Below are 238,854 nucleotides of genomic sequence, written 5' to 3'. Positions count from 1 at the left end.
GTAATGAGCTTTGGTATCTGAGGTTCAACGCTAACCGTGAAAATCAATTCCTCCGCAAAGCAGCCCGCTGCACACCCCAAAAGGCATGCTTTTCTCTGCAGGCAGTAAAGCTCTCTGAGGGGAGGGCCTAGTGTAACAAAGATATGCATGTATATTCAGATCTTGCTAGGACAATGGCGGCTGGAAGCTATTCTCCAAAGGTTAGGAGATTTCAGAGCCTTCACAATCAGATTTCAGGTGTTGAACGTAGTGAATGGAAGGAAGTTTGCTTAGAAACTTGTGCAAACAGCCCTTCTTTTGTACAGGCTTGAAGTGGAGCTTTTGAAATAAAATGGCTGGCCTTGAGCTTTTAAACTTAGGCACAGAGTGGGAGCTGACGCCATCATCTTACAGCTGCTTACACAAGGGGGAGGGGGGGGAATTTTCAATATAAAACTCCCCACCCTCACCCCAATTAGCTCCACCGCCAATGTGTGCTGTGGGAATATGATTATTTGCATTTCTAATAGGTTTTACTGTGTATCAGCTGTTACTCTTAGTGTTTCTCCACTGGAAACTATTGCTTGACCTTTAAGCAGTGCATGGTTTGTGTTGATTCGACCCTCAAGGATATGTTTGCAAGCCAGTGCAAGGCAGGGTGTACACACTGCCCGGGCTGTTCTGACAGTGAGGAGAACTATCCGATCCTAGACTCTACAGCACACCACAACACTGGCAGGAACCAAAACAGCTTCATTTTATTTTAAAATGAGATTGAAGTTAATAAAAAAAAAGAATCGGATACTTTAAATCTCAGCATTATTCAAAGACAACATTAAAAATTTTGCCTTAAAATACAGGTGTTCTGTGGGAGTGGGGGAGACAATGTGGGGAGGCTAAAGATTTCCCTTTCACACAGACTGACTAAATAACGAGCGGAAATCTGCCCTGGCTTTTCACAGGAAGGAAAATACCCGATTATGAGTGAAAAGCTACTGTCAGAGAAAGTAGAAATCCACATGGAGAGGTGATATGAAACAAAATGCTGATCGGAGAGGGCGTTTTGCCCAACAGTCAGACACAGTGGGACTGATTCATCCCTGATGTACTGGAGATCCCCAAGGATGAGTTCAGCCCACTGTGCCTGCAAACAGCGGGAGATGCTACAGAACTCGCCAAGCAGTATATTCCAAGCAGTAACCCCTTTGCCACGTCGGTTTTGATCAGACCACACTACCTCAAGGCTTAAGAAGCAGCAGAGTAGAAATAGCTGTCTAACCCTAAAGACCATAAATTATACACAAGTGGCCAACAATTAATATCTTGAAACAGTTACCAACTGTCTAGCCCACCACCTGCTGCTAATGAACAGAGTAATGACCAATTACCCCTTCCCTCTCTGGCTAGAAGAAAAATGCTTTTGGTTTTGCTTCCAAGGTCACTCACAACCAAACAGTCAGGATGTTTAATGCAAAGGGAAGGGTTTGTGTACGCGCCCCTCAAAAGGCTGCTGAAAGCTACTTTATGTGCATGAAGGTGGTTTCCTTTCTGCTACAGTACAAGTGCTTGTGCATCAAGTATAAAATGCAAGCCTCCAAATCACACAGACTAGCTTTTTTATTTATTGGTTTAAAAACGATAAATAAGGCACTGTACTTTTAACTAAAACTGCCTGGTTCCAAGCTTAAAACCCAAGGAACATTCGAATTGCAGGAACTTCCCTCCTCAACAGTGGAGACAGACAGCTCTCCTCTCTGTCTGAGACACACCTTCTGACGCCTAAAATCACGGGTGTAATCCTTTAGCTGTGGATTTTTAAAGGCTTGCTACAGCTTATAAAAGCAGCTTTAGTTAATGCATGATCAAGGGTTACTACTGTACAACAGGTTTACATGGCTGCCATTCTCTTGGTTATTCTGCATCCAGTCGTGTTCGCTTGCTGTGTGCACAGTCAACTTTTGCCCTTAACTTTCTCTTGCCCTGGGACGTGCTGCTCTCTTGAATTTTCTTCATAGACCTTGTCAGAGTTTTCCCACCGCTGGGCTTCTGCTCAGCTGCTTTCTGTGACCTGGTAGAGGGCTCTCCCCTCAGTTTCGGCTTTGCAGATTTTGTGAGCCCTTCCTGGCTGGGCGGGGCTGCAGCTCTTTTGATGGGGTTCTCTTTGACTTTGGGGATGGGGAGCCTGCCTTTGCCAAGCTGCCTTTTTGGGACTCTCTTCTCTTTCGAAGATACCTTTTTCTCGAGCTTATTGCTTCTTTCCATGGCAGCCTGCTTTCTGGTAGCAGGAGTTTTCGGGGGAACCTCGGAATGTTTTACTTTGCTGCCCTTTTTAGCTGGAAGGCGGTCTTTACTGGAGGAGCGAGACAGCTCTGGTACAGTGTTCTTCTCCCGCAGTGTTCTCTTCTTCCTGCCTGACTGAGGGTCAGCTTTGGGCAAGGAGTCCTCCTGGGACCTGCTTTTCCCTTTTCTTCCCTTCACTGCTGCTTCCGCTCGCATGGACTTAGCAGGAAACACATCTGCTTTGACTTGCAAGGCCAGCTTTGGAGACATCAGTGGGTTGATGCAGACACTCTTCCGGCTTTGCTTACTTTCCACTGAAGGATGATCAGCTGCACTGTCTCCCTTTCTCTCATTCTTTGCCAGGCGGTGCTGGGCTCGCAGTTTGCCCCTCAGATTGGAGTATTTCCGCAGGATCCTAGTGCTGGCCTGCGTTGGCAGACTTGGAGGGGGCTGCATGTTTCTGTCTTCACCAGCTTCTTCTGAGCTAGCCTCACAAGGAGGCATCTGGTTGGGACTGGCAGCTTCCCCGGGCTCCGTACTATCAGTGTTCTCCCGAAGCCTGGCCCATAACTTTTGATTCTTCAAGTTATTTTTAGCAGGGGTAGTTGCAGCAAATTTCTTGAGGTGTTTTTTTAAGCGTTCAGCTTGCAGCGAGCTGGGATATAGGCTGGAAGAGCAATACTTCTGCAGGGGGATCTTAATGGGGGGAACGTCTCCTGGGAGACGGGTATTGAGTTTCTTCACAATGACTAGTGACCTGGTTTCAGTTGTCTCCAAGAACCACCGGCAAATGTTGGACAACTTGAAGGCTTTCATAAACAGCATCTGGACAGGGGAAAGCTTTTGAACTTCAAGAGCCGCTCTACATTTCCGGGTTCTTTTCTTGCTTTTCCAAATCTCTTTCAGCTTGTCAGCTTTGTTCTTTGCTTTGGGGGCTGGCTGTGCTTCTTTTTCCAGCTGAATCCATCCTTTCTGAACTTTCACATACTGGGCATTAAAGTCAGCAATAAGTTCCTGATTCTCTTCCTCAGCACACCACTCCACAAACTTTGGTTTGTCCTCAGCCACTGTGTCCACCTCCTTCAAATCTATGGGGTCTTTGTTCCCTGAACTGTGTTCTTCCTTCTGGTTTTGATTTGCTTGCAAAACTTCCATTCCTGGAATATTCTTTTTTGCAGTGTCCACAGGGGTAGGGGTGTGTCTCAAGTTGTAAACTGGGTGGGCCAACTTTTTATGCTTCCAAGTCTTTGATGGGAGGTGTTTGCTTCCACTTTTACTACTGGGACCTGTAGGCGAATCAGTCGGATCTTTATACTGTACCCTTCCAGCATCTACAGCATTGTCTGGGTTCTCCACATCACCTGGTTTCTCATCCGATTGCTCTGCATCCTGTACACCTGTTCCACTTTCCCTAGGAAGGAGAACACTTCTCTTATCAGAATTAGCCTCTACACAGATCTCAAGCATCTCCCCTGACTTACTATGGCTGGCGTTAGCAGGGGGGGCATCTTTCGATGACCCTTCTCTCTCTGCTGCACCATCTTTTGCCAACATGCTTTTGTAAGTTTGCCTAGTAGTAATGCCATTTTCGTCTTCTCCCTGCTGCATGGGCTCTCTCTCCAGGACACTCCCAGTGCCTGGGCCCTGGATGTTCTTCAGCAGTGTTTTGTGGAAGCAATCCTTTGGGAAGCACACGGATGCTGCTCCATCAAGGTGCACCTCCCTCTTAAAACGCTTTGCACCGGGACTTTTAGAAAGCTTAATCTGAAGACAAGGAAGCTGCAGAGAGGTGGAAGAACCAGACTTTTCAGCTCTGCCTTCTGTGGGTGGCTGGAATTGCTGGCTGCGGAGACGCCGGTCTGATGCTACGTGCACTCTCCTGCCTTTCTTTTGCTTCTTCTCTGGGTTTTCTTTGGACAAGACGGCCCCCTTGCCATCCGTTTCTGAAGTGTCAGGTCCTGGTGGCATTTCGCCATTGCCGTTCTCTCTCTCACACAGCCTGTTGCTATCTGGTGCAGTCTCACCTGCCAAGATTCCACTGAGCTCTGCAATAGTTGGCATGGTTTCCCCTGGCTCAGGTGGGCCTTCCTGCATCTCCCTGACGTCAGCTTCTGGGTCAGCAGGAATGCTTTTGGTCACATCAGCAGGCTGCAAGCTAGCAGGGGGCTCGGCCTCCAAACTAGCAGGGGGCTCAGCCTCCAAACTAGCAGGGGGCTCAGCCTCCAAACTAGCAGGGGGCTGCATGGGAGGATCCAGGTCCATGCTGGCAGGGGGCGTGGCAGGAAGCTCCAGGTCTGTACTAGTTGGGGGCTCTCCAGGAAGTGCCCCAGCCAGCTCCAGGTCTAGTCCAGCAGGAGGCTCAGGGTCCATGCTGGAAGGAGGCTCTGCATGGTGCACCAAGTCTGCACCGGTAGGAAGCACTAGGTCCACGGTGGTAGGAAGCTGCAAAGGAGGAGTGGGGTCCAGGCTGGCAGGAGGCGCCGGAATAGCTTGTATTTCTGAGCATGGAGAAGCTTCCTCCCTACTAGCAGCTTCTGGCGGAGAAAGAGATGTCAAATCTGCAGCCTCCCTGCTGCTGTCTTCTGTGGGCCCACAGCCCCTGGAGAGGTCAGCACCGCTGTTAGCTTGCTGGAGAACATTAGCCTCCACGTCTTCCAGCGTCTGGCACATCCTCTCCTCACTTCCTTCAGCAGCAGAGGGGCCCACGGCTAGAGCAGTGTCAGGGCAGGAGGGAGCAGACAGAGCCAGCAGTGGCTCAGTGTAAGCAGCTTCTCTTGACTTCAGTGAGCCGCCCTCGCTGGGCTCCTTTTCTGCTCTCTCGTTAGCTTCTCTGCTGGGGGGAGCCCCTTTGGACAGGAGCCCGAGGGAAGCTCTTTTGTCAGCCTCTTGGGCTGCCGCTGAAGGCTCACCTCCAGAGAGTGCCGGGCTCTGCTTAGAGCCCACTAATGCTTCCGTCCTCAGGGCCGGACCATTTCCTCTCTCTTCCACTCGGGAGCTTCTCACCAGCGTGCGGACAGTTGGCAGCTCGCAGCACTCACCATTGAAATAATACCCGCGGGTGCTCTTCCGAGCTGTCCTCCGGGACGACACTGACCGCTGGCTCTCCAGGTGGCATTCAGTTATTGGCTGGCTGATGTAGACAACGTCACATTGGTTGTCATAGTCATTTATTCTCAGTCCCGACGCCCTTTTGTTCTTCCTAGCTGTTTTGACGGACGAGGACCCTGTTTTAGCTCTTGAGCGCCCACTGGAGGCTTTGTGTATCACTGGTACAGGGGCCATCCACCCGTCTTTGGAACGCTCACATGGATTCTTGTCGCCAGGATGTGTGTGGAAGCCCCCCTTAGTCTTTCCCAGGGTATGGAGATGGTTTTCTTGCTTTGGTCTTGCATCTTCTTCGTTTGTTTCTAAATCCTGGTGCAAAGATGCTTTGGAGCTGCACTGTAAAGCGTTCTCTTTGTCAGCTCTTCTAGGAGAGTTCACTGGAAACCCTGAATCCCAACCCTCTTCTGGTAAAGCTTTGAAAGAGTTCTTCTGAGATCCCAGGCAGCTCTCTGAGCTGTCCTCACTGCCATTCACATGTGCCACTTTTACAGCAATGTAGCTGTCTGCTAAGCTCTTGCCTTGGATCTGGTCTTTGTCATCCTCACACTTTCTGACACCAGCCTCTTGCTCCTGTCCAGTGGTTTGTCCTTCCGGGCTCCTGGTGCCAGGATGGAAGTGCAGTGAGGAAGAGTTCGAAGTGGTGAGGTATCCTTGGGTGGAACTATCCTTTGGACTAACAGAACTAGTTCTAGTAGCGGAGAGTTCAGAGAAGTCTCTTTTGAAAGCAGTACTGAAATTCTCCGTTCTGTCCATGGATTTCACCTCTGTGTGCTGCTCCAAGGGTTGCCCTGCGGCACGCAGAGGGCTATGAAGACCCACTGGGTCTCTGTCCGAGTCTGAGGAAGTAAGAGGCTTCAGTTCAGAACAGGGAGCAGACTTCTTCCAATTTTCAGTGCTTTGCTGGCTACAACCAGAGCTGCATGTAGCTGCATCCATGTTTTCGGATTCATGTAACGGCCGGCCCTCGCAGTCTGGCTGTACTTCCGTGTATATGTCGTTTAGCACACGAATGAATTGCTTCTGGTGATGTGTACACAGTCGGACCATAAACTTTTCCAGGGGAGACTTCGGCTGATTGTTAGGGTCTATTGCTATTGTCTCCGCTGTATCCTCACTAGAGAGACAAAGAGAGAAACAGTCAGCAAAGCAGAGGACAGAGAATTTGTGTTGTAAAACCTACAGAAACCCTTCTCCTCCCCCTTAGCAGTATATTTTCTCACATGGCAACTGGCCTTAGCGCCCTTGATACTTAGCCAGGGATGCACATAAAGCAATCCACCCAGGAAGGCAAAGCTTTATCTGTTTGCCAGAGAAAGGGGCCTATTACTATATGTTTGGCAGCTCACTCTGACCACTCATGGAGATTGACACTTATCTTCCATGCACGTTCAGATCCAGACTTGCATTTCACTTTGGTCTGTCAGCTGGGACATACCCCCAACCCCACTCCCACAATTGGAAAGGGAAGATTTCAAGTTCTGGCCATTCTGCAGGATGACGCCTGAACGAGGCCATGAACAAACCGACAAACACCAGCCTCCGAGACACCCTGCCCCACGGGCGAGTTCTCCACTGCAGCTCATTGCCATTGACAACCACCTTTGGTTTACTCCCATTGCATACACTTGCTGTGCCATTTACAGGGCTGCTGTCCAAGCCCAGCCCAAGAACCATGGACTTCTGGGGTCCTACGGCTAGATGATCATCGTCTTACACACTCCTCTTGTCTCTAGCCATCTCTAAGATGGGGGTGACCATACTTACCTGCTGCATAGAGGCAACTCGTTAGGATTAACTAGGGGTGAGGTTAAGGGCTTATTAATGTTTGTCCTAGTCTTTGACAGTGTAGTATTAAAGCCATGCTAGTTCCCAATTACAGCTCTTTGAATTTCCACCCATTCCTTCGAACGAGCCTGGTCTCCAGCACATCTCCGGGGTCAGATGCGAGGGGAAGTGGCCTATAGTTTCTTTGTTAACATCTTTCTCCCTTTTAAAAGCTAGAAGTAACAAGTCGCCCCCCAGCCTTCTGGTAGCTGGCCCGACACCAAGGTGCCCACGCGCTAATGGAGGCATCACATCCTCTGCAATCCCTTTACATTTGGGTATTAACTGTCTGGACTGGATGATAGTTTGGTGGACGCAATCCAAGGGGTGGCTACAGACCTCTTAGCCCCTTTGGTCCTCCCTGCACTAATGCCCCTCTGACATCTCTGCACCTGCTCTCTGGACCCAGCGAGAACGTCCCTGGAATGCTTGCTCTTACATCCGCCCTGGGGGCCCCTGGCTCAGACCCCTCTCACACGCTGTAGAGCTAGTAGGTTCTGTGCTGTCTGCAGCCACCCCCGGCTCCCTTCTCCTGGGAGTGCGGGGAGCATGGAGGAGGATGCTGAGGCAGAGCGAGGGCAGGTGACTTATAGAAGGAAGCACAGCAAGTCTCGGCAGAGCTGGGAGGAGAACCAGGACTCATGGCTTCAACCACTAGACAGTGCTGCATGTATGTAGATCCAGCTGTTCTCCAGCACTGACATAGGTTACCCCTACGCTAACCTGAGCAAGGTCACTTCTACTGCTAGCTGGCCTGCCCCAGACTAAGCAGAGGGTTGACTATTGTTCCACGCACATGGCCCCCTGTATATACAGTTAGACCCTTTTGTTCCTTAGCCCACCATGTTTCAGTATCTCATTTTAGAACTCAGCATCACACCTAATGTGAGGAGCAGATTACCGCCCTCCCCCTGCCCGCTACTCAGGAGATCTTACACCATCCCCTGCAGCAGCTGTGCTGGCCACTGTCAGAGACATGACACTGGGCTAGAGGGACCTGGGGTCTGCTTCCATCTGCCTATGTTCCCGTACTCCCCCACCCCCTCCAGGATGGGGTCCTCCCTGCAAGCTCTGGGAAGAAGAAACTGCTGGATTCCACTCAGCACACCTGCTGCGCCCTGGAGAATGCAGGTGCCTTTCCTGGGGAAGATCACACAGCTCTTTTCACTCCCCTGAAGGCTCCTCACATGGCTCCAAGGTGGAGCTGAGCACCACAGTGTGTAATGGGTAACACCCCTGCGAGGCTATCCCTGTGTTACAGACAGGCCCAGCGACAGGCCCAGCTGGGGTCACACCGGGAGCCTCTGGCAGAGCCAGGAAGTGAATCAGGACCACTGGTGCCAGGCTAGTCCCGGACTCTCTCTATCAGCCCCTGCCTGTTTGGAGGGCAAGGTGTGTTGTTATCCTGGACTCCCCACATTTAACCCCCTTCCCTCCCCATGGTCCAAGCTACAACCAAACCACATAGGCCTGTGACATAACGCCTGGGTTAAACTGGCTGGATTAGTACTTGCATGGGAGACCTCTAAGGAAATGCTGAAGCGAGGCTGGTGACGGGAGGCAGTCACTACAGACTAACCATCCCTGCATGGTGCTCAGGCGCTTGACTGCCTGGGATTGTTAACAACCCATGGAAAATGGATGGCCAAGCCCTCCCAGCCTGGCCAAGTCACTCCCCAAGTTCCACCAACAATTTCAACTGGATCTGGGCTCTTCGCCGCCTCCTGTGTGAAACAATCAGTGTGGCTGCCAGACCGTGGCTGGGTTTCAGATCAGAGAAGGCTGCATAAGTCAGTCCTGTAAAATGCACCACACAGTGCCATTAGATGGGGGCAGGGGCTGGTTTTGACTAGCCCTCCTAGGTTCCACGGTATTAAAAATAAATAATAATAATAATGCAATTAGCTTCTCTCTTCTTCCTCATTCCCTTTTCATGCTAAATAAATAGCTCTGGTCTTTTTAATCCTCTCGCTTTAGGAAACTCCCCCCCCACACACACCATTCATTATTTTGTTACTGTTCCCAGCTCTTCTCTCTTTCTGCTGGATCCTGTTTTGGGCTGAGTGGTCACCACTCACTGCGGGATTCGAGGGAAGGGCAGAGAACAGTAATAATGGCTTCTCTGGAGAAAGTCCAGAGAAGAGCATCACAAATGATGGAAGGTCTAGAAAACATGACCTATGAGGGAAGATTGAAAAAACGGGTTTGTTTAGTCTGGAGAAGAGAAGACTGAGAGGGGACATGAGAACAGGTTTCAAGTATATAAAAGGCTGTTACAAGGAGAAGGGAGAAAAATTGTTCTCGTTAACCTCTGAGGACAGGACGAGAAGCAATGGGCTTAAATTGCAGCGGTTTAGGTTGGACCTTAGGAAAAACTTCCTAACTGTCAGGGTGGTTAAGCCCTGGAATAAATTGCCCAGGGGGGTTGTGGAATCTCCCTCATTGGAGATTTTTTAAGAGCAGGTTGGACAAACAACTGTCAGGGATCGTCTAGATAATACTTAGTCCTGCCATGAGTGCAGGGGACTGGACTAGACGACCTCTCAAAGTCCCTTCCAGACTTAGGATTCATACATGTTTCCTGTAATACATCCTAGAATTCTATTGCCGTTATTATATTTTCAATAATGCCCACAATGCACTTGGCCCCTTCTTGACATACATGAAGGCAATGCTCCTGAACCAGAGAGCTTACAGACAGACAAAGGGTAGGAGATGGGGAAAGAAGAGATCAAGCTAGTAACTGGACATGTTAGAAAATACAGTATGTTGCTAACACAATGAGTGTCTGGTCTATGTGAGAGCGCTCTGGAGAGCACTCCCCAGTGAGTATCACACAGTTACTTGTGGGTTCCTAGTCCCTTTTCTACAGCTACTAAACACTGGATTGGTGTCTTCAGTGATCTCTCCCCAGGGACCCTTTGGGTCTGATCCGAAACCCACTGGAGTCTGTGCAAACACTCTCAATGGACTGCACGTGCTAGATTCAAAGCCCTTTTGCACTCCCACCCTCAAGATGTTATACTGAGGCCAATCCATGTGGAAGCAGCTCACACTACTCTTCCCAGAATGCATGACTCTGCACTGGTCTAGGCTGGATTTCATCTGCTATCATGTTTCCTAGTTATCTCACTTTGTTAGATCCTTCTGAAGCTCCTCGCTCTCCTCCCTAGTCTCAGCCACCCCACAGAATCATTTCATTTACAAGTTCAGCATCTTACAACCCACCCCTTAAGAACATAAGAACAGCCAGACTGGGCTAGGCCAATGGTTCATCTAGCCCAGGATCCTGTCTTCCAATAGTGGCCAGTGCCAGGTGCCCCACAGGGAATGAACAGAACACGGAATCATCCAGTGACCCATCCCCTGTCACCCATCCCCAGCTTCTGGTAGTCAGAAGCTAGAGACACTCAGAGCATGGGGCTGCATCCCTGCTCACCCTGGCTAATAGCCATTGATGGACCTGTCCTCCAGGAACCGATCTGGTTCTTTTTTGAATCCACTTATGCTTTTGGCCTTCACAACATCCCCTGACAAACAGTTCCACAGGTCGGCTGTGTGCTGTGTGGAGAAGCACTTCCTTGTGTTTGTTTTAAACCTGCTGCCTGTTAATGTCATTGGGTGACCCCTGGTTCATGTGTTATGAGGAGGAGTAAATCATCCTTCCTTATCTACTCTCTCCACACCAGTCATGATTGTATAGACCTCTATTAAATCCCTCCTTAGTCGTCTCTTTGCCTAGCTGAACAGTCTTAGTCTTTTCAATATCTCCTCACCCCTTCTTCCAGCTCTTTAATATATTTCAAAGAATTGATCCCTGGGCACCCCAGGATTAACCACTGGCTACTTTTTACTTCCCATTTCTCAGCCAGCTTTGAATTCATAATAAGCCTCTCTCACACCCTGGTTACCAAGGGTCCTTACCAGCATTTCGTGTAGGGCTTTAGCAAAGACTTTTGAAAGAGTGACTACATGACACTTAGTAGGTCTCCTTCAGCCACCGCTTTAGCTCCTTCCGAAAACATCTAACAGGGTAGAGAGGCGTCACTTCCCTTTACAAGCGCCAGGGGTATCATTTTACTACACACAGTTTTACTCTCCTTTACCATTGTGCCTTCAGCGACTGCCTGAAAGGGGGTTGCTGACCCTGGTGAGAGACAGATTCCTGGGATCAACGTTCTAAAAGGCACAGGTACAACGTTGGCCTCTCTCCAGGTCTCTGGATAGGAACTGGTTTCCCTGCATGTCAGAGCAAATCCCTTACGCAGGCTTGTCCCTCCCCCAGTCTGCAGAGTAACAATGGAGAAATCGAGCCTTAAACCCCAACTAGAGAGAGGAGAGGGCTGGTTTCAGCCTGACTGTTCAGCGAGAAGGGGCTCTGCAGTGCTTACTCCAACTGAAGCCTACTGCCATTTCACAAGGGAGAGGCGTGGGTTCTTTTACCTGTTTGAAAGCCCAGTTTCTGAGAATGGCAGCCATTTTCAAGCAGTTGGCCAGCAATCTGGCCTGAATTTATAGCACACTCAGGGGTGTGGCTACCGACTAGCCCCACCTGTGTGACACACTCCTTTGCCTACTGTGGAATTAGTGAAGTATGCTCAAAGGAATGCTGGGATGATGGCGGATCAGGAAGTGGTTACAGTGGCAGAACAATGAACTTCTTCCTTGTTAGGATTGGTCTGGGGGGGTTAAAACAATGGTGTTTGTGAAGGAAGACCCTAGGCAGATACAGGATTTATCTGGATCTGCTTGGTATAAGGAAAAGCATGTTGTGGTCTGAAGTTTCTTGCCAGGGACGAGGTTATGAGTCCTCAACGGCCATCTGGGAGCCCTAATCCTGGGAAAGGAAAGGTGGTGATTCTCCCCTGCTTTACGGTAACCTGGACTTGTGCAGTGAGTGTGCAAGGCAGGGGGTGGCATTTTACATCCCCTTTGCACAGTTTGAATAACTCTCTGGGCTGTAGGGTGGGGAAGCAGCAAGTCCACAGAGTCCCCATTCTGCTTGCATCACTAAGATGGTATCAAGCTCCCATTCTTAACAGCTCACAGGGCATTTCTCTCTTCTTCTTTTGCGTAGTTTATTTTATTCCTGGTGTGCAGGCTAAGGGCCTGATTCTGATCTCATTTACACCCCCGTAACTCAGCTGGCACCACTGGGGTTCACTCATAGTTCCATTAACTTGAAGATTTACAAGGGAGAAAAAACGTTTGCATTTTGTAAAGGAAATAAATAAAGGGGGGTGGTTTATCATCAATAAACTGACAGCCCCCCTCCCAAGCCACCCAGGGCCATTCAGCTGTTTCGGGGCATCCTTTGTCCAGAACTCTCTGGTTCAACACTTTCAGTCCTGGGGATTCCCTTCAATATCTCATCTCCAGCTGACCCATCCCCTCTTCAGCTGGAAACAGTAGTTCTGCCTCTGACTGTGGCTCATCTCCCTGGGCTGCAAAGGGTTAACTCGGGTGGAGATCTCTCCATTACCTGCAGCAACATTCTCCTCTTCCTCAGAGCAGATCTATCAGGATAACTTGGTCTTTTGGGTTCCCCTATAGTTTTCAGTGCTGAGTGTAGGGTTATAGGCGTTATGGTGCAGATGAGCTGCAGGCTGCTACTTGCTTCCATTCTCGGGTCTACTGAGGACAGCGGCTCTCAGTAGTTTCCATATTACCTCGCTGCATTCATCACTGATTTATATCTGTTTTGGCAGCACTGTGAACCATGGATGGTGCATGAAACAGACTGGGCATGTGACCCGCTTGGGATAAATGGTGTTTGGGGGGCTCTTTAAGGCACCCAGGGTCCTTTAGGCAGGTTATGTAGATTACTGCACAGAAATCATTCACCTGCTTCGTGTATGAAAAAGAAGGTGGATGGATGACTTGCTTACAGTGTACAGGTTTCAGAGTAACAGCCGTGTTAGTCTGTATTCGCAAAAAGAAAAGGAGTACTTGTGGCACCTTAGAGACTAACCAATTTATTTATGCTCAAATAAATTGGTTAGTCTCTAAAGTGCCACAAGTCCTCCTTTTCTTTTTACAGTGTATAAATACCTTCCTGGGGGTATTAGAGGGCTCTTTCATCTAGCAGAGAAAGGCAGAACAAGAGGCAGGGGCTGGAAGCTGAAGCCAGGAACAATTAAGAATCCAGCACACATTTTTAACAGTGGAATGAACTCCCGAGGGAAGTGGCAGAGTCTCCACCTCTTGGTGGCTTCAGACCCAGACTGATGACTCTCTGGAAGACATGCATTAGCCAAACAAGTTAATGAGCTTAACACATGGGTAACGAGGTGGATTATAATGGCCTGTGTTACACAGGAGGTCAGATTAGATGATCTAATGGTCCCTGCTGGCCTTAACCTCTATGACCTTCTCTCCAGGATCTTTCCCCACTTGTCCTCTTTCCCTGGGGATGGAGCTCAGGGGTTTCCTACTTGGATGCACACAAAGAACGTATCACCCTTTCAGGGCGGTCTCTGGAGAAGCTACCGATGAAGTGAGCTGCAGCTCACGAAAGCTCATGCTCAAATAAATTAGTTAGTCTCTAAGGTGCCACGAGTCCTCCTGTTCTTTTTATGGCCAGGGAGAGTCCCTGCTAATGCAGCTCTGCTACCAGAGTACACAGTGACTGAGTATCTGCCGGGAACACGGGAGCTTCATGTGGGTCTGTGAGGATCACCCTGTTTGGGGACAGGCCCCAGCCAGCGGGTCAGGAACGCAACAAGGAGATCATCAGAGAGACTGACTCTGTGGGGGAAAGGGCTGCTCCAGCTCTAAGATTACTAGTCTCACCCCAGAAAGTTACAGCAGTACCAGTGGTTGCTGCCAGTCACTCCAGCTCTGAAGCCACTCCTGCCGAGCTGTCACTAGATGTTTTAGTGACCCCTTCTTGCACACACTCCATTAGTTTACTGGTCTGCACCACCTCAATCCCTGCCTCGCTCTGCTGTCCCAGTCACACATCCGGCTCCACGGGCACGGCTGTGTACACAATTTCATGTGTACACGGGGTAGCCCTAGTAGATTCCCTGGCCTGACCCAGATGCTGTCAGCACCTACTAGCTTTCCCTGGGACAGCCCCCTTCTTTTCAGTTTGGCACTGAGGGTGGCAGAGAAATCCAGGGGCAGTAGCTGTTAGCTGTACAAATGCAGTTGTTGCTATGCAACAGTCATGGTGTAGCAATTAATGCTCAGCAAAATGGGCTGTGCTCTGAAGCAATTTGCATAGCTGCATGCTGTAATCCATTTGTTTGCATTGAGCCTCCACTGTTCTGTAGAGTTCACAATCATTCCTTCCCCAGCTCTCACAAAATCCAGGGGCTCTTACACAGGGTGAGCAGACATAAATGATCTAGCCCATAAAAGGCACTTATTTATTTCTCAGTAATAACTAGGGACTGCCCGGGTACGGAGCACGGCAGTGGAGGGCAGGGAGGAAACAACTGATTATCCGCAGTGCGCTCTGTAGCTCTGAGGGGCTCTTCCTTTAACTCGTTTTGCCCTTGCCATTACTGCTCATGGAGTCACCCTGCTCCTCCGGATTTGTACACAGGATGACCATCGCTATGGGCAGCCTCTTGCTGAAGGAGCCCAGGATCCTGTGTGTGTCTTCTGGGGACAGGGAGGAAGAGAAAGCGGGGAGGGGGGCAGTGAGAGGAGTGCGACTGTTTCACGCCAACCTACCTGGAACGCTGGTCTCCAAAAACCTGTCCATTGGCACCGCAATATTCCGATTTCCCACCCCACGAGTCTCTCTATTGAACGGGAAGCCTGGGTCTTTTTTTTTTAAGCCCCGAGCATCAGTTGGATAGATTATAAGTTTACAGGTATGTTTTGTACCTCAGAGGCACAAGAAGCAGCAGCAGAACAAAAGTTCAAGGCTAAGTGTTTCTGTTCCTTTCAGACCACTCTAAGCACCACGAGTATATAGTTCCTGAAAAGAAACAAAACATAGCTATAAACTTATAAAATCCAGCTGAGTATTTTAATGGGCAGACTTTCCCCCTCCCTCTTCTGCGATCATGCAGATGACTGTGATGGGCAGGAGCACACAATGTACTACACCCTGCCAAAGCAGGGAGGGGAGCGCATCCAACCACTCAAACCAACGGGGCAACAGGAATCTGCTTAACATTGGAGCCCTGCTTTGTATTTGAGTTGTGCAGGCAGGTTTGCCTTTAGAACACAATTAACAGAACAGATGACATTGTTCAGGACTCATGAGTACTGCTGTACCTGACCTGGCTATTTCTACAGCAATGTATCAATCCAAGACACATTAGTGTACTTTAAAGGTATTTACAAGCATTGTCATTGTAACCTGTGTTGAGATTCTGGTTTGGTCTACATTTAAATGTTTTGCCTCCATAGCTACGGCAGTTAGGAGTGTGAAAAAACAAAACAAAGAACCCTGCTAACCAACAGAGCTGTGCTGGCAAAAACCCTAGTGTACATGCAGCTACACCACCAAAAGAAGCCCTTTTGCCGGTATAGCTTATTTCATTCGGGAAAGTGACATACGTTCTACCAACAAAAGAATTCTTTTGCACCCAGTATAAGCTGCATCTCCACTAGGCAGGTTTTTTTGCTATAGCTTTTCTAGTGTATACAAGGCCTCAGTAATTAAGTTGGTTTTGGATCAAGCAGTTTAGTTGTAACACATTTCAGAGCTCAGCATATGCTTTGAACTTAACGCTTCCCAGTAGAAGAACGGGGTAGTTTACAGCTCTGTTGGTGCTGAGGTGATTCTGTCTGACTGCAGAGGACATAGATGAGCAGTGCAGACCGAGGAAAGTGAGAGAATGTTTTCTTAACTTAAATTGAAAGCTTAAGTGCTGCAGAGCACAAGCAAAAGAGCTACAGAAAAAGACCACAGGCCCACTGAATTTTCAAGGCCCCTGGATTTCTGCTGTCCTTGGCGACGTGCTTTGGGGATTTATAAAGCGTGCGTTTAAACTAAAAGCAGAAAGAAAAAAAGTTGTAGGGATTTTTTGCAAACTGCACTTGCTCATCAATTTACTCAGGATGTACAATGAATCAACTGGCTCAGATAAACAGCAGGCACCGACTTTTAACCCTTCAGAGTATTCGTTTTGTAGAGGGATTACACATTTAAAGCAACCTTCTTCCCCACCTGTATCCAAACAAAGCCAGGAAAGGCCAATGTAGCTTTTACACAATTAAAAACCAAACACAATCCATAATATGCTCTGTTTCTGCAATGTTCCTGTCTCTGCTCCCTTCCACCCCACTCCTGTACAGGGGTTTATCACCAGTTGTGACACACCTAACATTAGCCTCGCTGGGGCTAATTAAAAACCTTGCCATAGAGCCTGTGTGTTTAAAACCAGGGGAAATTTATCAAGATGCAAACATTGCCCCACGTACTGGCTTTCAAGGGCTTTTCAGAATTGTCCTGACTGATTTCTCTAATTACCAAGGACATTTGGGATTTTTCTTTTAAGGGTGGAAAAAGAAATCAGCACGAGTGCTCCTGTGTGAGATGGTTCGAATAGCATCAGCACTGAGCATGGCATTATGGAAGATGGTGATACCTTGCTATTACAGTGAGGTGCATATTATAAAGCCAGAAGACAGCTGGCAAACCACATCTGCCGTGCAGAGCTCTTCAAAGGCTTCTCATAGCGTTGCACATTTTTTAAATGTAAAAGCACCTGAACAGGACACTAGAGAAGGACATGCAGGGAATAATCCCGTTGCTAAGCAGGAGGAAGCACTGTCCGATTGAATGATTCCATGAGCACAGAAGAGGCAAGTGGCATCTGACTCTCCCCATAGGAGGGTAGTGTGTAGACAGCTCTACTCCACATCTCCAAACACATCATTGCTGCTACCTGGTCTGGGCTCTGGTAAATCAGGAACTGAAGCACTAAGGCCCAGATCCTATAGTCAGATCTCTATGCCCAGACACTGAAGTTAGTAGGGGCCCAGTGGCAGGATGGGGACCTTATAGCTTGTGTTCATTAGGGATTTTTGCACCACGGTAGCTACCCCAGCACAAACCCTCACCGGAGATGCCCTGCGCTAGGGTCACACAGGGCTTACACCAGGGTACGCCTCACAGACGAGAGCCTCGCTTTATGCTGGTGCGTGTAAACATCTCCAGTGCAGATGACCCCAGAGCCATTCCTGAGCCCAGCCCTGTAGCCCTAGCACTAAGCACTGCCACCATCCAACACAGGGAAACTTCAAGGGTTTCAGTCTCATGACTCTTGCAGAAACAGGCAAACGTGAGGCAGGGGTTTTTGCTCTGAAGATGTAAAAGATCAGATGCAGCAATTAGTTATAGCACCTGATACTGTGAAATATACAAGCAGGACAACTGCAATTATTTCAACGTCAGGAGGGAGATGCTGAATAAGATCGGAGAATAGTGGGAATCTTCGGCATAATTAACTGACGTTTGGGAATGTGACCCCATTTCAGATAACAGGGAGTTTTAGATAACTGAGCTTTGGACAGACACGGCTGTACTGTAACAGAAACACTTCTGTAACCTCAACTTTAGCATTCTCTACCCACAAATGCTGAAATGTACTGCCTAAGGATATATTTTGAAATATGAATGACCAGTTTCAGAAATATGTCAGTATCTCCAGCCAACTGTTGTCCTTCAAGTGGCAATTGACTTTTTGCTGATACTCCATCAGAAGGACTCCTGGTTGGGAAGTAGGTTAAGACAAGGAAAATGCATTTCACCATTGGAATGCTTAGGGAATAAGACTAACTCAAAGTTGATGGCTAAAGTAAGTTCTATTTTAAATGTGGGTTAACTTAGCTGTTGTTCAACTGCTATTAAATGATACAGGTTAATTCTGCAGTAGTTAGACATCTGTTAAAACAAAAACATTGATAGGAAATCTTTGAATTTCTCATGCATTCCAATGAAGAGGAGCATTTCCTGTGTCCTAACATACCTCGTTGCCTATTAAGTTCAAGCTTCTTATCCTCACCTTCAAAGCTCTGCACATCTTCATTCTACCTACATCTTTGTTCTCATTTCTTATTACCCCCGATAGCTCTTCTTTAGCTTCCTAGCTCATCCTTACGTCTTACAGATTTTGCTTCCCTGTCCCGAAGTTTCCTTCTCAGCTCACTGGCCCAAGAGTGCCTGCCCTCTCCAGCCATATCTCTGGACAAAATTCAATGCTAGTGCAAGGCTCACAAACCCCAATCCTTGTCCAGAACATGCCATCTCCCATCCCTCTAAGTAAGCACTTCAGCCCAAGTCTCCCAGGGTGTTTCAGTGTCCAGTTTTTGCCTGGGTAGATTGTAAATTAAATGATGACTGCACATGCTGTCATCATTTAAACAACTATTTTTCTTTGTGATGGTTTATTATATTTAAAGCATGCAAACTCCACCCAGGGCCTATGATGCTGACCAATATCATCTCATTGCTTTCTTGTGCTCCATGGCGCTATGGTAATACAAATAAATAAATAGATTTTAGCAACTTACTCTTTGTAATTAGCTGTTGCGGTTAGAATATATTTTATATTTCTGTGCAGTTTTCATTTAAGCAAGAAAACGGTTCCGTTTAAAATTTACAAAAAAACCTGAGCTATAAAAAAATAAGTCAGAATTCATCCCCGCTAATTTGTCCCCTGAGGGGAATCGAGCTCTCAGAGAAGCGAATATGACCAGCCACTCCCCACCCAAGGGTAAAGATGAACGAAGAAGCCACAATAGCACGAAGTCTGCATTTACTAGACACACTTTCAAAGATTCTCTCACCAGGCAGTTCCACTGGTGCTACCAACCAGGAGAACACCCCCCCCCCCCCTTCTCACTTTACACAAAGCCTACGACAGCCAGTTAGCACAGGCTGGTCATCAAATGCTCATGGAGCTCTTCTGCCAAACACATTTGTAACTCCTTTTTGGGAATTACATGTGTCGGAACCCTGAAGGCCCTGTCTCTGCCAGAGCAATTAGGACCCATATTTCCCTAACTGCCGACAGCATTGTGCCAGCTCTAACCTTTACAGGACACCTGCATTTTTACTACTGTTGTCTAACTTCAGATCAGGTGAATCCAGAGTCTGACCATGTTTAGGAAACACTGCAAAGCCTTGCCCTTGCAAAAAGCCCTGCCATCATTAGTGGCTCTCAAATTCAAACAGCCCTTTCATTCCCCAATTCCTACAACTCTCCTCCCTCTGCCGCCAGAAAAAGCTGAGTTTTGATGCTGTCGCTCAGAGTCAGAGCTGTCCCTGTGGGCTAGTCTACAGGCACCGTGACATCAATTTCTAACTGAAGTTGTGATTTTTAAGCAGATTATGTTAAACTGTTGTAAGAGGTTGCATGGACACGTTTGTTTGGATTAAACCAGATGTGATACTATATAGCCCCATATTCTTCATAGATAGATTGTTATAATATGATTATAGCATAACGATGGTATATTTTGTGCAAGCTAATGCATGTGAGAGATCATTGGAAAGGTTATGATTTATTGAATATGATTATCCCATTTATATCATTTTTGTATCTAAAGTTAGGAATATCGACTATACATCTGTACTACAAAAGTGTTTGCACCTGGGGAATGCCCACCAGACAGAATGCAATCAGTCTGGCGGTCTGGCAACAAGTCAACGAACCACTAGGGAGAACAATAGGTCTTTGAAGATGCCAATCTCCCACCTTCCCGAGAAGCTTTCCTGAGATGCTACAAACAACCTCTGACTCATGGCTGCTTTGACACTGCAGGGTCATGTGATTAAGTCACCTGGTACTGGACTCCATGATAGAATACCAGTATTTTTCCACTGGGGGTGTGTATGTGTGTGTGTTCCACACTGGAAAACAAAGGATTCCCACTATATGTAAAACCTATTTAAAGCCGGGGAGGGACATAATCAGGGTTCTTCACTGAATCCCCGCCCAGAATGACTGTGGTGAACATCTAAGAAACAAAGACAAACAGGGGGAGAAGGACTGAGCCCAGGCTAGGAAGGTGTCTGGCCTGTGAAAGAAATACCTTGAATTTTAAGCTGCAAGTAAGAGCAGCTTGCCTTCAAGAACCTCTGCAATCTGCCTAAAACAACAGTTAGGGTGAGAAATTACTCCTTGTAACCAGTTTCTTTAGTATTAAGCTTAGTTTGCATGTTTGTTTCATTTGCTAGGTAGTCTGCTTTGATCTGTTTGCTAACCCTTACAATCACTTAAAATCTACCTTTTGTAGTTAATAAACTTGTTTTTGTTTTCTCTAAAACCAGTCTGTGGAATTCATAACTAGGGGGGCAGAAAGCTGTGCATATCTTCCTCCACATTGAGGGAGGGAGCGAACCTCATGAGCTTACGCTATACAGTTCTCTGTGCAAGACAATACAATTTTGGGCTTACATCCCAGAGGGGGTGTGCACTTGAGTGCTTGGCAATTCCTTAGCTGAAGCCTTCCCATGCAGTGCTGATTTCAGTGTCTGTGTCTTTCTGCAGTGGGCATGTCTCTACCTGTGTCTATGCTGGAGGAGGCTTGAGGCTTGGCTCAGCAGGACAGTGTAAGGGAGCCCAGGCTGGTGGAACAGGCCCGCTCAGTGGTACCTTGGTTCCAAGTGGCACCCCGGGGGGAACCCATCACACCAGGCTTAATTCAGTTGGGCTCAAGTCAATTAGGAATCAAGTTTAAGATACAAGAAAATAAGCCACTCTTAAACCAAACTAAGAGTGTCCCCAGAGGCATGAGTACCAGTTTAATTAAAATGGTATAGTTCAACTAGGGCAAGTTTGTATGTAGGTAAAGCTTATGTTTTGACTGCTTTTTAATCCTGTGTGCTCTGTAAAGCCGACACAGCTGCAGAAATGGAAGCTGGAGTCATAGAAATGTAGGGCTGGAAGGGACCTGGAGAGGCCATCTAGTCCAGCCCTCTGCACTGAGGCAGAGCCAAGTAAACCTAGAGCATCCCTGAGAGGTGTCTGTCCAACCTGGTCTTAGAAACCTCCAGTGATAGGGATTCCACAGCCTGCCTTGGAAGCCTGTTCCAGAGCTTACCCACCCTTAGAGTTATAAAGTTTTTCCTAACATCTACCCTAAATCTCCCTTACTGCAGATTAAGGCCATTACTACTTGTCCTATCCTCCTCCTATCGGTGGACGTGGAGAACTATTGATCACCGTCCTCTCTAGAACAGCCCTTAACTGATTTGAAGACTGTTAGCAGGTTCCCCTCAGACTTCTTGTCTCAAGACTAAACATGCCCAGTTTTTTAACCTTTCCTCATAGGTCAGGTTTTCTAAACCTTATATCATTTCTGTTGCTCTCCTCTGGATTCTCTCCAATCTGTCCACATCTTTCCTAAAGTCTGGTGCCCAGGACTAGACACAGAACTTCAGCAGAGGCCTCATAAGTGCCAAGTACAGTAGGACAATTACCTCTTGCATCTTACATACAACACTCCCCAGACCTGAAAAAGAGTTCAGTGTAAGCTTGAAAGCTTGTCTCTCTCAGCAACAGAAGCTGGTCCAATAAAAGATCTGATCTCACCCACCTTGAGTCTCCAATATGACACTCCTTTTAATACACCCCAGAATGATAGAAACCTTTTTCACAGGCGCATCACATTGTCGGCTCATATTCAATTGATGATCCGCTATCACCCTCCAGACCCTTAGTAGCAGTACGGTTGCCCAGCCAGTTATTCCTCATTTCATAATGCATCTGATCTTTTCTTTCTTAGTGTAGCACTTTTCACTCGTCTTTACTGAATTTCATCTTGCTGGTTTCAGACCAATTCTCCTATTTGCTGAGGGCCTTTTGATTTCTGACTCTGGTTTCCAAAGTGCCAGCAACCCCTCCCCGCTTGGCGTCACATGGACATTTTATAAGCATGCTCATTGACTTGAAGGCCAGAAGGGACCATTGCGATCATCTAACCTGACCTGCTGCACATTGCAGGCCACAGAACCTCACGGAGCTGCTCTTGAGATAGACCCCTAACCTCTGGCTAAGCTACTGAAGTCCTCAAATCATTGTTTAAAGATTTCAAGTTACAGAGAATTCACCATTGACACTAACCAGCAAGTGACCCGTGCTCATGCTGAATAGGAAGGCGAAAACCCCCCAGCATCTCTGCCAATCTATCTGGGAGGAAATTCCTTCCTGTCCCCAAATATGGCAATCAGTTAGACCCTGAGCATGTGAGCAAGACCCAGAAGCCAGACACCTGGGAAAGAATTCGCTGTAGTAACTCAGAGCCCTCCCCACCTAGTGTCCCATCACTGGTCACTGGGGGATATTGACTACCAGCAGTCGCAGATCAGCTGCATGCCATTGTGGGCAGTCCCATCACACCACCCCCTCCAGACACTTACCAAGCAAGCTCAGTCTTAAAGCCACTTAGTTTTTTTGCCCCACACTGCTCCCCTTCAGAGGCTGTTCCAGAACTTCTCCCCTTGGGTGATTAGAAACCTTCATCTAATTTTACACCTAAGCTTGTTGACGGCCAATTTATGTACTCTACTCAATTATCCAAGTCAGTACGGTTTGTCAACCAGTTGCGCAACCATCTTATAGTAACTTCATCTGGGATCAGCTGCTGTGCTTTATATATTTTTTTCAAGAGCTACCACGTCCTTTTGCTATTTTTAATGTGATTGCCCGAGCTGAAGAAATGTTTTAGTGCCAATTCCTTGAGCTGGGTAAAACTATCGGTAGCTTGAATGACAAGTCCCGTCACCTTCCATAAACCTGTTCAATAGTTTGCTTATGAGTAAGGCTGCGAGTTTGTCACGGATTCTGTGACTTTCCATGACTTCTGCAGTGGCCAGTGAGCCTGGCTCAGGGGCAGCACAGGCAGCCCCTGCACCAGTCACACCGGCCGCTGGTAGGGCAGTCTTGGGCCACTACGCCCTCCCACCCTGCAGCAGAGTTTGGGTGTGGGAGGGGGCAGGGGGTTGGGACACAGGAGGGGATGAGGCAGGCTTTGGGCAGTGCATACCTGGGGGGCTCCCTGGAAGCAGCGATATCCCCCTTGCTCAGCTGCTAAGCAGAGGCATGGCCAGGCAGCTCTGCGCACTGCCTCCACCCAGAGTGCTGGCTTCGCAGCTCCCATTGGCTGGGAATGGCAGCCAATGGAAGCTGTGGGGGAGGTGCCTGCAGGCAGAGCTGCCTGGCCACGCCTCCACATAGCAGCTAAGTGAGGGGGATGTCGCTGCGTCCGGGGAGCCCCCAGGTATTGAAGTTAGGCTGACTAGTCTAATTCCCTGGGTCCTCTTTGTTCTGCTTTTTAAAGATAGGCAGGACGGGTGAGGTTCCAGAGGACTGAAGAAGGCCAAACACAGAACCCGAGTTCTCAAAGACAATCACTAACAGTTCTGAGATTGCTTCAGCTAGTTCCTTAAGTACCCTAGGGTGAATTTCACCACGCCCTGCCAACTAGCATACAAGTAACTTATCTAAATATTCTGTAAACTGTTCTATTACTTTTTGTGCATTAACAGAATTGTTTACTGAGTTACACCAATGCAAACCTACTGTCAGCAATGGGGTTATACCTGTGTATCCAAGAATCTAATTTGCCTTATGGAAACTTTATCACTGATGAATAAGGTTGAGATAGAAAAACCTAGTTTGATTTTCAAATCCCCGGCTGAGACTGAAGGGCTAGAAATCTAAAAAACAGAGTGCATTTGCTGTGGAAATTACTTACACAAAAACGGAAACCCCAATGCCATTTTACAAAGACAGTTTTCAAAGACATTTTAAAACACTGTCAATATCTCAAAAGTGGTTACACTCTTCAAAGATTTGGAAGTAATCACGCTCGGGTACCATGGTGATGGGTACAGTATAAAAAGCTGAACAGAACAAATGAGATGTCCAACCACAACAGTGTACTACTGAAGTAGGAGGGGCAGAAACTCCTGTCTGAACTTGTCACATGGTTGTAGGAACTGGAAATGCCTTTCCGGTATGTGTAGCTTGACAACATGCAGAAAACAATGTTTCTACATAGAGCATTGCAGAGATTTATAAACAGGTCAAAAAAGGAAATGAAATCACCTCCTCACTACCTTAGCCATAACGGTCCCACCTTCCACTATCACCATTCGATCAAGCACCACAGTGGGGTTTTGTTAGTGGATATAACAACTGTAAAGTCACTGTTGGGTTGTACAGGACAATATTTTCAATCAGTCTGATAGAAAAACCTCAACATGCACTCCCTTTGGAAGAACAGTATAAGTAACAAATACAAATTCAATGTATTGCTAAATTACAGCAGGCAGAGATATGCTCTAAACACAAGAACATGGTCACCTTTTTTGTTTTATTGTGCAGCCAAAGAAAAACCCATCAGGATTCTAAACTATGGTTGCATTATTTGATCCAATATGTAAGCATTTTAGATTCAGGTTACAACAAGGTTCCCAGCAGGAGAATTCATCAGATACACGAGCACCACATCTTAAAACTACATTGCATGTGCATTAGTCACAGGAGAAAATGGCTGGCTGACCTGCATCGGATAGACTCAATCCTCTCCTCACACAACCCACTATTAAAATTTAACAATGAATGTCAAAACCTGCTTCATGAACTGCTCAGCAGTGCTGAAGCAAAGCATTAAAGCCTTGGGTTTAGAGAGAAAGCAATTCTTTCAAAAAAGGCAGCCTCAGAATCCAGAGATTTCATTTTGAAACAAATTAAGACAGTTGAGTCACTGAGGCTCTGGCCAGTCCTTTGGGAAGATGTAGAGCTGCATTTCAATGCTCACAAGCTCTGAACTTTGAGGAAATGGCATTTATGTAACTCAGCTTTGAAAAAAATGTGTTAGACATTTTCTTCAATTTGTCTGTGTTGTTGATTCCACGAGGCTAGGAAAAGCAACCCAATTGAAATCCTCTATGCAGCTAAATATTCTCTGCACTTAAGACACCAACTCTCACCTTTAATTTTTGGGATCAACTGCTGTGCTTTATATATTTTTTCAACAGCTACCATGTCCTTTTTCTATTTTTAATGTGATTGCCTGAGCTGAAGAAATGTTTTAGTGCCAATTCCTTGAGCTGGATAAAACTATCAGCAGCTTGAATGCCAACTCCTGTCACCTTCCATAAACCTGTTTAATAATTCTTTGTCTTTAAAAAGTTACTTTCAAAACAATTCCCCAAGAAAGAAGAAGAGTCCACCAAGGGGAGGACAGACACTTATAAAGTAAGCACCCTAGAGACTTTTTGAACAGCAGATGGGGAAACAGGGAAGAAAAGGGAATTCCGAGAGACTAAAGAAATCATTTTATGGAATGATGGAATTTTATGGAATAATGTGGAACACTAGTGATTTTTATTTCATCAAATGCTCCTATGTATTGAGTATCCCTATAAAATTTCTATGAAGTTGAAGTTGGCATGCAAAGAGGGAAAACAGAGTTTGCACTCTTCTGATGCTTTATTATGGACAAAGGACATGCGGGGGTCCCAGGCCATGCGCCACAGCCTGGTTCCCCCCCACCAGCACCAGCGGGAGTCCCACTCCCGAGCTGCACGCCATGCCCCCCCGAGCACCTGCAGGGGTCCCTCTCAGCATCAGCGAGGGTCCTGGGATGCACCCCTCTCCCCAGCATTGGTCCTGGGCCACATGCCATGGCCTGCCCCATTCCAGCACCTGCGGGGTCCCACTCCCCAGCTCCCACCCACCCACCAGCACCAGCAGGGGGCCTGGGCCTCCCCCCCAGCACCCGGGGTGCCCCCAGACAGCCCCTCCAGAGCACCCGCGGCTCCCCACCCAAGTTTTAGTCACAGGTATTTTTAGTAAAAGTCATGGACAGGTCACGGGGCGTGAATTTTTGTTTACTGCCCGTGATCTGTCCATGACTTTTACTAAAAATACCCATGACTAAAACGTAGCCTTAGTTATGACGTTTGGAAAGCCATGCCGGGAAACCAGCTTGAGAGCTGTGATTTTAAGTCAAATACCGAGCTTTGTTCGGGTTCCTCTGTCATCCCAACACCCCTTTACTTCGAATGTGGGAGGAAACTTAACTGAAAAGACATCATGCCTCAGTTTTAATCCCTCCTCCTTTTCCACTGCATCCATTTCAACTTTCTTGGACTTGCCTTGGAGGAGCCACACACTTCGCCCCGCCTCACTTACCCACCCTCACCGGCTGCAGCAGCAGCATCCCTCGCCACCCCGCAATGGCAGCAGCTGGAATATTCCATTACATAAGAACGGCCAGACTGGGTCAGACCAAAGGTCCATCTAGCCCAGGCTCCTGTCTTCCAACCATGGCCAGTGTTAGTGCCCCAGAGGGAATGAACAGAACAGGGAACCATCAAGTGATCCATCCCCTGTCGCCCATTCAAAGCTTTGGGCAAACAGAGGCTAGGGACACCATCCCTGCCCATCCTGGCTAATAGCGAGGGCCCTGTCAAATTTATGGTCCATTTTGGTCAATTTCATGGTCATAGGATTTTAAAAATCGTATATTTCATGATTTCAGCTATTTACATCTGAAATTTCACAGTGTTGTAATTGTCGGGGTCCTGACCCAAAAAGGAGTTGTGGGGGGAGTCGCAAGGTTATTGCAGGGAGGGTTGGGTATTGCCACCCTTACTTCTGGTGGTGGCGCTGCCTTCAGAGCTGGGTGGCTGGAGAGTGGTGGCTGCTGGGTGGCATGGCCACCCTTGCTTCTCTGCTTGTGCCTGCAGACCTGGGCCCTCCATCAGCAGCTGCCACTCTCCAGCCACCCAGCTCTGAAGGCAGCAGCGCAGAAGTAAGGATGGCATGGTATGGCATTACCACCCTTACGTCTGGGCTGCTGCTGGCGGGGTGCTGCCTTCAGAGCTCTCCTGGCCAACAGCCACTGCTCTCTAGCCACCCAGCTCTAAAGGCAGCACAGAAGTAAGGGTGGCAATACCATGACCCGCCCCTAAAATAACCTTATGACCCTCCCATAACTCCTTTTTGGGTCAGGACCCCCAGAATGAGAAATGCTGGTCTCCTCTGTGAAATCTGAATAGTATAGGGTAAAAGCACACAAAAGACCAGATTTCGTGTGGGAAGACCAGAATTAATGGTCCATGACGTGTTTTTCATGGTCATGAATTTGGTAGGGCCCTAATAGCCATTGATGGATCTATCCTCCAGGAATTTATCTAGTTCTTTTACGAACCCTGTTATAGTTTTGGCCTTCACAACCTCCTGTGGCAAGGAGTTCCACAGGTTGACTGGGCGTTGTGTGAAGAAATACTTTCTTTTTGTTTGTTTTAAAACTCTGGCCACTTCTCCAAATCATCGCTGCACTTTCTTACGTGCTGCCCCATGGTGCATAAAATGCCATTCCTCAGCTTGTCCATGGGCTGCTCCTCTCTGCTCATTAGTGTCACAGTTTAGCAAGGTTTCAGAGTAACAGCCGTGTTAGTCTGTATTCGCAAAAAGAAAAGGAGTACTTGTGGCACCTTAGAGACTAACCAATTTATTTGAGCATAAGCTTTCGTGAGCTACAGCTCACTTCATCGGATGCATGCTGTGGAAAGCGTAGAAGATCTTATTATATACACAGAAAAAGCATGAAAAAATACCTCCTCCCACCCCACTCTCCTGCTGGTAATAGCTTATCTACTGATCACTTGGCACCTACATTTTACAGTGATGGGTACATTAGTCATGCATAAAGATATGGAAAATATTAGTTTTCAAGAGAAACTGATGTTTCTAAATTATATAAATATAAAGAGGCTTATTGCTGGCTTGAGATGAAGCGTCACCTCCAATCAAAGCACTTTGATTTTACTGTGAAAGAATTATTTGGAAAGTAACTGCTAGTTTAACGTGGTCAAGTAACCGTTGCATTTTCTTTTACTTCATAGTACCAGGGTTAGTAAAACCCTGAAAGCAGGCTAGTCTGCACACTGTAGCAGTTACTCTTCCAGGATTTTTCACTGTGAATTGAAGGCAATGTTAGCAAACGTAGGCCCTTATGTACCCAAGCTTAATAAATAAGAAACTTCTGATTGATAAGGGGCAGAACATAATTGCAGGACATCAGATTTTCCATAGCACTAACAGAATGTCCACACAACAGGGAGATTTCTACTATTTGTTGCCTTCACCCAATCTAGGTCCAAATAAGGAATTTTAGCAGAAACAGCTTGAAATTATGTGGGTTCCATTTCTTTGTACAACTGGTGTAGTAACCTACTTTTCACAAGTCAGCATTTCCAATATCAATAATGTTTAACATTAAAAGTGGTACACACGAAGTATGGGTTAAAAGAAGCTAAATTTGGGTCTAAAGTCAGGAACAGCTGAAGCAGGGTGCCACTATATTGAATGTTACTCAGGACCAAATACAGAAAGATGCCAGCGAGCACACAGTTACTGTTATTGGAAGCTTTCCGTGTATTAATTAGAGTTGTTGACATTCCTCTTCTGTGGAGCAATATCTGCTCAGAAGATGAGAGCAACACTAATGCTGACTTCTGCACAGCAAACCGTCAAGCAAACCACAGTTTTCTTGGTCCAATTCCATCTGACAAGCAATCCAGCAACAAAGACACATCAGCACCGCTACTAACTGTACACATTCCAGGGAAAACATATCAGCAAGCCAGGTCAAACCACACAAGCAGAAACCAGGTATTTTTATCTAGGCATTTATGACCATGGTGTCTACTTCTAATTCATTAGTAAATCCTCAATAAGCCCAGCCACATCATTTTGCCAAGAGACCATTCTCTCTATTCACTAGATAAATTATTTACCATGAAAGAAAATTAAGGTGACCAGTGACGGAGAGCTAGTTAGAGGAAGGGAGATCATGGGAACCCACACTCCTGCAAGATTGCATTTCAGCTTTCACATGCATCCGCTACTCAACTGCTAAAAAGGTTTAATCAGGAATCCTATTTACTATGGAAAACAGATGGAGACTCCAAACCTTGATCCTTCTACCAGTAATTATTAACTTTACATTTTTATTTCCCCTCTGCATCTCTTTATTCTTGTTAATTTACATTTTACAACCATAGGTATGTAATTTGTGACACTTTAAGATACACACTAGAAACAACAGAATTACAACCCTTTTAAAGTTTTTCACAACAAAATTTATTAGAAGAATAGTGGTTTTGAAAAGTCTAGCATCCAGTGAAAACTACCATACACAACATTACAGCTGGGAATGTGTTTCCAAAATGACATGGTCAAATAATACAATGGAGCCATTAAATCTTACACATGCACAACAAGAGAATTAGCGCTTCTGACATACAATGCAAAAAAAAAATAAATGGACCACATGAATTAAAAATTTAAAAGTACTTATCACATACATTAAGACACAGCTTATTTAGTCCAGTCAAAAAATCAGAACTGCATTAAAAAAATTAATGTAGTGCAATCAAACCAAAAACCTTAATTTGTGATCATAAGTGCTCTACTACATAAAACGTTGATCATAGCAAGGAACAAAAGTTCAAATCACACAGTACAAAAAAAATCTGTAAATAAATATAAACTACAGTACAAGAGAAATATTAAATTATACAATTCCGTCAAACTGTAAACAGTATATTGAAATGAGGTCCATAAGAGTAAAGGGGGGGGTTCCTGTTTTTTTTCCCATGACACTTGAACTTCTAGAGGTCAGAGAGAAATGCCATTTTCCATACTCATCAAAGACTATGGGTCACATAAATAGAAAGAGAACTCTTTTGGGATGTAAAGTATCAAATAATAAAGCAGAGGTGTTGCTGACTTGCGACTGCAGACAGATTACTAGAGGTTCAAAGAAGCAGATTTTTCCTTAAAATTTCACACACACACACACACACACACCCCTTGTGCAGATACAGCAGACAGGCCCATCACTACAGCTGTTAAGTGCCAACACATTCTCAATTAGTGCTCAGCATTAGAAAAGAGACACCTGTCAGGGGCTTAGTCTTTCCAATTATGTGATAGTGATTATACAGACTATTATAGACTTGGACCTCTGCTGATTATCTGACAGGTTTACATGCTTGTCATACAACACTGACTTTGGCAGAACAATTACTAATAAACTCAAAGCACTTCTGGCCCATTGGTTTCCATCACAGTGGCCAGTGCACAGAATTCTCTAAAGACATTGCATAACTAGAATGTAGAGGTCAGACACCCAAGGACCGGTGCTTGAATTTAGAAGTAGTTATCGTGAAAGAGAAGCAAGAGCCACATGAAGGAAATGCTTCTGTAGTGTTTACGGAAGCAGCTGGGAATGTATTTTACTTTAGCTGCACTGGCTAGTAGTGGCATTTTAAAATATATAAGTTTAAGATTACATATATAATATATATGTATATAATATATAGAGAGACATTTCTTACAATACATAGTTAACAGGAACCCCCATGCGATCTGTTCAGTAGTAACTGAATATACAGAATGCCACTATAAGTGTCTGAGGCACTGTGTGCTGGAGAGTAATATGCAGCTTTAAAATCCGTTTGGCTGAGTTATACCTGGATACCTGAACTGAGTTTTAAGTTGACATTCATCAAAGATGTGCTATCAGCACGTCAAAAGAAAAGCAAAACAAAATACAAGTCACTGCTAGGTTTAAGAATAGAGTACAAGTACCTGAATTGAGTGAGGATAGTGTGTAAACTGTCCCTGAGGGTTTTTAAACAGTGTGTACAAGCTGGATTCCTAAGAACATTAGTTTAACTTACAGTGCGGACTGATAAAATACCAATGTCTGACAATTTAACAAGTGGAGGTTAGAAAGAGTTATGAGCAAACACTCCAAACATATTTTATACATTTTTTAAAGCAGCAGTAAGCTGCTGTAAGCATACATCCCATCAGTACAAGCAACACATGGGAATCAGATAAAGGTTTCTATTTGCAAAAAGCCCATCACATATTAATAAGTAAAGAATAGTCACCTGCTAAATTAGAATGCACCTAATTACAGACTAGCAATTCAAGATTAGGTTTTTAATCAAATACTTTGCTATTACATACTAAAATTCCTTAAGCACACGAATGCTGGTATTCTAATCTAGTTAGTTTTTTTAAAATGTTCCCCCTTCATTTAAGAAATAGACCATTCCACAACTTAAACATTTAGATCCATTTTCAGTCCTCAGACGTAAAAAGCATGTCAGTGAGTTTATATTAAAAATTTACATGGTAAAAAGGCTTGAATTTCAGCCAAAAGATTCTAAACACTGCTCATTCCCTGAAGGTGTAAGGGAGAGAGAATCCCTACCCATTTTCCTAGTGATATATTTTTCAAACTGAACACTACACAATGATTTAAAATGATTTTTCGTTTTGGGAAATTTCCCTCCTCCCTCCCTGTTACCCCAGATTCCAAATCTCAAGCCCTGAAATGGTCTGTGGAAATGATTTGTTAAAATATCAAGCATATACATTTAGAAGTTGCCTGAACATTATAAAATATTGTAGTATTATTCTTTGAAGCCAGATTAATATCTCAAGAGAACTTGTGATCTGACATGAAAAGTGGTTAATAATAATCCTAGATTGTAACATTTACAGTATCTAAGACTCTGAAGACCAGATAAATTAAGACTTTAGTATTAGAACGCAAAAAAGTGCTGAAGTATCCCTTTTCCGGTATTGTACTACAGGTCAGACAAGTGCTTTTATAATGACAATAAAGTTTACTGTACTTGCTTCCACCAAGCATAAAAATATCACCTGCAAAACATTTGAGATGTAGCACCAAGTATTTGATAAACTGTATTAGTAATTCTAGTGCTGTCTTCATTATTTTAGGGTGGAGAAAATATCTAGATCTGATTTCATTTGGCTAGTGACCACAGAAAATTCTCTTCTGATGGATCTGTCTGTATCCTAACCCCAGCCACTATCATATTCACCCAGACAGACATATCTGCAAATATATTGTCTTAAGAATCTTGCTAAATTCTACTTACCCATTCAATAGGGACAAGTAAAATATATTTTTAGAAAGAGAATGAAATTTTCTGGGCAGAATTTAAAAAAATCCTTAATTGTAAAAAGGGTGGGGAAATAGATTTTGCAACTGGGCTAGGAAATTTTCATGAGGATACTATAAGGCTATTTTAAAATGAAGGTTTTCAGGTCATTACCTGAGTAAGGGGATAATTTTGTAGGACATGAAATCCAAGACGGCTGTAATGCTGGTACACAGATTTTGCTGAAGTCAAACCCCGAATCTGTGAAAGACAGATGTTGGAATGTCTGCATGTAACTTCTTGGGGGTTTTTTTTGCTATATGTGTAGTGTACCTGTGGGTCATTTTTTGTGTCTACAATATTTCTGTTTAGCGATCATCAAGATATGATGAAAAATTCAATTATATATTACATACTTAAAGAGTAAATATAGTGATTACAATATATGCTAGTTCCAAATGAACTTGCAACTAACTAACAGTGCATATGTTTAAGCTTCTGCAGGATCTAATTTCGAGTTTTCAATACAATTCAAAAGCAGTGGAAACCTTAACAGTACCAAAACTAGTCACAGAAAGAGAAGTTGATAGATATAATTTGTATACTAGCATTAGTCAATATAATCTTATTTGGAAAAAAAAAAAAAAAAGGTGGGTTTTCTTAAACAAGCATAAATCTCACTGCTGAAATTTCTATTAAGGAAAACCTCAAGATATTCCTGACCCTCATAAAAATGTAGGCAACATACCAATGTTACCACTATGTTTTGGCAGAGAATTTAAAACAAAAATCATTTTGTGACAAATAAAGCTTTCTATACAGTGTAATAAATTCTCCTTCATACAGTTTGGACTTGCAGCTAGTGTACATCATCAAAATAAAAAAAGACCTCTCTATGTTATAGTTCTGGTAACACTGCATTTTGGATAAGACAAGGGAATTGCACAGCATTCCCTTCACTCACAGGCCACATTCATCTACCACTCCTAAAACTCGAGGACAGCCAAGAAGAGAGACTTAATCCTAAAGAAACTGAACAGAAAGACTTGGAAATTTGCGTTCCACCTGACACCAGTATAACTATCCTTTTCAGTACAGTTTGAAGAACAATTTGATATGAACAAATAAGTTATTACGGCTTGTACAGAGTTTAGTAAACCCCAGGACTAGGGGGATCATTTTGCCAGTTATCTTCACAAAACCCTAATCAATTTGTTTAGGAAGCCAGCCTACTCTTTTGCACTTCCCTGAAGGAAATATTTACAGACTCTTTTAAATGCAGGTCTGCCATGAAACACAGCACAAACCATAAGCGCTAGAACTAGGGGTTTTGGGGTGCTACCACACCCCCCTGGCTTGAAGTAGTAAAATCAGCCCAAATACATGGTTTCCATGTTCAGCACCCCTACCATAAAAACTGTTCCAGGACCACTGGCACAAATCATTCTTTGTCTGCTCCTGAACAATCTCAATGTATATGTGCAGCTGCCTCTTGTGTGACAGGAGTGTTCTCAGGCATGCGACTCAGGAAAGAACCACAAACAAAAAGGTACGTAATAGTTACATCTAGACTGTGCAGCTGAATTAGTTCCCACGTAAGAGGCATCAATCATATACATTTATTAAGAATCATTTGTGTTCTGAGATGGGAAATATTAGGGCTGGACTTCAGGTCTAGTGGCAAGCAACATACGCCAGTCAAAGTTTGGGTCCTGGGGCCAGTGAGAAGAGCGAACACATTTTTTGTGTTGCTATTTAGGAAGTTCATCTGACTAATGCAGAAGTAGCAATGAGAGATTCTAAAGGAAGCTGTGACTTGAGCTTTTAATGGACTGCATGGGGCTCTGAGGACTTTCCCTCTACACCAGAAAAAAAAAAAAAAGCCCAAATACTACATGCCCCTACAATATATAATTGGAATGTTCCATTCTTTATAGCTGGAGTCAAGTGTAACAGCCACAATAAGAATGCCTACTACATTGTGGAATGAGGATCCAACTGGCTGAAAGTGAGGTAATAATTTGTAATAGGTCACTAGAGTTCTAAGAAAGCACTTTTACATTTTACAGGTCCAAATAAAAAACGGATACATTTCATACATGTCAGGCTTGCTCACCAGAACTGTACGATAATTAACTCCACACCAGGACCCCTACCACATCTTCATTATATGCTGCAGCAAAGATTTACCAAGCAACATCTAAACTTCAGTACAATATGAAAATTGATTCTTAAAACTTTATACACACAAAATATAACATTACTTTTCTAGGATGGGAATAGGGAGAGGGATTCTCCTTCATGATAGTTGGACTGAAAAACTAGTTTTCAGAGACTGCCACAAATATGATTCACAGTTTCTTGCTGTCATCAGCTTCTTTCAGCTAAGTGAAAACTACATCATCAGTGTGCTATACAACAATACTCTGAATCCAATGACTATATCTGATGGATACCCTTGGGAACAAGAGAAAACTAGTGACTGAAAATACCTGAAAGGCCACCTCCTACAGACTCCTTGATTTTCACAGGGTAGCAATTTGTCTGTGTTCTGTTATCATTGTGCTCCCACAAAAGCACCAGGAGGAACAAGGTCTAAGCCCTATCTCCTGTCCAACTGATCCAAACAACATAAGCATCCACTTATCAGAAATAACATGAGAAACAAAGCCTTTGTTATAAAGACAGCAGTGAACCACATCTTCCCATACCAAAATATGGTCAACTGGGAATTCTGGCCATGCAAACTGCTAGTCAGCAGAAAATTAAGCATGCTAATGGACAAACATTAATTCCAATTATATATTTTAAATTATCCCAAATACTACCAAGATAGCTACACTGAAAGCGCCTGTAAAGAATATGTAGTGAAAGAAAGAAATCAAACATCAGTGGGTCACTGCAGCTCTAGAGCGATACCAGTCATGTGATCAATCACCTCAGAGAAAATATGTTAGATGGGACTTTGAAACAAAATTTAACATTAAAAGGTGCACCTGAATATTACAGACTAAATTTACAAAACCTACAATAAGGTAAAATATATATCTTTTGAATATTCAGCAGCTTTTTTTTTTTAATTGTTTTTATTTTTTGAGAGGCTCATGAAATTTTAAAAGGGACCACTAACTAATCTCAACCATGCTTCACAAAACAATAATGGCTATTTTATATTGCAGTTACCAACGTAATGCAATTAGTGCTTAAAAATAATCTACACTTTTTTTTTCCTTTTTTCTTTTTAAACAGAGAGACCTTTGGAGGAAATATGGTTGTTCAAAAGCTTCTCAGAAAAGAAAGATTACCTGAATTTTAAATGATCACAGATCTCAAGTGTAATGTTTAAAAGCTTCGCAGACATTGAATATTACAATCTTCAGGTCTCAGGACATTTAATCTGAGAAAGATAAGCGTTTGGTTTGTTTTTTAAAATTCACTTTCTAACCAAAGCAAATAATAAGAGTACTTCACTTTTCACTATCTATTTACAATTCTTAGCCTACAGTCTGAATTGATGCAAGACAAGTTCTCTTTTTAAACTGCAGCATTCAAGGGTAGGCACACCATTCTTCTGCTGCACGATTGTCATCCACTTAAACAGACACACACAAAATATTGAGGTGAGTAAATGAGCACTCCACTTGCACTGCAATAAAACTCAACTCATACACCACTTAAATAAAGACAACCGCAAAAGGTTAAACCTCTCTGAACAGTAAAACTCTATGCAAGTGTAACATTTTTAGCTTGCAGCAAACCTTCCACTATACCTCCAACAGCAGATGAAATCACACATTTAACAGTGCACTTTTATTGCAAACCACAGATAAACTGGACTATATTGCAGAGTTTATATACTGCTACTGAGCTTAAAACTGCTTAAAATGGTGCGATGGCAGCTAGATCTCTAAGAGGAACCAGACTTTTGAGTGTTGACATTAAGTAAAAAACAAAAACAAAGCATAGCTGGGACAAAAGCCCAGTCCATCTCAAGAATGAACAGTGCATATTTAAAATGACAGCAATGGTGTGCCTAACCTTTGAACATAATAGGTTTCTGGAAAAAAAAAAAATATATATATATATATATATATATATATATATATATAAACAAAAGAAGGCTAATTGAATTAACTGCTCCAGAATTCATTCAGTAGCCCTGGGGCTACGGAGGCCATCTTCCATTGAACTTTCAGTATCCACTTTGAATCACTAACAGTGCTTAATGCTCTCTCACACACAAATTCCAACACTTCTTTTGGTTGTGCAACTGGGGAAATGGTGGTCCTACAAACCTTTTGCACAAGTTTAAATTAAGACTAAAGTGTTTCCACCTGAAGAACCAGCAATTCTGATTTGGTCAAATTGTAATTAAGTCCAGTGAGCTTTATCTGGTGACTGATCACTCCAGCAGAAACGATCAAAGACAAGAGTATTGTACAAAACGTATCTTGAAAGTATATAATGATAAAAATATCATAATAAAAACGATTGGACTTGTGGTTTATGGAGTGTTTATATGAGGTTTAACTGCTAACACTAGTGTGTGCTAAACCACTATCAAATCAACACCAGGTAAAAGTAAAACAAAGAAATGCAGGATATATGAGAACATTTCCTGCTACTGGCAACTGTAGTATTTAAAAAGGAAACACCCATTGGGTGTTCAACCCTGACAGCATTACAGCTAGATATGATGTGGAGCCTAAATCAGATCAGGCTACCTGTGTGTTTTTATTTCTTCCCTGAACATTAACACAGATCCTTCATTAATGTGGATATTTGGGCAGACTAGAGAGGTTGTAAAGTTTATGAGATCACTGTTTTGTTTTACGCAAGATCACAGTAATTTGCTACGCGTACCCCCACTCCCCAGTTCAGAGTCATTTAACCAAGTTGTTGGAACCGCAGTTTAGTAAACTCAGAATCAAGTCTGTAAAAAGTGACAGGTTACAAAGAACCATAGTTTTGTTAAAATGAGGCATACCCCAATACATCATTTAGTGTACCCTGACTGCTCCTGACTAAAAGGAGCTTGTCTTCCGTGAGATAAGGCTACATCCTCAAACAGGTGAGTCTAAATCTCACCTTTATAAAATATCAAACAAAATGACAGCGAAGGTAGTGTTACAAAGTAGTTAACCAAAGTATTCCGAAGGTAGTGTATGTAAGTTTCTCCACCCCTCCCCTCTGGGTGAGCACTAAGCAGACTGCTAATGATAAATTAATTTAGAAAGAAAACGGCAGAAGCCTAATTAGACCCAATTGATTACCCATCTCCAAGTTCAAAAGATTTGCCATTCCTAAAGAGCTTGTGTTAGCGTAATCCTTCAATCAACTGGATCCAAGAAGGGGAAAAAAAGAGTTCTGAAGAATTTGTGAAGCTTTTCAAATTATTATAAAAAATAGTTTGATTCTCATTCAAGAATGTCTGGCATTAGAGAGAATCAGTTTCACAAAGTGGACTTGGTTTTGAAAGGCAAATATGAAAAGAAAAAAGAGAAAGTACAGGCTCCACAAGCAAGGAGTCTACTTCCACGTGTCTGCATTCTTTGTGAGGTAACTCAAGTCTCCATAGAACAACAGAGAAACATGCAAAAGGCCCAAAAAAAAAAAAAAAAAAAAAAAAAAGGATCTGAGCCATACCGGGCCCGAAAATTTACAAATATGCAACATTCAGAGCACACCTTTCACCTGTGCCCACACGAGTCTATGCTAAACTGCAAAGAAGCAAGTGTCACAGTAAACAGAGGGGAGTCAGGTGCACTCAGTAGGAGCTGAACAATGCAGTAGTGCTCACCCAGTCTGTAAAGTAATTGGCACTCTACAACATCCCTACTCATCTTTTGATTCATTCGCACTTTGTGCTGTCTCTCCCTGGGGATCTAATTCCATCTTTATTGAAACATCCTGCCCCTCCGACCTCATTAATTTCATTTTTTTCTTTGGAGGGTTTTTCAAAGTGCCCAGCCTCTCTTTAACTTTGTACTCCAGTGTACTGTGGGGAATCCCATAAATACTCTGAGCTTTGGAAACACTCATTTTCCCACTCATAACCACAGAGATTGCTTCCTCCAGTATCTCGCTGTTGTACTGTCTGTATCTCCCTCTTTTCTTCCTAGGTTGCTTGGAGCCAGGATCTCCCTCTTGATCAGAGGTGGGATATGGCTGTCCAGAGGTAGACTGCTCAGCATCTGAGCCCCAGGAATCTGGTCCAGCATCCAGCAAACTTCTCCTGTTTTGTTTTGGAAGGATAGCCCTTAACTTTTTACTAAGCGCGCTCTCCGTTTGTGAACCCATTACCAAAGAGCTATAGCTGTACTGGTCACCAGTGCGGGACTCCCATGAAAGGTCCATGCCTCGAACTTGTGGTATCTTTAAATCCACAGGAGATGAATGGCTCACATCCTTTTTCCCATCCTGTTTAGTATGAAGTGCCATTTTTTGAAAGGCAGAGTTTTCTGTAAGAAAAGGAAGGTCACTGATGTTGCTGAGTGCACCATTTCCCCTGAATTTCATGCGGCTGAAATTGAATTCATAGTGTGGTTTTGCCCAAGAAGCCTCCCTGGATAATATTAAGTGCTGTCCATGATTCTGCAGTCCAGATGGCCCATGGCTGGCAGCTGTAGAAAACTGGTTTCTGCTCAGCAGTTCTTCGCTAATCTGTAGTGATCGAGCCAGTGGAACTTTAAGAGATGTGGAGTGGCCATAAGCTTCCCTGGTTCCATCTTGAAAGCTTCTTGGAGGTACCCCATCACCACTCCGAAGTCCCTCTGGATGGTGCTGGCTGGGTCTCCCAGGTCGCCTAATTGGATGGAAGGAAACTGATGTGAGCAGGACTTGCACAGGTAGGGAGGGATGGGTGAGGGGGCCACTCCTTTATTAGAAGGCCTTGCTTGGGTAACATCACTTTTTGTGTTATTTATTTTTTTCTCTATTTTTTTTTTTCTCTATTTTTTTTTTAAAGTCTCAGCATCAGTCAGTTTTAAAACTTGTTCGCAAAAAAAGAGAAGCTTTTTGGGCAAAGAAAAATGAAAGCTGCTGCCTGGTCTCTGGTTGGGTTCACAAATTCTCGGAGTAGAAAAGGCTTCGCGCGCAAGCGTCTGAAAATAGCACCTTAATTATAAATTACAAAGTAATAGTCAGTCTTCATAGTTCTATACACGACTGTGTTACTATTGTGACGTTACCACTAAACAAGTACAGTAATAAAAGAGTGATACAGAAGTGATACCAAATACAACATATTCAACCCACAAAAACTACAGCCACCTGCAATATCTACACATTGGAGGAAACCTTGGAAGCTGTTTGCTTACACCATATGCAAGCAAGAGTAGCTGCTCAATGTAAAAATGCTTAGCAGAACTCCAAGGAATTTGCTTAACTTGCATTCAACACTAAATGTAAGAACTGTGATGTTGCAGATCACAAAGAAAAACACTACATTACACCAGACTTACCACACTGCTTCCTTTTAAATACAACTAGCTGCATAAATACATGTTCCTGATTCTCTGTTTGAAATACATCAAAGCTAGAAGAAATGGTCTTTTCTTACCTCCAGAACAGTTATTCAGGTTCAAGTTCTACAAATTTTAGTTCAGATCAGGGGTTAGTAACAGGAAAATCAGTGTTTTTTAAATATAAAAGTGTTAATTTAGAATATCAACTCAAAACATTCGTTTTCGTTTTTAAATGCTTTTTTTTTCCAAAGAGCATTCCTGTAGCAAGGAATGCTTATTTAAGGTCATTTTTAGAATACTGTATACCAAATTATACTGGTCCACAATAAAGTAGCTAAACACACACACAAACCCTAAAACCTTTCCATATTCAAGGCAGATATTAGTTGAAAGAAGAGACTGCAAAGCACGTCAGGAGGAAGCAATTACGTTTTGAAGCTCTGGGATATTAACGTGCTGTGAAGCCATCCAGGTTCAGAGCAAGAATGGCTTATTCAAGGATAGGAAATTCTATAGAAAAGCTGCACTAATTAATATTTTTGGAACCTTGCATTTTAGATTGTTCTTACTCTAAGTATCTCTTATGTTATTCCCTTTTAGCAGACATTTGCAATCCACATGGTGCTTAAAAGGTATACTGCTAATCTTCCTCCAGAATCTGACATGCCTTAAAAATTGTGATCTGGTAACAAGAGTCCACGTGGATTCTGAATAAAATCCATCACTCCCAACGAACTGAAGAAGATACAGCTACTATTTCTGATGGCCCTTCAGATAAACAATGTGTGTTCCCTGCTGGCTCTGTAGCAATGAACTAGTAAACCACCCTAAGGGTGCCCCAAATGTTTCCCGAAGTTAAGATAGCATTGGCAGCTTTCTAAGGAGACAGAGCTAATTTGCATTAAACAGAGCAGACTGCAGTCACCCTCATTTGCAACACAAACGTGCAGGAAACTATAGGTGTCAGTATGCAATGCTTCTTGATTTCAACAGCTCTGATCAGGACATAGCATGGGATGCTGGGGCCTGTAGACTCCACATGCTGTATTCTGGCTACCCTTTGACACGCAAACAAGGAAGCAGGCGGTCAGAGCCATGATGGCTTCTGATGCCTTCAGAGTAGGAGAACAGAGATTGAAAGAATCTTTTCTGAACTGAAACAGACGAGTTGCTGGGAAAAATTTATTTTAGAGTTAGAAAAAAGTTTAAAACTACTGATGTGGTAAATGGGAAACTATCCAAGCAAGAACTTGAGATTATTCCTTTTAATACCTAGTAATAAATCTTGAAGAGGAAACACTGTAAATGCAACCTTCATTGAAAGGTACAGGATTAGGAGGTTAGTCACGTAAATGGCTGCCAGTACTAGTTTTTTTAGTATTTAAAAATCCAGCAACTTTCATAAAGCTAAATCCAACAATTAAGTATTCTTTAGGCAAACTGGCTAAAATACTTATTTCTATATTCCACTATGTAAGTGTTCTTTGCTCATGGCAAGTTCACAAGGCAAAATCCCATTGTCAACATCCTGAATCCCTTTGACTCCCAGCCTACCACCTAGTGCGAGTGCCTGGTTCCTGTCTGAGCATACAGGGTCACTAGACATACACAGCCATAATCATGAGAAATTTGGAGTTTAAAACTAGATTTGCTGATAGAATATTCTCTAGTACCTGGAACTAATTTATGCAAGAGTGCTGTTTAAACCGACTTTCCTCATTTAAGCTGCGTTAATGCTAGCAGTGCTGTAGCCCTGTTTCGTCTCAGGATATTAGAGAGATCAGGTGGGTGAGGTAATAGCTTTTATTGACAAACTTCTGTTGGGGAAAGAGACACGCTCAGCGTTTGAGCTACGCACAGCTCTTCTTCAGGTCTGAGAAAGGTACTCAGAGTGTCAAAGCTAAATAAAAGGCAGAAGAGATTGTTTAGCATTTAGTAGTTAACACATTCTAAGAGACCATTTAAGGTGAAGTGGCCCATTAAACAATTACAACCCATACTTCATGGGGACCACTCCCTAGGAGAAATCTTTCCCAGATCCCCTCTTCTGGCCTTCAAGCAATGCCCCCAACCTCGCCAAGGAACGATCATCATCAGAAGCAAGCTCCTCACAGACCAGGAGACACCAACTTCAAAGCAGCACCAGACCCTGCCAGAACAGATGAAACACTTGCAGACATATCTCCACTGCTTTTATGATCAATACCCCCAACAACTGTGTGCATAAAACTAGACAATCACTATGCTGCTCTCCAATGAAATCACACTGAAAAATGATTAAAACAGAAACACCCTATCACCTGTGGGCGAACACTTTTCACAAAACTATCACTCCATAACTGACCTTTCAGTCCTCATCCTCAGAGGAAACCTACACTTCACCTTCAAAAGATGAGCTTGGGAGCTTAAATTTATAACTTTGTTAGACACGAAAAACCATGGTTTTAATAAAGACACTGTAACCCACTAACCCCACTTTAACCCCACTGCAGAGGAGTTAACGCTTCACCTTGAATGGTCTCATAGAATGTGTTAACTACTTATGCTACACAATCTGTTCCATCTTGTATTTAGCTGCCACTCTCTGAGTATTTTTCCCTAGACCTGAAGAAAAGCTGAGTGTAACTCAAAAGCAAGTCTCTTTCACCAACAGAAGCTTGTCTAATAAAAGTTATTACCTCACCCACCTTGTCTCTCTCTTACTATAAGGCAGTTACAAATTACCTCTCCATAACATGTATCGACCATAACTAACGACCCACAATTTATGTCTTCTGAACTGCTATATATTTTTAGTGCTGTGACAGCAATTTGTGCTAGAAGAAAGTACCCCCCTCCCAAAATGTAGTAAGTCCTGTCTAATAAAGTCTAGTTCAGTTTCATTCACTATCCAAAAAACGTTTACCCCAAAAATAAATTTTCCAGATTGTTGTGTTAAAAGCTCCAATCCCTAAATTATACTGCAAAAAAGCAGAGTCTTCATAGCTTAAGGGGAGAGTGAGTTTGCACCTACACTCACACTGCTAGCCACTGAACCCAACAAGAAGGTGAGGGGAAATCTTTGGTCAGATATTAAATTGGCCAAAAGAACCAGCAGTACTGAATTCTAAAATTTAATCTTTTTTTTTTAAAAAAACCTGTCCTGGTTTACAATCAGCTTTTTTTATTTGGCAGGTGGGAAGAAGGTATTTTTTTGCAAAAGGCCCATAATAAAACTCGTTACTCCAAAAGGTTAAAACCAAAATTAATCGCTAGCAGTTACCAGGAGGCAACTGGTATAAATTTATGCTAAATCAAATAAAATCAATTATTTTAAAAAATGGTAGTAAGTTGTTTTCCCTTACCCATTCCCTGCAGTACTGGAGCTGGCTGGAGAATGGCTCAGAGAGGTGCTGCCGGCACAAGGACTTTTCTTAGTGGACAGATCAAGCACTCCGTCTGCAGAGACATAAGAACCACTTGAGGAGAAAAAGAAACAGGAGCAAGCTGTGATTTCTCTTAGGTAAAATAAACATGCTAGGGGACTAGATGGTACAGTGGTTTAACACAGGCTTTTCATCACTGGAAAGTTGGAGTCACTTCGCATCCGATGAAGTGAGCTGTAGCTCACGAAAGCTTATGCTCTAATAAATGTTAGTCTCTAAGGTGCCACAAGTACTCCTTTTCCCCAATTCAGTTACACATGATGGCTTCCTTTTAGTCCTCATTGCAGTCACTATATAGACTGGCAAAGTTTGGCAGATTTGACTTCTCTTTGCTAGGAGAGGAAAAGGACTAGAGCACCAGGTAATGTTAAGAGTTAGCTGCATACTGCAGCATCGCTAAACACAAAAGGTTCCAAAATCAAAAATAAGACTCCCAAAAAATCATGAGATTGGCATTAAAATAAGGGTTAAAAATTATTTGCTTTTTGGTCTGACTCTGGATTTCTGGGCCCATGGGATAATTTCAGGTTGGAAATTCAATCTCAAATGAACACCCAGAAATGCAAGGTCCCTGTTCAACTGCTCCCTGTGCAACTTTCCCTTTCTCTCCTACTCCATGATGAAGTGTCCCAGTGGGGAAGCTGTCAACCTTTCCTCTCCATCCTGTCACTCTTCTGCCTCACTCCACATGCTCCATGGCCCAGAACAGTTTCCTGCTACAACCACATTCTTCTTCCTTTACACTCCCATGCCTCCATCCATATTCTCATCCCTCCCACTTCAATCTCCCTCTCTGTTCCCCCATTCACATACACATTTCCTAACATTAAAAAGTTTCCTGACCAGTTTCCAGACCACAGATAATGGGGAAGCCATCTTTGCTAAGGAAAGCCTGACCTCAATCCCATTGGAAACAATGGGAGACAATGGCCATTTGTAATAAAAACAACTTTTCTGTGAGACAAGCCCAGATGCCTGAGATTACTGGCAACTCTGAAACACCAGGCTTAAGGGTAAGGCAAAGAGGAGAGTTACCACAGCTACTTGCCCATGCTATGTCTAGCTTGAATAAGTACCATCAATTCTTATGTTCATGATGAAATATATTAAAATGCAGGGAAGGTTGTCTCAAACTCAGGGAAGGTTGTCTCAGGTTGTCTCAAACTGCCCATGTGACATTTATTTATTTATTTTATTTATTCATTTCCCACCCCCACCCCCCGCCCTTTCAGCACATTGTTCTATACACTGCTTGGAAATGTAGCATAATCCAAATTTAAGTAAACAGGCTTCTAGTTTTGAATGTAGCAATACCCAGACACAATGTGTTTACAGAAGTACAATAACATAGTGAAATAGCATTCTCTTCTCAAGCAAATATACTAAGGGCTGGTCTACACCAGGAATTTACATCGGCATAACTGCGTTTCTCAGGGGTGTGAAAAATCCCCCACCTCTCACGCCCCAAAAGATGTAGCTATACTGACCTATCCCCAAGTGTAGACAGTGCTAGGTCGATGGAAGAATTCTTAGAATACCACCTCTCAGGGAAGTGGCAAAAAGAAAAGACTAACCAATTTATTTGAGCATGAGCTTTCGTGAGCTACAGCTCACTTCATCGGATGTGGATTACCAGCAATAACAGAAGAACCCCTCCCATTGGTGTAGGCAGTGTCTACATTGAAGTGCTACAACACTGCAGCTGCACCATTGTAGTGTTTTAAGTGTAGTCATACCCTAAGGAGCATGACTGCTTCAAAGGAAGCCACATCCATCTCTCCTCTGCCAGGAGGGTCACCATGACATGAGGAGCCTTTGAGGGTGAGGGGGATCCTTCAGAGTGTTTTCCTTCCTTATCCACAGGGGGATAGCTATGAATAATCTAATTTTCCCCAACACTCCTTCAAAACAAAGATATACCAAAATGGCACCACTGGAACTGTTCCAAGAGAGTCTCTTAAATACATCAGTACCACAGGGGTTTTTGCCCCATTCATTATCTGTCATATATCAATGTAAACTATAATACATACTTATATGGATTAATCACGTAACTGCAAATAATTATGGAATTATGACATGCATGCACAGAGTAAAAGTGTTATGAACATTCATAAATTCACTTGAAGTTTTTCTATATCTTGACAGATAAAAACCACAAAAGCAGTTCATCCATTTTCTGAACAACCTATCAAGAAATACTTTGTTTTTCAGCACACGTTTCTGCAATTAAAGGAGCTAAGACAAAACCCCTCCGTAGTGGTCTTTTAGGAGAGGGACTAGGAGGAAAACGGACCTTGCATACTTGAACTCATTTCTCTGTAATTTTGCAAGAAGATCCATTCACGTGGCTGAGATTTTTATACCAAATGTAGCCCAGAGCAAGTTTCTCTTGGTCGAGTTATAACCTTGTAAGCTTTACAACGTGCCGCCATTACCACAATCTTCCTTACAGCAGCTCTCTGCCGCCATATTTCACTTAAGAAGTGACATGACCATTTACAGCAAGGGACATTAATGGTATTTGCTCATGACACTGTTTCCAGGATGTGTTTTGCTTTGTTTTTTGTAACCACATAGAATTAACCTTCTTACCAAAACCTCCATAAATGTGTCTCTCACAATGAAGATTAGAAAGATGTCTGCAGTACCCAAAATTATCTGTACATAAAAATAGTTAAAAGCTTTAAACAGGTCTACTTAAAGGCAGTGATTTTCAAAATAATCTTTCCCAATATGGGGTACACAGACCTACCCTATTTTTCATGCGATCATTTCAGACACCTTTTATTAACACATTCTCATGAAGTTCAAAGGGTTAACCTGAATCATATCAATCCTGTTAAAAGCTCCTCTGCATTCAACACAATGATCCCCTCTATTCAATACAGTTTCAGGGAAGAAGAGACAAAATGTTCACATATTACAATGCTGTTCGGAGAATTTGTTCTTTAAAAGCAGTTTGACAGAAAGCAAGGTTATCCATTTAACACAAGCTCTGCAGCACTGCAAGATATTCAGTCTGTACTCTGCAAAGTATTTTTTATGTACGAAAATAAACTTCTGCTAAATACATAAACAAGGAAACCATTGTATAATTTAGGGATTCCATTTTTTTATCCTGCATTCACCAAGCAACGTGCCAAAGAATAACTAACATTTCAAAAAAATACTGCTTCTAATCTAAGCCAAACACGATTCAGGACTACTGTTCTGACCAAATAACATAAGGTAACATTATACATAAAGCTTCCTAACTCTCTGATCTTGCCTTATCAGCAGGTACATAAACAAACACACTACACATGTTCATAGCATAGCTCTCCTTAGAACAGTACCCTTGTTGTTAGAGACAGTTTGGAGCCTTGTCAACCCCTCTCCTCCTCTTGCATTAAAGGCACATATATTTTTATAGCCTCCAATTTTTCAGCAACTTCCTTCTCCCACCCCATCACATCCAATCAGTCGTGACATTATACACTGCATTATGCAGTCTACAACTTTGCCATTTTGCGTTTCATTTAACAGTTTACACTTCTAATTCTTCCCTGCTTTGTGCCGACAATGCCTCTAGCATATTGGAACTGAATGCAAGATACTTTTGGTAATAGTCATACCTTGTTCACTAGGTTCTGACTGAGACTTTCTGACAGTAAGGTCCAGAGGCGAGTCTTGGTCAGCCATGAGAAGTTTGCTGAGCACAGGGTTCTGAGCAGTTGCAGCCGTGGGAGAGGAGGCGACCAGAGATGCTTTCAGCAGGCTTTGGTTCTTTGTGCTATTGGGCTGGCTGGAGTCCTGAGTAGAGCTATTTTTTGAGGTATATTCAGCAGCAAACTGTCGGATCATTCGCTGCATGATCTCCCGGGCCACTAGGGGAATATTGGGGTCAGAGACCCCAGGACTGTCTGTAAACAGAGATTTTTTTTTTTTAAAGGAAGAATTTTACAAGTGTAACTTTGAAATCAAAACATTACATTTCACTCTCTAGATTTTCTTAAAGATGCAATACTTCCTTCAAGGAGATGCAACTTATTCTTAAGATACCTAAATAACAAAGTGTTACTCTTTATAACATAGATCCTCAATATAACAATATTCCTACAAGATTTAAGTAATATTTCCTAAACTTTTTTTTCCAATAAGTATATCCCAAATGGATCTTTGAGAGGGGCTGGGGGTGGAAGGAGAACCAGAATCATGAAGGAAAATGTACAGTAATGATTTTAAACAGAAGTTTTTTACAAAAACCAGAACAGGTTTTCAGTGGAAGAGTGGAGTAACTTACCTGCAGTAAGTTACCTGGAGTATGTTAGAATATAGATATTCAGGCCTGCCTGTAAAGGCCTATAACTTTAAGAATTTAGGTGTATTTTTTTCACACCTAAGAACCTGTCATTTTATTTGTCTGTAAAATATAAAATACCGGTATCTGGGCTTGAACCAGGGTGGATACAAATCAATGATTTTTTTTTTAATTTAAAAACAGATTTTTTTTTATAAAATGCTTTTTGAGGAAAAAACCTATCTAAAGATAGTTTTAATTAAGATACATTACAGCGCAAAGATCTCTCATCATGGAATAGGGATCATAAATTCTAATTCTATCGAATGAGACAATATATTCATGTAACGTTTAAGAAAAGTTTTGTAAATGAGTTCCTATAGTTCATGGATTAGGAACCCAATCTTATGGGGTTCCAGGGGCTTCTGTATAGATTATTTAAATTAATTTTTCTATCCAAACAAAGAGAGTCAGTGCTCAGTCTAGAAGATACCATCAGAGATGCTTAGTTTTGCAGTTCTCAAACTATGGATTTGCGTCTCCAGAGATAACATGCTTGTTAACAGCAAAAATGTTTTAAAATAAATAAATAATATATAGAGGTGAGAAAAAACAGACCTCAACCCTATTGTCCCTCTGCAAATTTGTGTACACAGAGTCAATCCCTTACCTCTTTCTAAAAGTGGAAAGTTTCAAAAAGTTCAATGAATAGAAGATTGTTGGGGGCGGAATAGTTCTGGACAAGGAGAAGAAGTCTAGAGATAAATGTGAGAAGGGAGGGACAGGCAGTAGAAACAAAAGTGAAACTGTTTGAGCAGCATATTCCAGAAATCTTGAGGTCTTCCTGAGTGTAGCCTTCACTCATTTGAGATCTACCATACTGTTCTCTCACTAGAAGGAAAAACCTATAATGGCAGCAGGCCGTAAAAGAGACCCAGTTTGGGAATATTTTAATGAAGTTCCTTTACCTTGAGGTAAGGCAAAATGCAAACAGTGCAACAAAGAAATGCAAGGTCTGGTCGCCCAAATGAAACATCATCATGAGAAGTGTTCCTTCTCAGGAGGGAGCTGCGTTGAAAGATGATGAAAGGAACATATCTGAATATTCAGGATCTTCAGGTTGGTAAACTTTTATTTCATACTTCTTTCTTAAGGACTGCCTGTCTTCCTTCTGGACTATTCTTGAATTCTCATGTTGGAGCAAAAAGTATGGTTGTTACTCTATGGTACTGTCATTTTAGATGCAGTTGTGATAAAAAATAAATAGCTGAAATAGGCAGAGCTTCCTTTGCAATTTCACCTTTAAAGTAGTACTGAGCATCAGTGAATGAAATGAGTAATACTAAATGAGCAGTACGGTAATAATAATTAAATAACTGCATTGACTTATTTTGTTTAGGAGAATCCATCCTCAACATACAGGATTCTGAAGACTATCCACCTTCAAGATCACCATAATTTTCTATAGTTTCAGAGTTATCTGCCAATGATAGTTTTTCAGTCACATCATCTATGTCACATAGCCACAGTATATCACCTGTAGCCAAAAGGAAAAAAAAAAATCTCCATCATCCAGAAACAACCGTACATAAGTTTGTGATAAGAACGTGCAGTTTACAAAAAGAGGTAATTGATGAAAAAATACTTTGGTTTGTTTATGCAACAAACTCTCCTTTCTGTATGACTGAGGACCCACACTTCATTAACATGGTTCAGTCATTAAGATACAGTCCACCCAACAGAGCAGATGTCGCAGGCAAATTGCTGGATAAAGTGTATGAAAGAGAAATTGAGCAGTGTGCAAAAGGTCTGAGAGGCCTGACTGGGATGATTTACTTGGAGATTGGTCCTGCTTTGAGCAGGGGGTTGGACTAGATGACCTCCTGAGGTCCCTTCCAACCCTGATATTCTATGATTCTATGAGGGTGAAATTGTTAACCTGAGTCTTGAGGGGGAGCAATGTCCACAATGATCCTGTTGTATGTACTTGTGTGACAACAGAAGAAGGGAATGTCTTCCTTACAGCAGGATACTTACAAGAAGTAACAGTAAAAGCTATAACAAACTGTGAAAAAAATTTCAAATGTCTAATACGCAGCTTGGGAGGAACCAAGCTAACGCTCCCCCAAGACACACGATGGAACTCAGTTGTGGACTGTTTTGAGCACTGTATCAAGAACTGGCCTAATCTCCTTTCTGAACAAAATTGTGAAAAAATAGATGGAACCGTCACAGCCAAAGTTCTCACCATGGGGCTGAAGAGAAATGTTGAACACATGCTGAGTCCCCTGAAGCCTATTTCTGTAGCCTTGCACAAAATGCAGGGAAATCGCTGGTTTATTGCTGACACTATTGAAATTTGGAAGGAACTGAGGGAGGGATAGATCAATGATTTGAGCATTGGCCTGCTAAACCCAGGCTTGTGAGTTCAATCCTTGAGGGGGCCATTTAGGGATCTAGGGCAAAAATTGGGGATTGGTCCTGCTTTGAGCAGGGGATTGGACTAGATGATCGGCTGAGGTCCCTTCCAACCCTGATATTCTGTGATCTTAAAAAGAGAAACATGCAATGACAAGGTTAAATTACAAGCATTAAAAAAACAAATGGGACAAGCACTATCTGCAGCTCATTTTCTTGCAAATATTCTCAATACTCAGTACCAGGGACAAACTTTAACAATTGAAGAAGAGGAGTTGGCTGTGACATGGACATCCAGCAATTATCCCTCTGTAATGCCAACCATCAAACTTCAGAGCTTAGGGTGAACCATTCACGACATATATGTTTGCTGATGATGTTTTAAAGAAAGCCACACCAGTGAACTGGTGGAAGTCACTTAAGCACTGGGATTCAGAGACTGTTGAAGTGATCATCTCACAGCAGTAGCTTCTTCTGCCAGTGTAGAAAGAATATTTTCTTCCTTTGGACTAATTCATTCCAAATTGAGAAATCATTTGGGACCTGAAGAAGCAGGAAAGCATGTTTTTTTTTCCCCAGATTATGAACAAACAGGAAAATGAAGGTGAAGACGACTGAGTTAGCTGCAGAAGCCAATATTTTATGTTTCTCATGTTGACCTGGCTGAGGTAGTCGATTTAATTCTTGTTTAAAAAAATCTTTTTTTCATTTAAGTATTTTAATTAAAAACAATTTTAACAAAAACAAACCTGATTTTAAAAAACTTGAATGTTTAACTAAATTCAAAATGAATATGCTTGTTTTGTTAAAATATTATGTGTTTGCTGTTGAAGAAAAAAATCCACAATACATAGTGTTGCTGTTTTAGTTAAATAAAACAATTTAAATGTCTGTCTGGTGATGTTCTCTTCCTAATACAGCATGGGAAGAAAATCCTCCAAATATTAATGATTAACCTGTTCAACTGGAGATAGTTCACCTCCCAATGACTTCATAAATATCTGTTTCAATTACCTTTGGTAAATGAAATAACCAAACAATCATTCATTTTCTGATATAGCTGTAAAACTAATCTGAAAAGTTTTCAAACTAAATTACTTAAAAAATGTTTAGTGTGTACCTTCTAAAAATGAAACCTGTATCTATCTCTGAGTTGTGAAGAATGTGTATTAAGATTATAACAGCCAACAAGAATGCACTTTTATGTAGAAATCCACGTTTAAATAGAGTCTTCCTGACTAGTGATTTAAATTCTCCTCTACAAGGATGCATATAGCAAGCCACAATCTAACCCTAAATAAATAATACCAACAACATTTTACTCCCTGTGAAGTGTAGTTCACTATACAATCACATTTTATAATTTTATACTGGTATAATAGTCGTAAACTTCTGAAAGGTTTTGTAAATATTTAATGTATTTCTGTACATTATACTAGCCCTTCATGTAAGTTTTTCTGTTAAGGGCAGGGCATAACAAGAGTTTATCTTGGGCTGAGTTGTACCTAAGGAATATATACAGGAAAAAGACAAGATAGATTAATGAGGCTTACGTTGTAACACTGAGGACATATAAAGGCTCTTTTCACCTAAGGTGCAATCTTCCTTTTCCTCAAGGTTTTATTAAGGCCTGTTGAAGGATGTCCAAGATAGGGCCAAAGAGAGTAAAAAGAATCGAAGTTCTTGAAGCCTAGATCTCAGACCCAGATACTGCCGGCAAAAGTTTGACACATCCCCTCGAGGTATACATGGGAGGATGCAGAACTCTTCAAAAACATTAAAGCTGCCTGGGGAAATTTCACACGAGGTGGATTACATGCAGATATAGAGTGCCCACAACATGGGGTATAGCTTATAACTAGACCAATTAACATTTCCAAATAAGGAGAGAAGACACAGAACATACACCTGCAGTCACACATCACTGCAACCTGCGGCTTTAAAGGCACAGTGACTGTCATGTGCCTTCCAAGGTAGAGTGCCTCAAGATAATCTCATTAACTCATGATAAAGAATTAGGACAGAAGAGCACAAACTACTGAATATAAATGATAAATACAAATAAAATACACAGCACTTATATAGCATTTTATATATTCAAACCGTTTTACAAACAATTCTCAAATTTAAATGCTAAAGAAGAATAGTTGAGCATAACAGCAAGCAGCAGAAATCTTGCTGATGCAGCTGCACTGTCTCTTCAAGCCAGATGGACACTTCTCTTGGGTACTATTGGTTAATAATTAGAAAATTAAACAATTTTTTACAACAAAAGTACCCATCTAACAAAAGCTTAGAATTTTCTCAAACAGAAAGAAAAATGCTACAGACTCTGGTGGACTACATAAAAGGTCTAAAGCACAGTCCATGAGTAAGGCTAAGATTTTATCACGGTTATATTTAGTAAAAGTCATGAACAGGTCACGGGCAATAAACAAAAATTCACGGAGCCGGTGACCTGTTACTTTACTAAAAATAACCAGGGGGTAGAGCTAGGAAGGGGGAAGGAATGGAGTCCCATGGGGAGATTTGGGGGAACTGACAGCCCCGGCTCCAGTGGCCGCAGCAGAGAGCACAGCCACAAGAGGCACACAGCCTCCATTCCAGAACAGGGGTACATGGCCCCAACTACAACCCCCACTAAGCCTCAGCCACAGCAGGGGGGCATATGGCCCTGGGAAGCTGCAAGGCAGGCAGGGGGCACAGGGTCCCAGCTGCAGACCCCAGCGGAAGCTGTGGGGTTAAGGTGCGCGGCCCAGGGTACAGCCCCTGGTGGAAGCCATGGGGCTGAGGCGTGCGGTCCTGGCTACAGCCCCTCCCCCAAGCCTGGGACACCGTGCAGCTGGGGCACATGGCCCTGACTGCAGCCCCCAGTGGAAGCCATGGGGCTGAGGAGTGAAGCCCCAGCTGCAGCCCCTGCCAAGCCCAGGACGCTGCCAGGCAGGGAAGCATGCTGTTACTGTCATGTAGCTGAACAAACCAAACACAAACAAACACTAAACAAAGGCCAAGACAGACAATGAGCTGCATTCTTCAGTCTGCTTGAGCTACAAGTTGACAGTAGCAAATTCTCTTTGCAAAGGGGAACTCCCCATTGGTGTAAAGCCAGTGGAGCGAAGTCCTGCATCAGTTGCCTCTCTCTCTCCTCAGTAGAGGGGAGCGCAGAGCTCTGCCACACCTATCCTTCACTAGTGTGGAGGTCCAGTGGCAGCTTATGGCAGTGGTGTAAATTAGAGCAGCCCCTCTGTGACCTAACTGTTGCTAGGACTTGGCAGTTCAGCATCATGGAACTACAACTTCCATCAAACTCTCCACTTCCCTGTAATCCAATGCAAGGGTAAGATTCTGCTGGGCAAATATTGAACACTGCTCCCTCAAAATGCAAAAAACCCCAAACAACCCAGTGCTCCTGCCAGGGTGGTTTTAGGGCTTGTAATAGGTGTCTCTCCCAGACCCTCAGAGAGAAGACTGTTTCCTCTTTACCCCTTTCTAAAACTAAACACATTAAAGGGGTAAAGTAACTGAAAACACTGAAGCAATGTTGAAAACTCCAGCAGCCCATCTCTGAGACACTCGTACTGCAGGCAAAGGGCCTGCCCAGAGATGCCATTCTTTCACTAGGACCAACCTTTCCTGTAAAAGACTGCATTGAGGAACTCTTCTGCTTGCCGCTCAAACCGAATGATTTTTGCTTGCTCTTGTCTAAGTAGAGCTTTTTGCCCAGCTTCCGAAGCTGGCTCATCCAGACTGAGTAGGTGTTCCTGCAAAAAAAAAAAAAAAAAGTAATGAAATGAAATGTTTGTAAGCTCTCTCCCCCTGCCACATTAATAAATCACTCACAGCTATCAAGCATTCTTTAAACCAGCACAATTATAAAAAGAGGTTTTTCAACAAAAACTTGTAGTTATGCAATGACTGCCTATCCAATAGACCCATCTTGATAATTAAGGTTTAAACCTTAAGTCACATCAACAGCAACAAAATCATGAAATGCAGTATGTTGGAAAGGCCAAAATATTAAATATAAACCTAAAGAGGGTAATCAGTGCTTCTTCCAGTATGACAGCAGTAGAGGAAATGAGGGATATCTAGGACAGAGAAAAGGCTGAATATTTCACCGTGCATTTGGCCAAGAAACTGGCTTCGAACATTTAATCTTCATTGAGAACTTTTAGTTCTATATGAAATAGAAGATGACAGAACACACAGAAAATAATTCTTATCCCACCCCCACATTTTGCACAGCTTCCAGGCAAACTGAGCACTGTCTGTGGCAAGACACATATCACCAACTTTTAAATGGAGAATAACCTTCTAGATTCACAATATTGCCACTAAACTGGAATGAACAGAAGAATCACAAGCTCGTGAAATCCCTCTTACAACTCAACTGAGAGCAACTGGTTGGTTTCAAGAATATTCCAAAAGAAAAAGCTTCATTATGACAGAGAGAGAAGTGTGCATGTGTCACTACTATTTTTAAAAAAATTAGAAAACTGTAGTTAAGAAACCTAAAGTCAAAAGTCTAGAAGTGTACATGTTCATTTATTTTTAAAAGTGCAGTTGGTATGCATTATTTGGCAAACCTTAATTATATTTAGTTGTACTGTAGTATATTCACACACTGTCTATTAAATCTTTCCTATAAAATGGGTGGAGACACTGGATATTGCAAATGACCAGGTTTTCAGGTTATCAAAGTAAGAATTAGCTAGGTTCTACTATACATAATAATGTTCTCTATTTACTCTGTCTCTGAGTAGATTGGTTGAGTTGGAAAGGCATATTCCCTTTTGTGTACATCCACGTGTGTGTGGTGTGTATAAGAAAGTGGGGTAGTTATTTTTAAAAGTCATTTTTGCAGATTGTAAATTTGAGTTGATATTTGTCCATGTTATATTTTACATTGTTTGGTGCAAGGAAGGTGTTATGACAAATTCATTTTAAAAAGTGTGAAGTGCTATACAAATTAGGTGCAACTCTTTGGATTCTGGGAAGCTGCCACCGCCACAGAGTTTGGGAGATGTTTCCCAGTTATCTCCCACTATTTACAAAGGCACTTTAAACAAAAGAGGCAGTGCAGCTTAGTGGATAGAGCACTGGAGTGGAACTCTGGAGACCTGGGTTCCATTCCCAGGTCTACCACTGGCCTGCTGGGTAACTTTAGGCAAATCACTTCATCTCTGTGTGCTTCAGTTTCCCCCTCTGTACAAAGGGGATAAAGATACTGACTTCCTTTGTAAAGTACTTGGAGATGTACTGACGAAATGTGCTACATACAAGGTAGGTATTATGATGTTTGCGTATTTTATTATTCCTTCCAAATGACTCATTTGTACATTTCATTATTTCAGGCCATTTCTCCAATTTAAAAAGATTGTTTTATTTTTGAATATTCTCATCCAATGCATTTGCTATCCCCCGATGAACATCACGTAATCCACAAATTTCCGTAGCGTACTCCCCACTCCATCCTCTAAACAACTGCTACAAATACATTACTCTTTTCATTATACTTCAGTTAGAAAGATTGTTTTCTTTCCTTTTAAAAAAATGTGTGTGAATCTGACTGCTTGTGAAAGCAAGACACTCAGCACAGACTAGAGCCAAGAGCAAGGGCAGGCTTTTCTCCTAAATAGCTCTGCTAAGGCACCTCAATCTTGGCCTGCTCCACCGTCATCCCAACCCTGAGCTTTCCTTGAGCACAGTCTGCTCGTCATGCTGAGTTATGTGGTGACTGATGTGGACAAAAGAGGACTAGGAAAGGACTATGAAAATAATTTTTACTTCTGATCTCAGGATTTAAACATACATCTCTGGAAGTGCATCAACTCATTGTCCCATCTAGTCCCCCCCACAGAAACAGTAAGAATGGTGATGGGAGATAAGTGAGGGCTTGGAAAGGGGAAGAAGGTACTGACCAACACCATAAAGCTGGACAGTGTGCAACTGTTTTCTCCAGGCTGCAATTTCAATTACACAACTCTAATTCTGTAACTACACCAAAACAGCACCAATTCAATCCACTCTGTGCTGTCCAGCTCCCTTCCTAGCACCGTTAAAAGGAAGGATGTGAACTGAACACAGAACTAGCGTGTAAAGCAGTCAGACAGTACAGAGAGCATTCAAGCTGACTGAAATCTCACGTCTGTGCCAGAATTACAAAATAATTACAGCACTGTTCTAGAAATTGCAACCTAGAACTCCCTAAAAGAAGCCAGATAAAGATATGGTTGAAGTAGTTTATTGGAAGGAAGAGAGTTCAAACAAACCAGTACTATCCATAATTAAACTCTGCGCCAAGTGAAACGACATCCTTTATAATTTAATTCACAATTTAATCTCCAGGGCGTTTTTACTTGAAGTAATAAAATATATGGTTATATACCACCCTGTCTGCAGCCCCCTCAAAAATATCACACTTGGTGTACATACGGCGCTAAGGACATCAGCAAGGGTTGGAACGCTGCATAGGCAGATCCATCTTTCCATGGGAAAGGATAGGGAAGAAAGCACTTCACATTGCTCAAGTCATTTCTCTGGAGTGGCATTGCCCAACCACATCCATCTCTCCTCCAGAGGGATGATCTTCATGACAAAGAGCCACCGTGAAAGTAAGGGAGGGATAAACGGGAGGGTTCCAAAAGAGGTTCCAAGGGTTCCAAAAGAGGCTCTAATGTTTCAACCCACAGTGGGCCTGGGGAGGAGAACCTACTAACAGGATTATTTTTACTGCATTAACAGGGAAGTTAAAAGTATGATCATACAGATTCCTTTGACGCTGTAAGAAACACAGCAGGTACAGGGAGCCTTTCTAGCTGCCTCCAGTTATTGGTCTACCAGTTATGAATTCATACCAATGTGAAGGTCAGACTAGATCAGGGGTTCTCAGAACAAATTTTTTGGTGGCCTCAGAGTGCAGCCACCAACTCTTGCTGATGGCCGCTCTCACACTTTTCCCTAAAATACTTAATTAGCTTTAGGAAAAACAAATAAATATGCACATATACATATCCAAATTAGTGTAATTTATTTATTGCTAGCTAGTAAATCTGATGTGAAAAGTGATATTAACAAACAGATAAGTATCAATTTTCCTAGCAGACTTACTCAGCCCCGGCAAGCCTGGGGACAAATTAAGCTCCACCTTTCTAGGGGCAGTGGGGCTCAGGTTTTGGACTTCAGCCCTGGGGTGGCGGGGTGGCAGGCTCTGGCTGTGGGGCTTCAGGCTCCAGTTCCGAGCTCTGGCTGCGCAGCAGCAGGCCTCAGACTCCGGTGGCGGGGCTTCAGGCTCTAGCCCCCCACAGCCAGAGCCTGCCACCCTGCAACCCCAGGGCTGAAGCCCAAAGCCTGAGCCCCACTGCCCTTGGGAAGATGGAGAACCCACCGGGTGCCTGCTCCTCCTGTGTTGTGCCCTAGGTGTCTCCAGAGGGTGGCAGAGCCCAACACTTGCTGGCAGCCCCAGCATCCAACACCAAGGCAAGGCATCCAGGAGCAACAGGGAGGGGGAGTGGCTGCTACTTTGCCCCCGCCCCCAGCCCAGTAGGCTGTGGTCTCCAGAAAAGTCCCTGGTGGCCGCATTTGAGAAACGCTGGACTAGATGACCATAATGATCCCTTCTGGCCTTGGAATCTACACATTTCTGGTACTGCAGCCACTCTCACCTTCTTCCATCTGTTTAACTCTTTTGATAAATAAACTCGGTCTAATTCTATGATGACTGACACTCAGCTTAGCCTTGGAACATCTCTCCTCTCCAGCCTATTCAGAATCTTAAATCAAATCCTCCTCGGGCCTAACATGTTTGGATAATGAAGAGCCTCAAGTCCCTATGTTATTTTGAGTGTTCTTTTGATGCATTCCCCTCCTGCGCGTTTACTTCTAAAATTTCCTTTGACCAGTGAGAGCAGAACTCCACCCAACAGTCCAAATGTGGCCTGTCCTACATTTTTCCTACTCACTTGTTTAAAAATGCCACACAGTATAAGGGATATAGTAAGTGCAGAGCTTAATTTGTAATGGAAGAGGTGCCAGGGCTCAAACAGTTTTTTTACTTTCATAACTGACACGCAAGCCCAGAGATGCTGGGGCTATGAACTGCCAAGCCCAGAGGTGCCAGGATTCAGCCCTGGCACAAATTAAGCAGTGAGTAAAGTGACCCTAAAGAGTAAGCATTTGCTGCACATTAACGTCTATACTTTAAGGTTTATCCCACTCAATGTACACAACGGTCAAGTCCTGTGCACAACTGGAACCATGTGTTGATACTAGAAAGAAAAAGCTAGCATGCTACATTCACAATACAGCAGGGACATCCAAGCTTTCAGCTACGGGTTGTATTAGCAATGGGACAGGAACAAGAGGACCATACCTGATTTGCACAAAATGGACCAAATTGCAGATGCTCATCTTAGATTTTTGCCATGCACCGAGCAATACCTGACCCTTCAGTATCTTTATTTTCTGTGGGACTGTTTGTCTAAATAGGCAATTCAGATTCACCCAAATCCTTCTCAAATCTGCTTATCCACCATCTGATTCCACTTCCACAGATGGGGCCTCCCAGCCTTGTATCAGCTCCTGATAATAGAGCCAAGCTCATCCTTGATGTAAATCCATTGTCTTCGATTGAACTAAACCAAGGATTAACTTGATTCACAGAGTTTGCATTTCGTGCGGTTTTGGAACAAACTGATATATGAAACAGTAATAAGTCACCAGGAGCAGATGGGATTCAGCCAAGAGTTCTAAAGTAACTCAAACATAAAATTGCAGAACTACTAAATGGGATATGTAACCTATTGCTTAAATCAGCCTCTATACCAGATGACTGGAGGATAGCCAATGTGACACTGATTCTTTTTAAAGGCTCCAGCGGCAATCCTGGCAATTACAGGTGGTATAACTTCAATACCAGGAAAACTGGTTGAAACTACAGCAAAGAACAGAATGATCAGACACATAGATGAACATGATTTGTTGGGGAAGAGTCAATACAGCCTCTGTAAAGGGAAATCATGCCTCATAATCTATTAGAATTCTTGCGGAGGAGGGGGGAATCAACAAGGAAGGGGAATCCAGTGGCTATAGTTTACTTGGACTTTCAGAAAGCCTTTAACAAGGTCCCTCACCAAAGGCTCTTAAGCAAAGTAAGGAGTCATGGGATAAGAGGGACAGTCCTCTCATGGATCAGTGACTGGTTAAAAGATAGGAAACAAAGGGTAGGAATAAATGGTCTGTTTTCACTGTGGAGAGAAGTAAATAGTGTCCCCCAAAATCTATACTGAAGTCAGTTTCTGTTCCATGATCTGGAAAAAGGGATAAACAGTGAAAGGGCAAAATTTGCAGATGATACAAAATTACTCAAGATAGTTAAGTCCAAAGCAGACTGTGAAGAGTTACAAAGGAATCTCACAAAACCACGTGACTGGGCAAAAAAATGGCAGATGAAAGTCAATGTTGATAAATACAAAGTAATGCACATTGGAAAACATAATCCCAACTATACATACCAAAAGGATGAGGTCTAAATTAGCTGTAACCACTCAAGAAAGAGGTCTGGGAGCCATCGTGGATAGTTATCTAAAAACATTTACTAACATGCAGCAACAGTCGAAAAAGCTAACAGAATGTTAGTAACCAGTAGCAAAGGGATAGATAATAAAACAGATAATATCATAATGCCACTACAGAAATCTATAGTACAACCACACCTTGAATTCTTAGTACAGTTCTGGTCACCCCATCTCAAAAAATAACTGGATAAGTTCATGCAGAATAGGCCCATCAATGGCTATTAGCCAGAATGGACAGGGATGGTGTCCCTAGCTTCTGCTTGCCAGAAGCTGGGAATGGGCGACGAGGGAAGGATCACTTGATGATTTCCTGTTCTGTTCATTCCCTCTGGGGCCCTTGGCATTGGTCACAGTCAAAAGACAGGATACTGGGCTAGATGGACCTTTCGTCTGACCCAGTCTGTCTGTTCTTGTGTTCTTAAAAAAAAAGATATATTAGAATTGGAAAAAGTACAGAGAATGACAACAAAAATGAGGAGGAGTATGGAACAGCTTCCACCTGAGATCAGATTAAGAAGTCAGGGACTGTTCAGCTTGGAAAAGAGATGACTAAAAGGAGATAGAGGTCTATAAAATCTTGACTGGTGTGGAGAAAAAATAAATAAGGAAGTGTTATTTACCCCTTGACATAATAACAAAACCAGGGGTCACCCAATGAAATTAATAGGCAGCAGGTTTGAAACAAACATAAGGAAGTACTTCTTCACGCAACACATGATCAACCTGTGGAACTCATTGCCAGGGGATGTTGTGAAGGCCAAAAGAAATAACTGGGTTCAAAAAAGAATTAGATAGATTCATAGAAGATAGGTCCATCAATGACTATAAGCCAAGACAGACAGGGCCACAAGCCAATGCTCAGGGTATCCCTAAACCTTTAACTGCTAGAAGCCAGGACTGGATGACAGAGAATGGATCACTCAATAATTGCCCTGTTCAGTTCACTCCCTCTGAAGCTAGATGGACCACTGATCTGACCCAGTACGGCCACTCTTATGTTCTTATGACAGCAGCTACCACAATAGTACAGCATTACTCTAACAAAGCAGATCGTATTCAGAACTCACTGTGTTGGTCAGGGGTGTCTCTTAAAGGAAGACAAGGTACCCCTCTCAAAACAGTTCTGCATCTGTTTTCTTTCCCCCCTCTGAGAGCCTTAACAAAAAATCTTAATATACAAGTAAGTAGAAGGTGGCAATGTCATGAAAATTGTGGCTAACAGCAGCTAGGAGCCAGCAACATACAACAGTAAGGCACTTCCTATTTGCACAAACCACATTGCCTTGAGCTGTTGCAGAGAAGGCTTTGTCATTTTTTTTCAAGTGTGCTGGGAGAACCTGCTAACAGACCACATGCTATATTATACTATGTGATCACTTCCTGCAGAAAGAAGTCAGAGCAGAGGACCAGCTAGCCAGATTTCACTGAGACAGTTAAGCCTTTCTGCCTACATTACAGAACCACATTTCTGCACATGGACTGGGCAGTGACCATGTGCTAGCACTTGTTGCAAGCATGGGTACAGTCTGGCTATAAAACTTGTGTGTGGACACAGACTGTGCTCCTCCACATCCAGGCTGTGACTTGGTTACAAATGTGGCAAACAACTCTATTATGTAGATGAGCCCTTTTATTCAGGGAAAAACAGGTCCCAGGATATGGAACAAGACTGCATGCCAGGACTCTGCATCTCCATGCCACAGAGGAGGGCAGTCACTGACTACAGTGAGGATGTGCAAGCCGCAATGCTTACAATGGAGCATGTGATCCATACTTTCTTTCCAGGTAGTCCTTTAAAACAAAAATAAACAAAAAACCAAACAACATACACCACACACAGAGAGAAGTTACACAGAAGAGAGAAATCTTTGCCCATTAACTTGTATTAGGTTTACCAATGGAAAAAAATTTTAAGAGGGAAAGGGGAGTGTTAGGGGGAATGACAGATCTTCCTCCAGTTACATAATTATATTTCTATATAACTGGGACAAGTGGAAAAAAAGCACAACCTACTAGCTTTACACATCTGCATTGTTACCTTCACTTTTTCTCTTCGCAAGCAGCAGAAAAGACAATTTTCATCAAAAGACCAATCAGAAACACCTTCGGGCTCGCAGTCTGTAAATCAGAGGAATAGCAAATTACTTCATATTCATAAACCACAACTTACTGGTGCCAAAAGACAAACCAATAAATACCTGTTTCACAACATTCTTCCCTAGATTCTGCAGATGCAGATTTAGTTTCTGACATGGTTTAAATCCCAGAATATTACAAAACTATATACAATTGATCTACGCACAATGAACCTGTTTTTTTCTAAGCAACGCCAAATACACTGCCAGCTACATAAAGATGAACGCACATTCATTAGTAATTTTAGCCAATATGAAACTAACTGTGAGCACTGCCTGGGGGGAGGGAAAAAAGCACAAATCACCACGGTAACACACATTTTCTAGAGGCAGAGCTGAAATTGCTTCTGTGGTTAGAAATGCAGAACAAGACACAAAAATAAAGACTGAATACCTTTAAACAAACAGAGATCTTTTAATAATCCAGGTCCAAACAGCCCTTCTAGAATACTTTCAAACCCTAAAAGCAAAGAAAAGAATTGTTAGCTTTCCAGATTAAGGACGTCACTACCAGAATATTTACAATAGCAGTCCTGTATTCATCTATTCCAAGAACAAACGTGATCATGTTTTCTCCTAGTATTCCCAAGATCTATAGGTCAGTTGAAATGCCTGAACTACCAAAAAAATCATAACAAAACCTGGAGTCCAGGTTCATTACAGTACTTTTACAGATAACTGGATTACAATATAGAACCATGTTAGACAGAATGGAAATGATTTTGGAAAGATAATGTGAAGTTTTAGTTTCTACAATGTACCTCTCAATTCAAGGCACTTTCCCAAAATATTCATTCCTTAAGCATCAAAATTCAATTTCAAAGGATGTATAATTTTCCCAGTGAAAAGCCCTTTGGCCTCTTCATCACAAATGATTCTGTGCCTTGTTCTAAATTTCAATATTCTGAATTTCAACATAGGCTAGAGTCAATTTTCAAACTTCTCCCTCATAACTTCTTGGGGAGGAGGAATCCGAAAAGGAAGAGAATTTCAGCAATCCTATACCACATAAGAAACAAATTCAAATAATTATATATTCAGCGTCACCAGCCTACATCTTATATATAGTCCAAATTACCCTCATGCAATGTTCTATGCCTCTCTTAAGTGCTAATCAATTTTAGTTCCCTCAGAAAAAGATTAACCCTCTCTCCTAAATTAGTGCCACTATATAAAGTCAATATTAATCTAAATCCTACCTAGCAGCAAAGTCTTCAGAGGCATTAACTACCCAATATTGACCAGAAGACAAGTTAAAAGTGAGTGAATACTGAAAGGGCAAAGACAGTCTTAAAAAGGGAGACACAGTCAACTCAATCCTATTTCTGTATGAAAATGTTTTACCTACTGCTGCCAGAAGTGACACCTAAGATTGTAACTGAAAAAAAATCAAAGAAGAAATATTTCTCTAAGTATGGTTACTCTGTGCATTTGATAGCACTTTGTGTACAGTCAGTTCATCAGTTTCTCCTGTTTGTGTGGGTCTTTCAAACACAGCAATAGAAGAGAGAAAATCATTTTTGAAACTGAGGAGAAAATGTGGTTGTAAAACCACAGAAACTGGCAGGGGGTTTCAGGCCTGAAACTACTTTCAAGTTTTGTTTTTAAACTGGTTAGAATTCAAGTTGATTTACAGCAACTAAGCTTAATATTGGAAAAGAGCAGTTATTTCAGAAGGCAGCACTGCTCCCTGTGCGTACAGAATCCTGACCTGATGTCATGTCTTATCCTTTGGACAGCACGGTCGGGGTCTCAGTGGAGACCACGAACAGCACTACTCCTCCATTTGATGCTAGCTACAGTTCTTGTGCAACACTAGAAGCATTAACAACTTTCAACATCAGATCTAAGACGTTGGAAGCACTTCTAGCATTTGATGCCATTTAGATGCTAAAAGTACTGCCAAGGCATGATCTCAATGGCGGTAGCACCTCTAGTATGAACACGGAGACCGATGCGAATATTCAATGCTAGAAGAGCTGGGGAGGAGAGCCAAGGTGAAAAAATGGCAACCGTGAAGAGGAAGAGGGAAGAGAGGAGAGAACATCAGAGGAAGGATTATTTAAGGAGATAAAGAAAAAAGATCCCATCAAGCAGCACTCTGTCAAGCAGACAAGCAGCACTGCCTCCAAAAGAGCCAATTCAGGCTTCAAGAAGTGGCAGAAACAATGGGGAAGGGCCGACCCACCTTACCTAAGAGAAGAAAAATAGAAGAATCAGGGTATTGACCCTTACGTTCCAAATTTTGACCCCTTTACTATGATTGATGGGACAATGACCATACAACTCACTTATGAAATAAACCCTAAAGTAATATGGCCAATCAACCTCACATCTTTTCATGTTTTTGTTGTTCAAAAAAAAAAAAAATCAATGGAGCACAGAGATTTAACTCAAACTCACCATTCTTAAAATAGTGCCTGACGATGACTCATGCCCCACAGTTTGTCATGTATGCAACAGCATATTGCAATCACGGCCGAGTTTTACAGTCTGGATATTGTACAATCATAGTTCGCTAGCCCACTGTTCTTACTGATGTTAATGCCACTCAGTTTTTATTAATATTAAATATTGGATTTAGCAGTTGCATAGCAACGGCAGAACATCTTATGTGCAATGCTTGACATTAAAAATGGCAAATAAGGGAAGAATGAATGTATTCAAAAATTATACTAAGGACCTGGCAGAACAACCATGCAGCCGAACCAAAAAAAATGCAGAGTGCAACATAGCAAAGGTGGAGTAAGACTTGCCATGTTATGTTCAATCACTTAGGATTTCAAAAAAGCATTTGTGCAGAATGAATCATGCATAATATACTAAAAACAAAATTTTGAAAAAGGAACTGCCTACTTTTTATAGTATTTTTTCTCTCCATTGTCACTGCTCTTAGAAGCTTGAAAAGAACATTTCTTTTCCCACCGATTTTGTCCTTTTCCATTTGGAAGATGATTTTTTCCCTGCATTTCAAATGGAATAAAAATTAACATGGCTGCCTTTGTTAAATTCTTTGTGTGTATATTTTCATCTTCTACCTCAGTATTTGATAGTTCACCGCAGCTAAAGAGCAGGGCCAGTGGAAAAATCACAGAAAATCACAGACAATGAGAGGAGAAGGAGGGGAATGAAGATCCCATGATTTCTGAGGGTTTCTGCAGTTTTTAACATTTCCCAGACTGTTCCACAGAATCTATGCTTCTATACTGTCTAAAGCTTTGTCTAATGTTAAAAGTGACCTGCAGAGGGAAGACAGGGAAAAACAAACAGAATTTGTCTTTTTATTCTTTATAATACATTAATAATGCTCAAAAGTGCTGGGGGGTTTTTAGGGGTTTGGGGGGATTTTTTTTTGCTTGCACATTAGTAGTTAGATCTTGTTCACTCTAGAAGGCTCTATGGTGTCTGGAGAATTAGTAAAGCAGTCAAAAACCTCCAAACCGGAACAACTGACAAGGGAATGCATTTCTATATTCAGACTATTAAAAAGTTTTAAATATTGTTAACACCCATTTCCTTCAATACCTAAAAAAATGTTACTTTAGGTGCAAGAGTTAACAACACATCCTCCAAGAACTTTCTAGCAAAACCTGAGGAGAGTAGACTTCATATTGACCTTCCTGATGTTTGCTTGTAAGGTTAAAAAAACCCACATGCGTGTCAGGCCTTCTTTGTCAATCATAAAGAAACTATAGGTAAAAATCCCAATTAAAACAAAAATTTTTGCAAGTCATCTCTGAGACCCTGCCCAATGTACACCAACAAGCTGCCCACCCATTAACCCAGCCTTGGAAAAAGAGTGTGAATTCTCTTCTCCACAACTATGTTCACCTTCATGAAGTGTTGGCTTCAAAATCTGGATGTGCCATTTACCCACTAACAGTAGTGAGCTCAATAAAGCAGGTTGATTATCCAGGTTTTCATGCTCACATAGTACCAGAGTGCCTTTGCCTCTATATCTAGGTAACTGTAAAAAGAGAATGGACACTTCCCCCCCCCAAACACATGACCTGGCAAAGAGGTATTATGGAGCCATGATGCTACAAACAGTTTTCCTAACCCATATGCAGAAAAATGGTGGCTCAATACTTCAAGCTTTGAAAAAGATCTAATTAGGGTGTAAGCACCTCAGGTCTTCTTTTAGACCCAATAGCCAACAACATTTGCAGTGCTTAACCAATAATAAGGCTGCTTAAAATATTAATGATGAAAAAAATATTAGTGAGGCCCGTAAACTCCCCCCCCTCAAAGGGGAAAAGCATCACCAAACTCAGAAACTGCATACTGTTTGCTGTGGCCCTTTGTCCTCTCCTACTCCTACTTCCCCAAGGTTTGTCACTAATCCAGGTTCAAACAAGATCACTAAGACTTCAGCCCTATGATCTCATTCTCACACCGGTACAAACCACAAGGACTTCCACTGAAGTCAATAAATGCGGCTCTACATGGGCACAGGGATTCACTCATTCAGGCTGCAGGATTGAAGCCTGTGATTATTTTAAGGCAAACACTGGGCAATGGATCAAGGACATCACATTTAATTAATGTGTAGAGCATTATGCATACAGTTATGACAGAAGTAACAATGCAAGTCAAACAACCAAGATAACCTGCCTTCTTAAAACTGTTACTTTCCTTAATTTTGTACCATGGATAAGACTATGATAATTGCAAGGTTTGGGTCTCACTTCACTGCTTAACATAGGTAAACGAGACACATCTTGCTGCTTAGCTGAGCAAGTTTTTGCCTGTAACAGCTTAGGCATTTTAAATGAAACAGTACATATCAAACTGATCTAAGAAAGTAACTTTGTTCCAATCTGAATTATAATTCCTTAGTTAAAAACGAAACATTACAAAAGACCCAATGATAGGAATGCACCCACAATTTATTTACAGGTACCCTAAACCTCTGTCTCAGGCATTTGGGAAGAGTCCATCATTATTGTATTGGGTCAACCGCTGAAGCGCCACTAAAGGGAGCACAAAAACAAACACAAGCACTTTGGGTAGAACCCAAAAAGTGTGTTTTAGTTGATTTTTAAAACTTTCTGCAGGATTTTTGTAAAGTAGTATATTTTGTTTATATTGGGTTAATGTAGGGGCCTACTCAATGGTCTGGTTGTAATATAAAACAACGTAACATGTGGGAAGAGTTGGGGAAGGAGAGATCAGGTAATTCAATGACAAAAAAAAAAAATGTTAATGCAGAGTTAAGGTAGTGTGGTGGTATGCCATCCCCTTGGAGTTGGAGTTGAGCAAAATTCAAACTTCTGAAAATCATGAAAACCAGTTAATGTTGGTCATGTAACCTTAACTCTGCCCACCTTCAACAATGCCCCACTAGACCCCATTAACATACATACCTTTACTCTGCCAACCCCACAGTTGCTGAAAGTATAAGCACTTCACCTCCTTTTACAACCAGTTCACTCTCACCCTCAAGATTCCATTACAGATAACAATTTCCTAATTCAAAAAGTGTTACATCCAAGATGGGGGAATTTTATATTACACTTCATCTTGACAGATGAAGAATTGATCACAGAACTAAAAATTAATGGCAGGTTAGGTACAAATGATCGTGACTTGATCACATGTATGATGTGCAAACAGAATAAATCCAGACTAGTAAAATATATAACTGGTGCTTTAAAAAGGGCCAATTTCACAAAACTGAAAGCAATTATGAGCCAATTCAGCTGGGAGAAAGAATTTAAAGAGAAAGATCTGAATGGTAATTGGGAACTCTTTAAGAGCATTTTACTAGATGCTCAGAAAGCCACAATCAAGAAAGAAGGTTGTGCTGGTTAAAATACCAACCTGGCTTAGAGGGGAAGTGATAGCAGCTATAAAGTATTTTGTGTGTGTGTGTGGAGTTCATTAATATATGCAAATGGTAGAACTGTCAATAATAACAAAGAAAAAGACAGAAGTGTTCAATAATTATTTCTGTTCTATATAAAAGAAAAAGCAGGATGATGTATTCATATCAGATTATGCTGTATTTCCAGTCCAACAGTAACTAAGGAGGATGTTAAACAACAACTACTAAAGTAAGACAGCTTTAAATCAGTCCATATGGATAACTTGGATGTAAGAGTTTTTAAAGAGCTGTATGAGGAGCTCACTGGACTGTTAATGTTGATTATTTTAGTAAATTTTGGAATGCTGGGGACATTAGGAAAAACTTCCTAGCTGTCAGGGTAGTTAAGAACTGGAATAAATTGCCTAGGGAGGTTGTGTCATTGAAGGTTTTAAGAACAGGTTAGACAAACACTTGTTAGGGACAGTCTAATTATTATTTAGCCCAGCCTTGAGTGTAGAGGATGGACTAGATCAGCAGTTCTCAGGTAGGGGTGTGGGACCCCCTGGGGGACCATGAGCAGGTTACAAGGGGTCTGCCAAACAGGGCCGGTGTTAGACTCACTAGGGCTCAGGGCAGAAAGCCGAAGCCTTGCCATGCAAGGCTGAAGCCCAATGCCCCAAGCCCTACCACCTGGGCCTGAAGCCAAAGCCTGGGCAGCTTAACTTGTGGGGCCCTGGTGGCATGTGGTCTGAGCCAACTGCCCTGCTTGCTATCCCCCAACGCTGGTGCTGGCCTTTATATGCACAAAAACAGTTTTTGTGGAACAGGTGGGGCGTAGTTTTTATAGCACATTGAGGGGGCTTCAGAAAGAAAAAGAACCTCTGGACTAATGACCTATTGAGATCCCTTCCAGTTTCACACTTCTATGATTCTGTGACAGCCAGGTACTCTCATGTGCTAATAGCGCTGCAACCCCCGATGTCTCCAACAGCCTAATATACACAACAGAAAACCCCGGCAGAATCCTCTCCAAGACAGCTTTCAAAGTGGATAGGCAACTATCCAGTACACCTCTCTAAAATCTAGACATATTAGGAACGTATATTGCCCCCATTACAACAGTATCTGAATACCGCATAATCTAACGTATTTATCTTCCCAACAGTCCATGAGGAATGGAAGCACTACTAGCCACACCTGACAGATGGGGAACTAAGTAACTACAGGAGCCTGTGACAGAGCAAGGAATCAAACCCAAGTCTCCTAAGTCCCAGACGAGCACCCGAACCACTTAGCTAGCCTTCCTGTCCAGGTAGAAAACACATCCCATCCAGTGTGAACTCATCCATTCCACTAGAGTCCTCAGTAGGGTTGACCACAGAGGTGGAGCCAATGGTATCGAAGATTGTGGGTAGATTTTTAAGTCTGGACAGTTTTGTCTAGAGGAGACTCAACCACTAGTGGACACCATGTAGTCTCCATGCTATCTCCAGACCAAAAACCTGATAGAAATAAAAAATATCCGAGGATTGTGTCAAAGTGGCAGTTACCTCATCATCTTTTCCATGAAGTGGCAATTGCTCTGGCTGACTGAGCTTAAATATTCTAGGGGTTTGGAGAGGGTGGAGATGGGAAGGACAGTCTGCCTGTATATGCTGCCTCTCTTTTTAATCTGCCTTGCTGCTGATGCTTTATATCAGGATTTCTCAAACTTTTTAATATTATGGACACATTTTAATAGAGGTATTGTCTCACTGACCACCTTCCCTTCCTTTGTGACCCTTCTCTTCCATTCATGAGGACATAACATCTTTGCAACAATTGTTTACGTGGAAAAGCAGTATTAGGAAAGTGACATTTTATCTATTGTAACACACCTTAGCAACTGGAAACCAAGACAAGCTGGCCCCATGTGACCAACCAGCTTTCTTCTGAGCATCAGCCAATGCTCCACCGACCAGACTTTGGGACCTTCTTCTTAGTTGTTCCTTCAAACCAACCCCAAAGACCACAGGATGGTAAAGAATGAAAGATTTTCTGTAATTGTCTATATACTACATGTAAATAATCTCTTTTTACCTTTAAATAGGTCATTCCATCTTGGGGCAAGGTTGTTGGTTTATTTAAAAAAAACAAAAAATGTGTATTAAACTTTGAAAGGAAAGTGGGGTTTGATTTTTAGTATTGTATTATACAGGTGAAAGCTGAGGTTCTGCAAATAAAGCACCCACATTCTGAGATCCTAACAGGCTGTCAGGAAGCTCACTTTCACCTAACAAGAAACCAGGCAGACAGACACTATACGATCCATCGTCTACAGCCAAGCTCTGCGATACAACCGCATTTGCTCCAACCCCTCAGACAGAGACAAACACCTACAAGATCTCTGTCAAGCTTTCTTACAACTACAATACCCACCTGCAGAAGTAAAGAAACAGATTGATAGAGCCAGAAGAGTTCCCAGAAGTTACCTACTACAGGACAGGCCTAACAAAGAAAATAACAGAACGCCACTAGCCGTCACCTTCAGCCCCCAACTAAAACCCCTCCAACGCATTATTAAGGATCTACAACCTATCCTAAAGGATGACCCAACACTCTCACAAATCTTGGGAGACAGGCCAGTCCTTGCCTACAGACAGCCCCGCAACCTGAAGCAAATACTCACCAACAACCACATACCACACAACAGAACCACTAACCCAGGAACTTATCCTTGCAACAAAACCCGTTGCCAATTGTGCCCACATATCTATTCAGGGGACACCATCACAGGGCCTAATCACATCAGCCACACTATCAGAGGCTCGTATACCTGCACATCCACCAATGTGATATATGCCATCATGTGCCAGCAACGCCCCTCTGCCATGTACATTGGTCAAACTGGACAGTCTCTACGTAAAAGAATAAATGGACACAAATCAGATGTCAAGAATTATAACATTCATAAACCAGTCGGAGAACACTTCAATCTCTCTGGTCACGCGATCACAGACATGAAGGTCGCTATCTTAAAACAAAAAAACTTCAAATCCAGACTCCAGCGAGAAACTGCTGAATTGGAATTCATTTGCAAATTGGATACTATTAATTTAGGCTTAAATAGAGACTTGGAGTGGCTAAGTCATTATGCAAGGTAGCCTGTTTCCTCTTGTTTTTTCCTACCCCCCCCCCCCCAGATGTTCTGGTTTAACTTGGATTTTAACTTGAAGAGTGGTCAGTTTGGATGAGCTATTACCAGCAGGAGAGTGAGTTTGTGTGTGTATGGGGGTGGGGGGGATGTGAGAACCTGGATTTATGCAGGAAATAGCCCAGCTTGATTGTCATGCACATTGTGTAAAGAGTTGTCACTTTGGATGGGCTATCACCAGCAGGAGAGTGAATTTGTGTGGGGGGGTGGAGGGTGAGAAAACCTGGATTTGTGCTGGAAATCACTTTAGATAAGCTATTACCAGCAGGACAGTGAGGTGGGAATAGGTATTGTTTCATATTCTCTGTGTATATATAAAGCCTGCTGCAGTTTCCACGATATGCATCTGAGGAAGTGAGCTGTAGCTCACGAAAGCTTATGCTCTAATAAATTGGTTAGTCTCTAAGGTGCCACAAGTCCTCCTTTTCTTTTTGCAGACACTATACAGAAGATTTAAGGGGGGGAGGGGAAGCAGGGCTGGCCAGAACTCACAAAATACAACCTTAGATGCACTAGAAAACCTAGATCATCCTCGAAAGCCACCAACAAGAAACTATGTGTTGGCAAGAGGAATTGAAGCCTGGTTTACAATTTCCTACAATGCTTGCTTTTATAGAAACATGCTTCTTCAGCATGACTACTTTCCATCCGAGACAGAACCTAATCAAAAGATATTCTAGAGTGTTTGACACACACCTTGTGAAAGCAATATCTACATTGTTCCAAATGCCATTTTGCTAGTGAATTTTTGACAAGTAGCTAAATATCTTCGATAACTCTAGAAGACCACACCATTGCTAATGATTCCATTTCCAAACTAACGTGTGGCTAAGCTGAATTTGGGTGCATGACTAAACACAGACTGGAACTGCCCTTTGGCAAGAGCAGGAACACAAGGCTATGTACTGCATCTGTGTGAGATCCAAGAAACACAGCACATGTCTGAGGTGCTAGTATAAAATTCCCAAATAAAAACTATATTAAAGTGGAGTTAAGTTTGAAAGTACATATTGGTAATTTAAGGTAAACTATATTACAGAGATGTTATAATTATCTCAAAACAGCATTATAAATCCAGGAAATTCACAGTTGGGGTTAAGTTTAAGACATCCAAAACATGTTAAGGAATGTAAATACACAATCAGAACATTCAAACCACCTGTAGCGCTGTCATAGGGCTTGCCTATACAGTGGGGTAATGTGCACTACAGGGGTGTTCCAAATTAACAGGTTCATGTAGATCATGCTGGTGTGCTCTCAAGGTTCTCTAGTGTACTTTAATATACCTTTAGTGAGCACCAGTAAGGTCTGCATGGACTGATTAATGTGCAACACATCAGTGCATTTTAAAAATCACACCTCCACATGTGCACATTACTCCATCATGTAGACAAGCCAGTAATCTCTTCATACTTCCTATATAAAATAGCTGAAGCTCCCTCCAGGGGCATCTTCCATTGGTGTGCTGTTGGCCACTGTTATGCAAGGAGCATCTAGGAGCTAAGCTGAGTAGGCCTTTCTGCCTGGAAAATTCATGTGTTCTTTTGTTTTTGCATGCAAACAGATACAGAATTGGCTCTCTAAACTTTAAGGTTAATTTCATTGAACACAGACTGACTCAAGCTTATTCCACTCATCTTATTATCTTGACCTGATTCAACCAACTGGCCTTGAAATGAAAATGAAAGTTTTAATTAATACAAAATGCTCAGAACAAATATTTGAGAAATTCAATAGTTTCAATATGAACATAGGATGATTTTATTCTTCTTTTTTCATTGGCCTTGTATTGCCAATCATAACAAAAGTGTTTTTGCCTTGAATATTATCCTTCCTGATTGAAACCAAATTCCACACAGAAATTCAGAGAAATATGCCTAACTGAAGCTTCAGGAATTTGGCTTGTTTCACTTTGAATAAGAAAATCCTCAAACACAGGAACTTTTATCATCTCACTTTGGCTCCCATATGGGATATCACTCTGTGAGCCTGTTAGAATAATCTCTTGATCAGTGACGGGGCTTTTGTTTTGGATACCAAGAGATATATCTTTGGCCATCTGAATTTCTTTGCTAAGGGTGGAGGGGATCTGTTGCTGGCTTACTCAGTTTATTGTTCAGCTGTGTTTCCCCTTGCTATAGAGGATATGGAAGGTAGGTGTTTTTGAGATCTTGTTAGGAAGGTGTGTGGTTCCATGTAATGGAGAACCCTACCTAATTCTTCCACATCCCTTGGTCTACAGAATAGTTCTCATGGTGTCCATCGGATAAAATGTGATGGGCCTCTAGGAACTGATGTAGATCTTTGAAAAGTCCATTCACTCTCTTGCTTTTGGTGCAATATCTCAACACAATGCGGTGCTGGTGAAACAGAGAGGCTGGTGAAGCTCAGGGCTGAGTCTATTAAAATGATCTACATACTTATATGGCCCCCCTCACTTAGTATCAAAACACCCAAACAGTAGGTCTCTTTTAGGAACAAGTCCCCTTCTGACAGGGTAACTGTTTTTTTCCACCCCACCAATCATACTACAGTGGTCACTGTTTCCATTTTTTATGACTCAGAGCATTGGGCAACATTCTTCTGTTCTGCCTTCCTCTTTTTTCAGTTATTTTGCAAAGAAGAAAACAGAACTCTTTCTTTGAGAATGGGGCTTAATGGGAAACTTCTTGAGAATATGGAAAAAAGTTTGCAGATTACTGACATGGAGGGAGAATCTATATGGGCTAAGTCTAAATTCTGCAGGTGAAAGTGTGTCTAACTTATTTTCCTCTTTTATCTTTAAAATATTAAATTACCTATTTTTTTTTTAATAACTTGAGTCTTTATATTTATGCTTGAGTTCTGGTTTCCTAGTGACCCTAAGGCAGGTCACTACTTCTTACCACAAGATTAATCTGTTTCCTTACCACCTTCTTCCAAAAGTATTAGAGCTGTAAAACAGGGTGATGCAGCATGGGGTGGAAAGGAAGTATTGTAAATGACAGAGTTTCACTTGTAGGACTGAGTCAGTAAGAAAAATGGACAACTTCTATTAGGAAGAATTACCCCTTAATATTCACTAGAGTACTTTATTTTAGTCGTCTTTCCTTTGAGCAGATGGCCTTCCAGTCTCTTGTAGCACGGGAGGGTGGTCTGGGGGAGGAATGATCCTAAGGGCTCAGAAAGGATGCAGAATATTCAAAAGTGGAGTGGGTAATTGGGGGATGAATGGGAGTTGCTCATAGCAGATGATGAGGTTGTCTTCCTAATGAGAAACATCCACTTCTAAGTATACAGAGCACAGCATCTGCCTGGGCATGCAGATGTAAGCCTACAAAATGTGATAGTTCTTTCTGAAACTGTAGGTTTGAGCTGCAGGGTGAGGTACAACTGATTTTAGCTCTGAAGAAGGCATCTTCTAATGCCCCAGGCCCCAGTCACTTAGTTATAGGCTCTGCTATTTCTCTGGTTCTAGGGCAGCACCTTTGGTATAGCTGATAATCCTCTGTTACGCCCTAAGTCCTTACTAGCTCTAAAGCAACTTGAACTATTAGAAGAAGTATATTGCCTGGAGACTATAACTGGCATACCAGGTCAGTGGTCCGCATAGTCCAGTACTAGCTGCTTCAAAGGAAGGTGGTAGAAACCATGCAGTAGCCAGCTACGGACTAATCTGACCCTAGGGAAAGTTTCTTGCAATGCTCAAGTCATGAGTAACTGACTAAAGCATGGGGGTTTACAGCCCCTGTTTTTCAGACTAATGTTTATCATCATTGTGTGTCTAATTCTTTGACATTTACTAATCTTTTAGCCTTAATCTTGCATCATTCACTTGCGTAGGCTACACAGAAGGGTTCACATACTCAAGGCCAGAAAGGACCACTAGGATCATCTAGTCTGACCTGTATAACACAGAACATGGAACTAATTCCTAGAGAAGATCTGTTAGAAAAACATCCAATCTTGATTTTAAGATGGTCAGTGATGGAGAATCCACCCCAACCCTTGGCAAATGGTTCCAATTGCTAATCATCATAGAAACATAGGGCTGGAAGGGACTCCGAGAAGTCATCAAGTCCAGCCCCACCCTCTGCTATGGCAGGACCAAATAAACCTAGACCGCCCCTGAGGGGTGTTTGTCCAACCCCCTTTCAAAAACTTCCAATAATGGGGATTCCCCAACCTTCCTTGGAAGCCTATTCCAGAGCTCAACTATCCTTACACAGAGAAAGTTATTAATATCTAGCCTAATCTACAGTAAGGGAGATTTAAGACCATTACTTCTTAGCCTACCTTCAGTAGACAATGAGAACAATTAATCACCGTCTTCTTTAGAACAGCCCTTAGCATAGTTGAAGACTGTTTTCAAGTCCACCTCAGTCTTCTTTTCTCAAGAATAACATGCCCAGTTTTTCTGATGGTTCATCAGAGGATAGGTTTTTCTAAATCTTTTATCATTTTTGTTGCTTTTCTCTGTACTTTCCCCAATTTGTCCATACCTTTCCTAGCGCATGGCGCCCAGAACTGGACACAGTAGTCCAGAGCCAAGTAAAGTGGGACAATTACCTCCTGTGTCTTCCATAACACTCTTGTTAATACACCCTAGAATATTAGCCTTTTTCACAGCTGCATCATATTGATTCACATTCAGTTTGTGATCCACTACAATCTACAGCTCCTTTTTGGCAGCAATACCACCTAGCCAGTTATTCTCTGGGTAGTAGATGTGCATTTGACTTTCTGTTCCTAAGTGTACTACCTTGCACTTGTCTTTACTGAATTTCATCTTGTTGAATTCAGATCAATTCTCCAATTTGTCAAGGGCATTTTGAATTCTAATACTATCCCAACAAAGTGCTTGCAACCCTCTCAATTTATAAGCACACTCTCCATCCATTATCCAAATCATATATGAAAATACTGCATAGTATCAGACCCCAGGACTGACCCCTGCGGAATCCCATTAAATATGCCCTCCCAGTTTGACAGCAAACCATTCATAACTAATTGATGAGTATGGTCTTCCAATCAGTTATGCAACCACCTCATAGTAATTTAATCTAGACATTTCCCTAGTTTGAGAATGTATGTGGGACTGTGTCAAAAGCCTTATTTTAAAAATCAAGATATACCACATCTACTGCTTCCCTCCCTTGTAGGCCACTAACTCACTCACAGAAGGAATTTAGGCTGGTTTGGCATTTGTTCTTAACAAATCCATGCTGGCTATTCCCTACAACCCTATTATTAGGTGCTTACAAAATGATTGCTTAATAGTTTGTTCCAGTGTCTTTCCAGGTATCAAGGTTGGGCTGAGTGGTCTATAATTCCCCAGGTCCTCTTTCTTCCCCTTTTTAAAGATAGGGACTATGTTTGTCCTTCTCCAGTCTCCTAGGACTTCACCTGTCCTCCAGGAGTTCTCAAAGAAACCTGCTAACTGTTCTGAGATTCCTTTAGCTAGCTCCTTACGTACCCTAAAATGAATTTCATCCGGCACTGCCAACTTGAATACATATAAACTAGGGCTGTAGCATAATTGCAGTTAACTCATGCGATTGACTCAAAAAATAATAGATATTAATCGCAGTTTTAATCACATTGTTAAACAATAGAATACCAACTGAAATGTATTAAACATTTTCGGGTGTTTTTCTACCTTTTCACATATATTGATTTTAATTACAAACACAGAATACAAACTGTACAGTGCTTACTTTGTATTACATTTGATTACAATGACAAACAAAAGAAATAGTATTTTTCAATTCACCTCATACAAGTACTGTAGTGCGATCTCTATCGTGAAAGTGCAACTTACTAACGTAGATTTTTTTGTTACATAACGGCACTCCATAACAAAACAATGTAAAACTTTAGAGCCTACAAGTCCACTGAGTCCTACTTCTTGTTCAGCCAATCGCTAAGAGAAACAAGTTTGCTTACGTGTACGGGAGATAATTATGCCCGCTTCTTATCTACACTGTCACCTGAAAGTGAGAACACCCCGTCTGCATGGCACTTTTGTAGCCAGCCTTGCAAGGTATTTACATGCCAGATATGCTAAGGATTCATATGCCTCTTCACGTGTCAGCCACCATTCCAGCTGACATGCTTCCATGCTGATGATGCTTGTTAAAAAAAAAGTGTTAGTTAGATTTATGACTGAACTCCTTGGAGGAAAATTGTATGTCTCCTGCTCCATGGTTTTACCTGCATTCTGCCATACACATTTTGTGTTATGGTAGGCTGTGATGACGACCCAGCATATGTTGTTTGGTTTAAGAACATTTTCACTACAGATTTGACAAAACACAAAGAAGGTTCCAATATAAGATTTCTAAAGATAGCTACAGCACTCGACCCAAAGTTTAAAAATCTGAAGTGCCTTCCAAAAATCTCAGAGGGATGAGGTGTGGAGCATGCTTTCAGAAGTCTTAAAAGAGCAACACACTGATGCAGAAACTACAGAACCCAAACCACCACAAAAGAAAATCAACTTTCTGCTGGTGGCATCTGACTCAGATGATGAAAATGAGCATGTGTCAGACCGCACTGCTTTGGATCGTTATCAAGCAGAACCAGTCATTGTTGGCATGGACGTATGCCCTCTGCAATGGTGGTCGAAGCATGAAGGGACATATGACTCTTTAGCACATCTGGCACGTAAATATCTTGCGATGCTGGCTACAACAGTGCTATGCAAACACCTATTGTCACTTTCAGGTGATATTGTACATAAGAAGCAGGTAGCATTATCTCTGCAAATGTAAACAAAACTTGTTTGCCTGGGCGATTGGCTGAACAAGAAGTAGGACTGAGTAGACTTGTAGGCTTTAAAGTTTGATATTGTTTTATTTTTGAATGCAGGTTTTTTTGTAAATAATTCTACATTTGTAAGTTCAACTTTCATGATAAAGAGATTGCACTACAGTATTTGTATTAGGTAAACTGAAAAATACTATTTATTTTGTTTTTTACAGTGCAAATATTTGTAATCAAAAATATAAAGTGAGCACTGTACACTGTGTAGTGTGTTGTAATTAAAATCAGTATATTTGAAAATACAGAAAACATCCAAAATATTTAAATGGTATTCTATTATTGTTTTATCATGTGATTAAAAAAAGTAATCATGATTAATCGCTTGACAGCCCTAATGTAAACTTATCTAAATATACTTTAACCTATTCTTTCCCTATTTTGGCTTGTATTCCTTCCTCATTATTAATTATTATTATTAACTGTGTTAAGTATCCTGTCACCATCAACTTTTTTAGTTATCCTCACTATTAAAAATGTACACCTTGTTTCCAGTCTGAATTTGTTTAGCTTCAGCTTCCATTGGATGACATCATACCTTTGTCTGCTAGACTGAAGAGCACATCATCAAATATTTGTTATCCATGTTAGTACTTATAATAGATTGTAATTAAGTTGCCCGTTAGCCTTCTCTTTCCTAAGAGAAACAGATTGAGTTCCTTAAGTCTATCGTTATAAGGCAGGTTTTCTAATCCTTTAATCATTTGTGTGGCTCTTCTCTGAACCCTCTCCAATTTATCAACATCCTTCTTGAACTACGGACATCAGACCTGGATACAATATTCCAGTACCACCCACACAAGTAGAATAACTTCTCTATTCCTACTCAAGGATTTCCCTGTTTATCCATCCCAGGATCACATTAGCTCTTTTAGCACACTGGGAACTCTTATTTAGCTGGTTAGCCATGCATCCCCAATCTTTTTCAGAGTCACTGCTTCCCAGCATAGAGTCCCCCATCCTGTAAGCAGGGCCTACACTGAGTGTGTGCGGGCGTTGTTTGCTTGCACCAACTTACCAAGTGATCCAGATCAGTGAGCTATCCTCATTATTTACCATTTCCCCAATTTTTGGATCACCTGCAAACGTTATCAGTGATGACATTGTGTTTTCTTCCAGGTCACTGATAAAAATGCTAAATAGCAGAGGGCCAAGAATCGATCCCTGCAAGACCCCCCACTAGAAATACACCTGCTCAATGACAATTCTTTGTTTACAATTACAGCTTGAGAACTACCAGTTAGCTGGCTTTTATTCCATTTAATGTGTGCCATGTTGATTTTGTATCATTCTAGTTTTTTTAACCAAAATATCATGTGGAACTAAGTCAAATGCTGTACAGAAGTCTAAGCTTATTACATCAATACTATTACCTTTCTCACCCAAAAAATCCCTTCAAAAAATTGTATCACAATCTATTTTCCATAAACCCATGTTGATTGTCCTTCATTATATCACCCTCCTTTAATTCTTTATTAATCAGCTGCTGTATCAGCGATGCTATTATCCTAAGGATAAAAGAACCCTCATTAACAGCTGAAATCTGTTGTTTCAATTTCACTAGATGTAATTTTGTTAGGAGTATAAACAAAAATGCACCCAATTTACTTTCACCTTCCTGTTTGTTTTGTGTACCTCTCAGTTATTTGCCTCAACTAAAAGTCCCACTTTTATTCACACTATCCTCATACTTTAGTCTAAGCATAGCCAAAGCACTTGCCAGCAAATCACTATATTTAAGAGGAGGTGATCAGAACTGAAGACCATATTCAAAGTTATGTTGTACCCATTTGCAAACTCGATATTTTCTATCCCATTCTTTACACATAATTATACACGGTTTAATTTGACCATGGGTGTTTACTGTGCATATGTTTTTATTAATATGTCAAAATTATGCCCAGGTCTCTTTCATAAATTGATAGCTAATTTAGAATCACCCCATATCTGTGCAGTTCAAATTATACCTTCCAATGTACATTACTCAACTTGCATCTCCACTCTTTTTCCTGCTAGGTACCCTTTTGCAAGTTTAAGAAATTATCTTCAGGTTTATCATTTCATGAGATGAAGAAGCGGGTGAACAGTTCACACCAGATATACTATACATGCCCTGGGTACCTCACAATTATCCTTCTGAAGCCTTGAAAAGTGACCAGTCAGTCCTACTTTGCTTGGGTGGAACCCATACTTTCCCCTTGGAGTAGTCCTATTTTGAGTCTGGTAGGAGCTCTCTCCCTGGAAGCAATGGGAGCAGCTCTGGACAGGAATGGTATAGAACAGAAAGACCGCTATACAGCACTAGGTTTCTTCTAGGGTTAGCTCGCCACATTTGCCTTGCATTGGCAGAGCATGATTAGCTGCTGCAGGGTCTCAGAATGTTTAATCAAAACCGAGCAAGTAACTCTCTCCATCTGGGAATGTAAAACTATTAGGAAGACAAGTGCTCACAGCTCTTGAGCCTTCCGACACAGCTGTCGGAAGTGGAAAAAAAACTGGCTGGCACCTCAAAAAGAGGTCTTACTACTACTTAACAACAGAGCTGGTTTTGCCCCAGATGTTCCTTGGAGACTGAAGGAACACGGAGGATCAGTGGGCCCAAAATTGAACAGCAAGATTTTCCTCCTTCCTTGCAAGGTCTCAACAAAGTAACAAACACTGCCCAAGCCCTCTGTTAAAGTCTGCTTCACACAGACCCTTTGGCTTGAAGTCTGAATTTTAGATTTTCCCTGACCTCTCCCACATGGTTCTTGAAGAATGTATCCTACAAATGCGATGCAAGAGGAACCATTGAGCAAAGGAAGGCTCAGCTTCCACTGAAACTGCCTTTATATGTCTGAGCCAGTAGTGAGCACTATAGCCATTGAATTATACTATGCAAGAAAAGCTTGTTTGAAACCTGGCGCAACGCTACTTCCTGTCTCCTCAGCAACTGTGTACACTAGCCCTCAGTACAATTTACAGGAGCCTTACAAGATCTACTGCAAATTAGAATGTGCATAGCAGAATGGGAGGCAGTCAGCAGCACCACACGGGGGGAAGAAACAGACTCAAGCAGCTGGACCTAAAAGTGGTAGAGGATGAAGTACCACAGCTGCCCCTTGCATAGTCAGACACAAATGATAATAGGAACACTATGGATGTGCACACAAATGCCCCTGACCTTATGTAAGCCTTCTTTTCCTTACACACACACATATGTTGGTCATTTCTCCCTACACAATTCTTAACAGAGTAAGCTCTCCGGGACAGGACTGTGTCAAGCTCTCCATAAAGTGTCCTGCACACCTATTGAATCAATATTGGCACAGATAATTTTGGATTGTAAAAGAACCATATAGGTAATTTTGTATAGCAAGCCTACACAGCACCACCTGACTCACTGTGCTCAGTGCTAAAAGTTTTACTTTGTAAACTACAGGGGCATAATGCAGGGCAGTTTAGGCTACACTAACTTTTATTAAGTAATTTGTAACCATTGTTACTAGTAACAAAAGTTTCAAAAGCCCGATTTAATACCTCTGAACCAGTATCCAAGTATTCTAGTCTATCAGGGTTTGGTAACAAAAGAGCTAGACTGTCTATCCCCAATGAACTCAAAATCAGAAAGGCCCAAGGAGTCTTCCTGGCATAGTTCAGCAGGGAGGTCTGCAAAATCCTAGTTTTCCACAATGACAAAGGAAGCAACAGCAACAAGGACACTACAAAGGGTATTTCTATTCCCTGTGCCCCTACACCAAGTGCACCCTGTAAAGAATGTAGCAGGAGACACTCAGATCCAGGGTCATTATGATTTTAGCCCAAGTCCTTGGGGAATGCTGATGCATGAGGAGGTGCAATGGATGCTGCAGACCCTCTTCAACTTAACCACAATTTTACCCCAACTCATTACCCACGTATGGCTGTTCAGTGGAAAGTGTAAAGTAAGTTTTGGGATGGGGCTAAACCTAGTTACTAATGAATAAAAAAAATTACATCTTTGTTAGCAACCTCAGCAACAAGAGAAAAAAAAACAACCCAGAAGTTACATGTACCATTTACTAACATGACACTCCAAAAAGTGACTAGATGCTAGTGGCACCTTAGAGACTAACCAATTTATTTGAGCATGAGCTTTCGTGAGCTACAGCTCACTTCATCGGATGGCAATTAAAGGTGGCAATTTTGCAACAGAAAAGCTTCAAAAACAGACTCCAGTGAGAAACTGCTGAGCTTGAATTAATAGGCAAACTAGATCCCATTAACTTGGGTTTGAATAGAGCCTGGGAGTGGCTGGGTCATTACACATATTGAATCTATTTCCCCATATTAAGTATCCTCACACCTTCTTGTCAACTGTCTAAATGGGCCATCTTGAATATCACTGCAAAAAATTTTTTCTCCTACTGATAAAAGCTCATCTTAATTAATTAGCCTCTTACAGTTTGTATGGCAACTTCCACTTTCTGCGTGTGTACACATGAGTTCCATTCTATGCATCCGATGAAGTGGGCTGTAGCCCACAAAAGCTTATGCCCAAATAAATGTGTTAGTCTCTAAGGTGCCACAAGGACTCCTGTTGTTTTTGCGGATACAGACTAACACAGCTGCTACTCTGACACCTTAACATTGACCTTCTTTAGATTTGCACATCCAGTGACTCAGCTGTCAACCAACTGCTTTCATAGCAGATGTGTTATCTTCTTTGCAATAAGTACCAAGAATCACTACAACTCAGAACACAGTTTAGAAGAATTTACAAGCCACTGCTATAGTTTGATAAGGCAAAAGTTATAGCTTAGGCTGCAACAGTGATTAGCAAGCTATTTCTTTTAAAAAGATGGAACAATATACTGCCATGAACTGCAGGGGTGCAGAATAAACTAACATACATAACTAGTTTAGAACTAGCTGAAATCATGCAAAAAACTAAATGCCAGTATTTCCATAAAACATTTTGCAATTTGAAATATTTAAAGTCTCTACAGACCAGAATCTCATGCATATCCATGCATTTAGATGTTTAAAATGATTTGTAAAAGTATCCTGAACACAATCCAAAGATTTTGTATGATCTTGGATTACTCTATAGTTGACTACTCAAAACAAAGGGCTAAGATTCCCCCCCCCAAAAAAAAAAGTGCCTAAAGCACCTCCCATTGTAGCAGGTCAGGATCCATAGTATTTTTAAAGACTAGCCAAATTTATTTAGGAGCCTAGCTTTAGGCAACTGGTTTTGAAAATCTTGGCTATACTATTACAGCTCTACAAACTCATTGCTGCTTCATGGTTAGCATTCTAAACCTGCAAAATGCTAATGTAGCCAATTACAATTTAACAACCCATGTGCAAATAAACTGGCAACATTTTAAAGCAAATAAAATTGTATAGGTATACTAACATCCTAGTCTTGGGATATCCAGTCAAGCTACGCAAGGAGATGTGTTTGTCCCTTGCATACTCCCAAATGTGGAAGTAGGATCAGAAACTGGATCTGGAAGAAAGGGTAAACAGCATGTTAGTTAAATTCACAGATGACACTACATGGGGAGAGGCTGCAAACATTAGTGAGGACAAAAATACAAATGGATCTAGAGAGGTTATAGATACAGCTGGAAAACAGTATGGACAAGTGTAAATACATGAGAAAAATAATCTGAAACATTCAACGATAGGGATATAGAGTGGAAAGGAGTAAGTTAAAAGAAAGCTAGGAGTGACAGTACACAGCTAGTTGGATACAGGCATTGCAAGAGGATTTTGAAGTACAGAGGCATCATCAAAAAGAGAGCAGGGAAGTGAAAATTCTTCCTTATGTGACCTTTGAGCCACTAAAGCCATCAACTTGTACCAAACCAGGGATCAAAAAATTCACTCGCCCACAGCAAATAAAAAGCTTTCCTCAGCAAATGCCACCATGTTCTGCAGAACTGATTAAATTGCTAGCTAGTATGATTCTGAAGAGAGAGTCTGCATTTGTAAGGGTGAGCATTTTAGTCAATGAAGAGGGGTCCTGCAGTGCCTCCTAGCTTTAACTAGCAGCAGAGTGAAATTAACAAGATTGGTCGGTTTCATGGCCGCTATACAGCACTCTGAGGACACCTGTTAAAGGAGCAAGAACCAGCTTTAACAGCTCTGAGCAGCAACCAAGGTAGGTACTTCACCTATTCACAGGGGAGAATAGGAAAATTTCTCTGCACCTTGCCTGAAAGTTTCCTTTCTTGAAGTAATGTGATCCAAAGATCCATAACATAGGGTCTCTGCTCTGTGCAGCCCTGGAGACAGATCAGACAACTGTCAGTCTATGGCCAGGGAGGTGTGGCTCCTCCCCACCTCTGAGAAGCCCACGTCATTTGAGAGACTTTCACAGCAGAGGAAATCTATAACCATTGTGTGTCATGAGGAAAGTTAAGGATTAAGCATTAAGACTGAATACTAACAATCCTCCTGCAGAGCAAGGAATTTCAGTGAACATACTTGAGTGCAAGTTAATAATCCCATATCTTTCCCAAATTTACTGCCCATTCAAGGTGGGTTGGATTTGTGGGCCTCATTACTTCAAGCAAATATTTTTTCAGATAATGCAGAGATACAGATAAAAACAAGGAAACATAAGGAGGTTCACAGATCCAGAGACACTAGGAATTTCATAGCAGTGATCTTTCTGCTCATGAAGTTGCCACAGCTCAAAGAGTAAGCTGATTTTCGAAGATGGAGTTGCATTTTTTTACCTGAATCTCAGAAGCATAAAATGTCTTCACCACCTGGAAATGGACGATAAAGGAAAAGAAGCCCTCTGGCACCAGTTGATAGACTGATCCTTTTTTTCTGAACTGAGCTGTGTGATTAATTTATATTTTGAGAGCTCTGTTGAAGGAAAGTTTCCTTAGCTCTATAGAACCTCAAGACAATCTTTGGTATGAAGGCAAAGTCCGTTCCAAGCACCTCTATCTTTACGGAAGAGACAGTATTGGAGAGTCCACGTAGTGAGCGCTTCCAACTCAGATCTTTCAAGCTGAACAGACTGCTTTAAAAAAATGCCACTTCAGTTGGCTAGGAAGTATGGAGAGACACTTTCCTGACTGGTTCAAATGGAGAGCCAGTAAAGCACTGAGAACCAGCTGTATGTACCATGGGAAAACTCTGGTGTACTTCAGAAGGATGCAGAAGAGACTGCTTTCCAAATATAACATTGGAAATCTGGATAAGATTAAATCCACATTTTGCCTGCGGCACAAAGGACGCTAGACAAAAGCAGCTACTTGACCTCTGAGCGTCTGAATCACCAGGACTGGCCTGAGTCCAATTTGAAGTCAAGAATCTATGGTACTGATGCAGATATTGGGAGACGGGAAAGAACTGAGAAGAGAACCTTGTCCTGCCAGCTATGGGCAAACCTCAGCCAAGCTCATGAATATACTGAATTAATAGAATTATTTCTGGAAGCTAGAAGCAAGGATACTACCTCTTGACTTGATACTGTTCAAGAGCCAGGCACCCACAGTCTGTCCAGATTCTTATGCATTATTGGCTGCTTTAAAAGCAGATTCCTTCTGGATAGAAAGCTGATGGAAGGTCTTTGTGCTACACCAAGGAGGTTGGAGAACCTCCTCGACCAACCTCCTTGGTCAGAATGGGGCTACCAGAAATGCATATAGGAATCCTTTTAGCCACTTGGTCAACAGGACTCTGTTGCCTTGGATTTGTAATCCTGCTGGCAAGAAAAGAACCCTGGTGCTTTGTGTGTCAGGGGGAGGCACATAAATCTATTGCTGGGAGATGAAATTCCTTCACCAGGAGATGGAACCCTCTGGGTGTAATTCCCATTCTGAATGTTCTTTCTTGCCTGCTGAGCCAGTCAGCCATAACATTCATCCTCCCTGGAACTTTAAGGGAGCAGATTGACAGCATATTCTCCTCCACTCAAATTCTCAGGAGGGAAGTTTCTCTTTGAAGGATTGTGGACTTAGAACGGGGTGGGGTAACCATCAAAATATGGAATGACTGAGGGGCTGTCTGTCATGATCAGTACATGAGGGGAATCCAGATATGGTTCAGAGCCTTGGAGACCATATCAGATTGCCCTCTAGCCAACTTATGCTGTTTATTTTTGTTTGGACTAGATTCCATAGACCAGGAGTTCTCAAAATGGGGGTCGGGAGCTGTCAGCCTCCACCCCAAACCCCACTTTGCCTCCAGCATTTATAATGGTGTTAAACATATAAAAAAAGTGTTTTTAATTTAGAAGAGGGTGGGGTGCTGCACTCAGAGGCTTGCTGTGTGAAAGGGGTCACCAGTACAAAAGTTTGAGAACCACTGCCATAGACAGTCCTTCACTCTCTGTGAGCACCCAATCCCTCTAAAACAGTATCTATAGCAATAACTCCCCTGACTGGCTCACTTATTGGGAAGCCTGACTCATGTCTGATGGATCATTCAGATGGTGAATGAGTCAAAGTGCCCTCTCAGATGAAAAGAACAGTATTGGGAGAGGAATAGGAGGAAGCTTGGTAGTGGCCCCATGGAACCACAGGCCCACTGAAGAACATCCAACCCAGGAGGCCACTGATCCCACAAAAGATGGCTGTCATGAAGGGGAAGACCTGGATGACCTCCTGAGAGCTGCTATTAATACTAGCAGCATTTCAGAAACACTTGGTGCAGTTGTTAAACCAAAGGGCAGTAAGCTGTGCTGGTTGTGTTGTGCTATGAAAACAAAGCGTAGAAAGCATCTGTGAAACTACCAAGTTGGGCTACGTACTCTCAGCCAGTCCGTAAGAAGGGAGATGTAAGATAGATGGCTACATGCCCTGTCTTGTCAAAGGATCCACAGACACGAGAGATCAGATATTCAGGGGATGGACATATGCCAAGAGATCCAAAAGGTATCCCCTGTGAACTATTTCCAAGACCCAATTGAGCAAGGTCACAAGAGACCAAACCATTGCTAACTGAAAACTACCACTGGGGCTCCACCCTAGACCATGCTGCCTGCAAGTCATGTTTGCTTTGAGGAACCTGAGGTCTGACTGGAGAATTCACCTGCACTGCCACATGCTCCTCCCCACATCTCTTCCATTTTCTTCTGGTGTAGCTGGGTCCTTTCCTGTAGGATTTTCTGTACTGGCCAGTACAGAAGGACTCCCAGCTTTGGACTATGGCCTGTAGTCTCTCCTATATTGTTTGCTGGGGACAAAGGTCTCATTTTTCCTACTAGTGCTCTCCAACTTGATTCATGGTATTGCTGAACAGCTTGCAATCTGTGGAAGTGGCTAAAAGCAGTTTAGCCTATGAGCCTGCCTTCCAGTCCTGGAGCCGTATGTCGGCGTGGTACCACCTTGCAGCCCCTGGCCCTAGCTCAATATCTGAGGGCATCCAGGGAGGAGTCAGATACAGATGCAGCAAAGGACATCTTTTGAGAGAGATGTGCCCAGTTCAACAGGCTCTCTCTGCTTGAGAGGTACTGTCAGCCACATTGTAAACCCATGCCAGGATTGCTCTGGCAAAACAAGTGAACACAGCTCAAGCTCCAGAAATTTGTTGCCAATTCAATCCTCCTATTTGTGGGATCCTCTACAGGAATGGCTGTGTCCCTAACTAGAGAGGCAGGCCTTCAGCCACCTTTTGAATGGAGGCCAGATCTGATTTTGATCGGGTGGACATTTGTAGCACTATTTAGCCACCCTGCTCTGTCTTTTGACCTTGTTTGGAAGCTCCCACTCCTCCTTGATAATGTTCTGAAAAGGGAAGATTTACAGGAATGTACGGTTCTACCTTGAAACTAGAGAGGTACTATTACTCAGTAATTTCACTTGATCAGACAGGCTTTTTCCTTGTCTCCTTCATAGGGAGTTCCTCTAGACTAGAAGCATATCTAGTACAGATGTTGGCCTTTATAAGCATAGTGCTAAGACAGATCAGAAGGAAAATGCTTATCCTAAATCTCTTTTTTCTGATCTGGGTCAGAATCAGAGAGCTAGCCTTCTTCCCAAGAAGTGTATTGGATTCATACCACACATGGGAAGCAGATTTCACTTGGCACCTCTTATCTTACTCCCTTTTCCAGAAATCTCAGAGCAATGACAGTGGGGAAGATGGTAGGTACAGAGTACAAAGGCCCATGTGCTTTTTGTTGAAGCAACTAAAGAGCGCTGAACATCAGACTTTTTTCTTGTATTTCCCTTGATCCTCCTCGGATAGAGGAGGAGGAAATTTCAGTCCTAATGTCCCTGGAGACTACTTTGTGGTGGCTCTTTCAAGCAGCTTTCTTTCCCAGAGAAAAGGAAAATTCTTCAAGATGCACCCCCCTATGGGAGCTCAACCGTAGATGCATCCCTCTGTTGCTGATCTGAGAAATTTGGTAGCAGTGTCCATTCAGCCTGTGCATGCTCTGCTTCCCCTTTGTGCTTTACCATGAGGCTAACCAGCATTGCACAGGCCAACCCTCTTCAGTTCCTTCTCTACCACAGAGTTATTGACAAGATAACTCCAAAGTAGAGGGGGAGAAGATAGGGTCATGGGGCACCCCTAAGGACACATCTCAACGAACCATAATTACTGCACAAGGTAACTACTACTACTTCGAGTAGTGTCCCATTGGGTGCTCCGCTGTAGGTGACTCCGGAGCACTACCCCCGCACTGGAAGCTGGGGCTTCAGAGTCAAGTCTACTATGGATGATAGTACTGTGGTGCCAAATCTGGTGTCTGCAGCAGAGTTTTTGCAGAGCATTATGCTAGGATAGCATAGTGCTCTGCAAAGATGTGTACAGATGCCCAGGTAGCTGCTCTGCAGATTTCTGATATAGGGATACCCTTGGAGAAGGTGAAGGACGAGACGACCGACCTCAAAGTGTGAGAGTACTGAAGACAGGGGAGTTAAATTGCGAATCTGATAACAGAGTTTGATACAGTTCCAGACCCATTTGGAGAGTCTTAGCTGAAATCAATGCCTTTTGACCCATCTGCAATGGAGAGGAAGTGTCTCGGAGATTTTTTTAAAAACACTTGTCTTGTTCAAATAGAAGGCCAAGGCTCTCCTCACGTGGCGCGTATGGCTTCCCTATTATCCTGATGAAGTTTGTGATAAAACATTGGAAGGTGGATGAGCTAGTTCACATGAAATGTGGAAATTACATTGGGGATGAACTTCAGATATGGTCTAAGCATGACTTTGTCAGGGAAGAACAGTTTGAGCGGCGGGGATGCACTGCTATCACCTCTATCCTTCTAGCCGAGGTGATGATGATCAGGAACACCACCTTCATGGAGAGCTAAGTTAAAGGACACGTGGCCATAGGTTCAAATGGTGGTCTAGTCAATCCTTTTAGTACTAGGTTGAGATCCCATTGTTGGGAAAGAAGACTGCATTGGGGAAAGAGGTTCACTATACCTTTGAAAAACTTCTTCATAGTCAGGTGGAAGAAAATGAAGTACCCCTTCAACCTGCTGGTAGAAGGTCGCAATTGTTGCTAAGTGAACTTTTAGCAAGCTAACAGAGAGTCTCAATTTCTGGAGTGTCAACAGATCATCTAGGCTTACCGGTAGAATGTCTGTATCCGGGATGACACATTTGGGTTGGCACCAGATTTGAAATCTAGTCGACTTTTGTAAGTTGGTACAATGGGTAGCTACTTTTCTATTGTGTGATAACCCTTCCTGTACCTCCTCAGAGCAAGATGTCTCATGTGCTGGAACCACGAAGGAGTCAGGCTTTGCGCAGCAGTATCTGCAGGTTGGGATAAAGAGGATCTCTCTTGTTCTGCGAGAAGCGGTAGGGAGTGTTTGGAAGAGTCATCGGCAGACACAGCCTCAGCTGTGACAGGTAAGGATACTAAATCTTTCTGGGCCATGTGGGAGCAATCAGTATTATGTTTGTTGTTTCCAGCAGGACTTTCAGCAACAGACGGAATGGAGGGAATGGTGTAAAGACAACCCTGGTCCCATGAGAAGAGAGCGTCCCCCATAGAGTGTCGCCCAATCCCCGGTCTGGAGCGGTACTATGGACATTTCTAATTCTGGTAAGTGGCAAACAGGTCTAGGAGTATCACTGACTATCTCTTATTTGTGGTCATGCGGGAATTTACGGTGGAGACTGTTCACTATCGTGTTGTGCACTCTTGGTAGGTAGGCTGCTGATATTGTGGGAATGCATCAGTTCCAGACCTTTAGTGCTTCCATGCACAAGACAAGTGATCTGGCACCTCCTTATCAGTTTGTAATACATGCAGGACATATTGTCCATCGTGACTTGTGTGTGTGTGCCTCTGATCAGTGGGAAGAAGTCAGCACGGCATTTCTGACCACTCTGAGTTTGAGCAGGTTGATGTGAATGCATTTCTCGGATGGAGACCATTTACCCTGCACTCTGAAATCGTTGAGATGTGCACCCCATCCTACAAGATCAGGAGTAGTGATGGGGAAGGCTGAACAAACGGGATTCCCGTGTAGACGTTTATTGGGTCTTTCCACCAATTACAGGATTGTTTAATCTTGGTGGGCATCAATAGCAGTTTATGTCATCTCTGTTAAGTCTTTAAACGGAACCAAACTATGCTCAGAGGCATCCCATGTGCAGTCTGGCCATGAGCTATACTCCTGGGGGAATTCTGCGCCATTGCGCATGTGCAGAATTTATGTCCCCCGCAGAAAATGACTGACAGGGAAGCAAAGGGAAGCCACAAGAGTGGTCATGCGATCCTCTCCAGCAGTATGTTTCAGGTGCCCAGTGCAGCAAGCAGAGAGGTAAATCACTGTGGGGCAGGAAGCGGGACTGGGGAAGACCCAGCTAATGGCTCCTACCCTGCGCCAGCCTCAGCTACTAGTCCGAGCTGGAGAGAATGGGACTTCCTCTTCCCCTGCATGGCATCCAGACCTGGGTCAGACCCATCCCCAGATTTCTCCCCGGGCTGCAGGAAGTTGTGCAAACTCCACCTCCCCTGCCCCCCACTTCCTGCACCCATCACTCCTCAGCTCCAGGAGGAGGGATCCCTGTACAGGGAGCTACTCCCCCATCCACCCAACCCGCCTGCAGCCAGACCCTCTCACACCCAGACCCTCCAATCGAACCTCACCCGCCCCACACACACTCAGAACCCGCTGATAAGCCTTACTTCCCTGCCCTGCACCACCCCGATCAGCCACTCACACCTGGATCCCCACCCCACCCAGCTCCAACCAGTTGCACCTGGATCCCCACCCCACTGAGCCCTGCTCTCTCAGCATCTGGACCCACCACTGAGCCCCACACACTGAGACCCCCTGCTAAGCTCTATCCCCCCCATACCCAGACCCCTCCCCACTAAGCCTCAACCACCTTCACCAGGACCCCCCTTCAGTGCATCCAGAACTCCCCCAACAAGCCCCTGTGCATCCAGATCCCCCCTGCACCTGGATCCCCCACTGAGTCGTCCGCACCCAGACTGCCCCACACAGAACCCTCTCAACCCACCTCTGGATCCTCCACACTTGGATCCTACCTTGCTGAGCCTGCCTGCCCACACCTAGCACACCTGGCATGGAGGGGCAGGGCTCTGGGGTGTTTCTGGGGCAGGCCCAGTCCTTGCACTGTGTCAGGGTTGGGTGCAGCCTCAACAAACCTGTCAAAAACTATAACTTGGAGGAAGTAGGTTGAGATCGAGACTGTTTCCATCTGGGAAACCTGGACCTCTTTCTCTGAGGTTCATATGACTTATGATGAAATATTTGCGACGAGCAAAGTTTGAACAACGTCTGGGGGCTATACTTTCTCTTATACCGAGGTGTGTGGATCCTGGAGTCTTTTAAGGTGTGAAGGGAGGCGTCTGTCCTTTCAGCAAACAGTTTTGTCCCTTGAAAAGGAAGGGACTCTGCAGTTGTTTGAACCTCTTTTGGAAACCCAGATCGGTTCAGCCAAGAGGCTAGTCTCATTATGACGGCAATAAAGATGGAATGTGCCGCCGTGTCAGAGGTGGCGCGTGCAGACAGGAGAGATGTCATCGCCTGTTGGCCTTCAGTGACAATGGCCTTGAATTGTTCCTTGTGCAAATTTGGGAGCTGCTCAGTAAGGGAGCTGAATTTTGAGTAGTTCTCGTAATCATATTTATGCGAAACTGAAGAGTGGTTGAGGAGTATGTTTTCCTGACAAAAAGATCCAGTTGCTTTCAATCATGGTCACAGGAGGTTTGATTTGAAATGGTGCTGGCAGCCCTTTGAGTTGACCGCATCCTCTATGATCAAGTTGGGAGGTGGATGGGAGAAGAGGCACTCCATGTCTTTTGCCAACACATAATATTTTTTGTCACCCCACTTACATGTTGGTGGGATCAATGCGGGGGTCTGCCATACGGTTTTGGCAGCATCCAAGAGTGTCTCGTTAATAGGGAAGGCTACTCTGGACAACGTAGAAGAATGTAAAATGTCCACTAGCTTGTGGTCTGACTTGGTCACTTCCTGTAGTGGTATCTGTAGTGCCTCTGCCAACCACAACGCCAGTTCTTGAAATAGTTTAAAAGTTATCTGCTGTCGATGACAGAGGGGGCATCACCGTCTCATCTGGTGAGGATGAGAAGCGAGCCTGAGAGGTAACTTCCTCCTCAACTTCATCCTCTTGTTCCTCCTTCGTCTGTTGAGGTGGAGTTCAGATGCCCTCAAAGCAGCAGCTGAAGGAGGATGTCTCCTTGGCTGCTGGTAGGCCACACAAGAGCTTTGGAAGGCATGTTCTCTGAGCCTGACAGGGATCGTAGTATGGCCACTGTAAGGGTGGGAAGGGGCCCGGTGGTTGTTACCACGGCTGCCCAGACTACGTGGATGGTATGGTTGTGGTTCACAGCAGAATTGGGCACAATATGGAGGTAGAGAAGAGCGATGGGAGACCACATCCTCTTGCTCACTTTCTGACTTGGAGAATGAAAAAGGTGGTGCACGACAAGAGGTTGTCCGGGTGAACTCGGTCCTGGGGCCCTAGTACTAAGCAGAGGCAAATATGAAGTGTCAGACACAGAGAGGTCCATCGCATAACGGAAGTCCTACAGCGGCTGAGGTGTCCATACTGGCGGTTGTTTTCGGTGCCGAGATGCCTGTGCCAAAGGAGTCGGTGATGTGGACCTGACAGTATGGTCTGCAAGTGCCTGGCATGCCACAGGCTGTACCAATGTCAATATCCATAATATAGGAGTCTTCCCCAGGGCAGATTTTCTATGTTTCTCATTCCCAGACGGTACCACTGGTTCCTTAGGCAACCCAACATGCTCTGTTGGGATGGTACCACAAAAGCCAGGGGTACCAGATTTAAACAGCTTCAGTGCCATCGGTACTGATTATACATCGGGGCTTGCTGTGGGGACTCACGACCCTTTTCTTAGCAGCCTTACATGAGTGGCGTGTGGAGATCTCCTTGGGCTCACTTCCCTTAGTAGTAGAGGGTTGTGGTGAGGTTTCCCGCAGACCAGGGTCTTGATGCAGCTTGAATAATTTAAAGGCTGCCTCCATAAGTAGGAGTTTGAGCTTCAGTTCTCTATGCTTTCTGGATCTGGGCTTTAGTAGTTGACACAAAGCACACTTCTATGGAATGTGTTGCTCTCCCAAGCAACAGATGCACTGAGCATGTCCATCAGTCACTGGGATAAGATTCCTTGCAACGGAGATATTTCTTGAAGCCTAGGGTAGCTGGGCATACCCTGTCCAGACAGGGGGTTGAAGAAAGAACAAAGTCCTTTTCCGTCTTTATTTTATTTTTTAAGGCGGACATGATGAGAGAGAGAAAAGCAGCCTGAACAGGTAGCTAAAGATTAACAATTTTAAAGAGGTTAATGATCAGCTAAGGGACAGCTAAAGCTCTGTCTCTAGCCAGGGACCATTGAGAAGGAACCAAGGAGGGTTCGCCCACAAATGGGAGCATCGGAGGAAGAGGGGGCTGTTCACATCTAATCTGTGTATTTTTATTTCCTTAGCATAGCTAGATTGAACCAGAAGAACAGTATCACCTACTGTATGAGGAAGGTTGTGGTGTCCTTAGGAATGGAGGCCCAGTTAATTCACAGTATTACCACAGTTGACAAACATGTAACAGAGGTTTCATTGAAAGCTGCCTACGCCCAAAAACCCTCTTGGGCAAGGAGGTGGCAAGTAGGCAAGATACTTTCAGAGAAAAAAAAAAAAAAGGAGAGAGACCTACAGATGTGAAACTGAAAGGAGGTTCATTAAGATTTGTAGCCCAATCAATCAAGGTCATGACAGTAACCTGTGTATTTCCAGAGGACTAAGAGCAGCAGTCCTCAGGAATCCATTAAGTAACAGTTGTGTTGGTTTCCTAGAGAGCAATATGCCTGCAGTCACTGACTTGTTTCTGCAAAAAGTGTTGGCCTTGTGGCCCATGGTTCGCCCATCTTGTTAAAAAACTATTAGACTCTCCTTTGCTTCAGCTGACTTTGCCCTGATGTATGTCCTTTATAATTCTAATATCTAAACCTCAGGTGAAAGAGACATCTGTCAATTTCCTCTGAGACCTTGCCTACACTTGCAGGCATATAGGGTACATGTAGCTAGTTAGTGAAAGGCACACTGCATCCACACTCGCTATGAGGCTACATGCAGCAATAAAAGGGGCCAGCAGGGGAAACTCCCACTCCACCTTAATTACACCCTCAAACCAGGGGAGGAAGAATTATACAGCTCTTCAACTCTGCAAGTTTTATTTTTTGATGTTTCATTTTTTAAATATTTATTTATATTTTTGCACTTGCAAAGTTGGACACCCCCCTCCCTTCATTTGTGCTATTTCTGGGACGCTTAGTTGAGTCTCTATGGTATCGCTTCCATGCTCCCTGCTGCTGGATCCCGAATGAGTGAGGACTGGCCACACAGCATGAGAAGCTGGAGCCAATGGAGACAAAGTTTATAACAGAAAGGTTGCAGGTGCTGGCATCTTTCATGGCAGCTGAGGCCCCACAGGTAAACAGTGGGAGGCTTCTGTTGTCTCAACATGGATCTTGTCGAGTTTCTGGCTGGGAACAAGAATTTCTTCCTCCTGGTTGCGAAGGGGGTACCTTGCCTTTCCCTGAGATTCAGGAATGATTCAGTGAAACTTTCCTGCTTGCGCTGCAAGCTATGGGAAAAGGAGTCCCAATATCTATGGAAGAGGCAGGAGTGGGCTTTTTTTTTGGGGGGGTAACTTATGCCCACTTCCATATCACTCATTCTGGCATGGTCTCACCAAATGAAACTTCCATGCGACCTGCTCAACCAGCCTGCTCAACTGCATGCAGGCTGGGAGCCTTTTACAGCAGCCTGATGCCTCTGCCCTCTCTGAGTGGGAAAGCAGGGAGAGCTGCTGTTCTTCAAAGCTTTTTTATGGACTGGTTAACAGACAGACAATGCTGAACACAGGTTGTTCTGGTCTGCAATGACTTAGGTCATGGTCAGTATTGTATCAGCTAGCTCAATTATTCACAATCACATTCAAACATGAACATTTTATTGTACACCAGTGCTTAGTGCAAGTAGAAGGGAGAGTGAGGGAGGTGTGCATTGATGGGAAGAGAGAAAGAATGGCAGAAAAACATGGTATTGAGAGAAAGGTTTTTTTAGTTTTTTTAGGGAGGGGGACAGAAGAAGAAAGGAGGAGGTAGAGAACACAGTGTAGGAAATCGTGATAAAGGCGGAGAGAGATGCTGAAGACAACTCAGGAAGAGATACATCACGATCTTATATATAAAGAAGTGGAGTGAAACCAGGGAGGTAATAGTAGAAGAAGAGATGCAAGTTATACTTTTAAAGGTGTATTAAATAAAAAGTTCATTTAATTGTAACATGTTAGTCATATATGCAGTATCATGTGCCTTTACGCTGTAAAAGGTGTGGCTTTGCTGTAGTGTGGCTGGGGATGGAAAGATGCGGGAGCAGATGGTGCACTGAAGTGTAGCATAGGTATCTTTTACCCTAACTAGCAGCGTTGAATAATCTTCAAGCCCTCTGTACCCGCCTCTTATTCTGAATAGGGAATTCAATTCAGAGTACATTAATAGCAGAAAGATGAGCAAATTTGAGGCTGTAGTCCTTAATCTATTCATCATAGTCAATGACCCATATGTGCCATCACACGTTGGACTTCAATTCTGCAACAATCTAATTTAAATTTTTAAAAAAGCATCTTTTAATCAAATATGAAACTGATTAAGTCATTCAATGCAACCACCCCATACTCTTTTTAGATTCCACATTTTTATATTGACAAACAATGCATAAGTGTGCTGTAGAAGTTGTCAGAGTGAAGCTGGAAGTTTGGGTAATTGGACTTTTGACATATGGTAGCACAACAGTATCTATTCCACAATCCCAAACTAACTGGATATTTCTGCTAAAAGATCTGTGAAACAGCAACATTTAAGATCATCTTTAGTTTAGAAGGTCAATATCCCTTTGTCAAGTCATTGCACCTGCAGGTAGTTTGAAGCAAAGAGATGACACTTCATCGGCTTAGACTCAGCTCAGGTTTTCTTTGCAACCATAAGGGATAAGTTTTAATGAAAGCTTTCGATTCACAAGCATAATTCCATGGCAAAGGATGGATGCCATGGAAAATTTCACATGGAATACATGGGGTCCTCATGACAGAGAGTACAGCAGTGACCAAAGTAGTTATGGTTACATAAATACTTCCATTCTAACCTATCCATCACTTCAGTTTGAAAGGTGAAACTTTCAGAAATTAAGTTCTCCACAGTTGGTCTCTACCCAAAAAGGTGAATTTTACTGCAAAGTTTGCTCATAAGTAATTCAGCTGTTAGAATACAATAAACGCGGGGTGTGATTATCCTCCTTTAAAAATGTCAGTTAATTTAAAAAAGGAAAAACCGCTCCAAAACAACTGTGGCTAGAAAGTTTAAATTTGGCATGGAAATAGTCCTCACTGAGAAGTCTCTTAGAGTGTTCTGGTGAAAACTGGTTTCATTTTGACAGTTATGACCTGTTAAGGAAACATTCTATGCATGCTCAGTGCATTCTGTACAGAGTTCTTAGAGTTCAAAGTGCACAGCCAAGAAAGCCTGACAGAAAGACACAGTATAGCCTGAATTAGCTAAGAAAAGCGTTTAGTGTGCAATGAAAGAGAAAGGAACTCTTGCCTGACTCACTATATATCTTGTAAGATAAAAGCTACAATAGATTAACAGGAGAGGGACCTTCTCCACTGGACTTCCTAAGATGTTCAAGAGATGCTCCTGTGAGGTCTTTGGGACCCTGATTCTCATAACTTCTTACCATATTTCTTACCAATTTCTTACCATATTTCCAAACCAGGTAACTGGTTTGGTGGATAAGGGGAATGCAGTGGACATAATATACCTGGACTTCAGCAACGCTTTTGACACAGTCCCATGACATTCTGATAAGCGAGCTGGAGAAACGCTGTCTTGGCAGAACTACCATTAAGTGCATACAGAATTGGTGAAACAACCGCAAACAAAAAATAACTAGTAATGGAATGTCGTCAAATTGGAGGAAGGTCTCAAGTGGGGTTCCACAGGGATCTGTTCTGGGTCCAGTGTTGTTAAACGTCTTTATTAACGACCTAGATGTAGGAAGAGAGCATACTGATCACCTTTCCAGATGACACAAAGTTGGGGGAAGGGGGAGGTTTGCCAACATTTTGGAGGATAGAACTAAAATTCAGAGGGAGCTTGATAAATTGGAGAACTGGGCTATGGACAACAAAATAAAATTCAATAAAGACAAATGTAAGGTGCTACACTTAGGGGGGAAAAAAACCAACTGCACAAATACAGAATGGGGGATAACTGGCTTAGCAGCAGCACTGCTGAGAAGGATCTGGGAGTTGCGGTGGAACACAACCTCAACACGAATCAGCAATGTGATGCTGTTGCAATAAATAAATATTTTTTTTTAAAAATGCAATTTGAGGTTGCATTAACAGAGGCATCGCATGCAAGTCACAGGAGGTGACAGTACTACTCTACTCTGTGCTGGGTAGGCCTCAGCTGGAGAGCGGTGTCCAGTTTTGTTCACCAATGTCTAGAAAGGATGCAGAGAAACTAGAAAGGATCCAAAGGCGAGCAACAAAGATGATCAAAGGGATGGAATGCAAGCCATGTGAGCAAAGGCTGAAGGAACTGGGTATGTTTAGCTTGGAAGAGAAGAGATTGAGGGGGAACATGAGAGCCTTCAAATACTTGAAAGGCTGCCATCAAAAAGATGGAGAAAAGTTGTTCTCTTGCCTCTTGTCATGCCCTCTGTGGCAAGACTCGCTCGAACTCCAGCACAGCAGATTTAGATTCAATCTCAGGAAAAACTTCTTAACTGTAACAGGAGTAGGACAATGGAACAGATGTCTGGGGAGCGTGTGGAAGCTCCTTCCCTGAAGGTTTTCAAAAGGAGGCTGGAGAGCATCTGTCTTGGATGGATTAGACACCACAAATCCCGCATCTCAGCAGGGGTTAGACTAGATGACCCTTGCGGTCCCTTCTAACCCTATGATTCTATGATATAGTTCCATGTTATAGATTCCCCTCCCGCCCCCACCCCCAGAGAACACAGGAAATTCCATCACAACCTAATATCATACTAAGGTAGCAAGCACCGCTAAGCACTCAGTCAATAAAATGTTGTACGTACTACTTTAACTCTGCTCCCTCACATATACAACACAACAGTTTGAATACATTTGCATGCTACTCAAGTACACCACTGTATTTTTTCCCCAACAGTCTTAAGATACTTCATTGTCACAGCGATCCTATATACCCGGCTGATCTCATACAAATTCCCTAAGACTTGTCTTTAAAGTACTGCATAGCTCCGACACTGCCCACATCTCATTCATGATTTCTTACTACTCCTTTTCAGACGCTCAGCTCTTTCATGCTCAATATATTTTGTAAAGCATAATAAGTTAATCATTCAGTACGATTAGAACTTAGTTGAACAATTAAGTTGAAGGAGATACCAGATGTGGTCAAGGTGTAAGAACACAATCAATCATACCCATTCGATTTAAGTATTTGAAGACTGCAACCCCAAGGAAGAGGAATTAAAAGTAGTATACGGGTGGATAATTAGGAGTAATAGGAACAAATTGACCAAGAGAAATCTTAGAATAAATATCAGGAAAGATGCTAGTTGTCAGATCTTGTAAACCTGTGGTTCTCAAACTTTTGTACTGGTGACCCCTTTCACATAGCAAGCCTTTGAGTGCAACCCCCCTTATAAATTAAAGAACACTTTTTTATATATTCAACACGATTATAAATGGTGGAGGCAAAGCGGGGTTTGGGGTAGAGGCTGGCAGCTCACCCCACCCCCGCATGTAATAACCTCACAACCCTTTGGGGGTCCTGACCCCCAGTTTGAGAACCCCTGCTGTAAACTAAGAATAATTGCCAAAAGAAAGCTGTAGACGTTTTTCGAAGAAAAACCACAAGCAAGAAAATTTAAGTTGGGGTTATCAGGTTCACTTCTCTTTTCTGATGATTCTACCAAGATCTTTCTTTAAAGGATCTCAGAGGTGATGTTACTCATGTGATCCAAGTTCCAGCAGTGCCTCTCTCGAGACTGGGGAGGGAGAGCCGGAGATCAGGTGACATCACTATTCTGGTTTCTAGTAAGGTAGGGAAAAATAGGCCTGTCTGTTCAGAAAGATTAGGAGTATCTTTATACATCATAAAACAGATGTAAAGATAAAAAGTGACTGCAGTTCATCTTTCGCTTCCTCAGTTTGCCAAATTGGGGAGGGGGGGGAGAGGGGGCACCAAAAAGTCATTTCTGAACATCTTCTCATTTAAGAAATTTGAGATTGCATCTAAAGAAGGGCTGAAAAGAAGATTTCACCAGTTTTATCAGGATCATATTAATATACCATAACACAGGAGGCTTTCTAATGAGAGAAGTTCAAGAGTGCCAAGCATCACCTGAACTTGAGACAGAAGAAGAAACACTCACCAACATTCAGCTAGTCCATGACAGACAATAGCTGCCAAATAAACATGGCTGGATTAACCCAGACTCTAAGAAGCTAGGCAAGCAGTTTGTTATGGACATATAAAGGAATCCAATTGGGCCCAATTCAATACCACCATTGCTTTTTTCGACTTCAATTTGTAGATCTCCCAGTATGCTCCTTCCAAGAAGCCTGGAGGCCTCAGTTCACTAGCTAAGAAACTGTTCCTCTTGAACTCGGGAAACATGCTATCAGGGAAAAGATTGCTGGGTTGGAATGGAGAAAGTTGTGCCCGTTCTGGCTGATCTGTGGCTAGACTGAGAACACACCTCATATAATTGGCCTGCGTGGTAGTTAAGTTTAGGGGAGAGGAGGATGGTTAAAGAAACAAGGTTTATGGACTCTAAAGGAGTTTTGGTTTGCAGGACTCTAAAGCTCTACTGGCCTGTAAAAATGCGCCTGCCTTATATGCAAATTTCATAATTGGAAACTATTTTGCTAGAACACTATTGAAGTATTTTAACTATTTCTTGATAAATCCACTTGAATCCAGCCACCTTCAAGAAAGGCCTTTTCAGCCCCAAGGAAGATCTACTGCCTCAATCTTTATTGCCATCTTGTGTATTAAACACATTAGAATGATGATATTTAACATGTGATTATTCACCATCAAATCATTTGGCACACTAACAAATTCAGCTACTACCAATTAAGCAACAATAATCATTATTGACTACCTTTATGCTAAACTGATGTTCCAGAAAAAAATCCCAAAAAACTGATGACTAGTGAGGTAGAGTACTTCACCCGCACATGAATATACTTTGTAGCAGTTTAACTTCATGTAGCACCTTTTATCACAAAGCACTTGATGTGTTCCACACGGCACCAGCTAACTACACAGATTGAAGTGAAGGGCAGCAGCTAAAATGGAGTATATTCCTCACAACAGCAGCTAGGTAAGAACATCAGGGCCAACCCTGCTCTTTGAAAACACCTCATCACAGACTCCAGTGTCCACACATCCAACCAAGATTCAGTTTGTAAGATACAGAATGAAAAGTCTTCTGTGAATTACACAGAACTCAACTCCTCTGTCTTGAAGATGGAGACCTGAACCAGCCCTTGCCTAGATTTGCACTTAAGACTAAAAGTCAGCAGTGAAAATAAGAACTCAGGACCTTGTGGCTCAGAACCTAGTACATTTGCTAACAGCAACCTGGTGAGGAAAGCAAAAGGGGACCTATTTTAAGCTTTGTCCAGCCCAATTCAATACTGAGTACTACCACCCGGTTCACAACAAAACTTAGTTTGCTACAGTCAGTACATCCTTAATGTGTGCTTACCAAATTCTGCAAAAAATTCCTAGTGTGTATGGCTCAGTAGGGCTTGCAAAACTGATTCTCAGGCCATGACTACACTAGGAAAAGCTGGTGATTTTACAATGAGACCTAACAAGTTGTAACACCACAGTGTAAGCAGGACAAATTGTAGTTTTACCTCAAAGTAGCTGGTCAAAGTGAACCCTAAGACTTGGCCTATCTACACCTGAAATTTACCATGTTAGCTATCATGTGTTAGCTTCATCATTATATAAAACACACACATTTTTCAAGTGCAGATAAGGCCACAGGACAAGCAGAAATTTTACCTCAGAGTGAGCTAAACTGGGCCAAGAAGCCACTCCTGGGATGGAAGTGAGAAAGTAAGGAGTAGAGCAGCCCAAGCCACTGCAGCTTCATCAGCAGGAGAGGAAACAGACAGGAAGCAGAGAAGCCCTAAACTTCTTGCTTTTCTGGGAGTGGAGAGTGAAAATGCAGAGAACAGAGTAGCAGGAACTGCTGCCCTTTTATAGAAAAATACAGAAATGGAGTAGCAGACACACCCACTTCTCTGAAGAGGGAAGTAAGAAAGTTCTTACTGCTATTCCCAGAGAAGAGGGGGAGCCAGGAGCAAAGTGGCCCATCCAGAGAACAGTTGCTAAAAGGCAGGACTTTCCAGATGTCCTGGAGGACTGTAAAGAGATGGGGGGCCTAGAGTTAATTTATAGGTGGTGGGTTAATGAAGTATTCATTCAGTGGTGAGAACTGAGAGGTAGCCCAAAATTTGGGGGGGCAGAGAAGGAAGAGGATTCACTAGCAGTAGCAGGGAGACAAGAAGCCATCCCCAAATACATGTATTGAGCAGGATGGGGAAATAGAATTTATTAACAGGAGTATGTCAGGAATGACTTAACATGGAAAGGCAGAAAATATTCAGGAAGAAGTGAAGCTGTGATTATGTAAGTTTAATAGGTGTGGGGGGAAAAGAGAGTTCATGGAAAAACCGGTGATTTTTGCCCAAACTAGCAGGCTGCTTCTTCAGGAGAAAAGATATTGAGTGTTTTGAGCCCTGATGTTTAGTACATAATCGTCAGACTCCCATAATTCCCAAATCCAAACTAGTCTCCTTTGGAACAGGACTGTGCACAGGTCCCCACTGAGGACTATTTCCACACCAGATTGTAACTTTCAAACCTCAGCCAAAAATTTTAAAGGGAAAAAGTGCTCCATTTTGTCGGAGTTGTGAGCATCTGAAAATAGCTGATTAGGAAAAGTGTTTTGTCACTTTAACCCCACAAAACATTTACTCTTCAACCAGAGATCCTGAAGTACTTTAGATAGCTGGAAACAAAGTCCTCAACTCCTGCGCTCTAAGCGCTAGACACTTTCTTAAAAATTCAGAAGAGTGTCCTACCGTTACCACTCTCTCCTTCTCCCAACTACTGAAGCTTTAACTCAGCTTTTTATTTAAAGTTACCTTTGACCCTGTATTTCACTTCAGAAGTTTTAACCCAAGCCTATTTTTTAACCAAGAAGGATGTCACCAATTTAACAAAGGGATTATAATCTAGGTATCGAACATTTATCCCTATGGTATTTATAAAAAATCCTACCTACCACGTGTATTTATAATTCAGCATGACAGCAAAACCTTGTTGTTAATAAAACTATTCAGTGCACAATAAGTTGAAAGTACAGTGTAAGGGAAATGAAAAGAAGATGAAGGGACAGAAAAAGGAACCAATTAAAATGAAGACAAAAGCAAAGATTGAAAACTCACATAAAAGAAATGTAATTACTTACTGTATTGTTTCATATAAATGTAAAAAACAGAGCTACATTTCTTAAAACCATGCTAAATTCTTGTTTTTGTTTTTTTAAGGCCTTGTCTAGAATGAGAATTTCAGGGAATGCTACTCCCTTCATTAGTCTACCATAGGAATGGGGGGGGGGGGAGGACACTAAAATTCTCAGTATAGACAAGAAGCAAGACTATTTGTTTTGATACAAAGTATTTTAATGTGGCAATACACTACTCCTAAAGCCAACATATTTTAAGTAATGTGCAGTGGGGATTTAAAGGTAACTACGAGGACCAGAATAGGGGACTATTTATCCATCTTTAGTTATAGCAAATTTACTAATTCAATCAGAAGATTATATTTCTATATATAATAGGTGTTGGGATTAACACTGCTATTTCTTAGTAAAAAATCCCATCAAAGGATGTCTTTAAAAAAAAATCAAAACAGTCCATGTTTCTTGTTATAAATGTTCATTTAGAAGTGTACAGCAGCTGTTTACAGTCTTGTAAATCTTTACTGTGTGACTGGTATGGAAGAGCAGGGCAAGATACTATCTAATTTTTAGAGTATTTTTCCAGTGTGTACAAAAATAATCACAACATTCTATTTTGGAAATTCTATAGTAAATGTGGATGAAATTTGTATTTCATCAACCCCTAGTTAAAATTAACCTGAGACAAAGCTTTATGTCCTGCAATGCAATCCTTTTCCAGCCGCAGAACACCACCCAAATTATAGCAACAACACGTATGAAGCAGTTACTTGACTTAAGATATAAGTTTTGTTAATATTTAGTAAATCAAGTTATTTGACCTGGTCCATGACCTGGGGTGAAGTTCAGGACGTGCAATAGCCAGGAATGTGGGGCAATCATCATAGGACTCAAGAAGCAGACCACCTGTGTGAGAGGTTTTATACCAGCTCAAGGTATCTTGCTGTAAACATGCTCTAGCCTGTCAAGTGATTTTTCATGTTTGAAATACAGTTGTGAGGTCAGAGTGGGTTGAAGAGGACACTTGAGAAGAAAATAATTTCCTCCAAGAGTGCCTTCTACCTTATGTTACATAGGTTAGCAAATTAAGTTTCAGCATCGCTGTGAGGCAAGAACTTTCCCTCATTTTGCAGATGAGGGAATGGATGCACAGAGTTGAAGCAATTTATCCTGGATCACAAAGCAAATTTGTAGCAGATCTAAGTTTTAGTCTTAATTCTAAGTCCCAGTCCTGTCCCTTAGTTACATATCATTCTTCCAATCACACTGAAGGTTAAAGCGGCTAGCAAGCAAGATTATTCTACTACCACCACTGCTCAGGAGTTTTTGATGAAATACGAATCGTTTTAGATCAGTCTGCCATACATTTCACCAAGAAAAGTAGGCACGGTAAGTCAAACTGATTATAAGGCAGAAGATCACCATGATCATCTCAGTCTGACGTCCGGTATAACAGGCCACAGCACTTTCCCTGAATTAACTCCTGTTTGAACTAGAGTAGATCTTTCAGAAAAACATCCAGTGATGGTGAATCTACCTCAACACTTGGTAAGTTATTCCAATGATTCATTACCCTCACCATCAAAAATTCATCCCTTATTTCTAGCCTGAAGTTGTCTAGCTACAACTTCCAGCTGTTATATCTTAATATACCTTTTTCTGCTAGATTGAAAAGCCCATTATCAATTCTTTGTTCCCCATAAACATACTTATAGACTGATCAAGTCACCCCTTAACCTTGTTGTTAAACTAAAACTGAGGTCCTTACATCTCTCATAAGGCAAGTTTCAACCCTTTAATCATTCTTGTGATTGTTCTCTGAACCCTCTCTAATTTTTTAACATCTTTTCTTGAATTGTGTACACCACACCTAGACAGTATTTCAGTAGCAGTCGCACCAGTGTCAAATACATAGGTGCTATAAACCTCCCCACTCAATATTCTCCTGTAAGCTAGAACAAAAACAAAAAAAAGTATCACATTACAATTATTAAACATTCTGAACCAAAGCACAGCATCAGAGAAATTCTGAAGGTTAACGTATGCTTCATACCTGAACACACTGATCATTTCAGCAACTAATCAAACTAAGTCCTGCTTTTATACCAAGTGATAGCCACAGACTTGTCTACACTGGGGCCATCTTTTGGGGGTGGGAACAGAGACTGGTGTATCTGTACTAATGCAAACTGTTAGTGTAAATGCATTGCACTGGTGTGAAAAGTGATTTGCACCAGTGTGGGTTCCCCTAGTCCAACAGTTCTCAAACAGTGGGTCAGGACCCCAAAGTGGGTCACAACCCTGTCTTAACTGGGTTGCCAGGGCTGGCGTTAGACTTGCTGGGACCTGGGGCCCAGGGCTAAAGCCGATGCCTGAGCCCCACCACCCAGAGCCAAAACCCCATGGCTTCAACCCTGGGCAGCAGGGCTCGTGCTTCAGCTTTGGCCCCCCTGCCCTGGGGCTTACACGAGCTCAAGCTTCAGCCCCCTCTCTTGGGATCATCTAGTAATTTTTGTTGTCAGAAGGGGTTGCAGTGCAATGAAGTTTGAGAACTCCTGCCCTAGTCCAAAGGTAGTATAGATGGACTGTGTGCACTGTGGGGTGGGGAGGAGCAGATGACAAAAAGTAGGCAAACCTTAAGTTTACACTTTAGTCTTACCCATATTCTAGCTGTTGATTAAAAACAAATTAATCCATGAATTATTTTCTATCACTACCCGTGATCTAACTAATGCAATTCTTCACTAAAAAATAAGCTACAATTTACTTCACTTGTACTGGAACTGCACTAACACTGTGAGAGTCAAATTGCTCTTTCTAAACTGCATAAAAAAACCTTAACATGCCTCCATCTGTCCTATATTTTGAAGCAGTAGTTCATTATTTCATCCATACCAGTTGTGATATCACAGAGACAAAATAAACCAAATATCTCAAAGACAGTCAAGACTAGAAGCCATAAGAATTGTTTCAGAACTATACAGATATTGTATATTTTCTCTTTATTAGTACTATTGGCTTTTAATGCTTTCTGCTATATAATAGGAGGGACATGTAATACACACCTCATGAAGCCTATGTTTACATCTTAGGCAGCTAAACTTCCAAAAGTCTGCTGTTATGCAATTATATTAATATATAGAAATTATGAAAGAACTTAGGTTGCAGCACTTTCCCAGCAATAAAAAAGGGAGTAAATTCAATTTAGCGTACCATCTTAGAATCCAAACAACTAAGTTTGCTTTCAACACTGAAACATATACACAAGCCAAGATACCTCGACATCATAAATTCCAGATCAATTATTCTTAAAATTGAAAGTGTTACTTTCAGGTTGCCAATGTAACACCATTGCTTAAACAGAATTAGTGGATTTTCCATCTATTTCAAGCCTTGTATAGCCGCACTCTTATAGATTGACGCCTTGACTGAATTACATCCTAGTAGTACTCAACAGGGGGGGCCAAATGCACTGATAGCCTCTTAGTGCTTTCTGGATATCAAGCTCTGTGGACTTACCAAACTACTCCCTTTTTGGACTGATGCTGCTAACAGAACACTCTAGTCCACATTAGATTCACTCAGCTACCAAAGTGATAGGTGCTTCAGAAACACCCAAAGCAGATGTTTCCTCTGATAAAGTATTTAGTTCCTATAACAAATATTAAGACTGTGGAATTATCAAGGCAGAATAAGATTGCGATCATTTAAGAGATCAGCTTCTGAACACAGGCTGTACATAACCCATTTATGGTTGATAAGTTACCCCCAAAATGTATTTATGTATTTAAAGTTGGGTTTTTATAACTACAATGCAATTTCAGTTGGATATCATGAATAGTAGTGAGGCCCTTCAACACTTGTAAGAAGGAAAAATAAAGGAATTACAATTTTTATTCCTATGAACTGACAGAAGTTACGCTAGGTACATGTTAGGAAAAGGGCAGGTCTGAGGTCTCATAAAACTGATCAATTTGAGGTTCAAACTATTTCTGGCATACTGCCATCAAGATAAAAGCCACTTCACACTGTTATACTTTGGACTTTTTACAAAATGTTTTTTGTACTTTAGCTCCAAAAAAAGGGTCAACTTAGTAATTAACCATTTCTTCCACAGCCTCTCTTGTAAACAGACACAGAACTACAAAAAAATAGAAATAAAAAAATACCAAACCACATCTATCAATTCATAAGGGGTGAGGGAGGACCAAGAGGGGACTGAAGGGAACCTATACTACCAACCCCTGGAGAATTTAAGGGCTTATTTTTAAAAAAGTTTCTACCACTTATGGTTGCTAAGAACATTCTAAATGTGACCCAGTGCTAGGTTGTCTTTGAGTCTGCAGACGGCTCCATTACCTCTGACTTTTCATAGCTTTCCCAAGCAGCAGCCGCAGAATGAAACAGGCACAATTTTCATCAGTCTCATTGAAACCCACAAGATTTGGAACTGCAGCAATAGGATTGCCCAGACATTTCTTAGTTTCACTATGCAGCTGTTAAGGAAAGCGCTGAGAAGCACCAGAGAGCACCACTGAAGCGATTCAAGCATCATCCAAAAAATTGAAGCTAAGGAGAGGACAGCACCCCTCTCCCTCATAAACAGTGCAGCCAGGAAGGAACAGTATAGTGGACCCCCAGAAGCCAAGCAGGTTTGAGGCAAAGGGAGAAGGCGAAATACATACAGTTGAAGGAGACAAGAGGTGGGTCAGATTCTGAGGCCAAAAGGGACCACTATGATGATAAAGTCTGACCAGTATAACACAGGCCATAGAACCTCAGCAAGGTAGTCATCAAATGCCAGGCATCTATTATCCAGAGACTGACCAAAAAGAAAGCTCCTAAGCAGATCTAGAGACATCATCCTGGTAGAAATCTAAAAATCCCTCTATTCCAGTAGTTAGCTGCTGACATACTCGCCTCTACTCCTAATTAACCTTGAACCTCCATGTGCCTACCCAGTTTAATCATTTGTACTGGCCTATAGTTAATAGGATCTGGTATATTCTCAAACCCTGAAAAATGTATTTATATAAAATAAACTCACACCTGGAGTTGGTGAGCAGGTATATACCAAACAGCTTTGTTAGGATTTTTAGTGTAACCCACAATGGTGTTTCAAAGCCCAGATACTGAACTAGGACGAATGAATGCATCCGATGAAGTGGGCTGTAGCTCACAAAAGCTTATGCTCAAATAAATTTGTTAGTCTCTAAGGTGCCACAAGTCCTCCTGTTCTTTTTGCAAATACAGACTAACACGGCTGCTACTCTGAAACCTGAACTAGGATGCTGAGCTACCTCACAATAAAATACATTTAACTCTGTTCTGTAGGAGCTAAAGTGAATCTGAAAGTTTCACTACAGATTACATATACAGAACCATCACGGACATATTATAGACAGATTGACATGTTGGAAGAATAAAAAGGATGGGCTGTCTTTAGAAAATCTGGGAGATTATATTAAACAAGAATAAAAATATCAGTTCAGGGACCAGGCTGCAGAATTTCTTAAGGATGACCTGGAGATCCATAATTTATATCCCCCTGAAATCTGCTTGCTTCCCTATCTGTCTGAGCTTCCTGGATGGATATAAACTTAACTTCTTGGTTCTTGCACTTTCTGCTGTTAGTATCTGTATTATGAAAGACCATCTCTAAGTGAAAAACGAAGACTCCACTTTTCCTTCTCTGGAGGTTACCCACAAAATGAAAAGGAACTACTAGACTGATTTTTTTAGAAAATAATTAAATATGAACATAAGAACAGCCATACTGGGCCGGACTAAAGGTCCATAGCCCAGTGTCCTGTCTTCTGACAGTGGCCAACGCCAGGTGCCCAGAGGGAATGAACAGAACAGGGAATCATCAAGTGATCCATTCCTTGTCGCAGTCCCAATGTGACTGTTACATAAGCACTATGTAATAAGAATGTTTACAGGCAAAATTATAAGTCCCTTTAACTTTTATGAGGACTATGAAGAGTCAGAGTATTGGGTCCAACCAATGACTTTACAATAACCTTAAACTCACTCCATTCCTTCTCTCCACAAGGTGTCCTCCTTTTACATAATGACAGAGGGAAAGGTTTGGTTTTTGTTGGTACTTTTGACTTTGAATTCAAGTCACGATGAATAAAGGGGCTAAATTCAGAATAAAAATTAAAACATTTTGTTATAACAGATGTAGTTTACAATATGCTAAAGTCACTATCACTACATAAGATACAATTGGCACTTAAACGTTAAGAATTTAATCAAAACCAGCATGAAACAGGACTAGCATTATGATGCAAGGATAGACAGGCAAACTAGACAAGGATTCTGCTTCAGACACACAGTTGCAGGGCTCTAGTGTTAATTCTGAAGTCATTTGCACTCTACCTTTCAAATGGGTCCCTTGTGCAAATGTCTAACACTGAGCTTCACGTACACCAGACACTGTATCTACTGACCAGTCTTTTATATTAAGCAAGGGAAGCAATATGATCTGAATAAATAAGGTAGCAGAATCAAAGCAGACTGAAGACAAACTGAAAAATGACAGAAGAGCTGTTTCTTCTAGGACAGAGCTAGTCTTCAGATTCAGCAAAACTGAAAGTTCCTCCTATTTTTAATTCAATGGATCCTCCATTTCTTGCAAACAAGTCATGATTTTTCCCCACCGAACTTAGAAGGAACTCACTACAATTCAGGCTAAGGTGGCAATCAAGTTCAAGACCAAGGTTTTACAAGCTCCAAGAGCAACACACATTAGGAGGGTTTTTTTCTCCATGCCAAAAGAAACACATTTCAGCCTTCAGCTGCCCCCCAAACACTGGGTGCGGTCCGCAGGGGGGGCACGGGAGCCTCACACCCCAGGGGACCGTAACACGAATGGAAGTGTCCCGGTCCCGTGCGCCAGCCGATCGGAGGGAGGAGCGGGGTAGCCGAGGTAAGGACCCCGCTCCAGCTCTTCTCGAGGGGGGTTAATCAATCCCGAGGGAACACGTGAGCGCGAGCGAGTGAGTTTCGGGCTGAACGGGAGGACCCGCGGGGAGGGAGGAACGGCAGCTGAAGGGCTTCGCCTGCCTGCGGCCGGAACCCCGTGCGGGCGTTAGCTCCAGCGCTGAGCGGCGCCCCAGGCCTCGCCCCACCGGCCCCTCCTCGACAAAGGGCTCCGGGGAACGGCGGCTTCGGAGGTCCCGGCCTGGACACGGGGCGGGCCTGCGGACCCCGGGGTGAAGGTCCCCCCGCACACGCCGATGGCGGCGGGGGCCGAGGAGCAGAGAGGCCGCGCCCCCGGGAGGGCCGATCCCCCGGGCGCAGGCTGCGCCGGCGGCCCAGGGAGGAGGCCCCAGGCCGGACCGGCCCCGCGTGAAGGAGGGGCGGGCGGCGCACGGAGCTAATCCGGGCGGGCGGGAGAGGCCGCGGGGGGAGGGGCGCGCGGTGGCTCCTAGCGGTGGGGGAGGGGGAGGGGGAGGGGAAGGGGCGCCGCCGCGGCGGGGGAAGCGGCGGGCTGCTCCCCCTCCCCGCGCCAGCCCTCACCTACACAGTGAATGAGCTTGTGTCGCCACGAGTCGAGCTGGTGGCGGAAGCCGCGCCTCTCAATGGAGCATTCCTGCCGCCCGCACGGACTCGCCATCTTCTGGGGGAGGGCCCCGCACCGGCACGCCCACGGCCGCGGCTGGGGACGTCATCGCGCCACGCAGCGCGGCGTCCCGGCGGCCGCCTCGCGCCGCGCCCCCTCGCGCCCGGCCTGAGCGGGGGGAAGGGGGCCCCGGAGGCCGAGGGGTGGGAGGCCACGTGCTCCCGCGCGCCCCCGCGGCCCGCGCTGCCATGGAGACGGAGCGCGGCGCCCTGCCCCGCCTGCGGGAGCTGGGCCCCTGCCAGGCCCTGGGGCGTCCCGCGGGGCACGTGCAGCGCTGAGCCCCGCAGCCGGGCGAGCAGCAGGCTGGCGCGGGCCGCCCTCGAGGGCAGCGGGGAGCTGCCTCCAGCTACAGCTGGGGGCGGGCAGGGTCACCGCGGAGCACAGCACTGGGCCAGCAGACCAGGAGCCACGGTGACAGGCGCCCACACGGCTTCACGTCCGCCGGCCGGGCGGAGCGGCGAGCAGCGATGGGCCGCTGCGCCAAGGCCCCCCGGCAGCTCCCACCATCACGCCCCAGGGCCAGCGGCTCCGAAAGGAGAACGGCGGGCGCGAGGAGCCCTCTCCCCGCCACCCTTCGTGAATGCGCCCCGCCGGGGGGAGGCGGGCTGCGGGCTGCCCCTGCTCGGACTCCGCTCCTTCAATGCCCCAGGAAGAGAAGGGACTTTCCGGTGCAGAAGCTGAGTTCTTAGCGGTGTGGGCGCTCTCCCAGCGCTGCAAGAAACCACCTCCGCCAGGGGGGTAGCGACCAGCGCTGTCCACGCCGCCACGGCCAGCCCTGGAAACACCCCCGCCACGGCGGGCTCAGCGCTGCCGGCAGCGTAGGGGGGCCTGCCCCACGCGCGCGGGGTCCGAGTGGTTTGGCCAGCAGTAGCCCTTGCTGCTCTGCATGCCCCCCTTCCCCCCCAGCTGAGGACATAAAGTGGGGAACAAGGTCGACCCACTCTCCGTTCCTGTGCTGGTGTAGAGTCCGGCTGGCGTTACATTCCGCAGGAGCAGGGAAGGAGGGTGGGGCGTGGAATACAGCTAGACAACATGTCTTGAAGAACTCCACTTACTGTACAGGTAAGTAATTTCCTCCTTCCTCGAGTGCTCCTCCGTGTGTTTTCACTTCGGGTAACTCCAAAGCAGTAACCTGACAAAAGGAGGCAGGTGCTAGGAATCTAACTAAATAGACTGCAGCACAGCCCTGCCAAACCTGGCATCAGACTGAGATGCCTCTACTACCAAATAACATCTAGTAAAACGATGAGAGGTGCTCCATTCAACTGCCTTCTACGCGTCAATTGTAGGGACACTTCTGAAAGAAGGTGTGGAAGCTGCCTACACCTTGGTGGAATGAGCCCTAACCTGACAAGTAATCGCTGACTAGCTATTCTGTAGCAAAATTTAATGCAGTCTGAGTCCCAGTTAGATAATCTTTGGGTTGAAATCCCTTGATCTTTGGATTCTTCACCAAAAGCAATGAAGAGCCTTGAGGGGACTAAATGGCTTTGTTTCATGCACATAGGTCAGGGCCCTAAAGATGTCTAAAGCATGGAGTGCAGCCTCCCCTGTGGAGGAATGCAGTTTAGGGGAATATACTGCTCCGCGTAGAATGTACATGAAAATTTCAAACAACTTTTGGTAGAAATGTATGACGTGGTCCAAGTGTGTGACCTTATCCTTATGAAAAGTGGTGTATGGAGGTTGCACTATAAAGGCCTGTATCCTACGGGCTGAAGTGATTGCTACTAGAAAAGATGTCTTAAGGGACCAATTAACCCCTTGAGGACAGTGTTTAGGTCCCAGGGAGGGAGAAGATCTTGTATAGTGGAAATAGGTGCAAAGTTGTTGCATGGGGATATATTTAAAGTGGGGCCTAATAAACTCCTGTGGTACTAAACTAACTCTAGATGGCACAGGGGAGCCAGGTTTCCTAGCATGTTGTACTTTCCATGGTAACCAGTGTGGCCATGAGTGGGAACTATACAGATAATTAGCAGGTGGCCAGGGCATGTGGTTCCAAACCAAGGGGTTCTGTCTGAAGTCCTTATGCTTACTATGACTCCTATGTCTGGAATCCCTATCTGAGAAATAGGGGTCATAGTGTTGTGATCTAGGATAGCATGTGGGAGAGTCCCCTGCACTATGATCTGAGGCAGAGGAAGAGTATGAAACGTCTTCCTCGTGGAGGGTGCGAGAAATTATCTGCTGGGAATCTGAGGGCTCTGGAATTATGGAACCCTGATCAGTGCTGAGTCATAGAGATTAGGACCTGAAGGAACCTCCTGCATCTCATAGGCCACCCACATAACCCAAAACCCATATCCTAAACCCAACAACTGAAAATAGACCAAAAATTACAGCTTGCAGCTATGAGAAACAGTTATTTGCCACAGAGAGAGAAGAGGAGGGACCAAGGTGCACCAGTGCTCAAGACACCTGCAATGGCAGGGAAGTAATTAAGTGGTATCCAGATAATCATGGCAAGTCGCCAGCACCCCACTCTGTAGAGGAAGGTGAAAAAACCCCAAAGTCACTGCCAATCTCACCTTGGGGAAAATGCCTTCCTGACTCCACATCAGTCAGATCCTGAGCCTGTGAGCAAGAACCAGCCAGCCAAGCATCTGAGAGAGAGAATGCTCAGCACCACCTCAGAGCAACTGCCCTCCCTATCCAGTGCCCCAGCTCTGGCCATCTCTGCTGTTTCAGAGGAAGCAGATACAAACAAACAAACAAACAATACAGTGGGATGGAGGGGAATCCCTTCCTGACCCCTGCAGGTGGCTGGCTGAAGCCTTGAAGTATCATCTTTTAGGAACACAAGACATAAACCAAGTGAGCCCCAGGACTGGTGCGCCTTGCCCTCTACCATCACAAACAACCCTGTCATACAATTTCACTCATAAATTTGTCCACTTCTGTCTTAAAACTAATTTAGTTCTAGAACCTCCTCTTAAAAGGCGGTTCTAGAACCTCCCCCCTCTGATGGTTGGAAATCTTCTGATTTCTAGCCTGAATTTGTTCATGGCCAGTTTGTACCGATTTGATCTCATGCCAACATTACCCTTCAGCTCAGTGGTTCTCAAACTTTTGTACTGGTGACCCCTTTCACATAGTTAGCCTCTGAGTGCGACACCCTTATAAATTGAAAATACTTTTTTATATATTTAACACCATTATAAATGCTGGAGGCTTAGCAGGGCTTGGGGTAGAGGCTGACAACTTGTGACCCCTTGAGGGGTCCCAACCCCCAGTTTGAGAACCCCTGCTTTAGCTTAAATAGTTCTTCAAGCTCCCTGGAGCTTTCCCCACAATGTAGAGAGCAATCATCTCCCCTCTCAGCCACCTTTTTGCTAGGCTAAATACACCAAACTCTTCCAGTCTCCTTTCATAAGATAGGCCCTCCATTCCCCTGAACATCCTAGTAGCTTTCTCTGCACCTGTTCCATCTTGAATTAATCTTTCTTGAACATGTACCAGAAATGTACACAGTATTCCAAATTAGGTCTTACCAGTGCCCATACAGAGTGACATTAATACTTCTCTCTCTACTGGAAATGTGTTGCCTAATACATGCTAAGATCACATTTGCCTTTTTCACAGCTACATCACACTGGCGGCTCATATTCATCCTGTGATCAACCCACATACCCAGGTCTCTCTCCTCTGTTGCTTCCAACTGATGAGCTCCCATGTTGTAGCAGAAATTCTTCTTTTTAGAACTAGGTGCCTGACTTTACACTTTCTGCGATTGAATTTCATCCCATTTCTGTTACTCCTGTCTTCAAGATCATCCAGATCTTCCTGTCTAATATTCCAATCTTTCTGTGTAATGACAATGCCCCCCTGCCTTCTATCGTCAGCAAATTTAATTAGCACACTTCTACTGTTTGTGCCAAGGTCATTCATAAAAATATTTAATAAATTGGTCCCAAGACTGATCCTTGAGGAACTCCATTAGTAACCTTCCTCCAGTCAGATAGTTCACCTTTGAGCAGAACCTGTTGCCTTCTCCCTTTTAGCCAGGTCCTTGTCCAACTTACAGTGCTTATACTAATTCCTCTCCTCTAATTTAACTCATAATTTCCCACATGGAACCATGTCAGATGCTTTGTTGATATCCAAGTGTATTAGATTTCCTGCGCTTCTCTTATGTAAACAAATCAGTTATTTTCTCAAAGAAGGAAATCCGGTTAGTCTGGCATGATTTACCTTTGGAAAACCCATGTTGTATTACATCCGTTTTACTGTTTACCTCCATGAATGTAATTATTTCCTTCACAATTGTTCTAGGAAGGTCAGTATGGAAGCTGACACTACCAGTGCAGCTATTTTCACAGAAGAAGAAAAGAGAGAATCAGGCAGAGCTAAGCCAGTTAAATCCACCACTGTGGTAAATCTCGGTACCAGTAGTAAGAGGTTCAAGACAGTGGATGATGGCACCAGAAATGTTGGCACAGGTGCAGAAAATTCCATGACTGATTATCACAAGAGTATTTGATGGTACTGGGCACTCCATACCAAAGTCAGAGTGAACATTAGGTGGTACTGGAGTTTTACTAACAGGGAGTGCCAGTACGACATGGATCACCCCTGAGCTATCCTTTCAAAGTAGAGAAAGGGGATCTCTCCCTTGCTGTCTTAGACCATCCTTGGAATGCAGACCCACATCCGTGCTCCTCAAGTGGGGGGGGGGCTGTGACCTATCCTTGTCAGACAAGGAGAAAGGCTTTACAGACACAGCAGCAGGGGATTGTCTCAAAGCACTAAAGGGTGATGCAAACATAGTGCCTGCTGCAACGCTTTTGGAAGAGGACTTTGTAGAACTCATCTGGTCTCGTTTTCCTGGGTCAGAAGCAGGACTCATGGACTTGTCTTACAGAAACATTTTAAGCAAGCATCTGTCACTTTCAGGGACTGCTTGGAGAATGAGTATCCATCATTAAGAGGAAGTGCAGCCTCACATGATGAATAATGCTTAAACCCAAGGGATTTCTGGTCAGCCATAAGACTGAATACCCCATACCCAGTGAACAAAATAGAAACAAGGTAGAAAAGTCACCCAGCTAAGACTTACAAAAAAACCTGTCCTAGATGCTAACACCCAGCTAACTACACTAAGGGCAGCTATATACAAAAACCTTAACTAGATCGTAAGTGCAAGAGACAGGAACACTGCTCGACACTGTGTCTTTCAACCACGGGTAGTAAGAAGGAACTGAGGGTCAGTTGGCCTCGCTCTGGCCTTTCTGCCCTGGGCTAGGTGAGGGCATGCAGGGTGGAGGCAGGGAACACAAGACGCTGCTGGCCAAAGGATTCTCTCCTCAAGCGCAGTTGCACCACAAGTGGAATACTACAGACAGGAACCGGCATTACTACCTCGCAGCAGGACTAATCACCACTTTTTAGAAAGGTGAGTTTACTCAGTGAGGAAGAGGGAATAATTCTCACACGTTTTACCTGCTTCTTAGTGACCTCCTCTGCCGTTTTCTGATCCTCTCACTGCCTAAATCCAACCTGCTTCTCATCCTCTGTTGCCCTCCCCACGTCAAACCAGCCCCTCCCAAACTGCCTAATTCGGTTCATTCCTCCACCACTGTCCAAAATGTCATGAGCAGCTGGTTCCTCACTTGGTACTAGGCCCTTGCATGGTCATCATTTAAAATCATCAGACACCCCACGGAACCTGTCCAATCCAGTCCTTCCCAACCGTCACTCTCCCTCAAACCTGCTCTGTTCAAACCAGTGGTCTCTCCCCATGCCAGTCTGCCCAGTTTAAACTGTTTCACTCCACCCTAGCCTACCCCCTTCATACTCTTAATCCCCACTCCAGTCACCCCTCCTAGCATGCCCAATTGAAACTGACATTCCCAACTGTCACTTCTCCCTCCATATCAACTGACATTCCCAACAACCCTTACACCCGATTGCTGCTGCCACCCCATTCCAATGGCCATTCCCAGCACCTGTCACTCCCCACCCAATCCCACCTGCCATGTCCATTGCCACTCCCGCTCCTAACCTGCTCCATCCCAACTGCCAATCCCAACTGGCACTCCCTGTCCAGATCAGACTGCCAGTCCCAACTGTCACCCCCTCATCCCAACTGCCAATCTCAACTGTCTCTCCCTGTCCAGATCAGACTGCCAGTCCCAACTGTCACCCCTCATCCCAACTGTCACTCCCCGTCCAGATCAGACTGCCAGTCCCAATTGTCACCCCTCATCCCAACTGCCAGTCCCAACTGTCACCCCCTCATCCCAACTGCCAGTCCCAACTGTCACTCCCCGTCCAGATCAGACTGCCAGTCCCAATTGTCACCCCTCATCCCAACTGCCAATCTCAACTGTCACCCCCTCACCCCATCTGCCAATCCCAACTGTCACTCCCCATCCAGATCAGACTGCCAGTCCCAACTGTCACCCCTCACCCCATCTGCCAGTCCCAACTGTCACCCCTCATCCCAACTGCCAGTCCCAACTGTCACTCCCCGTCCAGATCAGACTGCCAGTCCCAATTGTCACCCCTCACCCCATCTGCCAATCCCAACTGTCACTCCCCGTCCAGATCAGACTGCCAGTCCCAACTGTCACCCCTTACCCCATCTGCCAGTCCCAACTGTCACTCCCCGTCCAGATCAGACTGCCAGTCCCAATTGTCACCCCTCATCCCAACTGCCAATCTCAACTGTCACTCCCCATCCAGATCAGACTGCCAGTCCCAACTGTCACCCCTCACCCCATCTGCCAGTCCCAACTGTCACTCCCCGTCCAGATCAGACTGCCAGTCCCAACTGTCACCCCTCACCCCATCTGCCAATCCCAACTGTCACTCCCCGTCCAGATCAGACTGCCAGTCCCAACTGTCACCCCTCATCCCAACTGCCAATCTCAACTGTCACCCCCTCACCCCATCTGCCAGTCCCAACTGTCACTCCCCGTCCAGATCAGACTGCCAGTCCCAACCCCAAATCGCCCAGTTCTATCTGCAACTCCCAGTCTCTTCCCTCCCAATCTGCTTCTTGCAGTCTCCACTCTCCAGCCTGTCTACTTCCAACTGGCCACCTCAGACTTCCCGTATCCCAACTGCCACAGAAACTTCTTGTTCCAATAGCCCACCTCGTGCTCTTGCTAAAGGGGCATCACCCAAAACACCTGCTGGCTAGGCCACTCCTTGTGCCCCTGTTCCACATGCTTTCTGCCCTCTGGATTTTGCAAAGGGCCCCAAGACGTTAGCTAGCGTGGAACTTTTGACTCCTCGCCAAATGACCGTATCCCACTGGAGCTGATCAATGTGCTGTCAGACAGCCTTGTCTTCCTTCACTGTGCCCTTGCCTTGGGGAACAAGAGTCCAGGGAAGCCGAACCCCAGGGGATATTTCAGTTTGATTCCTTGGGGGTTTTGGTTATACAAGGTGCAGTTTAGTGGGGCTGTTCTGCATGGACCATACTGGACTTTCATCAGGTTGGATTCACAGCATCTGAGAATTGCTGAGACAGAATGGGGAGGAACTGGTTCCATACTAAGCTGTCACTTGTAAGTGGCACCAGTACCTAGGGAATTCAGCAGTGTACTGGTTAAATCAGTACACTGAACACTCATCTGTGTTACCTAGTACCTAGGCTGAAGGACCAAACTTCAAGCAGTTTGTTTCTGTATTTTTATTAGAGCTACGTTCTACATTTGGGTTTTTGATAAAAGCTCTCATGGAAGCCTCGTGTGCCTCAAGCAATGATTCAGAGAGGAGGCAGTTTAGTATATAAGGGAGGACATTCCAGATGTTGAAAGCAACCTGGACCAAGGAGGTTAGAGGTCAATGGGGAAAGGATACTAGTGAAGCATATAGGAGAAAAGTCGTGGTGGAGCATAGAGAGCAGTAATAGGGAGCAAAAGGAAACCAGATCAAAGATGTACACGTGAGCTGAGTCATGCAGAGCCCTGAAGATGAAGACAAGAATCAAAACTTGATATGGAAGGTGGGAGAAATGACTCAAGCAGAAAGTGAAACATCCTTGCATTAGTAAGTAACCTCATTCACTTCCTTGTCTCCTGGTGGCATCATGTATCACAAACCTCTTTTGCCAGACCCACTGCTGGGCACTATGCAAAATGCAGAAGAAACCATCTCTTGCCCCAAGGACGACACAGTGTAAACTGAAGGGCTATACAGAACGTACCGGGACACCGAGAGGAAAGGTTTGTCTTGGAGCATTTGGTTTTGTGTATCCACAGTTTTGGTTTTGGTGGTGGGAGGAAAAGAGGGTTGATTTGTTCTCCTATGCTGGCTGTAATTGGAACCTCACTCTAAGCACAGTCAATCCTTCACCCTGCTCTAGGATGAATCTTGGCTGTTTTGACCACTCCACTGAATCGTCTTCTGCTCTGGCTCTTTGGGGAATGTGATAGTGAAGAGGGGAACCTTATGGTGTGACTTGAAGATGGTAAGGCAAGGACACTTCCTTGGGTTTCTTTAGTAGATTGCCAGAGTCCTGAGAACTCCCTCCTGCTCCTTCAGTCTATATGTGGGTTTGCACAAATGCAGAGTGCTGGAGAGCAATAGCTGCTATGGAGGGTCCCGCAAGGAGAGGTGGTCTAGGTGTGTCAGACTGTGTATTGTATGAGAAGCAAATGCAGGCTGTTGGAGCACAGCCACAATACGCTGTCTCTCCAGCTCCTTTCACTCAGGCCTCGTCTACATTAAGGTTTTAGCCACTAATATAACTAGAGTTGGTCTGAAACCAGAATTTCCGTTCCACAGGATATTCCAAAGAAGGTTTTGTTCCAGATCAACCCGAAAGGTCAAAATTTCACAATTTCCCATAGAACAAAAATTGTGCCACCGCTGAAATGTTTAATTTCAATATCAATTCATTTTGTTTAGACTTTTATATTACAATATTAAATATATCATTATAAAGTAAAAATGTTTCAACTTTCTTGTTTTGATTAATTTTATATTATAGTTGAAATTAAAAGGTAAAAAAAATTTATCAAATGAAAAAAATTATTTAAACTAAACAAGAAAGTTGAAATGACTCATTCTGACTTTTACCTGTCCAAAATTTCATTGAAATTGACCTGTTCCTAAAAAATGTTTTGATTACAGTGAAAATGCATTTCCCAACAGAAAATTGTTCAACCAACTCTAATTGCCCTGATGGGACTATGCCACTGAAAAACTTTAATGTGGACAAGGCCTTAGATTCATAGATTTTAAGGCCAGAAGATTCCATTTGAGATCATCTAGTCTGACTTCTTGCACAACAAAGGCCAGAGAATCTCATCCATTGGGGAATCTGCATCAGACCTATAACTTCTGGTTGATGTATAGCATAAGTTTTAGAAAGAGATATCTAGACTTCACTTGAAAACTTCAGGAGAGGGAGAATCCACCACAACCCTAGCTAAGTTGTTCCAATGGTTAATTACCCTCCCTATTAAAATTCTGCACCTTATTTCTAGTCTGAGTTTGTCTAACTTCAGCTTCCAACCTTTGGATCTCACTATGCTGCTGTCTATGAGATTCTCCTCCTTCAAATCTGTCCTCAAAACTCTCCTTTACCATGAGGCCAACAAAAAACGTGACATTGGTTAGGCCTCTGGTGTGCTGAGACCACTGCCTGTCGTGCTGACCAATCCTGTCTCATTGTTCCCTTGTACTCTCTCCTGCCCCCCATCTGTCTGTATCCATCTTTAGTCTCCTGTCATACACGTGAATTGTAAGATCGTTGAGTCAGGGACCATCTGTTTGTTCTGTGTTTGTACAGTGCCTCACACCATGGAGTCTGGTTCAGGACTTAGGGCTCCTAGGCAGTATTGTAATGTAAATAAATAATAATAATTATAGTAATTCAGAAATTAGTTGGATTTCAGCTGTCCCCATATAGACTGAGTACATGTCACCTGAAAATGGGATGGAGAGAGAAAATTTCCTAGACACCATTAATGACGGCTTCTTGGAGCAGCTAGTCCTGGAACCCCCAAGGGAAGAGGCAATTCTTGATTTAATTCGAAATGAGGTACAGGGATTGGTCCAAGGGGTGAATAGAGCTGAATTGCTCGGTAATAGCGACCATAATGTAATTAAATTTAATATCCTTGTAGAGAGGGAAAAACCAAAGAAACCCACCACAGTAGCATTTAACTTCAAAAACGGAAACTACGCAAAAAATAAAGAAGCTATTTAAACAGAAATTAAAAGGAACAGTCACAAGAGTGAATGCCTGTGAGCTGAATGGAAACTTTTTAAAAACACCATAATAAAGGCTCAAACTAAATGTACACTCCAAATAAAACAAATTAAAAAAACAGTAAGAGGAACAAAAAAATGGCACCGTGACTAAATAATAGAGTGAAAGATGTAGTTAGAGACAAAAAGGCACCTTTTAAAAACGGAAAGTCAGATCCTCCTGAGGAAAAGAGATAGGAACAAACTCTGGCAGGGCATGTGTAAAAATATAATGAGGCAGGCCAAAAAAATAATTTGAAGAACAGCTAGCCAAAGACACAAAAACTAAAGCAAATTTTTTTTAAGTGCCTCAGAAGCAGGAAGCTGCCAAATTAATCAGTGGGGCCACTGGATGATTAAAGTGCTAAAGTAGCACTCAAGGAAGATAGGTCATTGCAGAAAAGCTAAATGAATTATTTGCATTGGTCTTCACTGCAGATGATGTGAGGGAAATTCCCACACTTGAGCCATTCTTTCTAGTTGGCAAATCTGAGAAACTGTCCCAGGTTGAGAAGTATCAGGGGGTAGCCATGTCAGTCTGTATCCACAAAAGCAACAAGGAGTCCGGTGGCACCTTAAAGACTAACAGATTTATTTGGCAGAAGCTTTCATGGGTAAAAAACCCACTTCTTCAGATGCATAGAGTGAAACTTAAAGATGCAGGCATTATTATACTGACACATGAAGAGAAGGGAGTTACCTCACAAGTGGAGAACCAGTGTTGACAGGGCCAATTCAATCAGGGTGGATGTAGTCCACTCCCAATTAATTGATGAGGAGGTGTCAATTCCAGGAGAGGGAAAGTTGCTTTTGTAAGCCAGCCACTCCCAGTCCCTATTCAAGCCCAAATTAATGATGTTAGATTTGCAAATAAATTTTAGTTCTGCAGTTTCTCTTTGAAGTCTGTTTCTGAAGTTTTTTTTGTTCAAGTATGGCTACTTTTAAATCTGTTATAGAATGTCCAGGAAGATTGAAGTGTTCTCCCACTGGCTTTTGTATTTTACCATTCCTGATGTCTGATTTGTGTCCATTTATTCTTTTACGTAGAGACTGTCCGGTTTGGCCAGTGTCCATGGCAGAGGGGGATTGCTGGCATATATCACATTAGTAGATGTGCAGGTGAATGAGTCTCTGATGGTGTGGTTGATATGGTTGGGTCCTCTGAAGGTGTCTGAGCAGGCAACGCGGTTTGTTACAGGGATTGGTTCCTGGGTTAGTGTTTCTGTGGTGTGTAGTTGCTACTGAGTATTTCCTTCAGGTTGAGGGGCTTTCTGTAAGTGAAGACTGGCCTGCCTCCCAAGGTCTGTGAGAGTGAGGGATCGTTTTCTAGCGTAGGTTGTAGATAGATGATGACGTGCTGGAGAGGTTTTAGCTGGGGGCTGTATGTGATGGCCAGTGGTGTTCTGTTATTTTCCTTGTTGGGCATGTCCTGTAGTAGGTGACCTCTGGGTACCCGTCTCGCTCTGTCAATCTGTTTCCTCACTTTCCCAGGTGGGTATTGTAGTTTTAAGAATGCTTGATAAAGATCTCATAGGTGTTTATCTCTGTCTGAAGAACTGGAACAAATTTAGTTGTATCTTAGGGCTTGGCTTGGCTGTAGACAATAGATTGTGTGATGTGTTCTGGATGGAAGCTGGAGGCATGTAGGTAAGTACAGCAGTCAGTAGGTTTCCAGTTTAGGGTGGTGTTTATGTGACCATTACTTATTTGAGGTTAATGGTGGGGTGGAAATTGTTGAAATCCAGGTGGACTTCTTCAAGGGCCTCCTTCCCGTGGGTCCATATGATGAAGATGTCATCAATGTCCCAGACTGAGGTGCCAGTAGAGGAGGTTTTGGAACAAATTGATAAATTAAACAGTAATAAGTCACCAGGACCAGATGGGATTCACCCAAGAGTTCTGAAGCAACTCAAATATGAAATTTCAGAATAATTAATGGGGGTATGTAGCTTATCGCTGAAGTCACCCTCTGTACCAGATGACTGGAGGGTAGCTATTGTGACACCAATATTTAAAGGCTCCAGTAGTAATCCTGGCAACTACAGGCCAGTAAGCCTAACTTTAGTACCAGGAAAACTGGTTGATACTATAGTAAAGAACAGAATTACCAGACGCATAGAAGAACATACTATGCTGGGGAAGAGTCAACTTCCGTACAGCTTCTGTAAAGGGAAATCGTGCCTCACAATCTATTAGAATTCTTTGAGACGGTCAACAAACATGTGGCTAAGGGTGATCCAGTGGATATAGTATACTTGGACCTTCAGAAAGCCTTTGACAAGGTTCCCTACCAAAGGCTTTTAAGCAAATTAAGCAGACGTTATAAGAAGGAAGGTCCTCTCATGGATCAGTGACAGGTTAAAAGATAGGAAACAAAGGATAAGAATAAATGTTCAGTTTTCACAGTGGAGAGAGGTAAATAGCAAGGTTCTCCAAGGATCTGTATTGGGATCTGTGCTGTACAACATATTCATAGAAGATCTGGAAAAGGGGATAAGCAGTAAGATGGCAAAATTTGCAGGTGATACAAATTTTCTCAAGATAGTCCAAAGCTGACTACAAATATTTACAAAGGGATCTCACAAAATTGGGTGACTGGGCAGCAAAATGACCGAGGAAATTCAGCGTTGATAAATGCAAAGCAATGCCCATCGGAAAACAATCCCAACTATGCATCCAAAATGATGCAATCTGAATTAGCTGTTCCCATTCAAGAAACAGATCTTGGGGTCATCGTGGATAGTTCATAGAATCATAGAATATCAGGGTTGGAAGGGACCCCTGAAGGTCATCTAGTCCAACCCCCTGCTCGAAGCAGGACCAATTCCCAGTTAAATCATCCCAGCCAGGGCTTTGTCAAGCCTGACCTTAAAAACCTCTAAGGAAGGAGATTCTACCACCTCCCTAGGTAACGCATTCCAGTGTTTCACCACCCTCTTAGTGAAAAAGTTTTTCCTAATATCCAATCTAAACCTCCCCCACTGCAACTTGAGACCATTACTCCTCGTTCTGTCATCTGCTACCATTGAGAACAGTCTAGAGCCATCCTCTTTGGAACCCCCTTTCAGGTAGTTGAAAGCAGCTATCAAATCCCCCCTCATTCTTCTCTTCTGCAGGCTAAACAATCCCCAGCTCCCTCAGCCTCTCCTCATAAGTCATGTGTTCTAGACCCCTAATCATTTTTGTTGCCCTTCGCTGGACTCTCTCCAATTTATCCACATCCTTCTTGTAGTGTGGGGCCCAAAACTGGACACAGTACTCCAGATGAGGCCTCACCAATGTCGAATAGAGGGGAACGATCACGTCCCTCGATCTGCTCGCTATGCCCCTACTTATACATCCCAAAATGCCATTGGCCTTCTTGGCAACAAGGGCACACTGCTGACTCGTATCCAGCTTCTCGTCCACTGTAACCCCTAGGTCCTTTTCTGCAGAACTGCTGCCTAGCCATTCAGTCCCTAGTCTGTAGCGGTGCATTGGATTCTTCCATCCTAAGTGCAGGACCCTGCACTTATCCTTATTGAACCTCATCAGATTTCTTTTGGCCCAATCCTGCAATTTGTCTAGGTCCTTCTGTATCCTATCCCTCCCCTCCAGCGTATCTACCACTCCTCCCAGTTTAGTATCATCCGCAAATTTGCTGAGAGTGCAATCCACACCATCCTCCAGATCATTTATGAAGATATTGAACAAAACCGGCCCCAGGACCGACCCTTGGGGCACTCCACTTGATTCCGGCTGCCAACTAGACATGGAGCCATTGATCACTACCCGTTGAGCCTGACAATCTAGCCAGCTTTCTACCCACCTTATAGTGCATTGATCCAGCCCATACTTCCTTAACTTGCTGACAAGAATACTGTGGGAGACCGTGTCAAAAGCTTTGCTAAAGTCAAGAAACAATACATCCACTGCTTTCCCTTCATCCATAGAACCAGTAATCTCATCATAAAAGGCAATTAGATTAGTCAGGCATGACCTTCCCATGGTGAATCCATGCTGGCTGTTCCTGATCACTTTCCTTTCATGCAAGTGCTTCAGGATTGATTCTTTGAGGACCTGCTCCATGATTTTTCCAGGGACTGAGGTGAGGCTGACTGGCCTGTAGTTCCCTGGATCCTCCTTCTTCCCTTTTTTAAAGATCGGCACTACATTAGCCTTTTTCCAGTCATCCGGGACTTCCCCGGTTCGCCACGAGTTTTCAAAGATAATGGCCAATGGCTCTGCAATCACAGCCGCCAATTCCTTCAGCACTCTCGGATGCAACTCGTCCGGCCCCATGGACTTGTGCACGTCTAGCTTTTCTAAATAGTCCCTAACCACCTCTATCTCCACAGAGGGCTGGCCATCTCTTCCCCATTTTGTGATGCCCAGCGCAGCAGTCTGGGAGCTGACCTTGTTAGTGAAAACAGAGGCAAAAAAAGCATTGAGTACATTAGCTTTTTCCACATCCTCTGTCACTAGGTTGCCTCCCTCATTCAGTAAGGGGCCCACACTTTCCTTGGCTTTCTTCTTCTTGCCAACATACCTGAAGAAACCCTTCTTGTTACTCTTGACATCTCTTGCTAGCTGCAGCTCCAGGTGCGATTTGGCCCTCCTGATATGATTCCTACATGCCCGAGCAATATTTTTATACTCTTCCCTGGTCATATGTCCAACCTTCCACTTCTTGTAAGCTTCTTTTTTATGTTTAAGATCCGCTAGGATTTCACCATTAAGCCAAGCTGGTCGTCTGCCATATTTACTATTCTTTCGACTCATCGGGATGGTTTGTCCCTGTAACCTCAACAGGGATTCCTTGAAATACAGCCAGCTCTCCTGGACTCCTTTCCCCTTCAAGTTAGTCCCCCAGGGGATCCTGGCCATCCGTTCCCTGAGGGAGTCGAAGTCTGCTTTCCTGAAGTCCAGGGTCCGTATCCTGCTGCTTACCTTTCTTCCCTGCGTCAGGATCCTGAATTCAACCAACTCATGGTCACTGCCTCCCAGATTCCCATCCACTTTTGCTTCCCCCACTAATTCTACCCGGTTTGTGAGCAGCAGGTCAAGAAAAGCGCCCCCCCCTAGTTGGCTCCTCTAGCACTTGCGCCAGGAAATTGTCCCCTACGCTTTCCAAAAACTTCCTGGATTGTCTATGCACCGCTGTATTGCTCTCCCAGCAGATATCAGGAAAATTAAAGTCACCCATGAGAATCAGGGCATGCGATCTAGTAGCTTCCGTGAGCTGCCGGAAGAAAGCCTCATCTACCTCATCCCCCTGGTCCAGTGGTCTATAGCAGACTCCCACCACTACATCACTCTTGTTGCACACACTTCTAAACTTAATCCAGAGACACTCAGGTTTTTCTACAGATTCGTACCGGAGCTCTGAGCAGTCATACTGCTCCCTTACATACAGTGCTAGCCAGTTCTCTGAAAACATCCACTCAACGTGCAGCGGCTGTCAAAAAAGCAACCAGCATGTTAGAAACTATTAGGAAAGGGATAGATAAGACAGAAAATATCATAATGCTACTATAGAAATCCAGGGCACACCCACACCGTTAATACTGCATGCAGTTCTGGTGGCCCCATCTCGAAAAAGACACATTAGAAATGGGAAAAATACAGAGCAGGGCAACAAAAGTGATTAGGGGATGGAACAGCTTCCGTATGAGGAGAGATTGAAAAGACTGGGGCTGGTCAGCTTGGAAAAGAGACGACTAAGGGTGGGGACAGATATGAGGGAGGTCTATAAAATCATGACGGGGTGGAGACAGTGAACAGGGAAGTATTACTTACCGCTTCCCATAACACATGAACCCGGGGTCACTGAATTAAATTAATAGGTAGGAGGGTTAGAACAAACAGAAGGAAGTATTTCTTCACACAATGCACAATCAGCCTGTTGAACTTGTTACCAGGGAATGTCGTGAAGGCCAAAAGTATAACAGGGTTCAAAAAAGAATTCGATAAATTCATGGAGGACAGGTCCATCAATGGCTATTAGCCAAGATTGTCTGGGATGCAACTCCATGCTCTGGGTGTCCCTAGCTTGTGATGGCCAAAAGCTGGTTCTGGATGACAGGGGATGGATCACTTAATAATTGCCTTGTTCTGTTCATTCCCACAAAAGCATCGGAAGACAGGATACCGGACTAGATAGGCCATTGGTCTGACACAAACTGGCCATTCCTATGTAGAACTCTTCTCCCCACCGAAGTACTTACAGACTGCTGTTGTGCTGAGCACCAGTGGTAGCTTCTTTGGGAGTTTCTTGGAGCACTGTCTACGCTGGTGCTTTACAGTGCTGAAAGTCGCAGCGCTCAGGGCTGGGTTTTTTCCACACCGCTGAGTGAGAAAGTGGCAGTGCTGTAAAGAGCCAGTGTAGACAAGCCCCAAGATAGAGAGAGTTGCCGTCCAGCCTGGATGACAAAAGTGGGACCCACCATGGCCAGTACAAAGGGATGGGGGGATTTCAGAGGAACCCACCAGCACCAGCACAGGATTCAAATGGTCTTTGGGTGGGGTCACAATTTGAGCTGAAACTTCAGCATTGCCCCTTTCTCCCCAGTTGGTGCGATTTACCCTTGCTGCTGCCCTCCTTCCCTCTTTCACACATTCTAGTGGCTCCCCTTTGATGTTAATTGGTTGCAGGCCACATTAGTGGAGACTAGCAGTTCCCCAGCTCATCTGCTCATTGCTCTCCCGCTGCCTGGACTACTGAAGGAAACTCTTTGATGTTAATGAGACACAGACGATTTCACTTAGCGCCAAGGAGCGCTCGGCATCTTAAAGGTAAGAATTTCCAGGCGGATTGTCCAGCGAGTCACTCCAACATCTGCTTTGCCACAGGAACGGAAAATGCATGAAAAGGCTCTAGCAGCAGGAACCTGCATTCTCTTGCACTCAGTATTAGGACATGGGGCCCATGAGACGCCAGAGGTGGGAAAAATCCAGAGTGAAATCCTGGCTCCACTGAAGTCAATGGGAGTTTGCTGTTGACTTCAATGGGACCAGGATTTCACCCAGCTGGGAATTGCCTACCTCTGTGGTGCTACTGCTGGACTGAGTCAGGGGCAGTAAGAACAGGCTGGCCTGTGAGTTGCAAATCTGCAGGAGTGTGATTGCAGGTCTCATGCCGTCTGTGCACACAGCACGGGCCATTCTGGAAAGTGACTCTGAAAATGGCACCTTCTTAATGAGCACATCAATGTGTAGCAGCATCAGAGCTGCTGGCTCCAGGGGAGTGAGTGACTTTATTCCTCTGAGCCATGCAAAACCAGCACTGGACTCTTCCTTCTTGTGTAGCACCAATTAGCTAAGTTCCGCTTAGCTGAACCTGTGCAAACTCTCAGATACCAAAGGGTCTACCCCAGCCTTTATTAGTGGTGATGACGTGTGAGATGGAAAGAATGCTCAGTCAAACATTTCACCATTTCTGTGCACTTAGACAACCCTTGTATTTGCCCCTCTAGCTGGGAAGGTCTGGGCCCCTGCTCTCCTGCACTCTGGAGCCAGTGAGGAAGAAGTAATCTCTCCCATAGCCATTTAAAAAGCCATTTAGTGCTTACAAAATTAAGTGCTGAGCTTAAAGAGAGGTGCATTAGCCTTTGAGCGAATGAGTAAAAAACCTAACTCTCTGGAGATCCTCAGGGCAAGTTCTTGTTATCTATAAAGGAACTTACTGACAAAACAGAACACAGAGTGGGTCGTAGATTCATCAGTTACAAGGCAAAAAGGGACCATTGTGATCATCTTGTCTGACCTCCTGGGTAACACAGGCCAGAGACCTGCCCCCAGAATAATTCGTGTTTGAACCAGAGCAGCACTTTTAGAAAAAACATCCCATCTTGATTTGATGGATACTCCATCACAGCCTGTGGTAAGTTGCTTTAATGATTAAGTACACTCACTGGTAAAAATGTGCACCTTATTTCCAGTCTTAATGTGTGTAGCTTCAATGTCCAGCCATTGGCTCTTGTTAGATCTTTCTCTTTTAGACTGAAGAGCCCTCTGTCAAAGTTGTGTTCCCTGTTTAGATACTTTTAGGCTGTGATCAAGTCACCCCTTAAGCTTTTCTTGATTAAGCTAAACAGATTGAGCTCCTTGAGTCTATTGTTATAAGGCGGGTTTTCCAAGCCTTTAATCATTCCCGTGGCTCTTAGAATCATAGACTATCAGGGTTGGAAGGGACCTCAGGAGGTCATCTAGTCCAACCCCCTGCTCAAAGCAAGACCAATCCCCAACTAAATCATCCCCGCCAGGGTTTTGTCAAGCCTGACCTTAAAAACTTCTAAGGAAGGGAGGTGGTGGAATCTCCTAGGTGACGCATTCCAGTGTTTCACCACCCTCCTAGTGAAAAAGTTTTTCCTAATAGCCAACCTAAACCTCCCCCACTGCAATTTGAGACCATTACTCCTCGTTCTGTCATCTGCTACCACTGAGAACAGTCTAGATCCATCCTCTTTGGAACCCCCTTTCAGGTAGTTGAAAGCAGCTATCAAATCCCCCCTCATTCTTCTCTTCCGCAGACTAAACAATCCCAGCTCCCTCAGCCTCTCCTCATAAGTCATGTGTTCCAGTCCCCTAATCATTTTTGTTGCCCTCTGCTGGACGTTTTCCAATTTTCCACATCCTTCTTGTAGTGTGGGGACCAAAACTAGACACTGTACGCCAGATGAGGCCTCACCAATGTCGAATAGAGGGGAATGATCACGTCCCTCGATCTGCTGGCAATGCCCCTACTTATACATCCCAAAATGCCACTGGCCTTCTTGGCAACAAGGGCACACTGTTAACTCATATCCAGCTTCTCGTCCACTGTAACCCCTAGGTCCTTTTCTGCAGAACTGCTGCCTAGCCACTCGGTCCCTAGTCTGTGGCGGTGCATGGGATTCTTCCTTCCTAAGTGCAAGACTCTGCACTTGTCCTTGTTGAACCTGATCAGATTTCTTTTGGCCCAATCCTCCAATTTGTCTAGGGTCCTCTGTATCCTATCCCTACCCTCTTCTGTGAATACTCTCCAATTTATTAACATCCTTCTTGAAGTGTGGACACCAGAACTGAACACAGGATTCCAGCAGCGGTCGCACCGATGCCAAATACTGAAGTAATATAACCTGCTTGATAGTCCAAATTATACATCTCAGAATCTCATTAGCCCCTTTTGGCCACAGCATCCGCTGGGAATTCATGTTCAGCTGATTATCCACCACCACTCCCAAGTCTTTTTCAGACTCGCTGCTTCCCAGGATAGAGTTCCCCATCATGTAAGTATGGCCAACGTTCTTTGTTCCTAGATGTGTACATTTACATTTAGCTGCATTAAAACACATATTGTTTGCTTCCGGCCAGGTAACCAAGTGATCCACATCTGTCTGTATCAGTGACACATCCTCTTCGTTATTTACCACTCCCCCCAGTTTTTGTATCATCTGCAAACTTTATCAGTGATGACTCTAAGTTTCCTTCCAGGCCATTGATAAAAATGTTAAATAGCATGGGGCCAAGAACTGATCCCTGGGGGACCCCATTGGAAGCACACCCACTTGTTGGTGTCACCCCCATTTACTATTACATTTGGAGACCTGCCAGTCACCCAATGTTCAATTTAATGTGTGCCATGTTAATGTTATGTTCTTCTAGTTTCTTAATCAAGAGCTCCCATCAGGGAAATCTGACAAATTATGCTGAAGGTTTGAAAAAAATTTGTCTTCGAGGAACTCAGCTTCCTTGTAATGTACTGTACTTGTTCTGAGAAATGGCAGTGATGTGCCAGGTTGCCTGTCCCTTTGTGGCCAGGGCAGGACTGTTCCCTACAGTGCATTCCAGACTCCAGAGGTGAAAGGCTGCTGTCAGAGGGGTGCTGTTTGTAGCTACCTTTCCAGCAGCCAAGTGGCCTGTGTACATTTGAGCAGCCTAAGTGTGACAAATCTGCAGAGTCACAGAGCATGTTTTCATGGAAGAGAGCCTCTCGGCCTGACTGCTTACGGTCCATTCACAGCCTGTGCGCCTCAGGAGAGTGGAAGTGGAAGCCTGTGCCTGTGTTATACCAATAAAATAAAAACCAGCAGGATCTTATTAAAGGGGAAAAGGCAAAGTACCACATTTATTGTGGATACAGAAAGAATCATAGTAAGCAGTTAGTTATAGCTATAACATTCCATTCAATCTCATATTTATTCACACATTCATTCATACACACACACACAGAGGTTCTGCAAGGTTGTTATCATAGTTACCAGCCTTAGAGTTGCTCATGCCAAGCCACTGGCCAGGTGGCCTGGAAATGAGGAGGGAGCAGGGACTTGTCAGATGCTCATCTGATGCTCCTGGAAGTTGGTTTGCAGAATCAGACCCCAAAGTTCTCACTTTCTAGAGTCCATTTTTATAGGAATGTCTTCCTATGCCAGTCTATGGGAATTGCTTCATCATGCTGTTGCTGAATCAATCAGCAGATGGCACATTCCTAACGGCTCTGTGCTGCCAGATGTTATCTTGTTCTTTGGTTCTCCCATTCTTGAGGCTGTTGGGTGGATTCCAGTCTGCCCTCCGGGGGTCCTCTGGTTATTTCCACTTGACGCCTTCTTCAGCCGATGGACACTGGATTCTTAGGTTGGCACCTCCCTGATCATTCAGTTATTATCCACATACATCCTCTATATTTTAATTACAATTGTTAACAAAGCGAGATGAATACAACAAAAGGGCGGGGAGTCTCTGGGTGCTGTTTCTGTTGTTACAGAGTATTGCTTTGAGTCTCTCTCTGTGTGAGTGGTTGTTGTTACAAAGAATTGCTTTGAGAACAGACTCTGTCTTAGAATGTACTAACGCAATTAGCAGCTTGCAAGTTTCACACACAGAGGGAGAGGAAACAGTACCAAAAACCAAGAGACCTCTTAATTAGTAATACCCTAGAATTTAAACTCTGGGGAATCAAACTCATTTGTGATTTTAACACAGAACTTCTTTAATATGATCCAACACCTGCCCTAGCTGAATTGGCAGAGGCTGGGAATATTTCTCCTCAGGCAGAAGGGCTGAACTCCCAGTCTCTGCTGTTCATATTATTACCTGGAGGGATGAGTTTGAAGCCCACAGCTGACACTGCTGTAATCCCCTACCAGATAGCCAGAGCTGGGGCCCAGTGGGTTGTTTCTGCTGGGAGGAGAAACCGATGATAGAGCCAGATATTTTCTTTGATGCAATCTTATTTATGGGCAGAGATTGTACATAAAGCTTCTTTTCTGAACACAGCAGGGATCAAACAACAGGAGCCAGTTTATTTGCCAGCTGTTCCAAGCCTACCTTTCCAGACAACACTCAGTGCCCAAAAGGCTTTCACTCAGCGCCATATTACCAGGACTTCCATTACCATTAGCTTGGGTTTTTGGCTGCTTCAGTCCCTTGCTGCCCCTTCTGTCCGTCACACACAGGTACACCACCGCCACCACACAATACTCTGCGAAACCCCCCTGCCCATGTACTTCTCATTCCTACACAGGCTTGTGCGCGCTCTTGTTCGGGCAGCGCCATGTGCCTGGGCTTAGAGCAAAGACCACGCTTCTGTCAAAGCGGCCTAACCATCTCTGACCACTCTCTGAAGTGAAGGGCAGCAGTCATACGCTCCAGTTCCAGGATGTTTCACACGACACAGTGAGTGACTGTCCTCGGGCCAGCCCATTCTCCAGGACTGCGGCCTAGCCAGCAGGACCCAATCCAAGAAGTGCTGGCTGCGGAGCTTATTATAGCTGTGACGAGGAAGCAGTGTGCCATCTCACCGCCATGGATTGAACAGAGCCAACCAGACTACGCTGTCACCGGGCTGTGGGATTGATGATGCACCCGGGCACACCCACACTACACCGTCACTGGACGTGGGGGTCAGAGACACACTGGGGACACACCCACACTACACCGTCACTGGACGTGGGGGTCAGAGACACACCGGAGGAACACCCGCACTACATCGTCACTGGACGTGGGGGTCAGAGACACACCGGAGGAACAACCACATTACATCGTCACTGGACGTGGGGGTCAGAGACACACCGGAGGAACACCCACATTACAACGTCACTGGGACATGGGGGTCAGACACACACTGGGGACACGCCCACATTACAAGGTCACTGGACGTGGGAGTCAGAGACACACTGGGGACACGCCCACATTACATCGTCACTGGACGTGGGGGTCAGAGACACACTGGGGACACGCCCACACTACACCGTCACTGGGACATGGGGGTCAGAGACACACTGGGGACACGCCCACATTACAACGTCACTGGACGTGGGGGTCAGAGACACACTGGGGACACGCCCACATTACATCGTCACTGGACGTGGGGGTCAGACACACAAGGGACACGCCCACATTACAAGGTCACTGGACATGGGGGTCAGAGACACTGGGGACACGCCCACATTACACCGTCACTGGACGTGGGGGTCAGAGACACACTGGGGACACGCCCACATTACACCGTCACTGGACATGGGGGTCAGAGACACACTGGGGACACGCCCACATTACACCGTCACTGGACGTGGGGGTCAGAGACACACTGGGGACACGCCCACATTACACCGTCACTGGACATGGGGGTCAGAGACACACTGGGGACACGCCCACATTACACCGTCACTGGACGTGGGGGTCAGAGACACACTGGGGACACGCCCACATTACATCGTCACTGGACGTGGGGGTCAGAGACACACCGGAGGAACACCCGCACTACACCGTCACTGGACGTGGGGGTCAGAGACACACTGGGGACACGCCCACATTACATCGTCACTGGACGTGGGGGTCAGAGACACACTGGGGACACGCCCACATTACACCGTCACTGGACGTGGGGGTCAGAGACACACTGGGGACACGCCCACATTACACCGTCACTGGACGTGGGGGTCAGAGACACACCGGAGGAACACCCACATTACATCGTCACTGGACGTGGGGGTCAGAGACACACCGGAGGAACACCCACATTACAACGTCACTGGACGTGGGGGTCAGAGACACACTGGGGACACGCCCATACTACACCGTCACTGGACGTGGGGGTCAGAGACACACTGGGGACACGCCCACACTACACCGTCACTGGACGTGGGGGTCAGAGACACACCGGAGGAACACCCGCACTACACCGTCACTGGACGTGGGGGTCAGAGACACACTGGGGACACGCCCACATTACATCGTCACTGGACGTGGGGGTCAGAGACACACTGGGGACACGCCCACATTACACCGTCACTGGACGTGGGGGTCAGAGACACACTGGGGACACGCCCACATTACACCGTCACTGGACGTGGGGGTCAGAGACACACCGGAGGAACACCCACATTACATCGTCACTGGACGTGGGGGTCAGAGACACACCGGAGGAACACCCACATTACAACGTCACTGGACGTGGGGGTCAGAGACACACTGGGGACACGCCCATACTACACCGTCACTGGACGTGGGGGTCAGAGACACACTGGGGACACGCCCACACTACACCGTCACTGGACGTGGGGGTCAGAGACACACTGGGGACACGCCCACACTACACCGTCACTGGACGTGGGGGTCAGAGACACACTGGGGACACGCCCACACTACACCGTCACTGGACGTGGGGGTCAGAGACACACTGGGGACACGCCCACACTACACCATCAGTGGACGTGGGGGTCAGAGACACACTGGGGACACGCCCACACTACACCGTCACTGGACGTGGGGGTCAGAGACACACTGGGGACACACCCACACTACACCGTCAGTGGACGTGGGGGTCAGAGACACACTGGGGACACGCCCACATTACACCGTCACTGGACGTGGGGGTCAGAGACACACCGGAGGAACACCCACATTACATCGTCACTGGACGTGGGGGTCAGAGACACACCGGAGGAACACCCACATTACAACGTCACTGGACGTGGGGGTCAGAGACACACTGGGGACACGCCCACACTACACCGTCACTGGACGTGGGGGTCAGAGACACACTGGGGACACGCCCACACTACACCGTCAGTGGACTTGGGGGTCAGAGACACACCGGAGGAACACCCGCACTACACCGTCACTGGACGTGGGGGTCAGAGACACACCGGAGGAACACCCGCACTACACCGTCACTGGATGTGGGGGTCAGAGACACACCGGAGGAACACCCGCACTACACCGTCACTGGACGTGGGGGTCAGAGACACACCGGAGGAACACCCGCACTACACAGTCACTGGACGTGGGGGTCAGAGACACACTGGGGACATGCCCACATTACACCGTCACTGGACGTGGGGGTCAGAGACACACCGGAGGAACACCCGCACTACATCGTCACTGGACGTGGGGGTCAGAGACACACCGGAGGAACACCCGCACTACACCGTCACTGGATGTGGGGGTCAGAGACACACTGGGGACACGCCCACACTACACCGTCACTGGACGTGGGGGTCAGAGACACACTGGGGACATGCCCACATTACACCGTCACTGGACCTGGGGGTCAGAGACACACTGGGGACACGCCCACACTACACCGTCACTGGGACATGGGGGTCAGAGACACACTGGGGACACGCCCACACTACACCGTCACTGGACGTGGGGGTCAGAGACACACCGGAGGAACACCCGCACTACACCGTCACTGGACGTGGGGGTCAGAGACACACTGGGGACACACCCACACTACACCGTCACTGGACGTGGGGGTCAGAGACACACCGGAGGAACACCCGCACTACACCGTCACTGGACGTGGGGGTCAGAGACACACCGGAGGAACACCCGCACGATCCCTGGGGTGTGGGGTTAGTGATGCTCCAGAGGCACGTCCACGCTACGCCAGCAGTGGTGGGGTGGGGCTGGTGATACACTGGGGTCCCGCCCACACTGCACCGTCACTCGGACGCAGGGTCGGTGGTGAACACACCGACGACGGGCTGGTGGTGTCCTAGGCACGCATCCATGCCACATCTTCACTGGGCCCTGGAGCTGGCAGTGCAGCAGGGGCACACACTCGAGGATCTTCTCTCCTGTCAGCCTAGGGCTGATTGTGCTCCAGGCACTCACCGGCCCACCCTGCATCCGTACCGTACTGTAGTGGGGGGGTGCACACCCCATGGGGCACACTGCCACAGAAAACTGCTCTTGCTTGGCATGGCGTGAGAGGGTGGCCGCCCCAGTGGGCAGAAAGAGTAGAACCCCAGGAAGCAGGCACGTCGGGGGCCCTTGGCATTCCTGTTGCCCCGCACCCAGGTGCCCTGCTAGCCTTGCATAGGTCAGGAACTTCCTCAGTGCTGGCCTCGGGGCAGGTGGTGGCACGCCGAGATGACGGCTTCTGGCGGGGGTTCGGAGCACCGTATTGGAGCCATGGGCAAGGACTGGTACCAGGCGGTGTGTGCAAATAGGAACCAGGCTGCCAAGCCCCCTAGCCACAGTGGTACGTGATGTCCAGTCAAGGGATTGCAAATGCATAGATGGCATGATAGGCCCCATGCTGGGGATTGTGGGGCGGCATTGTAGTACTAGTGGCCATGAGCTATTGTGGGGCATCGCTAACCAGTTCAAGCAATGCCACAAGTAACACCTGATGGGGGAAAGGGGGAGTTAGCAGAGCCAAGCCAGCCTGAACTTAGGTTAAATCCCTCATGAAGAGACATAAGAACGGCCAGACTAGGTCAGACCAAAGGTCCATCTAGACCAGTGTCCTGTCTTCCGACAGTGGCCGGCACCAGGTGCCCCAGAGGGAATGAACAGAACAGGTAATCATCAAGTTATCCATCCCCTGTCGCCCATTCCCAGCTTCTGGCAAACAGAGGCCAGGGACACCATCCCTGCCCATCATGGCTAATAGCGTTTGGTGGATCTATCCTCCAGGAACTTATCTAGTTCTTTTTTGAACCCGGTTATAGTCTTGTCTTCACAACATCCCCAGGCAAGGAGTTCCACAGGTTGAGTGTGCATTGTGTGAAGGAATACTTCCTTTTGTTTGTTTTAAACCTGCTGCCTATTAATTTCACTGAGTGACTCCTAGTTCTTGTGTTATGAGGAGGAGTAAATAACACTTCCTTATTTACTTTCTCCACATCAGTCATGATTTTATAGACCTCAATCATATCCCGCTCCTAGTCGTCTCTTTTCCAAGCTGAAAAGTCCCAGACTTATTAATCACTCATTGTATGGAAGCCGTTCCAGACCCCTAATAATTTTTGTTGCCCTTCTCTGAACATTTTCTAATTCCAATATATCTTTTTTGAGATGCCTGATGCCTACTCTGTCTGCATATCTATTCAGGGGACACCATCATAGGACCTAACCACATCAGCCACACCATCAGGGGCTCGTTCACCTGCACATCTACCAATGTGTTATATGCTATCATGTGCCAGCAATGCCCTTCTGCCATGTACATTGGCTAAACCGGACAGTCTCTACGCAAAAGAATAAATGGACACAAATCAGACGTCAAGAATTGTAACATTCAAAAACCAGTAGGAAAGCACTTCAATCTCCCTGGACACTCAATAACAGATTTAAAAGTGGCCATTCTTCAACCAAAAAAAATCTTCAAAAACAGATTCTAATATGAAACTGTAGAACTGGAATAAATTTGCAAACTGGACACCTTCAAATTAGGCCTGAATAAAGACTGGGAGTGGAAGGGTCACTAGAAAAAGTAATTATCTCTCTGCTGATACTCGTACTTTCTTGTCAGCTGTTGGTAATGGGCCACCTTGTTTGAATTGGCCTTGTTAGCACTACAAAAGTAATTTTCCCTCCCCTCCACCCCCACGAACATGATACAGTTCTGTGGTGACCTAGAATCCTATTTTCAATGTCTCCGACTCAAGGAATATTTCCAATATACCTCTGAACAACATACTAATCCACAGAGACCTCCCTACCAACACAACAAAAAGAAGGATTCTAGGTGGACTCCTCCTGAAGGTCGAAACAGCAGACTGGACTTCTACATAGAGTGCTTCCGCCGACGTGCATGGGCTGAAATTGTGGAAAAGCAGCATCACTTGCCCCATAACCTCAGCCGTGCGGATCACAATGCCATCCGCAGCCTCAGAAACAACTCTGACCTCATAATCAAAAAGGCTGACAAAGGAGGTGCTGTTGTCATCATGAATAGGTCGGAATATGAACAAGAGGCTGCTCGGCAGCTCTCCAACACCACTTTCTACAAGCCATTACCCTCTGATCCCACTGAGAGTTACCAAAAGAAGCTACAGCATTTGCTCAAGAAACTCCCTGAAAAAGCACAAGATCAAATCCGCACAGACACACCCCTGGAACCCCGACCTGGGATATTCTATCTGCTACCCAAGATCCATAAACCTGGAAATCCTGGGCGCCCCATCATCTCAGGCATTGTCACTCTGACAGCAGGATTGTCTGGCTATATAGACTCCCTCCTCAGGCCCTATGCTACCAGCACTCCCAGCTACCTTCGAGACACCACTGACTTCCTGAGGAAACTACAATCCATCGGTGATCTTCCTGATAACACCATCCTGGCCACTATGGATGTAGAAGCCCTCTTCACCAACATTCTACACAAAGATGGACTACAAGCCATCAAGAACACTATCCCCGATAATGTCACGGCTAACCTGGTGGCTGAACTTTGTGACTTTGTCCTCACCCATAACTACTCCACATTTGGAGACAATGTATACCTTCAAATCAGCGGCACTGCTATGGGTTCCCGCATGGCCCCACAGTATGCCAACATTTTTATGGCTGACTTAGAACAACGCTTACTCAGCTCTCGTCCCCTAACACCCCTACTCTACTTGTGCTATATTGATGACATCTTCATCATCTGGACCCATGGAAAAGAAGCCCCTGAGGAATTCCACCATGATTTCAACAATTTCCATCCCACATCAACCTCAGCCTGGTCCAGTCCACACAAGAGATCCACTTCCTGGATACTACAGTGATAATAAACGATGGTCACATAAACATCACCCTATACCGGAAACCCACTGACCGCTATTCCTACCTACATGCCTCCAGCTTTCACCCTGACCACACCACATGATCTGCAATACAACCGCATTTGCTCCAACCCCTCAGACAGAGACAAACACCTACAAGATCTCTATCAAGCATTCTTACAACTACAATACCCACCTGCGGAAGTGAAGAAACAGATTGATAGAGCCAGAAGAGTTCCCAGAAGTCACCTACTACAGGACAGGCCTAACAAAGAAAATAACACAACGCCACTAGCCGTCACCTTCAGCCCCCAACTAAAACCCCTCCAACGCATTATTAAGGATCTACAACCTATCCTGAAGGATGACCCAACACTCTCACAAATCTTGGGAGACAGGCCAGTCATCGCTTACAGACAGCCCCCGAATCTGAAGCAAATACTCACCAGCAACCACATACCACACAACAGAACCACTAACCCAGGAACCTATCCTTGCAACAAAGCCCGTTGCCAACTGTGCCCACATATCTATTCAGGGGACACCATCATAGCGCCTAATCACATCAGCCACACTATCAGAGGCTCGTTCACCTGCACATCTACCAATGTGATCTATGCCATCATGTGCCAGCAATGCCCCTCTGCCATGTACATTGGTCAAACTGGACAGTCTCTACGTAAAAGAATAAATGGACACAAATCAGATGTCAAGAATTATAACATTCATAAACCAGTCGGAGAACACTTCAATCTCCCTGGTCACGTGCTTACAGACATGAAAGTTGCGATATTACAACAAAAAAACTTCAAATCCAGACTCCAGCGAGAAACTGTTGAATTGGAATTCATTTGCAAATTGGATACAATTAACTTAGGCTTGAATAGAGACTGGGAGTGGCTAAGTCATTATGCAAGGTAACCTATTTTCCCTTGTTTTTTCCTACCCCCCCGCCAGACGTTCTTGTTAAACCCTGGATTTGCGCTGGAAATGGCTCACCTTGATTATCATACACATTGTAAGGAGAGTGGTCACTTTAGATAAGCTATTACCAGCAGGAGAATGGGTTTGTGTGGGGGGGAGTGAGAAAACCTGGATTTGTGCTGGAAATGGCCCACCTTGATTATCATACACATTAGATAAGCTGTTACCAGCAGGAGAGTGGGGTGGGGGGAGGTATTTTTTCATGCTTTGTGTGTATAAAAAGATCTTCTACACTTTCCACAGTATGCATCCGATGAAGTGAGCTGTAGCTCACGAAAGCTCATGCTCAAATAAATTGGTTAGTCTCTAAGGTGCCACAAGTCCTCCTTTTCTTTTTGCGAATACAGGACTAGCACGGCTGTTACTCTGAAACCTTTCCCTCCCTTGGTATTCACCCCTTCTTGTCAACTGTTGAGAATAGGCCACTTCCACCTTAATTGAATTGGCTCATTAGCACTGACCCCCCACTTAGTAAGGCAACACCCATCTTTCCATGTGCTAGAATATATATTTTGCTTACTGTATTTTCCACTCCATACATCTGATGAAGTGGGTTTTAGCCCACCAAAGCTTATGCCCAAATACATTTGTTAGTTTCTAAGGGTATGTCTTCACTACCCTCTGCTCCAGTTGGATGTTCTCTTTCCCTGAGACTTTCATCCTCCCCAACAGTACAGAGGCTGTCAGACCAGGGGTGGGACCGTTCTACTGTCCCAGAAAGTCTCATCTATGTACCTCTCTGTCTCTCTCAGCTCCTCCTGTTCGGCCACTCTGGTCTCCAGGAGCTCCTTGCACTGAATGCACACATACACCACCTGCCCATAGGGCAGGTAATCGGACATGCTGCATTGCCTGCAGCTTGTTCCTTTGTTGATGTTTTGTTTTTATCAAGGGGTGTTTATTGCCTTAAGTTTAAAGAATGTTAAGTGTATCTAGCCCCCCACTCCTCCTCTAAACTCCCTTGCAAAGGTCCCCTGTTCGCTAGCTCCTCTGGTCACTTAGGGATGGGCTTTTTAAAGCCCTGGTCTCCCTGAGAAGCCCCGCCCCTGATTAAGGGTTGATGGGTGCTAAAGGCGTTAAGGCTCAAAGCCTCGTTAAGAAGGTCTCAGTCTTGCCTAACAGGCTGCTAGACTCAGTACACTGGCCCCCAAACAGACAGAGCACACTATATACATCAGTCAAGCAGCAAGCCCACCACAAACACACATGCTACACACAACAAACTCACCCCAAGGTCACCTAGTCACCTGGAGAATTCCCTCGCAAAACTCCTGTTAGCTGCTCCTGTTTGTCCTGGCAGGTGCCCCTGCCTCAGGCCCAAGCCAGTGGCCTAGTGCAGTGATAGGGCCAGGACGTGCAGGAGGTGCTGTACTCGGGTTAAAGCATAAAACTGAGGGCCTGACACCTTGTGGTCATTATTGCTCCCATAGGGCAGTGTTAAATTTCAGTCCTCCCCTCTGCACTGTGGGGGATCTTTCACTCCCTGGCCTAGACTGGTGTATCACACTGCTGGGGATTGTTTAAGAGCTGCTTGTTCCACCCCAGTGCTGGCTGCACAGATTGCGCACTTCTTGGAGGTAAGAGGCACGAGAAAGACACACCATGCTAACACAGACTCAGATGAGCCAGGTGTGACCAAGTGGGAATTTTCTGAAATAGTTTTAGGAATCCTATGCATGCCTCAGTTTCCCCTATATTTCATATGGCAACCCAGTGTGGGGAAAGGACTGTTTGCTCTTAGGGCAGACCTGGCTATGAATGACACCTAGCTGTCTGAGCCTGAATGGGTCGCTTAAAAAGGAGCAGCCCAGGCCGGCCCCATTATCAGAGAGGACAATGGAAAACCCAATCACCAGGCCATTGACAATAGCAACCAACACCCCAGCAGAAGATGGATTTCCTCCCTCTCTGCAGGGACACAGATCACAGACTCCCCAGCTGAGAAGAGAGGGTGGGGAGATGTGAGGTGGGGGAATCCCAGTTGGGGCTCTCACCTGCTCACTGACCAAGGTCAGTCAGAGCCCGAACACATAGGCTCCCTACAGCCTGGCCGGGCCCCCCAGAATGGGCCGTGCTGTAACCTTCCATTCTCTGGGCAACCCGACGGCTGGCCTAGGCCGTGGCCAGTCACCAGATAAACCCGACTGTCCGACAGCGCTGGGGAGTCGCTGTGAACACAGGCAGAGGGGCACTGATCCCCAGAGAGTGCACCCATTTCTAACCGGGGTCTGTCTCGGCTGGCCTCACTGGGCAGAGCGCAGGGCGACACTGGAGGGCTGAAGCCCCAGAGGTCCAGTCCAAGAGGCCACAGGGCTCACTCGGGAAGAAGAGCAAGACCCGAGGCGGACTGACACCCTGAACAGATTCCCCCCAGACTGCTCCAAAGCTGGGGCCATAGCACCGACTCTGTGGCAGCGGGGTAGGGGATTGACGCCAGGTCTGCGAGCTGCACGGGTTCCTTGGGAACAAGCCAGGGAAGCAAAGCAGGAGCTGAGAGCTTTCGCCAGCCAGGAGAAGGCAACAGCAGGAGCAGCCAAGGGCCAGTGGCCTTGTGAGGGGGGCAGCTGTGTGGCTGCCAGATATGAAGGCCCCAAGCAAACATGCTGGGAAACAGCTCAGAAAGCAAGCCTGCCTGGGATGTGGCCATAGGGACCAGGCCGGCTCCAAGGGGGCAGCCCGGAGATCACATCTGACCTACCCCTAACCTCCCGGGGATGCTGGTGGTCCGGCCCGGCCCAGCCCAGCCCTCCATCCATCAGCTGCACCGAGCCATTCCCACTCGCCGATTGGCTGGGAGTTTGGCCCGGGGCAGTAGAGATGGCAGCAAAAGCAACACCTGGTGCAGGTGGAGAGTCCCTGCACCCCGGGTCCAGCCTGCAGGATGCTGAGGCCCCAGGTCACATGGGCAGAGACCCGACCCGTCACTACCACCCACAGTGCGGCTGCCCTCCCGTGCGCCCACCCCCGACACCAGAGCGTCCCATCCCGCAGAGTGACACAGGGCCCAGCCGGCCTGCCCCCCCTCGCCGGGACGGCACGTTCCCAGAGCTGCTCAGGGCACTCAGTCATCTCCAGTCCGGTTTCTCAGCTGACGCCCTGAAGCTCCCTTCCCTTCCCTTGCTTTTTAAGCAGTTTCAAGCTCTCCTGCTTGCAAAGCACTGGGACACGGCCAGCGGCCCCCCTGCATGCTGAGCCTTTAGTTCTACAGCCTGAATGAGGAGCAGAGGCATAACCATGTCTCGGGCAGGGAGGGGCAGGGGGCTGCAGGGCTATCACCACCATTATTAACCCTTCCTCTGCTGAGTGCACTGTCAAGCACCAGCCAGCACATTTGCATGGGGGCTGGAGAGCCCTGCTGGCCCTTGCTGCTCACTGGCTGCATGGAAGCAGGACCCAGGTGAGAGAGCCCCTGCCCTGCCGCACGGTCAGACTGGAGAGAGAGAGACACCAGAGCAGCAAAGGGAGTGAGCCGGCAAGTTACATTCTTTATCCCTGCCTCCCCCTTGTGCCCTTTGCCATCCATGTCACAGAGCACCTCGGGCAGGGCTGCTTTCGGGTGCTCGTGTGAGTGACTGCAGGGCAGTGCGTGCAAGGGGAGCTGCCAGCATCCCCAGGCCAGGAGGGCACAGTGCTTCTCTAGGCAGCTGGTCTGCCCTGGAACCCAGGCTGCTTTAGAGCCCCAGGTCCAATACCATTCCCCCCGCCCCCCCTTCGTGTGGACGGGGGCTAGGGAACTCCTGCTGGAAGCAGTGGCCCACAGAAGGGAGGAGGAATGTAGGGCCAGCCCCTCCTGCTGATTTTGCATTACACAGCAGGACCCTGCAGCCCACACCGGGGGAAGGGGGAGCTCTCCCTCCAGCCAAGTCCCATCTGTAAACAGCCCTGAGCCCAAGCCCTGCCCGCTGCCATGCTGGCCCGTGACAGACACAAATCCTGCTCCCCGGGAACGGGGCAGCTGGGCGGGCAATTCAGCGACAAGGGCTCCCACCACAGCGCTCCTGCCCCTGCCCTCACTGGACAAGGCTGAGCCCTGGCAGCCATGACCAGCTCCTCCCCACAAAAACGACCTCCGGTGCAGCCTGGGCTTGAGCCCCGGGCTGGGCCACGGCGCTGGCCCCTGGCCACGCTGGGCAGTGGGGACTCGGCTGGAGCGCTAGGGGCATGCAGTGCCACCCTGTGGCACACATCGGAACGGCAGCCCAAGGAGCCCCTGCAGCAGCAGCAGGCGAAAGGGCAGCTGGGAGTTCCTGGCCACCATGGCTCTTTGCTCTGCCCTCGGGCCACTGGGGAACTGCTGGTATTAGCCCACAGCCACCCCGGGCAGGCGGGCAGCTCCCCAACCAAGGGAGCAGAGTGCATGCCTCTGCCCGGCATGCCTAGGGCACCCCGCGTTATGCAGAGCCCAGCCACGCAGCAGGGACAGCCCCATGCTGTGTGCAATCACCGGGCTGGACAGAGTACACCAACTCCAGGCCCAGAGCGAGGGGCAGGGGCCCATCTCCACCTCCAAGATGTCGCAGAAACCCCACCCCTTCCTGGAGGCAAAAACGCTCAGCCACACCCCTGACCTCGGCTCCTTCAGCTCCACCCCACAGGCCGGCCTCCTGCCGCCCCACCTCGGAGCCGCTGTGCAGGCGGCCCTGCCTTGGCCCTCCCAATCCACTCTGCCCAGCTGCGCACTCGTGGTGCTGACTGGGGCACAGGGCAGTAACTGGCACCACTCATGGGACCTAGACAGGAGTTGGCCAGCCATGCCCCTCTTCCCGGAACCATCCCAGCCCTGCTGGTCCTCAGCTCCCCACGACCACCCTGGTGTCAGGGTACACAGGGGCTGCGCCCTGGCTTGTCAGGCACCAAACCCGCGAGTGCTAGAGCCAGGGACAGACAAGAGCCAGGTTCTAGCCTTGCTTGCCTGGCTGCAGAACCAGTGACCTCAGCTCCGTGGCAGCTGCAGAGCTCTCGGGGGCCTGCTCCAGCTCTGTCAGGGCGCAGCAGGATTAGAGGGACCCTAGCTCAGGAACCTCTCGGGCCTGAGCCCTGCAGGCCACGTGGGACGATTAACTGTCCTTTCTGCCCTTACGTCTTGGGATGTGGGCCCCAGTTAATTTTGCTGCTCCAGGCCCGGCCCCTCCCTGCCCCAGTCTCTGGGGTTCAGAGACCCATGTCCCTGCCGGTTACAGGGTTCTGCCCCTGCGCTTGCTCTGGGGAAGAGCCCAGCAGAACCGGACGAGATGACACCAGGACAGTGACTGCAGAGGCGCATGCCCCTTGGGGTCAGCCACAGGACGCAGGTCAGTCACGCTGGGGGCGGATCGCGGTGCCACGTCCCTGTAGCCCCCGACGGCAACCTGGCCTGGCGCAGAGAGAAGGTAAGTTCCCTGTGTTGAACCCTCCCATAGAGGAGGTCAGACACGCTGGTAGCGCCAGGCGTGAGACCCTCCAGCTCACATGCATTCCACCCCACAGTGAGGCTGAGGGGCGAGACGTCCCTGGGCCGGGCACTGCCATCTCTCCCCTACCACTCGCAGGCGGCTGCAGCACAGGCTCAGCTGGGGGTGGCCAGGCTGGACCCCAGCTGGGCACTGCTGCCCAGAGCCGCACTCCCAAGGCCCATCTCAGCCCAGCCGCCCTCACCCACGCAGGAGGTGGCGCCCCTGGGCCCAGCCCACCCAGGGGACGCCAGGCCCAAGCAGCCGAAGAAGGGAGACAAGCCAGGACTAGGTTGGACCCGGGTTTATTAACCGGGGTGACTGGGCTGCGGCAGCCATTTGCCTCCAGCCCCTCAGTTAACAGAGGCGATTCATCTTCCTTAAATATTTGTTATAAAAACAAATTGTTTAAAAAAATCTGGTTTGACACTTCTTTTGTCTTTGCATTTCTCGGTGCGGCCCGGCTCGGCTGCAGCCAGGCCAGGCCGTGCCGCCAGCTGGCGCCTCCCGCGGGCACCGGAGGCAGCCGCCACGGGCCTGGCACTACCGCCGCAGGTTACGCTGAGCCTGCTTCAGTAAGGTGTCGAAGTCGAGGGAGTCGAACTTGCTCTTGATGGGGGCGGGGGCGAAGTCTTCCCGGTTGGAGTCTGGAGGACACAAGGCTGCAGTGAGCGCAAGGCACTGGGGCGGGGACGCACCGCACAGGGGTCACCCCGCTCCCCGGAGGGGAGCCAGGCGTGGAGGTGAAGCCACCGCACGGCAGTGCCGGACCTGGGCCTGCCGCCCCACGCCCAGAGCTTTAGGCTGTGCTCGGCGGCAGGCTGGGGGCCCAGGGGCGGGACGCTGACGCAAGGGGAGCAGGGAAGGAGCCTGGCGTGGCCCGGGCCCTGGCTACGTCTTGGGCTCCCTGACTCACCCAGATCCGCGTAGTTCCTCCTACAGAACTGGCGGCGCCCCCCGAAGCACAGGTCAAAGGGCTGCTCGTCCGGGCGCCGCAGCTTGTGGCCACTCTCGATGGCGGCGAAGGCCTCCTTGGCGTAGCGGTAGGTGACAAAGCCGTAGTTGTCCCTGGGGGCAGAGGCAGAGCCGGTGACTCGCTGGGTCCCCTCCCATGCGACCTGGTGACTGGCAGAGGCTTCCCAAGGCTGAGACGCGTGGGCCTGGCCATGCCCACCCTGGGCAGGGGCACAGCCTGCTCTGGGTAAGGACAGGGTGCCAGGAGCTACCCTGACATCCCCTAGGGAGCCCCGGCAATCCCCCCCAGACTCCAAGCGGCCCCCTCCTCCCCAGGGCAGGGCCCAGCCTCACCCCTCAGCCCGGAAGTGGAGGGTGCACTCCTCGATGTCCCCGAACACAGAGAAGCGGTGCCGGAGCTCTGCCCGCGTCATCCTGCTGGGGATCTTGCCGATGAAGACGACTCTCCTCTCCTCCTGCAGGGAGCACAGCACGAAGCGATGAGCCGGGTGCTCCCAGCCCCAGAGTTCGGCACGCGCTCCCGCCCAGCTCACCCTGGAGACCCGGCGTTACGACTCCGCCGCACAACCCCGGCTGGTAGCCAGGAGCCGGGCATGGGCAGGGCTGCTTCCTGCCCCGCTCGGAGCCCAGTGGGGCCCTAAGGCGGGGACCCTGCCCCCAGCTCAGCAAGTCGGGGGTGGAGCAGGGCAGACGCGGCCACAGCGCATGGCCCTACTGCGCCCCCAGTCCGGAGCGCGGGTGAGCCCCATTCACCTGGCAAGGCCCCCAGGCCAGAGGGGCTCAGAGCCCCCTGAGGAAGCAGGGAAACGGGCCGGACACTCACACAGGGCGTCCCCTTTCTCTGCCTGGGGAGGCTCAGCTCTGGGCCCTGGTGTGGGAGGAGCCAGCCCTGCAGGGAGCAGAGACCTGGTCAGCTGGGCTCCCCAGACACGCCCTTCCCCCCCACACCCCATAGCTCCCAGGGACCAGACCCCCCCCACCACATTGCACACGCCCAGCCCACAGCTCCCAGGGACCGGACACCCCCACCACGTTGCACCAACCCACAGCTCCCAGGGACAGGACCCCCCATGCCCAGCCCACAGCTCCCAGGGACAGGACCCCCCATGCCCAGCCCACAGCTCCCAGGGACCAGACACCCCCACCACGTTGCACCAGCCCACAGCTCCCAGGGACCTCCACACCCCCGCTTGGTGCACGCCCTCACTCACTATTGCACGTTCCTTGTGGAGGACTTTCTGGTGCTGGCAGTGATCCGGAGGGTCGCAGTAATCGTATCTGGCAGGGCACAATCAGGGCGGTTGGGAGCCGGGAGAGCCAGGACACCAGCCACTGCCCCGACAGGCCCCCAGAGCTGTTCCTGGCTTTGTGGCTGGTGCCCGGGGGAGGCCACAGGCTTGCCAAGAGTCTCGGGCATGTGCCCTCAACCCAGCGCAAGGCCACGGCCACCCCTGGCTCTGGTGGGCACACCCAGGTGCACACCAGGCCGACGGAGCCTGTGGGGGTCATGGGCTGTGGAGAGCCCCAGGCCAGGCCCGCACGCGCCCTAGGGAACAGCCCTCCCCCCAACCCCAAAAGACAGGAGCTCCCCTCCCCCAAGGGAGGCTGCTGCTGCTTCCCCAGGCCTGGGGCGGGGCATGGGCCCCTCCCAGACTGGAGACATCTGGAGCATCTCGGGGCAGCAGCGGGCCAGCAGAGCGGGGGTGGGGGGGGCACCACTGCCCAGATGTGCAGGGTAGGCAGTAGGGGCCCAAATGGCACAGGGGTCTGAGCTGAGGGGGCCTAGGGAGCGGGGTTTCCCCGTCCCGATGGCCCACGGATGTGTCCTTACCTTCTCCTCCGGTTACTCCTCCTGCGGGGGGATGGGGAGCGGGAGTGGCTGCGGGAAGCCGAGGAGGATCTGGACGAGTAGGACGAGGACGAGGACCTTCCCCGGGACCGGCCACAGGACCCGCAGCTCGAGCGGGAGGAAGAGTGGGAGCTGCGGGAGCGTCTCGAGCGATACCTGCCGAACAAGCACGTCACCCCGTGAGCCTCCAGTGGGCCCCAAGCCCCTCACTGCCCACCCCAGCTGGGGCTTCCTCCCATCCCCAAAGCATCGAGGCCGCGAGGTGCTCTCCTGACCCACACGCACAGGACACTCAGCATGGCCTGGGGCGCTCCAGGGGACAGCTTCCTGCCCAAGCAGGCCTCCCGAACCTCATGGAGATGAGGAAAGCCTTCAAAACATGACCCAGGCAGGACAGCACCTGCCGGAGTCTGCAGAGAGCCTGAGCCAACAGCTCAGCGAGGTAAATAGCAGTGTTCAATATGGTACGGCACTGAGTGAAACTTGACGAGCCGCTCACGGCCTGGCCCGCGCCGGCTGTCACGTGTTGCTGACGGGGAGGCAGCGATGGGGGCAGCTGAACGGCTCAGCTGCCAGGACAGAGCAGGAGCATGCAGTGTTCGGCACCAGGCACCGGATCTGCGGGCAGGGCTAGCCGGTCCAGTGCAGCGACGGGAGCACGGCTCCCCGGGAGGCGGAGGGAGCAGGGCGGACGCAAGGTGGGACGGCTCCGCTCGCTGGTCGCCTAGGGAGCGAGGTGGGGAGTAGCCAGAGACACAAGTCCGGTGCCTGAGTCCATGCTCAGCGACTCCTCTGCCTGCAGCGGGACTGGGCTGGGCCCGGCCTCTTGGGGAGCAAAGGGGCTGATCTGCCCCCAGCCCCGATCCGGGCTGGCCGAGGGGAGCTGAGCACAGTGAGCAAGGGGCAGGAGAGGCACAGACCCTCTCAAGGTGGCTTGCGGGGGGCAGGGGAGGGGTTCCCTACGATTGATGGTGGCAGGGGAGCCCAGCACCATCCAGGGCCTCTTGCCCCAGAGGGGACAGTCTCTCTTCTCTTGGGGCTGCACATCAGCCCAACTGCTAGCCAGGGGCTGCAAGTAAGACCAGGCATTCGGGCCTGGCAGCTGTGGAGGAGCTGAGCCGGCCTGGCTGTATGGAGAGGAGAGGGCCGCTCTCCCCCGAGCTGCACAGCAGGATGTGGGGCCGAGGACCCTGATCCCACAGGGCCCTGGAGCTCCCTGCTGCCTGGCAGAGCGCCAGCAGGGCTGGGTGGGGCACAAGGCCCAGGAAGGGGACCGCCCGAGGATTAGGACAATGGGATTGAGAGGTACAGACTGGATGGCAGGGAGTGCCCTCAGCCGTGGGCAGGGCTGCTACAGCCATTTCAGACTGTGATTGGCACCAGGGGAGCGGAGGGGATCGTGCCCTGGCTGGAGGGACCGGACAGCCCCCCACCCACACACCTGCTGCCCAGTCAGAGCCAGCTACTTGCTCCGGCCGGCACGGGGCTGCAATGCCCAGCTCCGGAGGGCAGCGCCAGGCCCCCGGGTGCGCTCGCGGGGAAGGAGAGCTCTTTGGTGCCTCCCATGCAGCTCCAGGCCCCTCTGGCTACTCGGCAGCGCCAGCCGGGCCAGGTGCCCCGCCAGTGGCGCGACTTGGTCCGACCCACACAGGCCAGGCCGGGCGCCAGCCCCGGACCATGAGCCCTGGGGTCAGCGCTGACGTCTTGCCTATGCCAAGGCCTCTGGCGCAGGGGCAGCCCTGCTGTATGAGCTCCTAGCTCTGCCCGGGCAGACACAGCCCTGCTCTCTCCATGGCCAGCCCAGTGCCCCTCCGCTTGGTTATGACACTGTATGGGGCCATCGACGCAGGCGAGCGATGGGCAGCTGATGGCCCCTGGAACCAGCCCAGGTGGTAACCCTGTTCCCATGGCGAGCTGCACCGGTGGCTCAGTGACTGTTGGGCTCAGTGCGGGCGGGTCCGCCGGGTCTTGGGCATCGCTGTGCCCTCCACACGCCCAGCAAACGCCATTGCAGGGGAGCCCTTCTGCCCCAGCCTATCCCTCAAAGATCCCCGCTCTGCAAGGCGTGTCTCCCTGTGCCCAGCCCAAACGCTCCCAGCTGCCTGGGGTGCCCAGCCGCACGGATGGCCAGACTCCGCGGGGAGAGCCAGCCACGGCAGCTTGGCGACGGAGCCACAGCAGAGTGCCAGACAGCCAGGGGACCGGGAACCTGCCACTTACCTTCGCCACCGCTTCAGTGGCGGGGACAGCGACCGGGATCGAGACCGGGAGGAGGAGGAAGAAGAGGAGGAGGCGCTGGCCCCGCTGGACGTGGAGCTGAAAGAGCGGCTGGCGCGGGCCCGGGGGCTCGGCGAGGCCCCACGTCTCCGGTAGCAGTGCAGGGACCTTTTGGTAGCCAGCTGCTTCGGCTGCGGGTCCCGAGTCTGCGGCTCCTCGTCCCGGCAGGGGGACGTGTCCGGAGACAGCAGGACCGAGGTGGGGGAGCTGCTCCTGCCAGCGGCAGCCTGGCTTCGGGCACTAGTCCGGTGATCCAGCTGCTCGCTGGAGCCAGGGGCGGCACCAGGCCGGGGGCTGAGCCCGGGCCAGGTCAGCGTCCGTGTGGGGAGGGAGGAGGGCGGCTTGATGGTGATATCCTGGTGATGCTTCACATTCCAGCGGGAGCCCAGCTCCGACGGGGCCGGCACGCTGGGGAGCCTGGTGCCCTCCTCTGGCTGGCCGGGGCCACGGACGCAGTAGTCATGGTCTCCGGAACCCACGTGGCTGGGGGGTGGGCCACAGGTTGTGGGGGGCAGGCCCTTCCCCCGAGGTTTGCTCTGGGGCAGTGGCTTGGCCTCCATGAACTTGGCAGTTCTCTGGCTGCCCTCCTGGGCAGCGGCCCCGGGGGACCTGGGCTTCCCCAGCAGCGAGACAGCAGCCAAGGGCTTCCAGAGCTGGTGGGGTGGCGTCGCTGGCGGGGTGAGGCCTGCGAGGTAACGAGGGTGTTCAGGGGGGGCCCCCAGGACACGGCATGCGCCCCGATAGCAAGCAGGAGCATTCTGTGGCCTGGGCCCCTCCCCCAGGACAGGTTTGCACCCCTCCCCACATCCCCTTGCTCAGCATTCCCCATAGCAGCTGCCAGCCATGCCCCCTGGCCCCCGTCTGCCCTGGAGCGAGGCGCCGAACCTGGGCAGCGCTTGCCAGGCAGGTGCCAGATCCCCTTCCCCCGCGAGCCCTCCAGCCCCAGGGCTTTACCAGCGACGTTGGCCAGCTCCGGGGCATGCAGGCTGTCCAGCGGGTTCTTGTCCGGGTGGCTCTCAGACCTGCTGCAGGGAGAGAGGGGTCCTCGCTAAAAGTGGCAACGACCGAGACCCGTGACCTTCAGGGCCAGGTCACGCACCCCCCACCTCACCAGGGAGCGCTGGCCCAGCGCCCCAGCATGCTGCCTCCCAGCACCCGAAGTGCCCATCACCGCAGCCCTGGGCCCAGCTGGCACAGCCCTGGGCGCTCAGCATGCTGCCAGGTACCGCCATCTCTGGCCCGGCAGGAGAGGGTGCGTGCACTCAAGCAGCCTTTGTCGTTTGGGCCCTGGGGGCACTCGCTGTCCAGCTCACCGCCGCACAGAGACACAGCACCGACCCACCCCAGCTGCCCGAGCTCTGCCCGCGCCCCTCCCTGGGGCCAGGAGCCCCGGGGCTGTCGCCAGCACAGACTGGGAGGCACCGTGGGCACCTCCAGACTCACCAGGCGTTCCCCGGCACCAGCCTGTCTCCAGGGCGCCGCACCTGTAGCGCCTCCTTCATGGCTGAAACGAGAGCAAGTGCAGGGAGAGCTGAGGGAAATGCTGCCACGGCGGGGAGCCTGGCGTCCCCACTCCAGGGCCCGTTCGCTGGGCGACTCCGGGTGCCGGGCTTGGGGGCCTGTTTCCTCCTCGCCCCAAAGGGCTGGCTCCCTGCGCAGCACAACCCCTCTGCTTGGGTCCCCTCCCTCCTGGCCTCACCTGGGGCCCCCCACTGGCCCGGTTCACATACGGGGCAGGGGTCGGGAAACGGGCCAGGTCTGCCCTTCACCGCAGTAACATTTACACACTGGCAGCCTTCAGGCTGCTCCGATTTACGCCAGGACCCATTGCTCAGCTAAGCCAGAAACCTCCGCTGTGGGGCTGCCCCGCCCAGGCTGGGGACCACAGTCCCTGCTACAAGCCAGAAACCTGACGCTTGCAGAGTTTGGGACGGCGCATCAGCCGGTCCGACACCTCCCTGGATGTGGGATTGCAACAGGCCTGTCGGGCTAGGTCGCGCAGAGCCTGGGGGCAGCCAGATGGGAGAGGGGATGGCCGATAAGGGCACGCCAGCCGCTCACCTTCAGTCTTCTCAAACTGCTCCAGCAGGCTGGACAGGTCGGAGGCTTCGATTCCTGCGACAGGAGAGGAGACGCGGCTTGTCAGGTCACTTCCGGGCTGGGGTCCTGAGCTGGGGCAGAGGGGCTCAGGCTGACGAGCCCCCCCCCAGCAGGAGCAGCGCCGAGGGACACTCACTGGCACCCCTGACGGCCATGCGGCTGCCATGGGGCAACGGGGCCAGATCCAGACCAACACTCTCGTGCCTGGACCGGCTGGGACTCGTGAGCCGGGGCTCTGGGGCAGAGTGCAGTGGGAGGGGAAGAGACCCTCGGGGAGCCAGGGGCCTTGCCACGTCCAGACAAAGGCGGGGCAGCCTTTCCTGCAAGCAGGAAGGAAGGGGGCTCAGAGAGAAAAGGCTCCTCCCAGGCACCAGGGAGCTCGCAGGCCGGATGCCCATTCAGTGCAGCCCCAGAGAACTGTACTGGCCAGTGCGGGCTGAGCCCCCCAACCCCAGGGGAAGGGCTCTGCCATGCAGACAGGTTCAGCTTCGCTGCTACTCACCCTGAGCCAGGCTCACGACATGCCCCCCCGGCGCCCCACTGCCCTCCCCCATCAGCCCCTCCCCGCCTCGGCACCCCACTGCCCTCCCCCATCAGCCCCTCCCCGCCTCAGCGCCCCACTGCCCCCCCATCAGCCCCTCCCCTCCTCGGCGCCCCACTGCCCCCCCATCAGCCCCTCCCCTCCTCGGCGCCCCACTGCCCCCCCCCCATCAGCCCCTCCCCTCCTCGGCGCCCCACTGCCCCCAGACGCCCCCAGCGTGGCCCCTCACCGATTTCGCTGATGAAGGCCTGCACAATGTCCTTGCTGGCGCCAGGCTGGGCTGGGCTGACGAGGGGCCGGTGTCTCCATGGCCGGGCAGGGGCCAGCTTGGTGGGCTGGCTCTCCTCTCGCGCTCTCAGCAGTGCCCCTGCTTTCCCGCGGACGGACGTGCGCCCAGGTGGCCGGGGCTCCTGCAGGACAGCTCCCTTGGGGTCTGGCCGGTCCCCCTCCAGCAGGCTGGCCAGTGGGACCTTTGCTGGAGCTGCAGCCTCTGCCATGGGGCAGGTATCAGGAGGCTCCCCCACAGGCTGGGGGGCAGCAGCAGAAACAGGCTCCCCCACGGGCCAGGCAGTGGCAACAGGCGGCTGCCCCATGGGCTGGGCAGCAGGTGACTCTCCCACAAGCTGTGGGGCAGAGGTCTCCCTTGTGGGCTGAGCAGGGGGCTCCCCCATAGGCTGGGCAGCAGGGGACTCTCCCACAGGCCGAGGGGCAGCAGCAGAAACAGACTCTCCCACAGGCTGGGCAGTGGCAATAACGGGCTGGGCAGTGGGCGACTCGCCCACAGGCCGGGGGGCTGGGGGCTCCCTCAAGGGCTGGGCAGGGTGCTGCCCCACAGGCCCAGCAGCAGTTGACTCCCCCACAGTCCGGGCCATGGCAATAGGGGGCTGGGCAGTGGGTGACTCACCCACAGGCCGGGGGGCAGGGGGCTGCCCTACAGGCTGGGTGGCAGATGACTCGCCCACAGGCCGGCTCTGCCTCCTGGGGTCAGATGCCCGGCCACCAGTGGCCCTGGCCGAGGGCTGTGCCCCATGCTGGGGGGACTGGGCTGGCACCTCGTGCTTGGCTAGCGCTGGCTTCATTGGCTGTGCTGTGAAAACTGAGGGCTCTTGGCAGATTGGTGCCGGGGCGGCTGGGCTAGCTGGGAAGGGGAGAGGGCTAGCTGGGAAGGGGAGAGGGCTAGCTGGGAAGGGTTTTGCCCCTGGATCGCTGTACACCATTGGAGGCACTGCAGGTGGCAGGGGGACCCCAGGCCAATAGGACGGCTGGAGGCCCAGGGCCCAGCCCATGGGGGCACATGGCGCACCTGGACCGAAGGGAGGTGGTGGCAGGGCAGGGGGGGGCCAGGCCAGGGCTGGCGGGGGCAGGCCAGGCACCAGGTGAAAGGCATTGGGCGACCCGCCAGCGGCCGGTGGTGGAGGCAGGCTGGGGTAGCCGGCAGGCGGGGGGCCAAAGCAAGGCCAGGAAGGCACCGGTGAGTAGAGGGCATAGGGAGCTGTGGAGGCCAGGGGGATTGCTGCAGCAGCAGCTCCCAGGGCCGGCGGGAGGAAAGGCAGCTGCAGCCCCGGGGGCACTGGAGCCGGCACGGTCTGGGGGGGCTCTGCAGGTGCCTTTCTGGGCAGAGGAGGGGTGGCTGGGGGGCTGGCAGGTTTCTCTGGGCCCCTCTGGGAGCTGGGCATCTTCACGGGCTGGGCAGGCTGTGAGGGCAGGGGGCGCACAGGTGCCATTAGGCACGGGATCTCGGCCAGCTCCGTGGGGGGCTCGGGGACGCTGGGCCACTTGCTCGCTGCCTGCTTCTCCCCCTCCTTCCCGTCGGCCCCGCTGGGCTGGCGGTGCAGCATCCGCAGCCGGTACTCGGTCAGGCTGAGCGCCTTGGGCTTGGACGGCCAGCCGGCAGCCTCGGCCCCAGCCCGCTCCACTTCCTGCGGGCTCCGGGGAGCCTCCCCCCCAGCACTGAGGTCACCGTGTGGGGGGGTGGTCTCTGGGCCAATGCTCCCCTTGGTGGGGGCAGGCTGGTTCCCCTCACCGCACCCAGGAGCTACCTCTCCCTGCTCCGCTGGGCCACGTCCCACGGCAGCCGGCTGCTCCCCGGGGCTGGGCACGGCCTGCTCCGAGGGCCCGGGGGTCTCAGCACTCTGCACAGCTGGCTGCGTGTTGGGCTTCTCAGCCTCCAGCTCCTTCTGCACCTCAGGGTGACCCTTCCTCTGCAGGGTGCCCCCTGCTGCCGCTGCCCGCGGTCTCCCTCGGGCCGATCGCAGCTCCATCTGCCCTTCCTTCTTGGCCTGCTCCAGCTGCCTTTCCAGGAAGGTGGACACCTGCATGGAGGGCCGGGCTGCCCAGCTTGGGGAGCGCTGGGTGGCTGGCGGCTGCACCAAGGATGTGGAAAGGAGCCTGCGGACCATGCAGTCCCCATCAGGCTTGGCCTGGCCCTTCTGCAATTCCTCCCTTTTCTTTTTCCGGCTTTTCCTGGCCCTCTCACGCCCTCGGCCCTTCTCGGTGCCCTGGCGCTTCCCGCCCGCTGGCGCCTCCGTACTGCTCCGGGAGCTGCTCTCCAGATACTGGTCTCTTTGCCTCTCCTCATCCTTTGCTTCAGGGTCAACCCCCCGAGGGGACTCTCTCGCCTGGGTCAGGCTGGGAGGCTCCGATTGGGGGGCCCTGCCGTGGCCCCCAGTCTCACACCCCTGGGCAGGCGTTCCCACTGGCAACACACCATCCATAGGTGACAGCTCTAGGGCACCATCCCCCTTGCCAGCTGGGCAACCGCAGGCTCCCTGCCCTTCAGCTGGGAGCTGCGCTTCTGGGCCCAGCTGCTGCAGGACCACGGGGATCTCCAGGCTCTCGCCTTCGCCTGGCACGATCTCCAGCAGGAGCGGGCCGGTTAAGAACTCCTTCGCCACCGGCTCGCTGGCAGGGTCCAGGCACACGGTGAGCGTGGGCAGGCAGTACGGGTGCATGGACTTCACCAGCTCGCTGAGGGACCCGGCCCCTGTGCTGATGATGCAGGGAGCATCACTGTCTTCCGGCCACACCGCCTCCTCACCCCCAGCCTCGGCGCACAAACCCAGGGGGCTCTCCCGCAGCCCCACAGCTGCCACCACGCTGCCGTGCTGCCCAGGGCTAGCAGCCTCCTCCTCCTCCTCCCCGTCGCTGCGCTGCGGGAGGGGCTGGGGTCTGGGCAGCTTCCGCTCCGCCCGGGCCGCTCTGCTGCTGCCCTGCTTGGGTGCTGCCGGCTCTTCGAGGCCGTTCCAGAGCAGATCCCCAGGGCCCGTCCCCACCTGGCAGGGAAAGGGGGAAGAGACAGGTGACGGCGCTGCTCCCCAGAAGCGGGGCAGCCCCGAGGCAGAGCAGTGCAGCTCACGTAACCTAGGTGGCGACTGCCAGTGGCCTCAGCCACCCCGGCTAGCAGCCAGGGCAATGCCCTCTCCTCATGAGGTGTGTGGACTGGCAGGGACCAGCCCACAATTGCACAGTTTGAGCCCCACTGGGGGCAGTTTTCACTGATTTGCAACAGCCCCACACCGCTCCTGCCCGGTCTGCACCTTGACAAGCTCCCGTGTTACGGCGAATCCTCACTGCCCAGGAGTTTGCCCCCCTTCCGGAGAGCATTCCCAACGCTGCAGGGGACAAGGGCTCGAAGAGCTACAGCCTAAAGCAAGGCTTTACATTCACATTGCAGCCCAAGAGCAGCGCCAGCATGGCTGGGGTTACAGCTGGCCAGGACTGTGAGCCGTCCCGCAGAGGTGCTTGTTAACTGCCTGGCTAGGCTCCCACTAGCCCGGCTCAGGGCTGCTCCCAGCTCCAGGCGAGCAGGAGGGGCAAAGGCTGGCGGCCCTTTAAGAGAGCAGCGAGCATGAAGATGCGAGTCCTGGCACTGCACGGTAGCTCCAAAGCCAGAGCGACTCCCTGATGCTGCCTCTCCCGAGCCGTGAGCAAGCGGAGCTCAGCAGCGGCCCAGAAACCATGGAGATATTGGAGAGCGGGCAAGGGCTACCAGGAGTCACCCTGCACAACCGGAGACCAGGCAACCCAAACGTCACCCACAGCCCCACCATCCATGGGTACGAGCAGGACAGCCAATCCGGCTGATGTCTTTCCTAAGCACCCCTGGTTGCCCTGGCCCCAGGCTCTCCCTGACCCTCTGCACACACCAAGGAGCTGCCCTCTCACCTTGCCGATGGCAGCCGGGCCGCTGAGGCCCCACGGATCGTCTAGGGCAGGAACACTGCGCTCAGGGGAGGCCCGGGACAAGCTGAGAAACTTCTGAAACTGATGGGTAAGAAGTGGAATGAGAAGGTGGAAAACACAGACCTGCCAGTCCAAGCCCAGCCGGGGCACAGGGTGAAGCCGCATGGCCAGCAGCCTCCCCGCACCAGACTCTCCCCCCTCACCACATGCCCAGCATGTCAACTGGCTACACGAGGCCCCCCAGGGTACGCCCCAGCCGCCGTTTGATCCCAGCGCTGGGTTCCAGGAGCTGGAATCACACCCAGCTCTAGTGCCTGGCTCGCCAAAGCATGAGCAGCCCGAGCCGCCTACATACCACGGCGGGATATGCAGGCCGCTTTGTGGGGCATTTCTGCTGGTCTGTAGCCAACAGCAAATAAGGTGTGTGCCACCCCCCAATCCCGCTCCTCCTGATTTCCCACAGGGCAGTTCCTACAGCTCATTTCAGAAGCAGCTCAGCTGGTGACTGCCAGGGGGTGCCCTGCAGCTGCCAGGTACATGCAGTGATCTCACCGATGACACGGCATGACTCGGGGATGGGGGGGCTCCCATTGAAATGGGACTGGGATCTGGAGCCTCCTTTCCCAGAGCCCCAAGGGAAGGAGCCGGTGGGGGGAGATGAGCAGCCCAGAGGTAGGCGAGTTAGCACGTCTACGCGTGAGCTGTGCACGGTTTGGCTGCTGCCCTGGCCAGGGACTAAGTGAAGCGGAAGTGGCTGGTCTAGGCACCTCCTGGGAAGGGCGGGGAAGGGGGGCAGAGAGCACCTCATACCGAAGAACTCTCCCGCTCCCGGGGCTGTGCCAGCAATTCCGAGTCCAGGGTGGTGTCAAACGGAGACAGGGTCTCGTCGTCCGTGCTGTCCAGGATCTCGGTGATGGCCGTCAGCAGCGACAGCTCGTTCGGTGCATCCAGGCAGGCCTTGCTCTGGTGAGAGAGGCCCTTGCATCAGGGGCACCGCCAGATACCGACCCCGCCCTGCCACTCTCATGACAGGCCCTAGCCACTAGACGTCTTCCCCTCTCTTCACGCCTGTCTCTTGTCAGCAACACGGAGGCTCAGAAATGCAGGTGCCCACTGAGGGGCCAGTGGTAACTAGCTCTGCCTCTGCCCCAAATGTCCCTCGAGCAGGGCCCTGCTGGGGAGGTGCCCGCAGGACTGGAAGGCTCCCGTCAACCGGCACGTGCTTGGCTCAGTCCCGGCCCAAGAGCTCAGAACCCAGAGGAGGGGAGGTGGCAGGGACCCTGCCCCCCTGAATTAACACTGCCGTGAGGCTGAGCTAGACACATTAGGAGCAGGCTAGCTGGCGGGTGTGCCGGCAGAGGCCCTTGACAAAGAATCCTTGTCAGACAAAAGAAAAGGAGGGGAAGAGGAATGACAGGAGAGAGCTGGACCACGGACTGACTCCTGGCCACTCTTCCCAGCACTGCTCACCTCACGCCCAGCCAAACGATGCAGCGTCCGGCAGGGAAAGCAGCAAACAGAGGGGCCAAAGCAGGCAAGGGACGGAGATTCCCAGACCTGCCGTATCCCGTCTCGCCCCCCACCCCACCAAGGTCGTGGGACTGGAGATGCCCCAGGCAGCTTTGGATCCAGGGCTGCGGCAGGTCCCGAAGGCGAGATGGGTGAATGCGGAAGCCCAGGGCCCGACTGTGTTCCCTGCCTCTCTGCAGGCAGCCTGTTACCTCAGTCAGGGTGCTGAAGTCCTCGATGATAGAGATCACGGAGGAATCGAGGTAGCTCTGCATCGTTCCCAGGATCCCTTCGGCCTCCAGGATAGCATCGCTGCAGGCGGGAACCAAGTGCAGGCTCAGCTCATCTTCCTCCAGAGAGAAGCACTAGAGAGGGGCAAGGAGACAGGTTAGTGGGGAGAAGCCAGTGCTCACCAGGCTACAGGCCACAAAACACGCCCCCGTTCTGTTCTACACAATGGGGCCCTGCTCTACGACTGGAGTGCTGCGCTAACACAGAATAAAATCCAGCCAGCTTCGGGGCTATATTTGCCACTTAGCATTCTAGCCCTTGGGCAGGGGGGTGTCATGTTCTCAGGCTTCTCTCCACAACCACGCAGGCCAGAAACTTAATTTTTAAAATGAAAGCGGAAATAGACTGTCTCAATCACAGGGCTCCAGGAGCTGGGGCTTTAAGAGCACCACCAATGATTGTGAAGCTCATGATACAGTTGAGAATTGGCAACCTGAAGCCCCTGCATCCAGCAACCAAGGAGAAGCATTTCAGCCCACTGCTGCTCCATTAAATGATGAGCAGTGAATAGCATTGAGTTGGTGTTGACATTAGGTTTCAGAGTCAACAGAGCTCGTGAGTGCGCAGTGAGGAATTACAGCTTAGAGGACTAGTTCACCAGGAGACTCAGCACAACAAGGCCACAGGGATGTTGGAGTGTAAGCCTCCCTGGCAACTAGCAATGAAATTGCAGAGGAACCACCATATGCTGGGGTGGACTCCAGTCTCCTGGCCAGAGCCCAAATCCTTGGGCATGGGGGTCAGAAGTCCCATGAGACCTAACCCCCCTCCCCAGTGCATATACCACTCAGCACCTTGAGTTAAGTCTCACAAACACCATGGGTTTTATGTACTTGGTTTAGTGTGGTGGTGTTTTGTACAAGCCACCGTGCCCATGAGAGACGTGGCTTGGGGCAGAGATGCCCCCAGGCACCAGCTGCCTGAGGCGGCGAGGGGGGGTAAAGTCCCTCCTGCAGCCGCCTCCTCCTCTCACAAGGAAGGGTATGTGTACACTAAACCCCCCACGGCACAGCTCCAGCGCTCTGGCTGTGCCACAGACGACACAAGAGGTTTCTCCATCCATGTACTTAACCCACCTCTAGCCAGCCGCGTCTACACAGGGTTAGATCCACCTACCTATGGTGCACAGGGCGTGCAATTATTCGAAGCCCTGAGCGATGTACCTAGGTCGATCCCATTGGTAAGGCCCAGGATGACGGGCTGCAGAGCCTTTACGCTGGGTCTGCTATAACCTGGTTACCTGCTTGAGTCATCTGCATAGCTCTCCAGTCCTGGACCTCCAGTCTCAACAGGCATGCCCCCCTGAGATGAACGGGGCAATTCTCGCCTCTCAGGGCTGCTTAGACTCAAGAAGGCAGCATCCCCTGGGGGGCACGTTCAGCAGGTTTTCTTGGCCACCGGAACAGCTAGGGATTTAACTTTCCACCTGTGCCCCTGAAGTTCTGCTACTACATAAAGGTGACCTCATTTACAGAGGTCCCAACCAGCCCTGACTCCGGCTTGAGTCCCTGGGAACAGCAGCAGCTCACCTCCACCTCTTACTTAGGAGCTGAACTTAGAAACCCAGGCTCGGGCTTTTAAATGGACAGTTTCAGTTCTGCAGTCAAATACCAGGGGAAGGGGTTGGAATCTGTGTCACATGATCAGCTCCTACACGAGGACAGCATGAAAAACTTCTTTGCTGCCCAATGCAAGTTCCCCTAGCAGCTGCTGCTGTGGGGACTGATCATTTCTCTAATGCCAAAGCATCAATATTCTTGAAGCAAAGACCCCTAGAAAGTGAACTAAAGACAGAGCTGTGATCTGTAGCTTGTGTTTGGTGGATTGCTTGACACAAGCTGCAGATCCATGTCCTGTACAGGAATGAGATCACTCTCCTGTCTCATGCAGAAGACGAGTGTTCGGTATGAATTATGCTGCCATGGTTTATTATCTTGTATTACTCCAGTACGCAGTGGGAAAGTAACGTGTAAAACCCAGCTTAACCCCAAGCACGGCATTCCCCTCCAGAGCCCAGGTACTCCTTTTCTTTTTGCGAACACAGACTAACACGGCTGCTACTCTGAAACCTGTCATTTCAGAACAGTCTCTGGTGAATCAGTCTGGAGATCCCAGGAATGATCAAAGGAGCTGGGACGATGCCCAGGAACCCAGCCCTTACTGCAGAGCTTGGAGTCAGCTGGAACAAGCAGGCACAGCTCACCCCAGGGAGGAGCCACGCGGTCGAACAGGAGTTTGCAAGAATCGGAATCGCTGCAGTCAGACCAGTCAGCAGCTCATACAGCGTCGGCCTTTGCAGTCCAGTTCGCAAGGAACCCCACCCTGATGCTTCACTATTGCAGCATCCAGGCCACTGCACGGTTACAAATGCATCACAATTAAAAAGATGCTTTCAGGAGTCCAACGAGGGATAGCAAAATCAAACTCCCGTGGGAGGGGAGAGCGCCTCCTGCAGGACTGAGCAGTCGACAGCCACATGGGAATATATCAGTGGTCCATCTAGTCCATTGCCCTGGATGTACATGGCCAATGCTGGATGGTTCAAAGGAAGGGGTCAATTCTCCCGCATCACCTCACTGTGCGGTGCTATGGCTCGGAGGGGAGATTCGCCCTGGTGCAGAGGTTGCCCCCAGACTTTGCTCATACAGGTAGTGTCCTGGCAGCTGCTGTTGGGGAAAAACGACGAGCTGTCTTCAGAGAACTTACTGACTTGCTTGCCTCAATATCCTGCAGCGATGAGTTCTACAGGTTGGGGGAGTCATTGGCTAATGAGACCATGTTCCCCAAAAGATCCCCTTGGAGCCATTTTAAATGTGGTGCCTTTTCAGTTCTTCCCACCTCCTCCTGTTCACAGATCACAGACGGGGTCAGTTCACACCCTGAGTGTTTTTCGTGGAGTTACAGCTCTCCTTTTACTAACTTCCTTTCCTGCCTTGACTTTTTCCCTCCTCCAACCCCAGCACCTGACTGGCTTTTGTTGCCTCGTCTACAACTTCTACGGACTGGGGCACCAAAGCAGACGGAAACATTGCAGCTCGAGGGTTTGACGTGGCTACAGCCGGGCTCCCAGGCTCTGGAGAGGACCATTCAAAGACACTTTCCCAGAGCTCTCTGGGCCCAGGACACCAGCCCTCATTAGAAATGCAAGCTGGGGGCACTGGAAGCAGGAAGGGGCATTTGCCAGTGGCCCCTCAGTGGGTGAGCGAGAGGAGGAACCTCAGCCCTCACTGCCGCTAGCAAGGACTCTCAGCGTCAGGTTGCAGACCAGCAGAAGTAGAGAATCAAGTCTCCCACTGAAACCCAAAGGAGCCTCTATGGAGCTGTGCAGAGGCCACCTGGCCCCACAGGTGCACGGCATGCTGGGATGCAGGTCCCACCTCTGTATTTAAGTGCAAGATGGCATCCACCTGCTTCACTTCAAGCCTGCTAGGCACAGAGTCCGATCTCCCGGTGAGCTGCCAGCCCAGACCTGGGCAAAGCTGGCCGCCCTTAAATGGAAGGTTCCCAGCGGACAAACATCTCTCAAAGGGGCCCCAAGGTTTCCAGAGTCACTGTGGCATAACCACCAGTGCAGGCCAGACCGGGCCCTGGCAGCTGGACTGGAGAACCTGTCCCATTCTAGGGCTCTAGAGCAGAGCAGTCCCCGGGGCCAGGTCTTAGCGGGTAGGCAATGGGCAGAACAGGCTCAAAAGCAGCCAGGGAACAAGTTTTCAACACAACTTGCGTGACAGCCCCAATCTTGGCATATCCAAGAACCTAAAATCACTGTGCGTTGTGTTGGCAGAAAGGATCTGAATACAAGGATGTGACATCACGCAGCAAATACTTGGGAGGGTTCTTACATTTGATTTTGCCTCTATCACCAAAAGCCTCCAGGACAGCCCCCTGTTTAGTCAGCTAAACTCCCACACAGCTCAAGCTGCAGCCACGCTTCCAAAAGGCAAGAGCTGCTGCCTACCCGTCAGCCAAGGCATCTCCGGGGAGGCAGTTAAACCGGACGGCGGGAAGAGGCAAAGAACCCGTTCAGGATACAGTGCATCCTTCCAGGGCAACTGTGAAGTGAACTGACTTCCAAGCAGACGTGGGAACACATGTGCTTTGTAAAACATGAACAAAGTAAATGCCTTTCCCAGGACAAGCGCAACAAGATGGGTGAGGGAATCTCTTTCCTCGGCCCAACTTCTGCTGGCGAGAGAGATGAGCTTCCAAGCTTACAGAGCTCTGATTCAGGACAAAGCCATTTCAGAACATCAGATCCTCTATTAAAGCAGGGCCAGCCCCTGTCCATCATCCCAGAGAGCACCCCGCAAGTGCCTGCTACGCAAAAGCAAAAATGAAATCATGTCCTCTGCAGCTCCCATAAATCTCAAGAGAAGCTAGAAAACCAGAATCTGTTCTCTGTGTCTTGCACTTCTCATCCATACAGCTCAAAGCACTTTACACAGGAAGCCAGTATCATCACCTCTATTGTAAAGATGGGGAAACTGAGGCAGGGGACTAGGGTGCGACTTGCCCAAAGCTCACCCAGCACGTTGGGGGCAGAGCAAGAAACTGAATTGAGGACTCTTGAAACCCGGCCCAGTGCTCCATCCACTAGACCACACTGCATTCCATGTTGTCCAGCATAGTCAAGGTATCTTTAACAGACCTATTGCTGGGGTATCTAAGCCCTGAACACACAGCTCAAGGGGGCAAGTCCAAGTTAAAGGGCCCTCACCAGTTCCCAACTTCCAAAACTCTTATTTCTCTCGGCCCCACTGCACACTCCAGAAGTCCAAGCGGGGGGGGACGGGGATGACGGAGGGGACACAGCACTCAGGGGAAATTTCCCTAATCCAGGCAAGGCTTAAGTGTCCCATTTCCTAATCAGCCACGGCCTGCCCCCAGGTAATATGAGGAACAACGGCACAGGTCTACAGGAATTACACAAGGACACAGGCTGGCTGTCTATACTTGGCTTTTCTACCCAAATGCTCCAACCCAGAATTAGGCATGCGCTGGCCACAAAGATTAATTTGTGACTCCTTCTCCAGCTTGACCCGGTGTCACCTGGCACCCCCCGCCCCATGGCGATAAGATACACAAGTCTCCTCCACACACACCCACCCCGCAAAGCACTGCGGATCTGTTTTCCGCCCTAGAGAAGCAAACCATGCTCTGAGGAGAAGCCGGGCCAGAAGCAAAACCAGTCATGTCAATGGTTTGCTTCTCAGAGGAGCTTGACAAAATTAAGAAGCGAAACCACTCCATGGATTATTTCAGGCAGGATACAGGTGGTAGGCAGCTGTGCATCAGCACTGTCCCTGAAGAAAGTCACACGCCCACTGCCTTTTGAATGGTTTCAGAGTAACAGCCGTGTTAGTCTGTATTCGCAAAAAGAAAAGGAGGACTTGTGGCACCTTAGAGACTAACCCATTTATTTGAGCATCAGCTTTCGTGAGCTACAGCTCACTTCATTGGATGCCTTTTGAATGCAAGAGCAAACAGCCCCCAGCCCTGGCCAGCCAGCACAGCCAGGGGTGGGACACCCAGGGCGGGGGGAGTTGGAGGATGACAGCCGGGCACGCTGCTGTGACAGACGCTAAACCCCGATGTGCATCTCAAGCCCTGCACACTAGAAGCTCCCCAAGAAACCAGCTCTGCCGTGGTCTGCGACGAGCAGCCCCACCCTGGCCAGCTCGCCAGCCACCTTCTCTGAACCCCCGCCGTTTCTAGGCCGGCCACTGCTCTGCACTGACGGTGCAGGGCTTGGTGCCAGGTGCCTTCAGCCCCCCGGATATGATGGGGGGCGCCGCTTTCACCCCCCGGGTTCCAGCGGCAGGTCCCCGGCGCCCCGCAGCACCCAAGGCCCAGCCCCCGCAGGAGGGTCACTCCGGAGTCCCCAGGCTGCGCTACAGAGAAGGAGGAGTTGGCAGCCTCTCCCCGCCCGCAGTGCTCCGCAGCCCCAGCGTGGCGGGGGGGGGGGGAGGGAGGGAATGCAGCCCCCCCGCTGACCCCGAGCGGGGACCCTGACCGGGGGGGGGGGGAGATCGCAGCCCCCCCCCCGCTGACCCCGAGCGGGGACCCTGACCGGGGGGGGGGATCGCAGCCCCCCCCCGCTGACCCCGAGCGGGGACCCTGACCGGGGGGGGGGGGAGATCGCAGGCCCCCCCCGCTGACCCCAAGAGGGCACCCTGAACGGGGGGGGGGGGGAGATCGCAGCCCCCCCCCGCTGACCCCGAGCGGGGACCCTGACCGGGGGGGGGGATCGCAGCCCCCCCCGCTGACCCCGAGCGGGGACCCTGACCGGGGGGGGGGATCGCAGCCCCCCCCGCTGACCCCGAGCGGGGACCCTGACCGGGGGGGGGGTTACAGCCCCCAGCAGGCCCCGGCCCCGGCTCTGTCCCGGGCCGGCGGCAGCGGCTGCGCCGGGCTCCCACCCACGTGCAGGCGCCGGAGCCCGCCGGGCGGGGCCCACGTGCGCTGCCCCCGCCGGCCCGGGCCGAGCCTGGCCCCGAGCTCGCCGCGCGCGTGGGGGGCCGCGGACACGCGCGGGGCTCGGGCGGGAGCGAGCTCCGCGCCGGGGGGGGGGGCGCCCGGCTCCGGCTCCGGCCCCCCCCCGCAGCCTCCACGTGTCACCGGGCGGCGCGGCCCGGCCCCGCCGCCCCCCAGCCCGCTCCTACCTGCGGGGGGCTGGCGGGGGGCGGGGCCGGCGGCGGGGCGGGGCCGCCCCCCCGGCCCCGGCGCGGTGCCCTGGCCCCGGCGGCTCGCCCGGCGCCCCGCAGCGCCGCCATCTCGGAGCGCGGCTCCCAGCGCGGCCAGTGCCGGCGGCTCGCTCGCTCGAGGCCACGTGACGGACGGGGCGGCGCGCGCGGGACTACAGCTCCCGGCAGGCCGCGCGCCGCCGCCTCGCCCGGGGAGGGGGGGCCGGCGCCGGGGCGCGGGGCCTGCTGGGAGGCGGCTTCCGCGGGGCCTCATGGGAAGTGTAGTTCCCCCCCCCGCGCGCGCCCTGCCGCCTCCCTGGGTCGGAGCCCGCGGGGGCAGGGGGCAGGGGCCGTGCCCCAGGATCGGGGCCCGGCTGGGCGCAGCGCCTGGGGCCGGTCCCAGGCCGGGCGGGGGCGGGCCTGGCCCAGGGGCACTGCAACCGGCACGGGCTGTGCCAGCCGAGAGCAAGCGGGGCCTGAGCCGTGCCAGGCCGGCGGGACTCCTGGCTGGGCCCGGGCCACCGGCCGCTTCTGTCTCTCTCCTTCCTCGCGCGGCTCTTCCCTGGGCCGGTCTCGGGCGCCTGGGCCCTGTCCTAGGAGTTTGGCCCTTGCCAGCACGTGACTGGCAGCCCGGGCGGGGCTGGCTTCGCTGCCATCTTTGTTGCGGGCAGGGCTGTCAAAAACCCAGCCCCGCCCCGGGGACCGCCCCTTCCGGGCGGGGGAGGGGAGCGAGCGGCTGACGTCACCCGCGCGAGGCGCCACTCAGCGCCACGTCATCCCCCTTTCTCCCCCGTCCCCGCCAGCCTCCTTTCCCGCGGATCGAGCCCCGGGCCCCGCCCACTGCCCAGCTGCGGCTTCGCTTCCACGTGGGCTGCAGGGACCTGCCCCGAGGCGCGCCCAGCCAAGGGCCCCCCACCGGAGCAGCGGCCCCCCAGGATCACCCCGCGCTGGGCCAGATACAAGGCCAGGGTCTCCCCGGCCCCGCCAGCTAGTCCGAGTGCCCGGGGTCTGGGGGGGCCCCAGAGAGTCATGCCACAAACGTCTGCCTCTGGGCGGCCCTGCCCCCCCCGGGTGCCGAACAACAGGGGGGCGAACGGCCGCAGCCAGGGGAAGCCACTCGCTGGGTGTCGCCGGCCTGAGCCACACGCTGGGCTTGGCTCGCGGGAGGGGGCCCGCCTACACCCCCAGTCTGGTGTTCGAGCCCTGCTGGACCGGGGAGAGCTGTGTTACGGCCAAGCCCCTTGGCCCGGTCCAGGCTGCACTGCGGGGGTCTCACACCCCTGCACAAGACAAACTGCATTATGGCCTGGGGAGCGGCCATTTCTGTAAAGGGAAACCACCCAGTCACGGCCCAAACTGCAACAAGTGTGTCCTCTTGGCCCACTGATTCGATCAGGTTCCCCCCCGCCGCCGCCTGCCCCTCTGGCCCTTTGTGAATGTCACCGCACATTCAACAACCTCAAAACGCTGCCCCTCCCAACTGCCTTCGTCTCACTCTGCCTCGCCCCTGCCCCACCCCTCTGTGCCCCCAGTGTCCCTACCCTCATGCCCCCATTTGTGTTGGCAGCTTCTTACACAAACTCCTCCATGCCTGAGGTCAGGGTTGAGCAGTTGGTAGAGAAGGGGGAGCCCAGGATGGAAAAGCAGGGGGATGCTGCAGGTTTTGGACAGAGGGACATTGGCAGAGTTTTGACAGAGAAGGGAGTGGAGGACGGGGCTGCAGGTCAGGGTTGAGGGGCACTGGCAGAGTGGGGAGCGGGGGAAGCCCAGGGCTTGGCTAGCAGGGGCTGCGGGTCGGGTTGAGGGGCACTGGCTGAGATGTGGGAAAGGGACCAGATTGGAACAGGACGGGGATTCGGAGGTCAGGGCTGAAGGCTGGGCATGGGCAGAACGGGAGCGGGGGGAGGGGAAGCTGGACTAGCATCTGCCAGCTCTGCACATGCTGAGGTTTGCAGGATTTTCCCCTCCGGGCTCCTGGGGTTAAACATGCCAGCGTTGGGGTTTCTCGCTGTCCACCCCAAGCTTGGCCCGGTGGGCCCCAGGCAGGTTTTGCAGGGGAAGTTGGGGGGCCATGCTGAAGGGCAGGGACCCGGCAGCACTTGTGAGGCGCGACCTTCTGACCCCGGCCCTTCATTGCCGCCCCGTCTGCTTCCTCTGGGCAGTGCGGGAGCGAGACGGGTAGGAGCCGAGATCGACCACCCAGCAGTCACCGGCCCGCAGGGCGCACAAGGCTGAACCCGCCTCAGTGCGCCGAGGCTTCCTCTGCTGTTCCATGATGTGTATCCCCCTCCGAGTACCAGGCACCCCCCACCTCTGCCCCGAGTACCCCTGTGAGTACTGGGCGCCTTGACATCCATGAGTACCAGGCACCCCCACCCCCATTTCCTGCCCCCTCTGAGTACCAGCCCCCCTGAGTTCCGGGCATCCCTGTCCCTTGGCCCCCTGCGTACCGAGCGCCCCTGCTCACCGGCCCCCTGAATACCGGGCATCCTTGCCCCCCTGAGTACCAGGCATCCCTGCCCACTGCCCTTCATTTTATTTGTTTAATGATTTTTTCTGGTTTTTGCATTTTTAAACACAACCTGATCAATTCCCAGGGAATGGCTAAAACCCGCCCCCCAAAGGAACGGTCTGACCCATCCCTACCAGTTCCTGCGGGCTGGCGGGCGTGGCAGGCACCTCCCAGCATGCCAAGTTTGACACGTCTCAGCTGCAGCTCAGTGAGGAGGAATCTGGAACCCACCCCGGAACACAGCAGATGGGCGGCATCAGGTCGCACAAGCGGGTGAAGGGCCCTGGGTCCAGGCCCCCATCTCAGCTCCTCCGTCCAGGGGGACGCTGGCCTACGCTCTTCCTGCCCTGGTGCCGTCCAGTCGTGGATCTCAAAGCACCATTCATGGTGTCGCCTTATCATTGCTCCCATTTCACAGGTGGGCAAACTGAGGCACAGAGCGGGGCTAGTGTCACACAGGAAGTCCATGGCAGAGCTGAGAGTAGAACCCAGTCATCTCCGCGCTTGGGCCTGTGTGTTACCCGCACAGCCCTCCTTCCCCGGCACAGACAGAGCCTTTGAGGGGGCAGCCGGAAGGGCAAGAGACGGGGCAGACTCCTGAGCACTGTCACCCATTCTACCAGCTCTAAAGCCTTCCGCCTTGGGGGGCTGCCGGCAGGGAGGCGAGGCAGGGGGCGGGCAGAGCTCACTGGCTGGGGTGCCTGCCAGGCTGGGAGGGACAGACCCCGTGTTTCAGAGTAACAGCCGTGTTAGTCTGTATTCGCAGAAAGAAAAGGAGGACTTGTGGCACCTTAGAGACTAACCAATTTATTTGAGCATGAGCTTTCGTGAGCTACAGCTCACTTCATCGGATGCATACTGTGGAAACTGCAGAATCATAGAATCATAGAATATCAGGGTTGGAAGGGACCCCAGAAGGTCATCTAGTCCAACTCCCTGCTCAAAGCAGGACCAATTCCCAGTTAAATCATCCCAGCCAGGGCTTTGTCAAGCGTGACCTTAAAAACCTCTAAGGAAGGAGATTCCACCACCTCCCTAGGTAACGCATTCCAGTGTTTCACCACCCTCCTAGTGAAAAAGTTTTTCCTAATATCCAACCTAAACCTCCCCCACTGCAACTTGAGACCATTACTCCTCGTTCTGTCATCTGCTACCATTGAGAACAGTCTAGAGCCATCCTCTTTGGAACCCCCTTTCAGGTAGTTGAAAGCAGCTATCAAATCCCCCCTCATTCTTCTCTTCTGCAGGCTAAACAATCCCAGCTCCCTCAGCCTCTCCTCATAAGTCATGTGCTCCAGACCCCTAATAATTTTTGTTGCCCTTCGCTGGACTCTCTCCAATTTATCCACATCCTTCTTGTAGTGTGGGGCCCAAAACTGGACACAGTACTCCAGATGAGGCCTCACCAATGTCGAATAGAGGGGAACGATCACGTCCCTCGATCTGCTCGCTATGCCCCTACTTAAACATCCCAAAATGCCATTGGCCTTCTTGGCAACAAGGGCACACTGCTGACTCATATCCAGCTTCTCGTCCACTGTCACCCCTAGGTCCTTTTCCGCAGAACTGCTGCCTAGCCATTCGGTCCCTAGTCTGTAGCTGTGCATTGGGTTCTTCCGTCCTAAGTGCAGACATTATATACATACAGAGACCATGAAACAATACCCCCTCCCACCCCACTGTCCTGCTGGTAATAGCCCATCCAAAGTGACCACTCTCCTTACAATGTGTATGATAATCAAGGTGGGCCATTTCCAGCGCAAATCCAGGTTTTCTCACCCCCCCCCCACACACAAACTCACTCTCCTGCTGGTAATAGTTCAGCAGGACAGTGGGGTGGGAGGGGGTATTGTTTCATGGTCTCTGTGTATATAAAGTCTGCTGCAGTTTCCACAGTATGCATCCGATGAAGTGAGCTGTAGCTCACGAAAGCTCATGCTCAAATAAATGGGTTAGTCTCTAAGGTGCCACAAGATCCTGTGTTGTGTCTCCCCAGTGCTGCCTGTAGGTGGCGCTTCTGCGCTTTCTCCCCCAAATCAGAGTGTGCAGCCTCCTCCCAGCCTGCCGGGGATGGTGTGACACACACACACACACACCCCTCCTCCCAGCCTGCCGGGGGTGGTGTGACACACACACACACACACCCCTCCTCCCAGCCTGTCGGGGGTGGTGTGACACACACACACACACACACACCCCTCCTCCCAGCCTGCCGGGGATGGTGTGACACACACACACACACACCCCTCCTCCCAGCCTGCCGGGGATGGTGTGACACACACACACACACACACACACCCCTCCTCCCAGCCTGCCGGGGGTGGTGTGACACACACACACACACACACACCCCTCCTCCCAGCCTGCCGGGGATGGTGTGACACACACACCCCTCCTCCCAGCCTGCCGGGGATGGTGTGACACACACACAACACACACACACCCCTCCTCCCAGCCTGTCGGGGATGGTGTGACACACACACACACCCCTCCTCCCAGCCTGCCGGGGATGGTGTGACACACACACACACACACACCCCTCCTCCCAGCCTGCCGGGGGTGGTGTGACACACACACACACACACACACCCCTCCTCCCAGCCTGCCGGGGGTGGTGTGACACACACACAACACACCCCCCTCCTCCCAGCCTGCCGGGGGTGGTGTGACACACACACAACACACACAACACACCCCTCCTCCCAGCCTGCCGGGGGTGGTGTGACACACACACACACACAACACACCCCCCTCCTCCCAGCCTGCCGGGGATGGTGTGACACACACACACACACACCCCTCCTCCCAGCCTGCTGGGGGTGGTGTGACACACACACACACACACCCCTCCTCCCAGCCTGCCGGGGGTGGTGTGACACACACAGACACACACACCCCTCCTCCCAGCCTGCCGGGGGTGGTGTGACACACACACACACACACACACACACATTCTCTTGCAAGTGTTCACAGCTGCCCCAGGGAGCTGGAGGCAAACACCCGTTCAGGCGGGCGAAAGAAAGACTGAAGGAAAGGCGAGGAAAGACCTTGCAAGCCGGAGCATCGGCCCCGCTGGCCGCTCTGCCCTGTTCTAAGGGTGTTGCTCAGGCAAGGACCAAGCTAGAATCTTGGGGTCCATCCGTGCCCAGTGGCCTGGCATAGGCCTGTTTTCGAAAAGGCAGTTGGGGACACAGCTAATGTCCCCTGCCAGATCCTTCGCCGGGAGGCTGAAGGCCCAGTACAAAAACCTGGTTCCCTGCGGCCCAGGGTTTGTAGGGAGCCCAGTGTCTGGGGGGCTGTCGGTGGGGCAGAGGGGCCCATGCAGGGCAGCCTGGATGTAAGGAGATCCCCAGGAGGCTGCTCCCTCCCTTGGGTGGCTCCTCCTGGGGTGCTGTGGGGAGCCCTGGGAAAGGGGAGCTGGGGCCGCGTTTCCATCTCTCCATGGCCATGGCCATTTGTGTGAGAGGTTGCGGAGAGCACTGGCCTGGCAGCTTGGCCGAAGGCCTCGGTGCGGGCCCAGAGCCGGCACGGCATGGGCAGGGGGCATGGCTCACGCCCAACGTCCACAGGCTGCGTGCCCCAGCCCTGCCTGGAGTTGCTGCCTGGCCGGGAGGTCAGAGGAGAAGCTGGGTGCCCCAGGGCTGGGAGTGGAGTCCAGCCGCCAGGGCTCACCCCACAGCCTTGTTGGGAGGGCAACAAGGGGCCAGGCAGCTCTACCTGTGCAGAGCCCCCCTTCTCTCCTGCCAGCCTGACCACACCCAGCCTGGTGGGCTTCCTGGCTGCTTCAAATGCCCCAGCCCCACCGCCAAGGCTCTGTCTGCAGCACCAGCGCTTGCCCGTGTCTCGGCACTCACCGCCTACCTCCCGCCGGCGTTTGGGCACCGTGACGGGGCACCTGCCCCACACTGGGCTCTAAGGGGTTGATAGAGCCCTAGGGAGGCTACGCAAGAGGCAGCCAATCAGAGAAGGGCTGAAGGGAGCAGCCAATCAGGGGCTGGCAGGTCCATATAAAAAAGGGAGTTGTGGGGCAGAGGATGGTAGTTTTCTGCTGGGAGCCTAGGGAGGAAGGACTGTGTCTCTGGAGGGCTGAGAGACCTGCCCGCCCCCCGGACAGAGCAGTGCTGCTAGCAGGGACCGGGGAAGCGAGAGATGGCTCCTGGCTGGATGCTGGGGTTTGCAGGCTGAGGCCCTGAGGCAAGGGCAAAGAGGATGCTGGGGCCACGAGGAAGTGGCCACTAAGGGAAGTGTCTGAACAGCAGACTGCAGGTCCCCCGGACGGGGGCAGCACAGTGTGTGGCATGGCCAGAGGGCTGTGTCGCTGAAGGGAATGCCGCGGTCCTGAGAGAGACGTGAGTCCCAGAGCAGGAGTGACAGCACCACCCACTGAGCTAGTTCCCAGGACAGCCAGCAGGAGGCACTGTGGTAGAGAGTGAACCCAGTTACAGCACCCATCTCCTCCTCCTCCCCCCTGCCTGCATCTGGACACCCATCTCCAGTGCCATGCCTATGACACTGCACCCCACGTTCCTCATAGAAATCGAGTAATGGTGTGAACATGACAGAACTAAGATGTTTTATGATATGAATATGGCATAACTAAGATATGTTTTATGCAAGATGGGTCATGTGAGGTATCATTGGAAAGGTTATAATTTACTGACTGTGTTTATCCAAAAAGAAAAGGAGGACTTGTGGCACCTTAGAGACTAACCAATTTATTTGAGCATGAGCTTTCGTGAGCTACAGCTCACTTCATCGGATGTAGCTCACGAAAGCTTATGCTCAAATAAATTGGTTAGTCTCTAAGGTGCCACAAGTCCTCCTTTTCTTTTTGCAAATACAGACTAACACGGCTGTTACTCTGAAACCTGTCATTACAACTGTGTGTATTTTGGGGAGTGTCCACCAGACAGTAGGCAATCAGCCGCAATGGCCACGGGGAAGAACCATCAGATTGGGAAGATCTTAATCTCCTGCCTTCTTGAGAAGCTCCTGCGGTTGCTGCTTTGATGCAACAGGGTCAGGTGATCATGTCACCTGGTACTAGACCCCCATCTTGAGCTTTCAGTGTTTTTTCCATGGGGAGGTGAGGGGTCAGACTGGGAAACAAAAGATTCCCACCTTATGTAATTTCTATTTAAGGCTGGGAAGGAAGTCAATCAGGACTCTTCTCCATTGCCTCCCTGTCCAAGACGAAAGATTGCTAAACAGACCTGAAGGAAAAGGAACTAAACTGAGGGAAAGGCCAGGGCTGAGTCCAGGCTGAGACAGGGGTCTAGCCTCTAAAGAGAAATAACTGGAACTCTAAGCTACAGAAACTCTGCAACCTGCCTAAAACGACATTTAGGGTGAGCAATTACATTTTGTAACCTGACAGGCTTCAGAAGGGGAGCTGTGTTTGTATCAGCAAAAACAATGAGGACTCCTTGTGGCACCTTAGAGACTGACAAATTGATTTGGGCATAAGCTTTCGTGGACTAAAACCCACTTCATCAGATGCATGGAGTGGAAAATACAAAGGCAGGTATAAATACACAGCACATGAAAAGATGGGAGTTGCCTTACCAAGTGGGGGGGTCAGTGCTAATGAGCCAATCCAATTAAGGTGGAAGTGGGCTATTCTCAACAGTTGACAAGAAGGGGTGAATACCAAGGGAGGGAAAATCACTTTTGTAGTGCTAACGAGGCCAATGCAATCAAGGTGGCCCATTTCAAACAGTTCCCAAGAAGGTGTGAGTATCAGCAGGGGAAAATTAGTTTTTGAAGTGACCCAGCCACTCCCAGGCTTTATTCAGGCCTAATTTGATGGTGTCCAGTTTGCAGAGTAATTGCAGTTCTGCAGTTTCTTGTTGAAGTCTGTTTTTGAATTTTTTTTGTTGAAGAATGGCCACCTTCAAGTCTGTTATTGAGTGTCCAGAGAGATTGACGTGTTCTCCGACCTGGTTTTTGACTGTTATAATTCCTGATGTCTGATTTGTTTCCATTTATTCTTTTGCGTAGAGACTGTCTGGTTTGGCCAATGTACATGGCAGAGGGGCATTGCTGGCACATGATGGGTGCCACGGTGTGCCAGGTGCTCGGGGAGGAGGGGGGACCACAAGCAATAGTTATCATCCCAGCTCTGGTCTCCAGGCCAACACGGGTCCAACGTTGCTTTTCCTCCACATTGCTCGTTTCCAGTTGGGGTGAGCTGGCAGGGTGGGGGGTCTGGAGGGGCAGGTTAGGGATTGCATGGGCACCCTGCAGGCAATCTTTGTGCTGGGGCTGTTCCCCTGGATTACATCCCCCAAAGGCAGAGAAGGATCTTGTTCAAATCACGATGATTTGTAGTGGGGCAGTTTACCAGGCCGGCGCACCCCGCTGTGGAGAAGGGAACCGCAAGCTCCAGGGACAGTAGAGAGAGAGCTCCTTGTGCAACGTGCATCCCAAACCAGAGCACGGCCTTTGCCTTCTGTTCTCTTTTCCGGAGCCCACTGATCATTGTGAACTCCGCACAGAACTGGGCAGTAATGGCTCCGCACCTGCCTGGCAGTGCGGGGCGATCTCTGGGCCTTTGGAAAGGGCTCTGGCCTGAGGCGGGCGACTTCCATCCTCAAAACTTCAGGGTAGCTAGATGCTGAGGGCGCAAATGAACTGTACCCCCTGAGTGCTTCCTCCAGCACTTTTCCCTGTTCTGCACCTGTGGCTACAAGGAACCTGGCTTGACACCTCACCCACACAGGGCAACCATCTGAGCAGGGTGGCTGGCAGCAAGAACATGGGCGGGGGGAGGGGGATGTTGGCCAATAGTTGTGCGATTTGATATTTCCAGGGCTTCTCTGGCATGTTTTAAGCAGGCTGAGAGGGGTGGGCTAGACACTGAGGGTTGCCACACATGGTGATGCCCTGGCAGGACCCAGGCAGTGCTGGTTAAATCCCCCTGTACTGTTGTATTGTGATATCACAGTAGTTCTCAACCATATTGCTTGAGCATGCAGGGGTGTAATCAGGAAGGCCAAGGCACAACTGAAGTTGCAGCTAGCAAGGGATGTGAAGCGTAACAAGAAGGGTTTCTACAGGTATGTTAGCAGCAAGAAGGTCAGGGAAAGTGTGGGCCCCTTACTGAATGGGGGAAGCAGCCTAGTGACAGATGAAATGGAAAAAGCTGAAGTACTCAAGGCCTTTTTTGCCTTGGCCTTCACAGACAAGGGCAGCTTCCAGACGGCTGCACTGGGTAACACAGTATGGGCAGAGGTGAGCAGCCCTCAGTGGTGAAAGAACAGGTTAAGGACTACTTAGGAAAGCTGGACATGCACAAGTCCATGGGTCCAGATCTAATGCATCTGAGGGTGTTGAGGGAGTTGGCTGATGTGATAGCAGAGCCATTGGCCATGATCTCTGAAAACTCGTGGCGATCAGGGGAGGTCCTGGACTATTGGAAAAAGGTAAATATAGTGTCCATCTTTAAAACAGGGAAGAAGGAGAACCTGGGGAACTACAGACCAGTCAGCCTCACCTCGGTCCCTGGAAAAATTATGGAACAGGTCCTCAAGGAATCCATTTTGAAGCACCTGGAGGAGAGGAAGGTGATCAGGAACAGTCAACATGGATTCACCAAGGGCAAGTCATGCCTGATCAACCTGATTGCCTTCTATGATGAGATAACTGGCTCTGTGGACATGGGGAAAGCAGTGGACATGATGTACGTTGACTTTAGCAAAGCTTTTGACACGGTCTCCCACAGTGTTCTTGCAGCAAGTTAAAGAAGTATTGGCTGGATGGATGGACTATAAGGTGGATAGAAAGCTGGCTAGATTGTCGGGCTCAGTGGGTAGTGATCAACGGCTCGATGTCTAGTTAGCAGCTGGTATCAAGCGGAGTGCGGTTCTGGGGCCGCTTTTGTTCAACTTCATTAATGATCTGGATGATAGGATGGATTGCACCCTCAGCAAGTTTGCAGATGACACTAAGCTGGGGGGAGAGGTAGATACGCTGGAGGGTAGGGATAGGATACAGAGTGACCCGGACAAATTGGAGGATGGGGCCAAAAGAAATCTGAGGTCCAACAAGGACAAGTGCAGAGTCCTGCTCTTAGGACGGAAGAATCCCATGCACGCTACAGGCTGGGGACTGACTGGCTAAGCGGCAGTTCTGCAGAAAGGACCTGGGGATGACAGTGGACGAGAAGCTGGATATGAGTCAGCAGTGTGCCCTCGTTGCCAAGAAGGCTAATGGCATTTTGGGATGTATATGTAGGGGCATAGCCAGCAGATCAAGGGATGTGATTATTCCCCTCTATTTGGCACTGGTGAGGCCACACCTGGAGTCTTGCGTCCAGTTTTGGGACCCCCACTACAGAAGGGATGTGGACAAATTGGAGAGAGTCCAGCAGAGGGCAATGAAAATGATTAGGAGGCTGGGGCACATGACTTATGAGGAGAGGCTGAGGGAACTGGGCTTATTTAGTCTGCGGAAGAGAAGAGTGAGGGGGGATTTGATAGCAGCCTTCAACTACCTGAAGGGGGGGTTCCAAAGAGGATGGACCTAGGCTGTTCTCAGTGGTAGCAGATGACAGAACAAGGGTCTCAAGTTGCAGTGGGGGAGGTCTAGGTTGGATATTAGGAAAAACTTTCCCTTGGAGCGTGGTGAAGCTCTGGAATGGGTTACCTAGGGAGGTGGTGGAACCTCCATCCTTAGAGGTTTTTAAGGCCTGGCTTGAAAGAAGCCCTGGCTGGGGTTGGTCTATGCAGGGCCTGGGGCCCTCTAAGGGGCCAGGAGCAGGTTTCAGGGGGTCTGCCAATTAGGGCCAGCATTGGACTCACTGGGGTTCTCAGCAGAAAGCCAAAGTCCCGCTGCATGGGGCTGAAGCTGTTGACCTGAATTTGATGGGTCAGTTGTTATGGCTTGCTACTGATCGCATCACACCAGAAGATTTATAGGTTCTTGCCAATTCAGACTACAGGGTCTGAGAGCTCAGAGCTCCATATTGGGAGAGGACTCTTGGGGTGCTTGGCAAAAAACACTTACACTGAGGACAATACCAAATTGATAAAAGCTTTATTGAGATCAACAAAAGAATAATAAATGCTATGAAACTTATGACTGCAAAACAGTAAAAGAATTCCAAAACTCCTGGTGGTAACATTCCTATTATAAGTACCTTAACCTAACATACTCACACCCTTCCCTGAAGACTCAGTAATAGGAGGAGAAGGACCAGTCTTACTCCTGGCATGCCCAATAACACGATGGTGCTGGCTTCCCCAATCGTTAGGAATGTTGAGTAGTTATACTCTACTGCACAAACTGGGCTGATAGCGTGAGAGAAGAGAGTCTATAGAATTTAGGGGAACAAAGAAAAGTAAAAGCCCCCTAAGATATCCTTCCATGGCATTTTACAGGATTCTGACACTAAGGAATTCAGGCCCAACCTATGATACCCAAATCTTAATCCCGTACCCTAAGAAATGTATGGGTCCCCTTCTCCTGTAGGTTAGTGGGTTATGACACTTACGCTCTACATATTAATAAGGATTGTCTCTCTCCCAAAACTGCCCCCCAGGCTCTCTTGGCGGCTTCCAGGTTTGTGGCATGCCCTGTGGTTACCAACTGGCTGCGGACACCAGAGAAACCTGTTCAGTGTTGTGTGTACTTCCTCCCTTTGGTTCCCCAAAGTTCAGGGACCATTCCTATCTGTGCCAAAGGTTGCCAGCTTTTAAGCTGATTTACCCTTAGAGGATCAGACTTGTAGCTATTTAGCTGATCTGACCAGATACAGGCCGTTAGTATTCTTGCATTTCCGCAAAACTTATTCTATGTATAACTATTAGGAAACACACATCACCTGCCTCAACACACCCTAATTTCATAGGAACTCTTACTGATAAAATATAAGAATCCTATATGAAATGGATTAATTCAGAAAGAGAAACAGATTATTTGATACGGCTGGCTGGATTAGTAGGCTAGAATAGCTAGCAAAGCAATCCTATGGGCCACAAAGCCCAGGGCCCTGACCATGCCACTCTGGGCTGAAGCCAAAGCCTGAGCAATGTGGCATCACGGAGGCTCCTGGGGCACCAAGCAGCTGCCCTGCTTGCTACCCCCTAACACCAGCCCGGGCTTCTATACACAGAAAACCAGTTGTTGTGGCACTGGTAGGCCGTGGCGGTTTTATAGCATGTTGGGGGGGCCTCAAAGAAAATGGTTGAGACCTCCCGTGGTATCACACAATACCAACTGGAAGAGGTGCCCGCCCAGCGCCAGCTGGGCCTCGGTCTCCTGGGTCCCTGGCATTGTCTCTGCCTTAGCATGCAGTGGGGTGATGAGATCCTGGCTGGTGGGCGGTCTCTTATGCAGCTTGCCTTATGAACTGGGAGAGTGCCTTTGTGACATTATTGACATAATCTGGGACCATATAGATCATTGTTGCAACCAAGGTCCTCGAGTGGCACCAAATCTTGTATAAAGGGGGTCAAATAAGGTGTCTAAAACGAGGTTAGGATTATGCGATCTGTATCATTTTTGTATTTAAAGATATAAGTATTGGCTCTATACTGTCTGTGTTTCAAACTTATGCTCTGCTTCTGGGGGACACCCCAGACAAGTTGGGGTCAGCTCTGCCTAGCCTGCCGGGTGGCCCATTAAGGACCATCAGCAACACAATTGACCCATTGAGAGAAGGCAGACATGCCTTGTGACTCAGCAAGGTGTGCAGGGACCTGCCTATGGACAGAACTCTGAGGTGTTTCCAGGCCGTGTGAGGGACAGCTTCTCCTTTGGACAAAGAAAGCAGAGACCACATGGCAAGAGACTATAAAAACCTGCTGCAGCTCCTCCATCTGGTCTTCAGTCCTGCTTCTGACCTCTGGAGGGACTTTGCTGCACTGAAGCTTTGAACCAAGGACTGAAAGACCCATCCCAGCTGGGGATGTTCTCCAGAGACTTGATTTGAGCCTGCCGTTTATTCCATCACTGCTACAAACCTGAACCAAGAACTTTGCCGTCACTGTCTGTCATTGATTCCATTTAACCACATCTTGCTCTTATCTTTCTTTTTCCTCTTATGAATAAACCTTTAGATTTTAAATTCTGAAGGATTGGCAACAACATGATTTGTGGGTAAGATCTGATTTGTATATTGACCTGGGTCTGGGGCTTGGTCCTTTAGGATCGAGAGAACCTCTTTTCTTTTACTGGGGTATTGGTTTTCATAACCATCTGTCCCCATGAGTGGTGATACTGGGAAACTGGAGTGTCTAAGGAAATTGCTTGTGAGACTTGTGGTTAGCCAGTGGGGTGAGACCAAAGTCTGCTCTGTCTGGCTGGTTTGGTTTGCCTTAGAGGTGGAAAAACCCCAGCCTTAGGCTGTAACTGCCCTGCTTGAGGCAATTTGTCCTGAATTGGCACTCTCCGTTGGGTCCCTCCAGAACCAGCCTCGTTATAGCCTTTCATCAGGGTCTACCATCCCTCCCTCTTCTTGGGGCACCCAGCTTCAGGTCCATGCAGACTCCAGGTCGGGGCAGCCTGCAGCAGTCAGCGGTCGCCCAGGTGTCGCCATCTTCCTCCTGCTCCCCACCCCTTCCCAGGCAGGTTTGCCCCCTGCTGGCACAGCTGGCCCTCCAGGTACTGGGTTAGCTTGGGATGAGCCGGGAAGGGCTCTCCCCTCTCCTAGAGCGAGGTGGTGCCCTTCCCAGCCCCATGGCAGCAGGGAGCTGGTGGGACTGCAGGCAGCGAGGGGGGCACGACAAGCTGGCCCAGAGACAGGCAGGGGTCCAGGAGGGGCAGATCGTAGAGGGAGTCGGCCCTGTTAGGGGATGAGGCTCGGCCTCACCTGGCCCAGGTTTCAGCTGCCTCCCCAGGTGATGGGTTTTGGGGCTCGGCTCAGGTGGTGCCCCACAGGATGCGTGAGCCTCAGACCAGCTAGGCCTGCCTGTGAGTGGGGGCCTGCTCACTTGGATGCAGCCAGCCGCTCCAGGCACCCGGGGCTCTCTGCAGCAGCCACATGGACACACCTGCCTTCCCCGAGCCTTGCCACGCTGGGGCCGAGAGCACCCAGAGCAAGCGGCAGGAGAGCTGAACCTAGGCAGATGGCCTTGGGGGCTGAGGCTGAGCCTGCCCCAACGGGAGGGGTGCTGGCTGGAGGAAATGAGGCCAGAGTAACCCCTTCCTGGGGCCCCTTCCCCTCCTGCTCACGGGACAGTGGGTGCTGGCCAGGAGGGTCCAGGCCTTTGGGCTGGAGCCACAGCAGGGGCAATGCTGGGGCAGCCCCACACCCTCCCTGGGAGGCTGCAGCCTGTCTAGCTGGCAGGATCAGAGCAGGAGCCTCTCTCCCTGTGCCACCCTTGCAGATAGGCTGCCTGGGGCTTTAATACCGCCCCACCCACGGAGGGCTCATGGAGAGCATCTGGAGGGGAGAACTTGGGAGGGGGAGGAAGGTCCATCCCAGGAGGAGCCTGTAAGTGCTCACTTGAGGGCTCTGTCTCTTCTCCCGCTTTGCGCTTCCCACCCGGCACCTTGGTGGCAAACAAAAACTCTGCAGCCACAGCTCGGGGTGAGGGGCTGCAGGTGGGGTGTCCAGACCAGGGGGCCCTCGCTGCTCAGATTTACCAGGAGCAGGGGACTGACCCCCACCTCCTGGCCAAATTCCACTCCTCCTCACCCCCTGCAGCATCAATCTGATACAATGCCCACTCCACTTCCTGCACTATGCTGGCATGCTGTGCAGCAGCCCTGCCCCACCCCAGAGGTGGCTGCATTGCAGTGGCAAGTGACAGATACAGCAATGAGTTTCCAACTGAAACCACAGCTCAAGTTTCGGGAGGCCCTGGCCAATTGTTCCTGCTGAGATTTGGGCCATAGGCTAATGTCTCCGGTGCTAGCTGTGCCCTGAACCCAGCCCCAAGGCTGCTGAGCTGGTAGTTTCCGCAGCTAAGCGGCCTCGCTGAGAGGCTAAAGCCGTGGTTCTAGGCCTGATTGAGGGGCTCTGCTACACTGGCTGGGGGTCCTATTAGCCCCTGCATGTCCAGGCAGCAGAGGTGCCCATGGGCAGCCTCTCTCCTCCTGCACCTAGGGGAAAGAATGCGTCTGATTTACTCAGATGAGTCGACCTTGCTGCAGTCTCCCTCCCTGGCCCTGCAGGGCTGGGCCGCGGGGGCCCTGAGTCACGGCTCCAGGCAGAGATTGCAGGGGCAGAGGGGCCGGTTGTGATCATGCTGCACAGCACAGGCCAGAGACCTGCCCCGTGTTCCCCTTTGAAAACACAGCCAGTCTGGATATAAAAGTTGATGGAGAAGCCACCATGGCCCTCGGGGGCTTGTGCTGATGGCTAATTACTCTCTCCGTTAGAAATGTCGGCCTTCATTTCCTGACTGAATGTGTCTCACGTCAGCTCCCAGCAGTTGGATGGTGTTAGCTCTCCACCAGACTGCAGAGCCCGCTTGTAGGGACTTCCAGCCTGTGGGTGTCACCCCGTAGCCCCCCAAGGAGGAGTTCAATAGACGGAGGTGTTTGCCAAGCTGTTAATCGTTCTCGTGGCTCTTCTCTGACCCCTCTCCTGTTGAGCGACATCTGTCTTGACTTGTGGGCACCAGAACTGGGCACAGGATGCCAGGAGGGCACTGCCGTCCTAGGCCCCAGCGCAGGGGGGGTCTCTGGCATGTCTGGTTGGGGACCCTGCTGGGAACCTGTGCTGCCCCCCATGGAGCCCAGCTGCAGGGCTGGAGCCAGGTCTCTGCCCTGGAGCGGGCAGAGGCAGCAGACCCCGGGCTCAGGCAGGCCCCATGGAAGGGGCTGGGAAGCCTGCGGAGGGGGCATGCTCCGCCTATGGGGACCCTGCGGAGTCAACAAGCCGTGGCCAGGGTACCAGGAGCAGCTGGCCCAGCTCCCGGAGGCCCTGAGCACCCCATGGTCCTAGCAGCCCCTCACTGGGCGGCCTGGACTAGACAGCTACTTGGGCCAGGCCTGTGTGTGCCTCCTCAGGGCTGCACGGGTTCCCACCAGGCCGGTATTTGACCAGCCTGCCCAGCAATTTATCAATTTGCCAGGAAAAATAATTTAATCTGCCAGGTATTTTTTACATGGGTCTAAAGATTTGCATTGTTCTCCCAATACCCAGGGCTGGCTCCGGGTAAAAGTTTCTGTGTCCAGCCACAGCTGCTGCAGCGTTCCGGCTTCCGCAGTGCGCGTGTTAACAGATCAACACCGGCGAACATGCAGCAGCTGTCTGCTCACCACCACGCAAGGGCCCCACGCGTGTGCGAGAGAGGGGCTGAGTCACGCACGAGTGAGGAGACGTGCAATGTTCTGTATCTGTGCTCTCGCTGGATACTGTAAGTGGCTGTTGGGGGGCGGGGGGGTTGCTGAGTTGCCTTGTGGTTGGGGTGGCGGCGGGTTTGCCTTGTGGCCTGGTTCTTTTTGCAGGTCAAAGGTGGTAATGCTTCTCAGGCTCTGTGCGTTGGGGGGCTCTGCTCATTGGGGGGTGGTTCTCAGTGCTGGGGGACTGGGCTGGGGAGGCTGCATACTCCACCCCAGGGAGGTGGGGGGCAGGCGGAGGACTCCCTGAGCAATGTCCCAGTCAACCCCCCCCCCAACAGTGTCAGCAGGGTGATACTGGGGTGGGCATCCCAGAGAGCAGGAGCTCCCTATAAGCTGCCATGTGCCCCCACCCCAATACACAACCCCTCTTCCCTGCTGCTCCAGAGCCCCCCAGGCTGAGCTCTGCCAGGGAGGGGCTGCGCCCCCCAGCCTGCCCTCACAGCAGTGGGGGCAGCAGGCAGCTACAGGGCAGGGGGTGCTCCTGGCCTAGGGGCAGCTGTGGGGGGTGGGCTGGAGGGCCCATGCCTGTGAGGTGAGGGCGGCACAGAGCCAGTGATAACCACAGCCTTTGTCTTGTGGCCCCCCAAGCTGGCACAGGCTGCCCTCGCCCACGACGGGGCCCTGGACGTCTTGGCGCTGAGCCGGCAGGGCCCGGATTCCTGAGTCAAGCTGTTCCCCAAATGCTCACAGCCCTGAGACAAGAACCCCGCTCTGCAGCCGGGGAGAAACTCTCCCCAGGGGCCAGATATTCCAGAGGTGCCCATCGGGGGGCATCTTACACCTTCTCCTGGGGTCAGACTTGATGCTGGGCTGGACGGCCCCTAACGGATCCAGTCCCTGATCTAGCAATTCCTAGATACCTGAGGGGGGAGTTGGCACTGGTGGGAGGGGGCTGGGAGCACCAGGACAGAGGCAGGGTCCCCCCTCCCTGCCTCCTGGCACCAGCCCCAGCTGCCTATCCCGGGGCAGGCTCCGCCTGTCATTAGGGGCAGAGGGGAGGGTGTAGCTCAAACTCCCCTCCCCTTCCTTCCCCTCCCCCCACGATGTCTGTGCATCTGGGCCAGGAGAGGGCTGGCCTGGTGCCAAGCAGAGGAAGTGGCCCAGAAGTGGCAGGGAGGGGGATGCTGGCAACCAGCCCTGCTGGGACCCCAGCACCCGTCCGTGCCCCTCCGTGGCACAGCACTTCCTGTTCGCGTCTCTGGCAGCAGCTGGGCCCAGGGCTACGGCCCCCGGGCCTGGCAGGCTGCATTGGGCGCGGGACCCAGGGATCCTGGCCTGTTCTAGTGGGGGCAGCTGCAGAGGGTGAGCGCGGACCCCTAACCCTGCTCCGGCGGGGGCGGGGATGGGAGCAGCTTGGCTGGGCCGCGGGGAGCAGGGCACAGCTGGCTGGCCCACTTGAGCGGGGAGGGGGGCTGCAGTGCTCAGGGATACTTCAGGAAGACACGGAGGATGCTGGATGCTGGGAAGAGCCACATGGGGAAGGTCTCTCCAGCAGCCTCCTTCCCCACTGCGGCCTGTCCCTTTGTGTGTCTGTCCCTCTCTCTGTCCCCTCTGTCTGTCTGCCCAGGGAGACGAACCCAGGGCTTCAGCGGGGCTCCTTGCCCTGCTCCCATCGGGCCCCACTGTGTGGGGAAGCAAACCCAAAGCTGGTTTCCAGGGGGCATGACCCCTGCAAGGGACTGGGGGTCTAGGGGCCAGGATGGGACCCAGGGGCAGTCCCCCAGCAGAAGAGCCAGAGCTGGCTCTCCAAGCTCACTGGGATAATGGACCCCAGAGACAGCACGCCCCCACAAAGAGAAAGGAGCCGGATCCCTGGGGCCCTCCAATTCCGCTTCTTCCCCTCCCCTGGGGCACTGCATTCCGGCTCCATTGCGGGGCCCAGGGATCCAACCCTACCCCCCCCCCCCCGGGCCCAGCGCAGGGCCCAGGGATCCAACCCTAACCCCCGCCCCCCCCGGGCCCAGCGCAGGGCCCAGGGATCCAACCCTAACCCCCCCCCCCGGGCCCAGCGCAGGGCACAGGGATCCACAGCGCAGGGCACAGGGATCCAACCCTACCCCCCCCCGGGCACAGCGCAGGGCCCAGGGATCCAACCCTAACACCCCCCCCCCGGCACAGCGCAGGGCCCAGGGATCCAACCCTACCACCCCCCGGGCACAGCGCAGGGCCCAGGGATCCAACCCTAACACCCCCCCCCCCCCCGGCACAGCGCAGGGCCCAGGGATCCAACCCTAACCCCCCCCCCCGGGCCCAGCGCAGGGCCCAGGGATCCAACCCTAACACACCCCCCCCCCCGGCACAGCGCAGGGCCCAGGGATCCAACCCTACCCCCCCCCGGGCACAGCGCAGGGCCCAGGGATCCAACCCTAACCCCCCCCCGGGCACAGCGCAGGGCCCAGGGATCCAACCCTACCACCCCCCCGGGCACAGCGCAGGGCCCAGGGATCCAACCCTACCCCCCCCCCCCGGGGCACAGCACAGGGCCCAGGGATCCAACCCTACCCCCCCCGGGCACAGCGCAGGGCACAGGGATCCAACCCTAACCCCCCCCTGGCACAGCGCAGGGCACAGGGATCCAACCCTAACCCCCCCCGGGCACAGCACAGGGATCCAACCCTACCCCCCCCCCCCGGGTACAGCGCAGGGCCCAGGGATCCAACCCTACCCCCCCCGGGCACAGCGCAGGGCCCAGGGATCCAACCCTACCCCCCCCCCCGGGCACAGCGCAGGGCCCAGGGATCCAACCCTACCCCCCCCCGGGCACAGCGCAGGGATCCAACCCTACCCGCCCCCCGGGCACAGCGCAGGGCCCAGGGATCCAACCCTACCCCCCCCCCCGGGCACAGCGCAGGGCCCAGGGATCCAACCCTACCCCCCCCCCCCGGGCACAGCGCAGGGCCCAGGGATCCAACCTTAACCTCTCCCCCCCACTCCCCCGAGGCACTGCACGGGGCACAGGGATCCAGGCTGTGCCTTTCCCTCACCCCTCCTGCCCCCCCCGGCATTGCACAGGTGGGGCTCAGTGGCTCCTTGCTGGGCTGAACTGGCATTTTGGAGGCACACGGGCACTTCTTGTCTTGGCAGCGCAGCGGGCGCCGGGGGGCTGGACCGGCAGCCATGACCAGTGACTGCCTGTGAACTGGAGACAGGCAACTGCGCTCCGGCCCAGCCCCTCTGCCGCCCTGCACCCCCTCGCAGCCTCTTCCTCCCCGATCCCACTGCACGGCTTTCCTTCACCTCCCTGCCCCCCACCCCCTCCTCCTCCTAGACCTCCCACCTCCTTCCCCACCCCCACCTCCCTAGGCCTCCCCAACATGTGCCCAACCCCTCTCTAACACCAGCCCCCCAACTCCCTGCCTGGCTCCGGGTGGCTCATGTTACGCCAGGCAGCCCATGGGGCCCCGCGGCTCCGTTCGGGCCCGGGCAGCTCCAGGCCCAGGCCAGAGGGGTCAGCCAGGCCAACCCGCCTGGGAAGGGGCTGCCGCAGCCGGGCAACGCGGGGCGTCCTCAGCTCTGTGCTGCGCCAGGGATGCCGAGGGGGGGGCACGCTCTCACACACATGCGTGTGCTCACACACACACACGTGTGCACACACACACACATGTGCACGCACACACACATGTGTGCTCACACACACACACGTGTGCTCACACACGTGTGTGCACGCACACACACATGTGCACGCACACACACGCCTGTGCACGCACACACGCGTGTGCTCACACACACACACACACGGTCACACATGCACACACCTGAACATAGTACCCACACACACACACACACGGTCACGCATGGGTATACACACACACACACGTAGCTGCACACACACACGCACGCGCGTGCATACATGGCCACACGTGCACGTGCACACACGGGCCGATGCGCACACCCAGATACAGCTGCACACACATGCACTCTGGCCCTGCCATCACCCACCCCGCACACACCCGCGCACACACCCGCACAGGTGGCCACACACGCCCATCTACGGACACGCGTACCTGCACACACACGGACACGCATGCACCCCGAGGTGTACACACACACATACACAGTCGCGCGCACACCCACACGGGTCCCTGCGCGCCCCCCCCCCCGACGCAGCCGCACACGGACCCTGCCTCCCCCACACGTTTGTGCGCACACGCGCACACCCCCACGTGCAGGGCCGCACGGGCACGCGCGCACACGCACACACGCGGGGCCCTGCCCCCCCCCGACGCAGCCGCACACGCAGGCACGCCGGCGCGCGCGCTCGCTCGCTCTCACACTCGCTCGCTCACACTCACGCCCGCCCGCGCGCAGCCCCGTCACCATGTCCCAGCCCTCGGCGCCGGCCCGGTTTTTTCCGCGCTGCGTCACGCGCCCGTGACTCCCCCCGGGGCGGCCAGCGCGTGGGAGCAGCGCCGCGGGGAGCCCCTGCGCCGGGGGGCCCCGCTCCGGGCGGCCGGCTCGTGTCCCGCCGCGGGGGCGGCTCGCAGCGCGCCGGGGCCCGGCCGGGCATGTGAAGATGTCAGTGGGGTGCGCCTGCCCCGGTGAGTGGCCCCGGCCGGCCCCCCCCTCCCCGCGCGTGGGGGGCTGGGCTGGGCTGGGCTGGGCGCGGGGGGGGCCGGGGGCTGGCGGGGGCTTGGGGGGGCGGCGGTCCCAGCGGAGGGGAGCGGGACCCGCGGAGGCCGGTGGCGTCCAGGGGAGGGTGGTGCCGCCTGGCCTGGCCCCGTGGCGGCGGCGCTGGAGTGGGGGCCGGGGGGGCGCCCCTGGGGGGCTCGGGGCACCGTGCCGGGTGCAGCGGGGGTGGGGCCCCTTGTTCTGGCCGGGGGGGGTCGGGGCACTGTGCCGGGGTGGGGGTGGCGGTGGGGCCCCTGGGCCCGGCCGGGGGGGGTCGGGGCACCGTGCCGGGGTGGGGGTGGCGGTGGGGCCCCTGGGCCCGGCCGGGGGGGGGTCGGGGCACCGTGCCGGGGGGGGGGTGGCGGTGGGGCCCCTGGGCCCGGCCGGGGGGGGGTCGGGGCACCGTGCCGGGGGGGGGGTGGCGGTGGGGCCCCTGGGCCCGGCCGGGCGGGGGTCGGGGCACCGTGCCGGGGGGGGGGTGGCGGTGGGGCCCCTGGGCCCGGCCGGGGGGGGGTCGGGGCACCGTGCCGGGGGTGGGGTGGCGGTGGGGCCCCTGGGCCCGGCCGGGGGGGGTCGGGGCACCGTGCCGGGGTGGGGGTGGGGCCCCTGGGCCCGGCCGGGGGGGGTCGGGGCACCGTGCCGGGGTGGGGTGGGGGCACCGTGCCGGGTGTTGCAGGGTGGGGGTGGCGGTGGGGCCCCTGGGCCCGGCCGGGGGGGGGGGTCGGGGCACCGTGCCGGGGTGGGGGTGGCGGTGGGGCCCCTGGGCCCGGCCGGGGGGGGCACCGTGCCGGGGGGGGGTGGAGTTGGCGCCCTGAGCACCCGCCAGCTCTAACTCGGAGAGGAAACAGACGGTTGTAACCCCCTGGCTGATCAGGGGCCGCTGGCCGCCCTTCCCTGTCCCCCGCGCAGCCCCTGGCAGCGCTCGGAGGGGCGGCCTGGGCACGGCCTGGGCACGGCCTGGGCAGGCAGCACCTGGGGCGAGAGCGGGTCTCCTGGAGCAGTGCGCGGCTGCCCCATGCTGGGAGGAGCAGCAGGCCTCGGTGCCCCTCAGGCCCTGTGCCTGGCTGCTGTGAGCCGATGGGGCAGGGCCCAGGGTTGGGGGGGATGTGGAGTCGCTGGGGACGTGGGCAGTGCTGGTTCAGGCATGTGGGGGCGCCGGGGAGCGGGTGAGACGTTGCTTATTCCTTCCCGTTCCCTCACTCCCTTCCTCTGCCCCAAGCCATTTGGGGACCTGCAGGGCACAGCAGACTGCGGGGAGAGTGCACTGACGGGTTAGGGCCGTTGTGGGGTCTGGCTGGCAGAGCCAGCGGGGAGTGAGGGGGGAGTGGGGTCTAGCTGGTGGGCAGTGCGGCGGTCTGGCTGGCAGGACAGTGAGGGGGGAGCGGGGTCTGGCTGGCAGAGCCAGCGGGCAGTGGGAGTGCGGGGTCTGGTGGGCAGGGCCGGCGGGCCGTGCAGGGAGTGGGTTCTGGCTGGCAGGGCTAGCGGGCACTGGCAGTGGGGGGTCTGGCGGGCAGGGCCGGCGGGCAGTGCGGGGAGCAGTGCGGGGAGCGGGATCCGGCTGGCAGGGCCGGCGGGCAGTGGGGGGTCTGGCTGGCAGGGCAGTGGGGGGTCTGGCTGGCAGGGCCCGCGGGCACTGCGGGGTGCGGGGTCTGGCTGGCAGGGCGGCGGGCAGTGGGGGAAGCGGGGTCAGTCACCCTGCCTCCCAAGCCCTGCATAGCCCTGCCATCAGGTGGTGAGGCCCTTCCTCATGTGGGGCATTAGCTGATGCCCCCTGAGCCTGGCCTGAAAGCTCTTGGCTTTGATGTGCCTAGAACCTGTCTGTGAGCAGCCTTTGGCAAGGCCAGCTGGGCCTCCCGGGCATGGCCTGGGGGCTGGCTGTGGGGCTGAGCCCTCCCCAGCGCTCCCCTTCTCCCGACTGGGAAGGGTTTGGCTGGGGCTGATGCTATCATCTGTGGGTCCCATTGGAGCGGGGGGAGGGGTGGCCCGGGGGCCCAGGCGACCTGGATTCAGTCCCTGCTCTGCCACAGACACTATGTGTGACCTTGGGTGAGTCACTCAGCTCTGTGCCTCAGTTTCTCCGCCTGTCCAGTGGGGCGGGTGCAAGGAGCGTGTTGCGTGTGGCTGTGAGGTGGCCCGGGCGCGGTGTGGCTCCACTTCGGGCCCCGCAGCTGCCCCCACTTCGGGCCGTGCTGTGCGTGGGGTGAGGAGCTGTGCTCAGGGGTGGGTGAGAGAGCCTGAGCACAGGGGCCTGCCCGCCCCCCACCATGGGGCCAGCCCCCTCAGCAGGGCACAGGCCAGGCTGTGCAGCCCCAGGGCCCAGCCCCCCCCAGCCGGCTCCCCCTCCGTTGGGGGCAGGGGGCCCTGCGGTGCCTGCCCGGCTGCCCCTCCCCCGCACTGGTTCCAGGCGGCCCCTTCCCCCACCCGCCTCCCCCACTCCCGTGGAAGCTGCCAGAGCCAGAGCGCTGCTTCCTCGAGCAGAAAGTCACGTGAGCTCCCTGCCAGCCCGGCCAGCCTTTAAAGGGCCAGCCCCAGCCGGCGCCCTGCAGCCCCCCAGGCCGGGCACTGCCCCAGCCGGCGCACGGGGCCTGCACCCCCTTCTGCCCAGGGTGCAGGGGGGCCCCTCGGCCCGGAGGAGGTTCCGCTGGGCAGCGCCAACGGGCCCTACCGCCTCCTTGCTCCCGCTGCAGCCTGGGGTGGGGCACCGGCCCCCGACCCAGCTCCGCCATGAGGTTGTGTTGGGGGGCACTGCCCGCTGCATGGCACAGCAGTGGTGACAGGCAGGGCCTTACACGGGAGTTGGGGGGCATATCCTCCCTGCTCCTCGGCCATCATGTGGTGCAGAGCCCTGTGGGGTCACTGAGTCCGGCCCTTCCCCCCACCCCTTGCAAGAGCAGCCGTAATCCTCTCCTAGGGCTCCCAGAGCACCAGCCAACCAGTCCTCCCCACACATCTCCCCCTCTCTGGCTGGGGTGTGTGTGTTACTGCCCAGGGGGAACAGCCGAGCGTGGATATACACGCGTGTGTGTGCATGCGTGTGCGAGATCCGTTCCTGCCTCCCTCCCCACGCAGGGCTCGAAATGCAGGGAGAGATTTCCCCGCCAGCCGCCTCCCCCCACCCCCCCGCCCTGCCTGGGCTGTTTATGGGAATATAGAACAAACAACCTCTGCCTCTGGCCGCCTGCCAGCCAGAAACATTTAATGAGCCGCTGGGCCCAGGCTGCGCTCTGGGGCTGTGTTAACTTGGAGGAGTTTCCTGCTTGGGATTGGCCATTGGGGGGTCTGCCGCTCCCCCAGCCCCGAGGAACCTCTCACCCCATGGAGGGGGCGGGGTCCATGGCCACCCCCTCCCTCTGCTCTGTTAGGGGTGAAAAAGCAAGAGGGGGGAGGGCAGATACCCTGTCCCCTGGAGGGAGTGGTCCCGCTCGTCCCCTTCCTGCACCCCCCCTATCTTGCATCAGCAATTCTGGCCCCCCACCCCTTGCTCTGTACCCGGGTGAAAGAACTGAGTCTGGGGGCCAGTGCAATGTAACGAGCGGGGCATTGCGAGGGTCTGAGCGCTGCCCTCGGCCTGGTGGGATTGGAACAGTTCCGCTGCGTTGCACGGGGATCATAGGCCCTCTATAGCTAACGGGGGGTGGGGATTCTCCTGCAGCTCAGGTGGCGGGGGAGAGTTGCTTTGTGGGGCAGGGGGGTGTCAGAGCTCTGTGCCCGCTGGCAGCGTGGATACCCATGTGGACAGCGGTGGGGGTTGGGTCACTGCCCCATTTCCCCTTTGTGCTGAGCCCACAGTGGGGTGAGGTTAGGGGGTGAGTGTGTGCACAACCCCCGTGCCCCAGCAATGGAGAGACAGCAGGAGAAGGGAACAGGCCCCACCAGTGCGGTGGTGCTCCTCCCCACCCAGCATCCTGTTCGCGCTGCTGCCCCCGCCCGCCATTGCCTGGGGCCCTCTGGGGCCCTGCCCTTTGCTGAATTGCAGACCTGTGTGTGGGGCGGGGGGAGTCTGGCAGCTGCCGGAGCCCGGCTGAGCTCTGACCCCTGGGGGCGGCAGTTTCCATAGCACTCCGGGCTCGTCCCTTGGTAACTGAGTCACAGGCCCCGGGGAGGGGGGCAGCGAGCAGCGTTGTCGGGCCAGGAGCCGGGTGGGGAGTAGCAGGGGCCTGGTTCTGCAAAGGGGAAGTGACTTGCTCATGCAGGGACCTAGTAGCAGAGCCAGGGAGAGAACCCAGGTGTCCTGACATGCAGGCTTCTGCTCTAACCACCAAACCCTCCTTCCTCCCATGCGCTGGGCTTCCCGGCAGCCCTAGTGCGAGTAGCTGCGGATCAGCCCCTCGGTGCCTCTTGGCCGGCCTCCTCTCCTTGCCACAGCAAAACGGAGAGCGTGGGGGTGTCTGTGAGGGAGGGGGGCTGGGGGAGCAGGTGGGGTGTCTGGGGATGTGGGGGTGTCTCTGAGGGAGGGGGGCTGGAGTGGTTTGGGGGTGCAGGTGGGGTGTAGGGGGGTTGGGGGAGCGGGCAGGGTGTGTGGGGGTGTCTCTGAGGAAGGGGGGCTGGGGTGGTTTGGGGGAGCGGGCAGGGTGTGTGGGGGTGTCTCTGAGGAAGGGGGGCTGGGGTGGTTTGGGGGAGAAGGTAGGGTGTCTGGGGGTGTCTCTGAGGGAGGGGGCTGGGGTGGTTTGGTGGAGCAGGTGGGATGGGTTGGGGGAGCAGGCGGGGTGTGTGTGGGTGTCTCTGAGGGAGGGGGGCTGGGGTGGTTTGGGGGTGCAGGTGGGGTGTCTGGGCCAGGGGGGCTGTAGGGACGTCTCCGAGGTGGCTACACAGGAACTTGTCCAGCCTGCAGTGGGGTGTCTGTGCTGTGTGGCTCCCACGTGGCCATATGGGTGAGCTACACACATGCCTGTTGGTCCTGATGCTGGTACCCCAGGGGCCTCCGAGCCTTGTTCCCATGGGGCCTCATGGGCTGGGGTAGCCAAGTGGCTCTGGTTGTGGGGGCCACAAGGTTCCGGCCCCACCACAAGGTGCCCAGGGCCCGATTCCCAGCGGCGCTGAGCCCCCAGCTCCCACTGACTGCAGCGAGCTCTCAGTGTCCAGCCACTCTGCGAATCAGGCCCTGGGAGTCCCCGGACTCTGCATCCGTGTCCGAAAACCTGTCAGGCAGTAACTGGCCCAGGGACACGAGGCAGGCAGCTGCCAGGCCCAGCCTCCTGGTCCTGCTCCCCATCCGGGAAGCCCTCCAGGCTCCAGATGGCTCCCATGCAGCCCCCGTGTGTCTCCAGGGACGCCGCTTTCCTCCGAGGCAGCGCTGTGGGCCCAGGCTGTGTCTGGTGTGGCCCTCTCGGGGCTCTGTGAGGAGTGGGGTAGAGCTGGCTGTGGGGGAGGGTTTGGGGCAGTGTTAGGGTGTGAGGGGGTTCCCAGCAGGGGGCGCTGTGGGGAGCGGGGCCGGGCTGGCTGTGGGGGAAGGATTCCCAGCAGGGGGCGCTGTGAAAGCGGGGCCGGGTTGGCTGTGGGGGAGGGTTCGGCGCAGGGCTGGCTGTGAGGAGGTTCCCAGCAGGGGGTGCTGTGGGGAGCGGGGCCAGGCTGGCTGTGGGGGCGGGAGTGGGGCCGGGCTGGCTGTGGGGGGGCGGGTTCCCAGCAGGGGGTGCTGTGGGGAGCGGGGCCAGGCTGGCTGTGGGGGCGGGAGTGGGGCCGGGCTGGCTGTGGGGGGTGGGTTCCCAGCAGGGGGTGCTGTGGGGGTACGCATTGGCCACGGGCATTTCACAGCCATGGCAGGACAGAGCCAGATCCTCCTGCTCCAAAATGCAATTACTGGAGACTCTCCGCTAGCAGTATAGGGCTTATGGCACACAGCCAAGCAGGTCTGGTTTGTCCCCAGTGGGGAGCAGTGCTGCACAGATATGCTGCAGTATATGTCCCCCTGTCCTGGGGGAGAGGAGTTCACTGAAGTCCCTGTACGGATGACCAAAAAGAAGGGTTTGTCGTCTCCAAGCCCAGCCTCTCTGTGTTGGCCTGCGGGCTGCACTTTGCCTGCCCTGTATGCTGGGCCCAGGCAGGCCTAGTGATCTGGGAGGGTCAGCGCTGGGAGGAGGCAGGGGCCCATGGCCAGGGTCCCCACTTGGTTCTAGCATTAGGGTTAGCCCACCAGGTCCCCCTGCCCAGAACCAGTGGGGCCAGCGTGCGGGAGAGCTGCGGAAGGGACCCTGGGTGGCACTGGGGCAGCCCCCTGGCATGCTGCGGGGGGTGTTGGAGCGTTAAAGGCTCCCTTCCCCTGCCTCTCCTGATGTCTATCAGTCTGCCTGCAGGGTGCGGCTGTGGTTTCCTGCTGCTGCTGGGGGGCTCGGGGGAGCCCCTGGTGGGAGCACAGGGTCCTGCCAGCCCCAGCTGTGCTGAGCACCCCCTGGGGTCTGCACACAGCATGCCCGAGGGGCTCCTGGTGCGGGTAGGGGGGCCTGTTATGCATACGCGACTGTACATACACACGCCCCCCCCGCCTGCACACGCGACTGTACACATTCACGCCCCCACTGCCTGCGCACACGCTTGTACATACACGCCCTCCCCCTGCCGCACATGCGACTATATACACACACACACGGCACCCAGGACTCTCAGAAACCGATCGTGTTGGCTGCAGGGTCTCTGGTGTGAGTCCCATGGGACAGTTGTCTGTGGGAAGAAGGCAGGGCTGGGCCCTGAACCCAGTTCCCTGTGTCTCTGGGTCTTCGTCTTTCAGAACTGTGGAGTTTTCCATCACACCCCTCCTCCCCCGCACACACACTCAGCTGCTGGGCCTGGGTCAAAACAAGAGGGACCGTTGGGGAGGGTTTGATCTCCAAGTGTCACAGATGCCAGCCCCACCCCTCTGGGGCTCCGCCAGTGACCACAGATAACAGCCTGCCCCTCCTGTAATCCCGCATTCCCAGGCCCTGGCATGGAAGGGGTGCGTCCCGCAGCCCCCAGAGCTGGGTGCAATAACAGCAGATAGCCGTAGTGCAGAAGGGTTTGGGGGGGGTTTGGGGGGGACGGGGACACAGGGTCCCCGTTTGGTTCTAGCATTAGGGTTAGCCCACCAGGTCCCCCTGCCCAGTACCAGTGGGTCCGGCGCGCAGCTGGAGAGCTGTGGAAGGGCCCTGAGTGGCACTGGGGCAGCCCCCCGGCATGCTGGGGTGGGGGTTGGCAGGAGAGCGTTCCCTGACCCCAAGGGGGATGGGAGGGTGGTACGCAGGGAGCTTGGAAGCTGGAGGGATGCCAGGAGCTCAGCAGCAGAAGCTGCGAAGTGGGGGACTCTTGGCTTGTTTCACAGATGGTGATTTGTTATCTGATGGTGGCAGTGCCCAGGAGCCCAGTCAAGGCCTAGGTCCCTGCTGTGCCAGGCACTGTACAAACAGGGGACAGAGAGACAGTCCCTGCCCCAAGTGCTTAGGTGAAACGACCTGCTTTATTTCACGATCTGCCAGGGAAATGGGCCGGAAATGCCAGGGCGCCGTGGCTCGGGGCTCAGCTGGCCCAGGCTCAGGGCAGAGTGGGAGCCAATGGCAGGGGGCCAAAGCAAAGCGGGGTCGAGCTCCTGGAGTCGTCCCCTGTGCACAGACCCCACTGGGGTTTGCTGGGCCCTGGATGGGGTGGGGACGAGCAACAGCCTTGATGGAGGATTTTTAGAACTGGGAACCCAATGTATTGTGCTGGGCTGGCCGGTGGGCGGAATCAGAAGTGCCCAGCTGTGTGTCATAGGCACTTCACTGCATGCAGCTCGTGGGGATTCTCCCTGAGCACAGGTGCAGGGGCTGGTGTTGTTGGAGGCTCAGCGCTCTCCCTGGCCTGTGGCTGTGAATCTTGGCGTGATCGGAGAGGGCAGTGTGGGGAGAGGTGTGCGGGCCACGTGCCTCGGAGCTCCCAGATCAGTGTGTGACGTGTCCCCCTGGGGGGTCTGATCTTCGGAAGATGAGTCTGGTGCAGCCAGACACAGGGCCTGGCTTTTTAGCTCCAGCTGTAGGGACTTGTGCTTTCGGCTTTGGAGGCGCCCGTCAGTGCTGGGGTGTCGGCCGGGATGGTGCCTGTCTTGGTGTCCTGTTTGCATCTCATCGTCCCCTTGTGCTGCGGGCGCTGGCGTGAGGACTCCCTAGCGAAACTGCCTCCTGGGCAGGTGTGAGTCACGCGGGGCCGCTGGCTTCTCTGTGAGGCCCTTGGCTCAGGCTCTGCAGGGTGGGGAGCTGGCGTCACCCTTTGGAAGGGGCCCAGTGCGCACTGCGATGTAGGATCAGGTTGTCTCTGAGCTGGCTGAGCGGCTCCTGGTGCAGGCCAGCTGGCCGTGCCAGGGCACTGCTGGGGGGGAAGTTCCCAGCGCAGCAGTTCTCATGGGCAGCGCGCTGTTCGGAGGCAGGTCGCGTGGCACTGGATTTCCAGTGCGGCCCTCACCGCTGTAGGGCCCACCTGGCACACGTTGCTCCAAGCCTCAAAGAATCCCTGCCGGAGCAGCAACCCGGTCCCAGCTCCAGGCTCTGTGGAAGGAGGAGAGGCCAGGGAAGCGAAGGCGAATTTGCAGGCAAAGCTCAGCAATGGTTGCAGCTGCCCACGGCACTCCACCAGCCCCGAACGCTGGCAGTGAATGGCTCCTCCCCCAAGTGCACATCACACACACACCTGGGGGGGCTGCAGCTGGCTCTCTGACGCCAGGAGTGCAGACCCCCTCCACAGGGGTCCCAGACCCAGCCTTCCCGCTGGTCCCTCGGGCGTGGGAGAGGGGTGAAGTGTGGCCCAGGCCTCAGGGCAGGCTGGGGCTCAGGAGCAAGCTAGGGCAGTGCTAGCGGGGGCCTTGCCCCACTGGGGACTGCTGAAGGAAAACTTTGGGCCTTAGAACCATTGCAGCTTGCAGAGGGAACCGGGGACAGACATGAGTTAGTGGCTCTTAAGAGCCACCCAAGCCAGGGCCTGTGGGGTCTCTGGGGCAGCATGTTAACATTGTGGAGGGGGCCAGGGCAGGGGGGCTTTGTCCTCAAGCTTCCCCCTAGGGGGTGGGTGGCTGCCGTGGGTCACTGGCAGAGCAGGTGTGTTCAGGAGCCCAGGGCTGGGCTAGCAGGGGGCTGTGGGTCGGGATTGAGGGGAACTGGCAGAGCTGGGGGGGGTGCTGGGCTAGCAGGGGGCTGTGGATCAGGACGGAGGGCGATTTTGAGATCGCAGGGTCCCCGAAAAGCCTGTTGGTTTTCCCCTCCGTCAGGGGACACTCCTTGCCGTGCTGGTTTTGCCCGCACCTGATCTCTGTGTCGCGCCTGGCCCCCTCTTGTATCCTGGTTCTGTTTGCTGGCTCCATTAGTGCGTTTGCTGGGACAGGTTGTGCTTGGCAGTGGCTTTAATTGTCTTTCCCCCCTTGAAACTCCAGTGAGCCCCTGGGTGTTGCTTGGCCCTGGTGTGTGGGGCTAGGGCAGGGGTTCTTAGCCCCCGTGGGTCTGTGGACTATGTCTGAGGGGTCCGCAAAAGACTTAGACTGAAAACTGATGCAACAGAACTGAACAGTAGATTTCCAGAGGGGGCCGCACCTGCATTCGAAATGAAAAAGAAAAAGGATTGAGAACCACTGGGCTAGGGGATACTTCCCGCCCTGCGGCCCCCCCGGGCAGGGCAGAGTCTGCGGTTGGAGTGGCCGTCGGTTTGGTGGGCGCTGGCGAGGCGCTCGCCGCTGTGGCAGCAGGTTGCCTTCGGCCCAGCTGGCAGAACCGGGGCGGCTGTTCCACAGGAAGAAGGCACGTATCAGTAACCGGAAAGAAGCAGCAAAAGGAAACAGAAGCGATACATTATTGATGGAGCCGTTTGCTGCTGCTATATTGGGAGAGCAGCTTTGGAGCACTCAGCCGCCCGGCACTGAACGGGGGAGACAAGTGCATAATACACCATGCGGTGACTATCCTAGGGAGACACTGCACCCGGGTTACCCTCATGGGGGACGGAAAAGCTGATTTTAAAATCAATATTTATAGTTTATGGAGTTGACATTCTCCAGTGGTTCAAGCAGGGGTGACTGGGAGCCAGGACTCCTGGGTTCTGTCTCTGGGAGGGGAGTGGGTTAGAAAAGGGAGGGCTGAGAGCCAGGACTCCTGGGTTCTATTCCCAGCTCTGGGAGGGGAGTGGGTAGAGCAGAAGACTGGCAGTCAGTTTCCTGGCTCTGCCTTTGGCCTGCAGTGTGACTCTGGGCAGAGTGATGTGCCTCAGGTTCCCCTTGTGTAGACTGGCGCTGGTGCTGTTCTCCCTGAGGGGGTGTGAGGATTAGCAGATGGTCGCTGATGGCCTGAGGGATGCTCAGGTGGAAGTTGTGCTGGGTTTGCAGGAGGCCAGGGTCTGTTCCCATCTATGTGCAGCTCCTGGTTTGACTTGACCAAAAAGCTCCCAGAGAAACCAACATAAATGAGGGGAAAACACACACACACAGTCCCATGTGGTCCCAGGACACTGGCCCAGCCAGACCCCCTTCACGCCACCTTTCTGTGCGGAGATAGCAGGAGCGGCCTGGCTGGTGAGACTAGCCTCAGGCTGGGAGAATGGCCAGAAACCAGAACGTTTCTGTAACCTGAGAAAATCCATGGGGTCGGGAGCTGTCAAACCCCGAGGTTCTGGCTGACGTGCCCGGGCCATGGTTTCTAATGTGGCCAGCTGAAATCCAGAGCCGTTAGAGATGCAAAGACCTGCTATGGGGTGTCAAAAGACCCACTCACCACTGGGGGCTGAGCCATTGACTTCTGCAGAATCTGGCTTTTAATGTTTTAGAAACCCCCAGCGTTTCTGGCCCTGGTGTTTTGGGAGCAGCTATCCCCGTGGGCGAGCTGCGTAACAGTGCGGTGATACCTGCCAGAGACTGCAGACAAGGGCTCCCAGCCCTGGGGCTGCTGCTCTGCCAAACTGGGAGTGAAATTCACGAGGCTCCGGTCAGTTTCAGGCTGCTCTGCCAGGCCCTGTGCCCACCAGGGAAACTGTCAGGCATCAGGTCGGTTTCATCCTGACCTCACTGCTCTGGACCCAAAGGCAGAGGCTATGCGGGGGACGTTTAGCAAAGGCTCCCTCCCCACCCCCTTCCACAGCAGCTGTGGGGGCCCAGGGGACAGAAGACAGACAGCAGCTGGAGTGGGGGGAGCCCAGATTTAGCAGACAACACCTGGCTGGAGGCTGAGGGATGGAGCTGGCCCCAGGGTGAGACGCAGCTGCCAGCAGTTCCAGCCCCTCCCCGTCCCAGCAGGAGGGATTATTCTGAGTCTGGGGGCTTCCCCCTCCCCCGTTCCTGGAGAGCGGATCGCTTTCAGCCTGGTTCAGTTCCCTGGCTGGGAGTGTGGGTCTGAGAGGTTCCTTTCCCCATTTCTTCCCCTTGCTCCTACCTACATGCCCAGCCACTCCTGCAGGATGCTGGCCTGGCTCTGCATACCCTCCCCCCCGGCCACGCTAGGCCGGGTGCACCACAGATTTCCCCCCCCCCTCGCCCTCCCATGGCCGAAATCAGGGCCCCGCTGTGCCGGGTATATAATCAGAACCAGTCCTTGCCGGGAAGAGCTCAGTGTGCAAACAGCCAAAGAGAGGCGGGGGTGGGGGCGGAAGGCAGGGTCTGTCTCCCCAGAAGGCGAGCTGAGGGGACTCCCCCCAGCAACAGGGGGAGTCTCTCCATTTCTGCTGCTCTCTGCTGAGCTCCCCTGCTTTCCCCGTCTCTCTCTGTAATGTGGCGCGTGGGAGTGAATGTGACATTGCCTCTGTGGTTACACCAGAGCCTACCACCCACCCACCGTGTGTGCGGCTCCAGCCCTTTTGCAGCTGTCTCAGATTGCAAACTCCTCGCTGCCTGCTGTCACCCTGTCCCCAGCTTTCACCGCTGGCTGGCTCTAGGGCTGGGGTTATTTTCCCCCGGTGGATTTACTTGTCTGTTCGCTGTTTGCCAGGTCTCTCTGGATCCCCCTGGGTCATAGAATCATAGAATACCAGGGTTGGAAGGGACCTCAGGAGGTCACCTAGTCCAACCCCCTTGCTCAAAGCATCTCTCTGTGCCCCCTGCCCTTTGCAGCTCCTCCCAGCTGGGTACCCGCTGCCCGTCGTGCTGTGCACCCTGCTGTGGGTGGTTGATGTAGACCAGGGGTAGGTAACCTATGGCACGCGGGCCAAAGCCGGCACGCGAGCGGATTTTCAGTGGCACTCACGCTGCCCGGGTGCTGGCTACCGGTCCGGGGGGCGCTGCATTTTAATTTAATTTTAAATGAAGCTTCTTAAACATTTTTAAAACCTTATTTACTGTACATATGGCGATAGTTTAGTTATATATTATATAGACTTATAGAAAGAGACCTTCTAAAAACGTTAAAATGTATGACTGGCATGCGAAACCGTAAATTAGAGTGAATAAATGAAGACTCGGCCCACCACTTCTGAAAGGCTGCCGACCCCTGATGTAGACGGTGAATAAGCCCCGTCCTAGCAGCGATGGCTTTGGGCACCTCCCCGTCACTCACCATCCTCCAGCCATTTTCGCTCCACGTCCCAGAGTTTTGCCCTGGCCACTTGGAGTGATTTTTTCCCCCATTCAGACTCCAAGATGCAGGATCCAAAGGGCTTAATTGCAGGAACCCCATGGGATTTGATGTCTAAGATGACTAATTTCTGTGCACATTTCTGGGTTTGCAGGCACAGCCTGGCCGCTGTGGCCTGATGATCCAGCAGGAGGTGGGATGTTTTCAGGGTGAATGATTCATTCTCCGTGAGAAATACTATCTTTGTGTTCTGTCTGTGCAGCGCCTGGCATGGCCTGGGGCTCCTGGGGGCTCCGATAATACAAATAGATAATCATCATGAAAAGGTCCCATTCCTTCCTCCCAGCCTCTAGCAGAACACCTCCTCCCCCCACCCCCACGGCCAGAAGCCAAGGGGAGTTCATGGACCGTTCCTCTTAACATTGCGGGGTGGAAATTCTCAGCTGAGAGCCCTCAGCCCTGCAGCTTGTTTCCTCTGTTGCTTTGACACAGCCTGAGTCTGTTGATCTTCAGGGCATGATGTGAAGCCATAAGTCCATCTAGCCCAGTATCCTGTCTTCCAGCAGTGGCCAGTGCCAGGTGCCCCAGGGGGAATGAACAGAACAGGGAGTCACCAAGTGACCCATCCCCTGTGGCCCATTCCCAGCTTCTGGCAAACAGAGGTTTCAGGACACCCAGATCATGGGGTTGCATCCCTGACCATCCTGGCTAATAGCCATTGCTGGATCTGTCCTCTGTGGACTTAACTAGTTCTTTTCTGAACCCAGTTTTACTTTTGGCCTTCGCAACATCTCCTGGCAAGGAGTTCCACAGGCTGACTGTGCGTTGTGTGAAGAATTTCCTTGGGTTTGTTTTCAACCTACTGCCTATTACTTTCATTAAGTGCCCCTGGTTCGTGTGTTATGTGAAGGGGTAAATAACACTTCCCTGTTCACTTTCTCCACATCAGTCATGATTTTACAGACCTCCCTCATATCCCCCCTTAGTCGTCTCTTTTTCTAAACAGTCCCAGATGTTTTAATCTCTCATATGCAAGCTGTTCTATACCCTTCATCATTTTTGTTGTCCTTCTCTGTACTTTTTCCAATTCTAATATATCTTTTTTTGAGATAGGGCGACCAGAACTGCATGCAGTGTTCACGGTGTGGATGTACCATGGATTTATATAGTGGCATTATGATATTTTCTGTCTTATCTATCCCTTTCCTAATGGTTCCAACATTCTGTTAGCTTTCTTGACTGCTGCTGCACGTTGAGTGGATGTTTTCAGAGAACGATCCATGATGACTCCGAGATCTTTTTCTTGAGCTAATTTAGACCCCATCATTTTGTATGCGTAATTGGTATTGTTTTCCAGTGTGCATTACTTTGCACTTATCAACATTGAATTTCATCTGCCATTTTGCTGCCCAGTCACCCAGTTTTGTCAGATCATTTTGTAGCTCTTTGCAGTCTGCCTGGGACTTAACTATCTTGAGTAATTTTGTATCATCTGCAAACTTTGCCCCCTCCCTGCTTACCCCTTTTCCCCAATTGTTTATGAACATGATGAACAGTGCTGGCCCCAGTACAGATCCTTGGGGGACCCCGCTACTTACCTCTCTCCACTGAGAAGCCTGTTTATTCCAACCCTTTGACCAGTCACTGATCCATGAGAGGGACCTTCCCTCTTATCCCATGACCGCTTACTTTGCTTTTAAGAGCCTTTGGTGAGTGACCTTGTCAAAGACTTTCTGAAAATCTAAGTACACTATCACCACTGGATCCCCCTTGTCCACGTGCTTGTTGACACTCTCCAAGAATTCTGGCAGCTTGGTGAGCCCAATGTGCTTTGCCTGCCGGGGTGGCTTCCAGCGACCTGTTTGTCTAGGTGCATTATGTGATCCCAGGCCCTGCAGTATCTGAGCCCCCTCCTGACAGAGCAATCGCTCTCTGCTCGGAGGAGTCATGGGGATAGTTAGATTTTTTTAACTTGAATGAGAGTGAGGTTTGTGTGTTGCATGTCCGTGTGTGCCTGTGCCATGTGTTGTGTGTCTCTGCGGGGTGTGTGCGTGTGAAGAATCTCAGTCCCAGCTCTGAGCGTCGTGACGCCCAGTCTCTCCTCTCTCTTGTGGCAGTGAGTTCCATAGTCCCTGGTGCCTGGGACAGTTCTGTCTCCCACGCTCACGAACCTTTCCTGACAGTTGATTGTGTCGCTGGCCCAGTGGGGGACAGCTGTGGCAGGAGGTTGTGCGCGCATAGCGCGGGAGGACGGGGCGTCTCAGCAGAGCCAGGGCCTGCCCTGTGGAGACTTTGAACACCAGACACCTTGCACTGGGTGCAGGGGAGCTGCGCAGCGAGGGAGCCCTGGGGTGCTGGGCAGTACGGTGCTGAACCCTGTCCCGGCTGGCGCTTGCCCCGGGCCCGTGGCAGCTTCGTTCCTAGGCTCCTTGATCCTGGTGGTGGTAGACGGGCTGGTCACTGTGAGTGGGTCTGTGCCTGGCTGCAGGGGGCATGCACTCCTGGCCAGTCCCATTGGAAGGGGCGTTTTGGTGCTGGGGGCTGGTGGAATGATCGGAGGGTGGGGCCGAATTCTCTAGTTCAGCCAAAGGAGTTTCATGATGGTAATGTTCTGGGACTCGATCGATAAATCCCCAGGCCTGTGTTTAGAGACGAGGCAGGGAAAGCAACCATCAGGCACTGATGGAGTGTAATGCTCTGGGTGGGGTATTTTCCCGTATTAATTTACTTGCCTTAATGGCTGCAGGGGACTGCTGGGAATCCAAAGTTTCAGGCTTTGGAGTAGCTGGTGTCCCTGGAGTCCCAGGCTGAGCTCTCCGCCAGGCTCCCTCACTTTCCCCGCCCTGTACCAGCAAGGACGCAAGGCCTTTGATTGCTGTATTCCACTGTGGGGGGCAGAGGCCGGGGCTCGGCTCCGTCTGTGCAGCTCCCCGCCCGAGGGGGCCCCTTCGGCCCCACACACCAGAGACCTGGTGCTCCAACCCCTGTGGCCAGTCATGAGCCACCAGTTCTTAGCCTTGCAGGAGCTGGCCAGGGGGCTGGGACGGAGTCACACTCAGCTGGCATTACACAGTGGTCAGCTACTGACATTCCAGCACAAGGACTGTGCCTGGTGCAGGCTGGTGTCCAGGGTTTTGCTGTGTGGGTCAAGACCTTATAAACCAAAGCCCTGTCTGCTCTACCTGGGGCTGGAAGATCCTGGCAGCACCTTTTGGGAGGAGCAGGGCTTTTCCTTGATCAGAATATCCCCACTCGTGCAGCCTGCTGGCGGCAGCTGCTTGCTGTGCTCCACCCCAGAGGTGGCTGCATTTCAGCAGTGCTGCGTGTGTAGAGATTGTGAAGGGCTTCAGCCTGAGAAGTGTCATATACCTGTGATAGGTGGTTACTCCCTGTGAGATGAGCCCTGAGCGAGGTGTGAGGGGGGGCGCCCCATACTCTATGGGGCGTGGCCCATTGGAGGGGCAAGAGGGCTAGCTGCAGGGGGATGGGCCAGCTCCTAGGTGGGTGTCTGTACTCCCCCTCACTGGCCCCCCCGGGGTCTGCTGGATGGGAGTTTGTTCTCCACTCCCTGGCCCCGGGGCTGTCCCCAGGGCGGGGGCTCTGCAGGGCGACACCTGCCGGGCTGCCCTGTCCCCTCGGGAAGGCTGGCTCACATCTAGCTCAGGCCAGCAGTGAAGTGTGGGCCATGGTTGTAGCCTGGGAACTCAGCCCTGCCCTGGTGGTGGCAGCTGCCATGATCTGTGCGTGCAAATGGCTGGTGTGTGAGGGGAGAGGGTGCTGCGTGCAGGGGATGTGTCCAGCTCCTCCTGGGGGATCCGGAGCTGGAATAGCAGGGGGCTGCAGGGCAGGACCTGGACAGAGCTGGCTTTGCTCTGCCTGGCAGGGTGCAGCAGAACAGAGGTCAGGGGGCTGGCAGGACTCCATTGGATGAGGGGATCCCCTGCTGTTGGGGGCAGCCCCCTCAGGTCTGGCTGTGAGCGGGAGCAGCCCCCTGGGAACGAGTGCCACCCAGGATTCCCTGGGCTTGAAGACACAGTCTGCACCAGACAACAGGGTCAGATTTTGTAATCCGCCACCTGACCTGTGGCCCCAGTGAGTCCGAGCCTGGGGGCCTGCCTGCCTCGGGGGGCCGCTGTTGTGCTCTGGAGCCCTGTGTCTCGGGCTCTCCGTTCCCCGCCCAGCAGTGCCAGAGAGGTGCTGCTCGCTGGCTGGCGGAGCCGGGCCCCGTGTGCAGTGAGTTTGGTGGATCTCAGCTCAATTCCTACCAGATCACAAGAACCCCGTGTCTGAGGCTGCTGCTCGCTGGCAAGGCCAAGGAGACCCCACAAGAGCAGGGCCCTTCTGGGACAGGGCTAGGGAGCGGTGGAGATTCGCAGAGGCATTCGCTTCCCAGGGCTGTTACACCCTGGCCTTGGGATTGGAAACAGGCGGAAGTCCCCCCAGCCACCCTCGGTGCCTCTGATTTCCCACCTGACGTGTTCCATTGGGCCTGCCCTGGGCCGGCGCATGCGACAGGCCCCTGCCAGCTGCTGCCTGTCTCACAGCCCAAGACCCTGCCTGCAGCATGGGGCCTGGGTGCCACTTGGGCTGCTCAGTAGCCATAAGCCCCCCGCACTGCCGAGCGGCTCAGAGATCCTTCTCCCCTCCCCCGCACACCCAGAACACACGGGGCAGAGCCAGTTTGTGGAGGCACCTGGGGGACAGCAGACAGAAATAGGATCAGGACCCCAGAGATGTGGGGATTCAGGGTGAAGGGGCCCTGCTGGGCTGCACCCCGTAAATGCAAGAAGGGGCCCCAACGCCTCAGGAGGGAGGGAATGGACCTGCCCCTCCCCAGCTGCATCCCAGCCTTCCCTCTCCAGCCAGCACCTATTTAATTATTAACTCCGTGGTAACCATAAACAGCTGGGGCTGCTGCAGCCACGTGGACCCGCTGTCGTCAGAGCAGGGCAGGACCACGTGAGCCGCCGGCTGAGTCTTTGGGGGAATCACAGGGATGTCCTCCCTCTGGGTGTCCTGGGGTACCGGCCTTCAAGCGTTCGATGTGCAAACACTCATGCGTGGGCCGTGCACGTCTCTGCGCCCTGTGACTGTCACGCGGGCGCTGGAATATCTGGTGCCCTGCTGGATCTTATAAGGGGGAAAATTGCCCAATTTTGCAGTATTTGAAAATACAACAGCAGCCAAGCTGCGGGTGAGCTCAGGTGTCTGCGTCGGCATCCCCACTTAGCACAAAGAGCATTTAAACACAGGAGGATGAACAGACACACATTTCATTTCAGGCACCATCTGAACGTGTTCGAATACTTATCTGCCTTCCCCTACCCATTGTTGTTACTATGTATGTGTGCTGTGGAAGTGTGTAGCTGTGAAGATCAGGGCCCCAGTGTGCTGGGCATCGCACAGATGCAGAGATAGAGAGAGACAGGCCCTGCCCTAAGAAGCTTGCTAGCTAAATAGGCAACGTAGACAAAGGGTGGGGACAGAGGGGAAACTGAGGCACAGAGCGGGGAAGCGACTTGGCCAGGGTCACCCAGCAGGGCGGTGGCAAAGTCAGGAACAGCAGCCAGATCTCTTGAGCCGCAGGCTAGTGCTTTGTCTGCTGGGCCGTGCTGCATTTCTGTAGCTTTCGGTGCCCAGGCCCGTCGGTTGCTTGGTGCGTGGGCGCTGCAGCAGACCTGATTTACGTGTAACAGCCCTTTTGGTCTGTTGGTGGCAGTGTGTGGTTTTACACACGTGTGCACTTCCACGTGCACACACACCGGTGCACGCAGAGGCAGCTGGTCTGAGCGGCAGAGCCTTGAGTTGCCTGCAGGGGGCCTGGCGAGCTATAGATCATCCTGATCTATATGCTGTGCACCAGGTAGACGGTGGCTGGCCATGCCCGGCGTGTAGGGAGGGCACAGAAGACCAGGCACAGCCTAGGAGCACGGGCATGCGGGGGCTGCCAGCTTCCCAAAGGGGGGGACCAGCAGGGTGAGGGCAGGGCCACATGGGTCCCCCCTGCCCTGGCTGAGGTCTGCTGGAAGATGGCATGCTCCAGCCCCTTGCAGGGAGTTCCCCATGCTGACTCTGCTTATTGGCTTGCTCCAGCGCGGGAAGGCTCGGCATGGGGTTTCCCCCACCTGGGGCTCTGTGGGATGGTTACGGGGTGGCTGTGCCAGAGGGGTGGTCCTGGATGGCCCCTAGGAGAGGGGTTAGCCCTGTCGCGGCTGACCTTGGGGCCCTGACCCCATGTGAGGAGTCTCACTGGCTTTGTGGGAGTGGGGCTTGTGGCTACGTCTACACTGCCATGAAACCACCATGGCAGCCCCACTGCCCAATCCCTGCGAACTCAAGTCAGCTGGCCTGGCTGGCCACGGGGGGTTAATTGCAGCGCAGCCAGAGACAGGATGGTGAGGATGCATCGAGCACCCCAGCCTGCACCGTGGGCTGAGCCGTGCGTCTCCTGTGGGTACCACAGCAGAGATGTGTTACTTGCCGGGGCAGCGTGTCGGAGCTGCGTCCGCACGCATGGGATCACGTGGTGTTCTGCACCTGCCTCAGGGCGGGGAGGAACATGAGTGGACAGAGAAGTGTGAGGTGCCGCAGCATGCTGGCGCGTGTGTCTGTGTGTGCTCGCACGCGTGTGTGGCACAGGACCGCATACCCACGTGCAGGCCTAGGTGAAGGGGGAAGATATTGTTGGCGGGGGGGCTGAATAAAACATGATAGCTCCTGGGAAAGGTGTAGAGAGGGAGCCTGCCCCACACCCACCGCCCCGTGGTGTAAGTACTGGGGTCCCTCACTGCTGCCTCCCTGCGGAAGAGAAGGGACCCCATTTGCTTCCTACGGGAATGGCACCCGTTACCGTTCCTGGAAGGACACGGCGCCCCGATGCTGCCGCCCCAGCCTCTCGGGGGAGGAGGGACCCTATTGCCCACAGTTCAGAAGGATGGTGGGGTCAGAGGGTTGAGCATGGGGGGTGTTCTGGCCCCAGGCGTGGATCTCCGGCTATGCAGACTCATGTTTCCGGTCCGGAGGGCCTTGGTGTCAGCCCAGCTGGTGGCCCTGACATAACACATGGAGCCGGGTGAAGCTGATAACATCAGGGCGTGTGTGTGCAACAGCAGGATTGTTGGTGTGCGATAGGGGGTTTGTTTGTGCGCGTGCTTTCCACTGGAGGGTTGCTGTCTCCTACCACCTGCATTGCACGACGGGGACAACGCTGCAGTGATGGGCGTGCCTGAAGTACCGTAGACAGACAGACAGATGTGTTAACAGCCTCCCGCTGTGCTGGCATCCCCCCTCCGCGAAGTAGCAGCAGTACAGATGTGGGGAGCTGGGGGTGGGAGAGACTCAGAGCAGTACATGTGACGTTAGCAAAACACATGCTCAACCCCAGGGATGGCATGTTGTCCTGCCCACACCTCACCCGTCTGGGCTGCCAGCTCCGTGGGGCAGGGACCTGGCCTTCTAGACTGTAAACCGCCTGGCTCGGCATGGCCCTGGGCGAGGCTGAGAGCCCGGGATGGGGTCTCATGGTACCACGCGCCAGAATACGGTACTGCACGCAGAGCTCCCGTTCGCTGAGCCCCATCCCCGGCATCATGACCCAGCCGAGCACTGGGGTGGCTGAAAAATTTCCCTTCAAATGTTTGTTTTTGAAACAAAATTGGCTTCTTGACCAAATGGAGATTTTCATGAAAACTCCCATTGCAAAAAAAAAAAAAAAAAAAAAAAAGGGGGGGGGGAGGGGGATGTTTGCAAGAAACTGGAAATATTTGGGGTTTTAGAAACTGAAAACCAACTTTATAAAATTTCAAATTGGAAAAGACGGTGGTTTCTGGTTGCGGAAAGCAGGAAAAGATGCAGTTTTCTGATGAAAACCTGAAAAAATCTAAGACAAAAAATGAACTAATAAAAGAATTATAATTTTCTATGGGGGGAAGAACCCACCACCCTTTCCTGGCCAGCTGCGCTTAGTGTGCAGCTGTCTTCACCACACTGACTCGCTCCCCTGCCTCGCCCAGCCCGGCTGCAGGCATGTCACCGCGGGGGCGGGAGTCTCTTATCGCCCCGGAGCAGCAGTTCCCAGGCCTGGGTTGTATCAGTTGGCTGCCGCGCACGGTGCGGGGGTCCTGAGCTCTGTTACCATGGACAGTGGCTTCTCTTTAATATGTGCAGGCAGCTAGATGCATTTAGTTGCTGCATTTCTGTCCCCCGTCCCCGTTCCTCGCTCCCTCTCTCCATTCAGTGCTTGGCCCCGCTCCTGCACAGGGCGCGATGGGAGAGGTGCCCCAGAATACCCCAGCGTAGCTATGCTTGGCAGGTGTGCTGGGTGTGATGGCGGCTTTGTCAGAAACAGGTTTGCTGCGGGGAGGGGTTATATGGTGCAAGGACAAACGAGACCACTGGCCACTTCATGCAGCCGGTGTCCCTGCTTAGTGCAAACACCCAGAGAAATGAGGAGTCATGTTGTGATGTGAGAACCTTAGTTGTCCTTTTTTAGAAGTAAGTTCCTAGCCCTCATGGTTGCAGAGAAGAGCTTGTAATAAAGACCCCTAAATGCTCAGAACCTCAAAGGCAAAGAAAAGACGCAAAACACGTTACTTCTAAAATAATGATTTCTAAGCTAATATTATGATTTTTAGTGCCGGAGTTGATTTTTTTTTAAATGCCCAGGGGCTGGCTGTGTCTGTTTGTTTTCCAGAGCAGCCCGCTATGAATGACTCTTCCATTTAGTTGAGGGGAAAAGAAGAGAGAACAAAAGCCAAGTCTCCAGGAGAGAGCATAGTGTGTGCGTCTCCTCTGGATTATACCACATCTGCCCTGCCTCACAAAATGGCAGCTGCTTCTAACCGTGTAAAACTGCCACGTGCAACCAAACTGACTTGGCTAACACAAAATAGGGTTAGGAAGTGAACGGGGCGGTTCCTTTGGAGACTGCTCTTTCCTAGCGCTGCATCTCTGCAGCCCAGCCGCTCCTGCCCCTCTTGGTGTGTGGAGCGGGACAGAAGTGGAGGCAGCTGCAGGAGCAGGATGGAGAGGGGAAGGGATCAGCATGGTCCACTCATCTGAGCTCCTGCACAGAGCAGGAAATTCAGGTTCATGAGTGGGTCTTCCAGGGACCAACAGCAATGGGTCGGGCCCATGGGCCTGCACAAGGTGGGGAGCCCAAGCTTGCTCTCGGCTTGTCACTCTTGTTATAACCACCTGGCCTAGACATCCCTGCGCCTGGGGGAGTCCGGCTCTGAATTTCACAGCCCAGGCCCCTCCCGTGTTAAAAATCCACAGATTAAAGGGGCTACTCCTCTCCCACCCCGATCCTTCCATCAGCCTTGGCACCAGCTTTGTCCCAGAGCTCCAGGCAGCATGTGCCGGTTAGTATGTGATCAGATTGATTGTTATTTTCTCAAGGCCTTTTCTATTCAATTCCCAAACCACCGCATCTCAGAAAAGCCTCTGAAAGCCCTTACTTTATTTATTTATTTAAATGCGACTGCTCTGGTTTTATAGCAGTTGAGGGGCGATGGGCGCGAGCCATGAAGCCAGACCCTCCTTTCATGCAGCCCCCTATGCATGGTGTGCCCTCCCTGGGCCCGTACACCAGGCTCCTGCCTTCTCCTCCTGAAGACCCACTTTCCCTGTTTCAGAGTAGCAGCCGTGTTAGTCTGTATTCGCAAAAAGAAAAGGAGGACTTGTGGCACCTTAGAGACTAACCCATTTATTTGAGCATCAGCTTTCGTGAGCTACAGCTCACTTTCCCTGTGATTCTAGTTATGCCCGGCCAGCTCCCTGCTCCTCTCCCCTTCGGGCTGGGCAGCAAACTGGTTTTGTACCAATTTAAACAGATACCCTTACGTGGGTGCCACTCCCTGGCCCCGGGGGATGCAGGCTCAGCGGTATGACAGGGCAGCTTATTTCCACCTGGAGGGGAAGCACCTGGCACATCACCAGGGCTACCCGAAACAGAGAATCCTTGGAATTTCCCAGTCTGAGCCCTGGCTGGCCCCGGCCCCTGCCCGAGTTCAGCAGGAGCCGTGGCTCCCAGGCCGGAACCCCGCCAAGTCTGCGTGCGGCTGAAAGCCCGAGCTCCTGGAGGCAGGGGACTTGGGGGAGACCCTCCGCGGGCCTTGAAAGAGAAGCGAGCAAGGAAGGTGCCAGCCCTGCGAGTTGCGCTGCCCCGCGGCTCGGGACTGGTAACCCCCCCGCGCGTGCCGGATTTTGGAAAACCCTTGTGATTTTTTTTCGGTGCGGCGGGGGGGGCGGTAAGCCAGCCGCCTGCCCCGGGGCCGTGCCGCACCCGCCCGGCAGGAGCCGCCCGGCAGGAGCCCCCCGCTGCGCCCCGGCGGCGAGGGTGCGTCGGGGCGGGTCCGAGCCCGGGGGGGCCCCCGCCCCGGGGCGGGCTCTGCCCTTTGTCTCCCCGTGCGGCGCGGGGGGAGGCGGGGCGGCGGCGGCGGGGCTGGGGCTGCGTGTGCGGAGCTCGGGGGCGGCTCCATCCCCGCGCCGAGGGCCTGGCGGGCGAGCCGCGCCGCAGCCATTGTTCCGGGGCAGGGTCGCGAACAAAGGAAGGGGCCGCTCGGCGCGGCGCCCCACGCGGCCGGCCCCACTCGCGCCCGCGGCCCCCCGTGGGCAGCCCGGCGGCGGCGGCGCGGGCCCCTGGGCCGCCGATGGGCCCGGGGCCGGGGCGCGCTGCGTGTCTCCCCGGTCCCTCGGCTCGCCCCCGGCGGGAGCCCGGCTCTTCTCCCGGGTAAGTCGGGGCGGGGGGGTGCGGCCTTTGGGGGGCCCGAGCCGGGCAGAAGGGGCCGGGGGCGCCCCCCCCCGAACCGGGGAACCCCTCCGCGGCGCGGATCCGCCGCTAGGTCGGCGGGGGGGGTCCATGTGCCGGGGACCCCCCCGCACGCCCCCACCTGCTCCGTGTTCCTGGGCCCCGGGACCCCCCTCCCCGCCCCCCCCCCGTCAGTTCTGCAAAGTTTGGCGGCGGGACAATGGCTGTTGTCTGGGGTTTCTCTGTGCTGAGCCCCCTGCCTGGGCCGGGGGGGGGCATCCACGGCTCCCTCCCCCGTCTTTGTGTTTCTGGTTTAAATTCGGGAGTGAATTTTAGGGCTCAGGGGAGAGGGACTGACAGCAGCCCCCCGGCCCGGTGTGGGGACAAGGGCTGGCCCGCTCTGCCCCCATCTGCTGTACCCCCGGCTGCTATCCCACACCCGTACCCCTCCCGGCCCTTTCCTCCTGGCCGGCTGCCCCCTTTGCTACTCCGCTCCCGCGCTCCCTGTGGCTTTGCCAGGGCCCCGCTGTCCCCCCCCTTTGGTAGAGGGCTCCCCCATTCTCCATGTGTGAGCGGGGATGGGGCAGGTGTTGCAATAGGGCAGGCCAGTGTCCACAGGGACTAGACTGAGAACCCCAAACTCATCCCACTAGTGACTTTCAATGAAGTACAATGTGTCAGGGATATAAACCCCGGGTCCAGGATTCGTGCCGTCCACCTGTTGGCCCCAGAGCCATGTTAGTGTAGCAGCCTCCCTTAGAGGGGTTTCACTCTCGGTTCTGAAGCATCCACTGTCCGAGGCAGGATCCCAGACTAGATGGACCAGTGGCTAGATCAGACATGGCAGGAGGCCCAGGCACGACCACCGTACAAATTAATGACAATAAATAGACAAAGCATTGACCTGATGTGGGATGAGGCTTCTGCTGTTCGTGGCCAGGGCTGGAAGGGGTGTGCGGCGACCCACCGGCGGTGTAGGCCAAGCCCCAGAAACTCCGTACTGAGCTGGAAATCCTGCTCTCCGGTTACACTGGAAGCTCTCTGGGGCAGGGACTGTCTTTTTGTTCTATGGCTGTTCAGCAAGTAGGGTTCTGCTCCGGGATGGGGGCTCATTGGTGCTACCATGGTACAAATTATAGTAATCCTACATCTGTTGCTGTGAAATGAACACGCGTGGGAGCGTTAGGCTGGTGGCGTTCTATCCGAGTACCGTTGTGACAGCCCTCGATACGGTTCCGCAGACCCAGGGGGCTCCTTGAACAATCTCGCCCGGGGCACCCCCACGGAGCAGCTGTCGGGGTGGGAAGACCTGCTGCACTATGGCAGGGGAGTGGGACTCCGGGTGAATCCCACTGGGTGCTAGCTGACCCATTCTGGCTAGCGTTGTAACTCTCCAGTGTGGAGCAGATTGTGTAGCATCGCACACATGCTAAGTAGGTGGAGTTGAATGTGAACCCCCGCCCCCCGGCTTGCCAGCTAGCGCGTGTTGGGGCGTTCACTGGACTGTTCGAACACATTACCTAACGCCTCTAACAGCCTGCCCTCCAACTCTGTATTGATTGTGTTAGCCATAGTGTCTGGGTGCTGGAGTCATGGAGCAGGACCCCGAAGGATGGTTCCTGCTCCAACCACCAGAGAGACCGGCTGGATGCAGACAGACCGGAGAGGAGAAGAAAACGATGGGAAAGGACTGGCCAGCATGCTAAGCAGTGGTCTCAGGCTGGGACAGGCTGTTGGCCAGTTGTCTGGCACAGCTTCAGCTGTAAAGTCCCTGGGGCAGGGATTGTTTGCTCTGTGTCTGTCCAGTGCCCGGCCCGCTGAGGTCATGGTCCGTGGCCGGGGCCCTGGGGCTGTACCGCAATACGGGTGATGTTGATAGCAGAACACGCCCTTTGGGAAAGCTCCCCGTGAGCGGTGCGGCACGGACAGTCTCTCCTGGCATACCCCCAGTCCAACAATTGGCCCGCGACTGGTAGCAAATGAATGGAGGTTGGAGATGACCCTTCTGGGAGGTGAGCCTGTGTTCCCTGGGATGCCACCTGGGGCTTCCTTCTCACAGTAGCATGTGGAGGCCCCAGCTGAGCAAGGCTCTGTACCTACTCACAGTGGGCACGTCCACACTGCAGCGTAAGCCCAGGGTTCAAACTCGGCCTCTAACCTAACCCCTCTTCCGCCTAGACGCCAGTTGCACTAACCCAGGCTCGGACCCAGGGCCTCATGGGGGCGGAGAGTCTGACCCTGAGTCAAGCCGGGACCCAGGGTTCAAGCCCTGTTGCTTTGCAGTGCAGACACAGTCCCACTGGACCCGTGCTCTGGGAGTTCGCCGAAAGTGTCCCACAATGCCCTGGGCCGACTTCCTTTGTCCTCTGGCAGTGTTCCCGCGCACAAAGGGCCAGAGCAGCCCCGTTTTGGGAGGACACTGGGAAGTCTGGGATATGCAGGGACAAGTCCAACCACCCATAACGCTGGGTAGACGCTGGGGCCTGGTCTCAACAATTCCACACCTGGGGTTACATAGGAGGGGAGCCGCTCACGGCCTAGGTTAACAAAGCCAGGGTCTGCTCCCCCGAGCTCTACTAACCCGGGGCTTGCACTCAGTGTAGACAGACCCAGTAAGAGCAAGAGTCTACCCCGCAGAGCTCCCAGCCTAGACAGACAAAGAGGTGATTATGGGAAACTGAGGCACAGGAGATTAAGTGACTTGCCCAGGGTCCCACGGTAAGTGAGAGTTGCGTGGGGATCTGGCTCCCGAACCTGGTTCATGCTACTTCCCCTGTCAGATTCTTATAAGTTGTCTTCTCGCGCCTTCTACTGGGAGCTGGGATGTTTGTTCCTCTGTCCTGTGTAATAAGTGCCGTCTCTGATACCCGCTCTACCGGGGGACTGTGCCCTGCGTATGGGGCTGAGCCTGGGGCGCTGTAGCTAGTTTTCCAATTTAAAATAGCGAAGCTATTTTATAATCTGCCCCCACTCCGAAGAAACGGGGGTCTTTCTGTGTAGTTGGGGTCGTTCCTGGGAAAAACCTGTTTTAGATTAAGCCCCCATAGCTGCAGTCAGAACCCAGGATGTTGCCCTGTGCAGGTGCCCCCAGGGTGCGGTGGTGGGATTGGGGCCAAAGCCGTTGGGGCCTTGATTTACACACCTGCTTGCACCGGTTTCATTAAAGGTCTGGTTTTAAACTGGCTCAGGTTTGTATGTAGGCAAGGGCTTGGTCTAGAGCCCGGCTAATAACACAGGCAGCCCCCAGAGGCTTCCCTCCAGGGCCCTCTGTGTATTGGGAATTAAAATAATGGGGGTGAGGAGAAATGCAGTGTGGATCCACAGCTTGTGAACCCCAGGGATACGGGTCTGTCGTCTTCCCTTCGGAGTGAGGGAGGCAGGCTGTCTTGTGGGTCAGGCCATGGACTGGGAGATCTGGGTTCAGCCCCTGAGCGTGTGTCCTTGGGGGAGTTGCCCTGCATCTGGTCTGCACCTGTGAGATGGGGATAACATCACAATGACCCAGCTAGGGCGCCTGTGTCACGACTGCACTCTGCTGCACGGAGACACCTGCCTTGCTGTGTGTCATGGGCCCAGTACCGCAGGTAGCTGAAGGAGAGTCCCGGGTCCCTTTGGAGTAGGAAGTCCCGAGTTCTAGTCACTGTTGCTGGGAAATTCTGAATCTCTCCTGTGTGCAGCAATGAAGTGAGAGGTGCCTACAGATCGGTGAAGATCCTTAACTCCCTCGCAGGGAGGTGTGAGGGTTGCTTAATATTTGTGCAGGACTTGGTAGATGGAAAGCTCTACAGATCTATTGGGTGGGGGGGAAACCCACAATATTTGGGTTGACTCATTGCCTATGTCTGCTTGTTGTGACTTGGGCCTGTAGTATCAGTGGGTGTCTCTCTGGGACCCAGAGCAGCAGCTGCCCTGCTCGTTGGACTTGTGGGTTCGTACATTCGGGCTCTCCCTGCTGGGGATACTTTCTTTGCTCTGCCAGCTGTCGCCAGTCAGCATTTGGGGCCTGGGTGGGAAATTTGTAACCTCTTCTGTTTGATCTTTGTTCTCCTCCCTTGCCCTTCCCTGGATCTGTGTCCTCTCCCAATCCAAGCACTTGACAAACCTAGGGTCCTCGGTTCAACAGACCATGGCCTGGAGTGGAGAGAGTAGAGGAGCAAATGACTTCTGGCTGTTTTTTCTAGGTTGTTTGCTCTGTGCGAGTCACTTTGCTGCCTCTCCTGCAGAGCGGGTCAGTTTCATGTGGTTGTCAGCTTTCCTCATTTGATCCCGAGGCTGGTACTTTTGGTGGTTTTCTCAGTCCCAGCTCTTGGAGTCAGGAGATTCGGGGCAAACTTTGGCTTTTGTTACAGTAAATTTCTAGGCCTTGTGGGAACGGAGGACATCCTGAAGCTGTGACCTGAGTGTGACCGTAAAGGCTCAGAAACTAGAAAGCAAATGAAAAGCCCTGCAAATTCATTGTTTTTGAAAGAAATCTCATGATTTTGTGTGGCCTGACTCACAGGTTGGAACTCCTGGGCTGGCGATGCTGGCTTCCCTCGTGTGCACTGGGCAGACTGGTATCGTCCCATGTACGGGTGGGAAAAGTGGCGCACAGAGGTGAAGTGACTTGATTAAGGCCATGCGCTGAATGCCTGGCAGAGGCCAGAATTAAACTCCAAAGTTCTTGGCTTCCGGCCCTGGGCTCAGCTTTATGGACCACGTGTCTGTTTTTCTCTCTGTCAAGGGGCTTGTCATTCCGTCACTCAGGAGAGGGGAGTGTGTGGTGTTGTGCAGGAGATCAGAGTAGCGGATCGTTTAGACCAGGATGTGTCCCTGTTCACCCTCCGAGTTCCCTTCTTTATCCCTGGAATACGGGAGCACCCCCTCGTGGTCAGAAGTCACTCTGCGGCACCCTGCCTCTCTTTTCCCCCTCTTCACTGGGCACCAGAAAGCCACCTCGTCTCCTCTGGGATCGGGGCTGACCGAAGTTCCCACGTTCTGCACCATATGCAGCCTGGCAGGGCTTCTCCCCAGCGTAACAAGCCCTCGCTGCCATGCCCGGTCTCCATTAAGTAGGTTTGTTTTTCCAGACAAGCACATAACAGACAAAACCCAGTCTTCAGCTCACGCTTTGTCCTGGGGCTTCTCAACCTCCCTCCTGGGATCTCTGGGAATCCTGCTCCACAGAGCCCATGTCATGGAAGTCAGTGTTTATAAGGCCAGTCTATTTGTGAGTCCCTCTGGGAGAGAGAGAGAGATGGGAAAATCCCCGCTGGGCTCTGGGCACCTCTCGGCCGGGGCAGGATGCTCCACAAGTCCCAGCAGCTTCCCCCAGGGCGAGGATCCCACAGCTGGATGCCCAGCTGAAGGAGGGACGGGTCAGTTTTTTAACGCGTATCCCACCTGTTCCTGCCTTTCCGGGGCCAGCTCTTTGGGCCTGCCAGTGCCCTGCACCGGGAACGCTCCCGCGGCTACGGCACGAGCTCCTCATAGTACAGCTGTACTGGACGGGTGTGTCTGCTTTTCCTGACTTTTATGTGCCTCGCTGCGCAGTCGTCGGGTTAAATACACCGTTGGGTTTGCAGAGGTACTTTGCTTCTTTATCATCTATAAAGACGACCTGAAAGCTGGGGGCTTTTCCACCTTAGAAATCCCTGGAACGTCAGGTCCCCCTTCTCCCTGTAGGTCATTCAGACCCATGGAGAGGGGGCTCCCTCCAGGCCGGGCTACGTGAAGGGATTTGCACTGGGGTAACAAACGGACGTAAAACTGATGGCGTGAGTTCCACCAGTGCCAGCCCCGACTGAAACCTGCGTTTTGAACCAGATTGACCCTCACTTGTGTCAATGGAGTGTAAGTCAGGCCTGGTCTGACATTTAAACACTAGATAAACACAGACACATCGCTTAGGGGGTGCGAGCGCTGTTGTGAAGCTGTCCCAACCCCTGGTGCAGAGGCAATGAGGTCGACGGAAGAATTCTTTTGTAGAGCAGACATGGCCTCACTAATTTCCTCTGCTTCCAAGAAATAGCCACTCACCTCCTATTTATCCCTTTAAACTTTCCATCTCTTTAACAAGATCCATGCTCCAAGTCTTGGCCAACGGTAGCCACAAGAACCCTGTTAGACACTCCCCGCCCTTGAACAGTCTCAGAGTTCTCACTCCCTGTTCCACCCTGTGTCTCGCTGAGCCCTCTCCAAACCAGGGTGCTTGGGACAGGGTCCCTTTGACCATTCAGCACCACACGGAGCTATGGAGCTGCCAAAATAATGCTGCTGGGCTCTTACAAACTAGAAAAATGCCCTCGCCAGCAGCCAGTGAGAAAACCTTCCGGGCAGCGGGCAGCTTTCCTCTTCAGGAAAGAGGTTTTTGCCTTTGTGGCAGTGAAGAAAGCCTTCCCTGGGTGATCTGACCCAGCGCTGTCCTCCTGAGTCTGCCACCAGCACATCTCCCCAGAGCATCAAGGCAAGATTAGCAAGACTCCGGCCGAGTTCCCTGCTGCTGTTCTGAGCCCCTGGGGGGCGGCAGCAGGGAAGCTGTCAAGAATTACACTGTGGCTGCTGGGGGACAGCTGGAGCGTTGTCGGGGAGCAGAACCCATAACCCTGAGGCCAGGGAGGTGGCGCGAGGGAGACCTCGTCTTCCCCCCTGTCAGGAGGCTCTGCATAGGGCAGATGAGAGAGCAGGGAGCCTGTGGACTTCATTAGACCCCCACCAGCTGGATACGGACGCCCCAGAACAGGTACGAGGATGGCACCTGTCAGTAGCAATCCCAGCATGTTCCTCCTTCCCTGGCAGCTGGGGGGGTTGGGCTTGATCACCAAGGCATTACCCTGGAACTCCCTCTCCTCCCCCTTTGTCTGGTGTATTGGTCTCTGGCTAGCAGGTCTCAGGCCTGCCTGAGTGTGTTAGTGGACTGCACCGTTCAGGACTGGCTGGAAAGGCAGAGAGCCCCTTTGACGGCACTCCTGTCCCTGTTATTTCATTAGTTGTTCCCGTACTTATTTGGTTTCCAGGTCCTGTGGCCCACCCACTTCCTGGATCCCAATAGGACCTCCTCCCAGGGCTGGGCTGGAAACACCAGCCTGCTCGCAAGCCCAGGTGGGGTCCAGGTGGGCACCCTCCAGGCACATGGAGACTGGAGATCCCAGCATACCGTGCTGCACCTTGAGACGAGCAGTTCTTATTTGCAGCAGGGTGGAGTGTTGCATGCTGGGACATGTAGTCTCCAGGAGCCACCTCAAGGACAGCTGCCTTCCTATCGGGGTGAAGCTTCAGCCCCTCGCTGTGAGCTCTCGGTGATTGGATTTGATGGAGCTGTGTCTCTGAGCTCCCCGGTACGCTCCTGCCTACTGCACCGTGATGGGACAGTGTTGGAAGCCCTGAGACTCAGAGCGTTTGGATGAAGCTGCGTGTCGGGGCACAGGGCAGGCTGCAGAATGGGAGGGGACGGACTTCTTAAACAACCCAGCCCTTCCATCTCTAGCAGCGATGTTTGCTCCAGGAGCCCCGGCCCGGGCTCAGCAACACCAAGCGGAATCTGGGGCGCAGAGTTCCGATTCCACTTCCAGGAGCCATGATTACTCGGTGGGGGGGTGTCACGGAGTCCCCGGGCGATGCTCTGGAACTGCTCCCCATGAAGCCAGGCAGGGTCCTGGGGAAGCCAGAGGGTCCTGCACCCCAACTCCGCAGTCAGACGTGACTCTCAGCTAGCCAGTAAAACAGAGGTTTATTAGACGACAGGAACATGGTCTAAAACAGAGCTTGTAGGTGCAGAGAACAGGACCCGTCAGCTGGGTCCATTTTGGGGGGCAGTGAGCCAGACAACCCTGTCTGCACTTCACTCCATGTTCCCAGCCAGCCCCAAACTGAAACTCTCTCCCACCCCTCCTCCTCTGGGCTTTGTCCCTTTCCGGAATGACCCCTGGGGTGTCGCTCCCACGCACAGGATGCTCGGGGGCCACGACTGTGGCTTAGGGACAGAGCGTTAGCCCCATGTATTACTCGGCCGCGGGCATTCGCTCGAAGCTCAGTGCGTGACAATCCCTGAACATCCCTCTCCCCAGGGCCTGGAGAGGACCCACGAACAGCTCCTGCCTGGTGGGTTTCCCCGCTGAGCTAACACCTTTGGGGTGCTGCTGCTCAGACAGCGTCACTTCATTCACAGCACGGGATTGGGATTAATTACTGGTGTTACAGTAGCACCCAGAAGCCTCTCGTGTGCAGACCCTGGCTGCTCCCCAGACACGAAGGCCACTGTCGGAGCAGGTGCATAGAACTTGCGGGATATTCGCGGCAGCTACCAAGCTACCACAGGCTACCCGGACCAGCCGGATACAGAGAAACCAAGCAGTGCCCCTCATGCCGTCCTGGTCCGCACAGCCTTCAGAGCTCCCCTGGGGACGGCCAGCATGGGAGCCCGCGGGACTGCTATTCTTTGCAAGTGCCACTGTAATACCCTGCACGTGCACGGAAGATAACGTGGTCCCTGCCTGGAAGAGTTTACGGTCTCCTGCCACGTCCTCCGATGGGCGTAAGGACCGAATGCAGGAGAAAGGGGCGTGTCACTGGATAGTGGGTCCCTGGGAGCAGACCAGGCTGAGCTCCTGCACTGAGCGCTTCTCCTCAGGCCACGGCTCCCTCAGGTGTGTCCAGCACGGCGGGGCCCTGATCCAGACACGATCCTTTCTGTGCTTCTGCAGACGCAGGCAGCAGCAGCCGGGAACTGCGCTGTTGTTGCAAGGAGAGGGAATGCCACGAGGTGGCCAAATGCTTTTATTTTAGCATCCACCGCTCTGTAGTGAAACTGGGGACCGTACAGTGAAACTGTAGTGAAACTGGGGAACCGTCGCTGTGGGTCTCGGCGCCTAGGGGCTTCAGTGGACCGGGGCTTTCCGAAGAGGAGAGCCATCAGTAAGGATGACGGAGTGATTGGGGCGTGGGGGTCTCTCTCTCCTGCACACACAGAGCTGGGGGTTTAGGAGGCGATGAAGATGCAGGAGTGGAGCAGGTTGGAGACCCGGGCGCTGGCGTGTGGCTCTGTGCGTTGCTTGGCCTCCAGTAACCAGTGTTAAGGGGGTGCTTGGCCAACGGGGTGGGATGGACGCTTGTGGCTGCAGCTGTGTATGATTGGAGCGTGGATAGTTGACCGGGAAATACAGTGGGGAAAATCTTGCCACGAAGATGTTAGTGGTGATATCGTCCAGCAGTGAGAAGTCACTGGAATTTTTTGGGTACAGAGACCTTGGCGGCTTGGCACCATGGCAAATAAACCCGTCAAATTTCCAAAACCCCTGTTTTGGTCCATGAATTTTGGGCTCCGTGCTCCTTTGCTGACCAGCCGCAACCTCAGCGCAGCCCTGGGACAAGGAGACGTCTCGGTTTGGAGCAGCTCCGTCTTTGCGTCGCCCTCTGGTGCCGTTCTCCTTCGGCGTTTGTGGTCAGAGGCGACTGCGGTGCTTGTTAGCGGCTGATCTCACACGGGGGGAGCATGATGGGCCCTGGTCACTCCAGCAGCTCTGACACCCCCCTGCTGCTCCCCGAGGCTTTCACAACCCCGCTGTTTGTTGTTGGGGCAGTGAGGAGGGTTCTTGGGAGCGGCCCCGATAGAGATTGTGGCCCTGGTGGTTCCAGGGGCAGGATGATCCTATGCGGATGGAGGTCGCCCGTCCGTGGGCTGAGCCCATCCCGGTCTGCCTGGCTGCTCCCAGTTCCCATCTGTGCCGCTGGCCCTGTGCCCAGGGGAGGGGGGCTGAGTCACCGGCTTGCGGCATGCAGAGGGAGCCAAGGATGGGAGTGATGGGGTTGGGGAGAATTCCCTCCCCACATCACGCGCCTCCTTGGCTCCAGCTGCTCCGAGGGGAGCCGGCGTGCCAAGCCTGGCGCTGGGCTGGGGGATCGGGTCCCACTGGGGCTGCGGGAATGGCACCGGGCAGAGACTGCTCTGGCATTGACCCCGCGATCCAGGCAAGGCGGCCCAGTGGGGCTGGAATCTCAGACTCCCCACGCTGGCCGGGGCTGGATCCCGCTGGGGCTCGGCCCTGACGGGATGAATTACCTGGGTCTGTCGGACCCGCCGCCCCGGCAGCTGGGCCCTACGCCCCCTGGGGGGCCTCCCCCCTTGGCCTGGGAGAGAGCGTCCCCTCCTGCTGGGCACCTTTCCTGTCCGCTCCGGTGGGGGCAGCTAGGAGAAGCCAGTACCTGCAAACGGGGCCCTGCCTGCGCCTCCCAGCCCAGTGCCAGATCGGTGCCCCCCAGCCTCGCCACAGCAGGGCTGGGGTCAAGAGAAGGTGCTGGGGGCTGAGGCCCAATTGGTGACCTGCTGCCAAGGGCCCTGCTCTCGGAGACAGGGTCTCCCTCGGGGATGGTGTCTTGGAGCGGCTCCTCTCCGAGCAGGGTCAGGCTGGGCCCTAGCTCCGGCTGGCAGGAGTGCAGTGCTGGTGGGGGCAGGGCTGGGTGTATTCTGGGGGGAGGTAGGTATGGGGCTGCCAGCTCTGTGCCGTTTTGATGCCTGCCTGGCCGGCCCCAGGACCAAGCCTTGGGGGTGCTGCGCGAGGCCAGGTTGGCCCTGGCTGAGTGGGCACGAGGCCGGGTTGTTGGTGGAGCTGGCCTGTGGGGTTGCTGACCCGGCCGGGTGGCAGAGGGTGCTGGTATCAGAGTGGGAATGGCCAGAGGGCCCAGCCCAACCCCCCAGCGCCCGTGGCTGGAGGGGGCAGAGGGATCTCTGTGAACGTGAGCCCCTGGGGTCGAATTGGGCCCTGAGAGCTCTCGGGGGGTGTTGGCTGGGCCAGTCCATGTGGGCAAAGCTGTGGCAGCCCCTCAGCCAGGTATCGGGTACCAAGGGAAACTGAGCAAAGAGCAAGGACAGGATTTTCATCAGTCGGGGCCAGGGGGTGGTTAAGCGGTTACTGACCCGGTGTCTGGAACCCGCGAGCTCCTGAACCAGACCAACAAACCCTGCATGGACCCCCCAGCCCCTTTGTCCGTCCCAGAACTGCCCTGCCCACCAGAGGAGCCAGCATGGCCCAGGACAGGCAAAGACCCCTCTGAGATAGCGGCGACCCACTGATGCCTACGAATGCCCTGAGCCTCTCTGGGGCGGTGCCAGGTGTTTATAATGGAGCTGGGAGTCTCGGGGCTGGTTTTCCAGGGCTCGTCAGTGCACCCAGCCAGGCCGCAGACCCGCCGGCTCTGGGGCAGGATCCGCCGCGCCTCCCCTCCCAGCTGGTCTGTCTCCCGCCTGCTGCCAGAGAGGGACTGGAGGGGCAGGCGTGCCCCACGCTGCCCTGCATTGCTGACATTCCTGTCGGAGCAGCCAGGGGACGGGGTGGGATCCTGGCCCTTGTGCCTCCCCCCCCTGGCCCCTCGGCATTGAATGCACCTCTGGGTGGGGGTGGGGGGCGCTGGTTCTTTGGGACCGGCCAGAGCCTGAGCTTGAGTTGGGCTCTCGGTGACCCTGGTGTGGTGTGGGGAGCCGGGCCTGGCCTGGCCTCTGCGGTTGCTGTGATGCAGGGTCTTTGAGGGGACTGGACAGGGAACTAAAATCCCAACCACTGCCCCCTGCTATCCCCCCCACCCCCCAACTCTGCTGGCGCCCCTCAGTCCCGACCCACAGCCCCCTGCTATTCCCCCCCCCCAGCTATGCCGGCACCCCTCAGTCCCGACCCGCAGCCCCCTGCTATCCCCCCCCCAAACACAGCTGGGTCTGTGAGCTCCCAGGCTCCGAGGCCAGCTGAGGAGACCCCGGGGCCATGGGACAGTGTCCTTGGCCCCCGGCACAGAGTGGGCTCCTTCAGGTCCCTCGGCCCCTCCCAGCCGCACCGCCTGCAGCGGGGGTGGGGGGGCTGTGCCTAGCCTGATGGGCCCGATCCTGCCGGGGCCCAGCTGCAATGCGTGCTGCTCGCTCCGTCACGGGCCGAGCGCTGCGGGCTGCGCATCCCACTGACCTGCTCCCCCCACGCCTCTGTCTCTCCCGCCAGGCTGTTCCTCTAAGTCATTCAAGCTGTACTCGCCAAAGGAGCCCCCAAACGGCAACGCCTTCCCCCCTTTCCACCCGGGCACCATGCTGGATCGAGATGTGGGGTGAGTGGCGGCTGCGCGGGGCACGGAGCGGCGGGGGCCGGTCCCCCTGCATGCGTGGGCCGCCCCGAAGCGGCAGGGCGGGTGTGGTGTGGCCGGGGCTGGGAAGGTTAGAGACATGTGGGCTGAGGTGCCAGGCGGCAGCCAGGGGCGTTAATAGCCCCGAGAAAGGTGGAAGAACGGTATGGAAGACCCAGTGATCCTGGGGGTGTCCTTGACTCCCCTGGGCTCTGGGGGGAGCTGAGGGGGCTCAGCCTCAGGGTGGCGCTGGGGTGGGTTACTCCCCACAGTGCAATGGGGTAGCCACAGGCACCCATGCACCAGCCCCCTCCTGCCTGGCTCCCAGATCCTGGTGTAAAGCAGCTGTGGCCAGGGCAGGTCCGACCCCCCTTTGCCCCCAAACGAGGTCACACACTGTGTTTGGGGTTCATCCTCGGGGTCCATTTGTTTCCCCCCCGACCGGGCACGGGTATTCCTCGCCGTGCTCTGACCAGACGGCTCCCGTGGCACCTGATCACTAGAGGGAACCTCCGTGCCTCCCGCCTGCTCTCTGCTCCAGGCTGGGCTCAGGGGGGCTGGGCTCCCCAGGTCGTGTGTGGGGAGAATCTGACCCAGTTCTGGGGGCAGAGAGACCTGCCAGCCTGGGATGGGGGCAGAGAGCCCCGGGCAGCCTGTCACTTGGGGGGCAGGGAGGGGGTGACAACACAGGCTAGGTCTGAGGCTCCATGGGGATGTGCCCTAACCGCCCGTCGGCGCCTGTCTCCGCAGACCTACCCCCATGTACCCACCGACGTACCTGGAGCCCGGGATAGGGTAAGAGCTTGCGCTCCGGCGGGGGGCGGGGGGTCACTGCTCGCGCTCTGGGGGGGCTCACGCCTGGGTGTGGGAGGCAGCAGGAGCCCTGGTGGTGCCGCCCAACCGGGTGCCAAGAGGAGGAGAGGCTGCTTTGGAGCCCCACGCCAACCCCTGGGCTAAACGAGCCATGGGGCACCACTCCCCTGCTCGGGGTGAGCAGCCTAGGGTCCTGGGTCCACAGCTCACGCCACCCTGGGGCAGGTCCTGCCCTCCCTGCATGGGAGCACTCAGCGCGGGGGCAGGCGGGGGCTGGGGCGGGGAGTGTGGGGGCAGGCTCGGGGGGGAGTGCGGGGGCGGGGAGCGTGGGGGCTGGGGCGGGGAGCGTGGGGGCTGGGGCGGGGAGCGCGGGGGCGGGCTGGGGCGGGGGCGGGCTGGGCATGGCCGGGCCCCACTGAGAGGCCCCGCTGTGCTTGCTTGGCAGGAGGCACACGCCGTACGGGAACCAGACCGACTACAGGATATTCGAGCTGAACAAGCGGCTGCAGAACTGGACAGAGGTGTGCGGGCGGGGCGGGGGAGTGGGGGACCTTGGGGGCGGGCGGGGGGGTGAGCACCCATGGGTGCTCGTGGGTAGCCTCAGGGTGGAGCATCGCATGCTGGGCCCAATGGCCACACAGCCTGTGTCCACACTGGCGGAGCCCCTGGACCCCTCAGACCTTGTGGGTCTCCAGGGGCCCGAGGGCGTTACCGCTCCCTGTCTCAGCCCAGCCAGGATGGAGGGTCCCAGGTCCCCCGGCGGGGTGGTTTCTCTCCCCTCGCCGTGACGCCACGCCCATCTCCCGCCCCCAGGAATGTGACAATCTCTGGTGGGACGCCTTCACCACGGAGTTCTTTGAGGACGATGCCATGCTAACGATCACCTTCTGCCTGGAGGATGGACCAAAGAGATACAGTGAGTGGCCGGGGGCCCGGCTCCAGGCATGGCCGGGGGCCCGCCCCGATGAAGCTGGGAAAGGGCTGATAGCCGGTCAGTGCGATGCCACGTGCTGTGCGGGCCAGACAGGGGGCCCCAGCTGCCGCGCTGGGTCTGTGCCATGGTTCCGGGCTTGGCCCACAGTTACTCCAGGGCAGAGCTGAGCTGCATGTCAGATCCCGATACCACGGTGATGGGCACCTTCGCAGTCCTGTGGACAGGGGGCGAGGACCCTGCCTGTATGGCCTCAGGGACAGGGAAACAAAGGCAAAGCGGAGCCAGTGGCGGGGAACCCAGGGTGGCTTCCTGCCAGCAGGCGCTCGGCCTCTCACAGCGGCCCTGGGGACGTCTCGTCCTGCAGGCTGCCCGCCCTGCACTTCTCACCTCTGCCCCACGGCTGCCGTGTGAGCTGGGTTCCTCTGTGCCTGGCTCCCGGCCCATCGCACTGGAGGATGGGGTGGCAGGGCGGTAGCTGGGGGTGCCTGGCCTGAACCACAGCCCTGCAGCGAGCTGAGCCGGGGCTCCAGGGAAGCCAGGCGTTGACTCTCTTTCTCCCTCTCTCCCCTCCCTGCTGCAGCCATCGGCCGGACTCTGATTCCCCGTTACTTCCGCAGCATCTTTGAGGGGGGTGCCACGGAGCTGTACTACGTACTCAAGCATCCCAAGGAGTCCTTCCACAACAACTTCGTCTCTCTGGACTGCGACCAGTGCACCATGGTGACCCAGCACGGCAAGCCCATGTTCACGCAGGTAGGGGCGGGCGCCGGGCCTGGCTCCCTCGGGACTCTGCAGGGCTGGAGAGCTCTGGGCTCTGCTCTGGGCTCTGCCGCGGTGCCGGCCCTCAGGAGATGGTTAGCTGCCGGGTACTGCCCAGTGCAAGAGGGTATCTGGGGTTCCTGGCCAGCCTGGGCACCCCCTGCATGGCTGTGCCTGCCCCTGAAGCCCGAGATGCTGGCAGGTCAGAGCGTGTTCGGGCGAAGGGGAGATGGGCGCTGGTGCAAGGGGGCCAGCAGCTGCCAGCTGCGTAGGCTCAGGGCACTGGAGTCTGTCTGGGCCACACGGCTGGCAGCGCGGGAAGCCTGTCTCCTGGCACCGTGGACGAAGAGGCAGGCGGGTGAGGCCGAAGGCGCGGCCATGCATTGCACGCTGGGTGGGAGGCCAGGTGCAGTTTATCCTGCGGGGAGGGGTGGAGGAGGCTCGGCTGGGTCTCGGGGCGTTTGGGGTTGACGTCTCGTCCCCGCCCCAGGTGTGTGTGGAGGGGCGGCTCTACCTGGAGTTCATGTTCGACGACATGATGCGGATAAAGACGTGGCACTTCAGCATCCGGCAGCATCGAGAGCTCATTCCCCGCAGCATCCTCGCCATGCACGTGAGTCCCTGGCTCGGCGCCGATGGCCCCGCGGCTGAGCCCCAAGGCCCCAGCAGGGCTGCAGCCTGGCCCGGGGCAGGAGTCCCTCGGGACAGGACGTGCATGTCTCTCCTACTAGTTCAAACTCTCACATCCACCCCCGGGGCCGGAGCGGTGTGTGCTGCGACGCTGTTTGCTCAGCTGTCTCTTCACCATGCGATTGTCCGGGGGGCTGCAGACCTACAGGGGATGAGCCTCGGCTCCCCTGGGCGCACAGGTGGGGCAGGCCAGAAATCCGGCGGGGTGGGGGCTGGAGCTGTCCAGGTGCCGTTCCCAGCCCGAGCGCAGCTGAGGTGTCCCTGTCCCCCTGCGCTCCTAGGCACAGGACCCCCAGATGCTGGACCAGTTATCCAAGAACATCACCCGCTGCGGGCTCTCCAACTCCACCCTCAACTACCTCCGGGTACGTGTGTGCGGATCGCGGCGGGGGGCGTGGCTCTGTCACCGGGGGCCCCAGACTCTTCCTGCCCGAGGGCTCTGGGGTTATCGCCCTGGGGGGCGGCTCTAGGACTCCAGCCTGGGGAGCCCAGCCCTAGAGATGTAGCTGGAGCTCCTGGCACCGTGGTGGGCAGAGACCTGAGGGCAGGGAGAGGGGGACCTGAAGGGGTGGGGGAGTATTCAGGCAAACATGGCAATGCATATTCAAGAGCTGTGCACGTTGTAGGACATTGTCATGCCCACCAGGACCCCCCAGTGTTTGGTGGCCTGTTATTGCCCCGGGGAGTCCCACCCGCCTGGGGGACAGTCCAGAGCCCAGCCTGCTACCGTGGCACAGCTCCTCTGGAGCCTGGTGCCCACAGGGACCAGGGCAGCCCAGGGGACCTAGGCAGGCAGCCCAGCCCCTGTGGTGGGGGCCGGTGGAGAGGATACGTGGGGCTGGTGCAGATGGGCCTGGGAGAGGCTGGGGCGGGGAGGGGAGGGGCGCTGGGTGTCCTGATGGCTGCGTGCGGCTGTGCCCGGGGTCCCGGGGGGGGCGCTGGCTCGGACGCGGCGGTGGCTGAATCTCTCCTCCCCCCAGCTCTGCGTGATCCTGGAGCCGATGCAGGAGCTGATGTCCCGGCACAAGACCTACAGCCTCAGTCCCCGCGACTGCCTCAAGACCTGCCTGTTCCAGAAGTGGCAGCGGATGGTGGCGCCGCCAGGTGAGACCCCGGGGCCCGTAGCACCTGGCGGTGGGGGGCTGGTGGGGAGACCTGCCCTGGGAGGGGACGGGGGGCTGGTTATGTCTCTGACCACCCAGGACGGGGCTCTCGGCCGCCCCCCCCGGCTGTGAGTGCGTGGTCTGAGGGTGCGTGGCAGGGAGCAGCGTGGGCTGCAGGGGACTGGGTGTCAGGACTCCTGGGTTCCGTTCCCAGCGTGACCGTGGGCACGTCCCTTCCCCTCGGTCTCCCTGCCTGGGCAGTGGGGCTGAAAACCGGGCAAGTGCGGTGGAGAGAAGGGGAGCGGGGGCTGGGCAGGGTCCCTCGGGGTGAGGATGGGGAGCCAGCTCCAGCCCAGCCTGGTTAACAGCCGCCCCCCCCCCCCCGCCCCCTCTCAGCCGAGCCGGCACGGCAGCAGCCCAGCAAGCGCCGGAAAAGGAAGATGTCGGGGGGCAGCACCATGAGCTCCAGCGGCGGCAACGCGAACAACAGCAGCAGCAAGAAGAAGAGTCCGGCCAGCACCTTCGCCCTGTCCAGTCAGGTACCTGTAAGCATCCCGTTTCCATTTCTCTTCCCCGTCCTGCCGAGCCGCCCCCGGAGCCCTCGCCCAGGCCGGGCCCATAGAGCCCTGTCTCCAGGGGGCTGAATGTGCAGGAACCCTCCATGTCCCGGCCCCCGACAGCCAGTTCCCCTGCATCAGGCCTGAGCTGGGGGGACGCACTGGGGCAGAGCCGGCAGGCCACTGCCCGGGGCCACGTGGGATCCCAGGCTGGGCCCGGGCCAGTCCTGCCGGAGCGCAACAACTCCAGTTTGCATAGAATCATAGAATACCAGGGTTGGAAGGGACCTCTGGAGGCCATCTAGTCCAACCCCCTGCTCAAAGCAGGACCAATCCCCAACTAAATCATCCGAGCCAGGGCTTTCTCAAGCTTGACCTTAAAAACCTCAAAGGAAGGAGATTCCACCACCTCCCTAGGTAACCCATTCCAGTGCTTCACCACCCTCCTAGTGAAAAAGTTTTTCCTAATGTCCAACCTAAACCTCCCCCACTGCAACTTGAGACCATTACTCCTTGTCCTGTCATCAGCTACCACTGAGAATAGTCTAGATCCATCCTCTTTGGATCCACCTTTCAGGTAGTTAAAAGCAGCTATCAAATCCCCCCTCATTCTTCTCTTCCGTAGACTAAACAATCCCAGTTTTCTCAGCCTCTCCTCATAAGTCATGTGTTCCAGTCCCCTAATCATTTTTATTGCCCTTCGCTGGACTCTCTCCAATTTATCCACATCCTTCTTGTAGTGTGGGGCCCAAAACTGGACACAATACTCCAGATGAGGCTTCACCAGTGTTGAATAGAGGGGAACGATCACGTCCCTCGATCTGCTCGCTATGCCCCTACTTATACAGCCCAAAATGCCATTGGCCTTCTTGGCAACAAGGACACACTGTTGACTCATATCCAGCTTCTCGTCCACTGTCACCCCTAGGTCCTTCTCTGCAGAACTGCTGCCGAGCCATTCGGTCCCTAGTCTGTAGCGGTGCATGGGATTCTTCTGTCCTAAGTGCAGGACTCTGCACTTGTCCTTGTTGAACCTCATCAGATTTCTTTTGGCCCAATCCTCTAATTTGTCTAGGTCCCTCTGTATCCTATCCCTGCCCTCCAGCGTATCTACCTCTCCTCCCAGTTTAGTGTCATCTGCAAACTTGCTGAGGGTGCAATCCACCCCATCCTCCAGATCATTAATGAAGATATTGAACAAAACCGGCCTCAGGACCGACCCTTGGGGCACTCCGCTAGATACCGGCTGCCAACTAGACATGGAGCCATTGATCAGTACCCATTGAGCCCGACAATCTAGCCAACTTTCTACCCACCTTGTAGTGCATCCATCCAGCCCATACTTCTTTAACTTGCTGGCAAGAATACTGTGGGAGACCATGTCAAAAGCTTTGCTAAAGTTGAGGAATAACACGTCCACTGCTTTCCCCTCATCCACAGAACCAGTTATATCATCATAGAAGGCAATTAGATTAGTCAGGCATGACTTTCCCTTGGTGAATCCATGCTGACTGTTCGTGATCATTTTCCTCTCATCTAAGTGCTTCAGAATTGATTCCTTGAGGACCTGGTCCATGATTTTTCCGGGGACTGAGGTGAGGCTGACTGGCCTGTAGTCATGATCCGATCGCCATGAGTTTTCAAAGATAATGGCCAACGGCTCTGCAATCACATCCGCCAATTCCTTTAGCACTCTTGGATGCAGCGCATCCAGCCCCATGGACTTGTGCACGTCCAGCTTTTGTAAATAGTCCCGAACCACTTCTTCCTTCACAGAGGGCTGGCCACCTCCTCCCCATGCTGTGCTGCCCAGTGCAGCCGTCTAGGAGCTGACCTTGTTTGTGAAGACAGAGGCAAAAAAACCATTGAGTACGTTAGCTTTTTCCACATCCTCTGTCACTAGGTTGCCTCCCACACTTTTCTTGGCTTTCTTCTTATTGCTAACATACCTGAAGAAACACTTCTTGTTACTCTTAACATCCCTCGCTAGCTGCAACTCCAGGTGTGATTTAGCCTTCCTGATGCCATTCCTACATGCCCAAGCAATATTTATATACTCATCCCTGGTCATTTGTCCAATCTTGCACTTCTTGTAAGCCTCTTTTTTGTGTTTAAGATCAGCAAGGATTTCACCGTTAAGCCAAGCTGGTCGCCTGCCATATTTACTATTCCTTCTACACATCGGGATGGTTTGTCCCTGTAACCTCAATAAGGATTCTTTAAAATACAGCCAGCTCTCCTGGACTCCTTTCCCCCTCATGTTATTCTCCCAGGGGATCTTGCCCATCAGTTCCCTCAGGGAGTCAAAGTCTGCTTTTCTGAAGTCCAGGGTCCGTATTCTGCTGCTTTCCTTTCTTCCTTGTGTCAGGATCCTGAACTCGACCATCTCATGGTCACTGCCTCCCAGGTTCCCATCCACTTTTGCTTCCCCCACTAATTCTTCCCGGTTTGTGAGCAGCAGGTCAAGAAGAGCTCTGCCCCTAGTTGGTTCCTCCAGCACTTGCACCAGGAAATTGTCCCCTACAGTTTCCAAAAACTTCCTGGATTGTCTGTGCACCGCTCTATTGCTCTCCCAGCAGATATCAGGATGATTGAAGTCACCCATGAGAACTAGGGCGTGCGATCTAGTAGCTTCTGCGACTTGCCGGAAGAAAGCCTCGTCCACCTCATCCCCCTGGTCCGGTGGTCTATAGCAGACTCCCGCCACGACATCACCCTTGTTGCTCAGGCTTCTAAACTTAATCCAGAGACTCTCAGGTTTTTCTGCATGTGGATCCCAGCCCCACCTCTGGGGCCCGCAGCTGAGCAGTGACCCGGGTTGGGGGAGGTTGTGTACGGCCCAGCAGGTAACGCGCCGGGATCCTGCCGGAAATAGGTTGGCAGCGTCGGGCGTGGGGCCGTGGGAGAGGGGCCGTGGGGGCCCAGGGAAGCGGTGGCTGGAAAGGAGGTGGCACTCGGGGCTAGAGCCCCGTCCCGTTGAGAGGAGTGGGGGCCGGGGCTGCCTCTGCCTTGATTATGTTTCGGGACCGTCTCCCCTTTCAGGATGTGATGGTGGTGGGCGAGCCCACGCTGATGGGGGGCGAGTTCGGCGACGAGGACGAGCGGCTCATCACCCGGCTGGAGAACACGCAGTTCGACGCCGCCAACGGGATCGACGACGAGGACAGCTTCAACAACTCGCCCGCCCTGGGCGCCAACAGCCCCTGGAACAGCAAGCCGCCCTCCAGCCAGGAGAGCAAGTCGGAGAACCCCACGTCGCAGGCCTCCCAGTAACGGCCCGCCCGGCCCACGCCGGCCAGGCCCATCCACCCGGACGTTTGCAAAGGAAAGGGACTGGGGAGCGGATCGGCGCTGCCTGGTACCAGGGCGTGGAGACCCCAGCCCTGCCAGCCGCCCTGCCCCCGCTCTCTGCACTCCTGCTTTCCCATGGGGCCCCCTCTCTACTCCACCCCCCGGGAGAGCCTGAATTCCCTCTCCCATGTTCCCAGTCCTGCCCTTGCCAAGTGGGAGAGCCCGGCCCTGGTGGGAGGGGGGTCTGCTTCTGTGGCTCCCGCCCGTTACTACCTGACACCCTCCTTTGATGGGGAAACCAGCAGCCGGCAAGCGCCCGAGGACCACGGGTTGGGCCTCCCCAAGCTGCGGTACACTGAGGCCGGGCGTCTGCAGGGCCCTGCCGCGATGGGGAGCGAAGTGAGTGCGTCGCTCCAGCCCCACAACCACGAAGCGGCTGCTTCTCCCGTCCCCCTCCGAGCTGGCCCCTTGCAACTGCAAGCATGCCGTAGGCGGTGTGGGTTGATGGGGCTTTGGGGCAGGTAGCCATTCGGGAGGCTCGTCCCTGTCTGGCGGCTGGGGAAGTGGCAGCCAGGCACGGCCGCATTTCCCTGCTCGCCTGGCTGGGAGAGGTTTTGCCCTCGGGAGTGAGAGCGCGGCGGGCCGAGGCGGAGCGTTGTGTATATAGAAACCCGCGACGGAGAGAATCCCCTGAAACCTGGGGCTGGAATGGGAGGAGGGGCCCAAGGCTCAGAGGCCGCAGTGGGAAAGCGCCCCAAGTCCACGCCTGGCTTCTGTGCCGTGCCTCTCGCTCTGCGCGCGTCGGCCTGGGCCCCGGTGCAGCCCCGGGCTCCAGCCCCCACCTGTTTTTTTTTAAAATAATATTAAAATTGTAAGTTTAAAAAAAATGGAACCCCCCCCTTCCCCTGGTCCCCCCTCCTTCTGCCCCCCAAACCTGTCCTGATTTTTGTACAGGCTTCTAGATCTCTTGGGAGTCTTGTTTTATATACAGTTCAGAGAGCTTCAAACCAAGGAGAGACTTTGCAGACTTCCTTTCTAATCCCTCCAGGGGTGGGGGGAAGCCCCCCCACCCCTCCCTCAATGTAAATCTTGTGTGCTGTTGTCCCCACTCCCCCCTCCTCGGGTTTGTGTACCTCGTGCTTGTACATTTCCGCGCTGTAGACGGTGTATGATCCTGTTCTTTCAATGTGTTCTCACTAGAGCAGCTGCCTCCTTTGATGTTAGGGGAAACCAGAAGAATAATAATGATTTTTAAAAGGAAAATCCTTCCCCGGCTTCTTCCGAGCAGGCAGGCGGGTGGAAGGGGGCGCCGTCACCAGTTCACACCTGGGGTGTCTGCAGGGGGTGGGACAGGCGGTACCATGTGGTTGGCCAGCACCCTGCTGAGGGAGGGGTGATGGCTGCCCACGACCCCGCGGTGGGGCAGGTGAATTGCTGGGTGCCCAGCCGGGATGGGGCCAGGGCAGAGCAGCTCCAACAGGGCTGGTTGAGCCTGGTGTGGGCAGCGGGGGGGCCTGTAGGAAATGGGCAGGAATGTGGGGCTGGGTGTTCTCTGCTCCCACCCCTTGCTGCACAGAGCGTGGTAGAGCAGGTGCCCTGTGGGCAGGGCGGGGGAGCGCGGGGGCAGCAGGTCTCTAACAGCCCAAGGTGCCCCCGTGCCAGCCAGTGGCTGCAGGCTGGGGTCAGGCCCCTGCTCCGACGGAGACGGTGAATTTCCCTGCTGAACCTGCAGTGTTTGGTTCCCAGTGACCACCAGGGGGTGCCTCTGCCCCACACCAGTGCCCCCCAACCCCGTTCTCGGGTCACCCTGTGGGTCCCTCGGGTGGCCCCCTCTGGGGATGGGGGCTCAGCGTAGGTTCCATCCCCTGCCCCCTCGGGCCACTTCCTGCCTTCCGGTGGCCAAACCCACTCTGGGGGGCCTAGGACTGGCGGCTGGGGACAGAAGGGCCCCGGCTCCCAGTGCTGGCTGCCTGCTCTGCGCGTCCCCAGCCCGACTCCTTCCCTGTCCCGAGCTGGGGGCTCCTGCTGCGAGGGCCCTGGGCAGATCTGAGCCCGGTGGGGAGCCCCATCAGTTCTGCTTGCAAGGCCCAGGGGAAAGCGCCGTCCCCCGCATTGGAGAAGTGTCCTGCAGGGGGCAGCACCGTCCCTCCGCCATCCTGGGCCCCGGGCAGCTGGCCCAGACAAGCGCTCTGGCTGGGGGAGTCATTGGAAAGCCTGGCCCCCCCCCCTGCGGGGCACCTGGCTTAGACTCCAGGCAGCCCTGGTGTCCTTCCAGCGCGTCCCCTGCCCTGGCTCTGCCGACCGAGTTGCACGGCTCGCGCCTCTCCCTGGGGCCGGGCAGCTTCGTGTTGCTCGTGTAGGAGGCTGTGTGTGGAGCGGGAGGCCTGGATGCTCTTGGGGGGGCACCTTCTCCCCCTCCCACCCTGGGCACGGCTCTCCAGGCTTCTCGGCTAAGATGGAGCATGGGGACCAGCCTGTCCAAGGAGCCTGGGGACTCTGTATGGGGGGGGGGGTCCTTTTGTGACTGGAGGGACCATTGTCACCTCCCCATTACTGTGGCTTGGCATGAAATGGTGACGCGTGCCCCCTGCCCTGCCCCACCTCATCCCCGGCGCACTCTAATGCCGCCTCTTTTGGGGGGGAGGGTTGGCCTCGTTTGTGCCAATCTGGGGTCATGTACGGTACCAATAAAAATGACTTTTTGGTTTGACGCTGTCCTGGGCTGTTCTTTCCAAAAGCCGCTCAGGGCCGGAGGCAGGTGACCCCCGCCGACCCAGCGCCTTGTCCTGTTTGTGCCCCTGCTGGCACATCCCCACTTACCGGGGTTACCCTGCCCCCAGCACTGCTGAGCAGTAGCCGGACGTCCCGGCCTCGGCTGCTGCAGGTTCTTTGACTTCAGCTCTGTTTGCACCTTGACTCCAGCTCAGGGCCTGGCCCCACGCGCTGGATTAGGAAGCAGGGTTTTCCTCTCCGGTTCCTGTTCACCCAGCCAGGGAGCACCCCGAAATGCATTGCCTGGTGCCGTCTACTGCCATCCATCCCCTCCACATGGCCCCATCGCCCTGGACCGCTCTCCTGCTGTGCTTAGCCCCCCGAAGCAGTGACTGAGGGGCTGCAGCCAGGCCCCGCTGCTCTGCACCAGCTCGACCCCATTTCCCTCAGGGGGACCATCTGCTGGGATTCCCCCAGCTCTGGGGGCTGGAGGGACCGCAGCCTGGAGAAGGGCTGGGCCGCCCGCGTTCACCGGAGACTCGCCGAGCTGCGGGAGGGACATCGCTCCAGCTTGTGCCTCAAGAGCGGCTTGGCCTCGCATTCTGCCCAAGCCTCCCCCTGCAGCCACAGCCCGGGCAGGCACAGTGCTGGGGGACCGGTGGCCATAAGGGGTGGGACCCTCAGCCCCAGGGAGGCCGGTGTCTCAGCCCGGGCTGCTGGGGAAGCTCACTCGGGCCAGACCGGGATGCTGTGGCTGCAGCTAGCCCCGCAGCTCCCCCAGCGGCCCCAGTGAAAGCCCAGCTGGGCCGCTGTAAGCCTCGCCTGCCCGGGCGTGCTAGTCGGGGAATCACAGCCCAGCGCCCCTTGAGCGACACAGCTCTGCTGCAGCTTCCCGGTCTGGCCCGAGTGAGATACCGGCCTCCCGGTGGCTGAGGTTCCTGGTCTGGCCCCAGCCGAACCTCCCTGGGGCTGAGGTTCCCGTCCCCTTATGGCCACCGGTCAGGCTGCCAGCTGGTCCGGGTCTGGCCCCAGCTGCTTGAGCCCTAAGTAGCAGGCAGGGTCCTCGCCAGAACCAGCCGGCAGCGGCAGGCATGACAAATAGCCCCTTGAGAACCCAAATCCCAGGGGCCGAGGGTCTGGCTCTGCGCCGGCCCCAGAGCCATTGGCCCAGCTGCTGTGGCGGGTCCGGGGGTCAGGGCTCGTGGGCTGCAGGGTGTTGTCGTTGTGCTGAGCCAGCCCTTTGCCATCGCTGGGCAGCTCCGGCCCTTCCTGCAGCTGCAGAACTTGGGGGGGGGGGTGAACCCCAGAGACTGGGAACTCTCCCCCTCTGAGCTGCAATCCTCCAGCCAACCCCCAGGGAACGCCAGTGGGCACGTGCCCGTGGCTACTTCACTTGCCTTTCCTGGCCGGCTTCATCGTTACGGGCAGCAGCTTTCTGAGGTTTGTGTCTCTATGTAAGACCAGCGATTGCAGACGATCCTTGCTCCTGGTGTGCCCCGCAGCCCAGGCCCTGCTGCGGTGCAGGGGTGACGCTCGCTGCCCTCCACCGTCTGTAGGCTCACGGGGTGCCTTGGGCCGGGAGGGCACCCCACCTCCGGGCAGAGGGGATGGCTCAGCCGTCCCACCCTGGGCAGCTAACAGAGCGGGTTTTTGGCTTGGGGCCTGCGCGGCTCGACCGTGGGCGCGTGGCCTGTCTCAGCCAGGTGCCAGGATGCGCGGGCACAACCAAGGCGCTACACGTTGTGGAGTTCAGCTGGGGCCAGACCCGGACCAGCTGGCAGCCTGACCTTCGGGGGCACGGCTGTAGGAGAGCCCTGCGACCGCCCCAGAGCCGATGCTGGTGAAGGCTGGGCCATATCTACGGGTAGGGGCCTTCCTGGCCTGCCCGTGCAGGAAGCCTTAGTGGAAGTGGAAAGGGAGGGAGAGCTAATGGGGAGCCAGCACCATGGGGGGTGGCACCAGGAGAACTGCTGCAAGCTGGGGCGGGCACAGGGGTTGGCATGTCAGGCTGGGCATGGGGATGTGCCAGGCACATGGGGTGGGGCACGTGGAGTCGAATGCACCCAGCTGCCGGCAGGAGCAGAGGTAGCAGCAGCCAGGCAGGCGTACTAGTGCAGACGGGCCTGAGCGGGAGTGGGCACCTGGGGACGGGGCCCCCCTGAGGGGGACGGGGCCCCTCCGCTCTGGGGGCGCCACACCCGCCTCGAAGAAGCAAACGGCCAGGGGCCTGCCCAGCTTGGTTCCCAACTGATCAGGGGGCTGCCCCTCCCCTCGGTTTCCCGCTTCCACCCGTCCTGTGCTGAGAATGGCAATTGCGGTGCGTGCCGGCAAACGCGGCCGCCCAGGAGCCAGCACGGCAGGCAGGCTGCTCCGCCGAGGGGCTTGGGCCTGCTACTGGCCCATGCGGCTGCTGGCTCACGTGCCTGGTTGCCATGGGCGTGGGCCAGGTGGGCAGCCGGGGCCCAAGCCCCTCTGCAGAGCCGCTGGCCTGGGTGAGCTGCGAGGGTTAGCAGTGGCAGCAGCCGAGCACATCCACTTCTTCGAGTGCTTGCTTACGTCCACTCCGTGTTAGGTGTGTGCTCGCCGCAGGCACCGGGTTCCCCCCAGCGGTGTCCATAGGGGGCTGGCTCTGGCCCCTCTGGAGTGACGCGTGTATGCGCCGGTGTAAGGAGCACCGCCGGCTCCCCCCTCCCTCGGTTCCTTCTTACCCCCAGCGTTGGTGCTGGAATGCTCCCCTGGCCTCGGCAAGCTTCCTCCTCTCGACTGCTCGTTGCAAACGTCGCTGTTAATAGTTGTTAGTTTTCGAGTTCCCTTAGCGTGCTTTCGCGTTAGTTTGCAGGCCCGGAGGGACGTAGCCTAGGGACAGGGCATGCCCCGATCCCCAGGCTTCAAACCTTGCGACTGTTGCAAGAAGCCCACGCCAGCTGGCGACCCCCACAGGAGCTGTTTGAAATGCTCGGGGGAAACCCACGTTAGCGACAAGTTGCATCAGTGAAAGTTTCAAACCGCGGACCAGAAAGGAGCAGGACACTGGTCTCCGAGTGCTCCTTATGGAGTCGGCCCTCGCACCGCCCTGGGGCCGACCAGGTCAGACTCCCCCCGCCCAGCACTGTGTCCTCGGGGCGGAGCATGCCACCAGCACCGGCCTCGGACCGGCATCGACCCCCACCCCCGGGACTGGCGGAAAGCAAAGAAAGGCCAGGAGGGGACGTTCTCCTACGTCCCTCAAAGGGAAGGAGAGGGCCAGAGGAGAGCAAGGACCCGCGAGGGGCAGCTCTTCCCCTCTGGACGGAGGTGATGCCCCAGCTCCTGTTGAGTGGGTGAGCCCTCTCCATGCCCCGCCCACCACCCTGGGAAACGCCGGATGCCTGACGGTGCCATCCACACTGGAGGCCTTTCAGGCCGCAAAGGCCATCCTGTTCCTACTGGTACCGCCCACCCCGGCCACGGAGGTGCCCTGCTCGAGGGATAAACCTGCCTCAGGACCCTTCCAACTCTCCCCTGAGTGCAGCACCGCTCCTCACCTCAGGGTGTGTCCTGCCAGCGCTCGCCCGTGCAGAGCTACCAGACCCTGGACAGGCCAGAGTTCCCGGTGTCGCTCCCCAGACTCCAGGCAATGGCCCTCGGGCGCGAGGCAGCGATCAGCAGTGGGTGGGCGCAGACCTGCGGAAGCTGGGGCACCTGTCCCCACAGCCTTGGTGCAGGGAGCACCCGAGCCAGCCGAGTCACTCAGCCCCGCCGCTGGTCGCCGGAGCGTTGTTACGGGTCGCTGCGGGCGCGGTATCAATCCCCAAGACGGCTGTCTACTTGCTCCTGCTCGATGGAGTAACGCTGCCCATTACGCGGCAGGCATAGATTATGGGGTTACCGTCGCCGATCTGCCGAATGCCGCTGTCGGTCACCGGGACTGCAGCATCGAGAGTCATCACCCTTGCTCGGATCCTCAGTGGAGGTCCGGGGTCGGCACCGACGGGACCGGGGTGGGCAGATGGCCTCAGCACTAGCCAGGTCCCGCAGACATGTATCCCCCTCCTCAGGCTCCGCCAGTGAGGAACAGAGCCTGCCCACGGGCCCGGGCCACCCATTGGGGGCCCCAGCGTTCCCCGCAGGACCACCGGCAGTAGCATGGTGTCAGGGCCAGTGGCTGGCCCCATGGCACTCTGGAACCCCTAGGGGTTTCCCCAGCCATTGCAGGGACTCGGGAGCATCCGCCAAGAGGTCGGCGATGGTCTCCTGCCCGCCCTGACTCAGATATGGGCATAGAGCGGGCTCCTCAGGGACCCCCAGCCTCAGCTGAGGCTACCATGGTGGAGGCTGCAGAGGCGACAAACCCGTTGATATCCACCTCGTCATCATCTTCACCTGGTGAGGTGATAACGGGGTCCTCTCCTCCGGTCCTCCAGGATGCTGCCAAGGCTCACAGAGGGTCGCCTCAAACCGGGGGCTGGAGGCCAAGGAGTTGGTGGAGCCCCTGGACTCCCTCTTTGATGTTTTAAGCTCGGCTGCCCAGCCAGGGTGGCATTGCCGGTACATGAAGGGGTGGCAAAGATCAGAAAAACCCTGTGGCAGGCGCCTTCATCGCTGCCCCCCAACTCGAAGCGGGCAGAGTGTAAATACCATGTCATAGAATCATAGACTATCAGGGTTGGAAGGGACCTCAGGAGGTCATCTAGTCCAGCCCCCTGCTCAAAGCAGGACCGATCCCCAATTAAATCATCCCAGCCAGGGCTTTGTCAAGCCTGACCTTAAAAACTTATAAGGAAGGAGATTCCACCACCTCCCTAGGTAACCCATTCCAGTGCTTCACCACCCTCCTAGTGAAAAGTTTTTCCTAATATCCAACCTAGACCTCCCTGTGATGATGTGACTCAGCAGGGGGGGGGGGGGGGTGACCTGGGAATGTGCCCTGGGGATGGGAGACCTGAGAGCCTGTCACCTGAGCCAGGAGGGGGAGGTGACACCTCTGCCAGGAATGTGAACAGAGGCTGCAGCAGGGAACCTGCTGGGTGGGTTTAGTTTCAGTTTGGGGCTGGGTGGAGGAACACAGGGAACCTCAGGGCTGGGGTCTAAGCTCCCTGCTCCCCCAGAAGGACTTGACTGAGGGGTCCTGGGTGTACCCACAAGTTCTGTTTTGGACTGTGTTCCTGTTGTCCAATAAACCTTCTGTTTTACTGGCTGGCTGAGAGTCTCAGTGAATCCCAGGAAGAGGGGTGCAGGGCCTGGACTCCCCCACACTCTGTGATAACTGGTGGCAGAGGTGGGATGTACTGCACCCCGTGAATGGCGCTTCCTGCAGTAAGTGACTGGAGAACAGTAAAACGAAGGGGGATTGACGGGGACCAGGCGTGCTGAAGAGTCTTCCAGGGGGCGGTTAACCCCTGGGAGTGTGTGACCAGAGAGAAGGACTTTTGTAGTAACAGGGTCTTCCGGGGGATTGCAGCGAGTGGTCCCAGGGGCGGAGGAGTCTGCAGCTCGACCCTGGCAAAGAGGTGGTGACCTAAAGAAGGACTGGCACACTAAGGGCTTTTCCTGGAAACCGTGGGAAGCTGCCCGGCCTGCGAGTGGCCAGCAGGGAGATGTACGCTAAACGCCTTAAGAGCGACCTGGTGGAGCTGTGCAGGCAGAGGGGGCTGCGCATCGGGAGGTCCACCAAGGAACAGCTGATTGCCCAGTTGGAGGAGAGGGATCGCTTGGATGACCCGATCCCTGTCCCTGAGGGAAGCCGCCCGGCGGACGCAGCGTGGGCCCTGGGGCCTGACTGGGCTGGGAGGGGTCAGACTGCTGCCAAGGACATCCTGAGACCCTTCCTACCTATGCCTGGGGGAGGGGTTGGGGGAAGCCCAGCAAATACCGAGGGCACCCTGACCCCGGCAGCCAGCAGGGGATCCTCCCGGCGGAGCTCCCCATCCCTGGAGCGGATGCGGCTGGAATGGGAGAGGGAGATGAAAATGAGGGAGCTGGAGGATCATGAGAAACAACGTCAACATGAGCAGGAGGAGAAGGAGAAACAACGTCAACATGAGGAGAAGGAGAGGGAACGTCAGGAGAAGGAGAAACAAAGACAGCACGAACTGGAGCTGGCCAGGCTGAGGAGCAGTGGGGCCCCGGCTGTGGTGAGTGAGGGAGTGCTCACCACCCTGAGAGAGTGCTGTCTCCGAAGCCTCAGCAGGGGCACCCTCTCAGGGGCCTTTCTCCTGTCGTGGGCGGAGGATATGATGTACGCATTCCCACCGATTCTGCTGATCTGCAGGGTCCTATGGAAAATCAAAAGGGACAAGACGCGAGTCATTATGATCACTCCAGCGCGGCCCCGCCAGCACTGGTTCAGCACACTCATGGACCTGGCCACTGCCCCATGGCCACTGCCCAGCCGCCTGGACCTGCTCTCGCAGGACAACGTTGGTACCTGCACCCAAACC

At 51.4% G+C, this 238,854-nt stretch overlaps 4 protein-coding genes across 18 annotated transcripts; 2 read left to right on the top strand and 2 right to left on the bottom strand.

The window, feature by feature from the left end:
• Window positions 1-715: 715 nt before the first annotated feature.
• LCOR (ligand dependent nuclear receptor corepressor) lies at window positions 716-109,883 on the bottom strand. Of its 7 annotated transcripts, none has more exons than XM_084635298.1 (9): window positions 109,767-109,875; window positions 82,592-82,684; window positions 64,265-64,371; window positions 61,803-61,868; window positions 61,312-61,391; window positions 53,327-53,459; window positions 46,616-46,903; window positions 42,918-43,011; window positions 716-6,478 (listed from the first exon to the last, which is right to left on the bottom strand). In XM_084635298.1, coding segments are annotated over exons 2-9 (5,358 nt in total). In that variant the 5' UTR covers window positions 82,594-82,684; window positions 109,767-109,875; the 3' UTR covers window positions 716-1,890. The 7 variants fall into 7 exon arrangements, with proteins under 7 accessions (XP_084491424.1, XP_084491423.1, XP_084491425.1 ...); XM_084635297.1 differs by having other exon boundaries at window positions 109,763-109,838; XM_084635302.1 differs by lacking the exon at window positions 716-6,478 and adding an exon at window positions 37,765-38,912 and having other exon boundaries at window positions 109,763-109,838.
• A 78-nt stretch (window positions 109,884-109,961) lies between these two features.
• Window positions 109,962-139,330, top strand: LOC311523957 (uncharacterized protein). 7 transcript variants are annotated; one of them, XM_084634547.1, is made up of 6 exons: window positions 109,962-110,927; window positions 114,141-115,260; window positions 117,932-118,042; window positions 118,183-118,287; window positions 126,708-126,848; window positions 136,344-139,330. In XM_084634547.1, exon 6 carries the CDS (start codon window positions 136,883-136,885, stop codon window positions 138,038-138,040), a length of 1,158 nt encoding a protein of 385 aa, XP_084490673.1. In that variant the 5' UTR covers window positions 109,962-110,927; window positions 114,141-115,260; window positions 117,932-118,042; window positions 118,183-118,287; window positions 126,708-126,848; window positions 136,344-136,882; the 3' UTR covers window positions 138,041-139,330. The 7 variants fall into 7 exon arrangements, with proteins under 7 accessions (XP_084490673.1, XP_084490674.1, XP_084490675.1 ...); XM_084634548.1 differs by lacking the exon at window positions 114,141-115,260 and having other exon boundaries at window positions 136,380-139,330; XM_084634549.1 differs by lacking the exons at window positions 114,141-115,260; window positions 117,932-118,042 and having other exon boundaries at window positions 136,380-139,330.
• A 5,409-nt stretch (window positions 139,331-144,739) lies between these two features.
• Window positions 144,740-164,874, bottom strand: PPRC1 (PPARG related coactivator 1). Its single transcript, XM_084633449.1, has 15 exons — window positions 164,837-164,874; window positions 158,096-158,248; window positions 157,185-157,337; window positions 156,357-156,455; window positions 152,422-155,464; window positions 151,613-151,666; window positions 150,995-151,055; window positions 150,506-150,576; window positions 149,495-150,236; window positions 147,257-147,430; window positions 146,637-146,703; window positions 146,249-146,314; window positions 145,759-145,880; window positions 145,367-145,518; window positions 144,740-145,097 (listed from the first exon to the last, which is right to left on the bottom strand). Exons 2-15 carry the CDS (start codon window positions 158,156-158,158, stop codon window positions 144,994-144,996), a joined length of 4,971 nt encoding a protein of 1,656 aa, XP_084489575.1. The 5' UTR covers window positions 158,159-158,248; window positions 164,837-164,874; the 3' UTR covers window positions 144,740-144,993.
• A 21,023-nt stretch (window positions 164,875-185,897) lies between these two features.
• Window positions 185,898-232,433, top strand: LDB1 (LIM domain binding 1). 3 transcript variants are annotated; one of them, XM_084634394.1, is made up of 11 exons: window positions 185,898-186,202; window positions 221,459-221,561; window positions 222,327-222,371; window positions 222,835-222,910; window positions 223,203-223,305; window positions 223,904-224,076; window positions 224,573-224,695; window positions 225,054-225,137; window positions 225,753-225,876; window positions 226,272-226,414; window positions 229,475-232,433. In XM_084634394.1, the coding sequence occupies exons 1-11, from the start codon at window positions 186,178-186,180 to the stop codon at window positions 229,703-229,705; spliced, it is 1,230 nt and encodes a 409-aa protein (XP_084490520.1). In that variant the 5' UTR covers window positions 185,898-186,177; the 3' UTR covers window positions 229,706-232,433. The 3 variants fall into 3 exon arrangements, with proteins under 3 accessions (XP_084490520.1, XP_084490519.1, XP_084490521.1); XM_084634393.1 differs by having other exon boundaries at window positions 185,901-186,202; window positions 226,272-226,420; XM_084634395.1 differs by lacking the exon at window positions 185,898-186,202 and adding an exon at window positions 209,341-209,483 and having other exon boundaries at window positions 226,272-226,420.
• The last annotated feature ends 6,421 nt before the right edge of the window (window positions 232,434-238,854 follow it).

The sequence above is a fragment of the Lepidochelys olivacea genome, assembly GCF_965140295.1.
Source record: "Lepidochelys olivacea isolate rLepOli2 genome assembly, chromosome: 7".
In the NCBI taxonomy this organism is placed as follows: Eukaryota; Metazoa; Chordata; order Testudines; family Cheloniidae; genus Lepidochelys; species Lepidochelys olivacea.
Note: the sequence above shows the minus strand (reverse complement) of the source record. Positions and strands in the feature narration are given on the sequence as shown.

Coding starts and splice junctions, on each gene's coding strand:
- LOC311523957 (XM_084634550.1), top strand. CDS start 136,883: ATGATACAGTTCTGTGGTGACCTAGAATCCTATTTTCAATGTCTCCGA.
- LCOR (XM_084635298.1), bottom strand. Junction 43,012..46,615: donor GTCAGAACCTAGTGAACAAG/GTATGACTATTA, acceptor ATGTCTCTGCAG/ACGGAGTGCTTGATCTGTCC. Junction 6,479..42,917: donor TCCAGTACTGCAGGGAATGG/GTAAGGGAAAAC, acceptor TTGTCTCTCTAG/TGAGGATACAGCGGAGACAA.
- PPRC1 (XM_084633449.1), bottom strand. CDS start 158,158: ATGCAGAGCTACCTCGATTCCTCCGTGATCTCTATCATCGAGGACTTC. Junction 151,667..152,421: donor GGCCTTCATCAGCGAAATCG/GTGAGGGGCCAC, acceptor CTCCTGTCGCAG/GAATCGAAGCCTCCGACCTG. Junction 146,704..147,256: donor AGGAGTAACCGGAGGAGAAG/GTAAGGACACAT, acceptor GTGCCCTGCCAG/ATACGATTACTGCGACCCTC.
- LDB1 (XM_084634393.1), top strand. CDS start 186,178: ATGTCAGTGGGGTGCGCCTGCCCCG. Junction 186,203..221,458: donor AGTGGGGTGCGCCTGCCCCG/GTGAGTGGCCCC, acceptor CTCTCCCGCCAG/GCTGTTCCTCTAAGTCATTC. Junction 225,877..226,271: donor GCGGATGGTGGCGCCGCCAG/GTGAGACCCCGG, acceptor GCCCCCTCTCAG/CCGAGCCGGCACGGCAGCAG.